The sequence below is a fragment of the Prionailurus viverrinus genome, chromosome D3 (assembly GCF_022837055.1).
Source record: "Prionailurus viverrinus isolate Anna chromosome D3, UM_Priviv_1.0, whole genome shotgun sequence".
Taxonomy (NCBI): domain Eukaryota; kingdom Metazoa; phylum Chordata; class Mammalia; order Carnivora; family Felidae; genus Prionailurus; species Prionailurus viverrinus.
The window spans coordinates 18,059,647-18,317,158 of record NC_062572.1 but is presented as its reverse complement, the minus strand read 5'-3'; the positions used below and the strand labels follow the sequence as shown (position 1 = coordinate 18,317,158).

The following is a 257,512-nucleotide window of genomic DNA, read 5'->3' as shown; positions in this document are numbered from 1 at the left end:
ACATCTGGGTCTCCGGAGAATCCCGTTACCATCAGAGTAAGCACACACCCTGGAGAAACGTAAGAGGGGCACGTCCCCACCTCCAGTGGAAAACCTGTCCCGCGGTCTCAAAGGCTCACCGGGCTCACCTGTCCCGCTAGGGTCTCACTTGAGCCATCTTGGTAGGAACTGCCAAAGTCAACTGTCACACACGACCTAGGTCTGCCTGCCCGGGCTGGAAAATCAGTTCTCCGCAGGCAGACCGAGGAGGCTGTTCTCAGCTCTTGGCCCTGTAGCTCCCCGCTGCTCCAAGAAGGAGGCATGCACCCCTTAAGCGTCTCATGATGCTGCTTAGTAATTTGTCCCTGTCTGCTGCCCCACCCCCTCTCCACCCTTTCCCCAGTGCCAGGCAGGCTGTTTGGTTCCTGGAAAGTTCCAGAGTTCCTGGTGCCTCCTCCGTCGAGGCCTTTGTGGCTCCTGCACCATATGCCTCCTACACTCTTCCTCCGCCTTCCTGCATCAGCCCCTTTGCCTGGCTACGTCACACCTCCTTCCAGAAACATCCTTACCTGGAAGACCAAGTTGTGTGCTTTTTTTTTTTTTTTCTTCTTTTCTTTCTTTCTTTTTTTTTTTTTTTTTAGTGGCACAGCAAGGGCTTCTCCTAGATGTGCCGTGAGATTTTAAACCCTGCCTGGGAGGGCCCCTCCTTCCCGTGCTGTCTGCTCCGCGTCTCCTGGAGCCAGCAGCCACACCTGGCAGGTGCTCAGGAAATACCTGCTGATGAATGAGTGGATGATGGCAGGAGACAAAATCCCGGGTCCAGAAGGAATAGAGAGGATAGAGTACCATCTGCAAAGGTGGCCGGGGCCCGCCTCCTTCTTGGAGCCGCGGGGAGCTACAGGGCCAAGAGCTGAGAACAGCCTCCGCGGTCTGCCTGCCTGGGCTGGAAAATCAGTTTTCCCATCTGTAAAATGAGGGCAATAATTGCCCAGCGCCCCCGAAGGGCAATTCAACGAACTCCCGTAGGTAGATTGCTTAGCTTGGCCTTAACAAAGCGTGCGATCAGGAGCGGCTGCTGTCATTCTTGTAGTTCTTTTCCTCATTAGTGTTGCTACTTAGGTGCCGAGCGGCCCCTGCCTTGGAGACCGACGGGCTTTGTGCAAGGCTTCTCCTTGATGTTGAACCGTGACGTGGTGGGTATCTGCTCCCCCAGTTGCCCCTGGCTCAGCTGGCTGAGGCCTCCCCCACGCCTAGTGCCCGGCCGGGGCCTCGGCACCATCCAGCCTTAACGACAGTGTGACGTGACTCCTCCCAACCTGAGCCAACTTGACCTTCTGGGGACGGCTGCTCTCCTTCAAGGCCGGCCCAGCACCTCCCACCAGCTTTGGAAATCTGGTTGCAAATGTCGGGAGGAATCAAGAGAACCCCACGTGGGTGATTTGCTTCTCTAAAAAGGAGCAACCTCTCCCCTGTCCCGTCCCTTCCAGAAGTCAAAGCGAAAACGGCTCTAGACACAGAATCAGAGGCCTCGGCACCGTCAGCAGCTGGGAAACTCCACGGCGTCGGTTCCGTATCGGAATCTTTGGATCTCAGTTTTTCAGTTTTGAGTAACGCCAACCTCACGAGGGCTCCTGTAAAGACTAAGTAATGAGAACACGGGCTCCGAAGAACTTACAGGTTGTGTGGATAGAGGGCACCAGGAGCAGTCTCGAGGGCCGTTTTAAGGTTCCGCAAACCTCTCCGGGCAGGGAGAGGGTGTGCAGCATGGCCCAGGCCCTCGGGAGCCTCGCCAGAATCCCAGTTGACAAGCACAAGCAGGCCAGCCTTACTGACAGATCACGTTTTGTGCCAGAAACTAATCTAGGTTAGTTAATTAAGTTAAATTAAGACCTTGTGGGGGTGCCTGGGTGGCTCAGTCGGTTAAGCGTCCGACTTGAGCTCAGGTCACGAGCTCACGGTCCGTGAGTTCGAGCCCCACGTCGGGCTCTGGGCTGACGGCTCGGAGCCTGGAGCCTGCTTCTGATTCTGTCTCCCTTTCTCTCTGCCCCTCCCCCGTTCATGCTCTGTCTCTCTCTGTCTCAAAAATAAATAAACGTTAAAAAAAAAAATTAAAAAAAAAAAAAGACCTTGTGTACCGGCTGGATTACAGAATCTGGAGTTGCTAACTCCAGCTTCTATTTCTGCTCTTTATTTCCTGTGTGACCTTCGGCATATTCCCTCACCTCTCTTGAGCCTTGACTTTCTCGTGTGTTCAACAGGGATGATAAGAATGACTTCCTCAGAGAGATCTGGTGGAGTTTAAGTGAGCTAATATAAACAACACAAATGAAGAGTGTTCTAATCACTCTCCATGATGCACCCGGCTTTGACCTGAGATCAAGGTCAAGCCACTGCTGACACTTATTTGAACCACTGCATAAGTCTCCTGACCCAGCTCCCTGACCCTAGTCCATAATGCACCGAGAAGCCAAAAGGAACTTGTAAACCATTTCTTGTCCCAGATTATGATTTTTTAAAGTTTATTTATTTTTGAGAGAGAGACAGAGAGAGAGACAGAGAGAGCATGAGCAGAGGAGGGGCAGTGGGAGAGAGGGAGAGAGTGAATTCCAAGCAGGCTCCATGCCACCAGTGCAGAGCCTGATGTGGGGCTTGAACCCACAAACCTCGAGATCACGACTGGGGCCAAAATCAAGAGTCAGACGCCTAATCAACTGAGCCACCCAGGCGCCCCCCACATTGTGATTTCCAAGTATATTTCGCCTTAAAAGGAAGCATGACTATTGGGGAAATGAACGGCTCATTCCAGAGCTGGGGCAGAAATGTACAGAAATGAACTGTAACTTCCTGTCCTGCCTGAACCCGAGGACCCGGTAGCGGCTTGCTCTGCCAAAGATAAGATACCTGGACCCGTAAAACGGTCCAGGTTCACGGCAGTGGACTGAAATATGTCAAAGCAGTTTCAAAAATCATGCGGTCCTAATGTTCCTCAAAACAAAACCTCACAGACACCTGGGGAACTCCCAATGGTAGCACTCATGACTCTGAAATTGACTTACAAAAAAAAAGAAAAAAAAAGGACACAATCAAGCATTTATTCTGCCTTTCCTGTACTTCGGGGTTGCCGGATGGTGGGTGAAAGTTGTACATTCCAGAACAATGACAGCTAAGAAGGGAACCGGAATGGAGGGAAGTAGGAAGCCACATTTGCAGCCGGTAAGGAAATAATGTTGACCTGGGCTCGGATCGCCCGTGGCTTGTGAACTATTCAGTGAGAGGCTGGCGAGGACTTCGCAACGGGGGTCAGGCTAATAACGTTCCCACGCTCACTGATGAGTGAGCATCACTGAAGGTGGGATAACCCAACGTTAGGTTCTTCTTCACGTGACACAATAGAAAGCCAACAGCGGGGGCGCCTGGGCGGCTCGGTCGGTTGAGCGTCCGACTTTGGCTCAGGTCATGATCTCGAGGCTCATGAGTTCGAGCCCCACGTCAGGCTCACTGCTGTCAGCCTGTCAGCACAGAACCCGCTTCAGATCCTCTGTCCCCTTCTTTCTGCCCCTCCCTCGCTCATGCTCTCCCAAAAAATATTTAAAAAAAAAAGAAAGGAAGGAAGAAAGAAAGCAAGAAAGGGAACGGCACCACCTGTGAAGTGGTCTTGGACCAAGGATTCGGACCTGAATTGATTCAAGCCTCTACACCTAAGTACTTATGTATAGGGACAGAGAGACATGTTAAATTGATGCTTGAGAGATGCGTAATCAGGATGTGGGAAGCTCTATGGGACAAACGACCCGTTTTCCTCAGTAAGTAACTGGCACTCAATAAAGGAGGGGGGTGGTTATTACAGACGAAGAGAGACCTAAGAGGACCTTTTGTGGGTCCTGATTGGAACAGGACAACTGTTCAAAGACTTCTCTGACACAGTCAGAGGGCACTGAGCGCAAACTGGGGACTAGGTTAAGGAAACACCGTTAACTGTGTTGGAAACAATCATGGCAATGGTTTTGAAAAAGTCTGCCTCTCTTTTAGAGATACCTACTAAAGTATTTATCCGGCTCTGAGATTTGCTTGAACAACTCCAACACCCTCCCCCCCCTCCCCCCGCCTCCAAACTCTAGTTAAAGGGAAGTATGCCGAAGGTACCGGTGTCTGTAACTGACGCGGAATGCAGTGGGTTTTCGCTCTACTGTTATTTCAAATTTGTTGGGGGTTTGAAACTTTTTTTAATGTTTTTATTTATTTTTGAGACAGAGAGAGACAGAGCATGAGCAGGGGAGGGGCAGAGAGAGAGGGAGACACAGAATCCGAAGCAGGCTCCAGTCTCCGAGCTGTCAGCACAGCGCCCGATGCGGGTTGCTCGAACTCACAAACCGTGAGCTCATGATCTGAGCCAAAGTCAGTCGCTCGACCGACTGAGCCATCCAGGCACCCCAGCGTCCAACTCTTGGTATCAGTTCAGGTCATGATCTCGCGGTTCATGGGTTCGAGCCCCGCGTCGGGCTCTGTGCTGGTGGTGTGGAGCCTGCTTGGGATATTCTCTCTCTCTGTCCCTTGCCCACTCCAGTGCACATGCGCTCTCTCTCTCTCTCTCAAAATAAACATTAAAAAAAAAAGTTAACATTTTTCTATAGCAAAAAGTTAAAAAATATATCCCACAAAATGCAAGGCACCCTGTCTACTGACTAAAACCTGTATATTAGTACCGATAGTTAAGATTTGCATAGTCCTTCCTGTGTGCCAGGCTCTGTACGAAGCGTTTTATAATCATGATCTCATTCTACTCTGTGAGATGAGTATCATGAGAAGCCTTTTGTTTTGTTTTTAAGTGAAAAGGAATCTCAGGGCTCAAGAAGTTAAACTTGCCCAAAGTCACTCTGGCAGTGAGCAGCTGAACTGAATTTCACATTCTCAGTGGTCCCTTCATCATACTCCTGTGTGGTCCACATGGCCCTGGGGATCTGGCCCGGCCCCCTCTCTGGCCATTGGTCCCTGTTCAGCCCATGCTTGTGGGCCCATGTTCTGGAATGTTCTTTCCCACCACTGCTCCCTGGCATAGTTATCTCTTGCCCCTCTTCCTGTCTTTGCTTCAATGTTCCCACTCCAGACCCACCCTGACACCCACGGGTCTTATTCTCAATGACCTGTCCCTTTCCTTCATGTCACTTACCATATGCTGAGCTGACACTATGCGTCCCTGTGAGCTGACGCTATGCTGATATGCTCACTCATACCCCTCCGTGGAATGTAAGCTTCGTCGGGACGAGGGCTGGCTGTGGCCTGCCCCCGGCTCCGCAGTGCAGGGCCTAGCACACAGAAGGGTAAACCCACGGGATGCATCGATGCCTCCACCTAGCTCAGGTCCGTCTCAGTGTCCGGGCCATGCTTCCTGCCTCCCTGGAGGGTCCTCCTGCCCCGATGAGTCTCAAGGGTGTCGGTGTCAAGGTCAGGCATCGGGCAACCACCTGGACAGGCGGCTGAATCCCCACCGCATCCTGCACTGGACGCCAGGCTCCTGCTCGATGCCCTCATGGCTCCCTGTCCTCTCCCTCTGCATGCGCGCTGGGTGTAGTTATGTGTGAGGTCACTTTCACGTGCACACCTGTCTTCCCCACTAGAAAGTAAACCCTGTGAGGGAAGGTGGGGCCTAAAACCCAGACCTGTTCGAATTTCGCAATAACTCCCGATACAGGCTCTCTGACCCCTTCCCCAGCAAGCGAGAGTTAGAAAAAAATGACTCTGGACACGGGGCTCTTTTGGAATCCGAGGGCAGATACAGCGCGAGGCGTAAGCGATCGTCCAACGAGCCAAGGAAATTGCTTAACGATAATACAGCCTAACGTTTGTCGGGCACTTACTGGACACCAGGTCTTAAGCCGTGCGCTTCAGGTTTGTCATTCCTTCACGTGTCCACGAAGGTTCTAGGAAGTATGTGCTCCCGGTTTTGCCAATGAAGAGACGAGGCACAGGGGGCATCTGTTGCCCAAGGTCCCACCATGGAGTGGCAGAGCTGGACCTGAGCCGTCCTGCGGGGCCTGTGCGTTTTCTTCACGCTCCCCCTACGCCCACCACCACCTCCCCCCACGGTTGAGTTAGTGCAATTGCCTGCTGGCAGATCTCCCTGTCTCAATCCGTCCGGGAACCCTGAGAGCCTGAACTCTGACCGCACACACCCCCTCGCCTTGGAACCCTGCTCAAGAGTTCAAGTCCGTGACCCTGATCCGTTCCAGGATCATACTTCTGGGACTCCGAAGGAAAATTGAGAAGGGCAAGAAATGAAACGGTTCCGTGCTTCTCAAGAGGCGGCTGTGGGACACTGGCCCTGAAAGACGGTCCCCATCGCTGCCAGATCCCAGAGTCACATTTTGGAGACTGCCACCGCAGGTTAGTGTATTCACGGCTCTGAGAAGTCCCGCTGGAAAGGGTTTGGGCTCCCCACAGGCAGCCCAATGTTTCCCGAACCAGAGCCCCTCTTCCTCCATACGTGGGTTATTCCTCTAAACGGGAGGGCCCCAAACTCCCAGTTTGTTGGGAATGTGGAAAAACCACGCCCCGGCCTTCCTCATAACGTGGGAGGAAGGTCTGCTAAGAGGAGCATTTCCAACAGCTAATTATTCAAGTTACTACTGGAGCCGGAGACCCATTGACTTCCAAATAGAAAGGAGAATGTGTACCGGGAATATCACTCGCGCCCATGATTTGGCCTGATTTGATTTGATTTGATTTGGGAAGGTGGTGCTCCAGTGAGCCCAACAGGAGTGGCACAATCCCAGGGCTAACTGAAGAGCGAGGCTGTTTCCCGGGGCCCCAGTGCAGGGAAGGGAGCTAAGGTATGCTGAGTGGCCCAGGGACATCCAGAAAGCAGCACTTGTGGCATGGGGATCATCTGGGTGAGCCAAATGGACTCTGCCATTTGTCATCTGATTGCCCTGAGCCAGTCACGGGAATTCTCCAGACCTTGGTTTCCTGGTTTGAGGAATAGAGTAAACAGGGATCCCATCCTAAGATTGTCCTTGAGCGGAATTCAACACTTGACGTGTGCCAACCACGCAGTAACCTTGGGTTCCCTGTGGTGCCTGGCCCACATTGTCCAGCAGGAGGGGCCCTGAATAAACAAACATGGCCTATCTTCCTGGAGAATCCTCTTAGTCTATGGCAGGAAGTTTACTATTATTATAACAAAGAGGTCTCTTAGAATAGAATGTGAGGGGCACCTGGATGGCTCAGCTGGTTAAGCGTCCGACTTCGGCTCAGGTCATGATATCGCGGTCCGTGAGTTCGAGCCCCACGTCAGGCTCTGGGCTGACAGCTCAGAGCCTGGAGCCTGTTTCAGATCCTGTGTCTCCCTCTCTCTCTGCCCCTCCCCCATTCATGCTGTCTCTCTCTGTCTCAAAAATAAATAAAAACATTAAAAAAAAAAAAAAGAGTAGAACGTGAAACGTGCATGAAGTTTTCAGATAAAATGCAAGATTTCTGACCATGCTTCCAGGCGCGCCGATGCATGCTTCTCTAAAGATCCTGGAGTCAAAACTCAGGAGACTTTAGATTAAGGTATCCCAAAGTTTACACAGGGACAAGACCTTGAGGGAGCCTCCATTTGAAAAGATTAAAATTTCTATTGCCCCCAATACTTTCATTTATGTCTCAGATTTAAAGGTGATAAACCAGAGCTTACCCGGGACCTGAGCAGGGGCAAAAAGAACTCCTGCGCATAAAAGAAACTATTGGGACTATATCAAAATAAAAAGCCTTTGTACAGGGGCGCCTGGGTGGCTCACTCGGTTAAGCGTCCAACTTCGGCTCAGGTCATGATCTCACGGTTCGTGAGTTCAAGCCCCGCGTCCGGCTCTGTGCTGACGGCTCAGAGCCTGGAGCCTGCTTCAGATTCTGTGTCTCCCTCTCTCTCTGACCCTCCCCCATGCATGCTCTGTCTCTCTCTGTCTCAAAAATAAATAAACGTTAAAAAAAAAATTTAAAAGCCTTTGTACAGCAAACTATCAGCAAAACAAGCAAACAAAAAACTTACTGAATGGGAGAAGATATTTGTAAGTGATAGAGTATCCAAAATGCGTCAAGGACTTATACAACTCAACATGAAAAAAAAAAAAAAAAAACAACCTGATTTTAAAAATGAGGAGAGGACCCGAACAGAGATTTTTTTTTCCAAAGAAGGGTACAGATGGCCGACAGACACATGAAAAGATGCTCAACGTCACTCATCATCAGGGAAATGCGTGCGGAAACCACATCACCTCACATCTGTCAGAATGGCTAAAATTAACAACTCAGCCAACAACAGATGTCGGCGAGGATGCGGAGAAAGAGGATCTCCTTTGCACTGCAAACTGGTGGGAATGCAAACTGGTGCAGCCGCTCTGGAAAACAGCATGGAGGTTCCTCAAAAAATTAAAAAGAGAACTACCCTACGACCCAGCAATTGCACTACTAAGCATTTTCCCAAGGAAAACAAAGACACTGATTTGAAAAGATACACGCAGCTCTGTATACACTGCAGCATTATTTACAACAGCCAAGATACGGGAGCAACCTGGGTGTCCGTCAACAGACAAATGGATAAAGAAGGTGGGAATATATACACACATATGTGCACACACACAACAGAATATTACTCAGCCATAGAGAATGAAGTCTTGCCATTTGCGACGACAGGGATGGAGCTGGGGGGTATTGTGCTAAGCGACGTATGTTGGACCAAGAGAGAGAAATACCGTATGATTTCACGCCTAAGTAGAATCTAAACATACGAATAAATCAAGAGCAGAATCAGGTCAATAAGTACAGAGAACAAGGGGATGGTTGCCAGAGGAAATAAAATGGCTTCCTCCAGCTGAGGTTGGCACGTCCGGTCACACGACCGAGGATGGGCTGAGTCTTTCCATTTAAAACCCGAGTCAGTAAAGTCGTATCTTCATCTCCCAAGACACTGTCAGAAGGCAAAAGCCATTTATAAAACAATGTCTCTACTTTGCAGTTTTTAACTGGAAAGACTGGCTTCCCAGGAGCTCCCCCTCAGGCCTGGGCCAATGCTGACGGTTGGTCACCCAACTTCTATGGAAGCCCACTGATGTTAGAATAATCATCATCATCACTGAGAGATAATTGTGTATGAGGTGAAGGCACAAAATAGGTCTTTAGGAAACTATATGGGAAGTTTTATATCAAACTGTGCACAGTGGCTCCCAGCAGGGAGGAGGGGCAGATGGAAGGGTGGTGCAGGGAGACCTTTTTACTCTGTGCCACTTGACTTTTACTCCCTAGAGCCCTTAAAAAAAAAAAAGATGACGCCTAGGGGCGCCTGAGTGGCTCAGTCAGTTAAGTCTGACATCGGCTCAGGTCATGATCTCATGGTTTGTGAGTCTGAGAGCCTGCTTTGGATTCTGTCTCTCTCTCTCTCTCTCTGCCCCTCCCCCGTTCATACTCTGTCTCTCTTTCAAAAATAAACGTTAAAATTTTTTTTTTAAATAACATCTTTCTAGCAATGTGGGACCACTATAAATGCTTGACTCTTGGAGTATGCTTTTTTTTTTTTTTTAATTTTATTTATTTTGAGAGAGTGCAGAAGTAAGGTAGGGACAAAGAGAGGGAGAGAGAGACTCCCAAGCAGGCCCCCGGCTCCGAGCTGTCGGTGCAGAGCCCGACATGGGGCTCGAACTCACAACTGTGAGATCGTGACCTGAGCTGAAGTCAGACGCTTAACCAACTGAGCCACCCAGGCGCCCCCCCGCCCGCCTCGAATACACTTAAAAATATATATAATGATAATAGTTTGAGAAATTGGACATCTGTGAGAAACAGAATAGTTTTCCTTAAGGACAGGAGTCTTGAGGGCAAAAAAAAACCCAAAACAACAACAACAACAACAACAAAAATCACAGAACTACCTTTTCTACCTAAGCCCAAACCTAACCCTACCGTTTCGGTTTGTGGAACGGATGGAAGAGTTCACGCAGAGATTCCCAACAACATAACCATTTATAGAAGCAGAGAGAGGCTCTTCTCCTTGATCTGTTACATTTCCAACCCTCACATCAGGTCCCGGTAAACAGGAGTGACTGTCCCCCTCTGGAAAGCCCGCATGCAGACTCCTGCACAGGGGCTCAGCTCGCTGTGCGTGAAATCCCCATCCACGTGGGCGCCGGCTTTATGGTCAGTGACCCCACAGAGGGGTGAGCTCACTTACCCCCTGTCCCTCCGCCTTTCCCGTGTCCTCCCAATTACGCGCTCGGGGTTGCATTTTCCGGGTTCTTTGTCTGCCGTGTGCCTGACTCTAAGCCAGCTAGCTGCTCATCACCGTGACTGTAAGCGTCACTTTCAGAGGAACTGGCCTCTGCCGTTTAAAAATAATCCTTGGAGCACTTAACCTTCAAGGCACTGAAGACCAGTAACAGCCCAGGTGAAGTGGGACAAGAACTCGCACCAAACCACTCGTGTGGCCCCCTGCCACTCCGGGAGGGACCCTGCCGGCCAGCCTTCAATCCCAGCCCTCGCTGGGTTTCACAGTTGTTACGTATCTAAGCCATCTAAAGCCCAAGATGGGGCATCTAAAGTCCAAGTTGTCGTAAGCAATACGAACAGTCATCCCAGCCCTCCTGAGACATGCAGGAAATTAATTGCACACGGGTTGTGGGGTGTTTGAGAAAGGGCTTCTGGAGCCAGCCTGCAGCGAAAGCTCCGATGGGTTCGCACAACTGCTGTCAAAGGACCACCAGGCTTCTTTCCCCAGATAAAGATTTGGTAAAACCTTCCGAACGAAAATGCCACTCACGCTCGGGGAGGAAAAAAAAAACCCAAACACCCCAACCGCTGGGTCAGCTGGCTCTTGCTAGGGCCTGGCAGGCAAGACGGGAAACCCGGCACAGGCTGTTACGGAATGTTCCGCGAGGAGGGGAGGGCTGCGGGCATGTAGGACAAAGGTCACCTCCAGGTCCAAACCAGAGCCAGTAAGGCAGAGGCCACACGGAAGGGCGTTGTGCTCTGACAAGAGGTAAGGGGGAACAGCTTGGCGGGCCTGATCTCAGTAAACCAGGAGGAGCAAGTGGAAAAACCCGCCAGAACCCGAACTTCTGCAGAACAGTTTAAATGGCAGGGGGACAGGGGCAGCCAGAGAGACTTCCTCTGCGGGCTTGTTTTCCAAGAAGGAAAAGTGGGCAAACGGTGGACTTCTTGGAACTTTCCCCACCGGACTGGTAAGCGGGAAGCCACTTTGTGCCTGTCCTCTGGAAGCCTGGGCACCGTCAGCTGTAAGCCGGGCCAGCCCCACCCTCGTTTTATAGGAGCGGAGGGCGAAACAATGCCGGTCAGGGGCTTGGCACGCTGCCTGCCCGCCTTCAGTCCTCCCCAGACCGCAGCCCCTGCGCCATGGGGCTTCGGTTATCGATCCCAATGACTTCACTAGAGGGTAGCTCGTGCAAAATTTTGAAAGAGGCACATTTCAGACTCCGGACACATCCTGGTTTTTTCCTGGGAGAGCCGTGACTCCAGGACGTTCTGTAAACTCCATTTGGAAGTCCTCCCTGATGACATCCGATAACCGTGATCTGGGCAGAGTGTAAACAGTGGCAAGACAACGCGGCTTTGAAATCGGGCTGCCGTGGGTTCGAATCCTAGCTCCGTTACCCGTGGCTCTAGGCAAATGGCTGAGTCTATTTCTCCATCCAGGTACTTTACCACATGGCTGGGAAAAGTGACCTCAAACGACAAACACCGAGCTTCTAGCATAGTGGCTTGTTCGTGACAGGCACCGAGCACCGTCTTTCTAATGAAACTCCTTACTTCCAAAGAGACTAGAAAAGTTCCTCGCTACCCCTACTCACACACACATGGGGAACTCGGTTCTGGTGCCTCAGCTATCCTCTGACACTCTCTCTCTCTACGGCCACAAGTAATTTCCAGAAGCTGAATGTTTGGCTGGAAACCAATCGTTCATAAACTTTTCCCACCCAACACAATAGAAAAAATAGATTCCTTCAAATACCTCTTACAGGCAGAAAATCCTATTATCTGCCGAAAAGAAAAAAAATGAAGTGACCACGTGGCGTCAATGTTGGAGAAGTGGATAAATTACGCCAAAGATGGCTGATGGGACTAAAACAAATTCTGGTCTCTAGCTTAGAGACCCCTCCTCCGGTTTCTTCTTCCTTTGTTTGCTGTGCATCGCAAACCCCCCCCCAGATACGGAGGCTGTTGGCTACAAATTACCCTCCCCACTGGCATTCTGGGCTCAGACCTTTGGAGAAACAGTCTCCTCTGAGCCCGCCGGCGTCAAACCAATCTCCAATCCACCAAGATCTCCGAGGGCCGCTCGGTTTTTCCGCCAGCGTTCCAGCCTGGTTCCGTAACATACAGAACACAGGGCATCTGGTCAAAGAAGCTGCTGGTTGGGCTGCAAACCTGACCCTTCATAAAAACGCCCGTATCTCCTTTTCACCCCAAGAACCACTTAAATCACAATTTCTGGGAGCGGGCCTGGCATTCATGTTTTTGTTTCCCCAGGAGACAGGGAAATGAAATGGACCCCATGAAACAAAAAGCTGGGTTTTTTCCCCCCTTACTTCTTTTCCCGCTTCTATTCTCGTTAGGACCTGCACCCCCACCCTATCCATGGCTTCATGTATGTCCTCCTTGCGAGGGACAGGGAGTTAATAATATCTCTGGAGTCTTCCAGCACGACAGAGAACCTCTCAGGAGGGACCGGGTGAAGCCTTCATGCACACATTCCAGACCGCTCGTGTTGGACATCGATGCCAAGACCCCCTGGCTCCAAGGAATAAGTGATTTATGAGGGACACCCGGACCCTGTCCTGGTTCTGACCGGTCCCCGCATGCCTGGAGGGACACGCGCACCAGACCACAATCCTCAGTAAAAACCCCAGGCCTCAGGCAAAAACGAGACTTCATGCTCTTCCTTCCCAAGTCTTGCCAGATGCTCCCTCGGTCTCTGCTCTCGCTTCCTGCGGGCTCACGTTTGATTTCCATCTTGCCAAGAACCCTCTTGGCTGGTCCCCAGGGACCTCTTCTGAGTCCTCAGACCCAGCCTGCCTGCGTCGCCCAGGTGAGCATCCGTGAGGAGTCTTAAGGCATACAAAGGGCTTGTTTGAAGCCTGTGGATACCACCCCCCTCCTCCCCCACCCCCCGACCACAAAAGCCACTAGCTGAGAGGGACAGGAAGACACAGGAAATATACAACTGAGTAGCAAAGACTGCAAAGAATCGAACTCCTGGTCTGACCTCAGGTTGTGAGACTCAGATTCAAAGTGTCAGAAGGACTCTAAGTAGGAAGAGAGGCCACTCAAGTTCCAGACTTTTCTCAGCACGCATCACCACCAATCAACATGCCAGGACCCTCTGAAGTAGCCCAGAGCCTTCTACCTGTTCTCCCTTGTACATCTCGAAGGTTTGACAAGGATGCAAAGTCTGCTTTTCTGCCAAACACTGAACTGTTTGCTTCCCCAAGTCCGAAACTCTACTTTTTTATACTAGGTGCAAACTGAAGCAGAAAGCAAATTTTAAGAGGGACAGAATGTCCCATGTAATAATGGGAGCATATTAACAACATGTCTAAAAAAGCAAAAACAAAACAAAAAAAAACCCCACATTCTCTGACTTTGCCCTGCTGGACTCTGTTCAGATAGTGACTTTCACATAATTAGTTTACAACTCGGGGTTCCCAGGGCATTTTGCATTGCGCACTTCCTGGTTTCCAAAAGCCCTCGGCAAATACTCTTCCCCTTGCCTGAGAAGGGAGACAGAACCATTCTGGCCGGGTTCTCACCTGCTCCCACAGTGAGCCACGCAGAACTGACCGGTGGCAGGATGCCACAGATGGGCACTGTCACTGCAGACATCTGAGTGGGAGTTCCTAGGACAGGTGTCTTCGACCTGTTTCCCTATGGCAGTCAAACGAAGAGCGGTCTTTACATGTTAAATGCTCAAGGGGGGGAAAAAGATCAAGATTCCGTGACACGTGCAAATCTATTCAGCTCCAATCTCAGTGTCCGGGAAGTTTTACTGGAAGACAGCCACACCTGCTCATTTACGTTTACCACATGGCTGCTTGGTCTGCAAAAGAGAGTGGAGTGGTTCTCACGGACGGACGGAACCAGGGCAGACCCTAGAATACTGACTACCTGACCCTTTATATAGAAAAAGTATGCTGACCCCTGACCTAAAAGGCCAAGATTGCCTTTTATCCATTTCTGCAAACCTAGTGCTGTGATCATAGCAAATTCCAAAACATGAAAGAAAACGATCACTCCAGAAACCAGTGATCAAATCTGCATTTCTTTTGGGGGAGGGGCGGTCATAAACCACTGAACCCACAGCTCTGTGTTCTGTTTAAAGTATCACTAGGGGTGCCTGGGTGGCTCAGTCGGTTAAGCGGCCGACTTCAGCTCAGGTCATGATCTCGCACTCCGTGAGTTCGAGCCCGGCGTCGGGCTCTGGGCTGATGGCTCAGAGCCTGGAGCCTGCTTCCAGTTCGGTGTCTCCCTCTCTCTCTGCCCCTCCCCCGTTCATGCTGTCTCTCTCTGTCTCAAAAATAAATAAAACGTTAAAAAAAAATTAAAAAAAAAAATAAAGTATCACTAGATGTCTAAGGCTCACTATTAAACAAGAAAAAGCAAACGAGTTCACTTTTTGAATGATTTACAGTAACCCAGAGTTCACCACCTCTCCCCTATGGACAGCATTGTGTCGGGAGCCAAGCATCAAAGCCTAACTGATGTAGAAATATCACCTCTTCATTCCTCACTTGGATAAGGGAGCCGCCCCCCACTCCCCCCCAAGTTACCAGAGGGCAAACTGAGAATGCATCTTGGTTCTGGATCTTCCTTCTGTTGAAAGCCTGCTTGCCCATGGCAGTGTGGGATCACATACCCTCCTTCTGAACCGTTTAGAAAACGAAGGCCTAGATGGGAAGCAATGTTCTCGAGCAAAAGGTTTCCAAATCCCTACCAGAGAGGAGGTGGGGCCGTTAGCACTGGATGCGTTCTCGCCCACTTAAATACTAGCACGTGTTAACCAGGCCCTTCTGGCTTCCTTCTTCATCAGACACCAGGGGAGTCCAGGCTTTGAACGTGAGGGTCCACCCTCCACCCCGACTCCCAGCCAAGTGCTGGCAGATCAGTGGGCCATCAGGGCTTCTTCCTAGTGCCCTAGCCTCACACCTCCAGTCCAGAGTCCCAGGGAAGAGTCTGCAAACACTAACGGGATGGGGGCCGGGGAGCTCCCCTTGCGCTGTCCCAAGGCTTGGCAGGACTCGCAGCCACGATCCCCGGAGAAACGCTTTTCCGGCCCCATTCGGCCTCTTTAGGGTCTCCGCAGTTCCTGACCGCGTACGTACGGCCCCGGCCCCATCTCCATCTCCCGGCTGGGGTGAGGCCCAGCGGACGGTGACCCTCCCGGGAACCCGCCCAGGGCTTACCCTGCCTGGAGAGGTGGGCGGCTCCATCCGAGGGGCGGGGCGGAAGGGTGGGAGGGGGCAGCACTTCCTGCCCACAAAGGTTGCTGCCGTGATCCCACCCGCCAAATCCCGGCCCCGGCCCCGGCCCCGGCCCCGGCCCCGGCCCCGGCCCCGGCCCCGGCCCCGGCCCCGGCCCCGGCCCCGGCCCCGGCCCCGGCCCCGGCCCCGGCCCCGGCCCCGGGCCCCGGGCCCGGGCCCGGCCCGAGGGAGCTGACAGAAAGGGCACTGGGCACGGAGTGAAACTTCAACTATCTTTTTATTGCCAAGCTCACTCGGAGTTAACGCCCCCTTTCCCCCAACTAACACAGCAACAGCATCTCTAACAGGATGTAGGACGGATACAGACCTAATAAAAGACGGTCTCCCCGACAAAGGATTAAAAAATATATATATATACATCTGCAGAAGTATTTTTAAAACAGCAAAATTCACCAGTGTTGAAAAAAAAAAATCCCCATGTGATTTCAGTCCATAAAAAAACAATTGGCACTCTGTGCTTCCTAAAATCCCCCAACTCGAGATACTCCAGAAGAAAAGCATTTTCTCTTTAAAAAAGAAAAAAAAAAAAAAACCCAAAATAACTCCCCTTTCTCTTTCTTCCAGTTCAACTTCCACTGTTTATTCCTAGGAACACCCATAGAGTAACTAGAAAACAAGCCCCAGTTCACTTCCCTCTCCCTATCTGTTGAAGGCTCACTCAGAGATCAGTCCTCAAGAACTTTCAGCCCCAAATTTCTGGGCACTTGCAAAATGTCCTGCTTCCTGCAAGGAGGGGCCTCGGGGCTCTCAGAAGGATGCGGGGAGCAGTGTACTTGGCCAAGAACGGAAAGCCAAGCTGGGCAAAGGAGGGCCTTGCTAAATAAACACACCCAACACTTTACAACCTGAAGTCCAACTAAAGTAACAGCTGGCTGTACCACAGGTGCTTCTGTTTCCTGTCCCCTTTTACCATAAAGGTGACACAGAGAGCGGTGGTCTGGAGTATTTGACCGCCTCTCTCTCCCAAATACCGTGAAGGTATATTTTAGTCCAAAGGCGTGTTGCAAAGACAGACATAAGGTCCCAGAGTAGAGCCTTTGCTGCCACTCTTGGCGAGTAACTTCACTAGCAGCTTCTAAAAGACGACCCAGGGACAGCCTCCCCAGTTTAGGGTCACAGATCCTTCCAGTTGATGGGCTCCTTGCCAGACTTCTGCAGCAACTCATTGGTTTTAGAGAAGTGTCTACATCCAAAGAACCCTCTGTACACCGACAACGGGGAGGGGTGAGCAGTCTGCAGCACATGGTGACGTTTCTGAAAGAGAACGAGAGAATCAAAGTCGGCACGTCTGGGACCGGAGGCACCGCCTACGCAGCAGTCAAGTGCCTGTATCTTAGGATCTAGCGATCCCACTGCTAAGAGTATGTTTGCCAACGGACCCCACAGGGTATAGACCCACGTGGAGATGAAGGCAGGAGGTTCCACAGCTTAGGTCAGGAAGACCTCACATCATAAACGCAGGGTTAGGCAACTGGCTGCAAACACTTCCCTGAACTTACAAGGGGACACCACGAGGATATCAGAAGAACAAGGTTGAGCTAGTGGGCTGATGCGGAAAGACCTAAATATCGCAAGTAGAAGAAAAAAGGGATAATTACACAAAAAGGTTTTTTTGGGAAAAATATCTAAGACACTAATTATAGTTCCTTTAGGGAAAAGAAATAGTGGAAGGCATTTATCTACTTTCTGTTTTACACTTTCCTGTATTACCTGAACTGTCAACAAAAACAGAACACTTTGATTTTTTAAATGTCAACTCTAGTTAATGGAGCAGGAAGACCAGGGACGTTTGTTTTCTTGCTTCTTTTCTGTATGTAAATAAAAACCTCAGGGCACTTGGGGCACTCAGTGGGTTGAGCATCCAACTTTGGCTCAGGTCATGATCTCATGGTTCCCGAGTTCAATCCCCGGCATCAGGCTTTCGGCTGTCAGCACCGAGCCCGCTTCAGATCCTCTGCCCCTCCTCTCTCTGCCCCTCCCCCATCCACGCTCCGGCAAAAATAAAAATATTAAAAATAAATAAATGCTACTTCACAAGTGTTTTCACAACATCCCTGCCTTCAAACACCTCCATCCGGGAGGGGCCATAATTAAAGCCAGGCAGCGCAGCGTGGTTAAGAACCGGAGCCTGAAGGGGCACCTGGCTGGCTCAGTCAGAAGAGCACGTGACCCCTGATGTCAGGGTTGGGGGTTCAAGCCTCACATTGGGGATAAATATTACTTATATAAAAACAAAACAAAAAAACACGGAGCCGGGAGCCAGATGGCCTGGGTTCAAGTTCTGACTGCCGTGTCGTGTGGCCCCAGAGAAGTCAAGGAGTCCAGCCCGCACTTCAGTCTTCATCTGTAAACGGGGAAGAAGAGTGCCCGACTTGTGGAGATGCCTCGCAGGGACAAAGAAGGCCCGTGGGTCTTGATGCAGCCTGACAGGTAACACAGGTTAAATGCTTACTAGCCTGGCCCTGAAAATGTGAGCCATGCTGGGCTCTGAAGGAAGTCTCTGGACCGAGGAGGCACGATATTCAAAGGCAGGCAGGGAAGCGGGACACAGGGAAGGGGCGGGGCGGGGGGGGGGGGGGGGGGGAGTGTGGGAACTGTGGCTGAGAGGCAGCCCGGGGCGTGCTCGTGCTCAAGACCCCACCCAAGGCAAGGCCTTCCATGGGGGCGGGGGGACTCCATGGGACACTCCGGCAAGATCAGGTGAGGGCCTGGGCCAGGCACAGACAGGTGGGGAGGCATCTGAGAGCAGGGGAAAGGCTCTGAAGGCCTGACACCTGCGGGATGAGGAGGAGGGAGGGAGAGTGCGGGATGGGACTTCTGTTTGGACAAGTGCCCGGCGGTACCCTCCACCCTTGGGGAGTACGCGGGAGCAGGTTCAGCGAGGCCGGCTGAGGAAAGGAGAGCGTTAACTCGGGAAGCTCCGAATGTGACGTGCTTCTCGGCAGCCGGGACAGACAGACCCGGCGCTCAGGAAAGCCACTGGGCTGGACCCGCAGCTTGCTTCTAATGACCAAGCTTTTACAAGCGCCTCCCGTCCAACCGGACCATTGTCAATAATAAAGATTCAAACATGAAGAGCCACGAGGCCCTTCAGTCTCCCCAAGGCAGAGATGGAGACGGCTCGCACGGACACTTCCTACTTGCCTAGAGAATCAGATCTCAGCAGTTAGTTCCTCATGCCAGATTTTATTATGCGCTGCCTCACAACACCTGAAAACGTCTGGTTCCTTGACACAGACCCTCTGTAGAGAGAGACGCGCCTTCGCGTGACTCCTACTCGGTTGCCGTTCACGTAAAGGCGCGGGGAGTAGACCCCAGAAACAGAAAGCCTTTGGTGGCACCGTCAACGGTGAGCAGAGGAGGACTGGCATCAGGGGAGGCAAGGGGACAGGATTTAAGGCCGGGAGGGAAAGGAGAGGTTCAAGGATGGCGTCTGGCTTTTAATCTCAGCACCAGGTACGCTGCTCCTTCTGGAAACAGAGGGAGAAGAGCAGAGAAGGAGCACGTGGGGGGAAGCCGAGGGCGGGCGGCTCGGTGGTCGCGGGGTCCTTGGCCTTACTGGCCACTTACTGCATCGCTTGCACCAGATGGTGCCCGCATCATTCTATGTATGTGGCAGGTCCACGCCCGCGTTACTAACGCTATTGAATCAGAATTTGGCCCGGTGCTTTCCTCTCACACAATTCATCATTCTTGTAATTTGTCTGAATTTTGCTTAATTTTCAATGGCAAACCTGACCCTAACTCTTAAGTCTTTAGGGAGAATAAGCTTCATCTTAGGACATGGGTTTTCCAAGACCACACAACGGAAAACTCCTAAGATTTTCTCAACTGGCTTAAAGTGTTTAAAAGACAAAACACGGGGCGCCTGGGTGGCGCAGTCGGTTAAGCGACCGACTTCAGCCAGGTCACGATCTCACGGTCCGTGAGTTCGAGCCCCGCGTCAGGCTCTGGGCTGATGGCTCGGAGCCTGGAGCCTGTTTCCGATTCTGTGTCTCCCTCTCTCTCTGCCCCTCCCCCGTTCATGCTCTGTCTCTCTCTGTCCCCAAAATAAATAAAAAACGTTGGAAAAAAAAAATAAAATAAAAGACAAAACACAACAACCATACCCTATCGATGGCACTGCCTTTCTTCTGAGCGTAAGAGCCCCAGAGCAGGAAGACGAGGCCGCTGGAGTTGTGATTTAGCCAGGACACGACCGCATCCGTAAACTCCTCCCATCCTCTCTCCTTATGCGAATTAGCCTGATGTGCCCGGACGGTGAGGACTGCGTTGAGTAAGAGAACACCTACAGACACACAGCAAAGAAACGGGTGAAAAGACAAACGAGCAAGCCCAGACACCTGACAACAGGGGCTGTGCCCGTGGAACCGTTCCCGTGTCGGGGTCCAGCACAGCTGTCTGAAACCGGCTCCCAAAGAAAGCAATGCAACATGACTGCTGGGCACCTCCGGGCAAGACCAGAGAGCATTTTATTTTCACCTCTGCAATTTCAACGTCTTCTAAGTTTGTAACGGTGAACGTGCCTTACATCAGTCATCAGGGTTGTTTCAAACATCTATCTATCCCAAGTGGGGCGCCTGGGTGGCTCAGTTGGTTGAGCGTCCAACTTCGGCTCAGGTCATGATCTCAAGACTTGTGAGTTCAAGCCCCACGTCGGGCTCTGTGCTAACAGCTCAGAGCCCGGAGCCTGCTTCAGAGTCTGTGTCTCTCTGCCCTCTCCTGCTTATGCTAGGTCTCTCTCTCAAAAATAAATAGACATTAAAAAATTAAAAGATAATAAGAGAAAGAAAAAAGAATCAGATGGTAAATATTCTTTCCTTATCTGGTTATAGTTTATTTGTTAGAAAGGGAGGAAGGAAGAAAGTCCGGCCGGCTGTCTGCTTGGTTCAGTTGGTTAAGTGTTCTATTTTGGCTCAGATTATGACCTCACGATTCACAAGCTGGAGCCCTGCATCGAGGTTTTTGTGGCCAGCACAGAGCCTGCTTCGGATCCTCTGCTCCCAGCTTGTGCTCTCATTCTCTCTCAAAAATAAACGTTTAGGCAAGAAAGAAAGAAAAGAAAGAAAGAAAGAAAAGAACCAATGAAAGGAAGAAAAGAAAAAGGAAGAAAAGAAAAAGAAAAGAAAGGAAGAAAGAAAAAGTCCTGTAAATGGTATTCAACAGAGAAAAAACACAACCCGAGTGCTGAAATGAGAAAGGTAAGGTCACCTCCCAAGTGGTCAAAGTTAGCAAATATAAAACATTAATTACAAAGGGCACCTGGCTGGCTCAGTCGGTGGAGCGTGCAACTTTGATCTTGGGGTTGTGAGTTCAAGCCCCTAGTTGGGTGTAGAGATTACTTAAAAATAAATAACAAGAAAGAACAAACTTTTCTCTTTCAAATTACAGTTAAAACACGAAAGAAAACACTGGCTGGAGGATAAAGAGGAGACACATATTTTGACGTGTATAAATGCAGTCAGTCTGTGAGAACGTTCCAGTGCTGTGTTCTTTTTTTTTTTCTTTTTAAATTTTTTTTTAACGTTTATTTATTTTTGAGACAGAGAGAGACAAAGCATGAACGGGGGAGGGTCAGAGAGAGGGAGACACAGAATCTGAAACAGGCTCCAGGCTCTGAGCTGTCAGCACAGAGCCCCACGCGGGGCTCGAACTCACGGACCGTGAGATCATGACCTGAGCCGAAGTCGGCCGCTTAACCGACTGAGCCACCCAGGCGCCCCCTGTGTTCTTTTATAAACATAAGCAAGCAGTGCAGGACAAGGGAAGACTGTGCTGAAATCCAACCAGAACACATCTAGCAGCCAGGCAGGTGGCTTACCTTGTTTGGCCCACCCGGATAAATCTCCGTGACCAGGATGAACAAAACCATCTATGTCTGTAGACAGCTCTTTATAAATGTTTTCCAAACTGAAAGTAAGCCAGGAGAAAAACAAAAAACAGATCTCGAGCACAATTCTGAAAATCCAGGAGCCTCCAACATACACGTGGATTCCAGCCTGCACCCCAGCCCGTGGAGGGGGAGGGCCGAACGGACCTGGCGGATTCGTGAGGAAGCATCACACTCCTCCGACCGGTAACCTTGCCAAAGACCTTTCCTTTGGTTTAGGCTTGAATTTAAGGAACAGCACTTTGGATGATTTAAGTAAATCAGCCCAGAAGTTACAACCTCCCTCCCAATTAATGCTTCCAGTTTTAGATCTTTGTGTATTTGTTACGTTCTTACATTTTATACGTCAAATTCTCCAAAGCAGTGGTTTTTAATCAGGGGTCATTTTTGCACCCCAGGGGACTTCGGGCACTGTCCAAAGACACCCATCACTGCCATTTTACCAGCACCTCTAGTTCTGCGGGGGGGGGGGGTGGGCAGCGGGTAGAAGCCACTACTAAACACACTTCAGTGCACAGAACAAAACCTGTCCCGCAAAAAGACCCAACCCCTGATGTCGACAGTACCAAGATGGAGAAACCCTACTCCAATGGCTATTAGAAGTCTCCCAAGTGCACTTATGATCCACAAAGCACACACCTGAAAGTAATCACACTTGGGCCCGAGCCATCTGTGAAGCAATCGTACCTGGGTGGAGGTGGAATGGGTCTTTGAACACTAAAGCAGAGACCGTGGGCTTGATTGGGTCCGTGATATGGATCCTGTCCCAGGATGACAACCTTCACCTGTGAACACCAGGTGGCAAGAGAGTAAATACTGTTGCATGGGCAGTTTACACGAACACCTGCCTGCCTGATAACCTGTACAAAGGATGATGAGGAGACAGGCGGCTCTCCAACCCAACTAAGAAGCCCCAGAAGGGAGAGGGTGACCCGGCACCATTACTTTCCATTATCAAATTAGCCTTCACTCAGTCACCCTGCTGCACCGCCCCACTCCTTCTCTGACGCAAGGGTGCGAAAACAGGTTCAGGTCTCTCTCATCCCCTTCGTTTTTCAAATTTCAAAAAATGTGCTCTTGGCACAAGTACAACCATCCAGAAACACAGAGTGGTTCGGGGCCTCCTGCTCTTCCTTATCCCCTCCTGAGTCAACGCTGTAAAGTGACCTATACAATTGGGGTTATTGTAGCCATCACCCTACATTTTTGTTCCTCATATCGTGCCTTTTACGCGTCCTCCAATCCCCAAAGCACTCAGCCACTAATAAGTAGTTGGCTTGTTTCCTAAGTTTTTTTCTGTCACAAGAAAAATACTTCAGCAAACACCCTAATATGTGTATCCTTATACACTGTTTCTCTACGTATGGAACAGATTCAGAAGAGCGGAGGCGCTGGTCCCAGGACAGGTGTATTTTACAAATTGCTTTTCTTTTTTTTTTTTTTTTTTTTTTTTAATTTTTTTTTCAACGTTTATTTTATTTTTGGGACAGAGAGAGAGCATGAACAGGGGAGGGACAGAGAGAGAGGGAGACACAGAATCGGAAACAGGATCCAGGCTCTGAGCCATCAGCCCAGAGCCTGACGCGGGGCTCGAACTCACAGACCGTGAGATCGTGACCTGGCTGAAGTCGGACGCTTAACCGACTGCGCCACCCAGGCGCCCCTACAAATTGCTTTTCAATGAGGGGAGGCAATTCAAATTCCCTACGAGCAACACAGGAAGAGGCCTGTTCCCCCATATCCTGAGGGATGGAACAGAAGAAGGTCAAAGGTGCTGGAGCAGGTGGCAACATGCAATTTCAAGGAATGAGGTCACTGTCACAGGCAGTATTAAAATACAGCTAGTCCGTTCGATCCGGTGCCGGCCCACCTCCTCATTCTCATGTTTCTGGCCCTGCTGTTCCTTCTCAGAAGCTTCTCTCGTGCCTAACATACACCACATCCTTCACAACCCAACCTTCAGACATCGGGAAGTTTCTGTGGACCCCCCTGCTCCTCCCATTGGTGCGCACTCCGTCGTCAGCATATTCTCCCTCGTGAAGCAGCCGGTCCCAGCAGGGAAGCCTTCGGTTCCGGTCCTGGATAAGGGACGACCCTGAAGGAGTCACTAAACCTCCCCGTCTGTCAAGACAACTCACTGAGCCACCTGATCCACAGAACTGTCACGTTCTCCTTTTCCTGTTGACAGTGGTCACTGGTATTCAAAACAGGACCCACTGTTCAAACAAGGCACCAACTCATACTGAATTAAACAGGACTTGGTTTCTTTAACTTTAGAAAACCGGGAGCTCTATTCAAAGCTCTTGCTCTAAAGTGAAAAACTGTCAAGTCTGCTAAATATTAGGTGTGACAGCCTTATCCAAATGGGTTATTCACCTAATCTCATTTCTATGAGATTTAACACAGACAGGATTTACCAAATCACACACTCCTGCCCTTGGCTTACAAGACGGGGAAGGGAACAGGATAAGAACAAAATATAAAATCTCAAGCCCCGAGCTGGGTGTAGAGAGTACTCCAGCATGAAGAGACACTAAATGTACTGGAGAGGAAGCCCAGATCACAAAGGTAGTGGGTAACAGGCTTCCAGGGGGTGCCATAGATGGCACTCATCGAGTTTTTCAAAAGACAGAAGAGAGGATTCTTGTCACACTGTCCAACTCTGAAGCAAGAGGGTTGGGGGTGGAGGACAGGCCAGGCAGTAGGCCACGGCTATTTTCATATTCAGCTTCTGTCGTTCATACAGTATGAAGCCATAAACAAGCTTCTGAGCAGGAGACTGAAGTGACCAGACCAAGCCAGTCAGTAGATGTTGCACGCAATGAACCAGAGCAAAGGGGTCTGTTAAAAGGGCAGCAGAATTGCTGAGGCCGGGAGAGCTTGAAAGCATCACCTATGAAAGACAGTGTGGTCAGACAAAGAGAGTACTGACCTGCAGGTCAAGGTGGATGGACAATAACCAACTGAAAAAGACCTAACCGCTTCCTGCCTCAGTTTCCTCACCGCCACCACAATAAGATGTGATGCTGGCATGGAGCTGCTTTCAGGATTAAATAAAATCCAAAAAATTAGAGCACACAGACCCAAAGTCTATGTATAATTTTTTCTTTTTTGCTGCCTTGGTGGCACATGCTGAAAGTTAGAAAGTTAACAGGCTACAAAACAGCCAGCCCAAAACTCACCATTTCAGCATTTGTCACTCAATGATGAACAGTGCCTTAACTCCAGGGCCATTCCCAAATGACTACTGGATTCTCACCCTCCCCCCCTTTTACTAAAACTCACCGACAACTTGTACTTACATGTCTTATGTCACACATTTGCGTCCAGGTGAAGACCTGGTGTGGGGGTGGATACACGGTGTAATGTTTTCTTTCTTCTGCAACAAATCCCATGAGCTGAGGTAAAGGCAAATTAGATTTACAATCAGATTCTCACCGGAAAGCACGAGAATTCATTAAGAAAACTTCCAGTGTAAGCTAACAGAAGCACCACCTAGCTCCCTGCCGTGTTTTATATCCAAATTCTTTCGAAAAACAGCAAGGAACAACTGTACTTGCGGGTCACCGAGGATGTCCCACTCCAAAGTCAGTACCCTTCCCCTCTGTTTCGACTGGGTCAGAGTTGATGGGCCTGGCTGCTTTGACTTCCTCTTGGTGCCAACCCCTCCCCTCTTTTTGTAAAGGTCGAACCGGGTGTCAACGCAGTCAGGGGTTTGCGATTTTACCACGCAGCTCTTCCCTGGAGAGCAGACCAACTGGTTAACAAAGACCCCGATCATCTTACAGTAAACTCTTAAGGCGTGCAAATGCAAAACACCATGGGTGTATTTTACTCTCGTAGCTCACAAGGACGTTGAAGGAGGGAATACAGAAGCCTACGGAAGCAATATCCTACAAACGCGGACTCGGCAAGTTGTACTAGCAACACAAAAGGGCCCCGCAGCCTCCAGACTTACCTTTATGAAATATGGTTTCCCGAACTCGGCGCTGAGGTGCTTCTTCCAACTCTCACCGAAACCCACGGGCACGTTGCGCGCGGCGAGCCTGAGCAGGGCGGCGGCCTTGTTCCTCTGGATGCGGACCAACTGTTCGGGGCTCAGCGGCGAGGTGGGGGGCGTGCCGGGGTCCTCCTGTCCGGACCGGGCCTTCTTGGCGGGGCTGGCCTGCAAGCGATCCCCGCGCAGGCTGGTCACGAGCCGCAGCGGGCCGTGCCCGGGCGCCCGCAGCTGCCGCCCCCATCCCCAGGGCCCATGGCGCAGCACGCCCATCCGCGGGGACGCAGCCGCCAGGGGGCAAGTCGCAGCAAAAACGGAGTGAGGGAGCCCAGCCGGGAAGGCAGGCCGCTGCCCCCAGTTTTGGGCTGCGTACCAAACTGCGGCTGGAAGAGAGGCAGGAAGCAAGGCCCGCGACACCTCCGGAGGGGTACCAGGGCTGGGAGGCCGCGACCCAGGAGCCCCGCCCCCTCGGACCCGCCACCCGCGTCCCCACGTGGTCTTTTCGCGGCAAAACCCCTTCGGGCTCCCGCCCCGTGTCCTCTCCGATTGGACGGCGGGCCGAGCGGGGCGGCCCCCTCGCGTCTGATTGGCGCCGTGGGCCCCGCGATCCATCCCCATTGGCTGGCCCCTCAGAATGGCCGCCGATAGAAAACTGCATGGGCTGTTTTGAACACGTGCAGGCGGCTTTGAACACTAAGGACCCAAGTTAACGGGTCAGCGGTGCATCCCTGTTACCCCTCGGTCGGGCGGGACCCCGGTCCCTCCTCCCGGTCCCTTGCTCCCGGTGCCCGGTCCCCGCCGCGCCTCACCGCCGCATCCCCGCTCTCCTCAGCTACCGCCGCCACGCCGGTCCCTGGGTCGGCCGGCTCGGGGCTGCGGGTACGTCGTTTCCCGGCGGGGTTCGGGGAGAAGAAGGAGTAGAGGGTCTTCTGGCCAATCATCCCGGAGCCGGGGAGAGTGAACGCGCGCCGCCCGGGAACCCGCGGTATGCGCCGGCTGCAGCGGTCCGAAATTGGCGCCAAACGGCCCGCGCATGCTCCGATCGGGAGGGGCTGGGCAGGGGGCGGTGGGGGTCTAATGCGCATGTGCTGGAGGGCCCGCGGAGCAACGCCCTTGGCTCCTGGTGGGGCTTGGAAGCCTCTGGCGGGAGGGTGAGTTTTCTTCGGCGGTTTAGTCTTTCATTCATTGCATTTAGCAGTCACACCTCTGCCTTGGGGCCTGTCCCTTCACCTCTCTGCAGTGGAAAGGAGCTGGAAGTACCTGCCCCACGGGGTTGTAGTGGGGGTGAAATTAGCATTACAATAGTAATTTGTTTTGCCCTTAGGTCCGGGTCCACGCCCCTGTTTTCACAACCTACTTTACTGGTCTGAAACTAGGGCCTAGTGCGGTCCTGCGTTTAGCCTAACCTATAAGATTTGGGGGAGACTGGAATTGAGGTCTTGAAGACTAAATTCCAGAAACTCTTCCCAGTACACCTGCGATTCTTCTTGTTCCCTCCCTCCCTCCCCGCGTCCAAACCATCAACAGGCCTCTTGGCTCTATCTCCAAAACAAACCCCAGATTCAACTGCCGCTGTGCGTCGCCTGGCTACCATCCTGGCCGCTCCCCTCTTTGCCGCCAGACTGATGCTTTTGAAATGTAAATGACGTGGTAATCCCCAGGTAAAATCCTCCTATAGTTTTCAAATCGGTTTTAGAATTAACCCTAGCTTGTTACGCTGCTGGTAGAGCTGTTTCCCCGCTCGGACGGGAGCCCCTACTGCTGCGAGGTGGCCGAATCTGTCTTTCTCACATTCACTGGACAGTCCAGCCTGTCCCTTGCCTGGCCTGTACGGCCTTGCACACGCTGCCCCCCCCCCCACACACCTGGTAAGCTTTGGGTCTCAGGTCCCTTCCTCTGAAAGGCCTCCTCCTCCCCCACTTTCTAGCTGGCCACTCTATAGCTTCTGTACTGTCTATACATGTTTATTTCCTTGTTCGTCTCCACCTCCAAAATTGAACCCTGCTGGGGGCAGGGACTTTTATCTGACTGCTGTTGTGCTCCAGCGCCTGGGGCAAGGAGCCCGGTGTGTAAGGAGAGAAGCCCCTAACTCAACTTCATTTGCGCTTCCGGCCGCTTTGGGAAACAGTTCAGCAGCTTGCATATCAAGTGAACCAGACGCTTACCACACACCCCTGCAGTTCACCCAAGTGCAATTAAAATCTGCATTCGCACAAAAGCTCCTGCGTGAATGGATACGGTGACTTCATTTGTAAAAACGTGCCTCATGGGGTGGGGTGGGGTGGGGTGGGTAACAAACTGGGGCATCCATACAATAGAATGCTACCTAGCCGAAGGAACGACCAACCAATGCAAACAAGGGGTGCGTCTTGAAAGCTTTTGGACTAAACGGAAGGCCAGACCCAAAAGGCTGTATATTGTATAGCCTTCCTAAGAAAGTCTGGAAAAGACAAAACTATAGGGACAGGCAACACCTCGGTGGTTGGAAGCTCAGGGGTGAAAGGGAGCTGATAAGAGGCTTGGGGGGATCTTGTGGGGCGACAGAACCCCAGGGAGCCTCTGGAGATTCCTTGCGCTGGTGGTCACACAACTGTGTGCTTTTGTCGAAACCTGCACAACTGTGCGCCGAGATCATTCAAAAAGAGGGCTCCGGTCTCCCCGAGCGTTCGTTCATTCCACTGGGGGAGACAGAGAGTAAACCAAAATTAGGAGCACTGACGGAACCTACCATTTATTTGGAGCACCGAAGCATTTCGCACACATCTTATCTAATAACCCTCAGGGTGCTCTCAGGGCATAGGTTTTATAGCCCTTATTGTATAGATGAAGCAATTCAAACCCAGAGAATTTTAGCAACCTGTAGGAGCCACACAGCTAGGGTGGTGGAGACGGATAGAGGAGCCATGGAATCGTGCTCCCACCTGGTGGCCCAGCTCCCTGCCTGGACGCCCAGTGGCCCCCTGAGGAGAGGCGACACCCAACAGCTGCTCCCAAACCACACAGGATCCTCAGCCGGCACAGTCCAGGTAGTCAGGCTGAAACCCGGCAGTGAGTGTCGCGCGCCCAGAAGGCCAGCAGGTGGCGCCAGGAAGCCGCCACCATACTGTTTGTAGGCGCCTGCATTTCCCAGCCGGCGCCGAAATGCGCCCGGAAGCAGTGCTGCGGCGCGGGTGTCGTCCGCTTCCCGACAGCCCTGGCTCCGGTGTTTGCAGGGCTCAGGGCGGCGCGGTTGCTCTCTGGGGTTTCTCAGGGCGCCCTCGCCTCCCCCTGGCCCCACGCACGGGCAGTTCTTTTGGAGTTGGGTGTGCGGGTGATCTTTTGGGCCCCACGCAGTTCTTTTGGAGTTGGGCGTGCGGGTGGTCACGCTTAACTGTTTTACATTCAGACTCTGAATCGTAGCCATTTGAGGATCGCTATGCTTACCCGAGGGGGTAGTGGCGTCGGAGGGCCGGTCAGCAGTGGGTGAAAAGGAGACAGGGAATCTGCTTTTCTGAGTGACTTTAGGCGAACCCCTTCACCTCTCCAGGCGTCCCAGGAAAGGCGTCCTTTCTTTATAAGGTCAGGTGCTTGGGGGTGGAATGCAGGCTTTGGGGGTTTTGCAAGCAGATTGTGATTCATAGCCAGGTGTGGGAGACCCAGGACATCCTGAGGGACCCTTCCAACTTCAACATCCTCTACTTCTGTTCTAGAACATGGTGTTAAAAGTGGGAACTTGAAAGCACCGCGGAGAAATGCAGTGGGACCACTTCTCCACCAAGCCGATTTTTGGATCTGGGACCGAGCCTGGGCAATCTCTCTCTCTCCGCCCTGCCTCCGGCGCCCAGGTCTTTGCTTCGTGGAGACAGGATGGACAGATTCCTGGTGAAAGGGGCGTTAGGGGACCTTTTCGGAAAGAGGGAGCGAGAGGCGAGCGGAGAAGGTCCAGCAGGCCTGCAAGCGGACCAGGAGGGTGGCAGGAAAAGGCCGAAGGCGGAGACCCCGGGGAATGCAGGCCACCAGGCCGGCCCCAGCTGGCAGCACATCCGGGCTGAGGGCCTGAGCTGTGATTACACAGTCCTGTTTGGCAAAGCCGAAGCAGACAAGATTTTCCAGGAGCTGGAGCGGGAAGTGGAGTATTTTACAGGTAAGCAGAGGACCGTGTGTGTTGAAGACTTGTTTGATACAACTAGCGGTCTGTGTTTGGAGAAATAACGAACTCGGGAGCCATTGGTTACGGGTGACTTCATTTACTGATTCAACACCTATTCTTGGGCCAGGCACCTTGTTGGGCGCTCTGGACACAAACTGGAGAAAAGTTTGCCCACCCACCACCGGGAGCTGGCAGATGCTGAGAGTGACTTGCTACTTGGCCACTGATTAGAATCATCTGGGAAGGTTAAAAATAAGAAAAAAGATGCTGCGTTCTACCGGGGACCAACTGAATCACAGTAGGGTGGGGGTGCAGCCTGGGCATCGGTGTTTTTAGAAAGCTTCCAGGTGATTCTGAGGTGCAGCTGGTCTCCATGGAGACACAGCAACTAACCAGGTAGTTCCTCCCATCGGGGGTTCTCTGCATCACCTGGAGGACCTTGTTGCTTCGGAGAACGTGGATCACCGGCCCCTCCCCCACGCTCTAGCGGCTGTTTCCGGGTGATGCCGGTGACACGAACGCACACTGAGAACGCCTGCAAGGTGGCAGAGCACTTGCAGGCATAGAAAAGCCCACGGAGACCCCAGCCTACAGCCTCAGCTGCATTAATTTCACCTTCTTGGGGGCTCCACACCCTCGGTCCCCGCGGTTGGCCGAATCACCCTAGCGTGCAGCCTGACTTCAGCTTGCTTGCGTTTCAGCCTCTTGATACGTTCCCACTGTAGGCAAGACAGTGAAGTCACGGTATTAAAAAAAAAAGAAAATGGACAAGACCGTGTTTCTGTAAGTGTAGGACAAGAATCACTGTTCTTACGTGAACATTTTGGGCTAGCAACAGGGAGTTTTGTCCTTGGTCAGGAGACTAAATGTTACTTCCTGACTTAGTTACTTTTGATCCTGAATACTCCGGGAGCAAACGTGTGGGGTCCTCACCTGTCTGCCCTCCTGAGCTGCCATGTTCTGTCTGCACAGGCGCGCTGGCCAGGGTCCAGGTGTTTGGGAAGTGGCACAGTGTGCCCAGGAAGCAGGCGACCTATGGCAACCCCGGGCTGACCTACACGTTTTCGGGCCTTACTCTGTCTCCAAAGCCCTGGATCCCAGTTCTAGAGCGCGTCCGGGATCGTGTTTCTGCGGTGACTGGAGAGACCTTCAACTTTGTGCTCGTTAACAGGTGACGTCCTACCTGCGTTTTACTTTTTCTTCTTTAGGTTGCTGGACTGAACTGTATAAATCTTCTTCTTCTGAAGGCATGAGTTTAGATTTCACCATATTTTACTCATTTGTACAAGTAATTCCTTAGTGCAGCAGGGACAGCACCAGCGGTCAGTCTTCGTGGAGCCCGTGCTGCCCTGGGAAGCGAGAGGGGACTGTCTGATGAACAAACAGTTGAACAAGATCATTCGAGATGCTGACAAGTGTCTGAAAGAAAATTAAACAGGCTGATTTTGCTAAAGAATGGCGAGGAGGAAGGGATCTGGGTTTAGGTCAGGGTTTCTCAGCAGCGACACCGATGTTTCAGGCCAGATGATTCCTCTTGGGACTGCCCTGTGCATCACAGGATGTGAGCAACATCCCTGGCTTCCACCCACTGGATGCCAGGGGCATCCCCTTCCCAGTCGCAGCCACCAGAGTGTCTCCAAACATTGCCAGGCGTCCCTTGGGCGGGGGACAGAATCGCTCTGCTTATGAACCCTGAGTTTAGGGGAAGGTGGTTAGCAGAGGGCTTACCGAGATGCTGATGTTGGAGTTGGAGACTAACTGGAGAGAGGGCATGAGCCACACAGACATCTGGAGGAAGAGCAGAGGGGGCTTGGGGTGCGTATAGAACGGAAATCCCACTGATGTGGCTGGAGAAGTGAGGGAGAGAGGGGTACCAGGAGCTCAGAGATCGGCACTTACGATTATCTGTGCAGAGTCTAAGTGTAGGGAGAAACCATCTTATGTTATACTGGTTTACATACACAGACTGGGAGGAGTGGAAGACGTGTTCGTGGCTTCTTTTGGTGAGGTGTGTTTTAAGGTGAGGGATCAAATAGGAAGAGGTAAAATGGAGACCAGGCGCGGCTCATCTGCGCACCCGGAGGAGGCCCCCCCGCCCCTGCAGAACCATGAGCGGGGGGCTGCTCCTCGCACCTTTCACGCAGTAGGACAGCAAGCGTTCTGGCACATTCCGGGAAGGAGCCGTTTTGTACATCGTGCTTGTTTTCTCGTGGCAGGTACAAAGATGGCCGTGACCACATCGGTGAACACAGAGATGATGAAAGGGAACTGGCTCCCGGGAGCCCCATAGCCTCGGTCTCCTTTGGGGCCTGCAGAGATTTCTTCTTCCGGCATAAGGATTCTCGGGGGAAGCAGCCCTCCCGGAAGGTGGAGGTGGTCAGGCTTCAGCTGGCCCACGGAAGTTTGCTTATGATGAACCACCCGACCAACACTCACTGGTATCACAGTCTCCCCGTCCGAAAGAAGATTCTAGCTCCACGGGTCAATCTGACATTTCGCAAAATTCTGCCTACTAAAAAGTAAAAACTTTGTCAGCAGTTTGTAAGTCTATTTTCTCCTCCCTCTCTACTCCAGGAGAGAACTGGCATCCCCTTTCCGAAAAGGGAACACAGAAGAGGTTTCATCCAAGCGTAGGGCTTATTGCACAGCAATGCAGGATTCCGAAAGAGGATGGCTTTATCAAATTGGTCAAGTATGAAAGAATACCAGTTGATTTTTTTTTTCCTAACAAAAAGATTCTTTTATTACTATAATACACAGCAGATACAAAAGGTACCTTTAGCAAATACATAAATCAGCAGTTATTATGGCATAAACTACTAGTTTAACTTCAGTTTTTTGCCAAGAGAAGCCACTTTGTAAATAACTTAAAGCCAGAAATAAGATGATGTGGCTGCTACTCAATGCCTAATAATTTACGAAATGAGGAAGTCAGCTTTAAGTCAGGTTAAGAGACTGCACAGATTATCATTCACATTTACAACCTTGGCTCCCACCCTGGCCTCTGGCCAAAGATCTGCTGACAGCTAAACGTTCAGAGGATCGTCCCCTTTCGTGCCCGGCGTGTCTCTTTAGTGGCAGGCTTCAAAGAGTAAGCGGTGGCAGGAGAGCAGTGACCGAAAGCTGCGACTTTGCAACGCCGCGTAAGGTCACATAACTGGGGGTTTGTTCCACCAGACCCAGGCAAAATAGGTGGACTGGGTTCAGCGTCAAAGCCAGGGCCTGCCACGGAATCAGGAAGGGGCGTCAGCAGTGAAGGCCTCAGATGCTTCGAACTGTTCCTCTCTCCCTGATGCCCGGGGCCTGGAGAACCTTCACAGTATTTTCAATCGGTAGTGAGTCTGGAGTCCTCGGGGGTGAGTGCCGGGCCAGGCGGGATGGTGATCACCTGGGCGACTTCCGCTTTTAGCCAACACCCAGGCATCGTCTAGAAGTGTCTGCCAGCCTGCCCCCACCAGAAGGAGCATGGTCCTCAGCCTTCCCTCGGGGGACCTTTTAGACAGCTCTGATTCCAAATCTTAACTCTGAGGAGTCCATTTGAGTTTGGTATCTTTTTTTTTGTTGTTTAAATAAAACTAGCTAAAACATAGATACTACTGTGTGTCCTCAAACTTCCTGTGGTCCTGAGAGGCATTCATGAGACTCATCCAAAGAGGGAAGAGAGTGCTCAATACAGTCTTTGTATCAGGCTACTAGAAACCAATAAATTTAGAGTACGGACCTGTAATGAAATGACAATACTAGATGATCAACTGTAATGATACGTTTTTTAAAAATTGAAAACTTTCTTTTTTTTGTGGGAAGGGCTGGGGTTTTGATGCTCACTGAGTCTTAACTGTTCACTTTACAAAGGCTCAGAAAGAAAGACTGCGGCCCCACGGTCAGTGCCCTTCCTTCTGAACCCAGCTCTCAAACCAAGGCTAGGACTGTCCTTTTACACAGCCCCCAGCTCCACCTGTAAACCTCAGGAGCTCTGCATGGGCCACGGAGTTAGGAACCACCGTCCAGAGTGGAGCTCTGTCCAGAGCAGAGGAGGCGCAGATGCCAGCACGGAGGCGGCCGCGTCCCGGCTATGCGCGCAGTTTTAGGACGTACCGTCATCCCGTCTCTGGGGCACGGGAAGCAGAGAGTTAAGAGCGACCCGGGAGTTCACTCACAACTGACCGAGCAGTGAAAGAATTTCCCCTGGGGGCAGATCTGGCAGGTGCGCTTTTACTACATATAAAGAATCCAAAGATTAAAAAAGACCCACAGAAAGAGGAGGTGGGTGTTCTTGAGGCGTCTCGTAACTGTCCTGTTGCCATCCGTTGAGAAACTTGGAAGGAACAGAGCTTTCCAAAAGTTGTTTATAGGACTCTTGGACAACGTATATTTTCCCAAATGGACGTGCTACAAGAGCAATCGAAAGGGAAAGGCACTTTTTCTTCTAAATTGTTGCCTTTAACAATTTCACCAATTCTCGCGAACGATTTTTATGGGCCTGCTTATTAAAAATAAAAGATCTGGGCTGAAACCAATCGGAGGATTAGACAAAGTCACCTCCCCTCTGAGAACACCTAATGTGGCCGAATATAAAAAAGGTGGCTTCCAGAGTTGGATTTCTTTTAATTAGCAGGTGAGTAAAAAGACGTTCTACACAGAATGAATGCTGTCCCAGCACAAGGACACCGACACCGTCCGGTGCGCACCATTCAGGGAGCCTGATCTGGTTTGAACTGGGGCCGCTGGCTCCTGCGTGGAGCCTGCTCTTAGAACACACCAGAAGGCTGAGGACTCTAGTGGGGCCTCTTGCGTGCACACACACAGTCTGATTTTGCCTTGTTCCTGGCCCGTGTGGACAGTGCCACGGCTCTAGCTCCGGAGCCGGGGTGGTCATTCCTCCGACCTGTACTCCTGGCCCTGGTGCTGCATCTTGGAAAGGACGCGCTCGTAAAACAGCAGGTAAGCGCTGGAGGACAGCACCTCCTGCAGGCTCGCCTTGCGGACGGTGTCATCGGAGATCCACAGCCACTGGTTGCTGGTGGACAGAGGGTTCTTGGCCGAAGGAGGGGAGCGTCGGTAAGTCACGAAGTGTCCTGAGTGCATGTCTCCATGGTGGACGACAACCGCCATCAGCCGGAAGAGGTACGTGGAGGAACTGAATGGGAGGAACGGATGCCAGTGGTTTACCGATAGGAAAAAGGGTTTCGGGCAAAAACAAAAAGTAAAAGAATCCTAGATGTTCAGTGACGGGGGACTGATTCGACGGTACATCCGTACAAGTGATTACTACACAGCCATGACAATAGGGACTGATACTTACTGGCATGGGAAGATGCCCATTCCGTGAGTGTATGTACCCTGTGTGTAAGCACACGTACAACTTTAGAGCGGAAGGCTTTAGGGATTTAACTGCTCATCTCTACGTGGTATCCTGAGAAATTTGAAATCTCCTTCTTCATACTCTATACAGACATTCACACATGTATACACAGAAGACATATATTTAAATTCTATGTACTTTTAGAATTCTTATTTTTAAAGTGATTTCCGTTTTGGACGAAAATAGGAATGCATAATAGTGAAATCACACCTTAAGATGAAAGAAAAACGTCCCTCCACATTGGCATTCATTTCTGTGCTAAGCTAATTTTGGAAACCAAGAGAAACAGCAGCGACAACGGATGAAGAATGTGCCCCTAAAGAGTGGCTCACCTGTAGTCAGGAACAACTGGGAGGGGGAAGGGCATTGGGGCTGGCAGGGTAGGCAATAAAGATGGGGAGCAGGCGCCATTCATAAAAATTTGTGTTTTCGGACCCCCTGGCTGATTCAAAACTGCAAGAGAAAAAGGCCCAAGGCAATTACAAGTCGCAGTAGCTGTGGGTAAACAAAACATGGCTTCGATTACCTTGAGCTTAACTCCCCAGCAATGCTACAAAGAAAAATAACCAAGTATTTCATTTTGTGTGATGTTGATTGATAAAATGTCCTTTTTGTCCTTGACTGTTTAATCCCAAGTAGAAAACGTGTGTCCGGCTCCTGGTCTGCTGTTCACTTTGAGAGCTCTGCGAACCTTAGACTCCTATCCCTGATCCCTGTTTGCTAAAGACGCGCCAGAGTTAAGCTGTAGCTAATTTACTGACATTTCCCGAGCTTTCTCAACCTGGACGCTACTGACTCGTGGGCCGGATAATTCTTGGTTGTGGCGGGGGCTGTCCTGCGTGTGGCAGGATGTTTCTTGGCACCCCTGGCCTCTATCCACCAGATGCCAGTAACACCTGTCTCCCATTTGTGGCAACCAAAGACGCTACCAGCTACTGCCCAAAGTCTCCTGAGGGACAAAATTCCCTGGTGAGAACCACCGATCTAAACATTCTCTCTTCTTTAGTTGCCAGCTTCTAAAGAATACCAACGTGTAACAGCGTTAATAAATGTTTATGGATGCAGGTAAAATAATGAAAGAGATGCTGATGTCTTTTTTCCTTTCATGGGTCATTTTTGGGGGCCTGTAAGTACCAAGCCAGTCACTGTGGGTCATATGGTGGCCATAGCCAGCATGCTGTGACGACTAGCAGACCTGCACCCCGTCCCCTGCTCCCCCCAGGAAAGGAAGAACCCAGAGTGAGGCAGCCCTTGATTTAAAACAGAAGCTAAGGGGCACCTGGGTGGCTCAGTCGGTTGGGCGTTCGACTTCGGCTCAGGTCATGATCTTGCGGCTTGTGGGTTTGAGCCCCACGTCGGGCTCTGTGCTGACAGCTCAGAGCCTGGAGCCTGCTTCGGATTCTGTGTCTCCCTCTCTCTCTGCCTTTCCCCCTGCTCAAGCTCTGTCTCTCTCGAAAATAAACATTAAGAAAAAAATTTTTCAAACAGCGGCTAAGACTGAGCCCTCTTCCCACTACAGCTGCTTCTGACGTTCATCTATTGATCAACTGAGAAAAGGCAAAATACAGTCTCCCTGTGAATGATGTCCTGCCAGGCCACACAACTATGGATGCAAGAAAGAATAAAAGCAGTAAAGGACGCTGAGTCAGGAGCATCTGGGGTGCGGGGAAGACAGCCCTCTGGCTTGACTGGGAGCAAATGTGGGGGCTGAGTGTGGGCTCAGAGCCCTTTGAGTCTATGGGTTTTCCTCATCTATTTAATTCTAAAGAGCTCAATGTGTTAGATAAGATAGCTTTTAAAAACTCCCCAACACTGGGGCAGCTGCGTAGCTCAGTCGGTTAAGTTCCCAGCTCTTGATTTCCACCCGGGTCATGATTCATAGTTTCATGAGTTCAAGCCCCGCGTGAGCTCTGCGCTGAGGATATGGAGCCCACTCGGGATTCTCTCTCTCTCTCCCTGCCCCTCCCCCACATGCATTCTGTCTCTCTCAAAGTAAAACAAATTTAAAAACCTGCCCATCACTACCTCTGGTTCTCTCCCAATGGACTAACGCTTGCCCTCCGACCAGTCATTTCGCCTCCTGGGGCCTCCGATTTTCCCCTCAGCGGGGCTGAGGGTCCCAAGAGCTACCTGCGGTACTGGGGCCCGACTCCATTATTCATCTCTGGTGAGGACAGCAGTGGAACTAGATCAATAAGGAATTCAGTAACGAAGAAGTCAGTGATCATTAGCCAGGACCCTCCCTCCCTCCCCGCGTCACCCGTATAAACGAGATGACCATACTGGGGGGAAGAAATTCACTGGACTGCTCAGAGCCAACGAGCATTCAGTCAAAAGACCAGAAGGCGATGTTAAGGTTGTCTTCCCAAATTTTTTCGACTATGATTTATCGTTTTTAAAACCATACATCTCATTACTATGGACGTTTGCCCTCTTTTAAAGGGATCTTCCCCCTCACACTCCCAGTGCTGCCGTTCTCAGGTATTTAAGCCACCACCGGACAAGCTCCCTCGTGGCACAAGGGCCCCATAAGGTGGTGAACACCAAATCCCTTTTCTCTGTGCCGCACGTTCCGCGCGTCGGCTCCTGGGGCACGCACCTGATCTGGGGGCGGCCAGCCCGTCCTGCAGGTCGAGCGAGGGCCCCGCGCTCTCGCTGGGTTTAGGGCTGTGCTGCCCGGGTCTGTGCCCCAGGAGGTGGTACTTGTAGATGTCCATCATCAGGAACTCATTGAACTGCACGTGCTCATGGCGCTTCAGGGGCGTGCCGTGGCTGGACCAGCTCAGCCGCTGCAGGTGGATGCACAGACACTGAGGGAGCTGTGGGCGAGAGAAACCGAGGCAGCAGGCTGTCGGGGGCGCGACCCGGCGGGTCCCTGAGAGCTAGGCTGACAAGGTGTGTGGCATGGGCTCACCTTCCCTAGTTTCAGCTGCTTGACAAAGGTGGTCCTCTGGTGTTCCACCTTATCCCCATCCAACGTCCCTTTGGCTTCGATCTGAAATGAAAGAAACCTCTCTGCAGAATTTCTTGTAACGCAATTTCTTGTAACGCAACATCTGTGGCAAGCCGCAGGGCCGGCCGGTGTTCCGCCTGGATTCAGCTGGCGCCCGACTTTGACCCTGCTGAAGGAGCTCAGCCCCCCAGTTAATCGTGACCTGTTGTCAGTTTTAGTCGTCAAGCGACAGTGACAGAGGGGGCAAGAGAAGTGAGGCAGCAACGCTAGAACTCTGACGTGGGCACGTCGCCTGTTCTGTGTCTTCAAAAATTCTGCTCCACACGGTTCCTCTTCTTCAGAGGATGAAACACAAATGCTTATGGGAGTCGGGCAGGGCAGGTAAGCGTCAGTACAGCAGGGCATGAGACAAGGGAGCTGGGGGGGGCGGGGCATATGTCCTGTCTCAAAGCACAGTAGAGTCTTCCTGTAAACATTCTGTGGATGAAGTAAAACTCATCCAGAAAAGAGGTTTGGTCCATGGGCTACTGATTTCCCAGCCGAGTTACGTGACTGTGGCTAAAACGACCATCCGGGCACAGTCAGAAGAGCTCGCCGTGAGAGGCGCTCTATCAGGACACACAGGCCTAGGGGGTGACACTGGGGCTTAGGGCCATACCTGCGTACAGTTGTCACATACGACGTCCCGCACTGATTCTGATGAGATAAAGTGGTGAAGGCAGTGGTCCAGGGTCAGTGGATGCCCCTGAAGCACCAGAAAACAAAATTCACGATTACAACTTAAAAGAGAGCTATACTGAAACTCTTAACAGATGGCAGTGTCATCCCAGAGCTTTATTTGCTTTTATGGCCAATAAAGCTTCACAGATACTACTGGACATTCCCTGAGCAAAGTGGAGCTCAAGGCACCCTAGGCCTGCTCCTACGAGCTATTACGTAACATTGTAGAAACTTAAGGACTTCTACACTGTTTTAGATATCTTTGCATTTGAGAGTAACACGTGTATGTACACTCAAAAAAGCCAAAATTCCTGCAGCCAGAGAAAAACTGTCCACTTTCTTCTCCCCCCACATCGGGCCACGGTACCACACACGACAACTAAGACAGGTTCAGCCAACCAGGCGTCTGAGTAACGCACAGCACCTCAGCTACACAAAAACGCCTCAAAGCCCCTTCAGACCTCACTGTCTCCAAGATAGACGCCAAATAAACCATCGCGCAATACGTACCCATGTGGCAGCTGGAATACTCAGTGAAAGGCTATCGAAGGTATCGAATCGAACGGGACTCTGAAACAAACAGTGCAGAAAATCCAGAAAGGATGCAGGTTCAAGTCAAAGCTTTACAGATGGGAAGACACATGCCTATGAAACAGTTTAATATTTAGATGCCCAACATTTCCATAATGGAACACAGTGTACTTACCCAGAAGCAAATTCTAGGACAAACAACCTTGTCAACGTAACGGGCACAGTAATACCGAAGCACAGCTTGTAAGGTAACTACAGAACATACCTGACCCAGCAATGTAGGGATTTTATCCTCAGGAAATAACCCTGGACAAAACTACAAGGATGTCCATCACAGCATTATTTAAATTGGCACAATGTGAATAACTGAAGTTTCTAGGGAATGATTAAACAAATTACACCATGTCCACATTAAAAACAGTATAGAAGAGGGGCGCCTGGGTGGCGCAGTCGGTTAAGCGTCCGACTTCAGCCAGGTCACGATCTCGCGGTCCGTGAGTTCGAGCCCTGCGTCGGGCTCTGGGCTGATGGCTCGGAGCCTGGAGCCTGTTTCCGATTCTGTGTCTCCCTCTCTCTCTGCCCTCCCCCGTTCATGCTCTGTCTTTCTCTGTCCCCAAAAAAATAAATAAACGTTGAAAAAAAAAATTAAAAAAAAAAACAGTATAGAAGAATCGTATGAGTATACAGAAAGATGTGCCTGTTATAGTATTAGTTGCAAAAAAAAACCAAAAACAAAAAACCAGATGATAAAATAGGGTAAGAGTTCCTGCTTTTGGTGATGACAGAGTAGCTTGGCTAGACTAGCTGTCCTGAGATAACGCATATAAATGCTGGACCAAAACAAAACACGGCAACTGGAGAGCTACCGTCAACGCTTGGGAAAACAGGAACTCCGTGGGGAGATTTCCACTGTGTGACTTGTTGCCCGGGGGTGCTCCCCAGTCTCGCAGTTCAGTGTGGAGTGGAAAAAAGCAGCAGTCTTACAGGATGGAGGTATCAGAGGACTGAGTTCAGGGCTGGTAAAGAGGCTGGAGGAAATCCCAGAAAGAGGACAGCCACAGAGAGGAGGAACCCCCAGATCAATGTATAAACCCTGCCCAATTCCAAGGCAGGCACACGCCCGTGTGCACACCCACACCAGACATGCGGGCAAACTCCAGGGGCCTGGCAAAAAGCAGAAGCTAGAAGCTGAAAACACTCAGCAGAGATTTTGCTGCCCGATGTGGGGAAGACAGTTGGGCTTTGAGCTCAGCCAAGTTAACTGTACGCCAGAAGAGAATGCATTTTTTAGAGAAACGTAACAGAATCCAAAGTCTCTACTACGATGTTAATTAATATGCAATAAGAAATGACTAGACATACACTACGAAGAAAGAAGAAAATGTGAGCCGTGGTGAAAGACCCTTCGGATTGACCTGGATACTGAAATGAGCACAAGGACCTTAGCAAGAACTATGACAAATATGCTCAAGGACACAGAGGAGAGAGTTATTTAGTCCTGGTGGAGGACAAACGGGCAGTCTCGGTAGATATCCAGCAACTATGAAGAACTAAAAAGAAATTATACAACCAAGAGCACAGTAACCAAAATGAAAACTTTGCTGGACAAGCACACAAATGGCGATGGAGAGGAGTCTGTGAACTTGAAGACAAGTAAACAGAAATTATCCCATCTAAGGGACATGGAGGAAAGAGGCTGAAGAAAAGCGAACCAAGCCTCAGTAAGCTGTGGAACAGTACCACGCAAAGCAACAAGCAGAGAAAGGGGCATAAAATTTGGGGGGAAATTAATGGCAAAAAATATGTACAAGTTTGGTGAAAGACATGGACAGATACATGAAATTCAGCAAATTCCAAGCAAATACAAAGAAAACCATACCTGGGCACAGCATGGACAAACTGCTGAAACTCAAAAATAAAGAGAAAACCTTGTAAGCAGGCAGAGAAAAAAAAATGACACTGTACCTACAGGAGAACGGTATGAATCATGCCGACTGTGCATTAGAAAAACTGGAGGCCAGAAGACCACAGAACAATGCCTTCAAAGTGGTGAACTGCAAGGAAACAAGGCATGCGTGGGGGCCGCCCCTTCCACAGCTTGGAGGTAGGGGGCGGCAGGAGAGAGAATGGAGGGTGGAATTCGCGCGAAGAGATTGGGCCCTGGCTCTACCCGTCTGTGAGGCTGGGGCACGGCTCATGTCCTCAGGGGGCTCTGACTGGCAGGGTGGAGGGCATTCGGTGGGGAAGACGGGTGGGAGCTCAAATAGCAGCCTACGATGGTTCCACTCCGCCCCCCAAGGGATGATGTCACTCCCATGAATCCACTTCCGGGCCTATCTTTCTGCTTCAATGGCTTACTCAGTTATTCTTTGCCTGATGCTCAAGTGTAATCTGTAGACTGCTTCAAACACCACAGGTGGCCGTGGCGGGATCAGAAGGGGCGGGCAGGAAGAGTGGGGAGCAAGGAGAGAGAAGGAGGACTCTGTTATCTAGAACAATTACTGGAAATTCACCAGCTACAGCAGGAGAGCCCAAGGTAAAGCTGTGAGGTTCCTTCTGTCCCTGTTAGTTGCTCAAGAAGTAATGCGTTTTCTTTTTTTTTTCTTGTTTAATGTGTATTTATTTTTGAGAGAGAGTGCAGGAGAGGGGCAGAGAGAGAAAGGGACAGAAGATCCGAAGCAGGCTCCGCGCTGACAGCAGCGAGCCTGATGCGGGGCTGGAACCCATGAGCTGCGAGATCATGACCTGAGCTGAAATTGGACGCTCAACCTACTGAGCCACCCAGGCGCCCCAGTAATGCGCTTTTCGGAGCTCATCAGCAAGGCACAGAGAGACGCCACGGTAACGCCTCCTTGAAGGCCTTTCTTCCCCTACAACTCTTCACCTAGACCTTCCCCTTTTCCCTTCCTTTCCCTGGCATTGTAAAACAGCAAGTCAACTGTGGGAGGTATCTGGACACAAGGGTTTTCCTGCACCGTAAGCGGATGCGAGGCAATCCTTCGTGCCCTGCCCAGCTGGTCTTCCCTTCCACAGACTGAGATGACTTTTGTGGTCATCCATGTCCTAATGAGACACCATGGCTGGAAACAGACGTGCCGAATTAGTTCAGTCAAAAAAGCAAACAAATCAAATCAAAGCAAACCAAAACAACAGCAACCCCGAATCTGTATCTAGCAAAACTATTCTCAAAAAGAAAAAAAAAAAGGCAAAATGGAAGCCTTTTCATGTAAATGAAAACTAAATAAACTTGTTGCCAATAGACCTAAGAAATGTTAAAGGAATCTTTTTAGGCTGAAGGGGAAAAACATCAAATGGACTTGCGGCTACAGAAAGGACCAAAGAACACTGAGAATGGTAAATAGAAAACATTTCTTCAAAAACTTCTTTTCAACACATAAATTGCTTAAAGCAAAAATTATGACATTATCGTGGAGTTTGTAATATGTAGACGTAATATATATGACAAAAATACTACAGAAAAGGGGGTAATAGAACTCTACTTTTGTAGGTTTCCTGTATTTTACAGGGAGTATATTAACTCTAAATAGACCAGGATACATGAAAATTGCATGATGTAATCACACACACACACACACACACACACACACCCCCAATGTAAAAAAGTAGAGCTAAAAAGCCAATGGAGGAATTACAATGGAATACTCAGAAGTATTCAATTAACCCAAAGGAAGGCAGGAAAGGAAGCACAGAGGAACAAAAAAATTCTATGAGACAAACAGTAAATAAACGGTAAACTAACAGACTTAAGTCCAACCACATACTTACGTTTCAACATAAATGGACTAAGCACACTAATCAAAAGGCAAATTGTCAAACTGAACCCAATTATATGCTGTCTACAAAAGCTACACTTCAAATACAAAGGCAAAAATTAGCTCAAAAATAAGAGAATAGAGGGGCGTCTGGGTGGCTCAGTCGGTTGAGTGTCCAACTTCGGCTCAGGTCATGATCTGGAGGTCCGTGAGTTCGAGCCCCACGTCGGGCTCTGTGCTGACAGCTCAGAGCCCGGAGCCCGCTTCAGATTCTGTGTCTCCCTCTCTCCGCCCCTCCCCCACTCATGCTCTGTCTCTCTCTGTCAAAAATAAATAAACTTAAAAAAAATAAGAGGATAGATAGATAGATAGATAAATTAGAGAACAAAAGAGATATCCTATAGAAACACTAGTTAGAAACTAATGGGACGAAATAGACTATTAAAACAAGGAGGCTTACCAAAGATATAGAAGGACATTTTATCAGGAAAGTAAGAGTCAACTCATCATAACAGCCCATATGTATATACCTAATAGCAAAGCCTCACAAGAAATTCTACGAAAATAAAACTAAAGAAAGAAAGAAAAACATGGGAATGCAAGCTGGTGCAGCCACTCTGGAAAACAGTATGGAGGGTCCTCAAAAAACTAAAAACAGACCTACCCTACGACCCAGCAATTGCACTACTAGGCATTGATCGAAGGGATACAGGTGTGCTGTTTTGAAGGGACACATGCACCCCCATGTTTATAGCAGTGCTATCGACAATAGCCAAAGTATGGAAAGAGCCCAAATGTCCATCGAGGGATGAATGCATAAAGAAGATGTGGTATATATACACAATGGAGTATTCCTCGGCAAACAAAAGAATGAAATCTTGCCATTTGCAACTATGTGGATGGAACTGGAGGGTATTATGCTAAGTGAAATTAGTCAGTCAGAGAAAGACAAAAGTCATATGACTTCACTCATAGGAGGACTTTAAGAGACAAAAGAGATGAACATAAGGGAAGGGAAACAAAAATAATATAAAAACAGGGAAGGAGACAAAACAGAAGAGACTCATAAATATGGAAAACAAACAGAGGGTTACTGGAGGGGGGGGGGGGCCGATGGGCTAAACAGGTAAAGGGCATTAAGGAATCTACTCCTGAAATCATTGTTGCACTATATGCTAACTAATTTGGATGTAAATGAAAACAAGTCAAATTAAACAAAAGACAGTAAAAAAAGAAAGAAAGAAAGAAAAACAGATAATTCTAGCAAATAATTAAGGAAGAAACAATACCAAGCTTAACCAAAGTCCTTCAGGAAACAGGAGGAAGGAACACTTCCCAGCTTATTTTATGAGTAGAGTATAATCCTCATAACAAAACCTGACAAAAGACATTACAAGAAACCGTAAGACCAGTATTCCTCACGAACACAGACACTAATCTCCTTTAGATAATATTAGCAAACCAAACCCGGTAATATATGTAAAAGAATACATCACAGTAAAGCGAGGTTTATTCCGGAAACACAAGGCTGGTTTAACATTAGAAAAATCAGTCACTGCAACTCACCATATTAAGAGAATAAAAGAAAAACATGATGCTGAGTGAAAGAAGCTAGTCACAAAGGACCACATATGGTACGATTCCGTGTATATGAAATGTCCAGAAGAGGCAAATCTATAGAGACAGAAGTAGGTCAGTGGTCGCCAGGGGCTACAAGTGTGGGGGAGATGGAGAGAAACTGCTAATGGGTACGGGCGTTTTGGGCGGGGGTTGAAAACATCCTAAAATGGATCAAGGTGCTAATTACGCAATTCTCCATTTTTGTATTTATGTCGGAAATTTTCCAAATAAAAAGTTATTTTAAAACATCAAAGCAAAAAAACAAAAACAAAACAACCCCCAAGCAAGAGAATCTATTGTGTCTACCATCCGTAGAGACCCAGCCTTGAGACTCGAATTCCTGCCAATCCACAATGGGTCTGCCATTAGTGCAGAAAATGCCCCTGAGGGTCAAAGGACAGGTTGACACTGACTAAAGGGAGGCGGTCAGTCCACTATGTGTGCAGAGCCCAGGCAATCACAAACGCCATATACCAATGTCAGTCCATTCTCCAGATGCTTCACGAATCTTAACTTGAAAGAAAACCATAGAAAATATCAAGTTCTGCTACTGTAATTACCTGGTGCTCACAGTGTTTGCAGACCATGTTGCTCGTAAGTCTTCCGTGGAAGGGATGCTGGGATTTCCAGTGATTGGACGTGGGGTGAGGTGACCCTGGAACACAGAACACGTCTGGATATGCCACCTCCAGCCCCTTGGTACCAACCTCAAAATTCACCCTCCTTTTCAGTACGTGGTAGGAACTCCCCTCTTTAGAAAAAAACGTTCCTGGAAGGTAAACTGAAATAGCTTTCCTTACTGACTTCCATCAAAAAAAAAAAAAAAAAAACAACCCCTTCCCTTTCACAGGAGAACTGATACAGGTCCTTAAATGTGGTTTCCGTATAACGGGTACAGCCACATTTAAAAAAGGAATTTGTGGGGCGCCTGGGTGGCGTAGTCGGTTAAGCGTCCGACTTCAGCCAGGTCACGATCTCGCGGTCCGGGAGTTCGAGCCCCGCGTCGGGCTCTGGGCTGACGGCTCGGAGCCTGGAGCCTGCTTCCGATTCTGTGTCTCCCTCTCTCTCCGCCCCTCCCCCGTTCATGCTGTCTCTCTCTGTCCCAAAATAAATAAATAAATGTTGAAAAAAAAAATAATCATGGTTTATAAAATGTTTGCAATGTCCAAAGATGGATACCACAAGGCAACATTCCAGAAAGTGAGATAAACGTCTGAAAGCCATCAGAATAAGCAAGTTCTGAAAAACTGGGATTTTTTTTTGATAGGATGGGAGTTAGAGCAATAAAGAGCGTGGTGTGCTAGTCAGAAAACACACACCCTAGACTCGGGCAACCCTGGGCTGGGTCCCAGCTGTGTCACCTCATCTCTGTGAGCCTCGTTAAGATGCTGCAGCCGCTGGCACCCAGTCTTGGGCTCAAAAGCTAATCGTTATTATTACTACTGATGCACAAAGGAATCAGTTTGTCTTATTGTCCCCCCTCTTGAGTTTAGGTCTTAAGAAAACAATTCCTTCTAAGGAGGACTGTGATCGTTTGCTGCGGACATGACAGTTTCAGCTTTATTAAGTTCCTCGAGTGAGATCAAGGCCAAGAAGGTAGAAAGAAAACCCTTGTCTGAGGTGGAAACAGGTCCGTTACTTTTGTTCGGAGCGGGAAACCAAGCAAGGCCCTGGTGTGTGGGGAACGATTCAAGATGGTCCGAACGAACAATGGAAAGCTGTTCCCAAAACACAAGCTCCTTTGCAAGTACGCACAGTTCAAGCTGGATTGGATGTCACCAGAAAAAAAAAACAATTTTTCTTAAACAACAACTCATTGTCACATCTCAAAAGTACCCATCTTCTGTGTTACAGTTCAAGGGGAAGGATTACCTCTCGTACGGCAGGTTATTTGTTTAGGAGTTATCTCTGGCTGCTGCTGTAGGGAAAAAAGAAGAAGGAAAACAGACTGAAAACCCAGCCGCAATCCCTTCTACACCCTCACGCGGCTCCTGAAGCTTACAAGCTTCTCTGCTGATGGCGCCACTTAAACCCGACTTTTAACAAGAGATCCTAAAAGTAGCCCTGGTGATCCTCTCTGGTTGGTGACTGTACCCAATCATCAAATGCAATCAAAACACACTTCCTCTCTCTGGAATATTCCCTCCCATCCCTTTGCTAGTTAACTTTTACCAGCTCCCTAATATCTATAGTGTTCTAGGGAAATGAGGATTCATTTAGCATTCTTACGGCTCCTTGTTCCCTAGATTAGATGGGGGGCAAGGGGGAAGAAATACCTTTTCTTCTCAAAGCCAATACAAATCGTAGTGATGAATCATTTTAAAGAGGCTTGGTACCCTAACCAAAGTCACCAATTGCAAAGTTTACAGCTTAAGACAATCCCCCCAGCCCCACTCCCACTAGTAATTTTTATTGAGACTTTTTTTTTTTGACAGAGAGAGACAGAGTGTGCGCATATGCACGCACGGAGGGAGGGGCAGAGGGAGAAAGAGCATCCCAAACAGGGCCCAAGCCCAGCACAGTGCCCGATGCGGGGCTCGGTCCCACAACCGTGAGATCATGACCTCAGCCGACACCAAGAGCCGGATGCTTAACCGACTGAGCCACCCAGGCGCCCCGAGACTTACTGTGGAGTTGAAAGTGGTACAAAGATTACACTTGTGCTCCCTATACCTATTAAATATGCACGAACCACATACACGTATTGAGAGGATTAACGACTTACCTCCAGGGAGTGCACATCAAACAAATGTGTGACCCGGGGCTGCCGGTCCCGCTCATCTTCCAAGGACGAGGTAATGACGTGGAATAACTCGTGGGCATCCTGTCACAGGGCAAAGCTGCCTCAGAGAGGCCCGAGGAGGCTGGGGCCGCATCAGAACCGCCCTGCGTGGACCACCAGGCACACCTGCAGCCACTGGGGCAGAATCTGCCCCCCACCTTCTCCAGGTTCAGCCCATCGACAGCTACCTCCCCGACACTTTCCCCGTAAAGGCCCTTCGACTAAGGGGCTCAAGGGGAGGGAGAAGGAAAGCAAGCTTGGGGCACAGGGCTGCCTTCACACCTGCCACCTCCCAGCCTGTCTCAGCTTTGTCAACATGGCCCTGACCTCCGCCCCGCCTACTTTTGTTGTGGTGGTGGTAAAACAAACACATCGCATAAACGTTACGGCTTTAACCGTTTTGAAGCGTACAGTTCCATAGGGTTAGGTACGTCCACACGTCGTGTCACCGCCACCACGGCCCATTCTCCGAACCGTCCCAGCTTCCCCAGCTGAAACTCTGTTCCAGTCAAATATCAACTCCCAGCCCCTTCCTCCCTGGGCCTGGGCACCCACCATTCCACTCTCAGTCTCTCAAAATCTGGCCACTCTCAGAAACTCACAGAAGGAATCACACAGTATTTGTCCTTCTGTGACCGGCTTGCTACACTCAGCACAATGTCCTCAAGGCCCGTCCACGCTATAGCCCGGCTCACAATTTCCTTCCTTGTTTCCCATCTCAGGCCTGTCCTTTGCACTCCGGCCTGAGCGGCCGGCCCACATCTTCACACAGGGCCCCTTCTCATCCTTCACGTTTCTGCCGGAAAGGCACCTGCGCAAGGAGACCCTCCCTCGAGGACTCTCCCCGACTCACCCCCCTCCCCCCCCCCGCCGGTGCAGCGGGTCCTCTACCAGAGACACAGCCCGAATCCCAGAGGACTCTGCCTCCCCTGCCCCAACCCTCTCTGCCTCCCTGCCTCTGAGGCAGGCCATCCCCGGCCTGGACACCTGCTCTGGCCTCTCCACTTCCCTCTCTGCTCCCTCTGCCCGGCTCCGGTCCCTCGGGTACAGCACGTGCCGTTCACACATAAATCAGGTCACGGCGGGTGCCTATAAAGCCTCCAGTGGTCCCGCCACTGCACACCGAGCAGAAACCCCCCTCCGGCCCAGGGCACTGGGGGCCCCGCGCAACCCGCCCCCTGCCACCATCGGAGCGCCCTCCCCTCCGCGGCTCTGCTGCGGCCGGCCCCAGCCACACCGACCTCCCTGTCCTTCCCAAACACCGCAGCCTCGAGGCTTTCGCCCCACACCCAGGCTCTTCACAGGACTCACTTCGTTTCAGACTTCAGGTCCCAGCAAAAAAGTCCCAGACATCAGGACCCAGACTTCGGGTCTCCAGAAGAGTCTTCTCTACCTGAAGGAGTCCCCCCACTGCTCTTCTCTCCCCGCCAGCTCCAAGCCCCTGACACTTGCACGGTCACTGTCACGTTGGCGTGCTCATCTTGTGGTTAGCACATTTTGAAATGACCTCTTTACTGTCCACAGAAACCTGCAAGCCATGTTTGCCGCTACAACCCCAGGCCCCCCACAAGCCCTGCCTGAGGCAGGCATTCGATAGGTATTTGTTGCAGGGGACGAACCACTGGATTCTACGCCTGAAATCATCATTGCGCTACATGCTAACTAACTTGGATGTAAACTTAAAAAAAAATAAATATTTGTTGCACGTATAAATGAAGCCCCTCCTAGGCTATGAATGGCCGTGATGGAGAGTGATGGAGGTACAAAGCTAAAAGGCAAGGCCCTCGAAGGACGCACAACCCAGGGGTGGACGTGGCAGCCTGGCTATTTATCGAGTGACGCTGCCGCAGCCTGAAAGGGACCAGCTTTTCCAGGGCAGCTCACAGACAAGGCGTCTGGACCAACCCTTGAAGCTGGAGCAGGGGTTCGCCAGAGGGAAAAATCTCAAGACAAGATGCCGTCAGACCCAACCCTATCGTGTCTGTGAGCCACGGAGCTCCTCGGCCTCGAGGAAAGGAAGGTATCGCAGACGGGGGTGGGGCTTCGGCGGGCACTTTAGCACCAGCTGGGCTCCAGCCCTGGCTCTGCCACTCGGAGAGCCGTGTGACTTCGGGCAAGCCACCCTGTTCCTCCGAACCTCGGTGTTCTCATCCGCAAGATGGGGACAGTGACCGTGAGTCCTGACGGGGCCGTTGTGAGGATTAAATCAGAGAACTCAACGGAGGCACACTGGCCCAACACAGCTGCCACAGCCCTGGCTCTAGACCCTGAAGAGTGGTTGACGGTGCGAGTCTGCTGCTGACCGACTAGGTCCGTAAAGCGGAGATGCGGACAAGGCCCTGGGCCAGTAGCTCCGGCTGCCTCCAGAGGGCAAGAGGCTGGCGGCCAGCCATGCTTGCCTCTTTCCCGTGCACAGCGCAGCACCACGTGGCTCAGTGACTGCTACCTGCGGAAGCTGTTGGAAATACATCCAAGGAGTAACGGGGACTGCAGTCAAGGGTCCCTGACAGACAAGCACGACTTAGCAAAGGTATCCGATGTCCCTGGGACTACATCTCAGCCATTCTCTCGGGTTAGAGAGAGGAAAATGCAGCTAAGTCGTGCCAGTTACCAGAGGAGGATTTAGTAAGATTTTCTAAATGGAGAAACGTTTCAACGTACAAGGGATTCGTCGAGATGCGTTGTAAGGAAGTAGAAAGAGCGTCAACACCCGGTTTACAAAGTAATGCCCGTGCAGCTTCAGACTGAAGTGGAAACAGAGGTAGTCTTTAAAAACAAGGGGGGCTGGGAAGCCTTCCCCCCTCACTTTTCAGCGTTTTTAAACGCATTTCACTCCCGTCCCACCCTTGGGAGGACCCACGGGCTGTCTCCCATTTCTCGGGTCTATTATCTGGATGGTGGAGGCAGAAGCCGCCCACACAAAGCTGGTCCCGAGACCGTCCTAGAAAGGTAGCCAGGGAGGCCGTACCAGCACATCAGCGGAAGCTAAACGCCCTGTCCCTACAACTTAACTCTCGGCTTCGGTCTCAGACTCACCGTCGGCAATAGCAGCGGTCTGAGGGGGGGGGTGTGGTCAGGACCAAAACAGGCAGTGACCCTGCAGTTGTGGGAAAGGGAGTACGAGTGGCTGGAAGAAGGCCCTGGGGGTGCATATGACAGCTGCTCAAGGTCTGGGGCTACTTCAATTCATCTAGCCTCTAAAAACGATTTCTTCTTAAAAATGGGGGTGTGGTTCAAAAAAGCCCCTCTAAGCCCCAAAGGTAAAGCCACCCGCCTCTCTCTGGAAGATCCAGGTGGCCCTGGGATCCAATGACGTGCAAAGTCACTCCAGAACAAAAAAGAGGTTCGCTCTTTGGCAATGAGGTGTTCCTGCCCTATCCTGCTAACCTTTCCACCCAACGGGTAAGAAACAAACAAAAACCGTTGCATTTCTCCTCTGATCGCGAGAATGGGAACAGAACTTGCGATCCGGTCCCAGAATACTAAGGCAGGCTAGAATGCCACAGAAATGTACACTCAGGCCAGGCGAGCGCAAGGTCAATACTGGCATTTTTTCTTCATGCCTTAGCAACGAGGCTACTTTTCAGCCGTCATCGCGAGCTCAGGCCCCAGCGCATTAGTGGGCAGAATGGGAGGTTCACCTGTTCTTCAAATGAAGAGATCTGCCATCTGTACATTCTTAAGACATCCAACAAGCAGCTCGCATCTAAGACCTCATCGTCAGTAACTTCTTGGCAGGACAAAGCTGGAAACCAAAAAGGTAACGCCATTAGTAAATTCACTAGCCTCACAACAAGCCAGGAAACCTGTCCTGCACAACATATCAAAGCTAATTAAGCCTCTCGATGTAAAATCCACCTTGAGTTATAGTTCTTTCATTATTCCTCTTTGTAGCCTCAACCACTGCACAGAGGGCTGTTAGGCACTGCGTATTTGCTGAAGGAATATGATCTTTCATGAGGCTATAGCATTTACATGAAGTAATCGATTTCGGCTATTTGAATTATCGTCATCGATATAAATTGCTGCGAGATTCCTCCTGAATGAAATGATTTTAACTCACAACTCTGAGGGCGGGAGACCCCTCAAGACTTCATCTAGTCCAACCCACACTCAGTGCTTAACCCCCTCACCCCACCCCACCCAACAGGACTCTCTCTGGGGCCACGGGGCCTCTGCTAGTATCTGTCTGCACTGGAGTTTCTGATTATCACAGGACAAGCTCTGCGGGGCAGCATGAAAGGGTCTGCTGAGTAGTTCACTTTTCAGTCATATGTAAAACCAAGCCTAACAAACAAAAATGAACGTGTGACAGGCTCACGAGTCTATACTGTCATCACAGCTAGATCAAGGGTTGGCAAGCTGTTTCTGTAACATGTCCGACGGTAGGCGTTTTAGGCTCTGTGGGCTCTGCCGAGACTACTCAACGCTGCTACTGTGGCACCAAGGCAGCCAGACCGCAAGTAAGTGGGCATGGCTGTTTGAATAAAACTTTATTTGCAAAAACAGGCCGCGGAGCAGACCTGACCCACGGGCCAGAGTTTGCGGACTCCTGATCCTGACGGCCCCCTTCCGTCGCATGCCTCGCCGGCCCAGCGCTGCTAGACAGAGTGTGGGAGATAAAAATACAGGGGCCCGCCACCTCTGTGCAGTTTCCCGAGTTCAACTACCTCCAGACCGACTAAGCCAGCCCGTTGCTTCTCTTTAATTTGCAGTTGGTAAACTGGAGAGAGTCCTTTGGACACTTCGGGCTCTGACTCAGGAGCCTGAATGTGGTGGGGACTTTGGGGGGGGGGGGGGTAGCCTGTGGAGAAGCAGCAGCCCGGGGAGCCAGTGCTAAGTCCCGAGGCTCCCCTTAGCACTGAGGACCCTGGTGTCACATCTTTACCCTCCAGAACAAAGGGCGCCCATTAGGACAGCAACCGAACCTCCTTCTTCCTCTTACGCCCCTCAAGCAGCCTGTGTGGTAGCTTTTTTCCTCTCAAGGAAAATTTTAATGTCTCCTTTAGCCTAATTTTGCTTAAAATCCCACGAGGTGACTTAGCAATATCTACTAATTTTTATGTCCTATGATTCATGTCCTAGCAGTCTGACTTTCTCAGGATCTACTGCAGGCAAACACAGGCCCGTGTGCACTAGGGGCACGTACAAGACCATTCGCTGGGGCCCTTCTATGACCACAAGGCACCGGAATCCAACAGCTAAGTAAACTGAGGTATCCTGACGTTCTGGATACTGCACAATTGTGAAAGTGAATGAGGTTTGCAAATCACATATCTGATAAGGGACTGATATCCAGAACGTGTTAAAAGCTCGCCAAACTCAACAACAACAAAAACACAGACAACCCAATTCAAAAACGGACAAGGGACTTGAGTAGACATTTACAAAAAACAAAACAAAACAAAACAAAACAAAACGATCAAAACAACTATACAAATGGCCACACAAAAACTTACGCGCAACATCACTTATCAGTAGGGAAATGCAGATCAAAACCACAATGAGAAATCACTTCACAGCCATTATGGCTACTATCAAAAAGACAGACGATAACGAGCGTGAGCGAGGAGGTGGAGAACTGGAACCCTCTGCACACCTGTTGGTGTGAATGCAAACTGGTGCAGCTGCTCTGGAAAACGGCATAGTGATTCCTCAAAACATTAAACAGAATGACCATTTGGTGCAGCAATCCCACTTGGAGGTATACAACCAAAACAATAAAAAGCAGGGACACGAGTAGGTAGGTATCTGCACACCCGCGTTCACAGCAGCATCATTCACAAAAGCCAAAGGTGGAAACAACCCACACGTCCCTTGACTTATGAATGGATAAACAAAATGTGGTATGTACATACAATGGAGCATTATTCATCTTTAGCCTTAAAAAGGAACAGAATTCTGACACCTGCTACCACACGGATGAACTTCAAGGACGCTGTGCTGAGTGAAACAAGCCGGACACACAAGGACAAATATTCTATGACTCCACTTCTATGAGATACAGAGTCAAACTCAGAGACAGGGAGTAAAATACTGGTTTCCAGGGTCTGGGGACAGAGGAGAATGGGAAGTCACTACCTAACGGATACAGAATTTCGATAGGGGATGATGGAAAAGTTCTGGTGATGAAGAGGGGTATGGTTGCAGAGCAATGTGAATGTACTCAGTGCCACATAAATGTGCACTTAAAAACGGTTAAGATGGTAAATTTTATGTTATGGGTATCTTGCCGCAATTTTTAAAAACTGGGCAATGCGGGGCGCCTGGGTGGCGCAGTCGGTTAAGCGTCCCACTTCAGCCAGGTCACGATCTCACGGTCTGTGAGTTCGAGCCCCGCGTCGGGCTCTGGGCTGATGGCTCAGAGCCTGGAGCCTGTTTCCGATTCTGTGTCTCCCTCTCTCTCTGCCCCTCCCCCGTTCATGCTCTGTCTCTCTCTGTCCCAAAAATAAATAAACGTTGAAAAAAAAAAATTTTAAAAACTGGGCAATGGAGGGGCGCCTGGGTGGCTTAGTCTGTTAAGCATCCGACTCTTGATTTTGGCTCAAGTCACGATCCTGCGGTTTGCAGGTTCGAGCCCCACCTTGGCCCCCACGCTGGCAGTGCAGTCTGCTTGGGATTCTCCCAAAAACAAAAAACCGGGCAATGGAAATGAGTGGGCAATTCACAGACGACAGAAGACCAATAAACTCACAAAAGAGAAAAAAAATGAAGGAGGTAAAGCTATATGTGGGGACATGGACATTTCTCCAACATGTATTATATTATTTGCTTCGGAAAAAACATAAATGAGACAATATATTATTTTTGTGGGTACTTAAAAACATATTTCAACGCATAGAAAACAGCCTGGAAGGATACACTTAGATTTTACTTTGGGAAGAAAGAAGGGGAACAGGATTGGGGCAGTGATAAAGGGAACCATGGCCTTATGTAATGGCTTAATTTTCTACAAGGAGAATTTATTCATGCATTACTTGTGTAATTAAAAATTACCTCTAAAAACCGAAATAAAAAGTCACTGAGAAGCAGACACAGAGAGGGGAGAACAGACTGAGGTGGAGTGGCCCTGCACGGCTCTGGCTCCCAGCACAGCATCACGCGTGTGAAAAGGGGAGACCGGAGGTCACGCTAGGACGGCTCCTGAACCTGCATTATACTGCCCGTAGGGACATTTCAGCTTTTCACTCTGGAATGGTATTTATTTTTAACAGGGTAGTAGAAGATTTTTTTTTAATTTTTTTATTTATGTTTATTTTTGAAAGAGACAGAAAGAGAGACAGAGCGTGAGCGGGGGAGGGGCAGAGAGAGAGAGAGAGAGAGAGAGAGAGAGAGAGAGAGAGACACAGAATCCGAAGCAGGCTCCAGGCTCTGAGCTGTCAAAACACAGCCCAACGTGGGGCTCGAACCCATGAACCGTGAGATGGTGACCTGAGCCGAAGTGGGACGCTCAACCGACTGAGGAACCCAGGCACCCCTAGAAGAAATTATTTTCAAACTGCCTGTTACACAGAACAGTAGAACTCGCTTTCCGTGTCAGGCTGGGCTCGCCGGGGAAAACACCCCAGTGAAGCAACAATGAGCTGTTTTTTAAATCCATTTTCTTCCTGACTGTGAGAGTAAGCTGTAGAAATATGGTTGTTTTGTTTTCTCTTAATGTTCCCAAACTGTCAATTGCACAAGACCAAAACGGCCTGTCCGGCCTTTATCTGTGGACATTTTTGCTTTGCTGAAGTCAAATTACATCGTATTTTGAACACTGCTCTTTTTAAACTCGGTATTATAGCCTATGCCTCTCCCAAATTAAAAAAAAATACAACACAACACTTTATAAAGATGATTCATAACGGCTACGTAATATTTCGTTGACTGCTTAATCATTCTGCTGCTGGACATTGACATTTTCTACCCCCTGCCCTCCTCTGTAACAAGGTGTTGGGAGATCTTTGTACATACAATAGCATTTCCCAAATCGTGTTCTGTGGAATGTCCTTGGGAGGTCAACAGATGTTATGGGAGGAAAAACTAGTTCTACAGTCAAAAGAACTGGCCTAAAAATGAAGTTGGACTGGTGATTTCCTTTACCAATACAACCTTTACCAAGACTGTTATATATGTGACTTCCCAAGCTCGGGGTTGCTGTTTAGCCATTCCTAAACTGGCTTGCTCTCAGAATTCCATTTCAGGCTAGTGCAAATCACGGTCGGCAGAATTATTAGGTCAAATGGAACCGGGCATTTTGCAAGCTATCACTGTGTGGTTCCAAGCTGCTTTCCAGAAAGTCTGCCCTACGTTACACCACCACCAGCACAGGTGAACACGTCACCCATCAGAACTGTGGATAGTTCAGTCTTTGCTGACAAGCAAAACGACGATAACCCCTCCGGTATGCTATCTGTATTTCTCTGATGATGGCCACGTTGAATATTTGAGGGTCTGTTAGATACACTGTGAACCCGCATACAATCTGTACTATTTCTTCTGTGAATTACCTTACCTCTTAGGCTAAGACACTTCTTTTCTTTAAACTTGAATAAACCAGAGTACTTCTCACAATCAAAATGCTTAAGTGGCAGTGGATGTATTTTCCTCCCGAAAAAAGCTATTAATAAGCTGACGATAATTTAAAAATAAATGGCTACATCTTTAATTAAAAAAATAGCTGTTTGTATCTACTGGACCCTTCGTGTTTTGTTTGTTTGTTTTCCATAAAGATCTGTACGATCTTTTTTCACACAAAGGCTATTAACCCTTCGCCTGTCGCCTGGGCTGCTGCTTTCAAAACGCACACAATCCCCTTTAAATTCCCAGTTAGATACCTTTGAGGAGGTGCAACAAGGTTAAGGATAAATACTGGTGTGGGGGGGGCTCCTTCTGATCCCTGGTGTACTGGGTGGTAAACTCTTCCAGCCACTTGATGAAAGCGGGGCAGGCAGACAAGCCTTGCAGCAGGGAGTTCATGAAGCAGGTGTTCCCTAAGTTGACCAGCCCGGGCACCAGCCCTGAAAAAGTCGGGGGGAGAAGACAACAGCACATCACATGGGACCGGCTCTTTTTTCCTCTCCCATTTGGGAGCCAGAGTTTCTGCACTGTGGCCTGGAGTTTAAGATCCCAATCTCACAAAGTCCGTGCCCACTGACATCGGGGGCCAGGCATTCGATCCGCGCCCAGGCCCGGTCCTAGTGTGGCTCCTTCAGGAGACTGTAAGCGACAGAAGGAGGTCCCCCGTCACGTGTTACATCCGAAGGCCGCCACGGTGTGTGGCACAGTTTGGTTTACGCTGAGTGTACAAAAACACTCAGTAACAACATCTCTCTCTTTCGCCCCTTTTCTCCCTCCTTTGATAAGAAAGCAACGTTTCTCAGAACAGAAGAAAACAACTGTTCTTTTGTTGCTCCCCAGGACAATGATCTTGTTCTCAGAATCAGTTCGAAAGACACCACCATAGCAACTGTGATCAGTCTTTCTGCAAAGAGATCAACAAAACCTGACATACGTCCCTCTTCTGCTGAAACTTTTTTAAGAAACTTTTTTTTAATGCAAAGTTCTCAAACGTGCACAAAGGAAGAGAGGATATATAACGGACTCTAATCAGAACCACCCCCAGATTTAACAAGGATCAACATTTTGTTCCATCTATCCCTTTTTTGGTTTGCTTGTTGTTGCTGACTTTTAATCAACACAGTGAGAGCAGCATTTACAAGAGGGGGTACTTCTTTAAGGAAAGAGAATTTTGTATTAAAGACACTAACTTGAAACGTTTACTCGTGACTAGCTGCTAGTCAGTGAACCCACAAACGCGTCACACAATGAGTCAGTTGTGGCACTGAACAACACAAGTACCATGTTAAGGAGAACAGCCACGTGAACTTTTTCATTACGGAGCACGTCTCAAACTCGAGACTGCAGAGGGGGTGAAACAGAAATCTTTTCACTACGGGGTCTAAAATAATGAGTCGTTAAAATGAACTTCTCTTTAAAAGAAAGTACTGTTCAGAAACCGAAGATACAAGAGAACAACAACAACAACAAAACCCTCCCTTTTTTGTACTGTTTTGGGACGGGAAGGGCTGGGGTCAAGTGCACAGACTAGGCTGCGATGACCTCATTCTTACCTTTTCTACGCTTCTTTCTTTCTGTAATGGGACCCCAAATCACATAGATCCCTGCGGCAAGGGCAGCAGCAAGTCCCCCTATAACACCCCAGTTCTTCATGACTTTGTATCTAAAAAAGAAAATAGGCTTACACTCTTCCCTCATCATGGACACAATACGTATGACTATAGACACAGGTGCACAGAAATAACATTTCATCAAAATAACCCAATGGCCCACCAAACACCTAACTTTCAAGTTGAAGTAATGATACTGTCAGGATTATGTCTTGAAAATCAGCACGTTCAGACGTCAGGATTTAAAACCGAAGTCAGAGCACAGAAGCCCCATCTCCCTCAGGGGGCATGCCGAGGTTCTCCCCTTACTCTGCCTCCCACGCTGCTGTCACACCGGCCACCTCAGGACCTTTGCACTGCTCCTCCCTCTGCCTAGAATGCTCCCCCCTGCCGGATCACTGCATGGCTCTCTCTTACCTCCCCTTCATCTCTTTTTTTTTTTTTTTCATTTTTTTTAATGAAAAAAATTTATTTATTTTTTTATTGAAAAAAATATTTTTTAATGAAAAAAAATATTTATTTTTGAGAGACACAGCGTGCAAGCGGGGAAGGGGCAGAGAGAGAGGGAGACAGAATCCGAAACAGGCTCTAGGCTCTGAGCTGTCAGCACAGAGCCTGACACCGGGCTCACGTGGAGCCGTGAGATCATGATGCGGGGCTCGAACTCAAGAGCCATGAGATCATGTCATCTGGGCCAAAGAGGGACACTTAGCCAACTGAGCCACCCAGGCGCCCCCCCTCCCCTTCACTTCTAACCAACAATTAGAACCTGTACTCCTGGTTCCTTTTACCCAGTTCCGCTTTTTCTTTTTACCACCTTCTAATATAACATTCACTCATTAACTAGGGCTATTGTCTGTCTCCCCCACTGGAATGCAAGTCCCCGTGGGCAGAGATCTTTGTCTCTTTTACTCACTGGCGTATCCCAAGTCTCTAGATCATGCCTGGCAACTCATAGGTTCCTAATAATATTTACTGAATGACTGGATACTGGAGAAAACATACAGAAATACTAAATAGGGAAGGGGCATACTATATATAGCATAACCGATCTACTAAACATTTACTAAATTAAAAATTAAAACACTGTTTTTATGCAAAGTTATGTATTTCCACCAAATAAGACACACTGTGTGTGTGTGTGTGTGTGTGTGTGTGTGTGTATACACATACATGCAACATATACTGGTATAGATGTGTTAGATATGTGTACATATGTGTGTGTAATATACTCTTATGCCAATATTTGGCTCACGTGAACCTTGTTTTGAGCTCAGCTCAGTCAACATTAACTCAATGAGGAGTCACTAGTGATATGAGTAACTCTGTCTCCAACAACCAACACCTCCCTAAGGTCACAACTAATACGATACATAACTGATAACGGAATTCCAAATCGATCTTTGTTCTCCTAAGACAGAGTCCATAGAACATGCACAGAGCTGGGTTAAGAAAGGAGAGGTGCATTAATCTGGCTCAATTCTGGTTTGTCTATTCCTCAGGGCGCCATTCCACTTTCACAGCCTCAGTTCTGTTACCTGTGCAATGGACACAATCATGAGATCCAGCCCATGGAGTTCTCAGAATCAAACAAGCACTAGTACACAGGATGCAAAGTAAGGGCTCGGGGAGCCTGGGTGCCTCAGTCAGTTAAGCATCCAACTCTTGAGAGCAGCTCAGGTCGTGATCTCACGGTTGGGAGATCGAGCCCCGCGTCGGGACTCCGCGCTGAGCGTGGAGCCTGCTTGTGATTCTCTCTCCTTCTGCCCCTCCCACGCTCATGCGCTCTCTCTCAAAATAAGTAAATATTAAAAAAAAAAAACCAACAGAGGGCTTAATAAACGTTAGCTGCTACTATTAAGTATTATAATCTCAATTTCATTTGTGAAAGCTATTCTTGAATTTCTTAGCGCACTACTGTGCTGACTTCCACACAACAGGTGCGTTAATGAAACTGCCCTGAAAGGTTAAAAAGAACCATCACTGAAAGCATAAAACAAGTTTTTTTAAATGTTTATTGATTTTTGTGAGAGAGACTGAGCATGAGCAGAGGAGGGCAGAGAGAGAGACAGACACAGAATCCGAAGCAGGTCCCGGGCTCTGAGCTGTCAGGACAGAGCCAAAAGGGGGCTCGAACCCAGGAACGGTGAGATCATGACCAGAGCTGAAGTCGGCCGCTCAACCGACTGAGCCACCCAGGCGTCCCTAACCAAACACCAATATTTAGGGGTGCATACTCTATGCCAGGCACTGTGATGATCTTATCCCATCCTCAGAACAATCCCACAGAGGTAGGTTCTATTATCATCTCCATTTTCACGGATGAGGAAACCAAGAGACAAGCCAACTCCGTCAAAGTGAGAGAGGCCGCGTGGATCTGAGCGCATGCCCGTCGGGCTGCCGGGTCTGTGCTGGAAACCACAAACCTCATGCGGGAACCTGAAGGACAGAGCGTCAAAGGGATGGGAGCAGGGGCTTGCCCAGGTCCTCCGCAGGGTATGGACAAAAACCCCAGCACATGGTGACTCCGGAAACCCCATCGCCCTGCAAAATGACAACCCGAGGAGAGTAGTGGGGTCTGGGAGTAAAAAGACCTGTCTTCTCCCCCAGCTCTACTGTGAGGTCAGCTGTAGGCAAAGCCGACTCGGGGCCTGTTTGCCACCTGCAGAATGGGGGCACTGGACAGGACGGCCGCCGAGGGCTCTCAGCCCTGGGAGCTCCCTAAACCTGCTCCAGTTCCAGAGGAAGGAAGCTGAGATGAGCGGCAGGTCTCAGCCATTTAGGGTCAGGAATGGGGGTGCAGCGCTCAGCTCTCAAGCCTGGAGCCTGTGGGAGGATGCGTCAGAGAAGGGAAACAGGGACCCTGACACGATTGGGGGATCCATACTATTGGGGTTCCTAGCAGGAATGGGAGACCATACCAGGACTGGAAGCCTTCACAGGTTAAGGGGTGCTGATCGGTTCAGGGACTCTTGCAAGATAGAGATTCACTAATAAGATTGAGAATCAGCGATCCCTGGCTTAACTAGGCAGTGGGGAGTGGGGGGCAACAGGAATAGGGGTACTGCCCAAATCGAGGAAGACCCGGGGTGCTTTGCAGGGCGTGAGAGCACCGTGGCAGGATTGGGGAGCGCGGGCAGACCAGGAACTGACATGGCTGGGGAGTCTGGAAGGACTGGGGGTGCCCTGAAAGGATTAAGGGGTCCTGGGAGGCCTGCGAGGCCCTGAGAGGTCTGAGGGGCACTGGCAGAATTCGGGGCTTTGACGAGCCCGAGGGTGTCTGGAAGTTCTGGAGACAAGGACAGGATTGGAGGAGGCAGTGGCGGGCGGGGATGGGCGGGCAGGGCGCTGAGAGAATTTGGGGCGCTAGCAGAACTGGGGAGGGCTGACAGAATTGCGTTGCCGAACGACTGGAGGCCCTGGAGGCCCATCCCCCGTCCCGCCTCGGGGCCTGGGTCTCCTACCAAGCCTGACGCAGAAACCTCCAGAATGCTCGCTCCGGCCCCGGGGACCCTGCCAGGGCCGTGAAAAGGCCGCCACAGGCCCAGGCTGGGGACCCTGGCCCCGGCCTCTCCGGCCGCCCCCTCCCCGCACCCCTCCCCCCCAGGCTCACCTGACGGCCGCCCCGGTCCGCAGGAAGCGCTGGATGGCCCTGTCGGCCGCGGTCATCGCCGCCTGAGCCCGGGAGCTCAGCATCGCGGCCGCGCGGGAGACCCGCCGCCGCGCCCCCCGCCGCCACCACCTCGCTGGACTGAGGGCTCCGAAGGCTCCCGAGGCGGCGGAACCCGCGGCCACAGTCCCAGCCCCTCCGGGGAAGGTAGGCCGGGGACCGGCTCCCCGGAGAACCGGAAGCAGCCGCCGCCGGAGAACAAGAGACGACGGACCATATCCTTGTTTTTCTTTTTCCCCGCTTAGCAACGCGCGCGGGCGTCGGTTACCGAGGGAGGCCCTGCGGCCCGCTTGGTTTTTCAAGTTTTGTTCGGGCTCCGTTCGTTTTACATACAGGCGTCCCACTTCCAGCCCCTGGGGTCATTTCACTTTTCTTCGTTATAAAGAGGGCAGCCCAGCCCGAAAGCGGGGATCAGGCCTCGGCCACCAATAGTTTTTATTGTCGTCAGAGTGGACATAGGTTGCAGAGGAAGGGCCTTAGTGAGCCTGTGGTCCGTCTCTGACGGCATCAATGGAGAAACCTAGGCCTTTGATAACAGCCACCAAACATAAGGTGTACTTGCGTGCATTGCTGAGTACGTCACATGCATTACTTTCAGCCTTCACAGCACCCGTATGTATCATGACCCACACTTCACATCCCAGGAGACCCACGATGCTTACAAGTAGCTTGTAAATGGAGGAAAGGAGATTGGCAGGGAAGTCTGAGTGTCCCCAGAATAGCGCTGTACGGTTGAAATATAACCAAGGTCACATTTTAAATGATCTAATAGCCACATGAAAGTTAAAAAAAAAATCCAATTAATTTTATTTTTCTTTTTTTCCCCGCCCACCCCTGAAATTAATTTTAGCAATAGCTTTTACTTGACCCGATATGTCCAAGATATTGTCATTTCTTTGTAAGCATTATTAATGAGATCATTTACATTTTTTTTTTCTTTTTGTCTAAGTACATCTTAATTTGAACCAGCTCCTTTTTCATGCGCTCCATAGCTGCTCATGGCCAGTGGCTACCACATTGGACAACACAGCTTTTCAGCATTAGAGCCAGAGAGAATGTGTGCCCTCCCTTTTAATCACTTTCTCCAACTCCAGAGCAAGTGATGGCGCCTGCTTTAGTACAGAAATCAATGCTTTAGCTCAGTGGTTCTCAAAGTTTTTGGTCTCAGGACCCCTTGGTATACTTAAAAATTAATTGAACTTGAAAAAAAAATTGAGAGCTTTTGTTTATGTGGGTTATATCTAACTATGCTTATGCTATTACAAATTAAAATTGAGAAATAGTTGGGTTCCTTTTAAATTAAGTATAATGTATACAGTAAGACTCAACTATATTTGGTTTTGTGAATTTTGGCAAATGCATAATCATGTAACCACTACTACAATCGATACCATGATATAGAACCTTCCCACAACCTCCCCCCCCACACACACACACAAAATTACCTCCTGTCCCTTTGTAGTCCAGTTTTCCGCCCACCTTCAGCCCTAGCAACCACTGACCAAGAGTGAGAAAAGTTTTAAAATCCCAAGACTCCCAAATGATTTTGCCCAACTGTAGGCTCACGTAAGCGTTCTGAGTCCATTTAACGTAGGCTAGGCTAAGCTGTGATGTTCAGTAGGGTCGGTGCATTAAATGCATTTTTGACTTCGGATATTTTCCACCTATGATGGGTTTAGGGCAACATAACCGCATCACAGGTCAAGGAAGATCTGTACTCCTCATTCCATGAAGTTAAGAATGCCTGAAGCCTGACCCCCGCTGCTCATCTGACCAGCATGGGTGCGGCTGTCATTGACTAATAGAAGTTCTTAAAAATAAAGACAAATTACTAATTTATGTTGATAACACTGCTCCCAGAAACCAGGCAGTGCCCGCTCTCACATCCATCAGGCAGATCAAGGATTTGCAGCATCCTGGGAGATCACAAGGTCATCTGTCAGAGCCTTAGGCATCTTTCAGCTGCTGGGATTGTTTTGCAGGTAAATGGCTTATTTGAGATCCTAACCTCCACGGGATAAAAACCCCAAGCGGTGTTTTCCCAACTGCCCCCACCTGTTACAGTCAGTCTCGCTCCTTTGACACCAAGGAGTAGGTCGCTAAATAACGCAACTTTGTAGCCACTGCCATCTCATTTCAATATTTAAATCACTGTCCTGTTTATTTTCTTATTTAAAACTCAAACGTGATTCAAAAGTCTTCTCCCAGACTCCGGAGGAGGGAGTGACCCGGAGAGAGAGGAGTCTAGCTCTGAATACCTTTCCCACTTTCTCTCCTACCCTCCCCTGTGTCTCAGAAAGCAGACTTCAGAAATTGTGATCGCGTTGTCACACAAAGCCACAAGAAAGATCTGGAATCCAAACGAGAGCCTTTTCAGTATTTTTAAAAAGTTATCGTTGTGCTGTATTTTCCTACCACATAGGTAGACTATGAAAAAGAGCATTGAGGGGCGCCTGGGTGGCTCAGTCAGTGGAGCATCTAACTCTTGATTTCGGTTCAGGTCATGATTTCCAGTTTGTGAAATCGAGCCCCCGTGTTGGGGCTCTCCCTCTCTCTCTGCCCTTCCCTGCTCTCTAAATTAATTAACTGATTGACTGACTGATTGATTGATTGATTTTAACAAGGTATTGAATTCCATTCCAGCCTTTACAACTTGATACAGGGTTTGACACAGACTTTTCCTTGGAGTACTCTCATTAGTAGAGACCTCAGTGCCCCTCTCCTCAAAAGCCACACTGACCCAACACCTCTTAATAAACCCTGAGGGCAGAACTGGCACAAATGGCTGGGTTTGGTTGGCAACTCTCTCAAGGTAGATTATGTAGCATTTGGTGTCTTTTCTCCTTGGCTTTGGGTCTACATGCCTGTTCTGGAAAAACAAGACAACCCTTTCACAAGTGTGAAACACCTGCTTTTTATTTCCAGGCAGAGAAAATAAAAACAGAAGGATACAAGCTGTGGTTGCTTCATAAGACTATCCCCCCCCCCAAAAAAAAAAAAACCCGAACAAAAAACCTAACAGTAACAACAAAATGACTCAAAAATGGGTAAATTCTCCCTCAAACAGCACTCCAGCACTCTCCTGCCCTCCTCTCCTGTTGTTGTCGTTTTTCCCAGAAGTCCTCTGACCACACAGTTGGCCCTCATATCAGCCAACTCCCCAGATGAGTTATGGGTTGACCCCAGGGCCAGAAGGGGATGGGATGAAGTTGATAAGCATCATCTCAGATTTCTAAATGTTAAGTAGAGGTGAAAAGGGTTTCTTTGCTCAAACCGGACCCTTTGGGGAGTCAAATGTAGTGTTAATAATATTAAGACTACAGGTGTGAACTGGGCTTAAATAAAGAGATCCTTGGTTCTAGATCTAGACTGAAACTTCCATCTGGCTGGCTGCGTGAACTTAGGCAACTCATCTTTTTCCCTGGGTGTGATGGTTAATTTTATGTGTTAACTTGGCTGGGTCCTGGTGCCCAGATATTTGGTTATTCCGGATATTTCTGTGAGAGTCTTTTTGGGTGAGATTAATATTTAAATCTATAGACTGAGTAAAATCGATTGCCCTTCCTAACATAAGTGGGTTGCATCCAATCAGTGGAAGATCTGAAGAGAAGAAAGAGACTGATGGCCCCCAAGCAGGAGGAAATTCTGCTAGCAGATGGGCTTCAGACTTGAACTACAATACTGGCTCTTCTCTGGGTCTCTACCTTGCTGGCCCACCCAAAATATTTGGGGCTTGCTAATTTCCACAATCATGTGAGCCAATACCTTAAAATTGATCTCTCTGTCTCTGTCTCTCCCTTTCTCTGATAGAATGTATATCAGATTGGAAACATGAAAAATATAACACACAGTGATGTCGACTATATGAGGAAATAGGCACTCTTGGGCATCCCTGTGGGAGAGTAAATGACTATCTCCATCCTAGACAGTTTGAACTACTTAGAAAAATTAAAAATCTGCGTATTCTGTCACCTAAGTAGGTACCGTACACACACAAGAAAAAGGATATTTATTGCAGCCTTATTGCTAATACTCAAAGATTGGAAGCAATCTAAATATTCAGCAAAATTATGGGAACCCCACGCAGCTTAGTACTGTGTACTATGAAAATAATGAGCCAGCTCTTTGTGGGTTGACAAGGAAGGTTCTAAGATTCCAAGACGTTGAGAGAGAACAGTGAGGTGCAAGACAATGAAATGGAATGCTGTTATTTGCAAGGGAGAATAAAAATTAAGTGATTGTAAATATAGGGCTAATAAAGAAACTGGGAACACAGCCTGCCTCTTGTAAGGAAAATATGTTACTGAGGACAGGGAAAGACATCCTTTCGTCCTTTTGTACCATGGGCATGCATTATTTATTCAAAAAATAATTAAAAATTTAAAACCTGAAAAACATAGGGGAAACGGTATCAAAACTGACATCCCTTCTGGTAAAAAATGTTCATTAGAAACTTGTAAAAAAAAAAAAAGTGAAAAAGCAAGCTATCGTAGGATCAGTATGATCTCAAATTTGTAAAAAGATATTTATGTATGGGTGTCCCTGCATCACAAAATGATTGGAAGGTATACTCCCAAAGTAGTAATTCTGGTAATCTCTTTGTGGTATATAGTAATATGTATTTTTTATTTTCTTCTGAACGCTTTTGCATGTTATCTGAATTTCTATACTGATCATTTATTTCTTCTAGTTAGAAAAGCAATTTTTAAGAGAAGACTATATGTAAAATTTTGCCTTTCTTTCTGCAATAGTTCTGCAACGTTTGTAACTCATATCCTGGTTGATCTCCAGTCTCCGGGGGATCCTAAAACTCAGCTTTTAGGCTCATCTTACCTCAGATCCTGATAATAATCATAATAAGACCACATTTAACCTTTCCTAGGTAGGTAGTCCTTTATAAAAATAATTTGCAATTAGCAGATGCAGTCATCATTATCTAATTTATATGGCCGATCAATTCGTACATTGTGTATATTCACCCTCTTAAACTAGCAAGCCTCTATAGGCCTTTTAGAACCCGGATATGGTTAATCGCGTATGTTTCCTCCTATTTGATGTTAATTTATGTCTTGTCAAACAGTAACTGTATTCCTCTCTTTGTTTTTCCCTGGTAAGAATGGCATTCAAAGTCACCCACTCCTGTTCAAACAATAGTCCTGTAAGACCTTAGCACGTTGCCTCAAGAAACTGCCAGGTAGTTTTCCAAAGTGTTTGCATCTGCCCCCAGTTTCTGGCACAGGGCTCCCGGAACCTTTGTAGTTTCCTAAGTGGTACTAGCATCAGGAGCGTCTTTGGTTCTACTGAGGTGATTCCGAATGGGCTCTGGATGGCTCCTGGATGATTAGAAGCTTGGAACTTTCAGCTCTACCCCTCATCCTCCAGAGGAGGGACTGGAGGACTTAATAATTGATCATGCTTATATGAAGAAGCCTCCATAAAATCCCAAAAGTAGGGGTTTGGAGAGCTTCCAGGTTGGCAAAGCCATCCCAGCTCCGTGGGAACAGAAGTTCCTGCACACATGGGACCCTCACAGTCCTCACCCTGTGTATTTCACCCTATGCATTTATTCATCTGGCTGTTCATCCATATCCTTTAATAAACTGATGAATGTAAGGAACTATTTCCCTGAGTTCGGTGACCCACTCTAGCAAATTCAGTGAACCAGAGGAGGGGTTAGTGGGAACCTCCAATTCTTAGCCAAATTGAACAGAAGCTGTGGGTAACCTGGAGACCTACTAATTGCAGATGGTATCTGTAGTGGGGTGCCAGCAGTTTTGTGGGACTGAGCCCTTCATCCGTGGGATCTGACATTCTCTCCAGGTAGACAGTGTCAGGATTGAGTTACATCGTAAGGCATGCAGCTGGTGTTGCAGAGAATCGGTGGGTGTGGGAAATCATGGTATGAGAAATCTGGTGACAGAGGTGTGGTGAGTTTGGTAGTGGTGTGAAAAGTACAAGAGCAATCCTGGAAGGAGAGCTGGGTTTTTCCCAATTCGGGAAAACTGTGCAGGTTTTCCCTACACACGGGTTCAAAGAGCTAAAGGAACGAATGAGACCAAGGTCTCACCAAATAGAGGACGCTAATAAAGAGATAGAAATTATAAAAGGAAATCAAATAGAAATTATGAACTTGAAAGAATAACTGAAATGGAAAATTCACTAGAGGGACTCCACAACAGATTTGAGCAGGCAGAAGAAAGAATTCGTGAACGCAAAAATGGATCAATCAAGATTATCCATTATAGGAACAGAAAGAAAAATAAAGAAAGAACAATGATCAGAGGCTTAGAGATCTATAGAACACCATCAAGCATGTAACACATGCTTAGGAATCCCAGAAAAGAGGAAAAAGAAAGGGGCATAAAAAATATTTGAAAAAATGATGGCTAAAATGTGATGGGAAACACATCCAAGAAGTTCAGGGAACTCCAAGGAGGATAAATTCTACACATCCAAGAAGTTCAGGGAACTCCAAGGAGGATAAATTCAAAGAGATTCACACCTAGACACATAATTAAGCTGTCAAAAGACAAAGATAATTTTGGAAGCAGAAAGAGAGGTGACTCTCAAACAAAAGGAATCTCAAAAGATTAACGACTGATTTCTCATCAGAAACCATAGGGAACAGAAGGCAGTTGGATGATATGTTCAATGTCCTAAAAGAAAAAAGAACTGTCGATCAAGAATTCTGCATCTGGCAAAACTACTCTTCAAAAATGAAGGAGAAATTAAGATATTACCAGATAAGCAAAAACTGAGATTTGTTTCTAGCAGTCTTGCCCTGCAACAAATACTAAAGGGAATCTTTCAGATTAAAATGAAAGGACACTGGGGTACCTGGGTGGCTCAGTAGGTTGAGCGTCCGACTTCGGCTCAGGTCACGATCTCACAGCTCGTGAGTTCGAGCCCGGCGTCGGGCTCTGGGCTGACAGCTTGGAGCCTGGAGCCTGCTTCGGATTCTGTGTCTCCCTCTCTCTCTGCCCCAACCCACTCGCATTCTGTCTCTGTCTCTCTCAAAAATAAATAAACGTTAAAAATTTTTAAATAAAAATAAAATGAAAGGACACTAGTTAGTAATTCAAATCCACCTGAAGAAATAAAGAGCATCTGTAAAGATACTTTCAAAGGTAACTTTGGTACTCAAAGGTAAATATGAAAAATGGAAAAATGTGTTTTTTGTTTGTAACTCATTTTTGTCTTCTGACTTAAAAGGCAACTACATAAAGCAATAATTATAAATCTATGTTGAACATTGTGTGCCCACACAATGCATAAAGATGTAATTTGTGGGGTGCCTCAGTGACTCAGTCAGTTAAGTGTCCAACTCTTGATCTCAGCTCAGGTCTTGAGCTCAGGGTCATGAGTTCAAGCCCCATGTTGGGCTCTGTGCTGGGCATGGAGCCTACTTTAAAAAAAAAGATGTAATTTGTATCATAACAACTTAAAAGGTGGGAGAAATGAAGATACACAAGGGCAAAGTTTTTGTAGAATAATGAAATTAAGTTGGTATTAATCCAAACTAGATTGTTATATATTGAGATGTTAATGGTAATCTTCAGGAAACCACTAAGAAAATGACTAAAATATATATACAGTGAAGGAAATGACAAAGGAATTAAAACGGCACACTAGAAAACATACATTAACACAAAACAAGGCAATGATGGGGGGAATTGAGGAACTAAATAGACATAAAACATAATTTGTTTTCTACATGATCAATGATCACATTAAATGTAAATGGACTAAACTCTCTAAAATCCAGAGAGTGACAGGATGGATAAAACAATATGATCCAACTGTATGCTGTCTACAAGAGTTTCATTTCATTTTATTTATTTTTTAATGCTTATTTATTTTTGAGAGAGAGAGACAGAGACGAAGTGTGAGTAGGGGAGGGGCAGAAAGAGAGGGAGACACAGAATCCAAGGCAGGTTCCAGGCTCTGAGCTGTCAGCACAGAACCCAATGTGGGGGCTCAAACTCATGAAGTGTGAGATCATGACCTGAGCCAAAGTCAGACGCTTAACTGACGGAGCCACCCAGGCACCCCTACAAGAGTTTCATTTTAGATTCAAAGACGCAAATAGGTTGAAAGTAGAAGAATGGAAAAGTCTTGCCATGCAAAGAGTAACCAAAAGACAGCTGAGGTGACTATGCAAATTTGAGACAAAATAGACTTTAAGACAAAAAAAAATTGTTACTAGAGACAAAGAAAGACATTTTATGATGCGAAAAGGGTCAGTCCACCAAGAAGATATAACAATTGTAAGCATACACACACTTAACAACACAGCCCCAAAATACATGAAGAAAAAGAGGACAGAATTGAAGGGGAAAATGGACAACTCAAGAATAATAGTTGGAAGGGCACCTGGATGGCTCAGTCAGCTGAGCATCTGACTCTTGATCTCAGCTCAGGTCTTGATCTCCGGGTGGTGAGTTCAAGCCCTGTGTTGGGTTCTGCTGGGTGTGAAGCCTACTTAAAAAAAGAAGGAGAAGAAGGAAAAGAAGGAGAAGGAGAAGAAGGAAGAGGAGGAGAGGAAGAAGGAGGAGGAGAAGAGGAAGGAGGAGGAGGAGAGTTGGAGATTCCAATACCCCACTTTCAATAATGGGTAGAACAACCAGACAGAAAATCATCCAAGAAAGAGAAGTTTGAGCAACACTGTAGACCAACCATATCTAGCAGACATCTATAGAACACTCCCCACAACAACAGCAGAATACACTCGCTTCTCAAGTGCACATGGAGCATTCTCCAAGATAGACCATATGGTAGACCATAAAGTAAGTCTCAGTGAACTTAAAAAAGATTGCAACCATGCAAAGTATGCTCTCCAACCACAACGCAATGAAATTAGAAATCAGTAACAGAAGGAAATTTGGGAAATCACGAAACCGACGGAAATGAGATAACATGTTTCTAAATAATAAATAGGTAAGAGAAGAATTAACAAGGGAAATTAGGAACCACTTTGAATGAAAGAGATTGAAAATACAAGTCACAATACTGCAGAGAAAAGCCCATCACTTCTTCCATGTTGACTCATACCTTGAACTGCTTCTGCTTGATAATCTCGTCCTCAGGTCTCGATAGGCGTCCTGCCCGCTGATTCACATTTACCTCTTGCTTATTTTATGTCCCTCTGGCAACGCAATGTCTGAGGGATCATGGTTTTATTAGGAGAGCTTTAGAGTTGGTCTTTTGAGCCAGCCTACTAAAATGCAGGAAGAAAAACAGGACAGGATTGAAGGAAAAAACAAGTTCTCTCTGCCCTCTTCAGGCCTCTCTCCTTGTAGATTAGACATCTTGTACTTCATAGGAGAATGAGACGGATGACCAAGGGACTCTTTGAAGTTGTAAGCCTTTACATTTTTTAACAGGGCTTAACCTCCTAGCCAAGCCTTCCCTTTCTACTGGCTCCTAGGGTAAAGTCAGTAGGTAATTAACAGCTCCCCGCACAATGCCAGGGACCTGGGAATGACTCCAGGTGGAACTGCCACCCTACCAGCCTGGCTAGCAGACCAGGGATCTACCACCAAAGGTCTATTGTCCCCTTTCGGTTTTTTATCCAGTTTCAGAGAAAGAAAAAAAAAATACAAATCTATTTATGAATTTAAATCCACAAGTTCCTTTTTAAAAATTAAATGCCATTTTTATAACTAGTGGAATATTACCTTAATAATAGTAAGAGGATTTAGCACACAGTTGACAGGAGAACCACTTGTACACGACACACAATTGTATAGTCAGTATCTCAGGCTAAGGGGCAGCTTGTCAGTCTTTATTCCAGCCCCTATTGATTTGTTTTAAGAATCTGAGGTGAGAGATCGTGATGCATTACTCTGATGTGAAATAAAACCCATCTGGCTTTTGGCATGCCCCCATTTCCCAGACAGATGGATAATGTGGTTAGCTGGAAGTAACTGCCTTTATAATATTCATATCTGCTCAAGGATGTCTCAAAGATCAGAGGTCTGAACAAACATGGGTCGTATTTTTCTTGGCAGATGATCTAACCCAGATACAACTTTAGAACAGGGGAGCTCACTATGGTCCCCAGACCAACAGAGTCAGTGTTGAACCGGGGAGCCTGTTCAAAATGGAAACTCTCAGGCCTTGCCCCAGACCTGCTGGATTAGAAACTCTGGGGGTGGGGGACAGCTATCTGCATGTTAACAAGCCCTCTGGGGGGCTACCGACTGACACGCGAAGGTGAAAGCCACTGCTTTAGAAAACTATAACCATATTTCTTTTTTTTTTTTTTTAATTTTTTTTTCCATGTTAATTTATTTTTGGGACAGAGAGAGACAGAGCATGAACGGGGGAGGGGCAGAGAGAGAGGGAGACACAGAATCGGAAACAGGCTCCAGGCTCTGAGCCATCAGCCCAGAGCCCGACGCGGGGCTCGAACTCACGGACCGTGAGATCGTGACCTGGCTGAAGTCGGACGCTTAACCGACTGCGCCACCCAGGCGCCCCTAACCATATTTCTAAGAAAGCAGAGAAAACATTAATTCTGTAAGATCTTTTAACTGCCTGTTATGTGCTAAGTACTGTTCTCCCAGTTCTCGGGGGGGGGGGGGGGGGTGCCTCCAAAGTCTCCAGAGAGCAGGGAGGGAATCTAAATGTGGGAAGCTTGCTGTAGGCTGACTGCAGCCTTGATAGGGCCCGGCAGGCTGCCTGGAGGCCCCAGTCGCTAGTGGCCAGAGAAAAAGGCAGACCAATGGTCGAGGAACACAACTTCCCTCTTCCCCAGGAAGCTTGTGATCCTGGTACGTGAAATCTCTCCTTTTAACTGTTGAACAACTTGGAAGCCAAATGTTAGGATTATTAAAAAATTATTATGTTTTTTAAAAAAAGAACAGCTCTATTGAAACGCAATTACCTACCCCACAATTTGCTCTTTTTAAGCATATAATTTGATGACCAGTTGATGAACATTTGCGTTGTTTTCCACTTTTCGGTATTATAAATAATGATGCCACGAACATTTGTGCACAAGGTCTGTGTGCACTGCGTTTTCATTTTTTATGGGCACATACCTCTAAGTGGTATCACGGGGTCATGAGATAACTCAGTGTTTCCATTTTTGAGAAACTGCCAAACTGTTTTCCACAGAGGCTGCCCCATTTCACCTTCCCGGCAGCCGTGTATGAGGGGGATGTCCGGTCCCACATGCTCACCAACACTAGCTATTGTCTGGCTTTTTAATTTTAGCCATTCCGGTGGGCATGGTGGGATTTGTCACTTTGATTTCCATTTCCCTCATGACTAACGATGTTAAGCATTTTTTCAAGTTATTATTTGTCCGTTTTTAAATTATGTTGTTGTCTTTTTTATTATTGAGTTGGACGAGTTCTTTATGTTGTTTGAAGTAAGTCTCTTATCGGGGATATGATTCGAAACTATTTTCTCCCGTGCCGTGGGTTGTCCTCTCTTAATTGTGTCCTTTGTGGCATAAAAGCTTTTAACTTTGATATAGTCCAACGTATCTAATTTTTTCTTTTGCCACTTGTGCTTTGGGTATTGTGTCCAAGAAACCAAACTGCCTAACTCAAGGTCCTAAGGGTCTACTCCTGTACTTTCTTCTAAGAGTTTCATAATTTTAAATCTTTATCTTTAAAGTATTCTTGTTAACCCTTCAGACTACTCAAAACACATCTCTGTGTGGATCTACCTTACAATTGTGGAGTAAACAACTGTCAAGATTTGTCTGGGACTCAGGGCTTCCCAGGACCTGGAATTTCCAGTGCTAAAACTCAGGGTCCTGGGTAAACCAGGATGAGTTGGACACCCTACCAGGGCGCCTCCAACTTGCCACCTCTAATAGAAACCATTTCCCTGGCTTTCCGTGGCTTACAATAGATACTGAATCCCTACTCACCTGAATGAAAGATCAGTTTGTTTTCAGTTTAAGGAGCATTTATTGAGTGCACACAATGTAAAACCCTGGGGTTGAGTTTAGTGAGGGATATTAAATTCCAATTTCAGTGCCCATAAATAAAGTTTTATTGTTCTAGGCCCTTGGGGTGCATCAGCAAACCTTTATGGAGCTTAAGTTCTAAATAGGGCAGCTATTCTAGCAGGAGGGGAATGGTGAAACAGAGAGGGAGGATTTTTGAAGGCAGGGATTTGGTTTTATTAATCTTTGATTCCCCGGTGTCAGGGCTATAGAAATCAATAATGCTTGCCGAATGAATGAAGTGTGTGATCTTTGGCCTCCTCATATTTAACTTTTTTTTTTTCTTGATTCATTTCACTGGACCTGGCAGCCCCCCCGATGACAGTGACATGCCTAACTTGTCGTCTCGCATATGCCTCAGTGCCTATTACAACGCCTGGCATGCAGTAGGTGCTCAATGAACAGTACCCTAACTCATGCGTACTGTCTTTACATGTTTCATTCCCTTCCTGTGCTATACCAGCCTGGGTTTCAAGAATATCGAACTGAAAACAACATAAACGAATCCCTACAAATAAACATTTAGAGAGGCGGTGTCAGCCGAAGAGCGCTCATTGGTACCTCGACAGCCATTTCACAGGCTGGTGTGCCCTATAGGCACCCAGTAAAACATCACCAACCACGGAGAGCCTGTAAATTCCTCTAACCAGAAGGGCTCTCCCCGCCCCCTCTCCCCGCGCTGCCTGCTCTGCCCTCCGCCTCCTCCTCTCCGCCCACTCTCCTGGCGGCGGCGGCTTTGTCTCGTGGGCTGGTCCCCGGCGGCTCCCTCCCCCGAACAGCTGCCGCCGAGGGAGGAAGCGGCGCGGGAGCTGTCCAGCACCCCGGTGCTGAAACCCCGACCGCGAGCCATCCACCAACACCATGTAAGGGCCATGAAAAGGGCTCGTCCTGGCGCAGCGCGGACATGGAGGAGGACTTATTCCAGCTAAGGCAGCTGCCGTGAGTATCATGGGGGCGAGTGCGAGGCAGACAGGCTTTCCTTTAAAAAATGAAAACCTGCAAGGGGGCATCTCTGCATGGCTTCTTGAATTGAAAAGGAACTGTTTGAGAGGAAAGAATTAGGCCCAGAGGAGACAAGCCATTTTCCTACTCCAGGAGCCCAGCCTCTGTATCTCTGATTCAGTTCTATTTTTCAGATCCGTCAGAGTCTTGTGGGGAACAAGGGGTGTTATGTTTCCCCTTTTAATTGCTCGCGATCCTAAAGGGATTTTTGAGGTCTGTGTTTTAAGAAAGCGTTAGCTGCTGTTTTGAAATGTGGACTGAATTGATGAGTCCATATGCAATGACATCGGTTTTTCCCAGCCCTTCTCCAAGGCTGTGAAATCCCTAATTTTTCTGCAAGGTCTTTGGGAAGGGAATGATACCGATGTTGCAAAGTGGTGTCTAAAAAGCCGGAATACCTTCCTAGAGGGGAGGCTTGGGCAAAGTCTTGTTGTTTATGAAGTGTGTGAATGAGAGGGCTGTGCACGGTCGCTGAAACCTCTTGCCTTCTTCTGAATGGAAAGGTTTTTGTAACAGCCAGCTAGAGTGGGACTCACTGTCGATGGCTACCCTCAAGAACATCAGGAATACAAAGCTAGAGGATGGGAATTTGTAAGGAATGTCAAATTTGCTCTGAGAATCTTGGGGGAATAAAACCAAGCAACGGAAAGGACAGGGGCCTTGTAGAGGGGGCTTACAGATTTCTCCTACTACAAGCCGATGGTGATCTGTTAAGCAAATCCCAAGACTATGAGATGGGGCATTAACAGGGATTTCTGTTTTAATTTTTAGAAGCACCAGCTATTTGGATGATACAAGTAGACATTGTTTGGATTTGTTGGAAAGGATACATCATTGTTAGTATACGTGTGTTTTCTTGACTTAAACGTTTTTTTCCTCTCTAAGCCACCGAGAAATTCTCCCAAGTGACTTTTAGTGTGACTGATACAGCTCTCTGAGGCTCTGAAACCTGAAGGGTATTGTAATGTTTACTTCTCAATCAGTGTAAAATTAATTTTCATTTTAAAATTTTAATTATTCTTTTATGTTTTTATTAATTGATCCACAAATAGGGTATCTTATGTAATGTAGGGTTATTTCACAAATGCTAAAGGATGCTCAGTGTTAGAATTTCCAGAGGTCAATGTATGAATATGTAAAAATATTCATATCTGAGTGTAAATCTCTTAAGGGAAACATACCACTTTCGTTGAAAATATATATGTCCAAAAACCAACCTATTAACTCAGAATAAAAAGTAATTCAGAAACTGAAATATGAAGTCTAGTACCTAGAATAGGAATACAATATATATTGGATCTGCAGTTTACTGAGATAAATTTTCAAAAAATGTCAGAGCATGTGAACTTTACAGATTACTCAGAGACTCAGGTATAGACATGACACTATTGTGATAATTCTTTCAATTCAAAAAAAAAGGCAAAAATAATCAGAGGGTTTTATTTATTTAAAATTTAAAATTAATTTAGTTTTTTATACTAATGTACAATATAAGGCACTAATAGAATCTGTACGGAGGATAAATAAAGTTCAAAAAGAAGCTCAAGAATAAAAAGTAAGTCTCTCTCTTCCCAAACTGCAGGCTAAGTTTCTTGATTGTTCTCCCTGATATTTTAACATGTATTATCCATTAGAGAGGCCAAATTGTGTACTAAGATTGCTGGCTCTCGAGTGACACAGACTTGAGTTCAGATCCTGACTTTGCCACTTTCTGCTTATTTGACTCGAGCAAGTGACTTAACCTTTCTGAGATTGAATTTCCCCAGCCATAAAATGGGGCTCATAATAGTACTTGATTCATAGAGTTGCTGTAATGATCCAGTGACATGACGTGTGCTGAATGCCTGGCAAACACAAAGCATTTGACGTATACTAACTAATATTATTACATCTAAAAAAATCATTTATAAAAATATGTAGAGGCTCCCTATGCTGAAAGCTTCAAAATTGTAATCTGCAATTTGAATGAAGTCAAAATTAGCCCTGAAATGTGTTGACCACTATTTATAAAAAAAGAAGTAAAAGGAACAGCCACGTGAATCTGAGTGGGTTACAAATCACGACTTAGATGTTTTTTAAACCACACCCTGTGTATATTGTGCACAGATTGCAGGCAACAGATTTCCTGAGAGCAATATGGTTTAAAGAAAAAATCAGAATGCCTTGTAGAGGGTTGGCAAGAGTGAACTTTGGAACAGGCTCAGTCTCATGGGAAGCCAAGTGTTAATAGATTATAAGCCACTAAGTAGTTTACAGGGTTTGGGGAGGGGGAAAGGGGATAAGGATGCCTAAGAAAACAGTCCCGCCTTGCAGTTGGAAGCTCCTTCACACAGCTCTAGGATGGTTCATTTCAGGCTCCAAACAACCTCTGCTTTTCACCTGCTGTCCATTCAGGCACAGCACCGTGTACAGGAGATTCGGGAGGCTGAGATTCTACATCCAGTTCTGCGTTATTGCGTGTCCTTGTGCGAGACTTTTCTGGGGCTCTCCTTTCTAGGATGATTTCTTGAAAGCAACTTTTGCAGACTACATTGGTTGATTGGGTGATTGATTGATTCACTCATTTCATTCATTTGGGCACCACCCTAGGTACAAGGGATTCTACGACTGAATAAGCTAGACATGGTCCTTGCCATCAAGGAGGTGACAATCTAAAGCTGCAATGTCCGATATGGTAGTCACTAACCATATGTGGCTATTTACATTTAAACTTAAACTATGCAATTTGTACATAAAATCATTTCTATAGTATAGTATATAGCATAAAATATAATTTGTAAATAAAATACGCGAAATTTGAAAAAGTCAGTGTCTCAGTTGCACCGATGACATTTCAACTGCTCAGTAGCTACATGTGGGGACCCCTGGGTGGCTTAGTCGGTTAAGCATCTGACTCTCGATTTCAGCTCAGGTCATGATCTCACAGACTGCGTCCCTGAGTTGTCAAGCTGCATGATCAACAGCACAGAGCCTGCTTGGGATTCTCTCTCTCGCTCTCTTTCTGCCTCCCCCCACCTCAAAATAAATAAATTTAAAAAAAATAGCTACATCTGGCTAGTAGCTACCATATTGGACAACACTGGTCTAGTGCTAGGAGAGGCAGACCTTGAACACATCTTGCACAGTAATTATGAGAATTGTCTCTTTTTTTAAATTTTTTAATGTTGATTTTATTCTTGAGAGACAGAGAGCGTGAGCAAGGGAGGGGCAGAGAGAGAGGGAGACACAGAATCCAAAGCAGGCTCCAGGCTCTGAGCTGTCAGCACAAACACGGGGCTTGAACTCACAAACCACAAGTTCGTGACCTGAGTCGAAGTCTGACGCTTAATTGACTGAGCCATCCGGGTGCTCCCAATTATGAGAATTGTCTTCAGCACAAGTGCAGGGTGCGATGAGACTAGTTCTAGATGGGGGAGAGGCAGGACCAGTGAAGGATTCCTTGAGAAAGTGACATTGCAATTGAGCCCCCAGGGATCATCTAAGGAGAAGAGTGGGTATTTTGGACAAAGGGAACAGTGGAAGCAAAGGCACCAGAGTGGAAAAAAGTGTTGTGTCTCAAAATCAAGCCAGTGGGGGGAACGTAATAAACTGGCGGCTTGAGGGAGACTGCAGAGGATGGCAAGGACCGGGCCATACGGGGCCCTGTAGTGTGTGACAACGAGTTGGAACTTCAGACTGTGTCCGCCCAGTTCACTTTCTTCCTCTCTCCTTTCTTACCAACTTTGTCTTCAAGATTAAACTCAAGTGCATTACCTCAATGAATCTTCCACGGACTTCTCCTGAGCTTCAGCAACAGCAGGGGTAAAAGTGTGGGCTGTGAGGTGGCCAGATGTGGGTTCAAACACCTGGGTGGCCTCGGGCCAGTGACTTCATCTCCCAAACGCTGGGTGTTCCTCCATCAAGTCAGGATAATGGGTGTTCCTCCATCAAGTCAGGATAATGGCCGTATCTGCAGGGCAAGGCTGTTGTGAGTGAGAATCAGAACAGTCATCTCTGGGAAGCTCTTAGCTCAGTGCTTGGCTCCGAGTTAGGGCTCAGCGAATGGTGCTGGCGTTATCGGTCTTCCTTCACTCTAGATTTGTTTCCCTTATCCTCCAACATCACCTGGAAGCCATGGTCTCCTTTCTCAGAACACGAAGAAAATGCTCCCCAAAGGGGGAGATTCCTGGCCAAGGAGGAGAGACGGGAGTTCATTATCTACTCACTTCAGGCAAAAAGCAGAGAGTTGTTTTAATAGCCTAGGGATCCTCAAGGTCAACCCACCGAAACCTTTTAAAACCTCAAGTTCAAAGCTGCTCACACCCCATCATTTCAAACACATGCCAGCCGACCTTACCTCTGGGGGATATGTGTTTTAGTGACTTAAAGGGGAACAATCTGGAGGCCAAAGAATGTCCCCTTGCAAAGGGGACCATGCAAAATGTCCCCTTGCAAAAAGGCCATTGCTTGGGTGATCTTAGGTTTTAGGGAGGATTGTCGCAGGGTCTGCTGGCCTGGAGAGAGGTACTACAGCCCCTGTGAATCTCTTTTCTGTCTGTCTTCAAGAATTATGCAGATCTGACTGTGAATCACTGTGTGATCTTAGGCAGCGTATTTAGTTTCCTGAGACCTAAGGGGTTCCCCGGGCCACCTTGAGAGGCATTCTCAGCTTTAAGATTCTAAGCTCCCTAGATGGGTGCCTGGTACCATCTTGGCTTATGGAAATTATTCTGTGATAATTACTAATTATATCTCTTTCACTCTGTAGTACGTGGTTTCTCAACTTTGACATTATTCACATTTCAGACCAGATGGTACCTTGGGGGGGGGGCGTGGCTATGCATTATAGGATGTTTAGCAGCATCCCTGGCCTCTACCCACTAGATGTCACAACCTGTCCCCCCAAGTTGTGACAATCCAAAATGTCTCCAGACATTGCCAATGTCCCCCAAGAGACTAAATTGTGCCCCAATGAGAACCACTGCTCTAAAGTGTTTTAGTTTAGGTAATAAATTATTCAGTGTCTCTATTCCTACAGCATCTTTGGGTCTCTCTTCCAACCTCATTTTCTCTGACCTTAGTCCTGTCAGGACCCTAGTACGTGCTCTTTATGCACCTTCTTCCACCCTCAGTATACTGTTGGTAAAAAAAACTATGAGGTCCATAAGGACAAGAGCTCAGTCTGACACACAGAAGGTCCTTACAGCATGCTTGCTGAGTGAATGCATGAGTCAGTTACAAAGACAAACTACTTGGAAAGGTGTAGCACAGCCCTCTGCTCCCTGTCGCCCTTCCACTGAGGCCATGGCACAGAATGAGCAAGTGTGGGGGCTCTCTACTCAAGCAGACCTGGATTCAAATCCTGAATTTCCTGCTAAACGGGAAGGCCATCTTTTCTTCTCCAGGCCCCAGTTTCAAGCGCTTAGTAGAGCTACCTGCACAGAGTAAGGGCTAAATAAATGTTAACTGTTGTTTATTTGTGATCGCTGCCTTTTGTCCAGAATATAAGCTAGTGGTCCACTACCCAGGGAACAAAGTCAATGCTATTCAGGTCGATGGAGGTGGTAGGAAAATACAGAGAACTAAAATCCATGGAGAACTAAGCTTTCTTCTAATTATGGACGTCGAGAGATTCTGGAATGGAAGGGATCTTAAAGGCCATTGCATCCAACCCCTCATACCTTATCACCCCAACCCAGGGCAGGAGGGCATCAAGCGGTGGCTTTCAAACATCTGTGGCCACCCTCAGTGGGTTATTAAAATTCAGATCCCTGGGCTCTACCCTGCAGAGATGCACAAGCCTTAAATCAGGAGAATGGCCCAAGAACTGGCATATTAATCAGCTCCCTAGGGGTGTTCTTGGCCGCAGAGAAGCATCGGCTAATTGGTTAAGACTGTGGGCTGTGGAACTTCTCTGGCCAGGGACTGTAGTACACTATATTCTCTCTAGGGATCCTGAGCCAATTGATGTGATGTCCCCGAGCTTCTATTTACTTGTCTATAAACTGGGCATATTAATAACACCTCCTTCCCAGGGTTGTTGAAGAGGTTATAGAAGATTGTAAGTATATATAGCATTTAGGTGTGCTGAAATGCTGTGTGTTAAGTATCATTACCCTTAGGTCCACTTGTGGATACCCGCCCACCTCTCCTAGACCATCTCTCATAAAGGAGAGGCCCACTGCCTTCGAAAGCAGCCTTTTTCATCTCTGGACTTCTTGGCCTAAGAAGGCTCCCCATGCTGTGCTGAAATCTGCTTCCCTCTCCTCTATCCCCAGAAGCTCAAGCTCTGGTCTCAGGGTCCGAGTTGAACAAGTGCCATCTTTCACGTGCCTAAATTTGAAATATTTGAAGACAGAGGTCCAGCTCCTGAGAAGACGCTTCCCGAATCGCACGGCTCAGGGAGTGCCCAGGTCTTATCTCGAAGGGAAACGAAAAGCGAGTCCATTTTTAAATAACCTCGGCAATCTCCATTGCACTGGGCCCACGGTATCGAACCCCATTGGCCAATAGGTCTCAGATTCCTAAGAAGCCCCAACGCCACGCCGCTGAGCACGTGGGACAAAACCGAGGGATGCTGGTCCTCGGCGCTGACCGACTGAGTTCCCCAAACAAGTGGGCATTTGTCATGCCTTGTAGACGGGTCTCTCAGGGAAGGGGTCTTCCTCTACTCATCGGTGGGGGGTGGGTAGGGAGGACAAATGACAAAAGCTTCACCCCCACCCCCTTCCCCGGTTTAGTCCCCCTAATCCAAGCCACCATCACCTCTCACACAGCCAACTGGACAGCCACCTCCCTGGTCTCCCTGCTTCCTTCCTTGCCAGCTTTCTGTGTTAAACATGCCTCTTATTTTCTATAGTCTAGTGTTTTGGCATCTTGGGGCCTTGCTGATCCTGGAGGGATTGTCCCTTCCGGAATTAACTAGTCATGATTCATCTGCCAGTGCACTTTTCGTACACAAGGTAACCAACCCAGAGCCACTATCCCCCTGTCCTAATCACCCCAAGGCCAAGTACCAGGCAGCCCCTGTGCCCCAGAACCTGCTGAGATTATCCACACTGATAATTACTCAAACCTCAGCCCGCTTACCCAGCCTCGCCTACTCCTTTCTGTGGAGACCAGGATAAGGGCTCTTGCCCACCTTTCCGCCTCACCCTCCCTGCCTTTTTACCAACTCAGGTGCGTCCCCATATGGCGCCTGAGGTGTGGCAGGTTCCTCTTGTGATCTGGGAGTAGAACAGAGTGTATTCTTTACCAACAGTTGTCTCCTGGTCCGTCGGTCTTGCTCTCCCTCAATATTATAACCTGTATTTTAAACCACCCTCCACAATCTGTTCTTCCTCTTGTGGAAACATGTGCCTGAGCGATCGTCTCAAAACTCAACTCTCATCATCTTCCACTCTCTCTTGCCTGCTTGAAACCTTTCAATGGCATCCCCTGGGTCTTGGGATAATGTGGAAAGTCCTCACTGTGGTGTCCAACGCTTTGCATGAGCCAGCCTGTCTCTCTGACCTCCGTGCCTTGGCCCTGCCTCTGGGCCTTTGCACCAGCCATTCTCCCTGCCCTCTCTCCAACTGAGCCCAGCTCTCCTTGCCCTCTTGATCTCAGCCTCCTTAGGGAGGTCTACTCTGACTCCTCCTTTCGCCAGTTCTTTACCTTCCCACTCCTTTCCTTTCCTTCTCAAGATCCATTCGTTGGCAAATGTATCATAATTTCTTCACTTACCATCTCCCCAACTAGAGCACCCACCCCATGAGGGCAGGGACCACATCTATTTTGTGCCTTTGGCATCCCAACACCCAGCACACCGTCAGCACTCAGTAAACACCGAAATTACCGAATGATTGTGCCGGGCTGTGCAAGACACTCTTGTCTATATTGACTCCTTTCATCTCCTTGGCAACCCTGTGAGGTGGGGATTACCATCTCCATCCAATCAGGGAGGAAACCAAGACTCAGAGAGGTAAAGTAACCTCCCTAGGGTCACACAGCAACTAAGTGGCACGGACAAGGAATCCAAACACAGGTCAGTCTGCTTGCCAGAGTTGGGCTCCCTTCTTCCCCAGGACAGACCATGTCTCTTCATGACGGGACACTATCTGCCACCCTGTGAAAATCACAGTGAGGTGTAAGCTTCCCTTTCAGTCTGGTAGATTCGCTACCTCAGGGGATAAAAGCCCAGAAGCTCAGATGAAAAGAGAAAAAACTTCCGTATCTGAAATACCCTAACCAAGGCTCAGACCCTAATTTAAGGAACTGGAGTGAATTACATGATGGTACAAATACGATTTTTGACAGCCATTTCCTCAAGCTCTTCTCTTCTTTAAATAGCAAAATTATGTGAAATAAATGTTCCCTGCTATTTTGGTAAATTACATGCTGTATATACACAACAAATGCCAAGAAATTTTGTAAGCCAACCTGTTTCCAAGCCCTCATACATTTAACATATGTCATCGCGATTTTCTTTATCTTTCCTATCACATTTTCCCCCCTTGGGAAGTCTTGACTCAGAGAGTTGATAAATACTTTCAGGAACCCGACCGAGTCGAAAAGTAGTCTGCTTTTCTGAGAGTCATTTAGTGTCAAAGGTCTCTCTTTATGTCTGTCTTTAAACAAGTTTTCATAAAGAAAGATGCGCTGGCTGCTTGGGGTTTGCCGGAGTGGGAATGTGAGCAGATCCCGGTTTAAACCTGCGGGGAGCTAAGTCACTTTCTCAAGGTCATATTTCACAAGGGTCAGTGTCCTCTGGGCTCAGGCAGAAAGGCGATCCGAGCGGGACCAGGTGGAGGGAAGGTGGCATTTACTCAATGCCCGCGATTTTCCCGTTCCTTCGTCAAGCTCAGTTAACCTCTATAGCGGTCCTGCAAGCTCCTTATCATTCCCATTCCACAGATGAAAGTGTCTGCGCTGTGCTTAGCAGGTGCCACGTTATCAACAAGCGCTCTGGAAAGAGTTGCTGTTGTTACTTATATTACAAAAGCAATAGATGTGCGGGTTTAAAATTGCAAACGTTAGAAAGGTCCAAAATGAAAAGCAGAAAAATGTCCTTCCCATCCAGAAAGTCCCCATTTCCGTGCAGTCCTTCTGCCCAGAAGAAGCCAGTCTGTGATTTCTTATGTATCCTTCCAGAACGCCCAGGACGGCGGAGGAATACTCGATGGCATCGTTTGTCCAACAAAGGTGCACACAAATTATCTGGGGACCTGGCTAAAATGCAGATAGATGCTGATTCAGTAGCTCTGGGTCAGGGCCTGAGACTCTGAATTTCTAACAAGCCTCTAGGGGATGCTGGGGCCCCTGGTTCAAGACCACACTTAAATCTTAGTGGCAAAGAACCTAGATCACGTAACCACGTTCTAGCATATTTAATAACGAACCCTGACAATCTTTTCCTGTTGGCTCTTAGAGATCAACTTGTGTGTGTGTGTGTGTGTGTGTGTGTGTGTGTGTGTGTGCATGTGTGGGTGTGTGTTTATTATGGCAAAATATACGTAAGATAAAATTTACCATTTGGACAATTTTAAGCATATGGTTAGGGCCTTAAGTACCTTCACGCTGTTATGCAGCCAACCCTACCATCGTTTCCAGAACTTTTTCATCTTCCCCAGCTGAAACTCTGTGCCCATTAAACACCAAATCCCCCTTCCCCCCAGCCCCTGGCAACTGCTATCCTACCTTCTGTCCCTGTGAATTTGACTATTCTAGGCCCCCTCGTATAGGCACACTCATACAATATTTGTCTTCTCACGCCAGACTTATTTCATTTAGCATAATATCTTCAGAGTTCATCCATGTTGTAGCGTGTCAGAATTTCCTCTTTTTTAAGGGCTGAATAATATTCCACTCTATGTCCAGACCACACTCTGTTGATCTGTTCGTCCACTGATGGACCCTTGGATGGTTGAGAGATTATGATAGGGATCAAACAAACAGAATTTTTTAAACATTCTCTTAAGTGGATGCACCATCATCTATGTAATTACTCCCCTCCCGATGATTACTGCACACAGCATGCCAGCACCAGAAGAGAATATAGCAGAGCGGCTGGGAGTGGGGACTCTGAAGTCAGACGGCTTTGCCAAAGTCTGCCTTAGACACCTGCTGGGTGACCTTCATGCAGCTCCTGGCCCCTCTGGCCTTCACTGTCCTCATCTGTGAAATGGGGTTAGTGACCGTGAAAAGTACATAAGGTAATCAGTGCAGAGCACAGGGGTGGCACCTGACACCCAGCAAGCTAACAACCCTTATCAGCCGTTGTTTGTATCGTAAGCCGTTGCCTTCTCACGTCTGTCCCTGCAACGAACTGCCAGCAGCATAATTCTGTGTGGGAGCACAGAGCACTGAACGTTTTGAAAGCTATCACAGAGTACCTTCCCCAGAGTTGCAGTGGTCCCTTTAGTCACAGAAAGAAGTGTGGAGCCCTTGGATGGTCCTTGAGGAGAGGATACGATACAAGCAGGATCCCGAGGAGATTGTCGGGCTTCATGGTCATTCCCTCTGCGATGTTACCTTGGAGTCAAGGGTGATCCATTCATCTTCCCTTCATCCCTGAAAATGAGGTGATGACGCATGTAAATGTCCATTTCCTTCTCGGGGCGTCTGGGTGGCTCAGTCGGTTGGGCGTCCGCCTTCAGCTCAGGTCATGATCTCACGGTCTCTGAGTTCGAGCCCTGATTCGGGTCGTACTCTGTGCTGACAGCTCATTGCCTGGAGCCTGCTTTGGATTCTGTGCCTCCCTCTCTCTCTGCCCCTGCCCCGCTCACGCTCTGTCTCTCAAAAAGAAATAAACATTAAAAAAAAATTGTTTTAAATGTCCATTTCCTTCCCTTTTCTAATACTTCTCTATGTTTCTATCTCCCACGAATACCTAGGGGACTGTTGATGTTTCTGATGTGGGGGTTGCTTCTTAGGGACAGGAAGTCCCACTTATTTGAAATTCCTTCCCATTTAATACCACCCCTCACTCAGAGGGTTGCAGAGTTGAAATGTTACCCCCTCCACGCCCCTAGCTAGCCTTTCAAAGCTTTTTTTTTTTTAAGTTTATTTATTTTTGTTAGAGAGACAGAGTGTGAGAGGACGAGGGGCAGAGAGAGAGGGAGACATAGAATCCAAAGCAGGCTCCAGGCTGTGAGCTCTCAGCACAGCCCGATGCGGGTCTTGAACCCACAACCGGTGAGATCATGACCTGAGCTGAAGTCAGACACTTAACCAATTAAGCCTCCCAGGTGCCCCCAAGGCATTAAAAAAAAGTTCATTTATTTATTTTGAGAGAGAGACAGAGAGAGAGCACAAGCAGGGGAGAGGCAGAGAGAGAGAGGGAGAGAGAGAATCCTAAGCAGGCTCCGAGCTGTCAGCATGGAGCCCGACACGGGGCTCAAACTCACAAACCGTGAGATCATGACCTGAGCCAACGTCAAGAGTCCAACAGTTAACCTACAGAGCCACCCAGCCGCCCCTCACGGCACTTACCTGTAGCATTTCTCACAATGTGCAAGACAGCTACGTGTGGGCACACACACCTTTTTCAATGCCCGCCTCCCTCCCCAGCAGCAGACCATGAGCCCAGCAGGAAGGAACCTCAGTGTGCTTGGCTCACCCTTGAAACCCCAGTACTTCTGGACTCGCTACGAGGCAGGTGCTCAATAAATATTTGTTGAATAAATGAACAAATGGATTCCAGTAACATCGATGGCAGTATTAAAGATTGAGGAGTTTGGTTTTTTTTTTTTATGGTGAAATACACAAACAAAATTTATCGTTTTAATTATTTGTAAGTGTACATACACTCGCCTTGTTGGGCAACCACACCATCCTCCGTCTCCAGGACTATTTCGTCTTCTCAAAATGCAACTCTGACCCCCTTAAACACGAGCCTTCCATTCCTTCCCAGCCCCGCCCCCACCACCCCTGGCGATTGCTATTCTCCTTTGTCTCTGTGAAATTGAGTTCTCCAAGCATCTTGAAAGTCGAATCATACAATATTTGTCCTTTTGCGACCGGTATGTTTCACTTAGCATGGTGTTTTCAAGGTTCCTCCGTGTCGTAGCATGGATCGACGCTTCACTCCTTTATAAGACTGAATAGTATTCCATTGTGTGGCTAGGACCCCGTTTTGTTTATCCATTCATTCATCAGCTGAGAGACACTTGGGTCGCTCCCACCTTTTTGGGCTCTCATGACTCATGCGGCAGTGAACTTGGCGTATATGCACAATGGCATGCAACAGTCACCTCTATCTGGTTCCAGGGAATTTCCACCGTCTCAAAAGGAAACCCGGTACCATCAGGCAGCCACCCCCCCTTCCCCCACCACTCCCAGACCCCGGTGACCACTAATCCACCTTCTGTCTCCATGCGCTGGTCCATTCTGGATACTTCACGTAAATGGAATCATGCAACATGCGGCCTTTTGCGTCTGGCTTCCTTCGCCCAGCTTCACGTTTCAACGTCCATCTGAGTTGTGGCAGGTGTTGGTGATCTGAGGACTCTTACGCAGCGGTGCGCTATCGACCATTCAAACCAGCCCTAAGAGCAGATTGACTGTTGAACATTCAGAACATTTTGGAGCCTGTTATTTCACCATCGGCAGGTTGAACTTGGTCGCATATACACCCTGGATATCGTCACATGCTACACATCCTTATGGCCTGGGGGGTTTTAGCTGAGATTCAGTCTATGGGCACACCACTGGCCTGAGAACAATCCCGTGGTCTCCCTCAGCATGCCCCCCAACGCTACCCCCAAAGAAATGCCGGGTCAGAGGAAAACAGTGTTCTTGCTGCTTAAGCAAAGCCCCAGCCCCCAGCTTCTAACCAGATTTCCGAGCCCCAGGCCTTTGCTCCCAGGGGACACCTGCCTCCCGGCTCCAGGCAGGGACATCTATCTGTCCTGTGTCACAGGGGTCCTGGGCCTCTCGGACGAGGTAGAGGGGCTGCAGACACCCACCTCCGCCGACAGAGTAGGGGCTCCGATCCTCGGCACGACTGCTTCCTGATCGGTACGGGGCAGGCGCGCAGCAGAATCGTTTGTCTGACTCCGTGGCACGAAATCAGTCCGCACATCAGCAACGGCAGCACCACCTGGGAACGTGTCAGAAATGCAAAATCTCAGTTCCCAGCCGAGACCTTCTGAATCAGACCCTCTGGCCGTGGGGCCCCGGCCATCAGGGTTGTGACCAGCCCTGTAGGGGTTCAAAGACTCCATTCAGCTAAAACGCCCTGCAGCAGTGTGATGACCTGGGAAGTGGTCAGCCAGGCTGGAATAGAGCTGTGCCTTCTGATTCCCGCTCTAGAACACATCGTTTCCCACTGCCTGGCAAGTCTCCTACATGTAGGCCAGCTCAGTTCAGGCATCACCTTCCTTCCCCAGACGCCTTCTCTCTGGGGACAGAAACCGATGCCCAGTGATTAGGACCTAGGGCTCTAATACCAAAGCCAACCCGGCTGAGGCCTCAGCTCCTTCAAAGCAGTGTGACTTTGGATGAGTGCCTTAACCTCTCTGGGCATCGGTTTCCTCATCCGTGAAGTGGGGAAAATAGCGGTACCTAATTCATAGGCTAATTGTCAGGGTAACAGGCGAGAATGCAAAAGGCTTATAGCATAGCTCTTAGCACATAGCAAGTGCTCAGTAAAAACAGCTCTGTGGTTTGAGAACTAGTATCTAAGAAGCTTGAGGGAGGGGAATTCGAGGTGTGCACAGTGCTTTAAATTTGTTTGCATAATAACTCTGGAGGGGCTTATTTGTAGCAGTTACCATTGGTGCCGGTCCCAGATCCCCTCTACCAGGCTGGTGAATCTCCCAGGTGCCATTAGGTTTGGCTGCTTATAGCTCCCAGCTGCAGTCCGCTCTGAAGAGTGCCCTCAGCTGAGGGGAGCCGCCTCACCTGGGGACACCTAGGAGGCTATGCCCTCCGCCCCTGCGGTGACGTGCCAATGACTGACGCGAGCCCAGCCCCCAGACCTCTGGGTGGGACCATCCTGGTGGCATAATTCCCACTCCAGAGCTCCCCAACGGATCAGATTTCAGCAAAAACCACATCCCCGCCTTGTCCTGCCTCCCTCACTTCCCAGGGGAAGTACTTCCTTAACAAATCCTCGCGCAAGAATCCCCAGCTCATTTTTGCAGCGATCGAAGAATTCATCATGAAATTCATCCGGAATCCCATGGACCCCAGAACGGCCAAAACAATTTTGAAAACGAAGAACAGAATTGGAGGTCTCACACTTCCTGATTTCAAACCTCACTACAAAGCGACAGCGACGAAAACCACGTGGTCCTGACCTAAGGAAAGACATATAGACCAAGGGAATGGAGTAGAGAGCTCAGAAATGAACCCTCATGTGTAACGGTCAAGTGATTTTTGACGAGATCATTCCATGGGGTGAAGGGCGGTCCTCTCAACAAATGGTGCTGGGAAAACTGGATGTCCACGTGCAAAATAAAAGCTGGACCCCCACCTTATGGCATATACAAAAATCAACTCAAAACGGATCAAAGATCTAACCCTATAAAAAGCTCTTAGATGAAAATATAAGGAAAAAGATTCATGGCATTGGAATTGGCTGGACCATATCACAATTAAAAATTTGTGTACATCCAAGGACACAATCAACAGAGCTGAAAAGGCCACCTCTGTCAAGGGAGAAACTATCTGTGAATCATATATCTGATAAAGCATTGATATCCAGAATATATTCCCAATACACCTGATTTAAAAATGGACAAAAGCCTTGAACATGTTTTCAAAGATATACACATGGCCAACAAATCGGTGCTCAATTTTAGGGAAATTCAAATCCAAACCACAACCAGACACCATTCCACACCCATTAAGCTGGCTTTTATTTAAAAAAAAAAGAAAAGAAGGGCGCCTGGGTGGCTCAGTCGGTTAAGTGTCCGACTTCAGCTCAGGTCACGATCTCGCGGTCCGCGAGTTCGAGCCCCGCGTCAGGCTCTGGGCTGATGGCTCAGAGCCTGGAGCCTGCTTCCGATTCTGTGTCTCCCTCTCTCTCTGCCCCACCCCCATTCATGCTCTGTCTCTCTCTGTCTCAAAAATAAATAAACGTTAAAAAAAATTATTAAAAAAAAAAAGAAAAGAAAAGAAAAAAGAAATAGTTAAGTATTGGCAAGGATGTAGAAAATTGGAACATTTGTGCATTGATGACGGAAATATAAACTGCTACAGCCGCTGTGGAAAACTATATGCAGGTTTCTCAGAAAATTAAACATAAGATTACCCTATGATCCAGCAATCCCACTTCTGGGTATAGAACCAAAAGAAGGGAAAGCTGGGACTCAGACACACGCACACCCACGGTCCCAGCAGCGTTATTCACAACAGCCCAAAGGTGGAACAACCCAAGCATCCATGATGGGCGGATAAAAAAAATTGTGGTATGTCCATGCCATGGAATATTATTTACCCTAAAAAAGGAAGGGCATTCTGGCACGTGCTACGACACGAATGAACCCCGAGGACATGATTCTGAGTGAAAGAAGCCGGTCACAAAAAGCACAAATACCGTACGATTCCACTCACGTGAGGCACGTAGAAAAATTCAATTCATAGAGGCAGAATGTGGGATGGTGGGTGTCAGAGACTGGAGGAAGAGGGGAACAGGGAGTTAGTGTTTAGTGGGTAGAGTTCCAGACCGGGAAGAGGAAGAGCCCTGGAGATTCACGGTGGTGATGGTGGGACAACAATGTGAATGGACTTAATGCCATACGATTGTACACTTATACGTGGTTAAGATGGCAAATTTTAGGGGCGCCTGGGTGGCACAGTCGGTTGAGCGTCCGACTTCAGCCAGGTCACGATCTCGCGGTCCGTGAGTTCGAGTCCCGCGTCGGGCTCTGGGCTGATGGCTCGGAGCCTGGAGCCTGTTTCCGATTCTGTGTCTCCCTCTCTCTCTGCCCCTCCCCCGTTCATGCTCTGTCTCTCTGTCCCAAAAATAAATAAAAACGTTGAAAAAAATTTTTTTTAAAAAAAGATGGCAAATTTTATTTTATGTGTATTAGACCGCAACCGGAAAAGAAGAGAATCCCACCGTAGGCTCTGTGTCTCAGGCATCCGATTCATGACGCAATTATCACACCCAATTTACAGAGGAGGTAAACTGAGGCTCAGAGTGACTGTTATATCTTATCGGCCGGGGATGATCATAGTCACTGCCATTCAGGGTTTTGTGAGGATTAAATCAACTAATGACGTGTGTAAAGACCCCTGATCAAGGAAGAGAGTTACCTAGGAAGATGTGGGAGAAGGAAATCAGAAAGGAGTCACGGTAGCTTCCACTGAATTATGGCCAAACGTTGGCAATTTTGTGTCGTGCAACCTGACAGTGATGTTCGGTCCTTAAGCTGGACAGCGGAGCCAAAATATTTCTGTCATTGTTACCTATACACTTGCGTATGTTTTAAATATTTCAAAATAAAATTTTTATGGAACGAACGTCAGAGTAGGTAGGGAGCAATAGAAGGGTTTGGAGAGAGAGCGTCCCATCTTTGGCCGGGAATGCAAGGTTTTGATCTGACAGAAATGGGGTTGAACCTTGGCTCTGTGTCACTCTAGCCATGGCTGTGAGCGAGTCACGTGACTTCTGGGGCCGCGGTTTCCTGGTCTAGTAAAGGGCTGGTAAGGATCCCAACCTCGACCGTTGTGCGCATCCGAGCGCTTGGAAAACAACACCCAGAATGAGGCATGGAACGTAAGCTCGGGGCTGCCAGCGGGGGGTGGTGATGCTAGACGGGACGGGACGGAGTGAGAGCTCCAGGCTTCAGTCAGACCAGACCAGCCTGCAAACCCCGTGTTCTAGGTCCGCCCCAGGCGAGCCTCACAGCTCAAGCTTTCCAAGCCCAGCCTTGTCCGTGAGTGGTGTTTCAGGTATTTGCAAACCCGCTGTGATTTCATCTGCTTTTTCTCTTCTCCAACTTTGTAAGCGGGACGTGTTCCCCCTGCTTCTATGCCAGAGCACCAGTTATTCGCGGTGAAATACAGGGGATCGTGCAACGATTAATAATGATAATAGTAACAGTATGTTTTACTTAGATATTTCTTCTTTTCTACCCTTTATTTTTTTTTAATGTTTATTTTTGAGACAGAGAGAGACGGGGCATGAGCGGGGGAGGGGCAGAGAGAGAGAGAGGGAGACACAGAATCCGAAGCAGGCTCCAGGCTCTGAGCTGTCAGCACAGAGCCCGACAAGGGGCTCGAACTCACCAACCGTGAGATCATGACCTGAGCCGAAGTCAGACAGTCAACTGACTGAGCCACCCAGGCGCCCCTCTACCTCTTTATTTTTTTAAGTTTATTATTTATTTTGAGAGAGAGAGAGAGAACCAATGGGGGAGGGCAGAGTGGGGGGGGGGGGGACAGAGGATCTGAAGAGGGCTCTCTGCTGTCAGCACAGAGCCCGATGTGGGGCTCAAACTCGTGAACCATGAGATCGCGACCCGAGCCGAAGTCAGATGCTTCACCCACTGAGCCACCCAGGCGCCCCTCCCTTTTTAGCTTTTTAAAGCATTGCCCAAATTTGCCCTCTAGGCCTTCATGCTCCTGACTTCCCAGCTTTCTGTTTTCAAAGCCCTAAGAGCAACGGGCATTACTCATTCAACATCGCTCTCTCCCGTGACCCGTGGCTGGGACGCCTCTGTTCTGTCCCCACCGTGACCCCAAAACCCACCACAGGGCTGGCGGACGGTAGGAGTTTTGTGTTTGGGAGTGAGGGAGATGGAAGGACACAGGTAATTTTACTGCTGAGCTCCAGATGAAGAGGTCGCCGCTCGGAGAAACCAAGGCTTTTCCAGAGTAGCAAGAAATAGTATCATTTGAAGGAATGTATTGCAGAGCGGAGTCCGTGGGTCTCAAACGCGAAAGCCTACAAGCGCAGACAAAAGGGGCAAGTCCCAAGTAAGAGGAACAGAGAACAGGTACAAGTGGCAAAAGACCCTCCAGGCTGGAGGTAACTTGGAGAGGAAGGGACTGTGATCAACCATGGAGTGTGTGTCCCATCTACGGGGAGCCCACTACCCAGATTGAGCCACATGGCTCCCTTACAGGAAGATGAGCCCCAGGTGACCAGTACTCCACTCTTTTTTTTTTAACTAATCTCTCCACCCAACATGAGGCTCGAGCCCACAACCCCAAGATCAAGAGTCGCATGCTCCACTGACTGAGCCAGCCAGCTGCCCCAGATACTCTACTTTTTGAAGAGACATGAAGAATCTGGCTTTCTACAGTACTTCTCCCAATTAAAAAACTTGGGCATCCACTTTAACTATAAAAAAAAGACTGTAAGGGGAACTTTTTTGTGGACATAATGTCACCCCTTAGGTGACCACAAATTGTTACCCCTGACACAGAGAGAGGAGTCTAAATTCTGAAACACAGGTGATTCCAAACAGAATTTACATCTACAGCAAAGATATCCTCTTTCACATAGCCTAGCTCGTGTATAGGGTCCCCCTGGAGTTGTGCAGTGCCCAACCTGTACAAATGTACGTGGCAGCCCTGATACATTAACTCTTAAAGCTGTCACACACACACCCCCCGCACCAGCCCAACTCAATGGAAATGCCACCCCCTACCTGCACATCCATTCGATTCTCCGGACCATGAGAAAAAGCCTTTCACCTGTCTTGGGCACAAGAGCTGTTCAGCAAGGGCATTGAAGGGAAGTTCTAGCCATCATGACCAGATTTGCTCTGTTCTCTAGGGTGGTGAAATTCCGTCGCACGGGCGAGAGTGCCAGGTCAGAGGATGACACGGCTTCGGGAGAGCATGAGGTCCAGATTGAAGGGGTCCGCACGGGCCTAGAGGCTGTCGAGCTGGACGATGGGGCAGCTGTGCCCAAGGAGTTTGCCAATCCCACTGACGGTGAGGGGGCTCTGCATTTGGGATGTCAGCCTGGGCCACAGCCAGGGGCTCTGAGGTGCCAGCGTTACCTCCCCAGATAGCACTCTCAGAGGTATCTAGGGAAGGGACAGGTAGGAGGGCCCAGAGGGCCCAGAGGTGACACTGGGAGTGTGGGCAGGCCTACGTGGCTGACTCCAGCAGATAAGGTTACATCACAATCCCTGCCAGTCTGCTTCATTGCACAACACTCAGCTGAGGACAGCAGTGACGATGATGATGATGGTGATGGTGGTGATGTTAGTGGTGATGGTGATGATAGTGTGATGATGGTGGTGAGGTGACAGTGATGATGATGGTGAGGAGGAGGAGGGGGAGAATGATGAGGAGGAAGAGGATTCTGATGATGATGGCAATGATGATGGTGGTGATGATGTTGGTGATGATGTTGATGATGATGGTGATGATGATGATGATGATGGTGATGATGGTGATGATGGTGGTGATGATGTTGGTGATGGTGGTGGTGATGATGATGGTGATGATGGTGGTGATGATGGTGGTGATGATGGTGATGATGGTGATGATGGTGATAATGTTGGTGGTGATAGTGATGATAGTGTAACGATGGTGGTGAGGTGACGGTGATGATGATGGTGAGGAGGAGGATGATAATGGTAGGAAGAGGATGATGATGGTGAGGAGGAGGAGGATGATAGTGATGATGGCAAATGATGGTGATGGTGACAACGGTGATGGTGGTGGTGATGAAGAGGATGGTGATGATGGTAGTAATAATGGTGATGATGGTGGTGATGATGGTGATGATGGTGGTAATGACGTTGGTGGTGATGGTGGTGATGGTGATGGTGATGGTGGTGATGATAGTGGTGATGATGTTGGTGATGATGGTGATGATGGTGATGATGTTGATGATGATGGTGATGATGGTGGTGATGATGGTGGTGATGGTGGTGATGATGTTGGTGGTGATGGTGGTGATGGTGATGGTGGTGGTGGTGATGATAGTGGTGATGATGTTGGTGATGGTGGTAATGGTGATGATGGTGACAATGTTGGTGGTGATAGTGATGATAGTGTAATGATGGTGGTGAAGTGATGGTGATGATGATGGTGAAGAGGAGGATGATAATGGTAGGAAGAGGATGATGATGGTGAGGAGGAGGAGGATGATAGTGATGATGGCAAATGATGGTGATGGTGACAACAGTGATGGCGGTGGTGATGAAGAGAATGGTGACGATGGTAGTAGTGATGGTGATGGTGATGATGGTGGTGATGATAGTGATGATGATGATGTGGTGGTGACAGTGATAGTGAGGATTATGGTGTTAGTGATGAAGAGGATGATGATGGTGGTGGTGATGGTGATGATGATGATGGTGGTGCTGGCGGTAATGGTGGCAGTGGTGATGAAGATGATGATGATGATAGTGATTATGGTGATGGTGATAATGGTGATGGTGCTGATGATGTGATGGTGGCGGTGGTGATGAAGAGGATGGTGATGGTGATGATGGTGATGATGATAGTGATGATGGTGGTGGTGGTGATGATAATGATATTAGTGGTGGCAAAGATAATGGTGGTGGTGGTGTTGATGATAGCATAATGATGATGGTGAGATGGTGGTGATGATGGTTGTGGTGGTGGTGGTGATGGTGATGGTGATGATGCTGATGGTAGTGATGATGAAAGTGGTGATGGTGGTGATGATGGTGGTGGTGATGGTGGTGGTGGTGATGATGGTGGTGGCGATGGTGGTGGTGGTGATGATGGTGATGGTGGTGACGGTGGTGGTGGTGGTGAAGATGGTGGTGATGGTGGTAATCATAGTGTAATGATGATGGTGAGCTGGTGGTGATGACGACAATGATGATGGCAATGGTGATGTTGATGGTGGTGGTGGTGATGGTGACCATAGTGACAGGAGCAGTGGACATTGGCTGAGGATTACTCTGGGCCAGGCGCTGTAAGTACCTTGCCCAGGGTCACACACCCCAAAATGAGCAAAGCTGGAATGACAGCCAGGCAATTCTCAGAGCCCACCTTCGTACCCATGATCCTGTGCTCCTCTGAATAGAGCTAGTCAAACAAGAGACACCCGAGGCGATGCTGTGGCACCTGGTCTCCCCTCACACACAATGCTGATGGATGAGAACATCCCATGCATTCCTGGAAGGCCCGAGATTCCCAACATGAGAGAGGGTTCGTGACTCAAACCCAAGGCCTGTTGTTGGCAGATCTAAGGAGGCAATGACCGGGGAGGGGGCAGGCAACGGTCGGGAGCAGTGGCTTTACTCCCAGGCTGATCCGACTCAGCTCCAGGATCTACAGTGTGGCAGTCACATGCCACTGGGCAAGTCCTTGTCCTGCTCTGCAAAACGGAGCTGGGACTGGGTCTGAGCTAATGGGTGAGATGGGGATGAAAGGAGACAGTGAACGTCAAGGTCTTCATGCAGTGCCTGGCCCATGGTGAGCCATGAAACATGCACCATTATTCTGTTATTACTGTTCTTACTACTGACGCTGCTGTAGGACTTACTCTGCTTTCTCCTATTTTTTTGCTGGAGGAAACTCGATCCTGCTGGTGTGATAGACACCAGCTCACACTTCTGGAGAAAATTGTGATTGATGTAAGAGGCCCATGATCAAAACTCAAAAAACATGACAATCCCAGCAGGGGCTGATGAGATCCTCAGAAGCAGCCCACAGAAGGGCCACCCAGTGTGCTCCTTTAGTATTTTTAGTTTGCAATTAACGTGTTTTGGAAACCACTTTAGATTCACAGAGAAGTTGCAAGCGTAGTTCAGAGAGCTCCCTCAGACCCTTCCTGCAGCTTCCCTTGACATTAACATCTTACGGGGCTACGGTGCATTTGTCAGAACGAAGAAACGAACACTGACGCAATACTATTTACTAAATCCCAGACTTTTTAAAAAGTTTTTAAATTTATTTTTTGAGAGAGAGAGAGAGAGAGAGAGAGAGCATGCTCAGGCTTGCCAGAACAGGGGAGGGACAGAGAGAGAAGGAGAGAGATAATTCTAAGCAGACTCCGTGTTGCCAGTGCAGAGCCCAATGCAGGGCTCGAACTCACGAACCATGGGATCATGACCTGAGACGAAACCATTGAGTCGGATGTCCAACCAACCGAGCCTAAACCCCAGACTTTTGATTCAGATTTCCCCAGTTTTTCCAGCCGTGCTGTTGCAGGGCTCAGTCCAGCCAACTATGTTGTATTTAATCTTTCCATATTTTTCAAAAACACTTACGAGCTGATCGATTATATCCTATTTTTTTCTGAGCACACAAATAACATATGCTGCTTTGGAGAGCATTTTCCACATTCTAGAAAGGCACAAAGTTGGAAAGTTACAAAGATGACTGTGAACAGTTTGTGGACACTCAATCTTACTGCTCTTGGAGAGCACACACACACATACCTAATTTTATCACAACCAAGCCCTTAAGGGTGCACACCTATCTCCAGTTACCTTTTTCACTTAAGGATATAATGCCGACACCTTTCCACCTGAGTGCAGCGGCATTCTGCTTTCGAAAAGTCTTTCTTTCCTGACTCTGGAAGCAATACGTTGTGGAAAAAAAAAAAAGCCTAAAATCTCAGAGGGTTTCTCCCTTCCTCTCTCCAAACACAACAAGAATGAAACCATAATGTAAAGTTTTGGATGTATTCCATGCATATACACATACCTACATTCAAATGCATGCACATGCACACAGGCATGTGATTCCAAGAAGAGAATCACACTAAACATGTTTTCCCTTTTACTTTGGGTTTTTTTAAGTTTATTTATTTATTTTGAAAGAGAGAGAGAGAGAGAAGGCATGTGCAAGTGGGGGCAGGACAGAGAGAGGGAGAGAGAGAATCCCAAGCAGGCTCCGTGCTGTCAGCACAAAGCCCTACGGGGGGAAGGGGGGAAGCTTGAGCCCACGAACTGTGAGACCACGACCTGAGCCAAAACCAAGAGTTGGACACTTCACTGCCTGAGCCACCCAGGCGCCCCTGTTTTGCTTTATTTAAAAAAAAATTAACAATATGTTGTGTGCATATGCACATTCTTTTTAGCAGGCAGGTCATATGTCATAATGTCAATATATACAAATGTATATACAATCATGATCTACATAATAGTTTCTTTAACCAGCCCCTGTTGGTAGACATTCTGGGTTTTCCAGTTTTCCCTTTTACAAACCATGCTGCAGTGGGCTTTGTGGCCAGATAGCTCTTCATATTGGCTGGAATGTTTTTCTAGGATGACGTTTCTAGAAGTAGTATGTGCTGCCTTTACTAAGCTTGGCTGTGGACCCTCCACCTTCCCAGACACCCCCACACGAGGACAACTGCAGGGTGCACTCATTCCTTCGTCCCCTCCCCTTTTCTCCTTTTCCAGATACTTTCATGGTGGAAGACGCGGTAGAAGCCATTGGGTTTGGAAAATTTCAATGGAAGCTGTCGGTGCTCACGGGCTTGGCCTGGGCAAGTATTTGTGGGCGTGGTGACCTCACCTTCAGTCTCCAAGGACCCCCCCCCCCCCCGGGATGCTCAAGTGGGTTCTAGGGGCTGTACAGAAGGACATAGTTGTCTCCACCTGAAGCCTTTGCTTGAATCAATAAAAGTTTGTGTTGCATGACCGTGGTGATCTGAAGATCTGCCCTTGGGGGTAGTTTGGGTGTGGTTGGCGATGGCCCTCAAGGTGGCTTTGAAGCTTCTGGCTAAAAAGTGGTTCTCAACCCTTTGGGGCTCGGGGTTGCTATAAGATTACGGTGTCATCTGTGGAGCTCACCCTAGGTAAACACACACAAATAAAAATGTGCTTTCTGCTTCGAGAGGCTCATGGTCCCTTGTTTAAAATCCCCTAATCTTCCTCTAGCACAGCGCAGCTAGACCTTTTTTTTTTTAATGTTTATTTTTGAGGGAGAGACAGAGTGCGATGGGGGAGGGACAGAGAGAGGGGGAGACACAGAAGCCAAAGAAGGCTCCAGGCTCTGAGCTGTCAGCACAGAGCCGGACGTGGGGCTCAAACCCACAAACTGTGAGTTCATGACCTGAGCCGAAGTCAGACGCTTCACCGACCGAGCCACCCAGGTGCCCCTGCAGCTAGACCCTTAACACAGCGGAAATGGATTTTTGCGAATGCTGCATGACCTATTTTTTCAAATGGATCTCTAATTTCCCCACCTCATTCCTCCCTCCTAATTTGAAAAGCCTCCCATATTATCCATCACATTCCCGTGGCTACACGGGGCTGCTTCTGAACTCTCATTTCTGTCTAGTCTCATAAAGGTACCATGGTGTGTGATCACTGGAGCTTCCTAGTATGTGTTAATTATTAGAAGGTCATACTTGTTAACGGAACTGACAATTCTGCATGAACAATGACCTATAAACCAAAGCCAAGCTAGTCTTTAACTGAGCCAACGAAAAAAGATCATGGTCTGTCTGCCTCTACGAAAAAGTTTTTCTGGGATTTTAGAAGCATAATAACATTTCCCCACTTCGTTTGGGGGGGAGGGGTGCCTCTGTTTCTTCAACACAGAAACGCGCAGAGAGAATGTTACACGCCCCTTTGTCAATTCCCACATGGTAACATTCTCTTTTAACTACCGGAGTTTGCAGTGTGTTTTGGTGCGTGGTAGGGCGCTCAGCAGCCGCCAGGGGAAGAGGGGTTTTCTACGTGCTCTCCTAGGGGTCATGGACTTGGTGAGGGCGCAGCCGCCCCGCCCCCGGCGCCGGGCAGACCCGGGTTGGGCTCACCGTGACTGCTTCCTCCCTGCAGATGGCCGACGCCATGGAAATGATGATCCTGAGTATCCTGGCTCCCCAGCTGCACTGCGAGTGGAGACTCCCCAGCTGGCAGGTTGCGTTGCTGACCTCGGTAGGCACCCCCCTCCCCCCCCTCCCACGGGTCTCCTGTGGCCTTCAGGACACCCCCTAGGGTGCTTTGTGGGGTGAAAGGCTCAGGCTGAGCAGGAAAAAAATAAAACCCGGGTTGGGAACCACTGATCCCAGCTTCCCTAACTCCTCTGTGCACCTCAAACATCGGTGGCAGGTTTGTGGCAAATACTGCTCCCCCCAGGAGTCCCAGGACGTGAGGTCCCAGACATTCTGCTCAGTGGCTGGGAAGCTGGAACCCACCGGGGCATAAACCTTTTAAGCCTCCCGGCAAAAAAGGAGATGCCGGTTCCTCCCACGACCAGGGACATCTGAACACTGAAAGGACACAGTGCCTGACACATAGTAGGTGTTCCGTAAATGGTAGGGAGCGTTGCTCCCTGGCATGGAGGCTTGAAGGAGAGTGAGGGACAACCCTCCGTATTTGTCAGGGGAGCTCAGCAGCAGCCCTCTACAAGGGAGGGGAACGGCCAGGCTGGATAAGAGGATAATAATGGCACAAAAGCTAATATTTATTAAGCTCTTGCTGTGCAAAGGGCTTTACATATATTGTATGCAATCCATGCATACTATGTATTGTACTCTTTAATCCTCACAACCCTAGGAGGCAGGTACTATTGTTAGCTGAGGAAAATGAGGCACAGAGAGGTTAAGTCACTCACGAAAGGTCACACAGCCTAGCCACTGGCAAAGTACAGTAATTGCTAGCTAGGAGCACCTCCAAGAATGCTATAACTGTTCTGGAATGGCCTGAGTGCCTTCAGCAACCAGGACTGGTCCGATACCAGCAGTAAAGTTGTACAGCCTTGTGGGAGGAGTTTATGAAACTCCTGTGTTTTGCGGTTTAGTCACCTAGACGTGTGACCTTGAGTGAGGCACTTTCCGGCTCTATTTCATCACCTGCAAAACGGAGGTGATAATGCCTGTTTTCCTGCCAGCAGCAAAATGCGTACAGTGCCTAGCACACGGTAGGGGATGAATAATTGAGACTTCTTTCTCACCTTCCTGATTTTCACTGATTCCCCCCTCAAGCATACCCGCGCAGGTCTGTGTGTTTGCAACGGGGAGCCTTTCTCGTCTTTTGTCATTTGGTTCCGCAACAATCACCACTTACCGAGCTCTCATTCTGCGCCCGACTCCGTGCTGAGGGTTTGACACGTTATCTTTTTAACCTTCTCAACCCTGTGAGAGAGGTGCTCTTCTCACTCCCGTTTCGCAGATATGGAAACTAAGGCTCAGAGAGGCGTGGTGACCTGCCCAAGCTCCCACAGCCCATAAGAGGCTCTGCTGGGCCAAGGGCGCTCCCTTGGGGGAGAAAAACTGGGGGAAATGTGGGGGGGGGGAGGATGCTTAATTCTTCTGGGGCACAAGGATAGCACATCATTAAGGCAGCATTTCACCCCAAGACAGCAGTCGTCAAACATTTTTTGCTCTTGGTCGTTTAGAAGAGATTTTTCTAAAAACTAGGCGGTCCCGGGGCTTTTATAGGTTTTAAAATTGACATTCAGTGTCTTTATTTTCTTTTCCTTTTTACTTCTTTTCAAAGTTATTTATTTCTCCTGAGAGACAGTACACGTTGGGGAGGGGCAGAGAGAGCGGGAGACAGAATCCCAAGCAGGCTCTGAGCTGTCGGCACAGAGCCTGACCTGGGGCTCAAACTCAGGAAGCCAGCCACGAGATCAGAACCTGAGCTGAAACCAAGAGTTGGACGCTCAACCCGACTGAGCCACCCAGGCACCCCTACTTTTTTTTTTTTTTTACTTTTCAAAAAACGTTTTATTTATTTAGAGAGTGAGCGCAAGTGGGGGAGGGGCAGGGAGAGAATCCCAAGCAGGCACTGAGCTGTGAACAGAGCTCAGTCTCACAAACCATGAGATCATGACCTCAGCCAAAATCAAGAGTCAGCACTTAAAGTACTGAGCCACCCACGAGTTCCACCTGTTTTTTGATTTTTGATTTTTTTACTTTTTTTTTTGACATGAAATGTTTTTGAATTGTAGGTTGCAGATGCTATGATTTCTGGTGTATTGGAAATCTAAAACTAAATAAAATTTCAAATCACTTTTTCAAATGTGTCCAATGGAATTGAACTAGTTATCTGATACCCACCACACCATGTTTTAAAATGACATGAATAAGGCCTTCAGAAGCACTTGGAGGGGCGCCTGGGTGGCGCAGTCCGTTGAGCGTCCGACTTCAGCCAGGTCACGATCTCGCGGTCCGGGAGTTCACGATCTCGCGAGATCTCGAGTGATCTCGCGTGAGTTCGAGCCCCCCGTCGGCTCTGGGCTGATGGCTCAGAGCCTGGAGCCCGCTTCCGATTCTGTGTCTCCCTCTCTCTCTGCCCCTCCCCTGTTCACGCTCTGTCTCTCTCTGTCTCAAAAATAAACGTTAAAGGGGCGCCTGGGTGGCGCAGTCGGTTGAGCGTCCGACTTCAGCCAGGTCACGATCTCGCGGTCCGTGAGTTCGAGCCCCGCGTCAGGCTCTGGGCTGACGGCTCAGAGCCTGGAGCCTGCTTCCGATTCTGTGTCTCCCTCTCTCTCTGCCCCTCTCCCTCTCGTGCTCTGTCTCTCTCTCTCTCTTAAGAATAAATAAATGTTAAAAAAAAGAAGTATTTGGAAATTCTGCATTGCCTTGTTGGCTTCTCGAGCTGGCATTTCCCTTCCATTTCTCCCTGTTTTCTCGTAGCCGTGTTTTGCTTTGCTCGAAAGCATATCATTTATCACCTGTCGGAATTTTCTGGGACACAATCTATAAATTTTAAATTATTGTTTTTAATTTTTCTGAGCTCATAAGGTTCTAAGTTTTGAAATTTTTCTCCTGCACTGAGTTACCGTGATCATTTTTAGTAACGTGCAACAGATCAAAACAAGAAGGAATTAATGCTGATAAATATTATTAAACACAAGTGGTTTTTTTTCTCAGGAATGTACCTCTTTTTTTTTTTTAATTTTTTTTTTTCAACGTTTATTTATTTTTGGGACAGAGAGAGACAGAGCATGAACGGGGGAGGGGCAGAGAGAGAGGGAGACACAGAATCGGAAACAGGCTCCAGGCTCTGAGCCGTCAGCCCAGAGCCCGACGCGGGGCTCGAACTCACGGACCGTGAGATCGTGACCTGGCTGAAGTCGGACGCTTAACCGACTGCGCCACCCAGGCGCCCCCAGGAATGTACCTCTTAATGAGGGGTACGCAGTATCCCCAATTATGTCACGTATTCTTGGGTGATTACTTTCTGCTAAAATGAGACAGGGCTTGGCAACAGTTTCGTTCCCGTTTTCCATTTTTACTGAATGGATGTAAATATGAAGAGCTTTGTTTGCATATAAAAATTGAGGGGGGGGGGCTGAAGGCCTTGTGGAATAATCCATAAACCAATGCCACCTGGTTTTCTCAACAACTTCCGAGCTACATGCTGACGAGCGCACAGCAATCGCTCGTCAAAGATTATTTTTAGGGATCTAATTTGCTGACAGCTTGATTAGGCTCTCTTTCAATTTGGTTAAAAATAATAAAAAGGAATTGGAAACTGAATGACTTGCAAAAGCATTTGTAACTGTGTCATCGGTGTCCCTTTTGAGGTGTCCTGGGGGGTTTAACCTCAGAGCCCTGCGGTGCGAGGGGTACCGCAGAGGCTGGGGCAGCGAGAAGTGGGAAGGGGGTGCTTGAGAAAGGGAGGTGAGGCAGGGAACAGGCGAGCGCCCTAGCCTGTTCTCAGGAAAGAGTGTGTATGGAAGCCGAGGACCTGGAAGATATTTTCTTTAAAGTAGCCAGGGCAGGGGGCGGGGCGCCTGGGTGGCTCTGTCAGTTGAGCATCCTACTGCGGCTCAGGTCATGATCTTGTGGTTTGTGAGTTCGAGCCCCGCATCGGGCTGTGTGCTGACAGCTCAGAGCCCAGAGCCTGCTTCGGATCCTGTGCCTCCCTCTCTCCCTGCCCCTCCCCTGCTCATTCTCTGTCTCTCTCTCTCTCTCTCAAAAATAAATAAATATTTTAGAAAATTAAAAAAAATAAATAAATAAAGTAGCCATGGCGGGGCGCCTGGGTGGCTCAGTCGGTTGAGCATCTGACTCTAGGTTTCAGCTCAGGTCACCATCTCACGGTCCGTGGGTTCAAGCCCCACGTTTGGCTCTGCACTGGCAGCTCAGAGTCAGCTTGGGATATTCTCTCTCTCTCTCTCTCTCTCTGCCCCTCCACTGCTTGCATTGTCTCTGTCTCTCTCCAAATAAAGAAATAAAACTTAAAAAAAAATCTTTTTTTCAACGGTTTTTTTTTTTTTTTTTTTTTTGGGACAGAGAGAGACAGAGCATGAACGGGGGAGGGGCAGAGAGAGAGGGAGACACAGAATCGGAAACAGGCTCCAGGCTCCGAGCCATCAGCCCAGAGCCCGATGCGGGGCTCGAACCCACGGACCGTGAGATCGTGACCTGGCTGAAGTCGGACGCTTAACCGACTGCGCCACCCAGGCGCCCCCAAAAATAATTTTTTTAAGTAAAAGTAGCCGTGTCTGCTCCTCCCTTGGAGTGCCTGCCTCTGCGTAGCCACTGTTTGCAGCCCGCTGCCCGAGGACATGCCTGAAGGAGTGGCTTTTGGGTCAGACAGCACTGGGCAGTGCCCTCACCTCTTTGGGCCTCAGTTACCTTGTCTGCAAAATGGGGATGATATCGGCACCCACCTCGTAGGCTGCCGCGAACATTAGGTAAGACGTCAGTATAAAGAGGTTAGTGGGCTGTCCCACTCTTGGTGAGGACGAGGCATGAGAGTTTAGGGTTTAAGACCTGGCTCTCCCCTCTCCTCCCTGGGATACTGAGCAGGTTTCTTAACCCTCCGAGCCTCAGGCTCCCCATCTGTAAAATGGGCACGATCATTCAAACCTCATCAGCTCTGTTCAACAATAAACAATGTAACAATGACTTGGCCGGGCACACCGGTGAGCACTTGGTGAAGGTTCCTCTTGCGAATAGCCTACAGATCTCATTCCAACCTCCTGTCTTCTGTTGTTCATATCCTCCAAACCCTTGATATTTTCTTTTTTTTTAAATTTTTTAAAGTTTATTTATTTATTTATTTGTTTGTTTGTTTAAAAAAATTTTTTTTTTCAACGTTTATTTATTTTTGGGACAGAGAGAGACAGAGCATGAACGGGGGAGGGGCAGAGAGAGAGGGAGACACAGAATCGGAAACAGGCTCCAGTCTCTGAGCCATCAGCCCAGAGCCTGACGCGGGGCTCGAACTCACGGGCCGTGAGATCGTGACCCAGCTGAAGTCGGACGCTTAACCGACTGCGCCACCCAGGCGCCCCTAAAGTTTATTTATTTTGAGAGAGCGAGAGAGAGCGAGCCAGTGGGGGGCGGGGGCGGGGGGGCAGAGAGAGAGGAGGACACAGGATCCCAAGCAGGCTCTGTGCTGACAGCAGAGATCCTGACATGGGGCTCAAACTCACAAACCGGGAGATCATGACCTGAGCTGAAGTCAGATGCTTAACTGACTGAGCCACCCAGGTGCCCCTACCTTTGATATTTTCTCAGCAACAGGGTGACACATTTCTTTGATGCAGTGAGAGGTTGGTTCGATGCTAGCTAGCTCTACAGCTATACTGCCTGATTCCAGCCTGTCCCGCCTACACCTGGGTGACCCTGGCCAAGGGACCTGCCCTCTCTGAGTCTCGGTTTTCTCCTCTGTAAAATGGGGCCCATGGTATCATCCACCCCACAGGATTGTTGTCAGGCTTAAAGGGTCACATGAGCGCGTAGAATACTGTTCGCACCTTAACAGGCTCTCAGCCGATGTTGGCTCATTAGTATTACTGGGATGTGATGTCACAGGCTCAATCCGTTGTTCCCTTTCTCTGTGATGCTCCGTGTCAGTGCTTAACAGAAGCTGTCTTTCCATCCACAGGTAGTCTTTGTGGGCATGATGTCCAGTTCCACCCTCTGGGGAAACATCTCAGACCAGTACGGCCGGAAAACAGTAAGGCGACCTCTCCTAAGCGCATGTCCTCCGGGTTAATCTCCATGGTGACGCTGACAGGTGGCACGCCAGCGCTCTGCTTAGCGTTTGGGAGGCCCGATTAGCTCTGTTGAAATGCAATGAGAAGACATGGCTCTGAGGCCATCGAAATCCCACATTCCTAGTGGGGCCCGAGCGAGCACGTTTCAGAACGCAGAAGATGCTTTGGGTGCCCTCTCTGGTCCCCTTGGCACCCCCCCCCCATTCCCTTACACCAGGCTGGGGGCAGGCAAGGGCTGGTAGATGAAGACCTCAACTTTCTTGCCCTCAAGTGACTCATCCGTCAATCCCAGCAGGATTGAGCTCTGGGGCCCACCGTGGGAACCTGCTCATGAAGGTACCCTGAATTGTCTGCCTGCCCCACCCCTCCCGGGGTCACCACCCAAATAAACTAGAATTCTTGTGTCAGGGTCTGCTGCTGGGGAGGCCCAGCCTAAGGCACGACGTGAAATGGATTTGCAAGCAAGAAGCGAGAAGGGAACTTACAGGTCTGGCATTGCCATGAGCTCTTAACTGTTTTATTTGTTACTTCATGGTCCCCTTTGTATTTTATGCTGCTCGTGTTTTGCGGGGCTTCGCTCGGGTTCTTTGATACCTTCAGTGTGTGCGTGCGAACTTAGGCCTGATGGGAGAAAAGATCTGTGTAGATCCAGGCAGGTTCTACTTGGTTAAGTGCCTTGCTCGGGAAAAGCCGCCCCTGCTGTTGCGCAGTCCTGGGTGATCGCACCCCCTGACTGCTTTATCGTCCTCTTCAGCCTGCAGGTTCCTCAGAGGCAGGGTGGTATAGTGGTTACGTGCTTGGGCTCTGGAATCAGGTGGACCTGGGTTTAGTCCCCTGCCACTCCTGGCTGTGTGACCTCAGGCAAGCGATTGACCTCTCTGAGCATCGATCTCCTCAAACATGGAAAGAAAAAATAGCAGCGTCTACATTGGAGGGTTAATTGAGATCCTGAGTATGAATGGCTTTGTAGAACGCCAGGCACATCAGCGACACAGGACACATGTCAGCTGGCATCGCAGTGATAACGTTTCTGACAAATTCCCAGGTGATGCTGTTGCCACAGCTTATCTGGGGCCCGTACTTTGAGAACTATTGGCTTAGACTAGTTTAGATTCTCTAAACCAGGGGCGCCTGGGTGGCTCAGTCGGTTAAGCGGCCGACTTTGGCTCGGGTCATGATCTCTCGGTCTGTGAGTTCGAGCCCCACGTGGGGCTCTGTGCTGACAGCTCAGAGCCTGGAGCCTGTTTCAGATTCTGGGTCTCCCACTCTCTGACCCTCCCCCGTTCATGCTTTGTCTCTCTGTCTCAAAAATAGATAAATGTTAAAAAAAAAAAAAAAAGATTCTCTAAACCAGCGTAGAATTCTGTTAGCAAGAAGGGAGATGTGGATGCCGAATAGGTAATAGGCACGGCCCACTGTAACCCGCATGCCATGAGCTGAAAAGAAAACAGTGGCTTGTATGGCAGGCCCTATACCAACCACGATATGTGCTTGGTGCTATTATTGTTCTGATTTTACAGAAGGGGAAACCGAGGCACAGAGCATGGGCAGTTTGCCCAAGGCCACTTAGCTTGTGTGTCACAGGGCCAGGTCTTACTCTTTCTGAGTCTAGACTCTTCCCTTAACTGTGATGCCAGCGGCTTGAATGTGTAGGTGCTCAATCAATAAATGTTGCCTCGATGAGTGAATGAATGAATGAATGAATGAGTGGCTGAACAGTGCAGTCCGGCTGCAGCCCCTCCCACTGTGGCTGGGCCGGAAACATGTGGGCCAGCAGGCACCTGGGAGACGTTGACTAATAAAACCACCAAGAAGTGGCTGGGGCAGGACCAGAGGCAGCCAGGCTGGGAAACCAACAGTGGCCATTGTAGCTCGGGGACTCTTGGTTGGTTTTAGAGACTGGGGAGGTCAGTGGGGATGACCTCTCCGGCCTCCAAAAGAGGACAGAAGCTGGGTTACTCTGGTCTCCAGGAAGTAGCTCCCTAAACTCTGCCCCATACACACCCTCCCACCCGCTTCCTTTTTCTGGAGGGTGTAAGTCATTGCTTTAAGGATTTTCTGGCTGGAAGATAGAACAGACCAGAGCTGGGGTGGGGGTGGGGGCGGAGGAAGGGAAAGATAGAGGGAAGGAGGAAGGAAGGGAGGGAGGACGGACAGAAGGAGCACCCCTTAAAATAAAACAGAGCCATTTCTTGGGCAGAATTGCAGCAAAGGAGTTGTAAATGTGTGGCTGAGGCTGCACCTAACATTGGCCCTCACACTTTTCAAATAATCGAAGGAAAAAGCTCTTCTAAAGTCTTCACGTGGCTTCTTCCTGCTCAGACTGGGCACGGGGTGGACGACCTGTCCCACTGTCTCTGGCTAAAGAACAGTTTTTCTTTACTTGCCCCTGAGGCCAACAGGCATATGCACAAAAATTGCAGGAACCCATAACAAGGAACTTTCCTCTGCCCCAAATTCTATTACTCAATTGCTGAACCACGAAGCCATGAGGAGTACAAGGGGAAAGAAGTGAAAATACCTGAATCTGGGGCCTGGGTCTGCCCCCGGGGTGACTCAAGTTATCCCGCCCTTCTTGGGGCCTCAGTTTTCTTTATCTATGTCAGAGGAGATTGGATTCAATAATAACTGACAGTGATAGCTACCATTTACGGAATTCCCCAAACTGAAGGGCAAATGGGTTTGTCGTCCCTTGTGTCTGTTCTAATTGCTCAGTAGGGGATGCCAGACACATGGATTTGAGGAGTCAGAAGGCTCAGTGGGACGGTGCTGTGATCGATTAGTGATGTCTGCCAGGGGCACAGGACAGGAGGATGGAACAGTGAGTGCAGTATACCCCTTGAGGGAGGTGGCTGTGCCGGCTTTGCTCACTGGGGTGGGCTGGCATTTGGCAGGGCCTTATAGCAACCACTCCTCGTCAGTACTTCGCGAGTGGCTGAACAGGATGGATGAAAATCAAATCTCCTTGTTGCCACTTTCTGCTTCTCTCTCATCCTCTCCAGACCAGCAAGTGACTTTACTGATGAGTGTTCTTTCTTTATGGAAAGTCCACAAAGGTCATTAGCTTGTGATCCCCGGGAAGAGGGTGCTCACTCTGTCATTAATGTCAGTCGTGCCTACAGTGTTCCCAGGAGGTAGCCCTATAGGACGTAGAAGTCTTCATTTTTCTGATTGGTCTCAGAGGAGAAAACTATGGCTTATATTTTAAAGAGATTTGTAGGGGCACCTGGGTGGCTCAGTTGGTAAAGCATTGGACTTCGGCTCAGGTCACGACCTCACAGTTTGTGAGTTCGAGCCCCGCGTCGGGCTCTGTGCTGACAGCTCAGAGCCTGGAGCCTGCTTCGGATTCTGTGTCTCCCTCTCTCTCTGCCCCTCCCCTGCTCATGCTTGCTCTCATGCTCTCTCTCTCTCTCAAAAATAAACATTAAAAAAAAATTTTTTTTTTTAATTTTAAAAGATTCATAGGTGGGTTTTCAGTAATGCCATTTACTGAATCTTGTGAGTCCTGAACACATTTTGACAACTTCTAGAACAGTAGTTCTCAACGGGGGAGGGGGTGGGCAGGTTTTGTCTCCCCCTTCCTCCCAGGGGACCCTCAGCAAGGTCTGGAGACGTTTGTGGCTATCACAAGTCAGGGGAGGGGTGCTCCTGGCATCTAGTGAGTAGAGGTCAGAGATCCTGCTCGATACCCCAAAGTGCACAGGACAGTCCACACCACGACGAATTGCCAAGTCCAGAATGGGAAGGGTGCCAGGGCTGAGAAACCAGGCGCCCAGAGAGAATGCACGTGTCGTGAAGAATTCATTCTTCACCGACTTACTGCATAGCCTGGGACTGCTCCGCCCTAATTTCCTGTTTACCTCCAGTGCTCACTGGGACACGTGAAATGCTAAGGTGACATCCCTGTGAGAGCACGGGCTCTGAGATCTGACTGCTAAGATTCCAATCCCGGCCGGCTCCTCCGCAGACAGGCTGCTGCGTGACCCCGAGCAAGTGACTCAGCCTCCCCGTGCCTCAGTTTCCTCCTCTCTTCATGGGATAAAAATAGCCTCTCTTCCCCAGGGGTGTTCTAGGAGTAAATGGGCCCTTGCACCGAGAGCTCTTGGCACAGAGGAAGCAACTCGTAAACGTCCGGCAGTGTTCCCATCATTTGCCAAGTTCAGGGTGCTGATAAATGGCAGTGCCGGTGTTAAAAATGCCGGTGTGTCTGGCTCCAGAGTCCACATCCTTGGCTGCTGGGAGACATAACTGAGTTATCCCCCGGGATTCAGTTGACCAGTTGGACATTCATCCGTTCCAAAGAGATGAAGCTTGGGTAGAGTGGTCCACGCAAAGCTGGCACGACCGGAGAGGAGAGAAAGTGCCCCCAGACTGCAGGGCCCCCTCCTCCCTGCATGGAATTCTGGCCCAACCGCAGGGAGGACGGATCAGGTTCTAATTATAAAGCCTCTGTAGAACTCCTCCAGAAACTGAGGGTGAGCCGGGCAGCTGGCGAGCTTTAGCAAGCGCCAAGAATCTCCTCCTAGCTCCTTGATCTGCCTCCGCCCAGCTGGGAGGCTTCTGGGAGGGCGTCTGCTCCATGACTTTGCAGGGGAATCACATAAGGGGTTCGGACTCAGTGGGCCACTTTGATTCCTACAGAAGTTTCTACACCCTGCGGGCCTGTGGCAGCCGCAGAAAGGAAGGGCAGCTGCAGGCGTGTGGCCTCGCGGGGATGAAGATACACACCCAGGTCTTGGTCCCATGCTTCACCCCCTCTGTCGAGCGAGGGAGGCGTAGGCAGGTTTTTTCACTTCTCGGAGCCTCAGTTTCCCCATTTTCCCCTTCCGTAAAATAGGGTTGACAAGAGGAGGAGTTCAGAGGATTGCAGGGAGGGTTATGTAAGAAATGTATGTAATGCACTTAGAATGGTGTCTACTAACACATGGTTAGCCCGTGATCCCTGGTAACTATTATCGGCTGTGACTCAAAGAAAACACAGTTTAGAATATGATCAGGTCCCTCTCTGGTTCAAAGTCTACAGATCCAGCCTGGGTGGCTCAGTCGCTTGAGCATCCGACTCTTGATTTCGGCTCAGGTCATGATTCCGGGGACGTGGGATCGAGCCCCGTGTCGGGCAGGCTCCACACTCAGAGTGGAGCCCACTTAGAACACTCTCTCTCTCTCTCTCTCTCTCTCTCTCTCTGTCTCTCTCTCTCCCTCTACCCCCTCCCCCGCTGGCGCTCACTCTCTCTCTCTCAACTAAAATGAAAAAAAAAAAAATTCAAAGGCTGTAGGTCCATGCCCTCTATGTCATTTATAGGTAAAGGGGGGAAGGAGGGTGACAGGCAGGCAACAGGCCTCTCATCCCCATATTTTGAGGACCCCCAGGCCCCTTTGCCCCGTGACTGTTTTCCCCTTCCTTGTACATGACTGGAGAACACCACCGGGGGCCGAGTAGACGGTCTTCCAAGGCTGAGCAGTGCTCATGACAATGACATCAGCGTGCTCCTTTTGGCGGTTGCAGACCCAGAACCCGAGTGGCAGTAAGACCCTAAGCCTTGGAGCAGCAGCTTGAAGCCTTTGCAGGCTGCAGGTTGTAAACCCGTGAGCCATGAACCGAGTATGGCCTACCCAGGTGTTTCATTTAACCCGTACGATAGGGGCCAGGATGTGGAATCGGTTGCCTCTGTTTCAAAAATGTATTTTGCATAAAAATAAGGAGTTGCTTTGGTTTGTTTGTTTGCTTTTTGGTTTTGGTGGTTTTTTTTTTTTTTTTTTTTTTGCTAATTGGGCGATCTGGCAGCCCAGGGTCCACATTTCGTGATGGCAACTTTGGGCTAGAGCTGAGTAGAGGCCGACAAGACAGGTCAAGGTCTCTTGCGTTCACTCGGACCCACCTGACCTTGCTGCATGATATTGTCACATATGTTCTTGGTCAGAGGCAATGGGAACCGCCAAAGGCCCAGGAGGAGGGGAGGGGCTCATTGAAAGTACATCCTGGCATTCGGGGTTGGAAACCCTGACTCCAGTTTTGACTCTGCTGACCTTGGACAAATCGCTAGACTACTTTGACCCTCCCTGCGCTGGTTTGTAAAGTGGGAGTGGAAACAGCAGCCTCTTTCCACCGGCTGCCCACGAGGACCCGGTGTTAACGACGTGACAATGAACTGCAGAATGCAAATCCAAGTTCTGTGAAGTCAGAGACTCTGACTGCCACGTCCCCTGTAGCCTGGGACAAAGGCCCATGTTTAGCAAACAGCAGGCACTCAATATATGCATGGCAAAGGGATGAATGAATGAATAACAGCATCTTGACTGCCAGGCACTGACAGGTGCTCCATATATGCATATTGAACAAATGAATGAATGAATGAATGATGCATAACAGTACCTTTAGTTCTGGGCACACAGCAGGTGCCCATTACATGTATATTGAGTGAATGAATGAATGAATGGTATATAGCATTGTCTCTAGTGTCTGGCATACAGCAGGCGCTTGATATACGCTTATTGTTGAATGAATAATTGAATGAGCCAGCTAACGGATACGTAATGTCTATACTTCTATCTGTAGAGCTTGGCATACAAGGGATGCTCAGTAAGTGAGTATGGAAGGAAGAAAAGGAGAGAGAAGAGGGAGAAGAAGGAGCCAACGATCCGAAAGGCGGGACAGATGTTAGGCAGAATGACAAGTGAGGTTAACAAAAAGCTCAAAGGCCCCGAGACGTTTCTGCAGAGTCCCGAGCAGTGCTCGTGCCTTTGCAGTAGCCCTGACGGTATTCACGAAGGGTTGCTGAGCCCTCATTTCCTGGCCAGCTGGAAAGCCCTGGCGTCAGTGGGCCAGTGCAGAGCCAGCTGCAAGTGTGCTGTAACCCCACAGGACAGGTCAGCATGCAGGTCTTTGCTGCCTAACATGGGGTCCCACGGTGACCCCAGCGGGATAACGCAGCTCCCAGGTCGTCCCTAGAGGGAGGCTTAGCTTGCAGGTGCCAGCCTGGGTGCCCTTTTCTCTTACCCTCTCCTCTTCTCCTGCTGTTTTCCTTCTTTCCTTTCATTTTCTCTGCTGCTAATGATACCCTGTTTCTGATTCAAGACGCCTTGGGTTCCAAGGAAGCAAACCCCTCTTAAATTAGCTTAAGCCAAAAGAAAGGAAGCAAGCATATGTGTGGCAGGTACCGATTTCATAGTCATGGGTTTTAGGGGAGCAGAAATGGGGCTTTATTATTGTTGCAATAGATCCGGAGCTCCCTAGGCTTTCCTAATTCCTATCCCACCTGTTTTGGTATGCACTTAATAGCGTTCTTTATTAGCAACTTTGTTTAAAAAAAAAAAAAACACCTCAAATGCATGTTTTTGGAAAAGGAAACTTTATGGAGAGTCTTAAATAGGAAGTTTAAGTAGGCGTAAATAGGAAATATCTGCAAACATGATTACACTGAAGGGGCGCCTGGGTGGCTCAGTCCGTGAAGCCTCGGACTTCGGCTCAGGTCATGATCTCATAGTTCGGGAGTTCGAGCCCCGTGTTGGGCTCTGTGCTGACAGCTTGAAGCCTGCTTCAGATTCTGTCTCCCTCTCTCTCTCTGCCCCTCCCCTGCTCGCGCTGTGTCTCTCTTTGTGTCTCAAAAATAAAAAAAACATTAAAAAAATTAAAAATAAATGAATAAATAAATAAGTAAATAATACAATACAATGAAAAAAAAAATCCAATGTTACGAAATTCTAATCAGTTCTGGTAGCCCCCCGCCCCAGTCTGTTAAAAAGAGATTGGCGGGTGTTTAAAAAGGTGTTAAAGACAGACTAGCACCACGTGGATACTTTCTCTTGGACATAATCAGAAGACTAACGATGGAAACAAAAAGAAATCGCTTTCTTGCAAGGTGATGCAAGTTATTTAAAATATTCACCCACCGCTGAAAATCATTTTCCGAGAGACTGGAAATCATCTGGCAGACCTCCAGATTTCTCCTTTTCATCAGTTTTAATTTTTTTTTTTAAGTTTATTTATTTAAGTAATCGCTACACCCAGCGCAGGGCTCGAACTCACAACCCCAAGATCAAGAGTCTCATGCCCTTCTGACTGAGCCAGCCAGGCACCCCTGTCCATTTTAATTTTAAAGCTAAAACCACTGTGCTTCACGCTTTCCCCCAGGGGGACAGGAGAGGGAACTCAAACCTGGGTCTGGGAGAAATGCTACAGAAAGAGACCTGCCGGGACCCCATGTTGCGGGTCTAAAATCCACGTAAAATTCGCATTCGACTCCACAACGCCTTCGGCGTTGGTGTGATATAAAAATCCTATTTTAGGGGCACCTGGGTGGCTCAGTCGGTTAAGCGCCTCTGGCTCAGGTCACGATCTCACGTCCTGGAGTTCGAGCCCCACGTGGGGCTCGGCACTGACAGTGTGGAACCTGCTTGGGATTCTCTCTCCCCCTCTCTGTGCCCCTCCCTCACTTTCTCTCTTCCTCTCTCTCTCTCTCTCTTTCTCTCAACAATAAATAAATATTTTTAAAAAATTAAAATCCCATTTTAAGTTGAATTCATCCTTAATTTTTTCTCAGTCTCTAAGAGTAACATTCCCAGCAGATGCACTATTTGTCTTACAGCATTGTGTGCCTAGGTGGTTCTCAACCCCATCAAATACAATGTCCCCTTTACTCAGAAAGTGTTATAGGGGCACCTGGGTGGCTCAGTTGGTTCTGAGGCTGTTCATGAGTTCTAGCCTCACACTGGGATTGCTGCTGTCGGTGCAGATCCTGCTTCAGAACCTCTGTCCCCCTCTCGCTCTGCCCCTCCCCCCCAAAAAAATAAACATTTAAGAAACTTGTAATAAAAAAAGAAAATGTTATACAAACTTTTAATAATGCCCCTTAATTATCCAGAAATAATTTCAGAAATAAAATAGCCACTCACATAATCTTGAAAAGGAAATCGTGTATAAAAATATTAAAAGATGAAAGAAATCAGGGATAATTCCCCAGCTGCGACAGGAGAGAGAATTTGTTTCAAGGCAGCAAGTAATTAAATCGGATTTATTGTCACAATGGAAAGGTGCACGTACGACTGCCTAGGTAATAAAGGGAAGTGGTTAACATTTGTCCCTGGTTATAAATAAGCTTATGTGTAATTGAATTTTGTTGCTGCTTTTCTCTTTATATTTGACATTTTGAAATAGGTTTAGATGGGTCTATTCATAGATACACATAGAAACCCAGTGAATGCAGACGGATACTGGAGTGTTCTCTCAGTGACTCAAATACCATATGGAGCGTTGCCACGGACAACTCGGCTTTCTGAAATGATGAACAATTGTGTAAAGTTCCAGATACAGCCACGTACCGACTTCCTTTGATTTACCTAGAAGCCTCATTCCTGCAAAATTAAGTGTGTGTGCAAACTCTGTCCCTCCCGCCCCCCATCTTATTTATATGTAAAATACAGTGACGGTCAAGGTGCGGATAATGGTAGTTTTCACCTGCGTGACGGTCAGGTTGAAAGTTCAGCTTGGGACGGTGCAGGATACAGGACCGGAGTCACGGAGTCTCAGGCACGGGGGGGGACATCTAACGTCTCAGGGCCGGGTACATCAAATGCCGATCATTGAGACAACCAAGAATGCCCCAGTTTCCCCACACATGCCCCCGCCCCCAGGGGTTGGCCCCATCGCACAGAGAACCCCTTGGATCTCCCCGGTTGTGTGGGTTACCCTTTAGCATGATGTCATTGATGGCTTTTAACATGCTCGGGGCCGCGTGACCTGGAGGTACGGAGCAGCCCTGTGACTTGGTGTCTTTCTTCCCCACAGGGGCTGAAGATCAGCGTGCTCTGGACCCTGTACTACGGCGTCCTCAGTGCTTTCGCCCCCGTGTACAGCTGGATCCTGGTGCTCCGGGGCCTGGTGGGCTTCGGGATCGGAGGGGTCCCCCAGTCGTAAGTAAATACCCAGCTCTGGCCAGCCAGCCAGGCAGCCAGTCAACTACGTTCATGGCCTCAGAGGGGTGCAGAGATGGCCCACTAGGGCTTCTGGTGTCAAGGAGGCATGACGTAGCCAGAGAATTACCATTATTAGTATGGTGATGATTGACAATATAAAAGCAACACACGAGGGGCGCCTGGCTGGCTCGGTTGCTGGGCCGCGAGACTCTTGATCTCAGGGTTGTAAGTTTGAGCCGCGTACTAGGTGTAGCAAGTACTTCAAAATAAGATTAAAAAAAAAAAACGAACAAGAACACGGCAGCGGGAAAGTCGTAAATGTGAAATAATAGTAAAAACAAGAGATCTAGCATTGCTTGGGCATTTCTCTTGGACGCATCACAACAGCCCCAGGAGAGGTATGCTATCAAGTGATTGCAGGCTCCGTTTTTATAGTTGAAACCAAGACTCAGAAGGTGAAATCATTTGCCCAAGTCATGCGGCGCGTGGTGGAGCTAAGACCCCGAGTCTGTCTGCCTACACCGCCCACGCTCTTAACCATCATGCGTGAGGCCCCCTTCCGCGCTTCCAACCGAAGCACGAGGTGGGGAGCTGGGCCTAACCGTGTGTGAACTGAGTGTTGTTTGGTTGGTGCTGTGGTTAAGGTACTGAGAGTAGTCACAGTTGTAGGAAAAAGTCCCTCTCCCCTGGGAGATTGGCAGACGATGGCCTGTGGGCTACATCTGACCTGCTGACTGCTTTTATAAATAAAGTTTTATTGGGACACAGCCACACCCATCATTTGCATATCACCTGTGCCCATTTTCCCGTACAGCAACAAAGTTGAGTTATCTCCGCAGAGACAATATTTGCTATCTGACCCTTTATAGACAACGTACGTTGACCCCAACCTAAACGATGATAATGGCCAAAATTTACTGTTTACTAAGTGGCAGGTGCTATTCTAAACAGTTTACCATATTATCTCATTTAATTCCGTCAAATCTCTTGGGTAAATTCTATTATTTTTTGTTTTTTTATTTATTTTGAGAGAGAGAGCTCAAGCGTGCATGCACACACACTAGTAGGGAAGGGGCAGAGAGAGAGGGAGAGAGAGAATCTTTGTGTTTTTAAATTTTTTTAATGTTTTATCTGTTTTTGAGAGAGACAGAGCACGAGTGGGGGAGGGACAAAGAGAGAGAAAGGGAGACACAGAATCGGAAGCAGGCTCCAGGCTCCGAGCTGTCAGCACAGAGCCTGACGCGGGGTTCGAACTCACGGACTGTGAGATCATGACCTGAGCCGAAGTCGGACCCAACCAACTGAGCCACCCAGGCGCCCCGGGAGAGAATCTTAAGCAGCGCAGAGCCTGACGTGGGGCTCAGTCCCACAAACCGCGAGATCATGACCTGAGCCGACATCAAGCGTGAGTGGCTCAACCGACTGAGCTGCCCAGGCACCCTGGTGAATTGTATTATTCATCCCATTTTACAGATTTTTACAGATTTTACTGAACCAAAGAGAGGTAGAGTGATTTACCCCAGGTGACACAGGCAGGAAGAGGCAGGGCCAGAGTCTGGACTCAGTTCCTCTAACTCCAGAGCCTGGGCTCTAACCATTGCATTGTACTGCCTTTCGATTAAGGAATGCAACCATAAAAGACCCTTAAATACAGAGAACAAACTGAGGGTTGCTGGAGGGACGGTGGGGAGAGGGATGCGTTAAACGGGTGATGGGCATTAAGGAGGGCACTTTTTGGGTTGAGCACTGGGTGTCATAGGTAAGTGATGAATCATTGGGTTCTACTTGTGAAACCAAGGCTACGCTGTATGTTAACTAACTTGAATTTAAATTAAAAAAAAAAATTATTTTTTTGAAAGACCCAGAGGCAGATTGGGAAAGATACAGGATATTTCATAGGAAGGGATCTGAAGGAAAAGAGGAAGCCGTACCTGAGTCTGAGGAAGGCTAATTCCTTGGAAGGCCCATTCTGGTTAGCAAGTTGGGGTGAGATATGTAAGAATTGAAAGCTGCGGTTGGACAGGTAGACCAGGGCAAGTTTGCTAAAAGTCTTGAATGCCAGGCCAAGGGGCTTGTCTACAGGCAGTGGGGAGCCACTGAGAGTTCTTGAGCGGGGGGGGGGGGGGGGGGTGGGCACTTTGGAAATGTTAATCTGGCAATGGTGGGTAGGATGGGTTGGAGGTAAAGAATGATAATTCCTGTTGCAATAACTTAGGGAAATTTCACACAGGACCAGTTCATTCCATTCATTCAACCAATATTTCTTGAGCACCTACTATGGCACCGGCCTGTACTAGATGCTGGGGATACAGCAGTGAGCGAGACAGACACGGTCCCTGTTACAAGTGGGGATCCCGGGGAACAGAATGTGAGATGGAGAGTAGTGTGCACGTGGTTACTGAGACCGGCACCTGCAGGGGAGTGAGAAAACCGTGAGTGAGCAGAGGGAGGAGTTGAGGACAGCTGATCCTGCAGGAGTTCCAGAGCCAGGGTGGCTCCTTAGAGTTTCCCAGATTGAGGCTTGGGGGCTGGACCTCTGCCCCCTCATATCAGCTGCGTTGGACGCAGGCTGCTCTCAAGGAGGGAGCACAATCTTGGGCAAGGCAGCTACTTTGGGCTAAGGTAATTCCTGCAAGGGACTCAATTCTGAGCTCTTAGCAGGTAACATTTCTGGTCATTCCAGGGGATTGTGTGTGTCAGTCCCGAAGGGGGAGCCTAGGTGGTCACATCACAGCACCCACGACAGTCCACCCCTTGCACCTGTTAGATCCACTTGCTGCATATAATTTCACCCTATCTGGGAACAGTTTCTCCAGGATTCTGGTTGGTCTTTTCCCTGAAAAGATCATGTCCCATGGCTGGTGGGACAGCCTACGGTCATCTGCTATCGCTGCTGGCCTCCAACTGAGGCCGAGTGTCTCCCTCTCCCGCTACTCGTTGCAGGTTCCCCTCGCCTTGGGTCAGCACTTCTGCTGATCGAGATGGTTTCCCTGGCAGAGCAGTCCAGACCCTATGCCTGAGTCACCATGCCCGACCCAGGCCGTAGCTGCTGCCTGTCCATTTAATATCAAAATCAGGCAGGGGATTGCCAAGAGATGTCCAGTGTATCGCCTGGGTGCCCCATCAGATAACAGTAGCCATACCACCTCCCGATGCCCCATTGCTCAGGCAGAATGCTGACTCTCTTTCTTGACACAAGGAATCCAAAGTTACTAGGTGGCAGGCATTGCTTGACGTCTGACGGGGTTCTTGTGGTGTCCCCCAGCGGGTGAAGCATGCCCTCTCTGGGAACCAGGACCTCTAAACCCACAGGTAGGGGAAGTACAAATTCCTCCTTCAACCCTTTGGTTCAGAACGATGTATCCTTTCTGCATAGCACCATGCGATAGGCATTGATTTAAGGTTGTGTTGTGTCCTGGAAGACAGTAACCTATCCTCACCGGGCATCATCTCCAAGCCGATGCCTCCGTGGCACCTTCAAGAGGCTCTTCCATCCCTCTCTCAGGCCAGCACCTTCAAGGTGGCACAAGATATGACAGGACCCGTGGATTCCACGGTCACGTACCTACTGCTACATCTTCTTTGATATGTATCAGCTTCCTAGGTCTCAAGCACTATTACGTGGGATTCTGTGTCAATGAGTCAAATACCCCGAAAGCCCTCAGATAATGGTGCTGGCAGGAGAGGCAAGCCAATACCCAGACTATGTGCCAGTTCCAGTCAGGACGAGTCACTGCTCCTTCCAAAATGGGAGATGTCCACTATAACTAACTTTTATGTTGTGACATGGGATGTGACATGGGATGGTTCCACCCTGGGGGCTCTGCATTGGTCTCTGCTGCTGGCCGACTGGCTTTTCAGCCGCCAAACTAGCAAGATTGGCTTTGGTGCGTGAGGGTGTGGCCATTGCCTCTGGTGGGTTAACAGTTCACTGGTTGACTCCTTGGGCCCGTTGAGTATCACGATGGGGGACGGCTGGGAGAGGGGCTCTAGAAGGGTCGTGCTAACACTGAGGTAGAACGGCTTAGGTCCTGGTCACCAGATTCGCATCCTGACTCTGCCGTGATAGCCGTGTGACCCTAGGCGAGTCACTAGACCTTTCTATGCCTCAACTTCTTCATCTCTCAGATGAGGACGATAGCATACCTACCTCATGGGGGTCACTTAGAATATTAAATGACAACACACGTGAAGTGCCCGGGACAGTGCCCAGCAGAGCACTTAGTGAATGTCAGCGTGTGTCTGGTCTGCCAAAGACTTTGGTGAGAAGCTCAGGTGTCCGCATGATGGATGTTGGACTCACTGTGGGTATTTATGGAAAGAATAAATGGGGACAGAAGATGTGACCACATGGGATTTAGCCTGGGAGCTAATCCCCAGACTCTTTCTGCCACTTAGTGGCTGGAAGGGCAGTGAGTGGCTCTCAGTTCTCAGCCCTTCCTTCCCTATTCATTATTGATCCCTCCAGGGCTCTGCAGAGTAGGCATTTGACATACACTCCTGGACCTCGGATGGGTTTAAAAGCTACTAGAGCTTGAGGCAGAAACCATTAAGCCAAGCCCATAAATCTGGGCTGGCAGGGGCTTGTGGTCGATGTCCTCCACGTCTGGACCAACCCCAGGACTTTCTGCGGACGCAGCCACTGCCCCATTCATGAGCCATTCATTGACTAAGGAACAGTTTTCCCCCAGTGGCTGGAAGGAACGCACTCACACAGGTACACGTTAAATTCCTTTCTCAGGGATGCTCAGGTGGATGATGGCAGAACCAGTCTCCAAATGGCTACCCGGACTTTCTTCCCATCAGAGGGGAGGGGAAGGAGCTAAGTATTGAGAACGTGGTTCTTGTTTGGAATGGTGGGATGAGAGGCGCCATTTTTCTCCGTCTCCTTCTCCACACTTTCTGGAAGTGTCACAAAAGGCGTGAGAAATAGAATAGATCCTTAACAGCGCTGGAAAGCAAGAAAAGGGTGCCATCAGCCGACCAGACATTTTGAGGAGCCTTTGGAAGACTGTAGGCAGACAGGATTCCAATGGCAGAGTAACCAGCAGAGAGAAAAATCACCTCCTAAAAATGCAAAGGGGAGAGATCTTCAGGGAGAGAGGACAGGACACCAGGGGATACAATTAAGGACACAGAGCAGCTGGGCCTTTACCCCTTACCCTTATGTCGTGCGGGTCCTCAGATTGCCTGGCTGCTCCCAACCCCCACCCCCCAAATGTCACGCCTCCCGTTTAGCTGTTCATTGACTTAATGCGACCACAGCCCTTCTGTTTGTTTCTTGAGCTATGACTGCTTCCCGAGCTTCAGACCATGTGCTTTTGATCCACATGACCATTTTAAAACTCACAGAACTTCAAAGCATAGATATTGTTATCCCCATTGTGCAGAGAAGAAAACTAGGGCTTTAAAAAAACTGAGTAACATGGGGCACCTGGGTGGCTCAGTGAAGCATCCAACTCTGGATTTAGGCTCAGGTCATGATCTCACGGTTTGTGAGCCCCAGCCCCACGCCGGGCTCTGTGCAAACGGCCCGGAGCCTGCTTGGGATTCTCTGTCTCTCTGCTCCTCTCCTGCACGCTGGCTCTCTCTCTCTTTCTCTCTCGAAATAAATAAGTAAAACTTTAAATGATAATGAAGTAACCTGCCCAAGGTCACATAGCTAACAAATGGCAGGGCTCATATTTAAACATCCCTTTTGACACTGCGAATGTATTCTCCTAAATACTCCACTCCATGGCTCTTTGGGACGTGAGGAGAGCAAAGAAAAAACAGAAACAAAATGACAGAAGAAATATTTAGTCACCCAAGAGAGCCATTGGCTTCCCAGCACCTTGGCTCTATCCATTTACATAAAAACAATCATGCCTTAATTATGCGATGCTCTTAACTAGTTCTAAAAATGTCTCCCTTAAGTTCATTATTTGGAAACATTTAGTTGAAGATTTTTTTCTTAGTTGAAGATTATTTTCAATGTTCATTTATTTATTTGGAGACAGAAAGAGCGAGCAAGTGCAAGCAGGGAAGGGCCAGAGAGAGGGAGAGAGAATCCCAAGGCTCGATCCCACGAACCGTGAGGTCATGACCTGAGCCAAAATCAAGAGTCAGATGCTTAATCTACTGAGCTACCCGGAGCCCCTAATTTGTTTTAAATTTTAGCCCCCAACCTGGGGCTTGAACTCACAACTCCAAGATCAAGAATCACATGCTCTACCGACTGAGCCAGCCAGGCTCCCCCTCTCTCTTTTTCTTCTTTCCTTTATTCCTTCCCCCAAAGTAGGCATTTATGTTGGTCCTTGGAGATAATGTTACTGTTGTAACATTAATAACGACAATGATGATGGGACGCCTGCGTGGCTCAGTCGGTTGAGCGTCCGACTTTGGCTCAGGTCCTATCTCGCGGTTCGTGAGTTCGAGCCCCGTGTCAGGCTCTGTGCTGACAGCTCAGAGCCTGGAGCCTGCTTCGGATTCTGTGTCTCCCCCTCTCTCTGCTCCTTCCCTGCTTGCCCTCTGTCTCCCTCTCTGTCCCTCTCTGCCGCTCTCTCTCTTTCTCTCAAAAATAAACATTTAAAAAACATTTTTTAAATGATAATGATGATCATAGTAACATCCACTGAGTGCTTACCAAGGGCAAGGGACAGATGAGAAAACAGGCTTGGAGATCGAGATCACAATTGACGTGTTTAAGGCTAAATGGCTATTGAGGGGAGTATGAAGTTACTTCTTGCTTTGTAACAGACCACCCCAACATTTGTGGCTTAACGACAGTTTACTGAGCTCAGGGTTCTGCAGCTGGGCAGTTGGGTTGTTCAGGGCTCGGCGGGGCTCCCTCATGTGTCTCTAGTCAACTGGTGAATTGGATGGGGGCTGGCCAGGCTAGCATGGCCACAGCTGATTCATTGATGCTCCGCAAGCCTCTCAAACTCCGGCTGGCCAGCCCAGGCAGCTGGTCACGCGGCACCTGGGTAGGGGTCCGAGTGAGGATGCAAAAGCCGTGAAGCGTCTTGAGGCCCAAGGCACAAGATCACTTCTGCAACGTTCTGTTGATCAAGAGCGAGTCTCAACGCCCAGATTCAAGGGATGAGGAAACAGACTTTGCATGGAGATGATCTGCAAGGAAGCAAGACACAGGGAGGGAAAAGAGCGGGGGTGGAGGGGGGGGGGGGAAGGGGCGCCTTGTGCAAAGCATCTGCCGCATGGAGAAACTGGGTTCAAATCCAGGCCCATCTAATGCCAAAGCTCTTACATTTCAACAGATACTGTAGAAGGATTCTGAACTTGTACAGTCAGAAGATGCTGATAAATCATTAATGTCCACTGGGTCCGTGATAGTGATTTGGAGATGATTCTGGAGAGGTAGAACTCGAGGTTCAGAGAAGTTTCTATTCCCTTTAATTAAGACTGGAGGGGGTGCCTGGGGGGGGGCTCAGCCGGTTAAGCGTCCGACTTCGGCTCAGGTCATGATCTCACGGTCCGTGAGTTCGAGCCCCGCGTGGGGCTCTGTGCTGACAGCTCGGAGCCTTGGAGCCTGCTTCGGATTCTGTGCCTCCCTCTCTCTCTGCCCCTCCCCACCCCCGCTCATGCTGTGTCTCTCTCTGTCTCTCAAAAATAAATCTTAAAAAAATTTTTTTTTAAATGATCATTGCCACTAATTGCAAAATACACAGAAAATATATGGAAGAGACAGGCTGGCCCCAGGGTAGAACGTTTATTATTTCCAGCAGAGGGTGCTGTGTTATTTCCGTGGAAATGCCACTTAGCTAGGAGAATGAGCTGGACACCTGCCTTAACTGGCACCCTGCTTGTGTGTTAGCTGCTCTTCAAGATTAATACTCCAGGTCGCTGCCCATCTGTTCCACCTTGCAAGGTCTTCAGAAGGTTCTTCAGATTCTTGTCTACGTGGACCTTGGCACAAACCCACCCTTAGCACTGCGGTTTCTCTTTAAGACCAAGCAGAAACGGCAAAGGGAGATCACAGGTCCCTTCTTTCCAAGCGCGTGATCCAAATAAGTCTCTAACTGCCAAGGGCTATACATTCTGAGGATTTTCGGTGGGAATTTTTTTCACGCCACCGTCAACTGCTTCTTGGCATTGCTGCTTTCACTGCTCGTTCTTTTATTTTTCAGTGTGCTTGTAATAATCCCTACACTTGGGATGGAGGTCAAACAGCTCATTTTCATCATGAACCACTATAAATAATGGCCAAATGGGGAGCACGACAATTACAGGAAAAGAGGTTTCTTGTGGCATACGAGGCAAAGACAAGAAATTGAAAACAATCAGAGCATTAATCAACAGGGTTGCCACTGTTTAAAAATAATGCAGTAGGGGCGCCTGGGTGGCGCCGTCGGTTGAGCGTCCGACTTCAGCCAGGTCACGATCTCGCGGTCCGGGAGTTCACGATCTCGCGAGATCTCGAGTGATCTCGCGTGAGTTCGAGCCCCCCGTCGGCTCTGGGCTGATGGCTCGGAGCCTGGAGCCTGTTTCCGATTCTGTGTCTCCCTCTCTCTCTCTGCCCCTCCCCCGTTCATGCTCTGTCTCTCTCTGTCCCAAAAATAAATAAAAAGCGTTGAAAAAATTAAAAATAAAATAAAAATAAAAATAATGCAGTAGACCCGCGAATATTAACATGGGAAGGTTTCCCAAATGTCTTATTGAAAGCAGATCCTGACACAGAGAAGCTAGGGCAAATAGTTTACTCTGGGAGATTCTGCAACCCACGTCTCCAGGTTGTCCCGTTTAAGGGAGAGGGAAACGTCATTTGTTGAGAGTTGCCCCTGGGAAGTTTAAATTCCTTGGCAAACTAGACTCCTAGTCTGCCACCGAGGTTGGCAGAGCAAGCCTTAATAACCAGAGAGGGGCGCCTGGAACAGTCATCTGAGCGTCCGCCTTCCACTCAGGTCATGATCTCACTGCTTGTGGGTTCGAGCCCCGCGTCAGGCTCTGTGCTGACAGCTCAGAGCCTGGAGCCCGCTTCGGATTCTGTCTCCGTCTCTCTGCCCCTCCCCTGCTCATGCTCTGTCTCTCTCTCTCTCTCACATATAAAACATGAAAAAAAAATTTTTTTTTTAATAACCAAATAAAGCACTGAGGATAGAGTTGCAGGAAGTGACAGGTGGAAAACTGTATTGACAAGGAAGTTGGAAAAGTCGGGCATTTGTATGGGTTGAACTTGGACAGTATGCTGCATGTGGGAAGGAAGGAAGGAGGAAGGAAGAAGGAAGGAAGGGGAGAAAGGAAGTAGGGAGGACAGAAAGGAAGGACAGGAGGGAGAGAGGAAGGGAGGAAGAGGGAAGGAAAGGAAGGGAAGAAAAAAAGATAACATTGCTTGCATCTATTTATTTAGCTAGAGAAGGGGCTGGAAGTTTGCAAAGCAGGCTCCTGGTAGTTATGGCTTTGGGGGGAATGGAAGGGAAGTAGGGGCAATGGGGAAGAGGAAGAGGCATCATATACTCTGTATATTTGTGTATTGCTAACTTGTCTTAAACGAAAATGCATTCGTGAGGTGCTGCTGCTTCAACTAAAAACATGTAAAAAGAAACAAAAAGACTCTGTGCTTATAGCTTCATGATAAGAAGAATCCTTGACATCGAAGGACAGGAATAGCTCTGCCCCCTGGAACACGCCACGGCACAGTTTCGCAGTTAGTTGTTGAACTTTCCTGTGATGGAGGAAAGGTGAACATGCTTCTCGCTTTATTAGTAGTATTTATTATTATTATTATTGATTTTTTTTTTAATAATGTAAGCACACCGTGCGGAGAAGAGCATAAGGTGTCAAAGAAATCATCCACGGTAACCGCTGTGACCTCTGCAACCACTATAATCTGGGTCCCCGTTCTCAGAGCTGAGTTAAATGAGATTCCTGATGGTTTTTGCTGAGCGAGGTACCTGTGGGCATATACACTGGAACGAATTTGGGGGGGACCACTCTGGCAATATATATCAAAAGCCTTCAAAATACACATAGGCTTTGACACAACTTCTATTTAGCAGGGGCCTAGCCTAAGGAAACCACGTGCAGACCAAAATGTCTTCAGCCTGATGACGTTCACTGAAGTGTTGTTTATCGTTGTGAAACCATCCAAATGAGGAAGTGGTTGGTGGGCTAGAAGCTATAGACAGATGTGGGTGAGAATTTTGGCTCTCCTACTTACTGACTTACTAGCTGCGTGATCCTGGTCAACTAACAATTTATCTAACGTAGATAGATCTAGAGATGAAAATGAGAATCAAAAGTACACACACACAGGGACACCCGGGTGGCTCGGTTGGTTAAGCTGCTGACTCTTGATTTCGGCTCAGGTCATGGTCTCACGCTTTGTGGGCTCGAGCCCCGCATCGGGCTCTGCACTGGCAGCGTGGAACCTGCTTGCGATTTTCTCTCTTTCCCTCTCTCTCTGCCCCTCCCTGCCTCTCTCTCTCTCTCTCAAAATAAATAAATAAACTTTTTAAAACTTAAAAAAAAATACATACATACAGAGGATTATAATTATCTACCCCATTTATTTGAGATGCTTACTGAGATAATTCATGTAAAACATCTAGAAGAATGTTTGGCGTATAGTAGGTCCTCAATAAAAGGTAGCTATTATTAAGAAAAGTATGGTTTGGGGCGCCTGGGTGGCGCAGTCGGTTAAGCGTCCGACTTCAGCCAGGTCACGATCTCGCGGTCTGTGAGTTCGAGCCCCGCGTCAGTCTCTGGGCTGATGGCTCAGAGCCTGGAGCCTGTTTCCGATTCTGTGTCTCCCTCTCTCTCTGCCCCTCCCCCATTCATGCTCTGTCTCTCTCTGTCCCAAAAATAAATAAACGTTGAAAAAAATTTAAAAAAAAAAAAGAAAAAAAAAGAAAAGTATGGTTCAGGGGCACCTGGGTGGCTCAGTCGGTTAAGCGACATTGGCTCAGGTCATGATCTCACGGTTGGTGGGTTCGAGCCCCACATAGGGCTCTGTGCTGACAGCTCAGAGCCTGGAGCCTGCTTCGGATTCTGTGTGTTTCTCTCTCTCTCTCTGCCCTTCCCCCATTCACACTCTGTCTCTCTACATCTCTCAAAAATGAATAAACGTTAAAAAAATGTAAAAAAAAAAAAAGAAACGTATGGTTCATGCATGTGATGGAATATATGTGTGTAAGAGGGTTTTAAGTGGTATGGTAATGCTATTTATAAATCGATGAAAAGTAAGGTTTAAAATTCTTTTTTTATTTTTTTATTAAATTTTTTTTAACATTTATTTATTTTTGAGAGACAGAGTGAGACAGAGCACCAGCAGGGATGGGCAGAGAGAGAGGGGGACACAGAATCCGAAGCAGGCTCCAGGCTCTGGCTGTCAGCACAGATCCCTACGTGGGTCTCAAACTCACTGACCAGGCGATCATGACCTGAGCTGAAGTCGGATGCTTAACTGACTGAGCCAGCCAGGTGCCCTAGGTTCAGAATTCTTGAGTATGATCTTAGCTAGAGAGAGAGATTGAGAAAGAGGGATAAAGACAGAAGATCAAGACAGAGAGAATATACTAGAATACTTATACTGTGAAATGAACTAGATGACATTGCCTTTTCTTCATACTTTTTTCTAAATAGAGTGTATATACCTGAACTACTAAAGCCCTAACCTTTCCTCTGAGGCTCCTAGGAATTCTTCCTTCTCTGGACAGAGGTGTCCTTTTATCATTATTCTGAGAAGGACTTCTACTGGCGATAGAACTGTTCCTAAATCTCAGTGGTATTGCTAAGACCAACTTTCAAAATGTTAGATGTTATGCAGGGAAGGACGTCATTCATAGAAGCAGAGGTTCCATAGAAGCAGAGGTTAGTCAGAGATTCTTGTATAAGTGATTTATTTAAGGAATGCTCTCGGAAGCCCATAAAACCATGAAAGAGGCAATAATGTTGAAAGGAAGAAGTTAAGCAAAAGTATGGTTTCTGGTGACGTCGAGACTCGGGCTGATCCCACAGGGAACTCAGGAGTGTTCTTTGTTCCACAAGGTCTGTCCTACGTTGAGGCAATGGAATGGGACTTTTGTAAGCACATACCAGTCTGTCCTGGGGAGAAGGGTTGTAACTCCTAGACACTTCTCTGGTGAGGCAGCCACAGTTGCTCAAGAGCAATCCCAGAAGAGGGTTGCAGCATTAGCAGCAGCAGCTGGGAGTTGGACACGAACTAGTAAAGGGGCATCCCAGGAGACCTAGATGGGTCACCAGCATCCATCTGCCTCAAAAGGGTTAATGGAAATGAGCCTCTCTCTCTCCGGCCTCCCTTATGAGGAGCCAGGAGAGTCACATGACGCTATCTAGTAGCTCCGATGCTTGACTTAGGTGGGAGATGTGGGGAAAGAGAAAGCCTGCTCTTCCTAACAAGTTGGAAGGCAGCATGGGGAAGTCATTTAGAAGTTTCCTTCTCTTCCCAGCATGGCCGGCGGCTGAGGAAGTGGAAGGCAGAGGAAGGGGCACGAATGTAGTAGATGGAGGGGTCGATGTAGTTAGGACGTTCGTTACATTCAGCAAACCAATAAGTTGATTGGGCAAATAAGAAATATATTGAGGAGAATGAGGCCCCCGTGTCTCAATGTCGGAGAAGGGAATTATAAACATGGAAACCCGGGAGGGTTAGAAAGAACCCCAACCTTCTGGTTGGACTGGAATTGAAAGTATCAGTAAGAACTCGTTTTTTAAAAATATATATACACAAATAGATATAGAAACATACGGGTGTATGGAGTGCATGTGGACAGAGAGAAATGGAGAGACCAAGATAGATGATAGAGAGAGAGATGTCTTAGCTGCATCCACTGAGAAGGCCTAGAAGCAACGACAGCCCAGCAGCAATGAGCACACTGACATCAGTATTTGGTTTCTAAATACCGTCTTCTACCAAAAGGAACCAGAACCTCTTAGAAAAATGGCTGACGCCACAGCTGGGACCAGGAAAACACACCATGAACTTGGACATCTTGTGCCAGAAAGTAAAGAAGAGTTCAAGGAATGATGGAGGCATGTAAAAGAGACATAGGGATTGGTTTAAACGGTCTTCCAAAAAGGGGCACCTGGGTGTCTCAATTGGTTAAGCATCCAGCTTCGGCTCAAGTCATGATCTCATGGTTTGTGGGTTCGAGCCCCACGTTGGGCTCTGTGCTGCTGGCTGAGAGCCTGGAGCCTGCTTTGGATTCTGTGTCTCCCTCTCTCTCTCTCTGCCCCTCTGTCACTTGTGCTCTGCCTCTCTCGCGGTCTCAAAAATAAACATTTTTTTAAAAATTAAAAAAAAAGTCTTCCAACATCAGATCTGGGACAGTCTGAGCATCAGAAGAATAATGGTAGTAGTGGGTTACAACCCACTGAATAAAATAGGAATCTACAAGTTCATACTGATTCGTTGAATGCATAGGTAGGTAGGTAGGTAGGTAGGTAGATAGATAGATAGATAGATAGATAGATAGATAGATAGATACAGGGGAAAAGGGAAACTCCTCCTTGCAATAGAATATCCATTCTAAATGTAGAAGGAACAATGGAAATTTAAAAAATACCACCTGTTACCATCATAGTAGTGTTGATTCAGGCAGGTATCGTCCATGGGTGGGATACCGAAGCTGATGGGTAGAGGTTCTAGGGAGAACAGGATATTGGCATAATCTCTGAATTTTTCCCCGCCAAGTAATCCCAGATGGAAAAAGGATAACTTTAGGGTGGAGAAATCTGTCAGACACCATCTTGAGCCAGTGATGAAGGTTAATGTCACCAGTGATGAGATGAGTTGACACCATATGGCCCTGATGTGAGGCACCGGAAGGAGCTTAGGATCATTTCTGCGGGGTTCTTGCCAAGAAAACATGGCCTGAGTCTGGTCACGGGGAGACAGCAGATGGACTTAAGAGGAGGAGCATCCTACAGAATGAAAGGCCTGGACTCTTGAAGACTATTCAGGACGTGAATAATAGGGAAAAACCTGAATAATGTTCCAGATTGAAGTTGCCCGTTGTCACACTACCCTATTTTCTCCTATATTTGCTGGGTTGTGGGTAGGGCTCCGTGTCGGCAGTTCTAAATTTGAGAACCACGTGGGGAGTGAGTGAATGCAGATGCCAGAACCCCACCCCTGAGAGTCTGTTCCCAAGGGTTTGGGGTGGGGCCTAGGGATCTATGACCTTAGCCGTCATCCTAGGAAATTCCGAAGTAAGTGGTCCACAGACCACCCTCGGAGGAATATTGGCCTAGAAATTCAGAAAGCGGTGGCAGTCCTCTTACTCAGTCCCGACCTTAACTTTCTTCCTGTCTCTCTGCTTTCCCAGGGTGACGCTGTATGCGGAGTTCCTTCCCATGAAGGCCAGAGCTAAGTGTATCTTGCTGATTGAGGTAAGGAGGGTGGTCTGGGTTTCCCAAGAGCGCTCAGTCCCTGAGCAGGAGATTCTCGGGCGTCTTGAGCCACAGGATGAGGAAATGGGAGTTTAAGAGAGCTCTAACAGACTCAGTGTGTGGAGACTTAAACGGGTCAATTATGTCAATTCTGACATGGTCTTTTTGCAATACGGATAAACCCTTCAATTGACAAAAAAAAAAAAAAAACAATCGATCTCTTAAAAAAATGGCGGTAGGCAGGTGGTATTTCCTTCTTGGACTTCACGTGGCTTTTATCTGAGAGTTGGTGCCGAGAGTTGGTGCGTAAGGGGACCAAAACTCCTGTCCCCCATCCATATCATCACCCTCCACCCCTGTTTGTATCCAGGCTCACCTGTGTCTTGTGTGAGGCGCCACTCCTGTAGCCTAGAGGCTGCCTTAAAACTCCCTCGGTCCAGCTCGTCCCTCCGAGCCTTCTTTCTGCCAAGGTTTTGTGACCCGTTTTCCAATCATGGTTCTGGAAGATCTCAGGGCCAATATGTGGCTGACCAATGACCCCTCTAGCATGCAGGCAGTAGAGTTTATTTGTCCTTTCGGACACTGATGCCCACAGTGACGACTATGACGCCACTCCGACGTCTCTAGTCACCATGACCACGTTGACAATAGTAATCCCATTGACGTCACTGCCCAGCTTACCACCCAGACTGCATCTACCCCTGATCGATAAGGGTGGTGGTCATCTGGTCCACGCTGGTATGGATGAACCAACTATATAAATATTGAGATGCGTTTATGCCAGCAGATCTTGGTCCCTGATTACCCCTCATCGCCTGACACCCTGTCCACTCTTAGGACCCCCTAGAACTTCCCATGACCTAGCGTCTGAAGAGTTAACTCCTGGCACAGTCATGGTATATGTGTGTGTGTTGAGAGCAGGGGGTATATGACCGGTGTCAGGTGCCTATCCTGGGTTGGTCCAGTTTGTTAGACATTTTGACTATCACCCCCGGTTGGCAGCAACAGAAATAGACTGTGGTTGAGTTCAGCCAGAGAGGATTTAGGAAGGCTCTCGGAGTCCCCCAGAACTGATGGAGAAGCTGAAGGGCCATGTTTGGCAATGGACAATAGTTGTAGGGCCTGAGCAGGAGACAGCATACTCAACTTAGGATAGTTTGAAGAGGGTTTGATAAAGGGACTATTTCTAAATAGCCCCAGGCCTGAAGTGCCAGTTGCCAGGCAAAGGCAGGAAGTAATTAATTAGCAGCCCAGAGAGAAAGAGAGACAGAGTTGTGTGTCCAGGGCTGTTGGACAGGTGCTGTGACCTGCTGAGAGATGCAGCCAGCCCATGACCACTGTGCAGGGAGGGAGCCAGAGGAATAAATTCCCCCACATCTCTTTCCTTTCTCCCTCCCTCCCTCCCTCCCATGTCCTGTGGGGCTCCCCATCGGCTGTAGCCAGTGGAAAGCCAGAAGACAGGGAGCCTGTGGATGCAGTCCATACAAAAAAAGCAAGGCGGGAAAGGATGGCGAGGCAAACAGAAGATAGTCAGCCCTGCAAGGAAGAGGCAGTTGTGATAAAGGATGCTAGGGGCCTCTTGGGCGAGTGAGATGGATGTCAGTAGACAAAAACAATATGTCCGTTACCGTATTGACCTCACACGATATTGATGGCATTGATCTCCCTAAACCAGAGCTGCCACATCGTACCCACTCCAGTGGGTACCACGCAATTATGACAGAGGAGATGGGCAACATGATGGTCCTGCCAACTATATGAAAAACAGGAAAGATGGCCATTCCAACATGGCTGACCACGAGGACCCTCCCTCGTGTCAGTAGCGTTGTCCGCAATGACCCTGACATTGCTCATGTGTTGGCCACGCTGCTCCCATCGCTGATCCCGTTTTCCCCTGCCAGGTCTTCTGGGCCATCGGGACAGTGTTCGAGGTGATCCTGGCCGTGTTTGTGATGCCCAGCCTGGGCTGGCGCTGGCTGCTCATCCTCTCGGCCGTCCCGTTGCTCCTCTTTGCGGTTCTGTGTTTTGTAGGTATCCTTTAAGAGATGTCAACCTTTACGGGGCACCTGGGCGGCGGCTCAGTCGGTTAAGCATCCAACGTTAGGTCATCATCTCATGGTTTGTGGGTTCTAGCCCCGCATGGCGTTCTGAGATGTTTGGGATTCTCTCTGTCTCTCCCACATCCTCCCTTGTCCCTAAATGCTCTTCTGTCTCTGTCTCAAATAATAAAAAAAAAGATCTCAACCTTGGCCACTTGGCTTTCTGCTGTTCAGCCATTCACTGTGTTTCAGTGGGGAGGAGGTAAAGGAGGACACTGTCCTGCAGGGATTCTTTGTAAGGTGATGTTTTTGGAACTCTGCCAGCCACACCAATTAATAATAATAATAGCAACAGAAACAACAATCATTGCATGAACCCATTCCAGGTATTGTGCTAAGCACTTTGTCTGGATTCTCTCACTTAACCCTCTCGACAACCTTTACGAGGTGGGATCTATCGTTATCCCCATTTTGTGGATGAGGAAATGGAGGCACAGAGAGGTCAAGTAATTACTCAAGGTCCCACAACCAGGATAATCAATGACAGAGCCAGGATTTGAAGCTAGCCCTCTGGCTCCAGAGCCCTAAGCTTAAAGACTCCACACCCCGCTGAGATATGTGGCTGGGACCCCGTGTTCTGTTCCCCGCTAATCTGCCACGCCTGTCCCCACAGTGGCTGCCGGAGAGCGCAAGGTATGATGTGCTGTCTGGGAATCAGGAGAAGGCCATCGCCACCTTAAAGAGGATAGCGACAGAAAACGGAGCCCCCATGCCGCTGGGGAAACTCATCATCTCCAGACAGGTCGGTGCCTGGCCTGCTGTCTGTGGTGTGTGTGTGTCCGTACGCCTGTGCGGGAGTGTGTGCGCGGGTGGGGCATGCTCTCCAAGGAGGTGGCAAATTCTGAGACCAGCAAAAAGCGCACGAGCAGACTAATTCCCCAAAAGCCAATTTTCCTGAATTAACTTGCCAGTGTATCTTTTTTACCAAAAAAATGTTTCAAGGATCTTTTTGAATATATGTAGCAAGTTGGAGTATATTTTTCCTGTGTATATATTAACACATTTATTTCCTCAGTATATGCTCTCTATAAATATGTTAATGGATCTATTTCTAAATATATTAACCTATTCCAAAATATAGTCAATAAATACAAACATTCTCAAATACATTCAATAAACCTATTTAATGGGTGTTGTCTTTTCATTCAAGAATATACCAAAAAATATATTTTTATTCATGAGGGCTATTCACAGGTAGACTAAGCCACCTAAAACCCATAATCTTTTTTTTAAACATTTAGCATGGTTAAATAAGCAAGCGTTTCTCAAACTGCTAAGAAAAATGTTTTCGTTAAATATACCTAAGAAGAATATTATCACAGTCCTAGAATATACTCTTTTAAAAAAATTTTTTTAACATTTATTCATTGTTGAGAGACAGAGACAGAGCATGAGCGGGGGAGGGGCAGAGAGAGAGAGAGGGAGACACAGAATCCAAGCAGGCTCCAGGCTCTGAGCTGTCAGCACAGAGCCCGACGAGGGGCTTGAACTCACGAACTGTGAGATCATGACCTGAGTCTAAGTCAGACGCCCAGCCAACTGAGCCACCCAGGCACCCCCTAGAATATACTCTTAAAAAGAACATTGTAGGGGTGCCTGGGTGGCTCTTGGTTTCAGCTCAGGTCATGATCTCATGGTTTGTGGGTTCAAGCCCCGTGTTGGGCTCTGTGCTCACAGCACAGAGCCTGCTTGGGATTCTCTCTCTCCTTCTGTCCCTCCTTTATGCTCTCTCTCTCTCTCTCTCTCTATTGCTCATAAAAAAGAAATAAACTTAAAAAAAAAGAACGTTGTAGAGCAAAGATTCAATAAATTAGCAAATTATATGAAATTGGCAAATGGGTCATTTAACTAATCAACCTTTGACACATTGGCTTCTGGTGAATTGATTTTCAGTACATTGATTTTTGTGATCTTGACCTAGAGCTGGCTTGGGAGGGCATTAAATGGTTGGATGCCCCTTGGATTGACTGTCTGCTCCCTGGGTCCATGGCACTGCCCGAGAATCCCTGGGGGTACCAGGCCCAAGGAGTCTGCTTCCTGCTATAGGGATTGCAGAATGTTTCCATCCTTGGGGAACCAAGCCTGTAGACCTTGCTGGGTCCTGGCTGGAGGGCCTCACTGGGCCGGGAGACTTTGTGCCGTGGGATCCGGTCCTGGGTTCCCGGAATCTGAGCATGTAGCCCACCAGGAGCTTCCCTCCCTGCTGTGGGTGCCCACGGTCTTAGGCTGCCGGCTGGGGCCCATACTTCTCTAGGGGAGGAGAGCAAATTGCACGTTCTTGTCTTGAAACAGGAAGACCGAGGCAGAATGAGGGACCTTTTCACGCCCCATTTTAGGTGGACAACCTTGTTGCTGTGGTTTATATGGTAAGAGCTGTTTCTTGACACCTTGATCCCCTTCATTCATGCCCTGTTTTGCTTTCTGTTTTTTTTTTTTTTTTTTTCATTTATTGATTTTTGGGACAGTGCGAGAGACAGAGTGCAAGCAGTGAGGGGCAGACAGAGGGAGACACAGAATCTGAAGCCGGCTCCAGGCTCTGAGCTGTCAGCCCAGAGCCCGATGCAGGGCTCGAACTCACGAACCGTGAGATCATGACCTGAGCTGAAGTCGGATGCTTAACCGACTGAGCCACCCAGGCGCCCCTTTGCTTTCTGTTTTTACGTGATGCACAGATAGCTCTTTGATCGTGGGCAGCAGTTGCAAAATAAAGTGGTTTGGGTATGACTTTCCTGATTTCTGCCTTATTCAGGTATCACCCGTGCTATTCTTCGTTGTTTTCTTTAATTGGACTCCCTTTTTACTCAGATAAATGTCCTTTTTAACTACGTTTTTCATTTTAATTCCAACACAGTTAACATGCAATGTTATGTTAGTTTCGGGTGTAGAATACAGTGATTCAACAATTGTATGCATTACTCAGTGCTCATCATGATAAGTGCACTCTTAATCCCCATCACCTATCTCACCCATCCCCCCAGCATCCTCCCCTCTGGTCAGTTCTCTATGCTTAAGAGTCTGTTTCTTGATTTGTTTCTCTGTCTCTTTCTTTTCCCTTTGCTCATTTGTGGTGTTTCTTAAATTCCACATAATGGATGAAATCACGTGGTATTTGCCCTCTGACTGAGATACTACGCTTAGCATTATACTCTCTCGTTCCATCCATGTCATTGCAAGTGGCAAGATTTCATTCCTTTTTATGGCTGAGTGATATTCCATTGTATATATAGACCACATCTTCTTTATCCATTCATCTATCGATGGACACTTGGGCTTCTTCCATAATTTGGCTATTATAAATAATGCTGTAGGGACGCCTGGGTGGCTCAGTCAGCTAAGCATCCGACTTCGGCTCAGGGCATGATCTCACGGTCCACGAGTTCAAGTCCTGCATTGGGCTCTGTGCTGCTGACAGCTCAGAGCCTGGAGCCTGCTTCAGATTCTGTGTATCCCCGCCCCCCCCCCACCCCTCCTCCGCTCACGCTCTATCTTGCTCTGTCTCTCAAAAATAAATAAATGTGAAAAATAAAAATAAAAAAATAATAAATAATGCTGTAATAAACATAGGGGGGGCGTATATCCTTTCGAATTAGTGTTTTTGTATTCTTTGGGTAAATGCCCAATAGTGCCATAACTGGACCATAGGGTATTTCTATTTTTAATGTTTTGAGGAAACTCCATACTGTTTTCCAGAGTGGCTGCACCAGTTTGCATCCCCACCAACAGTGCACAAGCGTTCAGATAAATGTCTTTTAAAACGCTAAAAAAAAAAAAAAAACCAAACAACTTAACAGCAGGCCATAGAGAGAAGGCTCTCCTCAAGAGAAATATAGTAAAAAGTAGCTAGATTGATGATTTGCCAAAGCTCTGAGTTACTGTACTTAATAGAGAGAGAGGCAGATGTTGAGGACTCATTAGCAAGTAAGTGAGACTAGGAAGCCATCAAAATACAGTTGACCTTCAACAGTGCAGAGTGGGGGTTAAAGGCACAGACCCCTGAGTAGTTGAAAATCTTTTGATCCCCCCCAAACTTCACTAATAGCCTCCTATTAACCAGAAGCCTTACTGATAACATTAACCAGAAGCCTTACTGATGAACACATATTTTGTCTGTTATATGTATTATATACTGTATTCTTAAAGTAAGCTAGAGAAAAAGTGTTATAATCATCTTCAAGAGAAAATGTAATTGCAGTATTTATTGAAAAAAAAAAATCTCCTTATAAGTGGCCCCTGCAGTTCAAACCTGTGTTGTCCAAGGGTCAACTGTAATTGAAAGGAAAATGATAATGCCTGCTCCCTTACTCCTCTTTTCGGGCCATACTGCCTTCGGTGTACATGGGACCCATGTTTGGGGAACCACTGATTTGGTCAACACGTGCAGCCTTAGAACTCTCAGTCCTGATCCTGGTCTATTTTCCTTAAAACGCGGCCATTCGCGATGGCTGGATGTGGGCAGGGTGGAAGGGAAGGATTTGTACAGAGTAATTACCTGAAAATCCACAACCAGTCAAATCTCAGCTATTCTTTGAACTCTCTACGAAATCATGTATGCAGCATGAATAGTGCGCAGAAGGGGCCTGGCTAACACTTTTCGGAGTTCTGGTGTAACCACTTATCCCTTTCCCTATGCGCCTTTGAGGAGAGGTGCTAATTAGCAGGGGATCGTCCTGAAAAGTGGTCAGTTGCAGGCAAGTGGGGAGGAAGGCCTTGATAATAAACAGAACTGGGCTCCAATTCTGCCCATGCATTCCTGAGAGCTGAACCAAGCATTTATTAAACACCTGCTGTATGCTCAATACAAGTGCTCAGTCTGCAGGATTTTTGAAAAGGGAGAGGAGGTGGTTGACCTAGTTAAGGGTGTCTGTCTTTGCATGCATATGACTCATTTGGGCCGAGCTGCCCAAATACCGAAGCAATTAATTAGAGACTATTTCTTGCACCCAATAAAAATCACTAAATTTGCTAGCACATATTGTAACTCAAGGAAATTTATCACCATGGACTAATTATGACAGTTCCCACATAACTGTACTACAGGATGAGAATGTTCTGGTCCTACAGACTTGAGTGTTATGGTTCCTGGGACAATCGGGAATTAATTAACTGGGTCATTCTAATCTGAAATTTTAGGGAAGTCTGCTGACTCCACACTTGTATGGGGTACACAGCAGGTGTTTAATAAATGCTTGGTGAGTTGATTCAACTCTCAGGAGTTCAAGGGTAGAGCTGGAGCCCAGTTCTCTGTATTATCAAAGTTTTTCCCTCCTCTTCCCTCTCCACATGGACCAACTTGGCCCAGAAGCCCTGACGGACGTCAGCCTTGACTGTTTTCTTCCAAATCTTGGTTCCCCAAACTTTTATTCCCTTTTGCCAATTGTGAAAAACAGCCTGGTGTTCTCTGTGATATAATACGGTTGTTGGTCTTTCAAAGGACACAGAATCACATACCTTTAACACACTGCTATGCTTTGTACCTGCCATTTTCCTGCTCAAGGGCCCCAGGAACCCCCCCCCCCCAAAGCCCCAGTGTCACCCACGTCCAAAGACTGGTCCTCGCTGCCATAGACGCAAGTCCTTCCTGAGGGGTTGGGGAAAGGGGATCTTGCATTTCTCCCATCATTTCCTTACCTTTTTTTGCTTCCTTTCTGGCAGGTTTTCCAATGCGTTTTCTTACTATGGATTAGTTCTGCTCACCACTGAGCTCTTCCAGGCAGGAGATGTCTGCAGCAGTGAGTATCAAACTCCCTTTACCAGCTAACGACTCCTACCCCCACCATACACAGTCACACACACATCCCAGCCCCTCGTTCAGCCCTTCCTGAGCCCGGCCACACACAAACGCCAGTGGCTTTGTCCCACAGACTCCAGGGAGAAAGTTTCTTCCAAATCTGAGCACAAAAGACCTGGACTGCGGTCTCCGAGATGCTCTGTAGAAACCCGAACAATCTTGTCACGACAGAAGGGACATTATAGCAGAGTCACCGCTTATGTCACGCAAAGGGCTCGATGAAGTACAACACTGAGTTTGATGGCTGTGACCCTGTGCGATAATTCTCAACGTGCATGTGAAGTTGGAGAACCGGGTAGGATCTCAACCCTGGCCACACAACGGAATCACCTGGGGCCAGTTAAACGATGCCCGGGTCAATTTACTCAGCATCTCCGGACCCGGGCGTTAGTGGCTTTTAAAAGCTCCCCCGGCGATTCTCTTGTGCAGCCGGAGGTGGGAGCCACCGGACAAAAGGAACAGCCAGAAAGCAAAGACTATATGCACATGTCTGGGATTTCAAACAATTCTGTCTTTAAAAATAGGTTCCTAGGGGCGCCTGGGTGGCGCAGTCGGTTAAGCGTCCGACTTCAGCCAGGTCACGATCTTGCGGTCCGTGAGTTCGAGCCCCGCGTCAGGCTCTGGGCTGATGGCTCGGAGCCTGGAGCCTGTTTCCGATTCTGTGTCTCCCTCTCTCTCTGCCCCTCCCCCGTTCATGCTCTGTCTCTCTCTGTCCCAAAAATAAAATAAAAACGTTGAAAAAAAAATTAAAAAAAAAAAAATAGGTTCCTAGCATTGAGCCCAGGGTGGAGGATAAAGGGATCAGGTTCTCACTTGTCTGTAGGATTTACCTGGTTATCTTTTTCATAGTAAGCCTCTATAAGCTTAGTGAATAGTTTGGTTTATTGGTGCAAGCGAGGATTTAATGAGTTGTGGCTCAGTCGCAGGTTTGGGATTTGGTTATCGACTACAGATCACATGCCCCCAACAGTGGACCCGCTTAAGCAAAACAGAGGAGGATCCAGGGGAATGTTACAAAGCAGGGGTTGGCAAACTTTTTCCAGAAAGGGCCAGCTAGTCAATATTTTAGGCTTTGTGGGCCATACAAAGAAGGAAAAAACCTGTGGACAATTGGCTAACGAACAAGCATTGCTCGTGTTCCGATAAAACCTTATTCGTGAATGTGAATTTGGGGCATCCAGATGGCTCAGCCAGTGGAGCATCTGACTCCTGATTTCAGCTCAGGTCGTGAGCCCAGGGTCATGGCATTGAGCCCTGCATCGGGCTCCTTGCTGAGCATGGAGCCTGCTTGGGATTCTCTCTCCCTGCCCCACCCCCGCTCTTGCTGTCTCTGTCTCTTTCAAAATAAATAAATAAACTTAACAAAAAAAATTTTTTTAACGTAAAAACCATTCTTAGCACGCAGGCCAGGCAGAAACAAACCGGAGACCAGATTTGGCTTCAGGTGATAGTTTGCCAACTTCTGTTAAAAGCTCTCTCTTGGGACTCCTGGGTGGCTCTGTCGGTTAAGCATCCAGCTTCGGGTCAGGTCATGATCTCATGGCTTGTGATCTCACGACTCATGAGTTCAAGTCCCACATCGGGCTCCGTGCTGACAGCTCGGAGCCTGGAGCCTGCTTCAGATTCTGTGTCTCCCTCTCTCTCTGCCCCTCCCCCACTCGTGCTCTCTCTGTCTCTCAAAAATAAATAAACATTAAAAAAAAAAAAGCCCTTTCTTCTACCTGGGCAGGAGAAGTGATACCGTGGAACAAGCCCACAGCTGGAAATCAGGGAGCCTGGGTTCCAGCACTAAGTAGCCGTGTGATCTTGGACAAGTCATTTATTCAATATTTTCTATAAGGCAGGTACTGATCTAGGTGTTAGGGTACATCAGTGACCACAAAAGACAAATATCCCGGGGCGCCTGGGTGGCTCAGTCGGTTGAGCGTCCGACTTCGGCTCAGGTCACGATCTCACAGTCCGTGAGTTCGAGCCCCGCGTCGGGCTCTGGGCTGACGGCTCAGAGCCTGGAGCCTGCTTCCGATTCTGTGTCTCCCTCTCTCTCTGGCCCTCCCCCGTTCATGCTCTGTCTCTGTCTCAAAAATAAATAAACGTTAAAAAAAAAAAAAAAAGACAAATATCCCTACCCTGTGAGCTCATGTTTTGGTGGGGAGAGAGAAAAAGAGAGAGAGAATAGCTTAATAAGTGAGGCAATGACATAGTGTGTTAGAAGGTGATGGGTTAAAGAAAAAAATTTTAGGAAAAGGTAAAATCATGCCTCTCCTACAAGTATATAATGACCGCATGTCAAAGATTTTAACTCCTCAGTTAATGAATGAATTAGTTAAGAACTGTGAAAAGTCTGAGGATTTACGTATTTTCCAGCTAACAGGTTAGGCGTGCACAGCTTCCACAGATGCCTGCAAAAGACACAACACTCCTGGATCAGAGACAAAGGACTTTGCTACTCACAGTTAATAGCAGTAGCTGGAGTATCAGCATTTCTTACACCAGTGAGGAGCTCCCATTCCCACAGGGTGATGTGAAGAGAGGAGGTCACACCTCCAAGAGCAGTGGGTTATGTTACAAGAGAGGATCTCTGAGCTTAGGGCACCCAGCTCTCTTAAACTGGATGGTAAGCCTGCCTGCTCTTGCCCTGTGGGGAGACACTAGACCATTGAAGGCCATAAGCAAACCTGTTCCTTACTCCAAAGGTAGACGCTCCCTGTCAAGGCTGTTGGTTAAGCCAAGGTCCTTGAAAAGATAGTCCAGAACAAAGAAAGTCAGTGCCTCTGCTTATAAACCATACAGAGATGTGAGCATCCATGGAGAATTGTCTACTAACACCGGAGGTCTGCTAACACCACAGGAGGTAACGACTGGTTCAAAGGAGAGTTCAAAAGATACACGTATATAGGCAATCAGAAATGCAGAAATGGCTTTACAATTAGAGGCACAACTTGTCCGTATGCATAAGGCAGTAATCAGTTGCATCACCAGACACAATTTGCATTTTGATGAACTAGAAGCCTTTGCATTAATACCAATATTCTATAACGTGCAGAGCTCAAAGATAACGAAAAGCAGGACAACCTATAAGGGTACACTAGACAAAACATTTTGCCCATTTCAAAATCTTTCACGCTGTTTGTTAACAAATGTATAGGAAAAGGAGACAGTCAAGCAGGGCAAGGGAGGTCAGGAGGGTGGGGCAGAGCAAGGGGCAGTGGGTATGTTGAAGTTTTACATGGGGGTGCTCAGGGTGACCTCCATGAGATGAGATTTAAAAAGATATAAAGGATGTGAGGAAATTAGTCATGGGATCTATAAAGAGCATCCCGGAAGAGGCGACAGCCAGTGCAAAGGTCCTGACGCAGGAGTATTGAAGGAAGAGCAAGGGTACCAGTGTGGCTCGAGTACAGTGAGCAGAGCAAGGGAGAGAGAGAAGGTGAGATCAAGGAAGTCATGAGGGCCAGGTAACATTGGTGGGGATCATCGAGGCCACCCTGGAGTCTGTCTGCCACAAACGCACCTAGCGTGTGCCATTTCTGGGCACAGCCTGCTTTCATTCTCCTACCCACCTTGCCCAGTGGTTTCATCAGCTCCAGTTTTGTGAAGAAACTGAGGCTCAGAGAGATAAAGCGCTGCTGGTTGGGATTCGAACCTGAGTCTGTCGGACTCCGGAGCCTGGGCTCTTTCCACGGTGTCCCAGCTGAATCGTACCCAGGGAAGGAGGTGTGGGGGCAGGAGGGCGTGATTCAAGTTTCTGAGAATGGCTCTTCTTTCTCCTGTCTCCCACCTTCCAGTCTCTAGCCAGAAGAAGGCGGTAGAAGCAAAATGCAGCCTGGCCTGTGAGTACCTGAGTGAGGAGGATTACATGGATCTGCTGTGGACCACGCTCTCTGAGTTTCCAGGTGAGGGAGCTGTGGGAGGTGGGGGCGGGGGCAGGGGAGCCCATGAATGTGGCCGCTGTTGATCTGGTGGCTCCACCTGGTGCTGCTGCCTGGGAGAAAATCCACTTTCTAGGGGAGCTGGAGATAGTTTTTCAACCCTTAGCTGCAAGTTGTCAAGAACTGTAAAGGCTACTTAACAAATGAAGCCGCCCGTGTCACGCTCACTGGCAGAAGACATGAGACTCCTGGGTCAGAGACAAAAGACTGTTATCCATGGCACAGCAAACAACATGAACAGCGTACTAGTGTCAGCTCCCCGTGCTCTCAAGTCCCACAGGGATGATGAGGGAGGGTCCAAGTGGATGCTACACATGCAGTGGAGTAATGGGTGTAGCTGCTGTGCTCTGACTCTTGTCCTTTGATGAGAACCCGCTCACTCAAGTGTGCACAAAAGCTGGTAATGGATGATGGTTGCTACTTAAGGAATTACCTGAGCATTCCCTACCATGTCGTGAGTGATCTAGTCCCTATATTCTTGACTCTGTGTTCCACAGTTTTCCTTGGCTTCCCAATATCTTCCTCAGTCCCTTTTTCACTTTGCTTACCTAAGGAATCCCAAGCTTAGGGAACCCAGATCTTTCATAATGGGCTGCCAGAAACTTGTCCAGCTTTTGATCTAGAGAGATGCGTCATCTTTATGGACAGTAAAACAGGCTTGCTCTTTGCTCTGGAAGGAGACGGTATCTCTATCTTCGCAAGGCTGTTGGCTATCCAAACAGAACAAAGGGCAGCCAGTACACAAAAATATAAGAGATCCATGGAGAATTGTCCCCCATCAGCACTCACACTGGAAGGACTAGTGGGGAGTCAAAAAATCCAAACCTGCACATAAAGTGAAGGTAATTTATCTTGTTCCTTTAAAAAAACTAGTAATTATTACAACAAGAGTGTCTGGTATTTATTGAATGCTTACTTTATGTATATCAGGCTCTATGCTAAATGTTTTCTAGATACATCTCATTTAGTCTTTTGTAAAATTTAGTCATTGAAATTCAAGTTAGTTAACATACAGTGTAGTATTGGCTTCAAGAGAACCCTTTGATTCATCACTTACATATGACACCCAGTGCTCAGCCCAGCAAGTGCCCTCCTTAATGCCCTCACCCATTTAGCCCATCCTCCCACCTACCTCCCCTCCAGCAACCCTCAGTTTGTTCTCTGTATTTAAGAGTCTCTTATGGCTTTCTTCCCTCTCTGTTTTTATCTTATTTTATTTTTCCTTCCCTTCCCCTATGTTCATCTGTTTTATTTCTTAGATACCACATCTGAGTGAAATCATACGAGATATGTCTTTCTCTGACTTATTTAGCTTAGCATAATACACTCTAGTTCCGTCCATGTTGTTGCAAATGGCAAGATTTCATTCTTTTTGATTGCTGACTAATATTCCATTGTGTGTGTGTATGTGTGTGTGTGTGTGTGTGTGTGTGTGTGTGTGTGTGTGTATACCTGTATACACACACACACACACATATCTCACATCTTCTTTATCCATTCCTCAGCTGATGGGCATTTAGGCTCTTTCCATAATTTGGCTATTGTTGATAGCACTGCTACAAACATTGGGGTGCATGTGCGCCTTTGAATCAGCATTTTTGTATCCTTTGGATAAATACTTAGTAGTGCAATTGTAGTAGGGTGGTTCTATTTTTAATTTTTTGAGGAACCTCCATACTGTTTTCCAGAGTGGCTGCACCAGCTTGCATACCCACCAACAATGCAAAAGTGTTCCCCTGTCTCCACGTCCCCGGCAACATCTGTCGTTGCCTGAGTTGTTAACGTCAGCCATTCTGACAGGTGTGAGGTGGTATCTCATTGTGGTTTTGATTTGTGTTTCCCTGATGATGAGTGACGTTGAGCATTCTTTCACGTGTCGGTTGGCCATCTGGATGTCTTCCTTGGAGAAGTGTCTGTTCATGTCTTTTGCCCATTTCTTCCCTGGATTATTTGTCTTTTGGGTGTTGAGTTTGATGAGTTCTTTGTAGATTTTGGATACTAACCCTTTATCTGATAACGTCATCTAGTCTTATGAAGTAGCACAATTGTTCCCATTTTACACCTGAAGAAACTGAGGCTCAGAGAGGTGTAGCAAAAACTGTTCCTGGCAACTAGCAGCTGCCAGTATCTGCATCTCTGTGCCTGAGGACTATCTCAGGAGGAATGGAAAGCTTCAGTATCTAAAAGCAAACAAACAAGGTGGCTGCAAGTGTCAGGGAGTTAACACCTGGGAGCTGCTTTCAAACGGTAGTTGCAGGAGTTGGTGGTGTATAAATACCCCAGCTTCCTCGCCCATCAGGCAGGAGAATTCTAAAATGGATATTCCATACTGGCTCCCAGAGCCCCCCAGTGGAATTCGGTAGAAATGACCCGCAGTGGTAACTTGCTTGACATGCACTCTTGCCTTCCCTTCCGCATCTTACTTTCCCACCCTCCTATTGGTTCTTCTTTGGGTTGCCTCTCAACTAAACACTTGTACCTGGGCCCTTGTCCCAGGATCTGCTTCTCGGAAAACCCAGCTAAGACGCTAAGTGTCCCACACCCGGCAGGGCTAAGCGCTGTGGTCCCACCCCAGAGCCCACGGTCTTCACTCATGACTAGGCCATCCATCTATCTTCCAAAAGCCTTCCTGCAAATAGCTCACAGTAAGAGTAGGGACTCAGAGTTAGACACTACGTTGCCAATAACCGTTTGCATGACTTCATGCACTCACCATGATTTTTCATGATTTCCATGGTGTTGCCTTTCTGAAACTCAGAACAAATTCTTACTTATTACATTTATGATTTGTTGTTTCTGTTCACTGGCGTATCCCAAGCTCCTAGCACAACAGTTCCTAACACAAAGATAGGCATTTAATTTTTTAATGAATAAGTGTGGGAAGTGGGGCTATTGAGAGCATTTATTTTGGGGGGTTGTTTTGATGATGAAGCGAGATAACAGATGTAAAAGTGCTGAGCCCACATTTAACAGTTATTATTAATAATAAGCACCATGCTGTAGTGTCTCTACTGAGGTTAGGGAATCTTATTTTTATTTAGTCCCATTTTGCAGGGGAAGTAACTGAGGCCCTGAGAACGCAAGGGACTAACGTTCACTCACATGGTCATTGGCAGGATTCAATGCCTCCAGGGTTGTTGGACTGAGGGCCTCAGTTCCCCACTGGCTGTTGGCCAGAGGCCACTTTTCGCTCCTCGCCAGGTAGCCTTCTCCATTAAGACCAGCACCTAAGAAGAGTCAGGGGGCGAGAGAATGCCAGCAAAACAGAAGCTGCAGTCTTTTATAACCTCATCTCAGAAGTGACATCCCAACGCTCTTCTATATTCTAGTCATTGGAAGCGACTTGCTGGGTCCAGCACATTCTCAAGGGTAGTGATTATACGGGGTGTGAATACCAGGGGGTGTTGGGAGCCATATTGGAAGCTGCCTGCCATGGTGCCCTGCTCTCTTCCAGGTGTCCTTGTGACTCTGTGGATTATTGACCGCCTGGGCCGCAAGAAGACCATGGCCCTGTGCTTCGTCATCTTCTCCCTGTGCAGCCTCCTGCTGTTTATCTGTGTCGGAAGGTGGGTCGTGAAACCCCCTCTCTCTGGCCAGCAGGCCCACTTCTCAGGGCATGGTCAGTGGCTCTTTGGGTCTGTAAGCTGTGGTCTGTACTCCTGGTGGTCATCTGAGAGATCCCTCCCCAGCCCCTCACTAGGACTCTTGACTCTTGACCACAGGATCGGGTTCATATTTGCGCCTCTGATGGGATTAAGCATGGGAGGGCACTTTGGTTCAGGTTTCGCCCCAACACTGTCACTTTTAGACTTTGGACATTGTCCACCAGTGAGATCACGCATACAGCTCTTTATGTATGGGTTAAAAGCATTCCTTTGTTCAATGGAAATACTTCAGGGTCCTGGTTTATAATCCCCTTTTGGAGTTTCTCCATTTTTCCATCAAGAGCCTCAAAATATGGAAGTGGCTTGTGCCTCTCTTGTTCTCGGAGAGGCCCCAGACCATACCTGATGAATCTGTGGAAGGCCTAGAGAGGAAGCTTAGACCCTGACATGGGGGTGTTCTTAGACATTTATGGGAACAGTGGAACAGAAGGTCAGGGGTCAGGATTATCCTAAAAATACTGAACAGAAGTTTGCTTTCACTGGATCAGCTGGCACCTGACTCAATTCCTGCCCCTACAAGGTTCCATCTGGATTTTCAAGTGGGTTATATCACTTCTCTCTGACCTTGCCCCCAACCTGGACTCCACAGACGTTTGCAGCTCTTACCCTGGACTTTGGAGAAAATCAAAATTTATAAAGGCAGGCCTTTAGAGATGGCCCTGGGATTGTGTGCCTGTGTGGATTGGGTGAGGGTGGGCTTTGCCCATTTCTAGGGTATAAATTCTGCCTGGGCAGATAGGACTTTGCTGAAACAAGTCAACAGAAGAAAGTACCTGCTCATCGGCTTTTTTATTTCTCTCCCTAGAAATATGCTCACTCTGTTACTCTTCATTGCAAGAGCGTTTATTTCTGGAGGCTTCCAGGCAGCCTATGTTTACACACCTGAGGTAGGAGAGGTGTCTGGGAGCAGCCGGGTCGGGGAGGGAAGGAGCTCTGCTTTCAGAAACATCCAGCCTGGGATCCTCAGCATGAGATTTATCCTTGGGCTTGGGTCTGTCTGGGTGGGAACAGTGAAGCTCTTCATTATTTCAGGCTATCTTCCCGTCTTTTTTTTTTTTTTTTTTTTTGCTTTTTGCTTATGAAAGCTAATGTTCAAGGTAAAAGTTCTGAATGGTAGTGAACCGTATAAAACCAAAAATTAAAGGGCCCCACATTCCCCCTTCCTAGACACAACCTTTTTGAATAGTTCAGTTCTTTTCGAAGCATACACTAATTTATGTTAGTGGGTGTACCAGATTGGGTAAGCGAGCAACTGGGAAGAGTTTTAATACAGAACTAATTACAGTGGTGAGGGACAAGGCTGAGGGAAACATGAACGTGACATAGCAGTGCCCCCGAGCTTGCAGTGGGGTGAAGTGGGGTGCAGTGGGGCGACTCTGCCGCCACCCAGAGTCGGTGGGATGTTGAGAGGGGAGTGTTCCAGGGTCCCAGGAGAGAGCTGCGTAGAGAGAAGTTATGACCTTCAGCTGAGGGACACATGGGACTGAGGCAGCCTGGAGGGAAAGATCAGGAGAATAAATACCCCGACCCCTCTCTTCTACCCCCTCCCATCTCCCGCTGGGGTTGCCCATTGGCTGAGCCTAACCAGAAGCCAGAAGGCCAGGGACCCCTTGGTGGTCCACATCGGCCAGCCCCAGGGCAGAGAATGAGGTGGGGAAATTCGGAGGGAAAGATGAAAGACTGTGAGCCCAGGACATAGGAATCTACTTTGTTCTTTTTAACAGTTACTAATCTATACTATATATACAATATTTACTATGTATAGTATATCCTGTATACAATATACTAATATATACCACATATTACATACTATACTATATGGTGTATATATAATATATATATTTTTTATACCTCCCTTTACTGTATTGTGTAGTATATAACTATATATTATATACTGCATTTTTTATACTATAAATACTGTATATATTATATACTATACTATATAGTATATATACATATTTTTTATCCCTCCCTTTACTATACTGTGTAGTATATAACTATATATTATATACTGCATTTTTTATACTATAAGTACTATGTCTATTATATACTATATAGTATATATATATGTATATATATATATGTATATATGTTTTTATACCTCCCTTTACTATACTGTGTAGTATATAACTATATATCATATACTCTATTTTATTATACTGTAAATACTATATATATTATATACTATACTATATAGTATATATACATATTTTTTATCCCTCCCTTTACTATACTGGGTAGTATATAACTATATATTTTATACTGCATTTTTATACTATAAATACTATGTATATTATATACTATACTATATAGTATATATATACATATTTTTTATCCCTCCCTTTACTATACTGGGTAGTATATAACTATATATTATATACTCTATTTTATTATACTATAAATACTATGTATATTATATACTATACTATATAGTATATATATATATATTTTTATCCCTCCCTTTACTATACTGTGTAGTATATAACTATATATTATATACTGCATTTTTTATACTATAAATACTATGTATATTATATACTATACTATATAGTATATATATATTTTTTATACCTCTCTTTACTGTGTAGTATATAACTATATATTATATACTGCATTTTATTATACTATAAATAGTATGTAGATTATATATTATACTATGTAGTATATATATATTTTTTATATCTCCCTTTACTATACTGTGTCGTATATAACTATATTATATACTCTTTTATTATACTATAAATACTATGTATATTATATACTATGCTATATAGTATGTATACTTTATATTATATACTGTACTTTATTATACTATATGGTTTATATATGCATATATATTATATACTTTACAGTATAGTACAGAAAAATCATAATTTTTTAGAGAGTTTATTTATTTATTTAGAGAGAGAGAGAGAGAGAATGGGGGAGTCAGTGCAGAGCCTGATAAGGGGCTCGAGCTCACAAGCCATGCGATGATCATGGCCTGAGCTGAAGTCGGACGCTTAACCGACTGAACCACCCAGGCACCCTGGACAAGTCATAAGTTGATAACAATTCTACGGATATTTGGCTTGTTTTCCAACTTTTCACTATCACAGACAGTGCTGAGGTAAACAGCTTTGTATAGTCTTGGGCACACGTATCCTTCCTGTAGAATAAATGCCAAGATATGGAATTGTTGAGTGAAAGCCTATCAACGTTACAAATATTGAGATGAGTTGAAAAATCACTTTCTAAAATGTTGTACAAGTTTGTGCTCCACACAATAGCGTCTGAGCGTGTCTCAGCTTCCCACACTCAGGGATTATGGGTTGTTTATTTTATATCTATTGTATTTTATTTCATCTTATTTTTTCAAAGTTTAGTTAAGAGAGACTGAGACAGCGCGGGGGATGGGGGGCAGGCAGAGAGAGAGGAGACAGAGAATCCAAAGCAGGTCTGAGCTGCAAGCGCTGGGCCCCATGCGGGGCTCGAACTCAAGAAACCGTGAGTTCATGACCTGAGCCGAAATCACGAGTCAGGTGCTTAACCACCTGAATCACCCAGGTGCCCCTAGTTCATCTTACTTTAGATAGAAGCAAAGGGAGAAGGAGAATACTATATACCAGATACTGTGCCAGGGGAAAGAGGGTGTCTGGATTAGCCCTCATTCCCGCAGCACCCCGGAGCCCTCGCTCTGAGTCATCGTCCTCCCCCTGCTCCAGTCCTGCCTCCTCCAAGAAGCCCTCCCAGATCTCCCCCTCCCCTGACTTCCTTGTGCATTCAGTGTCTGTGCCCCTCTTCTAATACTATGTCTGTCGATCTCGTTTGAATGGTAAACTGTGGAACATCCGCCGGGGAATACAATTACGGCAGTTAATGATGAAGTGGTTATGAGCAGTTAAGAACGAGGTAGGTATCTATATACGATGTTAAGAAGATTTCAAGACATAGCGCTGAATGGATAAAGCAAGCTGCAGAATGGTACGCTATGATACCGTTTATATTTTAAAAACGATGCTGTGTATTTTGTATACACATATTTTTTAACACATCTGGGTGGATAATTCCACACCTTATTAATAGTGGGAACCTCTGGGGAGTATTTCCTAGGAGAGGTTGTAGATCCAAGGACGGCCGGGTGATTTCATTTTTGACAAGGAGAATATATTTATATGTTGCTTGTGTCGTTGGGTGAATTAAAATATCCTCTGTAGGGGTGCCTGGGTGGCTCAGTGGGTTAAGCGTCAGACTCTTGGTTTCAGCTCCAGTCGTGATCTCACGGTTTGTGAGTTCAGGCCCCGCATCAGGCTCTGTGCCGATAGCTACAGAGCCTGCTTGGCTCTCTCTCTCTGCCCTTCCCCCGTGGGCTCACTCTCTTTCTCTCTCTCTCTCTCTCTCTCTCTCTCTCTCTCTCAAAATAAATAAACACTAAAAAATAGAAAAAAATAAAATATCACAGGTAAATGCATATGGTATGCACTCAAAAACTTTGCTGAGCGAATAAATAAACGAACGAACGTAGATGCGTATACGATCATAGAAAAACCTGGAAGGATATACATTCAAACGTGACAATGGTTATCTCTGAGTTTTGGGATCATGCGCGAATTTTATTTTTCCCTTCACATTCTTCATTCTTCCCGAGCTTCTGCACAGAGCATTGGAGTTGTTAGAGGCACGTTAGCTGCTGTAACAAATAACTCCTCAAAGGGAATGTATTGACCCAACAGCAGTTTCTCACTAATGAAACAGTCCAACATGGTGTTCCACGTTGGTGGACAGCCTCCATTTCCACAGTGATTCAGGGACCCAAGTTCTTTGCATCTTGCAACTTCATCCAGTAATGATGAACCAAGGGTGATTTTGCCCCCCAGCGGCCATTTGCAATGTCTGCAGATACGTTGGGTTGTCACAACTCAGGAGAGGCGTGCGGAAGGTTCCCCTGCATCTAGCGGGTAGGGGGCAGGGATGCTGCTAAACATCCGCCGATGCCCAGGACGGCCCCTCACCACAAAGAATGACCCACCCCCAAAGGGCCACAGTGCCAAGGTTGAAAAATCCTGCCTCAGGGCCTTGGAGTCCTCCTTCCAGCCAGCGGACTGGGGAAGGGAGTGGAGAAGACACTGCCTTGGTCTGGAAGATGCACAGGCACTTCTCACTTTGCCCGAGGGAGAGCTAGGCACGGGGCCACTCTGGGTACGAACTGAGAAACTGTGTAAGCATTTCAATCTCTGTCTCAATGAAACGCCTTGAAAGGCTGGGGCCGGTGCTGCGGGGTGAACTAATGAAAAGAGGCGGGAGAACAGTATCTGGATGCAGAATGGGGAGTGGTTCCTGGCGGAGTCTTTGGAGGCCAGCCACCCTGGGCACCGAGGACGCCTAACTGGGTTCCCACCCACAGCTTGGCCTCTCGCCCTCTTTCTCCATTGACCCTCCTATCCCCTTTGAGATAAGAATCCCCACCTGGTCTCCCACCCCTCGATGGGGTCACCAACACCCGAGTGAGCCACGCTAACTCCGGGCCCGCGGGCGTCAGTCCTATCACTCCTGAGCCAGAGTGGGGCCGGGGGGAGGATCCTGCATTTTCTCAAGGCCGCATCCATGGCTGTGTTTCAGGTCTACCCCACGGCAACTCGAGCGCTCGGCCTGGGCACCTGCAGTGGCATGGCGAGAGTGGGTGCTCTCATTACTCCGTTCATTGCTCAGGTAGGTGTCACCTCCGAATCCGGGGCTGGGGGGAGGTGGGGAGGGGCGCAAAAGCCAGAGCACAGAAAGCAGTTACACCACGTTCAGACGTCTGCAGAACCTTCCGTGCACATCATCTTCTTTTACCCTAACAGCCCCTCCTGTGAAAGGAACAGTGTTGCTTGCACATGAGCAAACGGGCTCAGAAAGGCAAAGCGACTTGCTCAAGGGCACACGGCTGGGAAGCAGAGAAGCTGGGACTCAAACCCAAGTCTTTCCTGTGCAGAAGACCCGGGGTGTGGGGGCGGGGGTGCGCCATCTGATTGGGCCAAAGACAAATTGGATGAAAACAAGAGGAAAACAAACTGTTGAAAACAACATGATTTAGTGGGAAACAGATGTCCCTGGCCATGGTTTCGGAGTTGGATAATGAGGTGTTTTTGCAGATTTTTGCAGCCCCTTGTGTGTCTTGAAGCATTTCTATCCGTTTTTAGGGATCTTATTTCGAAGTCGTTTTGCTTTTTTTAATAGCCTTTATCGCCGTTTTTTTTTTTTTTTTTTTTTTTTTTAACCAAGGTACAAGTCTCATAACGTGAAGTGAACAGTTCAGGGGCACCTGGCTGGCTCAGTGGGAAGAGCATGCGGCTCTTGAGCTCAGGGTCCTGAGTTCAAGCCCCACATTGGGTGTAGAGAGTACTTAAAGAAATAAAGTCTAAAAAATTAAAGTGAACAAGTCAGTGGCATTTAGCACATTCACAGTGCTGTGCAACCCCCACCCCTATCTAGTTCCAAAACATTGTCATCAAATAAAAGTCCATACCCCCCCCAAAGAAAAGTCCTATTCATTAGACAGTTACCCCCTATTTCCCCCTCTTCCCTTGCCGACCCCAAGGTGCATTTTTTTTAAGTTTATTTATTTGGAGAGAGAGAGAGAATGCAAGAGCAAGGGAAGGCCAGAGAGAGGGAGAGAGAGAATCCCAAGCAGGCTTTGCACTGTCAGCACAGAGCCTGATACGGGGCTCGAACCCATGGACCGTGAGATTGTGACCTGAGCCGAAGTCGGAGCCTAACCGACTGAGCCACCCAGGGGCTCCCGAGGTGCATTTTTTTTTAAAAAGGAAGCTCTACACCCAACATGGGGCTTGAACTCGTGACCCGAAGATTAAGAGTCGCGTGTTCTGCCGACTGAGCCAGCCAGGTGCCCCTGTGCGTTGTCTGTGTGTACCTATTCTGGATTTTTCACATAAATAGAATTCCGCCACATGTTTCAGCCAAGTAGCTCTGTTCTGGGCTGTTGTGTCTGGCCATTGTATGTCCCCACTACCTACTGTTGGTTGAGAGCTGGCCACGCGCCTGCAGGGGACCGAGTCGTCTTGGGGTTTCCTCTCACTGGGAGGGGGTTACTGCCCTTACCCATCTGGCAGATGGGCAAATGAGGCTGGGCTCTGCTGTTAATCTAGAAAGTCAGCAGAGGTCCTGCTCTGAGAGAGAGTGTCGTTTCAAGGAATACAGACCCTAGAGCCTGATGGGGATAGAGTTCAAATCCCAGCCCCGTCCTGAGTATCTGTGAGAACTCGAGTATGCCACTTACTTACCCCTCTTTGAGGCTCAGTTTTTCCCCTCTGCAAAATGGGGACACGTGCCTCGCTCTGTCGTGAGGACTCAATGGGATCAGTGCAGAGAGCGCTTACAAGAGGGCCTGGAGTCATCAGTACCTCCCGAAGGGTCAGTGGCATCTATGACTCAGGACGCCCTCACCGGCACGTGTCTCCCTCCCCCAGGTCATGCTGGAATCTTCCGTGTACCTGACGCTGGCAGTTTACAGTGGCTGCTGCCTCCTGGCCGCCCTGGCCTCCTGCTTTTTGCCCATCGAGACCAAAGGCCGCGGACTGCAGGAGTCCAGCCACCGGGAGTGGGGCCAGGAGATGGTCGGTCGAGGGGCGCACGGCACAGGCATCACCAGGTCGAACTCTGGCTCTCAGGAGTAGTGACCGATGCAGGGCCGAGCTGGTCTTTGGGGCTGTAGAAGGCAGGGAGCTGGTGGAACCCAGTTGGGGCACCGACCGTCACTGCCGACATCCAGAACTTACCCGGGGGGACAACCTGGACCAACAGGGTTTTGTGTCTTGACTCTGTTTGCTCATATTCATCGAGATCCACCTGGGAATGGGGAGGCATTTGCTCTGGGGGGTTCTCTGTGTGTGGGGGGGAGGTTTGTCAATAACCTGTGGACCTGCATGGGAAAACTGCCACATGAGGAGTGGCCGGTGTCCCCGAAGGCCAACCGGGCGCCACCCGGAGTCAGCCAGTCGCACCCTTGGTGAACAATAGCCAACAAATCTCTGTAGATACAGTCCAGGCCCAGAGCCCCGTTAAGACCTGCCACCCAGGGAGTCAACACCTGCCATCCACCAACAGTACCTGTTCAGTAGGTTCTCCTACACCCCCAGCCCCAGGCTTTCTTCTCTGAAATCGTGGGTGACCCAGATGTGGCTTGAACAGCTTTTTCCTGGGTCTGAGAGATGCCCTCTCAGAAGGGGCTCCTCGGTTTGCCTCCCTGTGGCCTGCCCAGTGGACACTCTGGCAGATGGACGTGCATTTGAACTTGAGCCACGTGTCCCCTCCTGGCCCCTCTGGGGCTGCTCTCCCTGGCTCCAGGAGATGCACATGACCAAGGGGACAGCCGGGCTTACCCCAGATGACACCCCCAGAAAGCTGCTGTCCTCTCCCGCCCCCAGGAATTGGGGACTGAGGCCAGAGGAGGTGAGGATAAAGCCCAAGGCCAAAGCAGGGGCCTCCCCTTCGGAAGCAACGAAGGCCATGCTGGGGGCTTCTTTTCTGACCCCTTCGTCGATCAGGCTGGTTGGTGACTCTTGGAGAAAGAAAACAGTTAACTCAGGTTTCCGTACTTTGGAGCTGGAGGGGGGGTACATGGCTAAATGGGCAGAAAATGAAGGGATGCTACATCACCCACTCACTCCCGTTGGGGTCAGGGAACCAGGAATCCTTCCTCCCTGGTTTCTTCCTCTCTGCTCTCAAGGGCTGGCTTGGTCTTTACATACAGGTAGCTCCTGGGGTCCCAGCCCTAGTTCCCAGCCACCAGTGGGGAGGAACGGGAGGGCCCGTACGTGTGACATGTGTACATTTTCAAAGGAAGAGAAGAGCACTCGGTTGGGTTTGGGGTTGGCCTCTGGAGGAAGGGCTGACCCCATGTCTCAGCAGACAGCATCCGCCTCCAGGATTTGGTTTACATGAGCCCTTTCCCCATCATGAAGGCAGGGAAGCCAGAGGAGGAGGGAGGAAGCTGCTGGATCCCATCAAAGGCCAGAGAAGACTGACCTTCTGCGTGGAGATGCCTGCTTGAAGCAAACATTTTGAGGAAGCCAAATGTGTATGTTCATCTCTTATTAAAACATGTTGGTGATGGACATCGTAAGGGTCCAAGTTTGTCCATGTGTCATGATGTCCTAGTGACGGTTCACCTGAAGGACTTTGCCAACTTTGTCCATCCAGGGTCATCGCAATGCTGTGGTACGATAATCTTTCCAATATGGTGGACAAGTTGCACAAGTTGGTGGCCAATGTCATGACTTAGAGTCCGATGGAGACAACACTCTCTTTTGATGGTGTGGAGGTCACAGTGGGTGACTTTTGCAAGCCCAGGTCGTGGGTCAATGGCAAACAATCCCATGGGCCTGAAATACAGACTGCAGCCCCCTTGGCCCGGCAGCCAGAGAGGAGCTGGCTTGGCCACCTTGGATCTATCCCTCCCAGACACCCACATTTCCTTAAACCATGGGTGGCTATGCCTCTAATTATTTCTGATCTGCTGAGCTCTCCTGGGTAACGCAGAACTTTTGCTTGTTTTTTTTCTTTCTTTCCCTTCTTTCCCTCCGTCCCTCCCTGCTGTCCAGAGACTGCCAGATGTCCCCTTACACTCACCCTCAAATAACCTGGAGGAGCCAGGGGCCAGGGTGGGGAAAGAGTGCTTGGTGGGCAGGAGTATTTTCCGGGCGCTGGGGCAATGAGGCTTGCAGTTGAGGGCTTTCTCTTCTTGAGACGATGAAATCTTAAAACTCTTTGCCTTGTAAATTGTCTGCCCTTAAAAAAGAGCTGCACAGGAAATGTGCAGGAAAAATGCACAGGAAAAAGTGATACAAGAGCTGCACAGAAGCTGTCCAAGCTTCTGAAATATACAAGGCCTTTGGCTGAAGACATTTGTATCTAACTTTGGACTATCCCAAAGCTCCTGCTTACATTAATGGAAATGTCCTCCCTTTCTCTTGGTGTTAGGAAAGATTTCAGAAAATGGCAAGAGATGTTCAATGTAGCTAAAGCTTTGTAATTTCTTTCTTTCCCTTATTCCGAGTAGTCTTAGAACCCCGAAGTGAGATGTGTTGGCAATGACATAAGAGTATCTTAGGGATGGCCTTTGAAATGAATACAGATATTCATGATTTTTGACCAGTGGTAAGTTACAGAGAGCCTTGAAGGATAAGATCAAGAGTCTCCCTTGGTTACTACTAGTAAACATCAAAGGTCTGGGATAACCTTGAGCTGCAAGCCGAAGTAAAACCAGTCAACAGTAGCTTACCCGTTTGAGTATCAGTTCTTCATTTAATGACAAGCCCAGAGTCAGGTGGTTCTAAGGAAGACTCAGCAGCTCGAAGATGTTATCAAGAACTCCACCTCTTTTTGCTTCTCTTCTATGCCATCCTCTGCCAGTTGGCCATTTGACCCTATGTGTGAAAACTTAAGATCACAAGATGGCTGCCAAGGTGCCAGGCATCACATTTTTTTCAAAGGAGATAGAATGGGGAAGGAACAGTCACAGGAAGTTTTCTATCTAAAAGGGCTGAGTCTAAAAAAGCATGTGTCTTCCTCCAGGGCTAGAGAAGGAAGGGCCTCCTTCCCATAGGATCGAGGGGTACACAGCTTCTTGAACACAAATTGGGGTTCTGTTAGCATGAAGAAGGAAGGATGGTGAGAGGGGGATGGTTGAGGGGAGCCTTGCCACGGAGTTCTCAAGGCCGTTTTAACTGCAAGGACTAGAAATCGGACCCAGCTTAATTCGAGTGAAGAAACACAGCTTTATTGTAAGGCTGGGACCAGGAGTTAATTTCCTCCCGTGGCACCAGGGAACGTAAGTGAGTGGAACAGAGGTGTGTGGAGCCCACAGCAACATGCGTGTTAACTCTTGCGTCTGTCTGTTGTAACTGTATTATAGATCATGTCCTGGCATGTGGTCAGTGTGCTTGGAGTATGTACCATGCATCTGTCAGGCATGATACTCAATACTGAGGATACAAAAAGGAATAAGACACGTCCTTACCTTCATGAACTCACGGCGCAGTGCGGGGAACAGGCACAAACAAGGTCATTGTGATACAGTGTGATGTGAACCCTTCTAGAGGGACGCACAGTGTAACAGGAGGCACACAGAATGCCAATCCTGAAGCCCCACGACATCCTGGAGCCCCTTCTCCCTCTTCAAAGGTTCCGTGGTTTCAATCAGACTTCAGTCACTGGGGGTACTTTGCTACATTCTGATTCTTTGACGTTTAAGCGTACAGACACGTCACGAATAATCATTCTCGGTTAATCAAGAATGCTCGGGGATGAACCACTTCAAATCCCCCTGCCCCCATCAATGCCAGAGAACAGAGTGCTTTGCAGATTGAGCAATAAGAAAACAAAAATTCCACTCACAATACCATCGAAAAGAATAAAACACTTAGGAGTAAATTGCACAAAAGGAGTACAAGGCTTTTACAGACTGCAAAACGTGGCTTAAAGAAACCGAAGATCTGAAAAAATGGAGACACGTTCCTTGTTCGTGGACTTCCAGTCGTCAAGTACGTAGGTACTCCCTAAATTGATCTATAAATACACAATCCCTATCAAAATCCCTGACTGGTTCTTCTTTTGCAGAAATTGGCAAGCTGGGTGTAGAATTCATATGAAACCGCAAAGGACTCAGAAGAGCCAAAAAAAAAAAAAATCTTGAAAAAGATGAATAAATGTGGAAGACTCACACTTCCTAATTATAAAACTTCTTATAAAGCCTCAGTAATCAAGACAGTGGGCTACTATCATAAGGATACAGATACAGATCAATGGAGTAGAATTGAAGTTCCCCAAATTCACCCATATATTTATGATCACGATTGACTTTTTTTAAACGTTTACTTCTTTATTTTTGAATGGGGGGGGGGGGAGGAGCAGAGGGAGAGAGAAAGAATCCCAAGCAGACTTCACACCGTTAGCGCAGAACCCGATGCGGGGCTTGATCCCATGGACTGTGAGATCATGACCTGAGCCCAAGTCAAGAGTCGGACGCTCAACCGAGTGAGCCACCCAGGCGCCACTGTGGTCAATTGATTTTTGACAAAGGTACCAAGACAATTCAACGAGGAAAGATAATACTCTCTAAATTCATCAATTCCTGGCCCAGAATCTCCTTTCTACCCCTTCCCAGCTGTTGACTGGGAATAACGTGAATAACTTATGCAAGAAGTTAGCACTGACGCCCAGTTAGAATGCAATCAATTTTAGGTATAATAATAATGATTTATTCTTATTCCTAGGATAGGAACTCTACCTTAGCTCTTGGATCTCTCACTCTATTTAGCTCAGTGCCATCCCAAATCACGAAGACCCCACTGAGCATGGGAAGGAGAAGACGGTGACGGCGTGGATGTAGACGGCATGGCACGGGCCAGTCAAGACCTCGTCACGGCACTAAGGGGGCCACGGGTCCCAGATGCAGGAAGGCTTCCTCCAGGCTCTGATCTCCCGCAAAAGCCCAGACAGATGCAAATTCTACCTCAGAGCCTGAGGCAGGTAATTAGGGACAGAGATGCTAAGGTGCCCTGTAGGTTCATTAAAGGCTTTCAGAAACATCTGGAAGTCCATTTGTCATCTCAGAGGGGTGCCAGCCAGAAGAGAAGAAAGACATTAAATCTGCCCCCGCCCCCCCAACAAGGACTATGCGTGGTGAGTTCAGTTCTCTGTGAAGGGGTCCCTTGTGGGATGTTCCCTCCAGTGGCCCCTCCTCGGGGCTCACGGGGCCGTTCAGCAGGTTGCTGATGCTGTTGGGAATCCTGGATATGGGACGGGTATCGTATGTGGCTAGTTCAATGCCTCACTTCTTCTGCCTCCCTATACTCCAGCTCTGCGTGGGACTTCCTGCAAGGAGATCTATCGCAGCCTTCCCTCAAGTGCGCTCCGTGGCATGGGTGCTCTGGGCAAAAAGGTTTCCGGAGCCAAATGCGTTTAGGAAGGCTGGGTGAAGGAACATCAGATAGATGTCTTTGCTGCAGGACTTCCCAGAACCTTTAATATGTTAGTAATTTGTCGTCAGGTCACCTGACCTAACCTAAATGGTCCTCAATTTTCTGCTTGCCCCTTTCATTTCCCTTTTTAAAAAATGTTTATTTTTGAGACAGAGACAGAGAGAGAGAGAGCGAGTGCGAGCAGGGGGCGGGGGGGGGGGGGCAGAGGATCAACAGTGGGCTTCGTGCTAACAGCACATAGCCTGGTGTGGGGCTCAAAACCGTGAACTGTGAGATCATGACCTGAGCGGAAGTTGGATGCTGAGCCACCCAGGCGCTCCGCCCCTTCGATTTTCTGAGCTTTCCTTTCTTCTAAGGACTTGCAGTATAATGGCCCCCAACTGCTCTTCAGACTGTCAGGCCCAGAGTGGGTGGAGAGACCCCAGTGATCAAAGGGAGCCCCAGATAGGGATGGACTCGCCTCCAGAAATGGCCTTGGGATCTTCCTCTCCTCTGGTACTTCTTGCAGAAAGGAGCCAGGGCTGAAGTGGAGAAGAGACAGCTTAGAGGGGGATACACTGATTGGTTGGCCGAGGGGAGCGGGGAGTCCTTGGGGAGGTGGTGGTTACTGGTGTTTTCAGAGGTGAGGTGGCGGCATCTTGAGCAACTTCCTTTCTTCCAGAATTTTCCCAAAGAGCTTGGCTGCCTCCAGGGCACAGCCCCAGTGGATAGTGAGCCCGTAGCCTCCATGGCCATAGTTGTGGATGACCTGGGAGAGGTAAGAGAGACGGGAGCCCCGTGCATCCTGGAAGACTCGGGAGCTTCCTGCAGAGTTCTGGGTGAAGCCAGAGGGCGGCAGGGGGCCTCTCAGCTCCCTGGAGGGATGGTGGGGCCCCAGGAACACCAGTAAAGTGACTGGGGAACTGGAGGGTCGACATCCTAGGTTCTCTTTTGCTTAGGAGATGGACCTGCTTTAGGCACTCAGCACAGGAAATGTAGAATCATCTAGAACTTGAGGTCAGGGATTCCCCTCTCCCAAATTGTTTGAAGTTCCCTACATCACCTTTCTCGTCCGCATCCTGCTCCGGAATGCCAAACCTCCTGTATTAATAGACAGACTCTTCTACCTATCTCGGGGGTTGGGGGAGGGGAAGATAAGTGGGGCCAACATATGGGTGGACTCTGGTTAGCATGCTAATTCATCCTAGGGACAGAGGCAAGACCCCTGGGGACTTTTTTAAAGCCAAAATCATTGGCAGGGAGTTTGACTCTATACGTGACGCTTTCCTCTGTATGTGTGCACATGTGCACGCAAGCACGCACACACACACACGCACACACACACACATGCACAAAGGTGCACACCACATGCCCGCGATAAGGGAGGAAGGATGACCTATCTACCTAAGGAGGATTCTTTTCCTTTGGGGACCCCAGCTACTCAGGTCAGTTCCTTCAGCCCAGGACAACTTCTGCCGCCTCAATAAAGCCCAGTTCCTACCTCATAAGAAGGAACGTCAAAGAGGGACCCCAGAGAGATGATGGGGCAGCCACAAATGGGCATCTGAGAAACGGCGCTGGAGTCAAACTCAAACCACATCCCAGCCGTGCCCCGTGCTAGCTGTCTGATTTAGGCAGATGACTCTACCTGCCAGGCCCTCCGATTTCCTCATCTGAAGCATGGGAGAAACAGTCCCTATCCCCAAGGGCTGTAGAGGAGATTCAGTAAGGTTGTTCGTGTCATGAACACAAAGCAGGCTCACGGCCACAGGCTTTGACACCCTGAGGCACACCGCCCTCTATGCAACCTTCGGCAGGTCCTTTCCCATCACTGAGCCTCAGTTTCTTTATAGAGGAGGGGATGTCAGCCAGTGTTGTTCTTTCCTGGCCGCAGGCTGTGTGGAGCCAGATGTCAGGCAAGACTGGAAATGCCAGAGCCCCCTTACGGGTAAGGGAGGCCCTTGCTTTCCTCATCAGGAGAGCATACCTCTGTGTTTGAAGATGCAAAACGAAGCTGTTCTCTTTCTAGCCGAATCTGGGGGCGTACTGGCCGGAGGCCAGTCAACTCAGCAACGATTTTTGCATCCTGGAAAAAAAAAGTGTTAGTAATTCATCTCCAGATATTTTTTTTTTCTGCTGCCATTTTTAGATGGTAGGGTTAGCTCTTGGAACCTCATTATCATCACCACCACCAGCCATCACCACGATGTCACCGGCCACCCCCTCCTCACCATCATTATCACCATCCTGAGCATATTCATTTCCAGTCAATACCACCATCACTTCCGCCCCACCCTCGTCAATATCACGTTTGTCACTGCTATCATCAGGCAGATGTAAACACTGAGATCCCTACAGCGGTTACATCTGCTCCTTGTGAAGACAGACGAAGGTGGTTCTAGGGAAGTCCCCACAGAAGACAGCCACTCTTAGCCACAGACGGGTGTCAGCAGCTCACAGCAGGACTTCCTTGTACATTATCAAATTCGGGTGTCTTCCACGGTCCCTCGTTAGAAGAAGTTTGCCCAGTTATCCCAGTGGGAGGTATCTTCCCATACTCAAGGGGTCTCATGGTCGAGCTGCCCAGACCCGAGTCTGCCAGGACCCCTCCCACCTTACCTGCAGTGTGGGCTCCAGTCTGCAGCAGCCTTCCCAGATGGTGTTGTGGTCCTGGATGTTGTTTACCTCGCTCCAGTTCCCCAGCTGAAAGATGCCTCCAAGAGTCACTGTCTGGATCCTAGATAAAAGTGAAGGGCGTCGGGGCGCCTGGGTGGCGCAGTCGGTTGAGCGTCCGACTTCAGCCGGGTCACGATCTCGCGGTCCGTGAGTTCGAGCCCCGCGTCAGGCTCTGGGCTGATGGCTCAGAGCCTGGAGCCTGTTTCCGATTCTGTGTCTCCCTCTCTCTCTGCCCCTCCCCCGTTCATGCTCTGTCTCTCTCTGTCCCAAAAATTAAAAAAAAAAAAAAAAAAAGTGAAGGGCGTCAATGATGAGGGGAAATGAAGCCTTTGAGGTTAATGGGGGCCATGGGCATGCTCACCCTTACAACCATCTCTCCCTACATCCCCGCCGCCATCCACACCGTCAACACCACTGCAATTGCCCCTGGCATCACCTCCCACCAGCATCTCTGCCGTCACCACCAATGTCACTGTCAACATCGTCACCTCTTCCGGTGCACAACGCGGTGACTATAGTTAGCGATCCCGTATTATAGACTTTAAAGTTGCTGAAAGAGTAAGCCATAACATTCTCACTACGCACAGGGAAGATGTAATTGTGGGACCTGATGGGCGTGTCAGCCGACCTTACTGGGGTAATCATGTTGTAATACGTGCATATATCAAATCTTCGTGTACATCGTAAGCGTGCACAGTATGTCAGTTATATCTTGATATCATCAAAAATACCAATCACTGCCATCATCACCGACCTCGTCATCGACACCACGCCCCCCCATTAATGTCAGCGCCTGACCATCCTTGTCCCAGTCACCACCCCCAGGAAGTGGCTTCCCCATCAGTGACAACGCAGCCACCATCGTCACTAACGTCGTCACCTCTCCCCTGAATGTCATCATCACCTTCGACCCATATCCCCTTTCCCACCGGCCCTCTCGTTATTTCCAGTCACACCGCTTCCGGGGTCCCTGCCCTCACACCCACCACCTTCGTCTCCAGTATCCCCACGCCTGTCGTCCAAAAGCTTGTTCAAGATAGAGCCCGGTTAAGGCCGAGTCTTGCCTTCCCAGGGATTTAGTGGCTCGACTTCACTTAGAAAACACTGGGAGAAAAAGCTTTCAGGGACTTGGGGTGGGCAGCATAAAGAAGGCATGAAGGTGCCCCTTGTTCTGTCCTAAGACGTCAGATTCTTACCCTGGGATGATGTACGGGGACTTGTAGATGCCTTTCTCTGGGTCATGGGTGATAATGAAGTGCTTCATCCAAGGGGCATCCACCTGTTGATTGAGGACAGACAAGTCTCATCAGGGGAGCCGGATCACTGGGCTTCCCTGCCCTTCTCCTCTCTGTGCCCAGATGTTCCAACAAGGGTGGCGGAGCCGATTCCCAAGCCCACTCCTGACCCCTCTGCCCCGCCTCTGCGCCGACTTCCTTGCTCCTGCGGGAAGAGCCACCCCTGCTCCCTGAAATTTCACACACTCTCGCCTGCATGACCACAGAGAAGCCCAGCACACGTGTGCCGATCCACGTACACATCAGCCCACATCAGGAACACATGTACACTCAACGTGGGCGGGTGTACACACCCACACCCACAAATAGGCACCCTGCACGCATGTGCACACATACACAGTGAGAGGCAACGTGGATGATGTTGACGCACACAGGCTCTGAAACCAGGTTGCCTGGGCTCCAATCCCAGTCCCACAGCTCACTCCTGTGTGAACTTGTGTGCATATTACTTAATTCCTCCGTGCCTCGTGTTTCCCCATCTGTAAAATAGCAATGGCCATGTGTAGACCCCATCTCAAAGGGTTCTGGTAAGCACTAAATTAAGAACACAATAAAGTGCTCAGGCCTGTACCTAATAACATTCCATAAACGTTTGCTCTTTTCATTATATTAGAAGAATATGCAACTCCCGCGTACGTACACTTACACCCATGCTTTGCCGTATTAAGGAACAACAACAACAACCACCACCAAAGAGAATGTTTGGAGGAATCGTGTTTCTTGGTCCTTCTTGTTTCTTTAAGATGCCAGTTGCCTGAAATCTGCAAGGCTCCTCTAACAGTTGTCCCCGATGCATCCTCTATCTTTGGAGAGGAAATAAGCAGGCAGCTACAATCTCTCTATGAAGAAAAGCAGGAAGTTCCATCCCTCATCTTCACACTCACCTTAATGATCTGTCCCCGGCCTGGCTGCAGCAGGGGGTCCGGTTGCAATGACCCAGCCCACACCCCGGTGCAGTTGATAATTACATCGGCACCTCCTCTTGCTACCTGGCAGCGATGAACAGAGCAGGTGGCGTGGGAAGGGGTGAGGGCCCTGGTACCGCTTACTCCCCTCCTTCCCCCTGCCCTTTACCCTGCAGCTCCCTGCAGAAAAGCGGGGAGGGGGCTCAGTGAGGAATCCGTGGAACTGCCTCCAAATCTCCACTCTGCCATTTACCCGCTATGTGACCTCAGAAAGGTTCCATCACCTCCTCAGGGCCCAGCTGCCTCCGCTGTAAAGCAGGGCTGGTAATATCTGTTCTTAGGCTGTGCGAGGATCCAATGTGACCCTGGATGTCAGAGTGCTTGGGAAGGAGTACTGTGGAAGGGGGGAACCTTCTTGGAACCTCCCAGAAGAAGTCAGATGCAGAGAGAGTTCTCTTCTTCCTTCTGACTCCTTTTGATTTTCATTCTCTTGCCTCACACTCTGCTAAGGCACTTTCAGAAGGCACGTTGGAGCCCCTGGCTCTGTGCTTGTGTGGGATACTTGACAGCTCAAGGATGTAACCTCATGGGCACCCAAACACCCAGCCCAGCCCGTGACTCCCTTCACAGGTTTGTCGTGGGACACACACATTGGAAGCATTGTTATTGTTCAAGAACCAGTTTTTGCTACACTGGCCTGTGAACTCCTTGGGAATAAGTGCTGTTTCTAAGTCAACATGGATCCCAAGTGCCCAGGAGGGCTCGATCCGGAGGAGGTACTCATTATATAATGCTGGTAGCTGCAGGTACTGAGCACAATTCTAGGTGCTAGGATTGAGTGAAGTCATACAGCAAAGCTCCTGGCACATAGCCAGTGCCTGATGAGGATAGCTGTTATTGATGGTGGTGTTACTCTGGAGCTGAGTCAGCTGAGAGCCTTGACTTTGCAGAAACATTAACCCTGATTTAGGTAGGAAGCAACCAAGTGTCTGGAATTCAAGAGTGGGGTGCAGCTGATACTGGTAAGAGGCAGCCAGCTCTCTGGGCCTAAAACCCTCCGTGGCTTAGAGGTAGATTAGCCTCCAGTGGCCACCATAATCCCACTGTCCCTTTGTTCCTGCCACCAACATCAAGACAGAATGCTTGAGTCCTTCTGGGATTGAAGAAAGGCCTGGTGACTGGGACAGGCCTCAGGGGATCCCAGGCGCCCAACAAGGAGCCCCCCCAGTCCAGCACCAGGAAGCAGAGGCCTCCCCTCCTCACTCCCTCCCATATCCAGCCCCTTCCAGCCCTGCAACTCACCTCCTCAAAAGACTCCACCTTCTTCTGGAAGAATTTCACTCCCCTCTCAGTTAACCTGGGTGATCAGACACATCAAAAAAAAAAAAAACAAACCCAGGACTCAGTTATTTGTCCCATCTCTCCAAGAGGATGGCATGGGAGATGTTTCCCAAAGAACCTTCTGTCGACATTAGTCCCACAGGTTGCTCCTGGAGAACATGGCTGTGTTGTCAGGTCAGTTCATGAGCACCTTGATAGACTGGTGGTCTATGAAATGTCCCTTGGGAAACCTGAGATTGTCCAAGCCCCTGGTCGGGCAGATGGCGATGAAAGAAGGGCCTTGTTGAAGGTCGTACAGTGAGTCAATGATGGGATTGGGACGTAACGTAAGCCCAGGCGTGTTAGCTCAAAACTCATCCCACTACTACTATATTGCTTTATACCATTAAGGAGAGCGAGATGCGGGGTGGAAGCAGGGTTGGACCAATGCTAAACGCCCCTTTGTCAGAAGCAGGGCATGAGGAGGAAGGTGGGCTGGGGACATCCACCCCTCCCTCAAAATGTCCCAGAGGGAAAAATATCTGTCATTGTTAGAGACGCAGTAGAAACATCAAAAGAACAGGAAGGAAATCCTGTGAAAAGTGAAGCATGACTTCAGGACTATTTTATCTACATAATTCCCTCAAGATAGAAAAAGTGGGAAGTTACTGTCTAGGAAGAGGCTAGGCAGGAGTCAGAGGTATCCTAAGGTTAGGAGAGAGAACTACTTTTTTTTTTTTTTATTGCTTTTTAGTTGTTTCCAAACCTGGCTGATAATTAGAATCACACAAATTTCTAAGCCCCCACTCCAGAGGATCTGATTCAATAGATTTGAAGTGGGGTCCTGAAATCTATATCTTTTAAAAGCTCCCCAGGTCATTTGATAAATGCTCCCATCCATTCTAGATTTTTAAAAATCTTAATAAAACAGTAATATATAGGAAATATGGAATCTTTGTTAAGACGACTATCAATATAAAAATGTCTCTCAAAGCTAGTGTTTGCTGGGGCGCCTGGGTGGCGCAGTCGGTTAAGCGTCCGACTTCAGCCAGGTCACGATCTCGCGGCCCGTGAGTTCGAGCCCCGCGTCAGGCTCTGGGCTGATGGCTCAGAGCCTGGAGCCTGTTTCCGATTCTGTGTCTCCCTCTCTCTCTGCCCCTCCCCCGTTCATGCTCTGTCTCTCTCTGTCCCAAAAATAAATAAAAAACGTTGAAAAAAAAAAAAAAAAATTTTTAAAAAAAAAAAAAAGCTAGTGTTTGCTAATTTAGAACACTATAAGATTCCTGTTACCATCAGGAACAAGACAGGGACACCCACTATCCCCTGTGTTAGTTACCATTGTTCTGGAGGTACTGACCACAACAGTTAGACAAGAAAAAACATGAGGTATAAAAATAAAAATAAAAAACTTATGTTTTGCGGGTGACGTAAATGTATCTGGAAACCTCAAGAGAATCCATTAAAACTACTCCACAAACATTATGTATTTTGGGTGAGGTCAACAATAAATATCACATGTAAAGAGCTGCCCAGATGGTTCTGGTGCCCAGTCAGGTGTGGGAACCCTGGTTTTAGTGCACAGGAGTCATCAGAACCAAGGATAGCTCCCACCAAGTCTGAGTTTTCTTTAACATTTGGGGCTGGTCATACAAAGACAAATCCCATGAACAATTGCCTACCACACCCTGGTCCCTGTAAGGTGCTTTCCTAAAACTAAAGTTGAAATTCTCACCTTTCAGTCAGCCACTGTAGATACCTCCTCCCTTCCACAATCAGGCTTGTGTTGAACCAGCCGTAGCTAGAGTAAGAACAGGTAAGAGTGGGAATAAAGAATCAGAATCAGAATCAGAGCTATGTTAGAAGCCTTTCAAATGGAGCTGGGAGCAGTCTCTTTTTTTGGGGGGGGGGGGGGTGGCAAGGGGAGAGGCAGGACCACTGAGTGAAGTTCGAACAGGGACTGGTTTTCAGTGCAAGGAAAATTTTTCTATCAGAAAATCCATCCCACAGGTGTGTTGTTTTGAAGGGGCACATGAACTCCAATATTTATAGCAGCACTATCGACAATAGCCAAAGTATGGAAAGAGCCCCAATGTCCACTGACAGATGAACGGATAAAGAAGATGTGGTGTGTGTGTGTGTGTGTGTGTGTGTGTGTGTATGTATGTGTATATATATATATATGTGTGTGTGTGTATATATATATATATATATACACACATGAACAGTGGAGTATTGTGGAGTATTACTCGGCAATCAAAAAGAATGAAATTTTGCCATTTGCAACAACGTGGATGGAACTAGAGTGTATTAGGCTAAGTGAAATTAGTCAGAGAAAGACAAATATCACATGACTTCACTTATATGTGGAATTTAGGATACCAAACAGACGAACATAAGGGAAGGGAAGCAAAAATAATATAAAAGCAGGGAGGGGAACAAAACATAAGAGACTCTTAAATATAGACAATAAACGGTTGCTGGAGGGGTTATGGGTGGGGCGGTGGGCTAAATGGGCAAGAGGCATTAAGGAAGACACTTGGGATGAGCATTGGGTGTTATATGTAGGGGATGAATCACTGGGTTTTACTCCTGAAATCATTATTGTACTATATGCTGACTAGCCTGGATGTAAATTAAAAAACAAAACAAAACAGGGGCGCCTGGGTGGCTCAGTCAGTTAAGCGTCCAACTTCCACTCAGGTCATGATCTCGCGGTTTGTGGGTTTGAGCCCCGCCTCGGGCTCTGTGCTATCAGCTCGGAGCCTGGAGCCTGCTTTGGATTCTGTGTCTCCCTCTCTCACTGCCCCTCCCCTGTTCATGCTCTGTCTCTTTCTCTCAAATAAATAAATAAATATTTTAAAAATTAAAAAAAAATAATAGATAAAAATTTTTTTAAAAATCCATCCCTGACATTAGAGTGCGCAAGTGGAGATTGGACATGCCTTTTTAGAGGGGATTTAGGCATGGGGTGGGGTGAGGGGAGGACCAAAGAGACATTATGCTTCAAGGAAAAGAACAGAGGTGTTGGGGGTCACGCAGACTGGGTCGGAATCCCATTTTGGTCATTTGGCTGTGTGACCTTGGGAAGCCGCTTAGACTCTCTGAAGCTCCGTTTCCTCATCTAGAAAAGAGGGTGGCGATAGGGAGCTTCAGGGCTTCAGTTCTGTGACTCCATATCCTCCACCGCCCCAGCCCAGGGCCCCGTTGAGGGGGTGGCTTCTCCAATAGAGCTGGACAGAGCACCAGGAGTCTCTGGTGCCCGTGGCCGTTGGCCTGGGGTGGGACAGGAAACTTGGTGTCTCCATCTTTCGCTGCCTCCTGGACGGATCCGTCTGAATCGTGGGACCGTAGCCCCTTCGCCCATGACAATAACCTCACCTGTAATCAGGGAACATGTCCAGGTCTCTGGGAGTCAGCGTCCGAAATCCCAGAACTGTGTTCTTCCACGAGGGATCCTGCCGAGGAAGGAGAGAAGGAGGCACAGGGATGAGTGAAAGTCAATAAAAACGGTAACAAAACTTAAACGACGCGTACCGCGTGGAAGGTGCACTTCGAAGCATTTTATTTATCCCACTCCCTTTAATATCCCCAGCAATCCACGGAGGCAGATACTATTCTCATCTCCGTTTTCACAGATGGGCCAGTTGAGGCTTCAGGAGGTGAAGTAACTTGTCTAAAGTCACACAGCTAATAAATGATTGACCTGAGGTTTGAACCAATGATACAGTTAGGCTCCAGAGTCCATGGTCTTAACCGTGACGCTATACAAAGGAAAGGGGAGCGTGAGGCTGAGGGCAAGTGATAGGGTAAGAGTCAGAAATAAGAGAGAAAAAGAAGGTGACAGGGTTCCCAAGGGGTGAGAGTGCGAGGCAATAGAGAATAGGGTCAGACAACTTGGTGGAGGCTTGGGCCTGACTACAGACCACCTTGAATTCTCTGAGACTCCATTTTCTTGTCCGTAAAATGGAGTCAGTAATCATGCTTGGTCCCACAGAAGGTAACAGACAATGCAGGTAATGCCCTTAGCTCGGTGCTAAACATTGACTAAGCCTTAGAGAGCTGGCCTGGGGTTCCGGGCATCCAGCCAGACTCCCCTCTTCAAGCAACCTGAGGACATCCCCCAAGGCTGTGCCCTTCTTAGCACATTGGGCACCACGGGGGTCACAGAGGGCCTGGGTTCAAATCCCAGTTCTGCCACTTTGGTTCTCTGACTTTGAGCAAGTTACTGCTCCATTCCCCCGAGCCTCTATTTTCTCATCTGTGAAAAGAAGCCAACGCTAGTGCTGACTTGCCGGTGATAATGAGAATGAAAGCAGTCACTAGTTGTAACGTAATTAGGACACGGCCTGGTACATAAAATGCGCCTCAGAAGTTTGCGCCACGCTGAGTGTTTTAATCTATCTTAGTGAAAAGTCCTGGGACCTCCAGGGACCCAGGAAGCCTTGCGGCTGCCACGTGAAATCACCACCACTACAAGACGTGTCTGGGTTTGACTCAACCAGAGACCAGGTCCCCTGCGTCATCCGAAAATTCTTTGGTCTCTGCCAATTTAAGAGCCAAATTGGAACCAGAAATAATTTTAAAGCAAAAAGAGAATTTGAAGTAAACCTGATTTGAATGCAAGAGCTGGTCCACCTACAAGGCTCAAAGTAACTCCCTGACTCGGGTCCCCAGCCCTGGTCTGTGATCGAGGCTCTGCCCCATGGTCGAGGACTCCTCACTCACCGGAATAGCTTCATGGAAGAGGTTGTAGCCTGAGACGAGGGCCAGGCCCATGTTTGCGGCGTTGGGAGAATGGACGCGGCTCAGGAGATAGTCGAAGGTCTGCTGGTTCCAATCCCTGGAAGGATCCCCCAGAGTCTTGGTCACCTAATACCCTGAGCTGGACAAGAAAACTCTGAGGCTTGGCTTGTGTGGGGTTATGCTCACGCTGGTGGAGATATGTCCAAATCCAGAAATCTAGCCTGTTCACTCCTGCAAGCGTCCCAAATGCCTAAGGGGTTTTCCCCATCCCCAGACTTTCTAGTATTTCCCCATTCATAGGAAAGAGAAGGAAGGAACCATCTGGGGCCCACCTTGGGCCTGGGCTCGTGTAGCTGTGAGTTTAAAAGAAGGCTTTGGGGACGCCCAGGTGGCTTGGTCGGTTAAGCGTCCGACTCTCGATCATGATCTCACGTTTCCTGGGTTTGAGCCCCGTGTTGGGGTCTGCACTGACAGTGTGGAGCCTGCTTGGGATTCTGTCTCCCTCTCTCTCTGCTCCTCCCCTGCTCTCTCTCTAACTCACTCCCTCAAAATAGATAAATAAACACTTAAAAAATAATAATAAACGAAGGCTTTGACCTGCTTGAGGCCTTCGAGCCCCACAGTTCAGGCTCACTCTGAGCACCCCCCATGTAAATGCCGACAGTAGACTGTGGCTCGTGGCTCCCAGACATTTTCCTTCTCTTCTTCGTGGGCACAGAGCCCAGGTACACCTCCCGGACTCCCGTGCAGCCAGCGTGGCTGTGTGGCTGTGTTCTGGCCAATGGACTGCACGTGCGGTCCTTATGCTGTGCTCCTTCTGGAAGCACGGCATACTGACGTCAGAAGGCACAGTGGCCACGTCAGAAGCCACAGAGAAGGACAGCAGAGCTATGAGATGCAAGGAGCCTGGGCCCCTGAATTGCCACCCACTGATCAGGAGCGTTGGTTTTGGAATGTACGGGAGAATGTAACTTCGGTCTGAGTTGTTACGTACTTGTGGATTTCTGAAGCTGCCAGCAGTTTGCAGTTTCTAAACAGACATGATAACCTTTGCAACGTCCTTGTTAAACCTGAGCATCCATCCACCCACTGACAAGTACTCCTGATCCAGAGGTTCCTCCAAAAGTTAAACATAGAGCCACCCTATGAGCCAGTAATCGCACTACTGGGTATTTACCCAGAGACTACAAAAACACTAATTCAAATGGGTACATGCGTCCTGATGTTCATGGCAGCATTATTTGCAATCGCCAAGATATGGAAGCAGTCCCAGTGCCCATCAGTTGATGAATGGATAAAGAAGATGTGGTCTATATATACACAGTGGAATATTACCCAGCCATAAACAAGAACGAAGTCTTGCCGTTTGCGACGACACGGATGGAGCTAGAGAGTATTATGCTAAGTGAAATACATCAGAGAAAGACAAATACAATACGATTCCACTCATATGTGGAATTTAAGAAACCAAACAAGTGAGCAAAGAGGGAAAAAGAGAGAGAGAGAGAGAGACAACCCAAAAAACAGACTCCTAACTGTGGAGATTACGCTGATGGTTGCCAGACAGGAGGGGTGGGTGGGGGGTGGGGGAAAGAGGTGATGGGGGTTAAGGAGCGAGCTTGTTGTGACGGGTGCCACCTATTGTATGAAAGTGTTGAATTACTATGTCGTACACCTGAAACTAATGTGACACTGCATTTTAACTACCTGGAATTAAAATAAAAAACTAAAATAAAATATATAAAATAATATAATAATTATAAAAATTATTAATTATGATAATTTTGATTAATATAATTTTAATACAATTTAATATAATTTTAATATAATATATAATATATAATTTTAATTAATATAACTTTAATTATAATAAAAATAAAATAAATAAAAAACCCCGCTAAATAAAAATGACTAGTAAGTGTCACAATGGGCAAATTCAGGAGAAACAGATCTATAACCTATTAAATATAGCCAAGAGACTATTAAAGATAGCAATTAGAATGAGTTCAAAAGAATTGAAAGTCCCCCTTATGAATTTATATATGGAAGAAGATATGTGTCTGAGGGCAAAATTGTTCCCTACAGCACTCAACATCAAAAACTTTAGTGAATTTTGTCCTTCTTTGCAACTATTGCTGGGATTTTTGAAGGCTCTGTTTTCTGTTAGCCACTGGGGAAATCAGATGAAAGTGACCTTTAAAATTTTTTTAATGTTTTTTTTATTTGCTTTTGAGACAGACAGAGACAGAGCGTGAGCAGGGGAGGGGCAGAGAGAGAGAAAGAGACACAGAATCCGAAGCAGGCTCCAGGCTCGGAGCCGTCAGCACAGAGCCCGACGTGGGGCTCGAACCCACGAACTGGGAGATCATGACCTGAGCCGAAGTCGGACGCTCAACCGACTGACCCACCCAGGCGACCCTGGATGAAAATGACCTTTAAATAAATAATTATAAACTAGGGGGGAAAAAACCCCAAAAGTATTCCTGATCACATGGATCACGTGAGGAATGGAGGAAATCCTCCACTGGGCACACAGTAGGGCTTAATGCTTATTAGTATTTTCTTCCAAGTCTTGACAAGGAGCTTGTTCTCGGTGACGGGAACCTGGAGCATCCCCTCATCAGAGTCAGACCCTCCAGTCCCCGGGCCAGTCTCTGGGACCCTCACTCACGCCTCCTGTGGGTTTCTGGGGTCCGAGAGGTAGGGCTGACAGAGGCCGGCCGCCACGTCGGTGTTGGTGAGCGGGGTGAAGCGATCGGCGTAGACCCTCATGTCCAGGGATGGCAGGACTGATCGGTAGCGCTCGTGGATGCAGAGGGCGGTGGACAGCCCGATGACACCCGCTCCGATCACTACCACGCGCATCGTGCCGGCCTGCGGGACGGAAGGGTCGAAGTGTGCCGTTACCGCCATCACCACTATCCCCTGAAAGCTTAGAAAGTGCCAGATACCGCCAAGCCCCTTCTGTACCCGGCCCTCTTGATGACCCTCACGAACGGGAACAAAATTGAAACACAGAGAGGCCAAGCAACTTGCCCCAGGTCACACAGCGGGGAAGGGATGCCGCTCTGGCTGGGGAGCGTCCCCGGATACCCTGCCCCAGCCCGGGGACATAAAAAGGCCGGAGCAGAGGGCCTGGCTGCGGGATGGGAGTCTAGCCATCGGGACAACGGGCTCTAGCTTCAAGTCTCGTACCTCAACTCTGCCACCTACTGGCCATTGACGGTGAACTGAGACTTCAACTTCTGATAAATGGGAAAAACAACCCCTAGCTTGGACAGTACATGGGAGGTTCAACAAGATGGCCAATGTAAAAACCCTTACCACAGGGTCAGGCGCAAGAGAAGTGATTTTACTGACTTTTGTGGGACACCTACGGTGTGCCAGCCCCGGTACTAAATGCCTCCCATGCATCATTTCTTCTAAGTCTCCCCACATTCTTCGGAGGCAGGGGCTGGTGTTGTTGGCCTCGTTGGCCGGATGAGGAAAGGAGGCTCAGAGAGGTGCGGTAAGTTGCCTGAGGTCACACAGCCAGGAAGGGGTGCTGTCGGGATTCAATTTCGATCCAAGCAAACTCAACACCGACTTCCCGCACACCCACCGGGCACCGAGCTGGCGGCTAGCGGGGTGTAATGTCTGGCTTTCGAACTCAGATCTTGCAGTACACACACTCAGCCAGGGCCGGCCTTGGGGGCTGGGCTGGCTGCGTCCTCAGAAGTTTAAAAGGCCCAGCAGCTTTTGACCTTGAAGCTGCTTGGGCCCAGCACAGCAGGGAAATACTGTGTCCGCTCCTGCTGGGGCAGAACAAGAGGACTTTTTGTGTCCGGAAGGGCCAAGTTCAACTTTCCCTCCTCTACACTCACAGCCCTCCTCCCTCAGACCAAGCCTCCTGGCAACCCCGTGGCCCTGATCCGCAGGACATTCTCAATATGGCCTAGTTTTGTAAAAGGGAAAAACGGCTCCAGCCCACAAGAACTGGACTCCGTCGGGGTTTCAGCAGCCAAGTTGGAGATAAAACCACAAAACGGAAAGGCATTGCTCCTCTGGGCCATTCCCCTTCCGGCTGCAAGGCTTGGTTACAGGGGCCGACCCTCTTGGGGATTCCTAGCCTCCTCCCACCCCTCCTCCCCCACACTTTGCCTCAGGAGATTCAATCTCCTCGTCTTTAAAATAAGAGTCACCCTGACCCTGCCAGGTCATCCTGAAAATTAAACCACTAGCCTGCCGGAGGCTCCTAGTACGGCACCTGGCACAGAGTAGGCCCTCAATACGTAGTGACCCCCTTCTGTCCCCCAGCGCCTTGAACATGACAACAGAAAGAACACTGGGGAAAGGAGTAGAGGAAGAAGGGCGAATCAGATCTGGCTTTAGTTCTGACTCTCTGTGTGGCCTTGGCCAACTTCCTTCCCCTCTCTGGGCCTTCTGACTCTCTCTGCAATAACTCCGTAGAGTTGCCCGCTTTTGTGCACTAACAATAAGAAGGCACAGCACAGGGGGGGCGGCAGTAATAGCTCAGGCTGGGGGGCAGACGTACTAGGCTCACAGCCTGGCTCGGGCGCACCCCAGCTGTGTGGCCGTGGGCAAGTCGCTTAACTTAACTGAGCATGGGTGATCGAAGTCCCAGTTTCCCAGGACTGAGGGTATCCCCAGGATGTGGGCCTTGAGTGCTAAAACCAGGAGAGTCCTGGGCCAGACCGGAATGAGTTGGTCACGCTGACTTAAGTCTCTGTTTCCTCTTCTATAAACTGTTCAGGGTTAACAAAGCTCCCTGCCTATAGTCTCCCCACCAGAATATCAGCTCCGGGAGGGCAGGGACTTTTATCTACTGCTCTACCCACTGGGGAGCTCATAAAATGACAGCAGTGACTGTCACCCAGTTTAAAGGTGAGGGAGCTGAGGCCAGAGAGAGCAAGGTAAATTATTTGAGATCATAACAAGAGTTGGAGGAAAGGTGGGGTGTGAACCCAACTCTGCCTTTTCCGGGGCCTGTTTTTTTTTTTTTTTTTTTTTTTTTTCATCATCTCATCACCTAGAAAACCAGCAAAGGCTGGAGGAAAAGAGGAGTTGCTTATATAATAGAAGTGGTAAAGCGTGAGAAGGAGAGTGTGAAAACCCCCCAGAGGTCTCTGGGCAAGGAGAAAGAGGCTTTGCACCAAAGCAGAGCTGGGATTCAGCATGTCTCCTATAACCAGGCTGTTCAGGTGTGTCAAAGCCTCTGGTTAGGAGCAGGGGCACACGCCCCAAAGAAGAGCATGAAGGGGCTCCTGGGTGGCTCAGTCAGTTAAGCTTCTGACTTCAGCTCAGGTCACCATCTCACAGTTTGTGAGTTCGAGCCCCGCATCCGGCCCTGTGCTGACGGCTCAGAGCCTGGAGCCTGCTTTGGATTCTGTGTCTCCCTCTCTCTCTGCCCCTCCCCTGCTTGCGCTCTGTCTCTGAAAATAAATAAAGGTTAAAAAAAAAAAAAAAAAAAAAGCTTGAGGGAGACCCAGAGCAACGTCTCAAACCAAATGGCCGAGAGAAAGACAGGTAAGTGACATTGTTGGACTCAGTTTCTCCAGAGTGTCAAATTCTAAAAAGGAGTTAGACATTGTTACACAGATGGGGAAAGGGAGGCGCGGAAAAAGAGGAGAGACTCAACCAAAATGACACATTTGTGACAAAAGGGTTCGTGGGGGTCTTGGGGTGAAAAGAGCTCTGTAAAAAGCAAGAATAGGTCGAGTCAGGAAAAGAGCTGGCAACACAGAGATCCAACAAGAGCATTGCTGGCATGCGACTGTCACGGCGCTAAGAACTTCACACACTGTATCTGTTTTCAGCTCCTAACAACCCTCAAGGTTATCCTTCTGCCCATTTGACAGATGAAGCAAGTAAGGCTCAGACACCCAGCTGGCGAGACGCAAAGCCCAGCGCAGCCTGACTCACACAAGTCCACGTCCCTGAGCACCAGGCACACCGGGCTGGCAAATCACACTATTTGGAAAATCTGAGGGCTAAGCAGGTGAGAAATAAACAGCCGATATTTCAGGGTCCCGCACTGAAAAACAAAAAAAAAACGTAAAATAAAACGTTTGTAGGCATTTTTAGCGTGTCGCTGGCAGGCGTCGAATTGAAGAGGGAAAACGTGTTCCCGAAGCCAGTCCTCTTGAACTACGTGAATCCAATCTGATGCTGATTAGAGCCCCTGTGTGCATGCGTGTGTGTGTGTGTGTGTTAAAGTGCAGTGTAAATGCAGGAGGTTCTCTTGAGAAGCAGGAGCTAGACTGCAGGATTTGACAGCCCCAGCCCCAGGTAAAATCAATAATGCATGGGGCTAATGAAGTTTTAGACTGTCATGCACACAGCTCGATTACTAAGTCAACCATTTGCTCGTTGTTGCTTGTGTTTCTATTAGCACTGCCTTTCTCCAGGGTCTTGTACCATCCCTTCAACCGATCATGCTTGGAGTGTGCATCCAGGAAGATGCTGAGGTTCTTACATCTATCTGTGTGTGTGTGTGTGTGTGTGTGTGTGTGTGTAATTATAACGTCTCCGTAAGTGTGCAGGAGGAAGGGAATTTTGGGTCTCTGCCGCTCACCACATACGTGTAGATTTAGTACCGACATCCTCTTACTTAATCCTCTCAACTGGGAGCTTCTACAGACACGGGACTGAGGTTCAGGGAGAGGAAGTCACTCTCCCAGCGTCACGCGAACGGTGTGGGACAGTGCTGGGACCTGGAGCCTGTTCTAGCTGAGTTTTCTCTGCCATGGGGTGTAACGATTAAGGAGCAGGCAGGAAGTTAGCACCTGACACTTTCTGCTTGTTTTCCAGTCTTGGTACGTGTTGGCTTATAACCCTCCTTGTCCCTAGAAAGGAATTTGGGCCAGCTTGGGCCTCTGATTGCTATTTGCATCTACCAAAAAAAAAAAAAAAAAAAAAAAAAAAGGAAAGACTTCTAAAACAAATCAACAGGTCACAGACAAGGTATTTGAATAAACATAATCGGGTTGTGCCCTATGGCTACTTCTTAGGAAGCTGACATTTTCACAACTGATCTTGAAAATGGAATGGATTCTATAAATGCTTGATAACCGGGCTATCGGCTCCCTGCCCCCAAATAATAATTACCGTTTATTGAGTACTTGCTATGTGCCCAGTCCGTGCTCAGTACGTTCTGTTCATCACCTCTTTTGATACTCAAGTTAACCCCGTAAGAGGTGATTATGATCCCTGTCTTCCGGATGAGGGAAAGGAAGTCTGGAGAGGCGAAGGCACCTGCCTGCGTTCCTGCCTTGGCTCCAGGGCTGTTACCTGCCTTGGGCTCTAATGTGGAGCCTTCTTAACGCCCGGAGGACCTTGGGTCCTGGTGCACCGCCGCCCCCACTCACCTGGATTGCCAGACTTCTGAAGAAAGGAGACAGCTGGGCGCAGGATTTTACCTCCTGAGAGGAGTCTCCTGATCCTGAGGCGTCCTGTCCTCAGCCCTCTGCCCGCCAACGGGGACTGAAGCTCAGGGTCAAAGTCTGGACTTGTGGACAGGACACAGCGAGGGGTAGGGCTTGGCGCTGTTGCTTCTCACAGGCTGGGAGACTCCCCTCCCCTCCCCTCCTTCTGGTCCCTGAAAAGTTGCCTGACTTTTCTGGCCGATCCCAAGCCCCTGCGGACAGCCCTCGGTGGGGAGGGAGGGCGGCAGGGCTGATGGGGACAAGGAGGTCTGTCTCCTGGGCCAGCTGGAGACGATCCTCTTTCTTCCCTCTTCCTGCTGCCACCCTGGGGGAGGGGAAGGTTGTTCCCTGAGCCGCTGTGGGCCTGGTCAGCCTGGGAGCCCTGCGGGGAGGCCAGAGATACAGGACAGGGGCTCCAGCGGCCAGCCGGCCAGCCTAATGCCATTCTGGAATGCTGGGTGCATGAGGCCAAAGAGAGACTCAAGGCAACGCCTGTTTGGGTGGCTCTTTGTTCCCGTATCCCAGAGACACGGGCGGCAGGACTCCAGGTCCCTCCTCTGCCGGGGCTAGACCTGGAGCTGGGTTACTGAAGCCAAAAAATCATCAGGCGCCTCACTATGTGGATGGGGAAACTGAGGCCCTGAGAGAGGGACTAGCCACCCCTGAGTAAGGCATCCTTTGGGTCAGCTTTGAAGATCCAACCTCCCCTTCCCTATCTTGCATCAAATGCAACAGTTTGGATAGGGGGCGCCTGGATGACTCAGTCGTGGGGCTTGGGCTCAGGTCATGATCTCACAGTTTGTGAGTTCGAGCCCCGCATCGGGCTCACTGCTGTCAGCATGAAGCCTGTTTCTGATTCTCTGTCTCCCTTTCTCTTTGCACTCCCCATCCCGCTCAAAAATAAATAAACATTTTTTTTTTAAGTTTGGATAAAATAAGAAAATGCATATATTTAGTGTGTGGGTTTTTTTTTTTTTTAGTAATAATTTTTAAAAGGATGGGGTGAACTCCGCCCTTTATATACTTTAACTTCTTTTTTTTTTTTTTCAACGTTTATTTATTTTTGGGACAGAGAGAGACAGAGCATGAACGGGGGAGGGGCAGAGAGAGAAGGAGACACAGAATCGGAAACAGGCTCCAGGCTCTGAGCCATCAACCCAGAGCCTGACGCGGGGCTCGAACTCACAGACCGCGAGATTGTGACCTGGCTGAAGTCGGACGCTTAACCGACTGCGCCACCCAGGCGCCCCTATATACTTTAACTTCTTTTGAATTTTTTAAATCATCTTCATGCTTCACTTTGATATCACATGACCTTGTGCCCCAAGTTCATGGGAATATTTATTTATTTTTTAATGTTTATTTTATTTTTGAGGGGGAGGAGGGGCAGAGAGAGAGAGGGAGAGAGAGAATCCCAAGCAGGCTCCATGCTGCCAGCACAGAACCCAGTGGGGGGCTCGAACTTGTGAACCGTAAGATCATGACCTGAGCCAAAGTTGGACACTCAACCGCCTGAGCCACCCAGGTGCCCCGTTAAGAAACTATTCTGAATACACAAAGTTTGCTGATCATAATGAGAGAAGGCCCCCAAAAAGCCCTGAAGGACCTTTGGAAGCAATTTCTGTATATTTGGGTGGAGTTGTAGGAGTCAAAGATCCTTCTGTTCCCGTGGCTGGTTGATAAACAGCATGGCTCCTTGGAGCTCTGAAATTCACTTGGTTAGGGCCAAAGGATCATTCACCGGGAGAATTCCCTGCAGGAGGCAGAATCCTGGGTGCGGCCAGTAAAGTTACAGAATAACGAGTCAATGCGCGCCTACTCTCCTTCAGATAAAACCAGTTTTATTATAACTTTTCTAAGTGTTAAGGTAATCATAACCCCTGTAAATGTATACGACACAGGAGGTAGAAAAATGAAAGTACTCATCACCTGCAGCCAATCGTACCGCCAGGAAATAGGGGCTGTTAACATTGGGTGAATATCCCAGAGACAAAATGGGACTGTGTTATACGCGCTTTGTCTCCTGTTCTGTAGGTCCTGAATCTCTCTCCATACAATTATAGGACAGCAGCCTCCGTTTCACACAGGGTACTACTGTCTGTGGATATAACAATTTTTCCAGTTAGTCCCTCGGGGGGGGGGGGTGTCCCTAGAATTTTTTTTTTTTATGTTACCAACAAATATCCCGAATGTGTTCCTTGGCACACTCGTCTAATTATTTCCTCAGACTCGATTCCTAAAAATGGAATCTTTGTGCCAAAGAGTTTGCACATTTGGGGTGCCTGGGTGGCGCAGTCGGTTAAGCGTCCGACTTCAGCCAGGTCACGATCTCGCGGTCCGTGAGTTCGAGCCCCGCGTCAGGCTCTGGGTTGATGGCTCAGAGCCTGGAGCCTGTTTCCGATTCTGTGTCTCCCTCTCTCTCTGCCCCTCCCCCGTTCATGCTCTGTCTCTCTCTGTCCCAAAAATAAATAAACGTTGAAAAAAAAAAATTTTTTAAAAAAAAAGAGTTTGCACATTTAAAGCGTTCATCCGTTTTTGCCAGACGGTCCTCCAGAAGAGCTGTATCGATTGATAAATTCAAAGGAGCTGCCCACCTTGTACTTGAACCATCTCGAGAGTGAAAGCCTCCTTAAATTTTGCACAGCCCCCATCCACCTCGTTCCAGCCCTGCTGATGACATTGCATATGGTCATATGGTGATGGGCTCTTTGGGATTTCTTTATAAGGTGTCTCTGTATGTATGTATGTATGATGTAGGTATTTTTAAAAATTCTTTAATGTTTATTTATATATTTTGAGAGAGAGAGAAAGAGCTCGAGCAGGGGAGGGGCAGAGAGAGAAGGAGAGAGAGAGAATCCCAGGCAGGCTCCGCACTGCCAGTGCAGAGCCTGACACAGGGCTCGACCTCACGAACTGCAAGATCGTGACCTGAGCTGAAACCAAGTCGGACGCCTGACTGACTGAGTCACCCAGACGCCGCATGATGTATGTATGTATTTAGCTCATTTTTCCCTTGAAGTGAGTTGGCTATTTTTCTTTTTGATTTGGAAGAATTGCTTTTATGTTTATGGGTTTCCTCCTTCTGTTGCAATGTTTTCCCCACTGTGTTCGCCATGAAAAGATTTTAAAACTTTTTTGTAGTCAAATCTATTCATCTTTTTTTTCCTTCATGGTTTCTGCCATTAGTATCATATTTAGAAGCCTTTCCTCCCCTCCCCTTCCTGCCCCTTTTTATAAATTACTCGCACAGACTTTTAAGAACTTGTGAGGGTTGTTTTTTTTTTTTTTTACATTTGAATATTTGATTCACTTGGAATCAATTTCAGAGAATAGAAGCAGGGTATGGGGGCACCTGGCTGGTTCGGTCAGAAGAGCATGTGACTCTTGATCTCGGGGGTTATGAGTTCAAAGCCCCACGTTGGGTCTAGAGCTTACTTTAAAAAAAAATCATCGTTGTCAATGCCAACTACAAAATTATTCAAAAGAAGGAAAAAAGGAAACCACAGAACAATCAGGAGGCCACATGGCAGGACATCTAAGAGCATTATTTTAGTATCAAACATGCCGGGCTTCACCCAGCTCCACCCCTCATGGTCCTCAGGATCTCAGACAAGCTCCCCCTGAATGCCTCATGTAAAATAGGGGAGGGGGCTGATAACAGTTCCTTACTAGTGGAAAAACTAAATAGCCAGGGATTTCTCCTGCTGTGGAATTAAAATGAAACAGTGATTGTCACAGGATGCAATGCATACTATGTGCCCAATAACTTGTATCTCTTATCAGGATCCCCTACACTCCAAAAAATTAGGTTGGGATTTTCACTGGAATTGCGTTTATTTTAGTCTAGAAAGATCGATAATCTTACTATAATGAGTGTTTCCAACAAAAACAAAGCATTTCTAGGGCACCTGGCTGGCTCAGTTGGTAGAGCATGTGGCTCTTGGTCTTGGGGTTGTGAGGTTAAGCCCCATGTCAGGTGTAAAGAAAGATGACTTAAAAATAAAATATTTTTTTCGAGTTATTTGGGGGGGGGTGGGCAGAGAGAGAGAGAGAGAGAGAGAGAGGAAGGGGCAGATAGAGAAAGAGAGAATCCCAAGCAGGCTCCACGCTGTCAACATGGAGCCTGATGCTGTCTCGACCCCACGACTGAGATCATGACCAGAGCCGAGATCAAGAGTCAGGTGCTTAACTGACTGAGCCATGCTGGTGCCCCAAAAATAAAATATTAAAAAAAAAAAAAGCTTTTTCATCTCTCCATATATGTCTTCTTTTTTGTTCTTTGGTAGTTTTCTAACTCCTCATACTTTTCTTCCAAATCTCGGATCTTGTCATATCCTAATTTGTGACCTGCTTCCCCCCAATGCTTACTATTTTCTGAAAATCTTTCATAAAATACAACAGTGCGTTGTTTTATAACATTTTTATATGGCTGCTGTATTCCTTTTCTGTTACCGTATAACAAACTACCTCAAAATCTAGCAAAAAGAAAATCTTTTTTTTTTTTTAATGTTTATTTTTGAGAGAGAGAGAGAGAGAGAGCTAGCGAGCATGGGTGGGGGGGGGCAGCAGAAAGAGAGGGAGACAGAATCTGAAGCAGGCTCCCGGTTCTGAGCTGTCAGCACAGAGACCAACGCGGGGCTCAAACCCACGAACTGCGAGATCATGACCTGAGCTGAAGTCGGACGCTTAATCCATTGAGTCACCCAGGTGCCCCATGGCTGTGTCTTTCTTAAGATCCAGTCAGGATGTTGGCCATGACTCTAGTCTCACTGGGGGCTTCAATGGGGCCAGAGGACCGATCCACTTTCAAGGTGGTTCGCTCACATGGCTGGTAAGTTGGTGCTGGCTGTTGGTAGGAGGCCTCCGTTCCTCGCCATGGGGACCTCTCTCCACAGGGGCTGCGGGAGTATGTTGTCATGACATGGCAACGGGGCTCCCTGAGAGGGAGCGGTCCAAGAGAGAGCAAAATGGAAGCCACAGCGTCTTGTATGACCTCACCTCAGAGGTCACACACTGTCACATCTGTGATTATATAGTAGTTACACAGGTCAGCCCTATGCATTGTGGGGAATGGTCCAGAAAGGCAGGAAGTACCAGGAGATGGGGATCCGAAGGACCACCTAGGAGAACGATCACATGCATATAGCCGCATTTACGCAACAAATCCCCTCTCTTGGAACATTTTACCGCGCCATCTCACAAGCTGAGATTCCAAGGCCCAGCAAGGGTCACTGTATCACTTGCGGACCTGGGGCAAGTTACAGGCAGGGTCAGGCTAGCCCAAATCCTGTGAGTCAACCCACCAGAGAGGTGAGGGGATGCCTGGAGGCAGGCAGAGCCCCTCTCCTAGCAGGGGAAACCCACGAAACCAGGTTAAAGCAGGGAGTGGGCAGAGGAATGGAGACTTTGGCCAACATACAGGAAGGAACACAGAGCTCTGAGGCTGCCTGGCTGCCCGTGCCCATCAACCGGCCCAGAGAGATGCCTCGGCAGGAGTCCTGCATACCAACGCTCCCTCCCGGGACACCATGCCCGATGACTCAGGTTTTCAGTCCTCTGAACACCATCCCCCCCCCTCACACGGGGGCTCATCCAAACTGTTGCCTCTTGGGCTAGAAAGGCTGACAACCTGCACCTGGGCCTTGGGGTCTGGTTGGCTTGGGTTCAAATGCTAGCTCCGCTCTGAGCCTCAGTTTCTGCATCCAAGGCAACGATCGTATCAGGTGTATTCGTTTCCTAGAGCTGCTTTCAAAACTGCGTGGTTTCAACAACAGAAATGCAATTGCCTTGTGGTTCTGGATGCCAGGAGTTTGAAATGAGGCTGTTGGCCCCTCTGAGGGCCATGGGAATCTGTTCCATGCTTCTCCCCCAGTTTCTGGGGGCTTGGCTGGTGACCTTGGGTGTTCCTTGGCTTGTGGCAAGACTGCAGTCTTCACACGGCAATTTCCCTGCACGTCTGCCTCCGTGTCCAAATTTCCCCTTTTCATAAGACACAGCCAAGTCAGACGAAGGCCCACCCTCATGATCTCATCTTAATTTGATTCTCTGCCCAGACCCTATTTCCAAACAAGGTCACGTACACAGGGCCTGGGAATCAAGACTTCAACATCTTTTAGGGGGACACAGGTCAACCCGTTACACTAAGTAACACGAATGTGTTGGACAGCTTGGACAGCAAGGACAGCTTGCCATCCCTTTGATGGGCGTGGTTGTGTTCAATCCTCACAAATGACCCATCAAATAAGTGCTCTCGTTCTCCTGTCTGTCTTACAGAGGAGGCAGGTGAGCCTCAGAAGAAGGAAGTGTCTGATCTGGAGCTCCACAGCTTCTAAGTCGGGACGCCCGGTTGAACCAGGCGCATCCCAGCAGGTCTATAGCTCTCCGATGGGGTTGCGTGTGTTTCTTCTGCCCAAAGGTCACCTTGTCCAGAGGTTTCCCTGACCACTTGCCGAAACAGCCCTCCCCATCACCCTTCTCCCCTTGGTCTTCCAAACCTATTTCATTTCTCTGACGCTAATCTGATCTTATTCGAAGGACTCTGACAATACCAATTTATTGAAGCACAAGGGATTGCGCACGTATTATAGTAAATATATTTGCTTATATGTCGTTTGACTACGTCCCCCACTGGATGCCATCCAAAGGCAGTGACTGTTTCCTTCACTCGTGGACCCCAAATTCCTATGGAGAGTGTGGACACTCCAGAAATGTTTGTTGAATGAACTGAGTGAAGGAGAATGTGATACAATGTCCCAGAAGTGTCTGGAATATATTGGATTATGACACTGTGATGATTTTTTTTTTCTTACACTATGTGTGCAGGTTGGTTTTTACATTCATTTTCTATGGCTGCTATCACCAATTACCAGAAACATAGTGGCTTAAAACATCAGGAATTTTTTCTCTTGTAGTTCTAGAGGCCGGGAGTCTAAAACCGAGTAGGGCTGAGTTCTTTCCGAGACTCTGAGTGGAGAATCCATTCGCTTGCCTTTTTCTGCTTCTAGAGGCCCCCGGTACTCCTTGGCTCATGATCCTGCTTACATCACTCCAACCTCCTGCTTTCGTTGTTACGTATCTTTCTGCTTGCTCTGATCCTGCCACCTCCCTCTTATAAAGACCCCTGGGATTATACAGGTCCACCTGGATAAAGCAGGATACTCTCCCCATCTCAACAGCCTTAATCACACCTGCAAAATCCCTCTTACCATGTCAGGTGACATGTTCCCAAGTTCCAGGGATTGGGATACAGACATCCTTGGAGAGCCATGATGCAGCCTACCAAAGCTTTATTACCTCTCAGTTTCATTTTCGAAGAGTTACGGAGAAATTGCAAATTGGTTGCTCTAAAAAGGGAACTCTCCATAGAGTTCTGAAGAACCTCTGTCTTTTGCCTGAATTCTAAAGCAGAAAACCTGGTCTTGTATACCAGCCTCACCACTCCCTAGCTATGTGACCTTGGGCGTGTGACTTTACAACTTTGCGAGTGAATTTCCTCATCCGTGAAATAAGGATCACAACAGTGGTGACAAGAAATAAAGAAAGCAGCCCAACCCAGGAAGGAACACTGGGGCCATAGGAGCACAGAGAAGGGGCACCTAATTCAGCCCTGGGTCAGGGAAGGCTTCCTGGAGGAGGTGAGCCTGCAGCCTGAGTGGGGGCATTCCCATATTAATAACCTTGTCTCCAGCACACTCACAAAGCATTTTGCATAACACTTGGCAGACTGCAAATTACTCCATAACCTGTTGTGGTTTTTTTTTTTTTTCTTTTTTTCTTTTTTCTTTAAGTAGGCTTCAGAAGCCCAGGGTGGAGCCCAACACAAGGCTTGAACTCATGACCCTGACCAACCATGAGATTAAGACCTGAGCTGAGGTCGACTGAGCCACCCAGGTGCCCCCTGTTGTATTTATTGATTTATTTAATGTTTATTTATTAATGAGTGGGAGAGGGGCAGAGAGAGGGAGACACAGAATCTGAAGCAGGCTCCAGGCTCCGAGCTGTCAACACAGAGCTGGACATAGGGCTTTGAACTCGCGAGCCATGAGATCATGACCTGAGCCGAAGCTGAAGTCCCACGCTTAACTGACTGAGCCACCCATGCGCCCCTCCCTGTTGTTTTTTGATAGTTGAAAAAGTAAGCTGGGAATACAATGACCAGATCAAAGACGATTAAATAAATTTTGATGAAAAAAAATTAGGATGATAACGAACGGAAAGGGCTTTACTGGATAGAAGAAAACTTTGGAGCTGCGTCCTCTAGCTGAGTCCTCTCTTCCACTCCTGGGGTCCCTTGAAACCTACAGACTGACTCCAAGTGGGGGAGGGGGACTTTCACTTCTCCTATCCCCTTCCCACCCCCCTGATGGGCCCCAGCGGAGTCAGGGGCCCAGCCATTTGCACAAGAGTTTAAAATAACCAGGATTTGAAATCAAGCAGAATCAAAGCAGGATGGATCTGTGCCTTGGAATCTGGAGACAAAAGGAAAAATCAGTGATACGGTAAAAAATGTTAACATTTTGTTCATCATGGATTTAGGCATTAAGTTTGATTCCCTAAAATGTTGCATGAAAATATTTCTCTGGTTACTTACTGAGGTGGTTGTTGGTTTGTTTTGGAGGCCCCTGAAGTTTTGGGCCCTCACCTTAGTCCCAGACCTGCCCCTGAGATTTTTCTTAGGGACCATGTGACAAGACAGAGATACTTACGACAAAGTCCAGTGACACTTGCTGTGTCTCTGGGGACAGAATGGAGGTGACGGGATCCTGGAAAGGACCAGGCCCGGGGGCTTTTTGGAGGGGGTATCAGGCAAGAATTAGTTGTGGGAGGGAAGAGGGCCTCTCTTGAGGAGGAAGTGAGAAAGGGTAGAGATGGTCTCCGGAAAGGGGGGAGGTGGGTTTAGTGCCATCCAGACCACAGGATCAGAGCTTGGTATGGATTTCTTTCTTTCTTTCTTTCTTTCTTAAGTTTATTTGAGAGGGAGGAGGGTCGGGGGGGGGGGTGCGGATCTGAAGTGGGCTCTGAGCTCCAAGCTAACATCAGAGAGTCTGGACGCAGGGCTCAAACTCACGAACGCTGAGATCATGGCCTGAGCTGAAGTCAGACGCTTAATCGACTGAGCCATCCAGGCACCCAGGTTAGGATTTCTTGATTGCAGAGGAAGAAAATAGAGGCAAGAGAGGAGGGGTGACCTGGCATTTGTGTAGGTAGTGGTTCTCAAACTGTAATCCCCAGACCAGGACCTTTAGCATCGTCAGAGAATTATTAAACGTGTAAAAATTTCCAGCTTCCTATGAAATCAGTGAATCAGAAACTCTAGAGGGTGGGGTCTAGATGTCTATTTTCTCCAGGGGATTTTCAAACACTTGAATTTGAGAACCACTGGCCTAAGGCTCTCGGCCCTAAAGCCCCACACACATTTCACAAATAGTTTGTAATGATTACTAACTGGGAACAAAATTTATAGATTATAAACCCCACGTACACATGTAGTCTAAAAACCCCAAATCCGTGATGCACTGATGTAATGTAGATGTAAAAGAAAAATAAATCATAACAAAACATGCATTTCAGTGTGTGAATACTTGGGCACAGCTCTCTGGAGGGCAAAGGAAAGTCTCAGAAGTTTGTGTCTGTTTTTAATGAACGGGTTTGGATTTGAGAGTAAGATATTCATCATTCAGCTGAAATTTTGTCCCCAATTTTGTCTTATATTTGGATATTTATTTATTTTTGAGAGTGAGAGAGACAGAGCATGAGCGGAGACACAGAATCTTTTGAGAGAGGGGGAGACACAGAATCCTAAGCAGGCTCCAGGTGCTGAGCTGTCAGCACAGAGCCCGACGCAGAGACTCAAACCCATGAACTGCAAGATCGTGACCTGAGCTGAGGTGGGATGCTTAACTGACTGAGCCACCCAGGAGCCCCTGGATTTGATAATTTAAAATAAGTGCTAACTAATTATGACTGTGGACCAAGATCACAGGTACAAACGCAAATCTGTTTGGTCAACTACTCTTAATATTAGGAGTGGCGCTGCCGTTCATAAACTCTTCCCAAATGGTCAACAACTCCCCACAAAGCTCTCAAAGTATATTTTCCCGTCTAGTTAAACACAGTTGCATTTCTGAAAATTCGTGACAGAGCCTCGGCATTGATATATAAAATGGAGTTAAGTCCTGGCTTCAGAGAATTTTGAATGGGTTTCTCACCTACACAGGTGTTTGTGGGAATGGAACAATTCTTTGGGAAAGTCTCCAGTGCCTTGCAGGAGATCTACCACTCCTGGCTCCTGCCCTCTAAATGCCAGTGGCTCTCTAGTACCCATAACCAAGACAACAAAAAATACGCCTACAATTAAAAAAAAAAAAAAATGCTCCATAGGGGTTACAATGCCCCCACTGAGAACCACCTTTAAAATGAATGGTGCTGAAGGGTGTCTGGGTGGCTCAGTCGGTTAGTCGGACATCGCTCAGGTCATGATCTCCCGGTTTGTGAGTTCCAGCCCCCAGCCCCGCTCTGTGCTGACAGCTTGGAGCCCGCTTCTGTGTCTCCCTCTCTCTCTCTGCCCCTCCCCCATTTACACTCAGTCTCTCCCCCTCTCTCAAAAATAAACAAACATTAAAACAAAAAAAAATTTTTAATAAATAAAATGAATGGTGCTGAAGAGTCAGATCCCAGGAATATGCAGGAGGTCCCAGCCCCTGGATTTGGGGGAGGGATCTAGGAGGCTGCGTGGGTTTCTGGCGGGGGTGGGGGGGCGAAGCCCTTTGCTGAAATGCAGGATTGGACCAGGCCATGTGGGGGTGTTTGTGCAGTGTGCACGCCAGAGACAGAAGTGAAGAAGGGCTTTTTGGAAATGAAAGAGAAGCTTCCCTATCATTGAGTCAAGCCAGTACTGATTGCTACGGTACTCCATCTCTCCTACATCTCCATACTGGTCACATCTTCCCAGGAGGACAGCAGCAGCCCCTTCCCTGGTCTTCCTCAAACCTTCCGCCACACAGTCCATTCCCTACCCAGCAGCCAAGAGTTTTCTGGAGCCCATCCCTATGTGCCACTCTTCTTGCTTCCCTCCGTAGGCCCTGGCCTCTGACGGACAAATAACCTTCCCGTTTCCAGGCCTTTGTGCATGCTGCCACCAACCCCCCAACCTCCAGGCTGTCTCCCCCGCCCTTCCCCCGTTAATCCTGCTCTCCTGTCAGGCCTCAGAGCAAATGTCCCTTTCTCAGAGAAGCCTTCCCTGACTTCCCAAGGAGTTGGCTGGGTTTATGGACACAGAAAGAATTCATATAAAAACATTAGCAAAATAATTTATAAATGTGCCTAGTCATTCGATTCACTCCTGTAAAAGACCTGAGGACAGGCCCGATCTGACTTGCGCACTGTTGAATATTCCATGCCTGACACTTAGCAGGTGCCCAATATTTCACAAACGAATGAATGAAGGAACGAATGAATTTCTGCAGACTGCCGAGGGTTTTTATCTCCCGGTCCCTGCGCTTCCCCTCCTGCGCAGTCGCCGGGCCTCGCTTTCCCGCCTGCTCAACGGGCGAGCCCCCTGGGGCGGACGTGCCCGCGGAAGCGCGCGGCCCTGGTCCCCAGACCCGAGGGCCGGGCGCGCGGGGGAGGCTGCCGGGGCCTCCAGCGGCCGCTCCGGGCTCCCGTGCCGCGCACGCGCACGCGCGCCGCCCCGCGCCCCGCCTCCCCCCCCCCCCTCCCTCCCCGCCGCAGCGCTCCGGGCCCGGCGCGCGCCGGCGCGGGAGGCGGGAGGCGGGTGGCGGGGGCGGTGGACGCCGAGGGGGAGGGGCGGCCCGGCCCGGCTCGGCCCGGCCGCCCGCGCGCGGCTGCTCTAGCGCCCCGGGCCCGGCCCGGGCGGCGGCGGCAGCGGCGGCTCTAGCCGGAGGCCTCGGCGGCGCCCGTGCGCCGCGCCGCAGCCATGGCCCTGGTGACCCTGCAGCGCTCGCCCACGCCCAGCGCCGCCTCCTCCTCGGCCAGCAACAGCGAGGTGAGCCCCGGGCCCGCGGCCCCGGCCCGGCCGAGCAGCCGCTGCTCCAGGCCTGGGCCGCGAGTGCGGGGCGGAGGGCGCCCGGGCCCTGCGGAGACCCCGCGGTGCGACCGTGTCTGGGCAGCCGGCCTCGGGTTACAGTGCGGGAGACCGAGAGTGTCACCCCGTCTGTGTGTGGAGCCGTGACCTCTGTTTGGGGGTGACTTTCAGGGAGACTGTAGGTGCGGGTGTGACCTCTGTCTGGGGGTGGCCCTGCGTGAGACTGTGTGTGTGTGTGACTGATCCCCGTCTGGGGGTGACAGTGTGGCAGACTGGGTGTGCGACCGGGACTCCTAGTTGGCGACTTTGGGAGATGCTGGTTCTGAGATTCGTGGCCCTGTGGCTGTTCTAGGCCCCTACCCTGCGATCCTGGCTGTGTATGGGAGACTGTGTGTGACGGTGGCCGGTCTGCTGGGAAACTGCACCCGCCTGATGCGGTGACAGAGGCCCCCCGGGGAGGGTGGGGGGAGGTGCCCCTGGGAATGTTTGAGATTGTTTCCCGACTGCACGCCCCTGGAGGTCTGTCTCTCTGGGGCCCGTGTCACTGTGTGTCAGTGACCGAATGAGCTCAGGGCGCTTGTGTGACTGGGTGTCTTGTCTTTGTGTGTGGCTGAGTCTGGATTTTTTCCTTTTTGAAATGTCCTTCGGGACTGCATGTTTGTGTGTATCTGGCTGTGTGGCTGGGGCCGATTCCGGAGTTCCTGTAGTTGCACGGTGCATTCTGGGGGCTGAGAGTGCATCGAGGCACCCTGCGGGGTTGTGTGTGTCCCTGTGCCACCAGGCCTGTGTTGGCCGGCTCCTTCTTGTCCTGGAGTAGATTGGGGAATGGGTCCTCTGAGTCTGGGGCCTCCGGCAGCTGCAGGGCTGACCCTCTTGTCCCCTACTGTCCCACTTTCTCTCGGAGAACTGTGGCCTCTGGTCTACACTCCTATCCGTGGCACAGGCCGAGTGTTGGCCTAAAGATAGAGCAGCTGGAGGAGGAGTTTGGGGACTGTTTAGAGAAGGGAGAGAAGTCTGGAGGAGCCCTGCAGGCCCAGGAAGTGGCCTCCCCAGCAGCCGAGCGATTCCAGCCCCTTCTCTGTAGAGGAAATTGATAACACGGAAAGGTTTGTGTGTGTTTGCGAGAGACCAGGAGAGAAGAGGAACCAGTTTGGGGGTAGCTCTTCAGCCTGTTTCACCAGGAACAGTGGGAACATTTTCAGAGAGGGGGCAAGACCGAACCCCTATGCATAGCCCCCTCTTCTCCAGGAGAGGCCGTTAATGAGTTCCCTTGTCTGCAGACAGGATTCTGCAAGTCGATCGCAGGGAAAAGAACACGGGTGGCCAATTGCCTGCCACTGAGAATTCAGGCAGCAGTAACTTCTCTCCTCCCCACACAGACATCTGTTCTCCTCCATCATTCCGATTCATGCCGTCTTGCAGTTCCCAGAGTACTTCGAAGCACTTAATCTCATGTTCTCAAAACTATGAGGTGAGGGAAGGGTTCGGCTTCAGTAAGGGATTACGCAGAAGGCCTCTCAGCCTCAGTCTTGGTTTCGATTCCTGACCTCTTCCTGTCTGAGACACGGTTTTTTGTTTGTTTAAAAAAAAAATTTTTTTTAAGTTTACTTACTTATTTTGAGAGAGAGAGAGGGAGAAGAAGAATCCCAAGCAGGCTCCGCGCCGTTAGCACAGAGCCCAGCACGGGGCTGAGACTCGTGAATCTTGAGATCATGACGTGAGCCTCAGTCGAGACTCGGACACTTGACTGACTGAGCCACCCAGGTGCCCCTGAGACACGGTTTTTAAATTTTATATTATTACCTTTTAGCTGAGATACAATTCACATATCATCCATTCACCATTTCAGACTGTACAATTTCAGACCATTTTAGCGCCTTTTAGTATATTGACAGGGTTGCACGACCATCACCACTGTGTAAGTGCCAGAAATTTTCATCACTCCCAAAAAGAACCCTCCCCCCTGTAGCCATCACCTGTGGCCCCCTCTCCCCGCCCTTACCCTGCTCTCCCCAGATTCTAGGTTTCCACTGATTATTTGTGTTGTCCCCATAGATTCACCCGTTCTGGACATTTTGTATGAGTAGAATCCTACAATAAGGTGACCTTTTGTGTCTGGACTCTTGTCACTTAGCGTAACGTCCGCAGGGTTCAACCATGTTGCAGCATGGGTCAATACTACACTCCTTTTTATTGCCAAATAATATTCCACTGCATGGGTGAATCACGTGTTGTGGGACATTGAGGCCCTCTCCACGAGACACATTTAAAACTGTTCTACAGAGCGTTATTTTTTTTTTAATTTTTTTTTCAACGTTTATTTATTTTTGGGGGGACAGAGACAGAGCATGAACGGAGGAGGGGCAGAGAGAGAGGGAGACACAGAATCGGAAACAGGCTCCAGGCTCTGAGCCATCAGCCCAGAGCCCGACGCGGGGCTCGAACTCACGGACCGCGAGATTGTGACCTGGCTGAAGTCGGACGCTTAACCGACTGCGCCACCCAGGCGCCCCCAGAGCGTTATTTTTACCAAGCGCCAATGACCCGGTAAACGTGAGACTGAAACTCAACCGCCTTTTATTTACCGTTAGTAGAGCAGCAGCATTAATTGCCCAGTGAACTAGCCGAGGTTGGGATGTTCCCTGGAAGGCGAGGCTTTCTTCCAGATGGAGTGAGGCGCGAAGAAGCAAGAGACGATACGGAGAGAGTAGGCACGTGTGCGTGGAGTCAGGAGACGCGGGTCCAGGCCGGCTGGGCCCCTGCTCTGACGTTCCTTCGGCCTCAGCTCCTGCAAAAGGGCTGGCTTCCCTCTTAACGTGTGTTCTGGGCACATCCTACAGCTTTCTTTGGAATAACTGACCTTACCTCGCCTCCATTTCACTCCTGGGAATCCCAGAGAACGACCGAGAATGAAGGGGCTTTGAGGTCTGTACCTCTAAATCACTTCCTTACTGCTCAAAATGCAACTCCTCCTCTGAGTCAGAGACTCCCCGAGCGGCCGTTTCCTGACGCAGCCCATTCGGCGTGGGAACGGGGAACTCAGCCTGACCGGCAAAGCAGTTCTCCTCTCTTAATTTCCCTCCCTCCCCCCATCTTCAGTTATCTCATTTATGTCATTTTTACTGTCAGTCTTATCTGGTTCCTCTGTGAGAACAAGCAAAAGCCACAACAGCGGATAAATCAATAACTTTCAAGAATGGGTTGTAACATTGTTATTTTTGACCAGCGTTCAAGGTGACTAATATTTATGGGCAGATCTCCAGTCTCTTTTTCTTTGGGGGGGTTGGGGACGTCGGATCAGGGTTTCTCAACCTTGGCACTGCTGACGTTGGGGCCAGAAAATTCGATGTCTTGTGCATCGTGGCACGTTTCGCGTCACCCGGTCCTCCGCCCACTAGATGCCAGCAGCATCCTGTCAAAAAAGGCTCCAGATATTGCCCAGTGTCCCCTACTGAGAAAAATTTGTCCCCGGTTGAGGACCACCGGGTTAGACCCAACATCCTCTTCTAAGTTTGTGGTGGTGGCGTGTGAGTTGTTTACGCTTGGCTCTGGGGCGGAAGCTCCTGGCCCTGTGGTCAGTGAAGGCTTGCCTGAGTTTTCCACTTGTCTGTGGCGTAGGGAGCGTGAGAACTGGCCACGGGTGTCCGCTTCGGACATACAGGATCTTAATACAGTTTAGGGACTCCGGGACTCTGGTGTCTTTCTCCTCCTTTGTTGGAACCATCACCTCTGCTCTGTGTCCCTTGCCACTCAGGCCCCCTTCCTCTCGTGAGCTCCGTACTCTTTTCCCATCGCTGCTGTCTTCTGCCTGGTCTCTGTCCTCGTTCAGCCTTGCATCTCTCCCGGGGCATCACTGCTTGCCAGGTTTCTCGTTCCTGGTCAGCGGGTTCTGGGGGTGCAGAGTTGTTGGGGGGGGCGGGGGCGGTCGTTTTCTTATTTCAGTTTTCTCCTTGAAGGCAAGAAGGGGGAAAATGTCAATCGGGGCGGGGCGTAAGTCCTAATTGCTTTCAGATTCTAACCCCCCTGGCCTTTAAACTTTTAGAAAATATCAAATGTCCATTTCTCTTGTTTATATAAATAAACCGATAGCCTAGAAAGTTTTATATTCAACATTGAAGCCTTTTTGAGAACCACCAAGAGCTTTTGAGACCCACAGACAGACAGGCTGCTCCTGGCCACCTTCCGTCATGAAAGACTTGCCTGGAATGGTTTTTCCTTTTTTTTAAAAAAATTTTTTTTTCAATGTTTTTTATTTATTTTTGGGACAGAGAGAGACAGAGCATGAATGAGGGAGGGGCAGAGAGAGAGGGAGACACAGAATCGGAAGCAGGCTCCAGGCTCTGAGCCATCAGCCCAGAGCCCGACGCGGGGCTCGAACTCACGGACCGCGAGATCGTGACCTGGCTGAAGTCGGACGCTTAACCGACTGCGCCACCCAGGCGCCCCATTTTTTTTTTTAACCCATGTGTTGGGGCTTAAAATGGTGTTGATCACTCAGCCATGGCCTGGGTTGAAGGAGGAAATAGATGCTCTTAAAACATAGCCCCCCCTCCCCTCAAAAAACAGGGTGAGATCCAAAACAAGCTTGGAAAGTTGAGAAGAGTGTGTTGAACGACACCAGGTAGGAATAGTCCAGTCAACAGGAATCAATGCACGACTGGGTGTTAGGAATGTGGGTAACCATTGGGAAGCCTGAAAATTCCTCCATGGAAGTTACTCAGAGGGACAGCGGAGCAGGGTTGCCAAGGAAAGGGTGCGACCGTGTAGAAAGAGCCAGGTGTCCTGGACACCTGTATCTTTTTCAGACATCAGAGCAGAAAATGTGAGACTCGTGTCCGTGGCTCATTGCCCAGTGGTGTCTGTGATGTGACGTTCTCTTTCTTTCTCTGTAGCTGGAGGCTGGCAGCGATGAAGATCGAAAGGTAAACCTCAGGTAAGCAGACTTAATTTTCATTCCTAAGTCTTTCTTCCAAGCAGGCTGAATACTCTCGTCCCTTGCCAAAAGAGAGAACCCTTGAAATAGAACACACCAGCTTTTTTCAGTAGAGCTTTAAAAATGATGCCCAAAGCACGTTGCAAAGGTAGCGCTTGAACTTTTGTACAGATGTTTAACTCTAAACAGCTTTAATAACGTCGTCGTTTAGAAAAGAAGGAAAATCGTGGCCAGAATCCCACTACCCCTCCTGCTTTACCGTTATGCACGTCTCTAGATAACTTCCTTCTAGATTTTACCTCTGCCTTTGAAAAAACTAGTCATGGTAATGTTCTCACTTTTCCATCCTGCTTTTGATAAGGTGTTCTTCTGAGGTAAGCACATTGCTGATTTGAAACGGGCATCCTACCCCCTGAGTTTAATTCAAGGTGGGTTTTTTTGTGCTTGTGAGAAATCTTTCAGTACACTCTTTTTAAAGACTTCCCCAAGCTGTGGTCCCCAGCTGCTGTATCCCCTGGTAGACCCCAAAAGCATTTTTATTTTTCTTTGCCAAAAAGCAAGGCGGCCTTTTGGGTGTTTTGTTTACGGAAGATGTAGCACTCCCTTCTGTAATGTGTTCTTATCATATCATGCATTCTAGGCTAAGGTGCCAGTCTTAAACTCTGACTCTCAGAGTCTAAAAAAGTAAATAGAGTTCCAAGGATATTAGTCTTAAAAAAAAAAAAAATGTCTGTTTCATCTTAGGAGGAGGAAAACTAATTGGAAAAGGGAATGTGTGTTCAGAAACTGGGGTCCACCATTCATTACGGAGAGCAGGATATTCTGGTTAAGCTCACATGCAGAAGTGGTAAAAACATGCTTTTAACCTGTCTCTGAAGGTTTTGTGTCTTTGAGCGAAAGGCAAGAAAACACTTTTATTGTGGCGTGCGTTATTTCCAAAGATTGTACGTGGAGGGAAGCAATAGCCTACAAAATCCAGAGATGTCTTATTTCAGTGGCTGGGCCCTCACTTTAACGTTCCCCTGGGGGACGATGACAGATTTACTCTGTCACTCGGGGCGTTCGGTTGCTCAGGGTCGAGGTCAGGGCTCCAAGGCTGGAATCAGCCAGACTCCCAACTGGGGGCAGTAACGGGCCGTGTTGTGGATCAGACTCGTGCTCGGCTCTCTTCTGCGGAGGCGAAGAGGGGAAGAAGTGCAAGTGGCTCTTGGGAGGCTGTCTGGGGGAGGAAGTGCCGGCGGAGGGGCCAGACCAGCAGCCCGGAAGCCTGTGCCGGCACCTCTCCTGCCCCAGCCTCCCTGCAGCGCTTACCTGGAGCCGGAACATCTTCCACCCCTGAGCCCTCCCCTTTCTGTCGGGGCTCTTGCCCTGGACAAAGTATTTAGCTCTCTCACTTAGATTGTCTTTGGGGACGAAGAACTACTGTTTCGTTTTGGGTTTTTTTTTCCAAATCGTCCTTAATTAGCAGACGGCATAGTGTCGTGAATTGTTTCACTTCGTAAGAACTCACAAATAGCGGTGATCTGAAGATGCGTGCACCCTGGGGGGCAGTAAAAGGCCCCTTTCTGTGCACTGTTTGGAGCTGGAGCGGACCTCGCAAAGGGAAGGGAAGTCCGCTCTGCACATTGCCGTGCTTAATCCTCTCACTGGCCCTGGGAGGGTTTTCCCAGTTTACAGGGGAGGAGCCTGAGGCCCAGGGTTGCACGCGGCAGGTACTGTATTTGAAGCGAGGCCTCTGTGGCCTCCACCACCTGGGTTGACCATAGGACGCCGCCTTTCCGGAGATCGGTGTCGTGGTTTGCTGGAGTCAGCTGTCCAGGAGTCAGATGTCCAGGTGAGGGAGCCTGCCTGCCACCAGCTGGTTGGAGGCATTGCCAGGGCCGGGACCGGGGAGCCCCGCTAACTTGGGGCGGTGCCTCCTGGATGTCTGCTGCCCGCGGGAATCCCTCACCGCTGTTACCAGCCGGCCCCGCCACCCACCCTTGTGAGCCCTGGGGGACCCTCGCCTGGAGCCGGGGACCTGGGCTCTGAGCTTGTCCTCCCGGGTTCCCTTCTCAGTCGCTCTTCCCCCACCTTGGCCTCACTCCCCATTTTCAGGCCCACGACTCCATCCTGTTGGCTTTTTTTTTTTCACTGTTTATTTATTTATTTCAAGAGAAAGAGTGTGAGTGGGGAAGAGGCACAGAGAGAGGGGGATAGAGAATGCCAAGCAGGCTCTGAGCTCTCAGCACAGAGCCTGACGCGGGGCTCGATCCCACCAACCGTGAGATCGTGACCTGAGCCGAGATCAAGAGTCGGACACTTAACCAACTGAGCCGCCTAGGCACCCCTCCGTCCTGCTTTCTTTTTTAATTTTTTTTTTTTAACATTTATTCATCTTTGAGAGACAGAGAAAGACAGAGCACGAGTGGGGGAAGAGCAGAGAGAGAGGGAGACACAGAATCTGAAGCGGGCTCCAAGCTCTAAGCTGTCAGCACAGAGCCCACCGTGGGGCTTGAACTCCTGAACCATGAGATCATGACCTGAGCTGAAGTCGGATGCTCAACCGACTGAGCCACCCAGGAGCCCCTAAATACTTATTTATTTTTGAGAGGCAGGTTGGGGGAGAGTACAAGCGGGAGAGGGGCAGAGAGAGAAGGAGACACAGAATCCGAAGCAGGCTCCAGGCTCTGAGCTGTCAGCACAGAGCCCGATGCGGGGCTCAAACCCACGAACTTTGAGATCATGACCTGAGCCAAAGTCAGACGCTTAACCTGAGCCACCCAGGCGCCCCTCCATCCTGCTTTCTAACCCTTGTAGCAGACAGTAGAAGCTGTGGTGGCCTGCTTTAAGCTTTGACAGAAACCCATTGACATCCGTGTGTTCGTTTGCATTTTCAAGCCTTTGCTCCTCAGGCCTCTAGAAGAATTAATGGAAGAGTCAGTTGTGTTTGCTCATCTGGGCCGGGAGGGGATTTCTCTGTGCTTCAGGTTGGTTTTGAAGGGTTGCCGGCAGGCAGAAAAACTGGGGACAGCGGGATATTCCTCTCTCCCCTCCCCTCTGTCTACCTTTCATCCAAAGTTCTCATCTTTGGGGCGCCTGGGTGGCTCAGTTGCCTGAGCGTCTGACTTCAGCTCAGGTCATGATCTCACGGTTCGTGAGTTAGAGAGTCGCGTCGGGCTCTGCGCTGACAGTGTGGAGCCTGGAACCTGCTTCGGACTCTGTGTCTCCCTCTCTCTCTCTCTCTGCCCCTCCCCTGCTGTCTCTCTCTCTCTCTCTCTCTCTCTCTCTCTCAAAAGTGAATAAATAAACTAAAAAAAAAAAAAAAAAAAAAGGAAGTGTATAAAAATTTTAATTTTTCGGGTCATCCATGGACTTCTCTTCGGCTCACCCGTGACCAGGAAATGGCTGAATGGCATCGGTGGGTCTTCTGTGTCTCAGCTGGTCCTCTTCCCCAGTTTCCCCTGGTGGCACTATCATTCAGGTCCTGACACCTCCCCTGCTCTGTGTCAGACCATCGTCCCCTCCATCCCTCCTCCCTCGGGCTTTCGTCCCCACCGTCAGATGGATACTATCTCGAAGCGCCCCTGGCCTGGGCTCCTTGCTCTGGTCCCACCTTTGCTGCCTTCCACCCTCACCCTCCACTGCTGCCCCTGCTCCCACCCCCCACTCGTACGTGCTGCGTCTCTGTCCCACTCCCTGGCCATGCTCCTTCTTGAAGCCGGTTCCAGTTGGCCACAGTCCTCACGGCGGGCTCCGTGCTCCCACCCCCGATGTGTGTGGCTTGCCCCACTCCGGCAGGTACCACACCCGCCCTGCATCGCAGGTGCGTGTGCTTTTGTCTCGTCCCCCGCCGTAGGTGGCCCTTGCCTTAGGGACAGGGCCTTAGTTCTCAGCCTGTGCGTGACATTTCAACAGTTTAAATATGTGCGCTCTGTTTTGACCCTGCGGTAGATCGCTCACCTGTATGAGCAGGAGCGAGGCACGGAGGGGACAGCGAGGGGTCTGGAGTCAGGCAGACGGAGGTTCAGACCCTGGCTCCTGCCCTGGTAGCCGAGCTCCTTTACCTCCGCACCTTTACGACACCTTTGTGGGTCTCTCTTGTTCCATCTGTAAAACACATACAGCTGCGACCTTCCAGGGTGTGGAGTAGCTGGTGCGGGGCTCCTCAGGCAGAGCCCGGCTCGTGACGGGCGTGAAGAACCATCACTACGTTTGGTCCTCGTGAGCTGTTGTTCATGTCAGTGTTAGTTCACGGCCCAGACTTAGAGGGCTTGACTTCCTGCGGGTGTGGTGTCCACTGTGTTCGCGTGGGGCCCCTCAGAGGGCCGCCACCGTGGATGCCCTGTGACCCGGCTGAGTCCCTGTGAGATGCAAATGGGAAGGCACCTGCTGCAGAATCCCTGTTGTGATTCAGACAGTTTCTCTGAAGGCCTCCCGGGAAACATCTCAGGAGCAGCTCACCCCGGGCCCAGAACGAAGCTGACTGGTGCAGAGCAACCCAGACCCAGTTCCCTGTGTCCTTTCCCCTGCCCTCCGCGTGCGCAGGCTGCCGCCGGCCTCCAGCAGTACCCTTCTGGAAGCCGTGCCGCTCAGACTGTGGGAATTGGTGAGCAGATGGCTTTGCTGGCGGCGGCTCCTGGCTCCCTCACCGTCCTGGGAGCTGCCTCAGTCTGGCATGAGCCGTAAGCGCTTGTGTGCCAGGCAGGGCCCCAGGGAGAGAATATGGTTGTGTTGTTTCCAGAGGGTGGATCGGGAGTGAATGTTTTTTTGTTGTTGTTGTTGTTTCCATGCAGCGTTTCTAAGCCAAGCGTATGAAAGTGTTCATTGGAGTCCTTTTCGTTTTGTTTTCTTGCCTGCCCAAGCAGACGTTCGGGCCAAGGCAGTGGGACTTCGTTTTCTCCGTCTTACCTGGTGTCCGTGGCAAACTGCAGACTCCCCGCACCCCTGCTTTTCCCTGCGTGCTTTCTTCCCCGTTGGATCTTGACCCGGAGCTCCCCAGAGGACCCCACTCTCCTTATAACCATCCGGAGTAGGGTTGTACCTTCCCTCCCCCTGCCCACAGCATCCTGGGGTGGCCGTGGCCTCGCTCTGCAGACCGTGCTTCCCCGGCTCCGTTCAGCACCCTGTCTTTTATGCGTGTTCACCCTTTGGGGTTCGTCTCTGTCTTTCTCCACTGTTTCTTGGCCTGGACTTTATTGTTGATAGTCCGTCCAGTTAAATCCTGCCAAGAGGGGTCAAGTATCCCCTGCACCCTGGCTCTGCAGCAGGTTGCTGTATCAGTTCACAGTTGCTGTGTAACAAGCTGCCCCACACCTGGCAGTCCAAAACAATTCCCAGTTCTCATCTCGCAGTTACCAGGGTCAGGAGCCTGGACGTGCTTCAGCTAGGTCCTCTGCGTGGCGTCTCACGTGCGGTAGTCAAGGTGTCGGCCAGGGCCAGGGGTCTCCTCAGAGGTATGAGTCCTCGTCCAAGCTTATGTGGTCCTTGGCAGGATTCCTGTTCTTGCAGCTATGGAAGGTCACCGTGGCTCGCTTCTTCGAGGCCGACGAAGAGAATTGGCCGCTATGGAATCTTGGAAAGGAATGCAGTCAGAGGAGTGGCCACCCCGTCACCTTGGCCGTAGATTGTCACCTAATTATGGGAGCGGCTGTCTCCTCCTGTTACCTGGTCGTGCCACGCTCAGGAGGGGGGCTCACCCAGGGCACCTGCATCAGGGGCTGGGACCTTGGGCCATCTCAGAATTCTGCCCACTGGTCTCGGCCTGTGGGTGCATTATGTCAAGGTGATGCCGACTGAGGGACGCTCGGTCCTCGAGGGAAGGGGCCGGAAGCACCAGTGAGCCCACAGGCTTCGACTGCCACGCCAGTGAGTGCCACTTTCCTGTCAGCACCCACACGCTTGTTCACGCCTTCAGGCTTGGCGCCTCTTGGATTCACTTCCACTTTGATGATCGTCCTCTGGAACACCACTGCACTGACCCTTGCATCTCTGTCCATGAGCTTCGGCTGTAGGGGACAGGCCTGGGTTTGGTTCCCACCTCTGTCATCTGTCACCTCACTAGGCAGCGGGCCAGATCGTCCGCAGCTTGTAGGATTGTCGTCAGAATTAAATGTCATAACTCCACGACTCTCTTCACCATCGTAGACACTGTGCAAATGCCCCCTGCCTGTCTCTCCTTCAGGGGCCAGCTTCTGTAGGAAGAGATTCATGGCCCTTCCTTTTCCTCCCCACTTGCGTTTTTCTCTCCTTTCTCCTTCCTCGGGACTTGAGACTTGCTTGGTCGTGTATTTACTTAAGTGCATAAATGTTCCCCCACTGGCAGAGCCGGCTGCGTAATTTGTGGATCCCAGTACAGAATGAAAATTGTGGAGGCCTTTGTTAAAAAACGGTTAAGAATTTCAAGATGGTGGGAGCAGAGCTAACCAAGCGCGAGGCCCGCCTGAGCCCAGGGCCTTGAACAACACGACAAGGCCTTCCTTCCTGGGTTCGACCCTCACGGCGCCTGGCACGTGCCGGATGGGCCATCAAAGTCTCATAAATCGACTTTCCTGCGTTCTTTTTCACATGGAGGAACTCAAAGTGCGCCTCGGTGACACACAGGATACTAAGGACAGAGAGATTTTTCCTGCCATTTCCCCCTGCAGTTTGGCAACAGAGGCACTGTTAGATACAGTCTCAGTACCCCTCTGTCCTAACCTGTCTGCTTACGAGCCATTCATTCAACAGATATTTATTGGGCACCTACTATGCACCAACCCCTGTTCGAGGAGCTGGGAATACAGCAGCGAACGAGACCCATCCCTGCCCTCACGGCTGACGCTCTGTTGGGGCAGACGAGGCAGGAAGTAAGCTAAACTAGCACGTTGCCAGCGGGTTAGTAAGTGCTGAGGAGAAAAAAGGAAGCAGGGACGGAGGTGAAGCGAACCTTCACACGTGCTCCACTCCACGAGTCGCCTTTTGTGCAGTATGTCATTTAATCTTCGCGAACATCCTGTAAGGAAGGCGCCATTTTGGTCTCCCATTTGGAGGGAGAGCTTTGGAGACATTAACTGGCCTAATTTCACGCGGTACAAAGTGGTAGAGTCTCCCTCAGGCTCCCTGTCTCTCTGCCTTCAAAACCTGTCCTCCACCCCCAAGTTCAGGAGCCATCTCTACGGGCCCTCCTGCCCGTGGTTTGGATCTCTCACCAGGAGGCAGAGACGAAGGAGCCCCCCCCCCCCCCCCACTCCCCGGAGGAACCATGGCTTTGTAGCCCTTCTTCCCACCTGGACCCTAGCGGTCTCACCATGAGCTGTGTGCTTTATTTCGCAAGTCGCAGGTCCCCCTGAGCTGCACTGAGAGTGAGAACTGTGACGTCATCCCCTTCCCAGGCGGTCACCAGGCGGTCGATGGGCAGAGCACCTGGGGAATACCAGTCCCAGCTTCTGTTTACTGGGTGCCGGCGGGTGCAGGCGCTGGGTTTGGAACCCTGTGCACTGGACCTTATTTTGTTGTCACCACAGCCTCCGGGGCGGCTGCTGCCCCGCTTTAGGAAACCAGGAAACTGCACTCGGAAAAGGCAAGTGGGAGTCCGGGACCAGGGTTTGCATGCAGGTCTCTGTGACTCAGAATCCCACGTCCCTTTCTGCTCCGCCAGGTCCCTCACAGGAGACAGGCGGTTTTGTGTTGAGCACATCCTTTCCTGTCCTCCCCTGACCCCACCCCCGGCTTAATAGTTGGTAGCTTCCCACTGACCCCCAGATTTAAACACTGGGGTACACGAACTTAAAATCCTGTGGCCATTATACTGTCCTGCTCTTCCCTTTAGATTAACTCAGGTGTTACTCCTGGTGTGTCGGCACATTTGATTTTCAAATCAGAATTTGCCCTTCAGTACGTGTTAAATTGCTGTTGCTGTTAGAAAACTCATCCTAGAGGGGCGCCTGGGGGGCTCGGTAGGTTACGCGTCCGACTTTTGATTTCAGCTCAGTCATGATCTCACGGTTCGTGAATTCGAGCCCTGTGTTGGGCTCTGTGCTGACAGTGTGGAGCCTGCTTGGGATTCTCTCTCTCTCTCTCTCTCTCTCTCTCTCTCTCTCTCTCCCCCTCTCTCCCTCCCTCCCTCCCTCCCCCTCTCCCCCTCCCCCCTCCCCTTCCCCCTTCCCTACTCATGCTCATTCTCTCTCTCTCTCAAAATAAATAAGTAAACATTAAAAAAAAAAAAAAAAGGAAAGAAAACTCATCCTTGAGAGGGGACAAACGAGGACAGAGGAAAAGAGGTAATTTGATTCTGCTGGAAGTTAATTAAACTTACTATTAAGGTTAACTTAAAATGAATTTTGCTCAGAGCCTAGGAGGTTTCATTAAACTTTCGAAACACCAGTACTTAGACTTCAAAAGAATGCCACAGGGCCCTGGTCTCATTCTTCCCACACGCCGAGCGCACCCGGGAGCGCGTGCGCACACTGCGAATGCTCAAGCCAGCTCTTCCTTCGTGGCGGACGCTGGTGTTGGCAGCCACCCTTACGGTAAGTGGAACACGGCTGTGAGAGGGAGTCAGAAAACCTGGGTTCTGTCCTGAGATGTGTCATCTGCTATGCAACCTTAGGCAGGTCACTAAACATCTCTGGGCCTCCACTTACTCCTTGGTAAAGTGATGAGACAGGATGAGAGTACGGCCTAGTCCCGTGGTGCTCCGTACTTCTAATCGTTCGCTCTAGACTTGTAACAGACTGCCCGCTTTCTCCTTCATTCCGGCACTGAGGGCAAGGTCACATATTTGTGGGGCGCCTAGCCATGTCAGGGTCATGGTTGACCCTGAGATGGAGAACACCGGCGTGGCCTCTGGGAGAAAGCAGGCCCTTTGCTTGGACCCACCGTGGGCTCCTCAGCAGAGCCCTGGGCGAGCCACACTTCGCCGTCATGAGCGGGCTGGAAGGAAGGGACTCCCGCCTCCAGAACCCGCCTTTGGCCCGTACGTCGTGCTGTAGACAGACCTCTGGATTTGAACAACTTATTAGAAAATTCCTAAGACTAGGAGAACATCCAAAACAAGTCGTTCTGCTTCAAGGAAGGCTGCAGTAAGAAAACAGAGTTAATCAAAATAGGATTAATCAGAGTCAGAAGGAGCCATTTTCAAGGCATGGCAGTAATTGGGCTGGGGTGGGGGCGTGTCTGTGAGTCCCACTTCGAGATGGGGTCGGTACTGTGACAACTCCCACGGCGGCCAAGATGGTGTGCCGATGGGGAAGCCAGCTGGCCAGCCTCGCTGCCCTCCCAGAATCCCAGGGAGATGGCAGGCTGCCATGTAGATTGCAGAGGTCCCCCAGGGCCTTTGGATCAGGGGACGGGCCCTGCCACCCAGCTGCCTGCCCTCCCCGAAACCGAGGAAAAGTCCTCCTCACTCTCAGGGCCCTCGAGAGACCTAGGGAGAGTCTTGTACTGTGAAGCGGTGGGGGGTTGGGGGGGGAATCCTTGCAGATACTGACGGACACATGGGAGCTGTTTTCTGTTGTTTCTTTAGCTGCTATTTTCATTGATGGTAGTGAGTACCAGCCCCTCCAGCTGCTGTCCTGACCTTCTTCCCCTCCACTGATGCCCAGTTTCACCACAAAAGACCAAAAGGTCAACCAAGTGGAATCTGAGAGGAGAAACAGTCAACACTTGGCCTGTTTCCCTTCCAAGTTCCGCTGAACCTTGTACCAGACCTATCTGGGAAGCATCCTGTCTGGTGTGCCTTTATTTTTACAGATCTTTCTTTCTCTTTCTTTCTTTCTTTCTTTCTTTCTTTCTTTCTTTTCCTTCCTTCCTTCCTTCCTTCCTTCCATCCATCTATCCTTTCGGCTACTTTTGAAGTTATTTTTAAAAAGACTTTGTTTTAAAGAACATGGTTGTTTGGTATTAGGAAATGTCTGGTGCTCTCCCTGCTGGGGGCCCCCGTGCCCTGGCAGAAGTAAGTCCCAGTCAAGGCTTGGCCCATACTTGGCAAGAGTTCTCGTGGTGTGTTTCCCCAAATCTGGGTCCAGTCGAAATTCCCACAAGGGAGGGATGTGGTTTGGAGACAGCTAGGCCGGCTGCCGCCTCTGGATATCACTTGTCGTTTCCTAGATGTCCAGGCCCTGCCTGTTCTGTGCCTGGTCTGCTGCAGGTGGCAGTTTGGGAGTGGCTCTTTAAGTCTGGGGTTGAGGCCGCTGAACCACACGGCAAGAGGGATCCCTAAGGAGCCTGCTGTCTAAGGCCCTAGCACCCCTTTCCAGACCCCACCTTGTAGGGTGGGAGGGAGGAGTATCTCTTGCAAGGCAACCTGGTCACAGAGACAGTTTTTGAGTTATTTGCTTTATTTGTCATCTCAACCAATATATATTTAGCATCTATATATTAGCCTCTGTGCTAAATGCTGGGGAGTCTTGCTAAAAACAAAAAACAAAAAACAACCCTTACCTCCAGAGGCAATGTGTGTATGCTATGTCTACCATAGCTCTGTCCAAAGGGGATTTGAAACACCATGTAATAAAATTCATAGAAAACAGTATAATTTAAAATTAGTGAGGCAAGTGGGATATAGAGACAGTGGGGGAAAAGAAGGTGAAGCCAGGAGATGTGGATGTGGAATGCATGGCATGATGTTGGTACGGTTACCAGAGTGTGGCTATAGATCTGACGTTGAGCTTCCTAGTAGTCAGAGCAAAGAGAGAAACAAGATCGTTTGCTTGATTCATGGTATTCCTCAACATACCACCTGGTCAGTTCCTCTCTGAAGAATTCTTCTGCCAGACCCAACGTGGTGGGCGGATAAGCAGGTTGTCTTAGGTTTGGCCCTGAGGCCTACAGAGGGAGCTGATGCTGCGGGCCCATCCCACCAATTAACCTGGGTATTTGTGGTCTGGAGAGGTGAGGTCAGCGGCAGTGCTTGGTTCCAAACATTGAAAACAGGATGCTGAGTCACATCCTGCAGGCCCGCAGCATCCTGACTCCATGTGCCTTTCACAATGGAAGGCTCGCATGGGCAGGTTGGCCTCCCGCTGTTTCAGAAGTGTGGTCTCAAGCAGGAAAATGCTAAAATTAGGTTTTACATGGGTCAGGGCTGTGTGTGCACGAGGCCCTCAAACTCTGGACACACACAGACCAGGAGGAACTGGAAGAGCAGAGTTTCCCATCATTCTCCACTGCCTTGCGTCCGAAGCAAGGCTGCCTCCATCCCGGAAAATGCAGGGAGGGAAAAAGATCCCAAGGCAGGCGGAGATCTGCGTCCGTGAGGGTAGAAAAGCCTCCAAAAGATGAAAGAGGAAGGCCGTGAAGTGTGCCACTGGCAAACTGACTGATAAAGTGGTCTTAAAAGCTTTTATCAGGGGCTGAGTCGGTTGAGCATCCACTCTCGGTTTTGGCTCGGGTCATGATCTCACGGTTCGTGGGTTCGAGCCCCTCGTGGGACTCTGTGCTGACAGCGTGGAACATGCTTGGAGTTCTCTCCCTCTCTTTTTCTTACCCTCCCTCTCCCCCGCTTTCATTCTCTCCCTCTCAAAATAAACAAACAAAAAAAAAGTGCTTTTATCACCTGTCTGTAAAGAATAATTACAAGTAATACGTCCCCCACACCCAAATAAGTGGAAATTTTTGAAATAAGTTTTAGATTTTGAAATGACATAAAACTTACAGGGAAGTTTATAAAACTTACAGCAAAGACAGCACAAAGAACTTTTTCCTGAACCGTTTGAGAGTAAAGTTGCCAGCCTGAAGCCCATCACCCTTTGAATGCAGGCAGGGACCCTCTACAGACCAGACCATTGACCCTTGACCCTGATACTGATACATTACCACCGTCTGGTCCTCCACACCCCATTCGAGGTCTGCCATTTGACTCAATAAGCTCCTTGGTAATAAAAGGGCCCAGTTCATGATTGCACGTTGCTTGTAGCTGTCCTGTCTGAGACTCCTTCATTCTAGGACATTTCCTCCGTCTTTGACATGACCAGGACACTTTTGAAGGGGGCAGGCTCATCAATCATCTTGTAGAGTGTCCCTCAGTTTAGGTTTGCGTGGTGTTTCCCGGAGATTAGATTTGGGTGGTGTTTCTTAGGCAGTACTTGGAAATTATGTTAATCCCATCCCCCATCAACTTGTCTATTTATATCTGTACGGACTCATGTTTGTTTCATTCCGCGGTTTATAATCCATTGGTTGTATTGCTGACTTCAAAGTTCAGATTATGCCTGACTTGGCCACTGGGGTCACATCCATGCTGGCTCTCATGACCCTTGACATGTCCCCGCCATCCTTCAGCACTGCCTTCCTTTTTCGGGCCTCATCTTGTGCTTTCTGTACCCCGTATCCAGAATCAGCCATTTCTCCAAGGAGCCCCGGTTCTGTTTAGTGGCGAATGGAATTTTTTTTTTAATTTTTTTTTAACGTTTTATTTATTTTTGAGACAGAGAGAGACAGAGCATGAACGGGGGAGGGGCAGAGAGAGAGGGAGACACAGAACCGGAAGCAGGCCCCAAGCTCTGAGCCATCAGCCCAGAGCCCGACGCGGGGCTCGAACTCACGGACCGTGAGATCGTGACCTGAGCTGAAGTCGGACGCTTAACCGACTGAGCCACCCAGGCGCCCCTAGTGGCGAATGGAATTTATGTGCCTCTTACTGTGTGGGTGTTGCCCTCCTCAGGCCCTCTCAGTGGGCAGAATTAGGGCATGCGAGTAAGGGTGTGCACGCACATGCACACACACACACACACACACACACACGCACACGCATGCACACACACCTGCATCTCTTTTCCTGTCCATCTAAATAACGTTGAGAACCATGAGTTCAGACCGGTACCTTCCACTCTGATCCAACCCTCAGGGTTCGTTCCGGTTTTCTCCCTCTCCGTATTTATGATTCCCTTCTCCTACTGCGAGAAATTGTCCCGAGCGCATTTGCTTGTCTGATCGGTGTCCCTGGCTGTAACCAGCCTCCCGTCTCTGCAGCCACCTCTTGCCTGCATAGACGCCTTCCTAGCCCTGCTCACCACACCCCCTCCTCCACTTAGAGAGGTCAGCATTCTTATTTTAAAAAATTTTTTTTAATGTTTTATTTATTTTTGAGACAGAGAGAGACAGAGCATGAACAGGGGAGGGTCAGAGAGAGAGGGAGACACAGAATCCGAAGCAGGCTCCAGGCTCTGAGCTGTCAGCACAGAGCCCAACGCGGGGCTCAAACTCACGGACCATAAGATCATGACCTGAGCCGAAGTCGGACGCTCAACCGACTGAGCCACCCAGGCGCCCCGAGGGCAGCATTCTTGATGCTGTTTTCCCGAGGTGTCAGGTCAGTAGAGGCTCAGAGTCCTAATTCCTGGTTTCCTGTCCTGGTTCCTCCACTTCTTGGCCACGTGAACTCGGGCAAGCCACTCAGCCTCTCTGAGCCTCCGTTTCCCTCACAGACGCTGAGGATCAGGTTAGTTAATATGTGTAAATTGCTTAGCACCACACTCAGCGGAGGTGTTCGTTATTGGAGTTGCATTCATTGAGTGCACACTGCCTTTTGGGCCCTCAGGGACCCAGAGATGGACAAGTCACAGTCCTGGCTGTCAAGACCCTCAGGGTGATGTGGAGAACCTGGTGGCTGTATTGTTCAGTACATTTGGGGGCCAAGGGGACCTGACCGCCAGGTGACTGTATCTTCACTTGTGGCATTTATGTGGTGAGTCTTATGTGTCCAGTTCGTCCTATGGGTTGTAAACACCCCATGTTCCAGCTGCTTAGAGGTTACTAAGGTGAGTAAGTCATGCAGTGGTTTGAGACTGAACAGGAAGTCAGCTCTGTGAGTTTGTTTATGAGTATTTACTTAGAATTTACTGTATGTCAGGCAAGGAAGGAGCTTTAGGAAATTATGTGTGCTCTGGTCTAGTGTCCTATTGTGAAGTTCAAAAACTCTGGCGTGAGGGTAACTTCACCATAAGTTAGTAGTAAGTATGTCTGGGAACACAATTTGGAAACCAGGGGTCTTAGGTTCCTATCACTTTCTTTTTTTCTTTTTTTTTTTTTAATGTTTTATTTATTCTTGAGAGAGACAGAGCATGAGCAGGGGAGGGGCAGAGCGAGAGAGAGACACAGAATCCGAAGCAGGCTCCAGGCTCTGAGCTGTCAGCACAGAGCCAGACACGGGGCTCGAACTCATAAGCCGTGAGATCATGACCTGAGCCGAAGTCGGACACTTAACCAACTGAGCCACCCAGGTGCCCCCTATCACTTTCGAAGTATATGACCTTGCATGAGTGACTTAGCCTCTAAGCCTCAGCTTCCTCACCTGCAAGAAGAGAGAAGGTGCTATAAGATGTTGAAAGGGAAGAGCCAGGGCTTTTCGCAGCCGGGGGCAGCCAAGGAGGGCTTCCTGGAGAAGGTGTGGATGTTAGCAAGTGGGCACGAGGTAGGGAGGCAGACAGGAGAGAGAGAAGGCCGCGAACAGAGGCCAGGGTAGGAGAGTTGAGGAAGACCGCATAGAGAGAAAACAGAGATTATGTGGAGTGTGGGAGAAATCGTGTACGAGGTAATACAAAGAAGGTTTTTATTATAAACCCTTTTCCTACTTGTTTTATGAGCTCCTCGAGGTCAAAGAGCATCAGATGAATGAAGCTGAGGTTAGCAACATGTAATGGCTAATTGTGGCTACCATAGAAAGCTAGCACCAGCCTGTTGGGACTCTACAGATAATGTCACATCACTGAAAGTTCTAGAGCCGGGAATGACATAATAAGAGCTGTGGTTGGGATCTGTGCAGTGGATTAGAAGCCAGAGGTCCCTGCCCTGATTCCCAGTAGATGGAGAGCTTCTGAAGCTGTGCTGCCCTCCACCATAGCCACCAACCACATGTGGCTGATTAAACTTGAATTCAATTGGAATTAATAAAATGACAGATCTCAGTACGTCAGTCACCCTCCCCACCCTTCAAGTGTTCAGAAGGTGCCTACGGCTGGTGGCCTCCCTCGTGCGGGTAGAGAGCACGTCCGTTCTCTGGCAGGGACACTCTGAGTACCTAGCATAGAGTCAGGCGTGCAGTGGGGCCCCAGCGGATGTTGTGTGGCTCGGTGGGGACGCAGGGGGCCAGAACTGCAGTGGTAACTGAGGAACTGGGGAAGAAGGGACCTCCGGAAGGGTTGGGACCCAGCAACCCACGAACGTGGGGCAGGACTGCGTACCGAAAAGAAAGGGCAAAGGACCTGGGACAGTTGAGATAATCTGTCCTTGGAATTTTTGCGTTGTTTCAAAAACATTTCCTCCGGGTGCCTGTTATTTCTGGCTGGCTAGGTTGTCTTTGCTGCCACTGCATTTCCAGCACAATGCAGCCTTTGTATCTTCTGCCCTCCTAAGGGGGCTTAGGTCCCGGTATCCCAGATGTACAGGGGAAGATAGCACCAGCTCGAGCTTCCACGGGTGGGGCCTGAGGGCTCTCGGGGGGCCGTGAGGGACCCATCCTGAGGTCTGTAGAGCCAACTCCAGGCGCATCATTTGCAGTCTTTCTTACACTGGAGAAGGGGAGGGGTCGCGGGGGGAAATAATCCTGCTTTTGCGAACTTGCTGGTGTATTGCTGGCAGGAGCCCCTCGCTCCTACCCGTTGACATGAAGGAGAGCTGTGTAGCTGGCCTCAGAGAATGTCTCTTGCTGTCTGAAATGCTTTCGGACATTCCTTCTCTCTGAGAAAAGCCCACGCCTTCCAGCCAAACAATACAGGCCTCGGCAGCAGAGACGTTTGTCCTGGGCCCTGCCGGCACCTCTTGCCCATGACCCCATTCCCTCAGTAGACCGCCCCCGAGCTGGAATTTCCCTGTCCTCAGCATTCTGTGGAGGAGAGCGGTTTCGGAGCTCTCGCGGGTACGTGTGGCAGGTGAGCCACTGAAGAATGCCGTTTGGGGCCGAGGCCCTGCCAAGCTGCGCTGCGGAGCACAAAGGGAAAACAACAAGGCCTCGGCACGACTTCGGGGTGACCTTCAAACACGAGTTCAAAATGGGGGAAGAGCGGATAGTAAGTTTTCCATCCTTCCGTCTTCATACGCTTGGCTTCGCCGGGAAGAGGGCCTGTGTCCGTCCAGCTTTGCCCACCGCTTCCGGCGCCGCAGGTCGGGCACCCCTGCCCTCTGAGGCAGGCGTCCTGCAGGGAGGGTGCCGAACTTGGAGCCTCTCGGCTGAGTTCTGCCCCTTCTTCGACGTGTGGCCACAGACAAGTCATTCCTCTTCTCTGTCTTGATTCTTCCATCAGAAGATTTAAATTTTAAGGTTAAGTGAAAAAATGGAGGGGCAAGGGTTTCTTGCCAGTTAGGTAACCTTCTGTGTTCTCGTCTGGAAGAGGAGTGTCAGAATGCCTGCCTGGTCTCCCTCGAAGAGTTTCATGAAGGTCAAGTAACTGACATTAGTCAGAGTGCTTTGTCCACAGCACAGCTGATCACAGGGCTGATCTGTCTTTTCTGTTAATTGTTATTTCATCTCGTGACGCAGGGCCGCCTTTCTGAAAACTGTAGAGCACCATTCAGGTCGAAGGTATCATTTATTTATTTAAAATAACACACATTGAGTGCCATGGGCTTACCCATAAGCATTCAGGTACCGAGAACTCATTGACAGGTTGATGGCTCAACTTTAGGCCCAACGTTTGGTTCTTAACGTTGCAATTTCTGAAGCTTGAATTTATTAGTATGCTCAGGGATGGTCAAGTTCTGCGAAACCAACTTATGCAAACCAAAGTTATAAGGAACTGACCTATAAACCAGAATAGACATTTATGAATTCACAGTAGGGCCTTTTACAAGAGACCAAATCTTCCTCTGTTCGTTATGGGGCATGTATAACGTAATCTTCCTACTCTCCTGCTGCCTGCTCCTCTTTTCCGTGTTTACCGATTCTGCGAGGCCCAACCTGGTCTCGTTTCCTCCAGGGAGATGTCCTTGAACCCCCCAGGCTGGGCTGGGGGTCCCTCCTGCCATGTACATCCGTGTGTGCCTATGTGTATGCACACACAGGACCCTATACATCCCTCTACTGTGGAACCCGCTGCATCACGTTGCAGTGACTGTCCTGTGTCTGTCTGACCCCCTGGAATGTAATGTCGCCCGGAGGCAGGAACCGTGTCTGTTTCATTTCTGGATTCCCAGGATTTAGCACTGCCCAGGCACAGCAAATATTCGTTCCTCGAAATGGAATTCACGGAAACTCCTCTTGGGAGTGTTCATTGGCGCCCACCTTTTCTGTGGTGACAACTTTACATTCATTCCTTTTTTTCCTTTTTCTAGAATTGTCATCACGTCTGCTAGACAAACCACAGTCCGCTCAGCCATCACCATACAGAGCTGAGGGTTGATATCCATGTCCAAGTAGTTCATTTCATTTCAGCCAGTTCGATCAATGTGGGACTCTTTCCAGAGCCTATGTTTTAGGCTCTGATTCTCTGATTTTGTGCAAGATGTAGCCTCGGAAATACTAAAATCCTACCAGTTAAGTAACCTTCTGTGTTCTCATCTGGAAGAGGAGTGTCAGAATGCCTGCCTGGTCTCCCTCGAAGAGTTTCTTGAAGATCAAGTGACTGACGTTAGTCAGAATGCTTTGTCCACAGCAGAGCTGATCACAGGGCTGGTCTTTCTGTTAATTGTTATTTCATATCGTGACGCAGGGCCGCCTTTCGAAAGCCAGGACGCTGTCACTGAACGTATTTGGTAGAAGACCGGCACGTGCATTTCTTTGTCACTTGTTTGGCTGCTTCCAAGGAGGGTATTCTTTTCTTTGACCTGGCGTGACCTCCCCTCATGGCACTGAGTCATGTTACTCTCCTGAGAGGACCATGCATTTTTATTGGTGTTATTTTTTACCAGCAGAAAACATTTATCATGTACCTGCAGTGTGTAAGGTACTGTTAGCAATCCCGTGTGGGAAGGCCCTCTTCTCTGTGTTTTCTGTTACTGTTAAAGTCCAGGGTTCTGGCTCTGCATCAGAAGTACTCCTGGAACTTTTAATTTACTTTATTTTATTTTTTAATTTTTTGAAAATGTCTATGTTTATTTTTGAAAAGGAGAGAGAGAGTGCATGCACACAGGCAAGCGGGGGAGAGGCAGAGAGAGAGGGACAGAGGATCCAAAGCAGGCTGCACGCTGACAACAGAGAACCCGATGCAGGGCTTGAGCCCATGAACTGTGAGATCGTGACCCAAGCTCAAGTCAGACGCTCAATCAACTGAGCCACCCAGGCACCCCCTCTCCCGGAACTTTTTTGAAAAGCAGATGCCTGGACTTATGGCAGACATTTCGAGTGAGAATCGGCTGAGGCTGGACCCGGGCATGACTGTGTTTTGGAAGTTCTGTAGGTTGTTCAGATGTGTAGCCAGAGTTGGAAACCAGGGGCAGTAGCATAATATGGCTGTGATGTGGGGTTTCTATCCCTCCTATTTCCGTTTTTCAAGGAATTGTTCCGAGTGGCTTAGCACACACCCGAACCACCCACACAAACACCTGCTCCTTAAAAAGGAGTGTTATCTCTGCCTTTATCGACATTAGGGCAGGCTTGGCTTTACATTGTACTCCTCAGTCTGCGAATATTTGGCCATTTGAATGAATGAACAGAGCCCTGTAAGTGACCAGCAGAACAAACATACAGTAGAACAGGAATTAGAACCCTGAAATATGGATCCCCAGACCAGTGCATTTTCTGTTCTTTAACCCCCATGTGCCCCAGCATCACTAAGGGGGTTGGTTAAAAATGAGATTGTCCCTGGAGGCTGTATTTGAGGAGTTTGTCTGGCTACCTTCACTTGTCGTTTGAAAAAGGTGACGCGTGCCCTGCAGAGCTCTGGGAGCCACGCACACGTGGTGGCGCTCAGCAAATGACAGTACTGTTGATAAGAAGCCTGCGCTGAAAGCCGCTTCTCGACCGGCGGGGCTGTGCTGCCCGCAGAGCTCCTTGTCCGGATTCCCATTCAGCCCACAAGGACCAGGCACTGTGCCCCACCCCACAGCCGGGCAATGGTGGGTGGCAGCAGGCAGGGCGATTGCAGTGTCCCCCCTCGGCCTTCTGCTTGCCCCCAGGCCCGGTAGGAGAGCTCTGGCCCTGAGTCTCCTCCTGGACCCCGTTTCCCTGAATTATACCTTCTGTCCGTTTCCTTCGCACAAAGCTTTCACCTGCTGGGAAGAATTGCTACGGACCAGATCTTGACTTCTGTGATGTGTGCTTTAGCGGAACCAACGCCGCCAGGGCAGAGGTGATATCAGGGTAATGGCTCTGATTCTCACTCAGAACTGGCAGGCGACCACGGGCACCACAGGACTTACGACTGTGGGCTTGGGGTCTAGTCCCAACTCGTAAAGATGTCATGCCCCTGGGCAGGCTGTAGTTTCCTCCACTGCAGCATAATTGTGTGTGTCCCACTTAATTCTCTCATGACGATTAATTTATCCTCTGGGAGCCAGGGGAAGCTTCCAGACAAGGCCTCCCCAGGAGTGTTCCAAAGCACCAGTTAGGGGCTCCCCTCTCCCCTCTTCGAACACCAGCAGGACCCGTGTCTTTGGGCACTTATCCCCTTCTGCCCTGCAGTGTGGCTATTCGTGTCCTTAATTTATTTCACGGGCCAAAAGAAGTGCTAAACACACAGAGCCCGCTGGCTCCTGCGGGCGGGTTTCGGGTTTCGGGGTCCCGTGCCAGGCCCTTGGGGACCTGGGCCTGCTTTACCTCTGCAGCCCTGCCCTGGGCACCGGGCCTGCGGTTCTCTGAGCAACGCCTGTGTGTGCACACGGGGTTCCCTCTACCTGGATGCTCCCCCCTCAGCCCTCTGTTTGCCTCCTCAGGCAGCAGTTAGCATGACTGAAGAATTTTCAGAATGTAAGACGCTGTGACCACACGGACTGACTGTGGCGGCTGCCCACGGGTCACCATTGGGTGAATGGGTGGCGATGTGACAGAAACAGGAGTCCCTCAGCCTGTCGATTTCGAGCAGAGCAGGGGTCCTCGCTGCTCTGGATTTGTTACTTGGCGGCCAGCTGTTTCCCCTCACAATTCCGAACACACACCCTGCGGCTTGTTCCTAAGGCCTACAAAAGCCGTAGGAGGAAAGTGATTACAGGAACTTCAGCTGTTTTGCGCTCTCTGAATGGCCCTCTTTCATCAGGATATGCAGGGACAAGGGCCTTTTTAAACCCAAATATCAGGGGAAGACAAGAGTCCCACAAGAGCCATCTGCCCCCTGGGTGGGAACATCATCCGGACGAGAACTCCTGCCCAAGGACTCCTGGCCCCTTCCTTCCCTCTCTCCTTTCTCTGGAGGGAGTGCGAGGCAGGAGCTGGAGGCAGTCGAAGATGTGAACCAGGCTATCATGAACCTTTTTTATTTCACTGACTTCTGCGTCTCCCTTCAGCGGGCTCACACCCTCCGCTCTTCAGAAGCTTCCAGCCCAAACTAGTACGTATCACCACCTGATCTCTTCCTACCACGTATCAGTTTCGGGGTGACACTGGCTGTTCATGCTGTGAGGGCTGGGGTTTTTCGAGGAGCATTGTTTGAGGCTTTTGTCTGTCCTTAGTGCCTTGGAGAAAACTAATCCTGCGTGTCCTTAGTGCCTTGGAGAAAACTAATCCTGCATCGTCTCCTGAAACAGGCAGTTAACCAGTGTTTGAGAACATATTTATTTGTACTGTGGGAGATAAAAGCAGCGGGGTGGGGGGGTGGGCAGGGAGGGCCAGGGCTGAACTTGTTTTTAATCTCCCATCAGGATTTGTCTTAAAGGGATGGAGAACACTTCAGTTTTATTTGTCACCGTCTGACCTCTCTGGAACTTCACTTATACTTTCTAGGACACCGGCATTTTGGGGGAGAGGATTGGTTTTTCTGTAGCTGTGATGGTGTTTTGTGGGTCTGCACTTACTCCGAGAACCCACTAAAGTAGGTGTGCCATCCGCCAAATGAAATTCTGTTCACTTTTTTGTGTGTGTGTGAGAGGGGGGTGGGGGAGGGACAGAAAGAGGGGGACAGAGGATTGGAAGCGGACCCTGTGCCGACAGCAGCGAGCCAGATGTGGGGCTCAAACTCGCAAGCTGTGAGATCATGACCCGAGCTGAAGTCAGACACTCAACCGACTGAGCCACCCAGGCGCCCCTCTAAAATGAATTTCTTTTTTTTTCCTTTTTTTTTTGAGTTTTTTTTTTAATTATTATTTATTTTTGAGAAAGAGAGAGCAAGCGAGGGAGGGGCAGAGAGAGGGAGACAGAATCCCAAGCAGGCTCTGCACTGTCAGTGCACAGCCCGATGTGGGGCTCGAACTCACGAACCGTGAAATCATGACCTGAGCTAGAACCCAGAGCCACCCAGGTCCCCCTCCAAAATGAGTTTCGTAAAGGACACCCCCAGTGCTGTGCCTTTAGGCTCACAAATCACTTCTGGGTATTAGAAGCCTGGCACAGAGAACCCAACATAGCCCTGGCAGCGGGAAATAGTGTTCTCATTAGCCACCCAGAGGGCACGTGAGGCTCAGGGCCTGGAGTGAGCTCAGAGCAAAAGACAGGAAACAGAGTCGCAGAGAATATCTGCATTTTGTTTCCATAAATCCTGTGACTGCCCATGCTCCACAGCCTCTCGGCCCCAGAAGTCATCTTCTGCGGTTACCCTCCTGCCGCCTCTGTCTACTGTCTCCCCAGCCGTCTCACAGGCCTGGGATAGGGAATGTGCTTTGTGGACTTCCCCGCCGCTTTAAATCTTGCTCTTTACGGTAAATGCCTGCGCCTGATTGCCCTGAGGATGGAGGCAGTGTTCCAAGGACCCCCATCCACACAGGCCCCTGACTTCATCCGGAGATGGGAGGCTGATTCTTTATCTGTCCCAGGAACACTGAAGAACCACCGGCCTTGTAAGCAATCACAATCACGGGATAAAACCAGCCTGTTCTTTTGCATTGTTCCCTTTTTTTTCCCCCCAAAGGAAATGTAAGGGAATCCCAGGGGAATTTCTGCCCATGATTTCCAAGGCAAAGGTCACTGTTAATGGCTGGCTGTTTCCAGAGTGTTAAGGCTTCTGGTCAGTATGGATGTTTTTTTTCTTTTCCTTTTTTTTTTTTTTTTTAATTGATGAACAAAAAATGGTTGATGTTGCTTTGCTTTGTGAAGATTTTCCCTGGCTCCTTCCGTGAACCCGATGGTTGTTTTGTAAGTTTCGTGGGCAGCCCTTTCAAATTTTGATGAGAATAAGTAGTAAGTGATCTGTGTTGAAACAGATCTGTCTGAATAGTTCTGAAAATAAGGTTGGAACATTTTCAAGAAGGAGAGGGTGACAAGTTTTAGGAGTAGGGGAGTGTTGGGCCATTCCACAACCAGCCGAAGTAAGAGCTTGGATTTGAAATTGGCCAGATAGGCACTGAAGAGCTTTTTGCCTCCCTTGGTGAGACTGAACTAAGGAAAGGATGCTCCTCGTTTCTTTCAGTATTTTTTTTTTTTAAGATTTTATTTTTAAATAATCTCTTTGCCTAGGGGCCCCTGGGTGGCTCGGTCGGTTAAGCATCCAACTTTGGCTCAGGTCATGATCTCACAGTCTGTGAGTTCAAGCCCCGCGTCGGGCTCTGTGCTGACAGCTCAGAGCCTGGAGCCTGTTTCAGATTCTGTTTCTCCCTCTCTCTCTGCCCCCCCCCCTCCCCGTTCACACTCTGTCTCTCTCTGTCTCAAAAATAAATAAACGTTAAAAAAAATTTTTTTTTAATTAAAAAAATAATAATCTCTTTGCCTAACCTGGGGTTTGAACTTACAACCCCGAGATCAAGAGTCCCGTGCTCTACCTACTGAGTCATCCAGTCGCCCCCTTTTTTCAGTGTTTATAATCCTGAGCTCCCCAGCTCTTGAAACTGGCAGCACAGATATACAGCTGATAGAGTGGAAAGGGTAGCTTGGCAACACTCTTGGGGACAGTAAGTGGAGAGAAGTTACTCGGATGTAAAGGAACGGTATTATGAAATCTACAAAACCGGTTGTCAGTTACTCCACGGCCCCACTCAGCCTTATCGCTTGGTATTTGAGCAGTCGCTATTTTTATCGTGAGAATTCAACCAGCAAAAGTCACAGATTTTATTGTGGACTTCATATTATGGAAGATCACTGTCTTCCTGATTCCAGGAGCCGCTGAGTTCCATGTGGTGAGTTTTCTTAGCACCTAGTATATTAGACCTAGTCGAATTTTTTGTTCCAGGGTTTAGAACATTTAACTACTTCCATGAGACACCTGGGGTGAAGGTGATCTTGGTTTTTTTTCTGTTTAGGAAAACGTTCCTAGATTTCTATCAGGAACCGATCTGCTTTCTGTTAAGACACACACACACACACACACACACACACACACACACACACAGTGCTGCTTTTTCTTAGAGTTTCCTTTTAAGTCATGTATATGTTAATTGTTGCTCAAGAGAGAATTAATGATTTTTACAGTTCCCTAAATTGAAACACGATCTTTCACAAAATTAATAGAAATAATTTTTTTTTCAACGTTTATTTATTTTTGGGACAGAGAGAGACAGAGCATGAATGGGGGAGGGGCAGAGAGAGAGAGGGAGACACAGAATCGGAAACAGGCTCCAGGCTCTGAGCCATCAGCCCAGAGCCTGACGCAGGGCTCGAACTCACGGACCGCAAGATCGTGACCTGGCTGAAGTCGGACGCTTAACCGACTGCGCCACCCAGGCGCCCCAAATTAATAGAAATAAAGTGCTTTTCCATTATAATGGGTGGTACGTGTCTTCTATTACTCTGAAAATCAAATACAAAATAATCATTCAAAAACATTAATATTTGCTCAGTACAGAAAATTCAGAAGATACTAAGAAATAAAAAGAAGGTAATCGTAGGTGATCCACCCTCCACCCCCTCCCCACAAAAAAACAGTTAATTTGGTGTATTTTATGGGTAATTTTAGCATTAATGGTATTTTGTAACAATTGGTAGTAACTAGTAGTTCATTTTTTTTCTGATAGCCGCCAAATCGCAAAGATGAAATTTTAAAAATTTAAATTGTAACTTTTTGAGTTGTATGTTGAATGTATGTGTTATTGCTGGTTAAAATGGCAAAGATCAATGATTCACTGCTGAGAGATTCATGGTGTCAGCGGAGGTTTTCTACAGCAGTAAGGACACAGTCGCCTTGACTAAGTTAAATCACAGGTCACTAGCCACCCACTTGCAAACAAATGGTGAAAGTATAATTTCCTCTTCTTTATATTTCGTCAAGGGAAGGCACCAAGACCAGTGAAGTTGCCTTAAGTCAGGGAGTCACACACAAAGATTGCACAGCAAGACCGCGAAAAATTCACAGAGGGAACCGCCCCCTCTCAATCAGAGAGTTGGTCTCTGTTTTTAGAAGATTTTGTGTTACGGGGAGCTGGTTCGCCGTATCCTGCAGGAAGGGGGCGCTCCGCCTTGCAAGAGCCCAAAGAACCTTGGGCCTTTTAGCAGTAGCGTGATTGCATCCCATAGACTCTCAGCAGCAGGCTTGTAGCCAAGGTTGGAAAGAGCGCCGTGTGAAATGGTCATAAAAGTGGTTTTGTCCCCTGTGCATCTTACACGCCGTTCGTCCACACGACAGCTTTTCCTCCGCTGCATGTCTTTGCCCATTTTCCTCTCTGAACTCTAGCCTGACTGTGCTCTGCTTTTATTCTTCCCAGCTTAAGTGAGAGCTTTTTCATGGTGAAAGGAGCGGCCCTCTTCTTACAACAGGGAAACAGCCCTCAAAGCCAGCGAAGTCTTCAGCATCCCCACAAGCATGCAGGTAAATTGAGGTTCTTACATTGGAACTTACTTTCTGTGCAAACGGAGGAACCTTCCATCACGGTGGTGAGCCCTTGGCTGGCTTTCAAGGCCAGAGAAATAGCGGAACGCAGGCTTATGATGCCTGCTGCATGGGAGAAGCTCTTTTCTTGAGCGGGCAGGCCAGGCGTGTTTTCCAGGTGGCTCTGGGAGCCAGTGACCCTTTGGCCGTGCATTTCTACGGAAGCAGTAAGGCAGTCGGCAGCGTTCCATCTGGATGCAAAGATTTCCCACTCCCGGTTTATCAGTTAACTGCAGATTTCAAGTTGCAGTGGGATTTTTTTTAACAAGGGCACCAGTGCGTGTGATAGCCAGATGTTGTCCCCTTGGAAGTAACCGCCTTGGGATGCTGTGTACCTACTTGGAGGACTCTGGTCATTTCCCCGAGCGTTTGGAAAGCTTTCATTTGGAGGATTTCTTTATGAGTCTTTGGAAGGCACTGGGGGGTGAGAAGACTTTATTATTGAACAGTGGGTTTGGTTTTTGAAAGCAGACAGGAAGTGATAAAGTGGGGATCAAACCCAGTATTCATTTAGGTGCAACAGCATACGAAAAAGAAATGCTTAGATGGCAAGAAGACCGGTTTTCTTAGGTGACTTAACTCTGAAACCGAAGGCGGTTTAAAAGAGGAATCAGAAACCTCCGCGTACAAGTGAATCTTTGTAACGGGTCCACGGCCTCTTTGGGCGCTTCTCGGACGGGCAGCGCACGCCTCAATGCCATCTGCGAAGGCCTCGAAAGCAGCCAGCAGCTGCAGCCAGTTTTCTTGTCTCTGTGATCCTTTTGTCTCCAACCTCGAGTCCTCCAGCCTCATTTTGGATCCAAGTGCTTCGGTTCGAATTTCGTGTCTTACAGTTGACAGAAACAGCAAGGCCCAGTCAGTACTTTCCCCGTACGGATATGCGGAATCAAGATTTGAGTCTGTTTTAAGCTCGGAAAATAGTCGTCCTGCACAAGGAGGCGGTATGGTTTGGGGCAAGAATACGTGTCTTGGAGCCAGATAGACCTGGCTTCTGATCCCAGTTGTACAACTTACTGAGCAGTCACGGTCGACTCCTGACCCTCAGTTGCCTGATCTTTACAACGGGCCTCAAATACCGGTAACTCACACAGCATGGAATGTGAAATGTATGCGTGTAACATCCTTCCCTCCCTGTGGGTGCTCTGTGTCTGGAGCTGTGATTGTCACGACCGCGGTAGCAAGGACAGTCACCCTGCAAACAGAACCCTCTTTCTTGAACCTGCTCACGGTTCTGCCCTGTCAGGAATTTAACCATTGTTCATGTCTTAACACCTACAACAGAGCGAATGCTCCCGCTTTGTTCACTCTCCATATAAAATGTCTCCATCCTCTGATTCAAACAGTGTTTCCGTACTGTGTGCAAGCTTGGGGAAGGAGGTGCAAAGCCACATAAAAACCCCAAGTCCGGCTGGTTCCTGCATCTCTGGAGCGTACAGGAGAGTAGAAAGAAAGCCACAGGCTTGGTGGCTCTTCTGCCCCCGAGGTCTGGAATGACCGATGAGCTCAGGAAGGCAGAGGGACCATGACTGTCTCAGTAAACGACCCTGGGGCAGGCACAGACTGGATTTGACGTTGATTCCTGTTTTTCTAGAATTACCGTCAAGTGCCCTGGAAGACCCACAATCCCATCAGTAATCACGCAGAGCGGAGTACAAATGATGGTTCATTTTGCCCATGCGAAGGTCATTCCGGTCGTGTCAGCCGGTCCCCAGTCTGAGGCACTTGTGAGGGGCCTATACTTGAGGCTTATGTTCTCTGATCTTTTTGCAAGTGCTGAGTGAACACTTCAGCGTATAGAGACAGTGTGTGGAAGGCAGACCACGGCTGGGAGTTCTGTCGGTCAGCAAGTCCACATCTCCATAGCCAGGTCCCGCTGAAAGGAGCCTATCTATGTGGAAAATGCCCCTTTCATTTAGGCACACGTCAGACAAAGGGGCTTGTTTTTGCTTTCCTCTGTGTGCTGTGACTCAGAGCGGGTGGTGCTGGGGTGCAGGCAGGCCCAGAACCAGCTGAGGTGGTTACGTGCCATTGGGGCGTGGGGGCCACGCCAGGCAGGGGTGCTGTTGTAGACGGAGGGGGATGGGGAGCACGTTGTCCTCTTTTAATGTGACCTGTCACCTGCCAGTCAACCCTTACGGAAAGCAGTGCCGGTGTGGGGTGTTTGACACAGTGCAGTCCTGTAACGGGGAGAGCAGACGAAGGGAGCAAGCTTCTAACGACCTGAGTCCTCCCTGAGGAAGGAAGTACGATTCGGACATCATATATTTCAACCTGCCCTACAATGTGAAAGATGCTTCTGCAAAAGAAACGAATCCAGTGGGGGCACCTGGGTGGCTCAGTTTGTTGAGTGTCTGGCTTCGGCTCAGGTCACGATCTCACCGTTTGTGAGTTCGAGCTCCGCATCGGGCTCTGTGCTGACAGCTCAGCGCCTGGAGCCTGTTTCGGATTCTGTCTCCCTCTCTCTCTGCTCCTCCCCTGCTCATGCTCATGCTCATGCTCTGTCTCTCTCTCTCAAAAATAAAATAAAACGTTAAAAAAAATTAAAAAAAAAAAAAAAGAAACAAATCCAGTGTATTGATCCTTCTCGGATTCTGGTTGTGACCTACAGGTTAATTTCTTTTTAAAGATAACTCTGTTTCTCAGGATGTTGCACAAATCAGAATTAATACAGATCTGTGAGTTACTCATCCTTTCTGGTAGATCAGCATCTTTGCAGATGAGCCTTTCCTTCAGAAAGAAACATTAACAGAAATGTACCAGCTGGGGAGAGAGCTGTGTCAGCGTCCCACTTACTACTCACTGATTATGAACCTCAGTTAGGGGCCCTGTGCCTGGAACACACGGCTTGTTTTCAGCTGTGTTGATCCTCTGTGTCTGTGGAAACTCTGTGGAGACTCCCCGGCTCTGAGGGTCTTTGCTCCCTCCGCTCCAGCCCGGAGGCACCACCTGGGCCCTGGGCTGCTCGGAGAAGCTGGAAGCTCCGATCACTGCCTTTATAAAGTAATAACGCTTTATTGGATTCAGTTGTAGAGTGAGTGATGCGTATACAAACTGCTGCGAAAACGGGTGCCAGCCTCAGGCCACAGGCAGCCGCTAGTAGCCTCCATAACCTTCAATAATGATCGCTGAAATCGCCTGGGTGATCATCACTGAGCCAGTGGGCGAAAACAACATTGAGTGTAATGATCAGAAGGAGGCCCATGACCAGAGCCCAGATGTGCAAGCACTTGGCAGTGGAGACGAAGGCCTGGGCCCCCACTCACTCACCTGCCATCCTCTGGTCCCCAGACTTCAGGGAGTAGGAGAATGACACAAAACCCAGGCGGCACAGGGACCAGACGGTGTGGTCGGGCACGGAGGTCTTGCTGTGGATGTTGATCACTGTGGTCTTCACGGGGGCCTAGCTCTGGGGCGCCCCGCGGGCAGCCACCTCGTGCTCCTCCTTGAGCATCTCATAGGTTGGGGGGGGTGCCAGTGTGGCCAGCAGCGAAGAAGGGCTGGGAACAGCTGTCAAGGACAGAACTTTTAGCAAGAGAAGAGACAGTGACGGTGCTCGTTGTCAATTCACGTTGTCTTTCTGGACACCCAACAAGTACCTGCTGTCTGTAGTCACCTGACTTGCTTCCTCTCCAGGTTGTAGAAGGAGTCTCTGTCTTATGGAAAATGCAGGAGAGTATTAAACAGGAAAAATGACCTCCAGACCTTTCTCTTTCACACCAACTCTTAGCAGATCCCCTGCCCCGGCCCTGTCTGTAGTTCCTGCTCCCTCATCCTGCACAGGAACGTTTGTTTGAACTTGCTAACATCTTTCTTTCTTTCTCTTTCTTTATTTCAAGAGTAGGGGGGTGGGGCAGAGAGAAGGGGAGAGAGAATCCCAAGCAGACTCTGCACTGTCAGTGCTGAGCCCAAGTCGGGGCTCGAACCCACGAACCCTGAGATCATAACCTGAGCCAAAGTCAGACGCTTAACCGACTGAGCCACCCAGTCGCCCCTGAACTTGATAACATTTCCCCTCTAGGCTTGTCTGTATCTTTTTACATCTTGTATTTAAAGAGCCCATATTGCAAGCATTTTAGAACATAAAAGCAACTTCTAAAAACATGGCAGTCAGCTAGATCTCCCCACCCTCATCGAGCAACATTCAGGAATGGAGTAAGAGAAATTGAGCCTCTTAGTCTTTGGGACGGTTCCGTGTGGTGTAGGTGGAGGGATTTTGACTTCTCCGTCTTCTCCCAGGCCCTTAACATCATCAGCGTCTTGCAGGTTTCTGCCTAGAAGGTGGGTGGGCGACCTCTTAAAACTTTCTTTGTTGGTCCAACAGGTGACCTGCCCCAACATCTTCAAATAATGATCAACCTCCTGCGTTGTGAAGATCGGATCAAGCTGGTAAGAAGAGACGAGAGTGGCAAGTTTTAATTTTTAATCGTGCGATTTGGTAGGGAATTATTCACGAGCAGTGGGAGGCGGGGCATTTCTGTGTTGCAGCAAATTCTTCCCCCCATATTTCACAAAAGCCCAAGCCAGGTTTGCTCACCATCACCCACACCGTCCGGAGAAAGGATGTATTAGGTGTCGGGGTCAGTCTGTGCTGGGTTGAGATTTTCAGTCTCTGGACTGTTATCTGTTCACCCATTTGAGCGACTTTGAGGGATTTCCTCCGAGCCAAGCACTGTCCCTCGTGCGTGGATATGAACAAGACACGAGAATTAAGAATCTCATCTTAATTCCTGAACTCACAGGGGGAAAGGTAGAACACAAAAGTCCTTGGTGTTGATTTGGTGACGGAAGGGGCCACCATCCGGAAAGGCAGGCCAGTGAGAGCGTCTTTGCCCGTCTAGGCCGTGCGCTTGGAGAGCGCCTGGGCGGAGCGGGTCCGGTACATGGTGGTGGTAGACAGCAGCGGGCGCCAGGACACGGAGGAGAGCATCTTGCTGGGAGTCGACTTTTCCAGTAAGGAGAGGTGAGTCTGGTGGGTGCTGCTTCCCTTCTGCGGTGGGGGGACAAGGGCTGCTGCTGGAGAAAGGCGTCCGTGGTCCTGTATCCATGGAGATGATGGTGGGGTGTGTGATGGGCAGTGGGCGGTGGGGGTGACCAGGCACGTGGAACTGTAGACCACACCATTCAGCTCTTGTGTGCCGGGCACCGTGCTAGATCCAGCCTCCGCTCTCAGCTCTGAGTCTAAGGAAAGTTACGCTGGGCTTAGAGGTTTACCACCGGCTACTATCCGGGTACTGTAGGAGAGAGCACCTTAGCCAGGAAGGCTTCCTGAAGGAGGTGGCAGCTGTGGTGAACACCCAGGGACAAGCAGGAGCCAGCCCAGTGAGGCAGGGAGGGTGCTCTCCAGAGGGTCCCATGTTGAAGTGCGGGAGTGAAAGGTATCATATCGAGCACCTCACCCTGTATCACTATCCCAAGTGGAATCCCAAGTCCTTGTTGACGGGTCCTTGGTCAGAAGCTTGTAGAGGGGTTTGGAGCCTCCCAATACCCGGAGGCCAGGTTACTTGTATCATCATAGACCCTGTTATGCGTGTGCGATGAGTGTCAACGGCTCTTCTCGCATCTACGATAAATGAGTATGTGTGAGATCGTTGTAGAACCTGGATTTGTGAGAACTGGACTAAGATGGGTTCTGGCTATTCATTTTCAATCTTCTCACCCACCAAGGAAAGTGCGTGCGTTCTCCTGTGTATGAGGCAACGGGCCAGATGCGTGAAGAAACAGCCGTACACAGTTCCCCACCCCAGAGAGTCGAGAAGCTTAGCGAGGAAGGAGCCATAACCGGAAAGCAGGGTGGTGGGCTCAGTGACAGAGAGATGCTTCGGGTGGGGGGGGCTGTGGAAACACAGGAGAGGGGTGGGGTCGGAGGGGGCAAGCCAGAGGCCTTCCGCGGCCTGCGATGGCGAACCGAGTCTTCAAGGGCAGGCGGGCAGCAGGGCCGGTTCAGGGGTCGGGGTGAAGCAGGGGCACGTTTGAAGCGCATCGAAGGCAGATTCGATGGGAGGAAGGGAAAAGCCACAGAAGCAGTGAACGGTGTGGCAGCTGTGCGGTCACATCTTGTTCCCTGAGAGAGCTGCCGTTAGAGTGACCAGGACCCTGTCGCTTGTTAACAAGTACACGAATGGAGACGGAGGGCGTTTTCTTCTATGACCTTCTTCCCGGTACGTGATAGCACTAGGAGGAAGTTCTGTGTGGCACACTTTGGGAGAGAAGTGTGAGCTGGCGTCTGTGGCCTTGGGCTGGTTGGGAAGTCTGGATCTGGAAGCAGGTGTAGCCCGACGGGTCTTAGGAGCTGAGCTGGGAGGAGACCCCTGAAGGCCAGACGGCCCGGTACTTCTGACCCCCAGACAGGTGCTCTCGGAAGCAGGCTGCGCTCTGTGTTGTGGGCCATTGTTGGCGAGGTGGTGAAGCAAAGAGACATTTTGTGTCCAATGGTATTGTGGTTATTATTCTTTATTTGAGAGAGAGAGAGCAAGGGAGAGAGGTGGGGGGAGGAGCAGAGAGAGAGGGAGACACAGCATCCGAAGCAGGCTCCAGGCTCTGAGCTGTCAGTGCAGAGCCCGACATGGGGCTTGAACTCACAACCTGTGAGATCGTGACCTGAGCCGAAGTCGGACGCTCAACCGACTGAGCCCCCCAGGCGCCCCGGTGTTGCAGTTACATTTACTCCTCCAGCGATTATAATGCCCGCCTTTCCGAGTTCCTTCCGGGACTTCCCTCATCATGCGTGGTCCATTCCAGTAACGCTCTCCAGCCCTGAGCCAACCTGCCTCCCTGTGGAATGTGCCCCTCATCTCTGCCCAGACCTCTGGAGTTGCCAGGTCTGCCCCTCCTGCCAGCCAGCTCTGTTGCTTCCGTGGGGGAACACAGTGCAGTTGCCACAACACGTCCTCAGCGTCTCCTGGAACCATTAAACTGCCCCGTGGGGTAGGTCGCCCTGGTTCATGTTTTACAAGTGAGGAATCCAGCTCATGAGGTTGGCGTGGTTACCCCAAGGCCATCCTCCTGGTGGGAGCAGGGCCTCAGAATTGGGACTTTTGCTGCAGACCTGCAGTGTAGACCCCACACTTCGATAGGCCGCAGCTCTCCTGTACACCCTGTTGTTGGTGAGTTCGTTCATAGACTCAACCGCATCTGTATTTGTTAGCACTTGCCGTGTGCACAGTGCCCTGCCGGGTGCCGGAGCCACATCGGTGAGAGAGCCCCGGCCTCTGCTCTCCGATCACACAGCCTGGAGGCCGTGACCATAGCATTGGACACGTACGCACGCCCTTCCACGTCATCCTTGGCGGCTGGAGTAGACAGGCCTGCCTGAGGCCGGTGCGGGGGCCTTGCGGCCGGGGAGGTGGGTCGGGTGGCCGCAGAGGGTGAGCAGGCGGTCAGAGGGGGACGGGCACCGAGTGGGCCTTCCTGTGGTCGGGCCTGAGCAGCCGCCCCGCGCACGCCCAGGTGTGTGGAGGCGGGGCCTGGAAACTGGGCGTTTTTCTGCGGCTTCCACGCTGACAGAGCACCAGGCACTTTGACTCGATCCTGGCTTGAAAGCAAAGCCCTGGTCCTTACCGGAGCTTTTGGCCCTGCCGAAAGCATGATACGCCTGTTTTTTTTTAAATCCCTGACTTGAGATTATGCTTCCTTATTCTTAAAAAAAAAAAAAAAAAAAAGAGCAAGAGATGGGTGTTGCCCACAAGGGGCACCTGCAGGGGGCTCCCGGGGGGTTGGTGCGGGTGCAGTGTTAGAGGGGAGAACACGTGGTAGTGACCGGCCCTGCCAGCTCCCGAGTGCTCTTTCAGAGCCATCCATGTGCCCCCTCGGGAGAGCGGAGCGGCCACCCGCAGGTTCCGTCATGCATGATGTTTTGTCTGGGACCCGGGACACTTGGAGTGCCGTGGGGGCGCCCGGCCATGCTGCCCTCGTTGGTCTCGCGCAGTTCGTGAAGGACTTCCACGATTCCCTTGAGTTCCTCCCGCACTGGCCCAGCTGGCTCCTCTGTTCCTGCTATGCCGGGCCCCGGGGACTTGACACCGCCTTCTCGGGCAGCTGCCCCCACCCACTCTATCCTTCAAGGTCATTCTTCCTCTAAGACCCCACTTCCCATGTATGCAAGTGCACAGGCCCTCCTTTGCTATAGAAATTTGACTGTCCGTCCCTGTAAGACTGGGAACTCACAGAATAGCAGATCGGGGCATGTTAAGGAATTTGCAGAGTTTTTACGGTCGTGTCATGGTCCCTGCTCGTGTTCTTGACTGTAGGGTAAGAGCCTGAGAGAAAGTGCTCCATGGACCTGGCCCCGCGCACACAGCACTCACTAGGCTCTTCCCCGTCTCTGTGATTTGGAGAGGCCAGCTTAGATGCTGCCGTTGCTTTGACTCCGGGCCTGGCCACGTGTTCCCAGGGCCCCCTCTACCCTGGGCTTTCCACATGTCAGTTTGGGACTGCGAGGGGCCAGTCTGCACCAATACAGCCAAGTAGCTCCTGGGCCATCCGGGACTGGGCGTAAATTGTATTTTGCAGCTCTACAAAGGAAATATAATTAGCCAATCAAGTATGGGTAGGAGTGAAGGGCTGGGGCCTGAGAATTTGCCTAACACAAAAGGCTTAGTCTGATTTGACACGAAGGGCTGGAAACTGCCTTCCCCGAAGACAGAGAAGTAGAGGGTGGAAAAGGGGTCCACACGGTCCCCAGTGCTCCAGGGAAGAGGGGTCTCAGGGAGCTCAGAGCTCCCCATCTGCAGTCACATGAGCATCGTGTCACTCCCAGGCGGTGACTAAGTGGAGGCAGAGGTGAGCATTCTAGATCCCTGGAGGTTGTCGGAGTTGGCCTTGGCAGCAACGGCGGTCTGTCACGAGCAGACTCTTTTGTAAACGCCTGAAGAATTTTCATAATAATCCAAGGGGACCCTCTGATAAAGCCCTTTCTTTCCCTCTGTGTTTTTCAGTGGCGCCTGTCTCCAAAGTCATTAAGTGTCATTTCACTGGTAGGGTGAGCAAAACAAAAGCAGATTAAGCTAGGTTTTAAAGCGCAGCTGTACAAAGGTACAGAAACAGAGGCCCGGAAATGAGCTCCAGTAATGGTGTTGGCACCCTCCCCACCCCCGCCACCCTCGGACAGGAGGCCCGGCTGGCTGCCACCACTCGCCTGCGTCCCCTGGAGTGCGTGTGGCCTTGTGCCAGGAGTGTGCCAGCCATTGGCGGCCTCACCCCTGCGGCAGCATGGGCGTGAGGTCAACTGCTTGCTCTCTGTCTCCCTGAGAGCCACAGCTGAGACCTGGTGTTTATGGTGCTCCACCCACACTTCGGTGAGGTCAGAGTCCCCTGTGACTATCTCCAAGTAGAGGTCACTGGTGACCCCCTCTGGTGAGGGCCCGTCCCAGGCTCCCGTCTTCTAGAATCCAGTGGTGAGCGGTCCTTACGCGGACGGCCTGAGAGCTTCTCCCAGATACACATACAGCAGCCAGACCCAGGTCAGGTGGTGGTTTCCCCCTGCCAGCTGGCCAGGCGGGGTAAAGACAGAGAGGGAAGACCGTGCTTGGGCAGGTGGGTCCTAACTCCAAGGCATCTGCTCTTTCCTCCCGAGTAGTAAAAGCTGTACCATCGGGATGGTTCTCCGGCTGTGGAGCGACACGAAAATCCACCTTGACGGAGATGGGTAAGGAGATCTCTTTAATTCTTCCACTGTGGACTTTGAAACACCAAGCTACTTTGGGCATTGTTGGGTAATCATCCACAGGGTCACATGTGTGATGTGCTCATTACATCGGGAGAAACAGCATGCCCCTTAGTGAGCCACACAAGGAAGGGGACGTTTTGGCGTTGCATAAGGGCATTTGGGTCACAAAGTAGCAACGGAAGGGTATTTACAGGAGGTCCGCCGCGTGTGAAGTTCAAGAGCAGCAGGCAGCTGATATTCATACGTTTACCTTGATGTGTTAGATGAATACTCAGTACGTGCCCTCCAGGTGGAGCTGGTCTCTGTAAGTTTGTAGTTGGAAAGGACACAGCAGGAGCCCCATGGTCTGTGGGGGTGCCGGGAAAGACAGACAGACAGCTGGCAGGCGGAGCAGCATTTCAGGTGCCTCTCTGGGGGGCTGCAGAGGAGGAACCCTTCCGTTTGGCCTGGGCAGGTAAACAAGAGACGAAGAGCCATCCGGGTCCCACATACATTTGCTTCCAAGGGAAATACGCGGGTTCTGCCATGAGTGGAAAGGAGCGGAGTAGAAGTTTATCCCTCCACTGAGATTCCAACGGTAAAAGTTACCTTGCCTCATAGTTAGCATTCGGGGAGAAAAAGTAAAATGTGACTTTTTGGGGGGGGCGGGGGAAAAGGCAGGATTATGGTTCTACTGTTTTTCCTTCTTAACCTTTTGCCTTCCGTGAATACATTTCCCATGCAATTGCAAAAGTAACGGATGGCACATGTGGGGCAGGAAGTAGCCGCGGTGGGCTGCTGGGACGGTGGCAGGAACGTGAACGAGATGGCGTCAGATGGCATCGTTGCCCTTGCCAGGGTTTGTGTTTTTGACAGACCTCACGTAGCTGGGTTGGAAGCAAACGTCCGTTTTGTTTTTCTTTTTCTTTTTCTTTGTTCCTACCGTTGCCCTTATCGGATGCAGTGGGCTGGTAGTCCCTTATCAGGAAGCACAAGACGCACTTGTCCTCAGGGTGTCCATTCGAGCCGCCGTCTCGCTGTGGGTACAGGGTCCAGTATCTCACCACGGTTCCGTTCTTTTCTGGTTGTCTTTCTCAGTGGGTTCAGCGTCAGCACAGCGGGACGGATGCACGTCTTCAAGCCCGTGTCTGTCCAGGCCATGTGGTAAGTGTGTTTTAGAGAATTACATCGCCTTTGAAATTTTTTTTTTTTTTAGCTGCCAGCATGAATTGAAAGACCCCCTTCGATTTTAAGGCTCATTTAGGTGTATGCGTGCGTGTGCGTGCATGTGAGAGTGTGTGTGTGTGTGTGTGTGTGTGTGTGTGTGTGTGTGTGGCACAAAATGTGCATAACATAAAATGCACCGTTTTAAGCATGCGATTCAATGTACATCCATGATGTGCAAACATAACCATCCATTTCTGGAGCTTTTCCTTCATCCCAAACAGAAAGTCTGTGCCCATTAAACACTCATGCCCTCTCTCCCCAGGCCCTGGTACCCTCTATTCTATATTCTGTCTCTCTGACTCTGCCTATCCCAGGTCCTTCCTACAAGTGGAATCGTACACTCTTTGTCCTTTTGTGTCTGGTTTATTTCACTTAAAATGTTGACGAGGTTCGTCCATACTGTAGCAAAAAAAAAAAAAAATTTTTTTTTTAAGGTCATTTATTTTAAGAGAGCAGGCACACAAGCAGGGAGGGCCAGAGAGAGAGGGAATCCTGAGCAGGCTCTGCGATGTCACCTCAGATCCCAACATCGGGGCTCGAATCCACAAACAGTGTGATGATGACCTGAGCTGAAATCAAGAGTCAGGTGCTCAACCAACTGAGCCACCCAGGCGCCCCTGTGTCCGAATCCTTTTTAAGGCTGAATATTATTCCCGTCTGTGGTTAGACACTATTCTTCTGTTTATCCTTTCATCTATTGATGGGCATTTGGGTTTTTTCCACCTTTTGGCTACTGGCGAAGTATCTGTTTGAGTCCCTGCTTTCAGTTCTTTTGAGTATGTACCTAGAAGTGGGATTTCTAGATCACGTTAATGCTGTGTTTAACTTTTTAAGGAACCAAAACCGTTTTCCACAGCGACTGCACCATTTTGCATCCCCCCTGAGCCGTGCACGAGGGTCCCAGTTCCTCCACGTCCTCTCCAGTGCCCCGTTATTTTATTTTATTTTATTTTTTCATGATGGCCCGCTCAAGGGGTGTGAAGTGGTATCTCATTATGGCTCTGATTTATATTTGCCTAATTAATTACTACTGAGCATCTTTTCGTAGGCTTATTGGCCATTTGGGCATTCTTTGGAGAAATATCTATTCAGGCCCTTTAGCCAGTTAGGAATGGGGTTGTCTTTTTGCCGTTCCGGCTGTCCAAATGTCATTCCAGCACAGATTAGCTTGTCCTTCGGGCCTGGCACACACTCGGTTTGTGCCATCCAGGGAACAGCACTCTGCCAAGCAGCGGGCATCTGGGAGGACATACAACAGAACATAATTCCTGTCCTCGTGGGGTTTAAAGTCTATTGAGGGAGGTGGCCGTAGCACAGACAGAGTCCCATGTTGTGCCAGGGAGTGCTGGGAGCGTGTTCTCACAGGGGCCTTTTCTGCCCTGGGAAGCAGGGTGCAGGGCCTCGCGCACACTCAGCCTGGAGGATGACGTAGCCGTCGGTAAAGTCTGCACCGGGTGAAACGGGTCGTGTCCAGCGCTTCTCCCAGCCCGGCGCAGGCATCTGACAGCCTTCCTCATGGGGCGGGGAGGGGGGGCTGCACAAACCACTTGTGCAGCAGACTCAACACAACAGTGCCTCTCTCCAGTAATCTGGAAAAGACTCAGGAGAAAGCCGGTGGGGCCTGAGGAGAAGGGTTCTGCCCCAGTGTTTCAGGGTCATTACTTTTTTCCTCTGGGCCAGCACGAGTTACCCAGAATTCTCCCATGGGCCACAAATCGATATGGTGCTTCGTTTTTACCTCGTCCCTTACTCTACGCCACCCCCGATTCAGGATCATTCTGGGGAAAATCACAAAATCCTAATTCTCTCCATGTCCTGGATGTTCCTGGTGCCCCTGGATTGTTTCTTGTCTCTTTCTCTACAGGCAAGTACAAAATAGGCCCCCATGTTTTTCCAGAACTTCAGGAGCAAAACTAAATGTAGCAAATGTGCGGCTCCAGCCCGTCTCCTCAGGCAGCCTGGAGACGGGACGGGCGTGTCTGGGAAGCGTGCCCCAGACGGCGGTGGCTTCTGTGCCGTCTCCGAGGACTCTCGCTCCCCTCCGGGGCTTCCCGCTTCCACTCTTCGTCAATGCCCAACTCACCCCATCCACTGAGAAAGTTTCAGCCTCGATTTTCGTAAAAAGAGTTTTAGAAAAGGGACCAAGCTGACCGTTATTGTGTACGTTTTCCGTGTTGTTCCTTCCACCCCACTCCTTCCCGAACCCCATCTTCATTTCGTTCCTGTATTAACCTGAGTTTCCGGAACCTCATTCCCCCGAGAGACCTAAGCCTTGAAGCGATTATTAACACTGATGGGAAAGGGTTCCACAGTACGTCGTTCAGAACGCGGTAAAAGGTCTCCGCTGTTAGTTAAAGATTCCTTCCTGCTCAGAGCCTCCTAGGCTTCGAGGTGGCTCCTAAATTCAGGGTATCCCCACAGCCTCAGAAATAAATCTTCATTCTTGGGAGTTATGAAGTATGAAGGGCTCCGTGAGCCAGCCTGGGCGGGTGATAACAACATCTGTACTGTTTGTTGCCTTGCTGGGCACGATAAAGGATGTCCCATCCACTCTTGGGTTCAAAGCTTGTGTCACGGAGACTGGGCGTGTTAATCCGGAGGTTTCGGGCTGCCTTGTGTCCCCCCGGGAACCCGGTACATGGCAGGGTTGACTCCGGTAGGAAGTCTTTCAGGGATCACCCCCTGCTCGGCCCCGATCTCAGCCCCCAGTCAAGGGGAAGGCCCAGCACTCCTGTGCCTCCCCCGGGCCTGACCCTGTCCCCCCTCCTCACCCCAGGTCTGCCCTGCAGGTCCTTCACAAGGCCTGCGAAGTGGCACGGAGACACAACTACTTCCCCGGCGGCGTGGCTCTCATCTGGGCCACCTACTATGAGAGCTGCATCAGCTCCGATCAGAGCTGCATCAACGAGTGGAACGCCATGCAGGACCTGGAGTCCACGCGGCCCGACTCCCCGGCCCTATTTGTGGACAAGTAAGTGCGGCGCTGCCTTGCCCACGCCGGCCGACCCGGAGTCTGCACGAGGTGACACCTGCCCTGCAGTCCGGCGACCGAGGGCCACCTCTCCCAGGACCAGCGTTCCGAGCGGGGGTCCCTAACCTGCTGCCCGTGGGTGGTCTTTGGCTCCGCAATGGTGTGACCACCCCCCCTCCATTCACATCAGAGACGGGTTCCAGCGTGAATGCATTTCTGGGGCACAGCTCCCTAACTCCTGTCAGCTTCTCAGAGGAACTTGCGGCCCACGTATGTCACTGGCTCTTGGGCAGTGCCCTGGGGTCTGGCCTTTCCCTGTGCTCCTAGGAGTATTATAGATCCATTGTCCTGGGATCCTAAAATACAACTGCACCAGCACTGGCCAAGTGCAGCCTGCCTTAGAGGCCACGATCGAGTGGCCTATGTCACGTGGCCTCCAATGGAGCTCAGGTGGCCTGAGGCCACATACACTAAATGAAAAGTCTGGGTCCAGAAGGAAGTGGTCCTTCTATCTTGGTTAGGACTGTCCTCCCCCTGAGTTGTATGTCCCTCTGGGACTGCATTAAAGAGGGCCATGGACAGAGAGGTCAGCCTGAGTGAGGAGAGGACCGGAAGCCACATTCCATGAGGCCTCAGATTATGAGAGGTTTGGGGAGAACGTTAGTTGCCTTTGAATACATAAAGGGGCGTCCTGTGGAAGAATTATCCTGGTCTGTGTAGAACCAGGGCTGATGGGTAGAAGTTACCGGGTAACGTGTAGATTCTCCACGTTAGAAGGCCATCACGGGAGCTGGACACAAGGGGAACTCTGGACTGTCTCTGGACACAGTGCTGTCGTCACGCCCAGATACATTCAAGCAGAGACAAAAGGGTCTGGTTGTTGGGGAGCGGGGTGGCGGGAGAGGGGGGCAGGACACTACACTGGGGCTTCCAGCATCTGGCCTTGAGAGTGATTCTCTGCAGACCTGAGCGAGGATCTGCTTTCCAGCCATCGTTTGTGCACTCCATCTGCTCACCGCTCTGTGGACTCCCACAGGAGTTCTAGACCCAGAGCCGGACTTCTCTGTCCCTTCCCCCCTCCCCCAAAACATGCACAGCGAGACGGTAGTTCTCTGAGTCCAGGCCATGTTCTCGTTAGGCCCAGGAGCATCTGGGGTTCCTGTAAACGCTGAGCTCAGGCCCCCTCTCGTTGCGCGTGTTACCGAATGTCCTTCCTTTCCAGGCCAACTGAAGGGGAGAGGACCGAGCGCCTCATCAAAGCCAAGCTCCGGAGCATCATGATGAGCCAGGATCTGGAAAACGTGACCTCAAAAGAAGTAAGAGAGCTCTTCCCTTTGCAGGCCAGAGCTCACGCAGTGTTCGTTTGTCCTGTTGCCCGAACCACAGCAGAGGCGGGTCCGGCACCTGCTCACTGGCTCTCAGAGGCTTTTCCCACGGAGCTTAGCGGAAAGAGCGCAGGCCTTCAAGTCCCATTCTAGTTCGAGTCTAGCCACGCTGCGTACCAATTTCCTGGCCTCTCTGAACCTATAAGACCTTTGATGGTAATTCCATGAGACCCATAGGTTGCACTGAGAAAACATTTCCCTCTTAAGGCCTTCTCCTCTGCCTTGTGTTTTATTGAGATACAGCAGACTCTTGTTTCTTATCTCAGGATTACCAGTTACCAGCGACTTACGAACCCTGGACTGCCTCCCATCTGCCTTTGAATGTTTTCTTGGATCACTTTTTTCTTTTTCTCGGGTTGCTTTTTGTTCAAGGAATATGATGAATTATAATAGTAGGTTAGGGGCACCTGGGTGGCTCAGTCAGTTAAGCGTCTGGCTTCAGCTCAGGTCATGATCTCCCAGTTCATGAGTTCGAGCCCCACATCGGGCTCTGCACTGACAGTGCAGAGTCTGCTTTGGATCTTCTGTTCCTCTCTTTGCCCCTCCCTCGCTCTCTCCCTCAAAAATAAACATTAAAAAATAATAATAATAGCTTAAACCAGGCAGATGGAAAGGGTTGAAGTGGCCATTTTAAAAAGGCACGCATCATCGTTTTATTAGTTAAGACACATAAAAAGTCACATCATGATGCCTTCCGGAGCAAGATGAAACTGACTTTATGGGTTGACTGTGATATAGTTGATACTTAATTGTAAAAATGTGCCTTAAACTCAAAAAGAAGAGATCCCAGGGGAATCTGCTTCTTCGTATAAAATAATCAACTCTTCCCAGTCAGATTGACTTTGAGGCTGAGTAGCCTGCGTTCCCACCACCTGCCCGTGTGTGTGTCTGCGTGTGTGTGTGTGTGTGTGTGTGTGTGTGTGTGTGCGCGTGCTTACTCTGGGATCAAAACAAAGCAACTCGCCAACAACCAAAGATCATTTCTGAAAACAAGCACAGTGTAAGTTGTGACTTTACTGCTTTGGAGGTGGACAACTGTGGTTTTGTTTTATTTTGTTTTATAACAACACACTTTCCTACTCTTTTCCACTCCACAGATCCGTAATGAATTAGAGACGCAGATGAACTGTAACTTGAAAGAATTCAAGGAATTCATAGACAACGAGATGCTCCTTATCTTGGGACAGATGGACAAACCCTCCCTCATCTTCGACCATCTTTATCTCGTAAGAGGCACAGCACCCGGCAGGGTCTGGTTGGGGGAACATAAATCAACAGGACCTTGATTGTTTGGAGTTTGCAGCAAGGCCAGAGAAGGGGAGCAAACTTGAGTTACTGGCACCTCGGTCCTGACTCTTCTGGAAACTCCTGTCTCAGACCCCGTCACTCTGGCCTCCACGAGCTTGCACTCGAGCCAGATGTCCGAGGGGTGGTTCCCAGCTGAGCCATGGGGAGTTGTTTGAAGGCTCTCTGGCATAGTCCACTGACAGCAGTTTTCAGACTCTCTCCATCCTTGGTCTTCAGTCACTAACACACAGAGGCCCCACCCAGTTCCCTCCAAACGGTGTGCGGGCTCAGAACCCCCAGTTACTAGAGGGAGCATGCTCGCCAAACCCCAGGGTTATGCCTCGGCATCCTGAGACGTGAGAAACAGTAGGGAAAACAGACCAAACATCCAAAACCCAGCTTCCCCTCTCTGTCCGGAAGCCTGCTCCGTGCACCGCTCCCAGGCCCACCGAAGGAATGGGCGAGGGCGGGGTGGAATCTCCCTACCTCCGTCTCTTGCTCAGATTTTCTTAATGCCGTAAATCTCCATAGAAGGCAACTGGCGAGTTCCCAGAGCCTCTCAGAGAGACTATAGAGGAAGGCATGTTGCTAAAATTAGAGAAGCAATGCAATGTGATGAAAATCAGACCCACCAGGGCCAAGTTCCCACTCCCCAGCCTGAGTGGCTGTGTGACCGGGACCGAGTCTCTCTGGCTTCTCTCCTTCATTCTGTACCATGAGGGATCATTATGAGGATGAAGTAAAAGACGCATATAAAGCACCGAGTGCGGTTTCTGTAGGCACTAAGAAATGGCACCCGTTGTCAGAGCAGAAGTCACTTCCTGGGAAAGTGGAGGTAGTTTATTGGCTGCTGAAGACATGACCGATTTTTGCTTTCTGCCCACAAGAAGTTCTTAATAGTTCCCCAGACGCATGTGTCGTGATATATACTTAATATGTTAAATACAGATGTATTTAGTGAATTCGTTTATATCTGTCGCTACATATGTATATGTTTAACGTTCGTGTTAAAACGTATGTGAATATGTGGATTTGAAGCCTGTATCTTGAAAGCTGTCAGGCAGCGCTGGGCTCTAATCTCCCTGGGAAGCTGGTAGTTCTTCCTGGTGGAAAACAACAGAAGGCAGGCTGTCCCTCCACTAGGTGGTGATCACAACAAGAGGGTGCTCACACATTTAGTGGAGCTCTCTTTATTTTTTCGGTGCGGTTTGATGCTTTATGTCACTTTTTCCATGAGAGATACTAAAGGAATTTTTATATTTGAGCCTCTCCCTGCAGCACAGAAATCCAGCTAGCGCCCACATGATGCCAGCTTCACTGGTCCCCCTGCAGCCCCTGCGTCCTGAGGGGCCTGCCTTCCTGGGAAAAGAAGCTTCTAGGGAGACTTGGGAGGGGGGAGTGTCTTTGGCTGTTTTGACTCCACGTTGTTTGCATTTCCTAAGAGCGAAGTGATAGTTTCTTCTTTTGCTTTTCTTCCCCTTCTATGTTCCTCATACTCTCCGAAATGGAGGGTTTGTGTTTTAGTCTGCTCTACAAGGTATTAAATCAAAACATGTTATGGAAGGTAAGGAAATAAGAGAAACTCTAAAGAAGAAAATGAAAAGCATTCCCAATTTTACAAACCTGGATGCAGTCACTGTGAACGTTCCGGTATATTTATTTTCCCATTTGTGTTTTTTTTTTCTTTTCATGTCTATAGAACTTCTTAAAAGAGAGAAAAGGAAAGAATCATACTATTTGTATAGTTCCGTATCCTGTTTCTTGTTTTAAATTGTTGTCGTTCTGTGGCATTTCCCTGTGTCACTGACTAACCACCGTAAACTCTGATTTTTTTCAAGTGCCCTATCATATGGGCTCATCATCGTTTATTTTACTGGTTTCTTCTTGTCAGACCTCTGAGTTGTTTTCCAGTGTTTGTCATTAGAAATAACCATAACTATCCTTGTACGTAAATCTCTGTGCAAATTCTGGGTGTTTCTGCAGGACAGCTTTTTATATGTGGAACTATGGGACCTTTTAAAAATACTTCCCAGGAAAGGTAGACCTACTCCTGCTTTCTTTTTTTTGTCGTTATTATTTTTTTAACGTTTCTTTATTTTTGAGAGAGAGCAAGAACGAGAACGAGCAGGGGAAGGGCAGAGAGAGAGGGAGACACAATCCGAAGCGGGCTCTGCGTTGGCAGCCCAGAGTCCGATGCAGGGCTCGAACTCACGAGCCGTGAGATCATGACCTGAGCTGAAGTCGGGCGCTTAACCAGCTGAGCCACCCAGGCGCCCCAAACGACTCTTGCTTTCAATTAGCAGTGTGGGCAAGTGCCCTCTCCTGAGTGGGAGGTCGGAGGTCACTGCCTCTGGTGACAGGACCCTGCTGGGGACTTAGGAAAGGAAGTGGCAAGAGGGGGTGCAGGTGTTTCTGAACTTGCTCTTTCCCGAAGGCCAGAGGGCGTCACGCTCAGGCTGATGACGCTGTGACTGCCTCGGGAAGCTGCTTCAATACAGGCCTGTTTCGGTTCTATCCGTTGTCGAAGGCCAAGGGCCCGCGCAAGGACCATCCCCGTCAGGGCTAGCCCACGCCGTGCATCCCATAAGCAGCTCTGAGGCTGACATGTGACACTCACGGGGGTTTGTGTGATCTGTCCCCCAGGGCTCTGAATGGAATGCGTCCAATCTGGAGGAGCTGCAGGGCTCAGGGTGAGTCTGCTCCCCTCGTCTTCCCTTGTCCTTCCAGGCAGCCTAGAAACCCTCAAGGTCGAGCCCTTGTAACTGCAGGCACCCGTCTCCGAGCCACCTGCCATGGCTGGGCAGCTTTGCACGGCTAAACGGATGTGCTTCTGAATGCCACCTCCTGAATAATTCACGGGTTTTAGACTTTAACGGGGTTCCGTGTGATTGTGTGTGTCAGCAAGAGCGGTTCGCAGTCACACTCCAGTGGCATAGGACGGCGTGGGTGCTGACAAGGCCACGAGCCCCCTCACGTGCACCACTGCCCGCACGCCTGCCGGCGGTCCTGGTGGGGACCGCGCAGCAACCCTGATCCCAGGACCACTCCTGCTTCTACCGGACGTTCCACTCTGGGTCCTGGTGGGAATCTTGTGGTTAAAATGCTCAGTGTTGGCCAGAAACATACGCCTGTCTCAGTCTGAGAAATGCCCAACAGCAGGAATTAAAAAAAAAAAAAATGTTTAAATCTAGGTCTTCAAGAACAGATGTCTGGACATTTTTTTTTAAACAACACAGCCACAAAATCACCATTCTGTGGGTCTGACATGATGGCATTCTTGAATTACTGCATTTAAAAATCAAGACTAAACAAATCTTAAAATATATCTTTAGAACTACTGGTTAAGATGTGTTCTTGCGACAAAAAAATATTCTTCAAATGTACAGCAATACTATCTATGCCTTCTCTTGCTGGGAACACGTAAATGATTTTTAAAGGTATTCTCTTACAAAACCTATTGGAGGTATTTTCTAACTCCTGAAATTATTTTGGTCTTCCGGGAATAGAAGTATCACATTTAAAGAACTACAGAACCAGCATTTGAGGACCTTCTCAACAATTTATTTGTTTCTAGTCTGCCTTGTTTCAAGAAGGATTTAAGGCAGTTCTTAGGTACATGAATAATGGATGGATAGAGTCTATTTTTTTTTTTAGCTCTTTAAAAGTAGAGACTTTGTTTTTTTTAAAGCCTCAGTATATTCATAACAGTTAATGAATTTTGAAACTTCAAGAGCGTTTGAAAATGTATTTAAGTAATACACATGTCTGCTTTCCAGAATTCATATTGCTTAGCAATGCTTTGAACTTTCTTTTTCCTGAGTTTTTTATAAAGGAATATGTTTTTTTAATTTTAAATATAATATGTTCTCATCACACAGAGGACATTTAGAAAGCACACCAATGTGTGTTAATGACTATTAAGGAGAAACAAAAACCCTACCATAAACACATATCCTTCATGCGCATGTATTTAATTTTTTCTTTGCTCAGTATTTCTGTTACTTTGTTCTTTGTAGTTCCTCGTTCTGATTCTCCAAATTTGTCCTTTATTTTTTTCTCATTACAGTGTTGACTACATTTTAAATGTCACTAGAGAAATAGATAATTTTTTCCCTGGCTTATTTGCATATCATAACATCCGAGTCTACGACGAGGAAACAACAGACCTTCTTGCCCACTGGAACGAGGCGTACCATTTTATAAACAAAGCAAAGTAAGTGGGTGGAGAAGCGAAAGAAGCTGGTCTGAGGAGGAAACCGGCAGACGCTGGGTGGGCACAAATTAATGGCAATCCCAGACACCGCCGTCTCCCGGTTTGTGGAGCCTTTGATGTCTGGTGGACCTCTGGTTTTAAACCACAGGACCCGTAGCACCAAAGGGACACGGTCACTGATCTCAAGGTGGGGGCCCCAGTGAGCCTTCGTTTCCCCCATCCTTGACTGTGACATGGGACCCCACTTTTGTCGTTGGTGTCAAAAGTGGTATCAGAAAAGGATCTGACACCAAGTGGACATTCTTGGGAGCTCTGCCTTTGGGGAGTCGCTCAGCCAAAGGAGGAGGGGTGTGGGCCAGGTCATATGTGGACTCTGGGCACTTTTGGGGTTGCGTCTGCCAAGAAAGCCGCTCAGGCAGGTGCCCCAAGGTATGGCCCAGCTTGTGCACCTGTGTTCATGCAACCTTCCTATTCATTCATGGAAAGGAACAGACCATCAGAGGTCCCGTTGCCCCGTGCCTGTCACTGGTGTCCCCCATCTTTAGTCCTCCCCTTATTCTCCTATGGAACAACTCTGCCTCACTGAGAGAAAACCCTCTGTGATGCTATCGAGAGAAACCCCATCTTCTGCTTTGCACCCCATCAGGGGCAAAGCTATGCAACATGTCCTTACCAAATCTCAGTTTGTTTGCATTTTTTGGTGGCGGTTAGATTTCAGACCAGCAGTGAAACAAACAAACAAAAAAACAACAAAACAAAATGCACATAACGGGGATGAATTTGAAGCCTGGGGTCTAGGAAGCGAGCGTGGACCCACCTGACCGGCCAGCTGCTTCCAGTATAAACAGGCAGGCCGGTGGGTCTACGTGCTGTGCAAATAAAGCTTCCAGGTGCCACCCTGCCAGCCCCTTCCATTCTCGAGGAGGTGAGGTGTCGAGAAACCCCATCCTCGGCTTTGCCGTATCCGTGAAATCAGCCCCGACCGGGCCAGTATGGCCTCCCTGCAAACCACCAGTCCGCCTGGGTTCTTCCCCCCGTCTGAGTCCAGGGTGCTGCCGCCCTCACTCCGGCTCCTGGACCCTCCCGTCTGATGCACATCTTGCTCTCCTGAGGGCCTTGCAGCCTTCAGTTCGCTGACCCCGTTTGTCTGCAGTCACCCGCTCCCTGTTTCCATCTGCTGTCACAGCTGTGTGGCTTTTGCAGATGTCCCTTCAGCTGCCCCTTGGCTTCCTGCAAAAGAGCCTCTGATCTCCTGGCCCATCCCAGCGGTCCGACTTCGTCCCTGAAGGCGGCCCGGTTTGGGAGCTCTCCCTGCACAGCTTGGCAAGACAGGGACAGATTTATCTCGATTTCCCATTGTGTGCTAATTGATTTTGCAGCGAAGCTATTTCCTTTAGAGGGTGTGTGGCCATCTGCTGCACAAATATCAGGACATAAGGGGGGGGGTCTGGGCACGGAGATAACTTCAGGGTTTATAAAACTCCACTGGGTAACACCTGAGAGAAGGAAATTGTTGACATTTCTGGACTCTCTCCTCCACCCCCCCCCACCCCCCCGCCGCCCCACCCCTGCAGGAGGAACCATTCCAAGTGCCTGGTGCATTGCAAGATGGGTGTCAGCCGATCCGCTTCCACGGTCATAGCCTACGCGATGAAGGAGTTTGGCTGGCCTCTGGAAAAAGCGTACAACTACGTGAAGCAAAAGCGCAGCATTACACGCCCCAACGCGGGCTTTATGAGGCAGCTGTCTGAGTATGAAGGCATCTTGGACGCGAGGTGGGTGACCGCCTGCTGAGAAGGATCGAGGGGACCGAGCGGGCTCCACAGCTAAAACCCTGCTTCTGGGGTGGGGGGGGGGTGCGGTGCCGGTCTGAGAAAACAACCATTGTTTGGGGTTTGATTAGTGGTTTCCAGGAGGGATCTGTTTGATTTTGTTGGCACACACAGAAAGCTGTTTTGCTGCCGGAGGGAACGGTGCACAGCTTCTAATCCAAGGCATGACGTCATGTGCAGCACAGGCACGTGGACGTCCCCGTTTCCTGAGCATCTGCTTTGCGCCGAGCCGCGTGCCAGGCTTCGCCACGGGGCGGTTCCCAGGGCTGCAGAGCAGATACTCCCGGTGCTGACCAGCTGGGCCCCTCAGGGCGAGCTCGCCCATCTCCCCAAGCCTCGAGCCTCTGTGTCCTCTTCTGAGTTTGGGATTAAAACCTCCCTGATAGGGTTGTTCTGAGATTTGTGTGAACAGTGCACAAGTTCGCCCTCGCAGGTGCTTTGCCATAGCTGGCCCACGGTGACATTTGAAATCTCTAACCCCCGTCCAGAAAAGGTCTGCAGAGTACAGGTTATCCCCCATGATGGGGGGGAGGGGGGAAGGGAGGAGGAACAGGTGCGCGAGATTAGCTTGTCCCACAGGCGCGCGGGTGCGCGGCAGAGGGGAGGGAGCACTCCCCAGGTCCGTGGGCTCCCAAGGCTCCTGTGTGGGGAGGCCCCATGAAGGTGGATCCCCGCTGGACTCTGGGACTCCCTTCTGTTCTGGCGGGTTGGAGCCTCCCTGGATTATTTCTGACTGGTATTGTGAGGAGGCCACAAGCTGAGTCCACTGGCTTCTTGGCCACGTGTGAGAAAGCAGGAGTGCTCCGGCAGGGTTGAACGGGGTCTGAGGACAGCCCTAGACGTCTCTGGAGTCCCTTTGCTGTCAACCAGGGAGCAGCTGGACAGATCCCCGGGCAGGGCCCAGGGACGATGAGGAGGGGTTTGGGGGGAGGAGGGGGAGGAGGCGAGGGAGGGAAAGAGGTGGGTGGTCCTGCTCTCTCCCTTGGCCCTTCAGTCACTTGCTGCACCATCAGGAGTTTGCAGCCTCACCAGGGGTCTTCAGGCTGAGTTCACAGCCACAAGGCACCGACCGTGACTCGCAGCCCCATCTGGGGGCCCTCTCGGCCTTGCCTGAATGCGCACACAGAGCCGTCACGAATGGCCGTGGTGCTCCCGTGCACTGCCGGACAGCAGGGCCTTAGTTCACGCTGTCCTCTTATGTTTACTTCTCTCGCTGTAACCCGCACACCCGCATGCTGTTGGCTACTGTCGCCCTAAGGTGCGTGGAGGTGACTGACTTACCTTATTTCACATTAAACTTTTGTCTTCTCTCTTTTTTTTTTCATCCTTACATTAAAAATGTGTTATAACGGGGGCACCTGGGTGGCTCCGTCAGTTAAGTGTCCAGCTCTTGATTTCGGCTCACGTCACGATCTCATGGTTTGTGAGCTGGAGTCCCACGTCGGGCTCTGCTCAGGATTTCTCTCTCCCTCCACTGTCTCTGCCCCTCCCCTGCACTCACACATTCTCTCTCTCTCTCTCAAAGTAAACATTTTTTAAAAATGTGTTATAACAATACTACTACAGTTTTATAAGACCTAGTTTTAAATGTTTATTTTTGAGAGAGAGAGCGCGCACACGCGAGTGGGGAAGGGGCGGAGGGCGGGGTCCAGAGGATCTGAAGCAGGCTCCACACTGTCAGCCGAGAGCCCAGTGCAGGGCTTGAACTCATAAACCGCGAGATCGAGACCTGAGCCGAAACCAAGAGTCAGACGCTTAACTGACTGAGCCGCCCAGGGGCCCACATGTAATTTTTCTGACCTAAATGCATATTTCCAGTTTTTTCAGATGGCCCCAAGTTAGCGCACATTCTGTGGTTACAGAGTCAGGTCAGCGTGAGATCTGTATGTGCTGTCTGTTGCCGTCCTCACTGCCTCCCTACGGTGTGGGGAGGAGAGGATTCTCATCCTCGTTGACAGATGGCGAGACGGAGATGAAACACGCAGTAGAGTGGCTAAGTTCACAGAATGACACGGGACCCCAAGACCGTGTTGACCCTTGGGGTCTACACTGCTTTCACGTTACCCGCCACAGAGTCCCCGTGTGACAAAGCCATTTAAGGCTCCTGACGTGCGCCCCAGTGGCTGAGGGTCCTAGCGATACCTCTGTCGGCCTCGGGCTGTCCCTCACCGGCTCCCCCTGCAACCCCTCTTCCGGGGACCCTCCGGGCACTGGCCCCCTCTGACTTTCCTCTGCCCTTCCTCCCCCGCAGCAAACAACGACACAACAAGCTGTGGCGCCAGCAGGGCGACACCTGCCTCCAGCCGCCCATGGAGGACCCCACAGGGTCTGGGGACTTCTTGCCGGAGACCCTGGACGGCACCCCAGAGGCCCAGCTGCCCTGCCTGGACGACGCTGCCCAGCCTGGGTTCCCAGACAGCAGGGCCCCAGGAGGAGCCGCCCTCCCCTGCTGCTTCCGGCGACTCTCAGACCCCCTCCTGCATCCCCCCAGCGGCGAGACCCGCAGCGTGGTCCACCTGGAGGACCTGGAGAGGGACGCCCTCCTGGAGGAAGCAGCCGAGGCGACTGAGGCACACAGGCCGGCCGCACATCCCCAGGAAGCTTCCGGACCCTGCGAGAAGGAGGTGAAGAAGAAGCTGGAGTTCGGGAGCCCCAAGGCCCGGAGTGGCTGGTCGCCCCAGGTGGAGGAGATGGAAGGGGAGGAGGCCCCGGGAGCAGGGCGGTGGGGGCGGCCCCCGCCCCAGCTGGACCAAAGCCTGCTTAACCGGGAAAACCTGAACAACAACAACAGCAAGAGGAGCTGTCCGGAGGACTTCGAGGTGGGCGCGGGGCTGGCCCGTCCTGCCCCCCTGCCAGCGGGCGCCATCGGAGGGGCGGGGCAGGCGTGCCCAGGTCGGGGGTCTGCGGGGCGCTCAGTCACAGCTCGGCTCGGGCTGCGCCTCCAGCTCGACTTCCTTCTTTCCTTTCTTTTTTATTTATTTTGAGAGAGGTACAGAGAGCAAGTCAGGGAAGAGTAGAGAGAGAATCTCAAGCAGGCTCTGTGCTGTCATCGTGGGGCCCAGTACGGGGCTCCTGCTCACAAACTGTGAGGTCACGATCTGAGCTGAGATCAGGAAGTCAGACGCTCAACTGACTAAGCCACCCAGACGCCCCTCGGTTTCTTTCTTACATAAAATGGAAAGCAAGACTTAGCACCCAGCTTCACGTTGATCAACACAAGACCATTCTTATTTCATACCCTCCCTCCCTTCCCCACACTCTGAATTGTCTTGAAACAAATCCCAGATGTGTCGCTTCAGTGGAGACACGACCACAATATCACCTCTAAGAAACCGGTGGGAATTGTTCCATATCATCATGGGTCTGGTCTTCCGACTACTGTTCGGATGCTCGACTCCAGCAGTCCCCTGTGGCTCTCCTGTGTGGTGGGTTTCTGCAGCAAGGTCTTGGCAAGCTGGCGCTCGCTCAGAAAATCATTAATTCCACCAGGCTTTTTCCTCCTCCGAGCGGCCCAGGGGCGGAGGATGGGTTGGTGGGGGGTGTCCCGTGCCGCCCACTCTCGGCGTCCCCCCTCACTCTGCGCTGGCTCGCCACGGCGAGAGCACTCGGGAAGCCGGCAGGTGCCAGCATCCCCCGTACAGAGGGTTTGCCTTGGCCACCTTTTAATACGAATGAAGTGGGGCCGACCCACCACCGACCTCCAAACGCCATTCCAGACGCATGTTCCTGACTCAGGAATTTCTCCCGCCACTCCCCCTTTCCTCAAAGAGCAAATACCCATAAAGAGAGAGGACATAAGACCTCTGCCCAGGACAGTAGTGCCTCCATCAGTCTCAGAGGGCATGGGGTGAGTCACAGAATGGAGGAGACGAGCAGCTTGGGTAAGAAGGTACGTGAAGGACACAGCCTGCCTTCCCTGGCCAGAATTTGATTGAACGGGTGATGTGATCAAGGGAATAGGACCAGACACAAGCATTCATTCATTTGTTCAACTCTTGTTTGTGAGCTATGGCTCCAGGTTGGTGAGGGTTCATCTGTAAGACTATGCCTTCACTCAGTGTCCTGGTCCGTTTTCACTAGAAGACAGTAGACCCTCTTAGGGCGGGGACCATGTCTTGTTTGCAGCCCCTGCGCCTGATACAGCTCATGATGTGTGACAGGTACTCCCTAAGTAGGAGCTGGACGAGTGACTTCTCTCCCAGCCTCTTGCTCCTCGGGCTCCGAAAGGTGGTCTTAAATCTCCCACCATGGGATCATTCCACCACGTGTTAGAACGTTAGGTCCTGAAGGTTTTAGAAGAAAACTTTGGTCAGAGTTCCGGGTTGTGAGTTCAGGCTGTAGGTCGGAAGTGATCTGGTCTCACTGGTTGACCTGGAAGCCGGCCCCAGGAGTCCTGAGTAGGCTAGGATTCCGAGGGAGACCAGGCCCCCCCGCCTCCCCCACCGCATGCTCTCCATATGCTCCCCTGCAGCCTCGAGGAATCATGGCTGGGTTTCCTTAGGATTCCTCCAGGACTGGACTACCCCGTGACTCCTTAGCTTGGGGGACCTACGTCTGTGACACCGGATGGGATTAATCCTTGACGGTCAGGGCCAGTGGTAGGACACAGGGAGAAACCTACAATATCAGCCCTTGGCCAAAAAGCCTTTGTTTCAGACCAGCTTGGGAATCTCACAGCTAAACCACTGTCGGGGTGAGGGTCGGCCTCCCCCACCACAGCCCATAGGAGCAGCCCTATGGGCACATGAGGGAGGTGAGCAGGTGCCCCGCCCATCAGAAGGGCATAGTGTGGAGGCACAGGTCACACTGACCTAGAGGCAGGTGGTTTTCCTCAGAAAACATCGCAAACGTGTTCTCCCTTGGTACATAAAACCCACCTTAGGGGCGCCTGGGTGGCTCAGTCCCTTAAGCGTCTGGCCTCGGCTCAGGTCCTGATCTCGTGGTTCGTGAGTTTGAGCCCCGTGTCAGGCTCTGTGCTCGCAGTGCAGAGCCCGCTTCCGGTCCTCTGTCTCCCTCGCTCTCTGCCCCTCCCCCCAAATAAACAAACAAACAAACAAAAAGAACCACCTCAGCCTGGCTCCCTCATCCGAGACTATGGGCACCCGTATTTGGGTGGGCAAGATTAAGGGGGTCTTTCCAAAGCCATTTTTGCCCTTTGCCACCTCACTGTGAAGACCAGAGTCCACAGCTACATGGTGGTTCTTTGGAGCCGTGCTGTATTCATGCTAGAAGGGCAGAGCCCTGTTTGCAGGCCACATACTCCCCAAGCACAGATTTGTTCCGAGAGGGAAAGGACAGGGGAGGCATCCAGGTGAGATGGCGGAGGTGGGGTTGAGCAAGGCTTGCTCCTGACCGCCCTGCTGGCAGTGTGGCCGGGGATTTCCCCGGGATCGTGGGCACGTAGCTTCTGGAAAGTTTGGTTCGGCATCCCTAACCGCCACTGTTCATGGCCCAGGGGGTTCTGAGAGGCCTCTGTTCCTGCACTGACTGAAGCGGGGGCTCCCTCACCAGTGCCTGCCCCAGCCCCACCCCACGCCCTCCTCGTGTTCTGTGGCCGCTGGCCCGTTACTGTATACTCACCACATTCTCGTCTCCTTTTAGCACGATGCTATATTCGGGATCCTTAACAAGGTGAAGCCTTCCTACAAATCCTGTGCCGACTGCATGTACCCTACAGCCAGCGGGGCTCCTGAGGCCTTCAGGGAGCGGGGCGAGAACCCCGGTGCCCCCGCCATCTGTACCCAGCCGACCTTCCTGCCCCACCTCACATCTTCCCCTGTGGCCTACACGTCCAGCAGGGCCCGAGCTTTAGAGAGACTGGCCTCTGGCCCAAGCGAAAGTCTCCCTTTCCTACCACCAGCAGGCTCGAGGAGGTCAGACGGTGGTGGCTCTGGGGCTGAAGCTGTCCCAGAGCTACCAGCTAGCCTTTCGGAACCTTCCAGAGAAACCCAAAGAGCCCTGCCAAAGTCCCTCCTTTTGAAGAACTCTCACTGTGATAAGAACCCTCCAAGCATGGAAGTGGCGAAGGATGAATCCCCACCCAAGAAAGATCCGAAGCCAGCCAAGGACCTGCGGCTTCTGTTCAGTAAAGAAGCTGAGAAACCAACCACCAACAGCTACTTGATGCAGCACCAGGAATCCATCATTCAGCTGCAGAAGGCGGGCTTGGTCCGGAAGCACACCAAAGAACTGGAGAGGTTAAAGGGCACGCCCGCAGACCCGGCTTCTCCCTCCAGGGACGGCACGACCAGCAGGCTGGAGGCCAGCATCCCCGAGGAGAACCCCGCTCCGCCGGGGCCCCTGCCGCTGCCTCGCCTCTCTGGGAGTGACGAGAAGTCAGAGGCCCTCCCCGCTCCACTTGAAGGAGCCCCACTCAAGAGTCCCACCCCCTTCCTCTGCCGCCTGGATCACACCAGTCATTTCTCAAAAGACTTCCTGAAGACGATCTGCTACACCCCCACCTCCTCCTCCATGAGCTCCAACCTGACCCGGAGCTCCAGCAGCGACAGCATCCACAGCGTCCGAGGCAAGCCCGGGCTCGTGAAGCAGCGGACGCAGGAGATCGAGACCCGTCTCCGGCTGGCGGGCCTCACCGTTTCCTCCCCGCTGAAACGCTCACACTCTCTGGCCAAGCTCGGAAGTCTCAACTTCTCGACAGAGGACCTGTCCGGTGAGGCGGACGCGTCCACCCTCGCCGACTCCCGGGACGCTAAGTTGGGCGAGTCTTCCTTCCCTTGTGAGCCCCGGGCAAACCCAAGGAACCCAGCTGCAGCCTCTCCGCCATCAGGGAAACCCGCTTCAGAAAACTTGAGAAGCCCCTTGTGGCTGAGCAGGAGCTGACCCGCCTCTTGCTGCGTTTGGACGGACACCGTCACGTGATCCCTCCGTGCGTTTCACCGGGGGTTTTGGTCAGCCCCTTGTATCTTGATTTCTCCTAAACAGTGGATGCTCGGACTTTCCCCCTCTTGCCACAGAGAGGAGGGGAAGAGACAAAAAATAACGTAGCCCAAGAAGAAAGGGGGAAGAAGCCAGCTGTGTGGCCCTGGAGAGCCAGAAGCCGTCGGCCAGTAGATACAAAACCCTGATCCCCAGGTCCTGTGGTTTCAGGAAGAATCCTGTTTTAAAAAAGCATATACAGATGTGCAGACACATCGCAAGTACTCCCTTGGCACCGTGCGAGAGAACGGGAGCCGAGATGGCTCCGTCGCCACGCGCACATTCGTAGCTCATTCGGGCCCTCGCGGGGAAACCCTTGGATGGCAATATTAAGTCCTACCTCTGTTCTTGCTGTGCTTTTTGTTTTTAAGATACAACAGTGACCCAGGCTCGTTCCAGGGGATGATGCTGTGTCAGAAAAGGTTTTTTCCAAAAGAGAGTTTTTTCTTTGGTCCCCACCAAAAAAAAAAAAAAAACCACCCCAAAAAGCGTTAAGACTTTTAAGTCGACCACACCAAGCGCCGCTAGGTAAAGTGAACACGAAGTCGTCCAGTGACGTTGCTGAAACCAACTCTATGGCGCGTGGAGATCATCCGTACGGTTGACTTCTTTGTCCTGGTTGTGTTGTTACGGCTGAGTGATGCGCGTCTGGTCAGCGCCGGGGCGAGGGGCACGGGGGCGGGAACGTACGTGACGTCCTTGGTCGTTGCCAATGGCAAAGTTTAAACTGCCCCCAACCTGGGAAGGAGGACCCACGACGCACTGCGGGTCCCTCATCCGCTGCTGGACCCGGTGCGGTTGTGTTGAGGCTTTGGAAGTGATTGGGCGTCTGGTGGGGACGGTGGTGCTGCCACTTGGATCGATCGTCCTGCCAGGAGCCCCGGCCCTCGGGTTCCTTGGGTCACAGGAGCGTGTTTGGGGAGGCAGAGGGGGTCTCCCTCCTGGGGAGCGACTCTGCAGCAGCTTCTCAGAGAAACGAGATGATGGAAAAGCTTCCCAGATGTTTACAGCTGCCCCTTCCTTAGGTGAGGACACTGCTTCCTGTTTCTCTCTGGCTCTTCCTCGCGGTGAGGCCAGAGCGGAGGAGAGGTCTGTAGTCCTGGCCTGGGCTCCAGGTAGCCCCCTTTCAGAATCCAGTGAGCTGCACACGTCATGCTGTCACTGGTTCCGGGCTGGGGGGGCGGTGGCGGTGGGGGAGGGGCTCCGCAGGTGTTGTGCGGAGCCCCTGTTAAAATATTTTGGAGAGAGAGAAAAGAGGCTCGGTGGGTAAGGCAGAAAGGTTTCATCCAAGGAGGCAGAAAACTGGTGTACGGACCCATGGGCCAAGAACATTTTTAAGAGGTTACAAAAAAAATAACAATATGCAACAGGTGCCAGGTAGCCAGCGAAGCTTAAGATACTCACCCTCCAGCCCTTTATAAAGTTTGCGGACCCTGGGCTTTATTCGACACCTCGAGGCTCCAGAACAAAACTGGCGAATCTGAAGGCCCTCCCTGCCTCTTGGACACCTCAAGCCAAACCCTTGCCTTCTCCCGACCCAGACCTTGCCAGCACCCCCCCCCATCCCCCCACCCCCACCCCTCGCGGCTCTCACGCAGGGTAGGGTCGCTGTGTAGGTGTGAGGGCGCTGCTGGTCGAAGCTTTCCCGGAGTATAGCTGGCTCTCCGCCGGCGGCCAGATTGGTTCAGTGAAACTACGAGCCTCCCGGGCCCAGCCAAGCTCCGAAAGTGGGCGAAGGAGTCGCCGTCTTACGTTTTACGTTGGTCAGACCTGGGCCCCCCGAGAGCACTCCGGGAAGGATCTTCAGGAACAAGAGTGATCCACATTCCAACTAGCGGGTAGAGTCTGTGCAAAAATGCTCTCTCCAGGAACTTTTCCTCTCTGGCATTCTTTTTTATTTTTATTTTTTTATCATTTTTTTTTCTAACATTACGTTACTTTATAGGAATTTATTTTCCCACCTGTCAATCCAAACCACCTTAAAAGGTGATTATCTGCTTCTTCCTGAAAACCCTTTTGGGTACCCCGCCCCCCCCCCCACTCCCGCCACCGCCCTGGCCAAAAGAAACATATTCTCAAAAAACATACCAAGTTCAATACATTTTGCCAAATTAAATTTCATGTGGTGGCTCAATTTTTGTGTCAAAATAATCCTTTAGGTTTGACGCTGACAGGCTTGGGTTGCCCTTTTAAGACCAGGTCTGTGTGTGAGAACCGGATGTTTTTAATTTTCAAAGTGTAGGAGGAGGATTAGGAATTTGAGTGAGTCTTTGGCTTCCGGTTGCCCATTTGTCTTCAGAAGCACGGCTCGCCTTTCAGCGTCTACACAGACCAGGGCCCAGGTCCCCATTATCAGAGCAAAATGAAGCCCTCTTGATTTAATGGCTACCACTCTGGCCTGGAGGAAAGGATCAAAGCTTTTCTCCCAGACCCAGAGGAGCAAGAACACCTCGCCAGGCTTGGGGGCACCCTGGCAAAGACAGGCTCACGCTGGCCCCTGGAAGAGGAAGTTTGTGCCACACGACATGCCGTGTCTGGACCGATGCCCCGTCGCGTCTTCCTTGCTGATGGCGAGAATTCTGAACATGGGTGGCACAAGTTAGAGGCGGGGTCTTTGCTGTGAAAGTCGTTGGTTTTGGTGACCACCCTCTTCGGAGAACGCCCTTGCTGAAACAGAGAGCAAAAGTTTCCTAAGTCAGCTTGATGATCTCCCTGAGCCTTGAACCGCTTTTCACGTACTGTCTCGCCTCTCTCTCTTTCGCTTTAATTCCTGTGGCATGCCAGAAGTTAGACTCAACTTCCCCAGATGTTCATCTTGCATTGATTCGGGGCGGGGAGGGTCTTCTTGTGAAGCTTTAAGTTTTCGGGGGAAACTGGTCACGGAGAGAGAAACCACAGGACCCCCTGGTCATGATCTGACAATGTCGATTTCAGTTTCTTGGCCGGGTAGCGACTGCAGGGCCTTGGAGCGATGTCCATCACCGCGTGAACTTGAGAACAAAGTTGCCCACTCTTGGCATTCCCTGCTGCTTTGATCTCACGGTGTGGGGACCCATGCCGAGCTCTGGGTGCCCAACAGTAGGCTCCTGGGTAGTGGGTAGCGGTACCCTGTCCGTCATGCATGAGATCGCTCACTAGCTGCTCACAGATGGCTGCACTGTGCCAGCCTCTTCTGTTCCCCTCCACACCTCTCGCCAAAAACCATTCCAGCCCCTTCTAGAGCCTTTTCCCTCCCGGATAAGCCCAGAGGATGCCACAGAATTAACCTCTTCAGGACAGCCCTGGACTTAGGCACCTGTCTCTCCACACGGCCAGATCCCAGAAGGTTCATGACTCGCCCTGCTCCCCTGGGACCATTTCTCCCCAGTGAGAAGAAATGCTACATCGTCAAGGTCATAGAAGTAACCTTACCCAAGGTGTCTGAAGAGAGACGTGCCCTCTGTTGACAGGAAATGCCCGGTGCTGGAATACATTTCACCCAGCGCTCCTCTGGCTTGCCGCAGACACAGCGAGGGCAGGAGCACTAGGCAGGCTAAGGAGTTTGTGACACAGCATGGTGCAGGTTCACCTGCTCTGCTCCCACCCCGCAGGTTCTTGCCGATGCTGCATGCCAAACACAGGTAGTTGATCGACCCCCACGCTCAGCTACTTGGTCTTACTGTGTGCGTTCCGTAACTGAATCCCCGTGTGTAGGAGTTCATGCCGCATCGATAGATCTACAGCTTGAATCACATCATCCTGTGGGCCACTTCTGTCCCACCCACATCCACGCCGTGCCCCCCGAGTCCGAAGCGGACCACCTTGACCCATCTGGAGTGGGGCTGTGCAGCGGTCCCCACAGCAGACCTGGACGTGACCACCTTTTGTCTTGCAGCCGGTGCCCTGGCCTCAGTCAGTCTCTTAAATAGGAGTCTTTATAACCAGCCCTCCAGCCCTCCGCGGTCCTTTGTGTTGGCCATGCCACACAAGAAGGTGGCTGCTTCCTCCCCCCTCTTCCGACACTGTAATTGTTGTTTTACAATTGAGTGCCTTAATAATAGTTTACGAATACTGTGTATTTATGGGAAACTGTTAAGCTCTCACCTGTGATTGGACCTTTGCCTTGTCGGTGGTGGTTGGCGTGCGGGCCGGAGCTCGCCCTGCCCCACGCATGCGCTCATCTGCTGCGCGGTCGTGCGTGGGGTGGGGGTGGGGGGACCTGCAGGCGAGGCAGGCGCTGGCTCACGCCGCGCCCCACAGTTGCAAGGAAAGCACGGAATTTGGTTTGCTAGCCAGCTGGGGGGTGGCATCCCGCCCCGTCACACGATTGTACTCTTGTCTCATAGAGATCTCTTACCACCGAGGCCACCCTGTCTCCCCACCCCCACCCCCCCTCCCCACCCCCGTGCCAGTGTCCTGAGCTCGCTGCAACAAAACGCAGGTGCAGGCACCACCCCCTGCAAAATCAGGAACTCTACAAGATAAGTTCTTTGGTTTTCAGAAGCTGCCACTGGGTTCCAGCGTGTTGCGTTACAGTATCGACGATTTTTTTTTTTTATTATATTGTTTTTCTTCTTGTTTTTTTATATATATATATATTTAAAAGGCAGTATCTTTTGTACTGTGAATTTGCAGTAGAAGATGCATAACGCACTTTTTCTTCTGTTGGTGCGTACTGTAATAGTTCGTGTGCTTCTCGTGATGAGAATAAACTTTTTCTTTATACGTGTTTGATGACCTATGAACTTGTGCAAAAGGAAACTGCTTCTTCAATCCTTGCCAAGACAGTCAGACATAGCTGCGTCATCCCGACAGCCAGTCTTTACTGAGCACCTACTGTGCGCTAAGCCCTGTACGAAAAACCCAGACACGTTAGACCGAAGAAAGAACCAAGGGCAGAAATGTGAGCTCCTCCAGGAATTGTCTGGTTTTCCTCCTGGTTTTGTCAGTGAGGAAGAACAGGCCCACTTGCGGGTGGTCATGGGACTTGGACGCTGGCTGGTGTCTCTTCTTGCACAAGCAGAAGACAGCTAACTAGCGTGTGCTCCTCAGACCCACCTAAGCTATGCCAGCCACACGTCACGGGGGAGGGGACTGTGGAGGCTAATTATCGCTAGCGACCGAGGCAGGAATCCCAGGGAACTTCAGTTGCTACACACAACAGAGGCTTATCTCACGCCCAGGTCACAATCCATGACAGGTCAGGACCTTTGGGTGGCTCTCCAGCCTTGGTGACTCATGAAGCTGAGCTACTTGGCGTTTTAGACCCTGTGCTATCTTGGTGTTCTTTGCTTCTGGCTGTGCAGTCGGGGGAAAGAGCATGGGGACTCTCATTCTTCACGGCCTTTGGACGCAATACATCACACGTCCAGACCGCCGGGAGGTGTGCGGGCACACGTGCTTGGCGGGCAGCACCGTCTGCCACAGGGACCTTGGCGCGACCACTGAATTCCAGTGCCTGTGGATCCGCGAAATACTTTGTTCAGAGTTCACCCCGGCTTGCTGGGTCTGTCACCTGGACTCCCAGAAGACAGATGGATAAACCGGAATGCAAGCTGATTACTTTAGAACAAGAATTATTAGCCGTCAAGCAGGTCAGATTACTCTCCCTTGCCAATTAGCACATTGAGTCCTCTAGGCGAATCTACATTTGAAGCCAAACTATGGTCAGGAATTGCTTCTTGAGTATGAAATCAAAGCAGAAGGTTTGGGGAGGTGGTTCTAATGGGCCACGCCAGGAAGCTGCGGGGCAGCCCTTTCTGTGAGATGTTTTTGAAATCAAACCACCGAGGGTCATGGTTCAGGACAGTCTTCGTTGGCAAGGCTGGAGACACCTCATAAATTCTCTTCAGGCTCCAAATATGAATCAGAGCCCAGGGATCAAGCCCAGCACTCTGTATGTTCCTGATGGATTCCCTGGGAATTCTAAAGGCCAAGTTCAAACACCATCAAAATAAGAATGTGACACAGTGGAGCAGGCTTCCACTTAGCTGGTTACAATCACATTCCATGCATGCTTTCTAGAGACAACACCCACATCCCTCTAACAGAATGCGGGGGTGTTGCCAAAACCCACCAGATACTCATTTACCCAGGGCCCTAGCAGAATGTTCCTACAATTGGCTGACTTTACCCCAATTTCACCCCCAAGAGTAACAGTCCTGAAGTGGAGCGAGATCCCAGATCACGCCTCCAGCCGGGGGGGTAGTTTTGCACACGAGGACGCTCCTGCCTGTTTGTGTTTACGCCCAGAGAAGCCCCTCTTGGCAAGATGCTTGGAGGGGGCTCCAGAAGGCAGAGCTTGGAGAACGGCATTTCGGAAGGCAGTGGGAGGGGAAGCCCTTCCTAAAGACGTCTCCTGCCCAGGAAAGACCAGCCACGCACCCTGCGCCCCAGCGGTAGGGAGCAGATTCTACTGGTCCTTCTGTGTACCCAGCACTTCACGGAAGGAGTCCCATTGAGTCCTTCAGACAGCCCTGTTGATGTTACCCGCAGTTTACGCGTGAAGAGACGGGCCTGCAGAGTCTAAGTGATTGGCCCGTGGTCACATGTGGAAAGCGGCGAAGCCAGTCAGTACTGCTTCTTCCCCACCTAAAACCTTGCCCAGCAAGCTGAAGCTGCATTCTTGATCTCCCTATAGGTGTCAGCAAGAAAGCACAGCAGTCAGAAATGAAGCCTCCCTCCCGCCCCTGGGAAATCTGACCTACGTCCAGCTCCAAAGGCTATTTGGACAACATAAGGTGTGTGTCTCTTGCCCAAGTCGTATCCACCATTTTTGGGTTTTGTTTTGTTTTGTTTTGTTTTGCCTTTAAAGGGAGACTGCTCGTGCATCCTGAAGTATATCTATAAAGGGTCCCATTTCAGCTTGAAAGTCCTCTTGTTGTACACGGTTCCAGCAGATAAAATGTTGGTCTTGGCACAAGCAGCCTCCGGCACAGAAAAGGATGCAGGGGGCCCTGGTGCTAAGAGACACGTTCTCCTGCAGGTGGTATGTTGGAGGTGGTGAGCTCCCTCTAGTTTTGAAATCGGATATCAAGATGGGTTAAGAACAATGTTACCTACCTCATGGAGCCGGTGATTTGAGAATTAGCCGATAATGTACGGAACCCCCTTTTGCAGGGCACGCCGTCCACGCCGAATCGACGGTGGCCGTTATTGTTGGTACTGGGCAGGAGGGACGGAGGGGAGGGAGGCAGGAAGGAAGTAACGTACACCGAGCACCTACTACTGACAAGCGGTGGTCCGCACAGCAGATATGAGCCCGTTTTACAAATGAGGGTTGGAAGCTCAGAGGGTTAGGGAGTATGGGTCAGAGCCCCACAGCCAGAAAGGGACAGAGGTCCACGGTGTCTGACTCCAAATTCATCTACTTTCTACCACACCACCCTCTCCCCAAAGATAATAGCCCACCGTGCACTTAGTGCAATGCTTAGCCTAGCAGGTGCTCAATAAATACCTCACGATTGTGAACGAGTGAGCAAATGAATGAAATACGCTGTGACAGTGAACCAGAGTTTCATTCACCAAGGCCTAGAAAGTTTGGGGACACCCATGCCTGCCTAAACCAAGTTCCTCCAGGGCAAGGGCAGTGTCTGTCACCACCTGGACCCCAGCAAGGGCTTGGCACATTTGACTGAAACTTAGGTCAATACGGGGCATTAGCTATGACTCTAAGAATCCTGAGTTGCTCAGAGTCCAAAAGAATCTGAAAGGTCACCCAAGCCAGGTCCCTTTATCACATCCATCCATTCTTGCATTCTTCCCCCATTCTCAGCTCCCCTGCCATGTGTCATGCCCTGGGGACAAAGAGGAGGCCATCTGTTTCATCCCTGGGGGGTCCTGACAGAAAACCCTCTTGCAAAAGACAAGAAGGAAATATACCACCTGCTAACAGAAATGGAGTTGGACAGGTAGGATTCAAGGTTTATGTTTTTTCCTCCTTCTACCTATTTTCCAACATCTGTGCAGCAAGCAGGGTTGTGTTACTTTTATTAAAAAAAGGGGGGGGGGGCGCCTGGCTGGCTCAGTCAGAAAGCATGTGACTCTTGATCTCAGGGTTGCGAATTGGAGCCCCATTTGGGGGTACAGAAATTACTTAAATAAATACAAACTTTTACAAAAATAAATAAATAAAATTAAAAAGGGAAACATACAGAGCTAATGAAAGGATGCTTTTGTATTGAGCTACGATTCGCAGGACAAGCTCCCAGGCTCCTGGTTCCAGGGGACTGGGCTAGGCATTTTGCGGGGGAAGGTCTTTGGGCCCCTCTGATGAGCTAGCACCGCCCAGGAATGGACAGGGAGATCCCGGATGGCAGTGCCTCACTACCCTGGTCTGTGAGCTTCTCCAGGCTGCTCAGGCCCACCCTCTGAGTATCTGGCGTGGCAGGGCAGCGTCCAGGGCTGGCTTCGTGGTCGGTGGCACAGGACTCTGCACTTAACAAGGGCATCGCGATTGGCCTAAGTCTCCGCTATCGCTCTTCTGAAATCCCCGGAATTCCTCGACAAAGGCCAGGCCTTTCCATTTTGCGTTGGGCCCTGCAAATCACGTAGCCAGCCCCGGCAGGATCCCCCTTCCAACCAAGGGCTTCGGAACAAGGCAGGTCGGGGTCCCAGCAGAAGCTCCCTGACTCACCTATTCTGTGACCTGGAGCAAGGGACTTCACCTCCCTGGGACTCAAGTTTCTTAAGACGAAGAACAAAAATAACCTCATAGTGATGTGATAAAAGGTGAGCACAAAGTACGTGCCCCCGGATCGTACTGTAATTTGTTACATAAAGTACTTACCACGGGCCCCGACACAGCGTAATCCTCCAGCGGGGAGGACGCTGGTCTCCGGCCAGACGCCCACAGATCAGACGCCGCTGATGGACGGCTCTCCTCCCCACCCTGCTTCCTGTGCACGGCTCTGGAGGGCAGAGCGGGTAGGTACTCGGCTGGGACGCGCACACATACGCTCCCCCTCCCCCTCCCCCTGCCCTGACCCCTCGGAGGACCCTGCCTCTGCCTCTCTCCAGATACAAACACCGTCCGTCCCCCACCCCGACCCGGACCCGCGTGGTTCTTCACAACAAGCCTCCGGGGAAGGGAACGGCGTGGGCGGCCCGTGAGCGTGGGCTGGTCCCTGCCGCGATCCAGAGGTACATCCTGTTCTGGCGTTGCCATGGCACAGCCGAACATCTGCCACAACAAACGGCTGTGGCCGGCGGCTGGCAGTGGGGCCGGGGCCGGGCAAGGGAGGCTGGGGCTGAGAGCGCGCGAGACCGAGCAGGACTCGAGCCGGACAGCGATCTGGGAAACCTCCCCGGCACCCCCGCCACCTCCCCGCGACATGTGCACGTGCACGCGCGCACACGCATGCGCACACTGTGTCTAGGAGGCTTCCAGGGACTCGGCCCCGTAGGGAAGAAGAATTCCCGATTCCCGATTTTCTTCCTGGAGATCCTGGGAGAAGATCGCTGGCCAGCGCGAAGCCTTAGCAGGGCTTCCCCTCCTCTCCTCACCCCCCCCCCCCGCCGCCCCCCCCCCCCCCCCCCCCCCCCCCGACTGCCCCGAATTCTCATCCTGGTCTAGCTCGCTCACAGCCGGGCTCCCAGCTCTGCCCTAGGCCCCATCCCGCTCCTAAAATGGAATTTGCTTTCCTGGTTGTTATTGTTGTTTTTCCTGATTAGAAAGTAAAACACAGTCATTGTATCAAAATCACATGATGTCCACAGCGACAATAGCTGCGCTCCTGGTGCATGAGCCAGCGGCTGAGCCACATACCTCTCATTAAAAATACGCATGCATAAAAGGCCCGTGGTACTTGCTTACGTGCATTTGTCAAAAAAAGAAAACAAAAAAAAAAAAAACAAAAAAAACCTGTTAAAATCTGATCCCGAACGTCCAGCTGGGAATGCAGGTATTAACAAATTTTCTACAGGAAGAAAACAGAAGCTCAGGTAGGTGACCTGCCCGAGGTCACTAGTGAGTGTCTGATCTGGATTTGAATCCAGGTTATACCAACACTAGAGAGCTTTAAGCCCAGAATCTTCCACCACCCCCACCACCCCCGCCCTTTGCTGCTTCTCTTAGTTTCTTGAACACCTCGTCAGGTCCACTCCTTTTTTCAGCCACACGCCCCCAGTGCTGACCTCATTCCTGCTGGAAGCCCCAGAGGTCCAGCTGAGGTCATGGTTCTGGCCCTAGACTTATGAAGGCCACACCCTGTCTGGGGCCTTTGGGCCCTCCCCTGTTTGCCTGTGTTCCTACCCTCCAAGAGTTTTAGCACTCTCCCCAGGCCTGCCCAGGGCCCAGACTTCAGCGGTACCACACCTCTTCCCTCTGCCCACTTTCTCCACCCTGCAGTGGCAGCTAGGTTGAGATCATAATGTTAGTTATAACAGGTGACAAGTCTTGAGCCATAC

The 257,512-nt window shown here is 49.6% G+C and overlaps 6 protein-coding genes and 1 long non-coding RNA gene across 24 annotated transcripts; 4 read left to right on the top strand and 3 right to left on the bottom strand.

The window, feature by feature from the left end:
- Nucleotides 1-15,695: 15,695 nt before the first annotated feature.
- On the bottom strand, nt 15,696-26,390 carry UNG (uracil DNA glycosylase). The gene is made up of 7 exons (XM_047826920.1): nt 26,194-26,390; nt 25,346-25,552; nt 24,690-24,785; nt 22,075-22,172; nt 21,319-21,407; nt 19,607-19,785; nt 15,696-16,751 (listed from the first exon to the last, which is right to left on the bottom strand). Exons 1-7 carry the CDS (start codon nt 26,323-26,325, stop codon nt 16,611-16,613), a joined length of 942 nt encoding a protein of 313 aa, XP_047682876.1. The 5' UTR covers nt 26,326-26,390; the 3' UTR covers nt 15,696-16,610.
- Nucleotides 26,391-26,480: 90 nt separating this feature from the next.
- ALKBH2 (alkB homolog 2, alpha-ketoglutarate dependent dioxygenase) lies at nt 26,481-32,042 on the top strand. 5 transcript variants are annotated; one of them, XM_047826922.1, is made up of 4 exons: nt 26,481-26,535; nt 29,074-29,507; nt 30,486-30,684; nt 31,730-32,042. In XM_047826922.1, exons 2-4 carry the CDS (start codon nt 29,231-29,233, stop codon nt 32,034-32,036), a joined length of 783 nt encoding a protein of 260 aa, XP_047682878.1. In that variant the 5' UTR covers nt 26,481-26,535; nt 29,074-29,230; the 3' UTR covers nt 32,037-32,042. The 5 variants fall into 5 exon arrangements, with proteins under 5 accessions (XP_047682878.1, XP_047682881.1, XP_047682877.1 ...); XM_047826925.1 differs by lacking the exon at nt 26,481-26,535 and adding an exon at nt 26,948-27,045; XM_047826921.1 differs by lacking the exon at nt 26,481-26,535 and adding an exon at nt 28,566-28,942.
- A 1,218-nt stretch (nt 32,043-33,260) lies between these two features.
- USP30 (ubiquitin specific peptidase 30) lies at nt 33,261-93,052 on the bottom strand. 7 transcript variants are annotated; one of them, XM_047826918.1, is made up of 16 exons: nt 92,630-93,052; nt 86,990-87,123; nt 86,386-86,569; nt 84,416-84,593; nt 57,370-57,479; nt 56,074-56,256; nt 50,896-50,999; nt 47,198-47,296; nt 46,345-46,390; nt 45,033-45,127; nt 39,059-39,118; nt 38,487-38,573; nt 37,790-37,870; nt 37,475-37,694; nt 35,208-35,328; nt 33,261-34,650 (listed from the first exon to the last, which is right to left on the bottom strand). In XM_047826918.1, the coding sequence occupies exons 5-16, from the start codon at nt 57,467-57,469 to the stop codon at nt 34,386-34,388; spliced, it is 1,461 nt and encodes a 486-aa protein (XP_047682874.1). In that variant the 5' UTR covers nt 57,470-57,479; nt 84,416-84,593; nt 86,386-86,569; nt 86,990-87,123; nt 92,630-93,052; the 3' UTR covers nt 33,261-34,385. The 7 variants fall into 7 exon arrangements, with proteins under 7 accessions (XP_047682874.1, XP_047682873.1, XP_047682875.1 ...); XM_047826917.1 differs by lacking the exon at nt 86,386-86,569; XM_047826919.1 differs by lacking the exon at nt 86,386-86,569 and having other exon boundaries at nt 92,676-93,052.
- SVOP (SV2 related protein) lies at nt 92,732-153,634 on the top strand. The gene is made up of 15 exons (XM_047826927.1): nt 92,732-92,918; nt 97,328-97,413; nt 98,714-98,812; nt 104,726-104,797; nt 114,622-114,746; nt 129,035-129,098; nt 131,000-131,125; nt 131,811-131,939; nt 133,490-133,563; nt 136,850-136,926; nt 140,771-140,878; nt 144,369-144,480; nt 145,385-145,466; nt 150,178-150,267; nt 152,028-153,634. The coding sequence occupies exons 1-15, from the start codon at nt 92,732-92,734 to the stop codon at nt 152,232-152,234; spliced, it is 1,638 nt and encodes a 545-aa protein (XP_047682883.1). The 3' UTR covers nt 152,235-153,634.
- A 2,942-nt stretch (nt 153,635-156,576) lies between these two features.
- On the bottom strand, nt 156,577-175,947 carry DAO (D-amino acid oxidase). Of its 2 annotated transcripts, XM_047827936.1 has the most exons (12): nt 175,827-175,924; nt 174,382-174,493; nt 171,131-171,333; nt 168,442-168,556; nt 167,095-167,171; nt 165,449-165,514; nt 163,699-163,753; nt 162,376-162,480; nt 161,393-161,475; nt 160,140-160,257; nt 159,508-159,606; nt 156,577-158,289 (listed from the first exon to the last, which is right to left on the bottom strand). In XM_047827936.1, exons 3-12 carry the CDS (start codon nt 171,322-171,324, stop codon nt 158,158-158,160), a joined length of 1,044 nt encoding a protein of 347 aa, XP_047683892.1. In that variant the 5' UTR covers nt 171,325-171,333; nt 174,382-174,493; nt 175,827-175,924; the 3' UTR covers nt 156,577-158,157. The 2 variants fall into 2 exon arrangements, with proteins under 2 accessions (XP_047683892.1, XP_047683893.1); XM_047827937.1 differs by lacking the exon at nt 174,382-174,493 and having other exon boundaries at nt 175,827-175,947.
- An 11,791-nt stretch (nt 175,948-187,738) lies between these two features.
- On the top strand, nt 187,739-251,834 carry SSH1 (slingshot protein phosphatase 1). Of its 7 annotated transcripts, none has more exons than XM_047827300.1 (15): nt 187,739-187,887; nt 192,819-192,859; nt 217,469-217,572; nt 221,954-222,018; nt 222,471-222,592; nt 227,207-227,275; nt 228,374-228,439; nt 231,279-231,473; nt 232,696-232,789; nt 233,956-234,084; nt 236,789-236,835; nt 238,212-238,358; nt 239,933-240,133; nt 242,442-242,814; nt 245,792-251,834. In XM_047827300.1, exons 1-15 carry the CDS (start codon nt 187,819-187,821, stop codon nt 247,028-247,030), a joined length of 2,961 nt encoding a protein of 986 aa, XP_047683256.1. In that variant the 5' UTR covers nt 187,739-187,818; the 3' UTR covers nt 247,031-251,834. The 7 variants fall into 7 exon arrangements, with proteins under 7 accessions (XP_047683256.1, XP_047683254.1, XP_047683255.1 ...); XM_047827298.1 differs by having other exon boundaries at nt 242,442-243,009; XM_047827299.1 differs by lacking the exon at nt 227,207-227,275 and having other exon boundaries at nt 242,442-243,009.
- A 1,570-nt stretch (nt 251,835-253,404) lies between these two features.
- LOC125148881 (uncharacterized) lies at nt 253,405-255,616 on the top strand. Its single transcript, XR_007145728.1, has 3 exons — nt 253,405-253,845; nt 254,880-255,015; nt 255,495-255,616. It is a non-coding gene; the product is annotated as an uncharacterized LOC125148881 (long non-coding RNA).
- The last annotated feature ends 1,896 nt before the right edge of the window (nt 255,617-257,512 follow it).

Coding starts and splice junctions, on each gene's coding strand:
- USP30 (XM_047826912.1), bottom strand. CDS start 58,893: ATGCACCTCTCCTTTCTTAACCCAGCTCTGTGCATGTTCTATGGACTC. Junction 51,000..56,073: donor CTTGTTGCACCTCCTCAAAG/GTATCTAACTGG, acceptor TTTGGTTTCCAG/CTTTGTCCTGCCAAGAAGTT. Junction 45,128..46,344: donor AATAACCTGCCGTACGAGAG/GTAATCCTTCCC, acceptor TCTGTGTTCCAG/GGTCACCTCACCCCACGTCC.
- SSH1 (XM_047827298.1), top strand. CDS start 187,819: ATGGCCCTGGTGACCCTGCAGCGCTCGCCCACGCCCAGCGCCGCCTCC. Junction 192,860..217,468: donor GATCGAAAGGTAAACCTCAG/GTAAGCAGACTT, acceptor TATTCTTCCCAG/CTTAAGTGAGAGCTTTTTCA. Junction 236,836..238,211: donor GAGGAGCTGCAGGGCTCAGG/GTGAGTCTGCTC, acceptor TTCTCATTACAG/TGTTGACTACATTTTAAATG.
- DAO (XM_047827937.1), bottom strand. CDS start 171,324: ATGCGCGTGGTAGTGATCGGAGCGGGTGTCATCGGGCTGTCCACCGCC. Junction 161,476..162,375: donor GCCGGGGACAGATCATTAAG/GTGAGTGTGAAG, acceptor CTCAATCAACAG/GTGGATGCCCCTTGGATGAA. Junction 158,290..159,507: donor TTGCATCTTCAAACACAGAG/GTATGCTCTCCT, acceptor TACCTCTCCCAG/GTCATCCACAACTATGGCCA.
- UNG (XM_047826920.1), bottom strand. CDS start 26,325: ATGATTGGCCAGAAGACCCTCTACTCCTTCTTCTCCCCGAACCCCGCC. Junction 22,173..24,689: donor AAATGTGTGACATAAGACAT/GTAAGTACAAGT, acceptor TGGTGTTCACAG/GTGAAGGTTGTCATCCTGGG. Junction 21,408..22,074: donor CCCATTCCACCTCCACCCAG/GTACGATTGCTT, acceptor GCTTACTTTCAG/TTTGGAAAACATTTATAAAG.
- ALKBH2 (XM_047826922.1), top strand. CDS start 29,231: ATGGACAGATTCCTGGTGAAAGGGGCGTTAGGGGACCTTTTCGGAAAG. Junction 29,508..30,485: donor GGAAGTGGAGTATTTTACAG/GTAAGCAGAGGA, acceptor CTGTCTGCACAG/GCGCGCTGGCCAGGGTCCAG. Junction 30,685..31,729: donor AACTTTGTGCTCGTTAACAG/GTGACGTCCTAC, acceptor TTCTCGTGGCAG/GTACAAAGATGGCCGTGACC.
- SVOP (XM_047826927.1), top strand. CDS start 92,732: ATGACCAGATTTGCTCTGTTCTCTAGGGTGGTGAAATTCCGTCGCACG. Junction 131,940..133,489: donor AACTCATCATCTCCAGACAG/GTCGGTGCCTGG, acceptor GTCTTGAAACAG/GAAGACCGAGGCAGAATGAG. Junction 150,268..152,027: donor TTACTCCGTTCATTGCTCAG/GTAGGTGTCACC, acceptor TCCCTCCCCCAG/GTCATGCTGGAATCTTCCGT.